This window comes from Colletes gigas, unplaced genomic scaffold, assembly GCF_013123115.1.
Source record: "Colletes gigas isolate AHSC1104 unplaced genomic scaffold, ASM1312311v1 Colletes_gigas_Sc00006, whole genome shotgun sequence".
Classification (NCBI taxonomy): Eukaryota; Metazoa; Arthropoda; class Insecta; order Hymenoptera; family Colletidae; genus Colletes; species Colletes gigas.
The window spans coordinates 5,279,294-5,567,651 of NW_025106635.1; the positions used below are offsets into that span (position 1 = coordinate 5,279,294).

General features: G+C 43.7%; 9 protein-coding genes across 23 annotated transcripts in view; 7 read left to right on the forward strand and 2 right to left on the reverse strand.

Annotated features, from left to right (window-relative positions):
* Positions 1 to 314: 314 nt before the first annotated feature.
* LOC122395989 lies at positions 315 to 22,180 on the forward strand. The gene is made up of 7 exons (XM_043394024.1): positions 315 to 1,305; positions 16,537 to 16,783; positions 17,054 to 17,253; positions 17,472 to 17,675; positions 18,997 to 19,224; positions 19,487 to 19,947; positions 20,032 to 22,180. Exons 1-7 carry the CDS (start codon positions 1,251 to 1,253, stop codon positions 21,673 to 21,675), a joined length of 3,039 nt encoding a protein of 1,012 aa, XP_043249959.1. The 5' UTR covers positions 315 to 1,250; the 3' UTR covers positions 21,676 to 22,180.
* A 3,809-nt stretch (positions 22,181 to 25,989) lies between these two features.
* Positions 25,990 to 67,415, reverse strand: LOC122395988. The gene is made up of 6 exons (XM_043394023.1): positions 66,638 to 67,415; positions 62,353 to 64,334; positions 36,721 to 36,842; positions 27,867 to 28,413; positions 26,709 to 27,242; positions 25,990 to 26,521 (listed from the first exon to the last, which is right to left on the reverse strand). The coding sequence occupies exons 2-6, from the start codon at positions 63,901 to 63,903 to the stop codon at positions 26,009 to 26,011; spliced, it is 3,267 nt and encodes a 1,088-aa protein (XP_043249958.1). The 5' UTR covers positions 63,904 to 64,334; positions 66,638 to 67,415; the 3' UTR covers positions 25,990 to 26,008.
* A 1,313-nt stretch (positions 67,416 to 68,728) lies between these two features.
* Positions 68,729 to 71,321, forward strand: LOC122395761 (guanine nucleotide-binding protein-like 3 homolog). The gene is made up of 8 exons (XM_043393604.1): positions 68,729 to 68,876; positions 69,010 to 69,114; positions 69,199 to 69,566; positions 69,623 to 70,010; positions 70,084 to 70,441; positions 70,506 to 70,728; positions 70,805 to 70,976; positions 71,053 to 71,321. Exons 1-8 carry the CDS (start codon positions 68,858 to 68,860, stop codon positions 71,145 to 71,147), a joined length of 1,728 nt encoding a protein of 575 aa, XP_043249539.1. The 5' UTR covers positions 68,729 to 68,857; the 3' UTR covers positions 71,148 to 71,321.
* A 1,000-nt stretch (positions 71,322 to 72,321) lies between these two features.
* Positions 72,322 to 76,914, forward strand: LOC122395716. The gene is made up of 4 exons (XM_043393515.1): positions 72,322 to 72,690; positions 74,398 to 74,579; positions 74,668 to 74,828; positions 74,943 to 76,914. The coding sequence occupies exons 1-4, from the start codon at positions 72,486 to 72,488 to the stop codon at positions 75,142 to 75,144; spliced, it is 750 nt and encodes a 249-aa protein (XP_043249450.1). The 5' UTR covers positions 72,322 to 72,485; the 3' UTR covers positions 75,145 to 76,914.
* Positions 76,915 to 78,315: 1,401 nt separating this feature from the next.
* Positions 78,316 to 124,352, forward strand: LOC122395524 (cardioacceleratory peptide receptor). 14 transcript variants are annotated; one of them, XM_043393153.1, is made up of 10 exons: positions 78,316 to 78,554; positions 80,653 to 80,925; positions 83,012 to 83,069; positions 83,149 to 83,532; positions 112,040 to 112,175; positions 116,314 to 116,511; positions 118,680 to 118,774; positions 119,411 to 119,679; positions 122,385 to 122,565; positions 122,798 to 124,352. In XM_043393153.1, exons 4-10 carry the CDS (start codon positions 83,356 to 83,358, stop codon positions 122,981 to 122,983), a joined length of 1,242 nt encoding a protein of 413 aa, XP_043249088.1. In that variant the 5' UTR covers positions 78,316 to 78,554; positions 80,653 to 80,925; positions 83,012 to 83,069; positions 83,149 to 83,355; the 3' UTR covers positions 122,984 to 124,352. The 14 variants fall into 14 exon arrangements, with proteins under 14 accessions (XP_043249088.1, XP_043249086.1, XP_043249090.1 ...); XM_043393151.1 differs by lacking the exon at positions 83,012 to 83,069; XM_043393155.1 differs by lacking the exon at positions 83,012 to 83,069 and having other exon boundaries at positions 83,154 to 83,532.
* A 2,732-nt stretch (positions 124,353 to 127,084) lies between these two features.
* Positions 127,085 to 130,049, forward strand: LOC122395510. The gene is made up of 3 exons (XM_043393127.1): positions 127,085 to 128,110; positions 129,161 to 129,246; positions 129,806 to 130,049. Exons 1-3 carry the CDS (start codon positions 127,937 to 127,939, stop codon positions 130,047 to 130,049), a joined length of 504 nt encoding a protein of 167 aa, XP_043249062.1. The 5' UTR covers positions 127,085 to 127,936.
* Positions 130,050 to 130,080: 31 nt separating this feature from the next.
* On the reverse strand, positions 130,081 to 133,790 carry LOC122395509 (leucine-rich repeat-containing protein 40-like). Of its 2 annotated transcripts, XM_043393125.1 has the most exons (10): positions 133,508 to 133,790; positions 132,503 to 132,696; positions 132,220 to 132,423; positions 132,019 to 132,142; positions 131,718 to 131,887; positions 131,463 to 131,605; positions 131,187 to 131,387; positions 130,776 to 131,108; positions 130,468 to 130,653; positions 130,081 to 130,409 (listed from the first exon to the last, which is right to left on the reverse strand). In XM_043393125.1, the coding sequence occupies exons 1-10, from the start codon at positions 133,653 to 133,655 to the stop codon at positions 130,304 to 130,306; spliced, it is 1,809 nt and encodes a 602-aa protein (XP_043249060.1). In that variant the 5' UTR covers positions 133,656 to 133,790; the 3' UTR covers positions 130,081 to 130,303. The 2 variants fall into 2 exon arrangements, with proteins under 2 accessions (XP_043249060.1, XP_043249061.1); XM_043393126.1 differs by lacking the exon at positions 130,776 to 131,108.
* Positions 133,791 to 134,383: 593 nt separating this feature from the next.
* On the forward strand, positions 134,384 to 137,206 carry LOC122395755 (S1 RNA-binding domain-containing protein 1). Its single transcript, XM_043393597.1, has 2 exons — positions 134,384 to 136,355; positions 136,433 to 137,206. Exons 1-2 carry the CDS (start codon positions 134,529 to 134,531, stop codon positions 137,204 to 137,206), a joined length of 2,601 nt encoding a protein of 866 aa, XP_043249532.1. The 5' UTR covers positions 134,384 to 134,528.
* A 49,817-nt stretch (positions 137,207 to 187,023) lies between these two features.
* Positions 187,024 to 288,358, forward strand: part of LOC122395814 (ankyrin repeat domain-containing protein 50) — a 126,977-nt gene continuing 25,642 nt past the window's right edge. The window contains exons 1-5 of the mRNA XM_043393692.1: positions 187,024 to 187,539; positions 202,579 to 202,691; positions 215,150 to 215,193; positions 242,506 to 242,558; positions 272,998 to 273,086. The gene's annotated coding sequence lies outside the window, so the exon portion shown is untranslated. The remainder of the gene's footprint in view (positions 187,540 to 202,578; positions 202,692 to 215,149; positions 215,194 to 242,505; positions 242,559 to 272,997; positions 273,087 to 288,358) is intronic.

Sequence of the window (288,358 nt, forward strand, 5' to 3'; positions counted from 1 at the left end):
CAAAACGGTGCCACGTATGAAAAAATTCTATCCTCGACTTTCGCTTTGTTTTTTCATGTATTCGATCGTACCGTTCGAAAATTTACCACAAAACATAATTAAGTTAAGGAAATTCCTCCTTCGATCTCGCCTCGACACTTTCTTCCCGTTTCGAATCGTTCTCAGGGATGCAGGCTTTTCCCCAAGTTGCGCGGTACGTCGTATTTCCCGAAGTGATCGCGGGGGAGGGACGGCGATCGTCGGTAGACGCGACGTGTAAACAAAACCGTTCGCGAATGGCATGTAAAGAGTCGTGTGTGTGGCATGGTGGGAGTCAGTTCTGTTATAGTAGGCCACGAGGTAGCAGCTCTGGTGTTCCTGCAGGTGTAGCACGACGGACTCGAGACTAACTCTCTCTTAGTTACCGCTGGCGCGCCAGGCCTCTCGTTTTGCTGGAGTGCGCCGCTCCGTGGAAATCGAGCAATCGAGATCGCCTCGAAAGCGATCCGAGGACAATGAAAACGCGAATTCCGCGGAGAATCGCGTGAAATTCGTCGGCGAAGCCATTAAACTTCTCGGCAAATTTCGAATTCTACGCGTCGACACGTAGCCCCTATCGTCAGAGCGGATAGTACTCGCGATACTTCGTGGGCCTCGACATGGTGCAACGTCGTTCTCACAGCAACGTGCACGAATCGATAATGTGATCGTCCAGCGGACGCGCGGTTCGGATCATCGCGATCGACGAGTTTCGTGGACGCGTAGGACTCCTTCGAGGCAGCGTGCTCTTGCGATCGTCGATCGTCCCCGAGCGCCTCCCGAGCCTTTAGAAGGAGAAAGCAGCGAGAAGTTGAAGAGTTCAGCCAACTGAGAAACCGTATCCCTGCGACGCACACCTCAGAATTCGGCCTCGTTTCCAATGTTTGACGCGAGATTCATTTTTTTATTCTCTGCCCACACCGATCGCCGCGAGTCGCGAGCGGCTCGTTGATCCGTGACGATCGCGTGCGAGCACGATACGTTTCCAAGCGAGACTTCGCCAACCAGAGGATAACCGGGGAACGCGAGATCCAACCCCCCCCCCCGAAGGACGAGGAGGAGAGATCGACGGAACGATAGAATCGACTCGTTTCGATCGATCGTCCCTTCTTTTTAACCTCGCGGTTCGTTCGTCGCCGGGAGAATGAAAGCACGCTGACCTTTGAACGCTTCGAAGGATGGAATTTTGAGAAGAGGAACTCGTGTTATTCGGCTGATCCACGAACCGTGAAATGATTGGCAAACTTCTCTTGAGCTTTTGGATACTCGGATGGATCAGCCTCTACGGTATGCTCCTTACGTTATTTACTCGAGTCTTTTTTTATAAAAACGATTTTAATGTCAACGGATACAATGGCAAATACACTCGTTATTTTTGTTTCATTTTTTGTTACGAGTCGTTTTCTCGTCACAGTGTGACCGATCGAAGTTAATTAAATATTTCAGCAACGAACAGGGTTAACGCCTGAAACATTTGCCTGACTTACTTCGAAGATCCGCAAACCTTCTTCATTCTCGCTGCGTACAGTTCGTAAATTCCGTTGTATGAACCGTTAACGAATCGGGGACAATTATTTAATCGTGTAATCGGACGCTGAGGTCACCGACGGCGTCGCCTTAAATTTTAAGCGTGTTTCTTAATGCCTGTCCGGCTTCGCTTGGTCCTCGAGGCGAAATGGGCTCTGCGAGATAAATCTTCGCACATTGTCGAAAGTAACGATCAAAACGTTTCGATATTCTCAATGTTAAAGTCAGATTTAACTCTAGAAGAGGTAAGAGTTGTCTTAAGGGTAGTTTTGAGGTCCCATTGCTTCCTTAGATTTCAATAACATAATTTTTAAAACGATCCTAGATCCTAGATAATTCCGCCACTGTGTACACGCAGCGTAGGAATACGTCGCGCGTATATACATGCACGTAAGCTTTTTGTTGTGCCCGTGGCCGTGAAACTGTAACCAGTTACTTTCCTCGGCCTTAAAAGAGCAATACTAATCGCCGTTGTTCCCGTGTATTTACATGCATACGTGGAAAAGAGGTAATTAAAAATGACGGATGGCCCCGGGAACATTTATAGAAAATGTTCTCGGCGCGTCGGTGATTCAAAATTGTACTATCAGGTACCTACCAACGAACCAGAAGCTAGGAACTATACCTCTAATTAATAAAACATATTTCCACTCTTAACATATTCTCTAAATTATTCGAGAAAATTACTCGAGAAAATTACTCTGGAAAATTGATACATTAATTCAATACTTTACTACTAATTTAACACATCAAGCGTTAAATTGTTTTCTACAAAATTGATATTTCACACTGGGAAATGTTTTATTAAATGCGGAAGTTGTTTATGCGTAATAGACAAACAATTTATGTCACGAATGGATTAATAATTATACAATATTTATATGATTGTTACATCCATCCTGTCGTACCTAATGAAATGCTCTTCGTTAGTATCGAAATGATAATTAATACCGATGCGTGGGACGTTAATAGAACTCCGGTGGAATTCTCGCGACGAGAAAACGATCTGCGTGCTCGAGATTCCGTCTTTAATTGCTTCCGCCGATAATTAATTCGACGCGTTTTCACGCAGAATCTACTCTACATATCAAAACAATGAAAATGATCCGTGCAAACGATTCGGAAACGCTTTCTTTTTCAGTTGCAGCCTACTTTCGACCGCCGTAGGTTTTCGTTATACCAACTGCGTATTTTGGGCACGAAAAATCGTCAACGACCGAACGTTTACCATCGCGCGTGCAAACTACAAACGTCGACATTATAATAATTAGCGCGACGATAGAATTCAGGGATCCATTTCGACGTTTCCTTGTAAAACTGACACGCTTAGTTTACATTTTATCGCAAACTGTCGTTGCATTTCATTTGAATCGTTGATGAAACCTTTGACATTCGTATGCGTTTCCGGCATTTTCCACGTGGTATTCAAAATCATGCAGAGTACTTCTACGAATTTTTAATATATAAATATTTGTGACTCAGTCCATATTTTTAAGTATCGTTTGACGAACTGCTTCGATTAATATTTTTCTAATCGAACAATACGCGTCGATGTTTCTCGACGCGGATCCGGTTCATCAACTGACTCACGACGGATCTGACCTTTTTTCGCCCAGAATTCTACGATTCGTTCGCCTTTCTCCGTGTGCGTAATTTCTCTCGGCGAAGGAGGATCGACGGCACGATCACGCGTCCCAAAATGGTCGCCCGCTTTCGATCGGCCCGCGTACGGGAGACCAAATTTCGTCTTCGAGCTATCGAGCTCACGCTAAAACGATACGTCGATATTCGAACGCCTTAAAATAATTTTATTACTCGAAAACGATAGCCTCGATCCTTTCACTGTGAATGAAGACTTTGAAGACGAAAAAGAACCATCAATCTTGTATAATTACTGCCGATCTATCGAGAAGGCTTCAACTCAGTTTTACTTCCTCTTCAGTTATTTCGCTAATAGCTAATTCTGAAATCTAGAGGCGAATCTCTGTTTGGTCGATCAATTAGAAAGCTAGTCGATACGTTCGAAGAGAGTACCGCGACCGCCACGATAGACCAACGACGAAATAGCTGTATGCGCTCATCGAGGTGCAAAGTAATTTTGAAATACCGTTCCACAGCCAGCCAGGGACAACGAGCTATTTCCCTTTTCCGTCGTTGCGCGTCTCGGACATAATTGCACGGCGTTCTCGTGGTTTCTTTCTGTCGTTGATTTCGGTGTCGTCGCAGTCAGCCGGCTGGAAACGCGACGCGTTGCTGCAACAACAGCAAAAACACTAATCGCGGGCTCCATTCGCGATTATGCACACCGATGGACGGGAACGAAACGTGAGAAGGAATCGAGCTAACCGACCATTTCCCAACCCTTTTCTTTTCGGAAAAGATACATCGAATAAAGAAAATTCTGTTGGGAAACGCCAGCTCGAGGCTTCGAGTTAATTTTAAATGGCGGTCAACGCGCGAACGTGTCCTCTTCGCTTTTCTTGCATCACGCTGTGTTTACGCGCATTCTTTCCTATGATGTAACAGAGACGTATGTATTTTTAGAATTATTATTAATTAGACGCGGTTCCGGGAGAAGAGAAAATCGACGCCTGACGCGTAATCTATGCAACGTCAAGGCTTCAGCCTACGCTTCTTTCGAGATCAATGACACTGGTATTATTCACCGCGCAACGAGATTCGAATTGCGTCAGTTGCGCGGACCCAGTGAAGTAAACGATGATGCTTCGACGGCGGAACGATCGGGTGTCTTCCTTGAAACCTGGCTACGAAATCTCGTCATGGTCTTAACAACTTCCGCAGAGTAGAGGATAACGTTCGAAAATGGCTATTTACGGTACCCATCCAGGCAGAGTATTTGCATAACGATCGTCTTCTTATTCGCAACCAGATAATCGTATCTGAAACACGTAGCCTGTTAATTTTTTTAATATTTATTTTTGTGCATCGCATCGATAGGCTCGAGCATTTTTTTGGGGGAGATAATTGAAGAAGTTCAAGGAACTCTGATTACAACTTTCATTTTTCTCGACGATTTGACCTATATTTTTTCTTTCGTGCAAAAATCGAGAGATATCTGCTGGTGGGATTGCGACACACGAAATGACTCTGAAAGATAGCAAAACGTTTGGAATTTAAATGTTTTCACGTCACTAGGTTTCCGACGATTTCGTGGAAAAAGAAGGAACATTAGGAGCAACGATTGAAACGTTGTTCTAATCACTCAGCACCGGTGTGGCTTAACACACTTTCGCACAATGTGTGAAAGGCCAAGGAGACAGTAAGAGATAGCCGCCAGAAGCAATATCTCGAGCGAAACTATCGGCGAATTATGGTCGAAACTACGTGGATCGTTCGACTGTAACTGATACCAGAGATGAAACAAAAGATAAAGAATATAACATACACGTGATAAACTGTTTATCCGTTGCTCGAGAAATAGAACTAAAAATTTCTATTGTGGAATATTTCACGATTAAATTGTTACGCGTTGGTTTTGTTCGATTTGTCAAAGTGATTAGGACGTAACTGTGTTTATACGTACACATGCGTTATATAAATGCATATATGCATGCAGATTAGTGAACATCTTTCGAGAATCATCGATTTCACCCGCCGCAACAGTTCTTCCGTATACGTGACCTGAATCAGCTGACGAGAACGTATAATATTTAAATGCGCCATGTCCGTGGTATCTAAATAGCGTAAATTTGAATGTTTCCCGATTTTAAAACGACTAATATTCGAAACTCGAACGTTCAAAGAATTCAATAACGATGTACGAACAGTATTCAGATATTGATGATTTGCTCGATTAATTTGTAATGTAGGAGTTTTTTGAATATTGAATTATTCGAATACCACACCCTCTAGTGTGACGCATCCACGCGTGCACGGATGATCGTAGGTAGAGGTCGAGAATTTCTAGAGCCGAAGTTAGTACTTAGCCACTTTCTCCTACGAACGCAGTCCGTTTCCTTTTTCCATTCTCGTCACGAATCCTCTCCGCCGTCTAAGAGCAATCCGAACTGCATTGCAGGCGATCGTTTGTCTAGGTAATTAATTCTCGAGACTCAACGCCGTTTGTTTTGCAACGATAAATCCGAACGATCTTGTTCGCCGCTTTGCGAATTATTTTTCAAACGATTCTTGAAATGTCTCGGGCGTCGCGTCGATATTTACGAGATTTTCCACGTGGCGAAATGAAATTTATTTAGATTTAAATAGAATATTTAGGTAACGCTACTTTTTAATTTTTTGAAAGGTGCATCGGTGTAAATTAGATTATTGTCAACAGTTGCGAAGAAACATGTTCACAAACGCGATGAGATTATTCATTCTAAATATTCCAACGTGCTGATATTGAATTTGCCACGTAACGGCGGGAATCTACCAGGGATTACGACTATTCTGAATGGAAAATTAAATATACGATGCTTAGAAAGTACAAAACATATGTTTAAGTAACACATGCACGTAATATTTAAACTATTCGACTTGCACTTAAATCCGTCGGTCGAGCTAATAATACGCTGCAGAAACCAAAATAATACGCGTGGATAAGTAAATAACAGCATCAATAAAATAATTACAGTTTAGATGCGATTATTTGGTCACTATTTATTGCTAAAAGTGTGAATAACGCGTGACAAATAATTATAGGGATCGATACTACTTTCGTATAATTATCTTTGGGGCATTTCGAATATCTCATAAATTGAAATATTAATTTGCGTTCGATATGGAAAGGATCATACGTTGAACGAAAAGAGAAGTCACTCTCGAAAGCGTAATACTTAAACCGCACCCTCTGCCCATTATCGCGTTTGGAATCTCTCAAAAAATTCTATTTCCACGTCTTTTATTGCCGTTCACTGCTGCCTACGCCAACTTTCTCTCTGTTTATCGTCGACTCATTTTTCAACGTCGGATCGCGATCATATTCATTCACCGCGCTTAAATACAATCAATCGAAAAATTATGCTAATCAATCTTCTCAAATATTTTCTGCGCGTGCAGCGTTTCCTTTTCATATCAATAAATATAGAAAAATGGGAAACGAGCGACGGAAGGACAGACAGATTAGGACACTGAGATTAGGAGCGTTCGCCTTATATCGAAAACACGTAGAAACGATTGCTTCCGGGGAATGGAAACGCAAAAACGCGACGAACATTCGAAGCAAGGCGAGCCAGGCGATCGTGTCGCGTAAATTGCGAAAGAACGAGCTTGTACAGCGACTATTGTCGGGACTTCCCGCTCTTGTCGTCTTCCTCTTTAAGCGTCGGCCTTCCGGTTAGAAATTCATCGGTCTCGCCAGTGAGAGCTGCTCACGATCATCCGACTTCTCCTGACCGTGGCCGTTCCGACTCATAGGCGTCATCGTCCACGATTGTTTCCTGCTTTCTTCCGATTAATCGCGTAATTTATTCCGAGCATCGCGAAGCCACGCGACAACCGCCATTGTCTCGCGCGAATCGAATCCTCTCACGCTGTTCGTATAAATTATTATAGTTCCTCGACGGTGTTGCAAGACTATTTAATAACTGTAATTTTTCCACTGCTAAATTCTAAGAGGAATAAAATAATTCTCGATCTACTGTGTCAGGGTTACTCAAACCTATTTTATCTCGATGAAAGAGAATTAATTTCAAGTAGCTACCTTTTTGTATTAAAATACAGACTTATGGAATGCACATTTTAGTAATTCGCGCCACGTTTCACGGCGAAATAATGGAAAAGGAAGCGTCTAGTTTCGACGGACCCATTTATACAGTCATTACGGCCAATGGCGGGCGTAGACCTTGAGAAGATTTATGATATATCCTCGTCAATGGTGAAACGGGGATCGAGAAAGGCGTGTAGCTGCGAGGATCGGTAACTTTCATCTACCTCTATCGCCACGTGGTGCGTCCACTTTCCGCGTGGATCCTTTCGGATGCAAAAGCGGCTCGTTTCGTGGGAGGCGCGGATCCGGATTGTGAAACCGCTTCCTCTCGCTGCCCGGTCTTTCTCCACGCCTTTTCGTTCGATTCAGAATCCCCGGTTTCGCTTTTGAGATCCACTGTGGCGCGTGCTTAATTCCAACGACGATCCTCCGCCGGGTTCGATCACTTTCTTTTCGCTTTCAAGCTCCTCCGCGCTTCCGCCGCCTCCACGCGTTTCCGGAACGGAAGACCGTCGTGACGCACGAACATCGTTTTTTTGTACCACGTTGATTTTTTCATAAGAAATATGCCCCCCTTTGACGTCAATGAATTTGTTAATTTCCAATTGAGTAAAATAAGGAATTTAGTTTTTGTGTCTTCGACGGAGTTAGAGTATCTAAATCGTAGTTCTAGAAGACTATTCGTGTTATTTGGATTTTTCATATGCAGCGTTGTGAACATGATTTATTCATTAGCGCGAGAAATTTTCTAGCATTTAATTTTACCCAGAAGCTTTCTTTTCATTAATCATTTATATGTATATACATCGATGAAAATGGCTGAAGGGAACTTGATTTTGAACGGATCTCAAAAATTTGATTTTTCGTTTAGCTTTCCTTCGACGAAAGACAGGAATTCAGGACCGAAGAGATTACGGTTCTTTCTCATCGAAACAATCCGGTTTCTTTCGCTAAACGAGTTCTTTAATCGCGTAAAGCCGACACATTTTTCTATAATAGAAAATACTGTCCTGTTTCTCGTGCCTTTCTCCGCGAAATATGGATCTCGATTTTAGGAATATCAGCGTGTATCGCAGCCCGGAACTGAAAGCATATCGGATCAAGGCTCGATTTCATTTATATTTTTCAGACGTTGTTTCCAATCGCGTAACGCGTCAAAAGGAACGAAACGAAATGAACGGATATATTTCCCAAAGCGGTGCAAGGTTGCAAATCATGCTTAAATTTTAGTAGTGAAAGTTCGTGACACTTGGACTGCAGTTTCTTTCTTGCAAGTTTTATTTATTTTAGCATTATTTCTAAAGCCACTATCTGGAACATACATTCCATACAGCAGTGTTTCTCAGTTCACACCTTCCCAGTGAATACTTTACACAAAAGAAATCTTTCGATGGGCCCAGAATTAAATCAATATTTTTAAAATAATAACTGTATTTTGAAGCATTGTGTTTTAATTTTTAAAATGTTATGCAATTAAATTTTGAACACAATTATTTTGACAAATGGTCCAATTTAATATTCCAGACGCTCTGTGCTACCTAAAAAGGCGTGAAGAATTTGTGGCCTCCAAAGAAACAGGGTTTCTTAACGTCAAAGTTTCGTAATGTGTGTTTACTCTGAATGGTAGAGACTCGGTCAAGAATTCTGTTTGAGAAAAAGAACCACAGGGACCTCAGGGGCCAGACTATCGGCCCCAGACCGGGGAGACGGTGTAACGGTTCTATATTGGACAGTCCTCTACGGTCAAAGTCTCCCGGTTAAGAATAATAAAGCCTCCAGAGGCGAAACGAAGGTCCAGTCTCTCGGTGGGCTCGCGATCGGGGTCACGAAAAGTGAATTGACGAGATTCGAGTGGAAGAAACGAGCGGGACGAGTGACACTCGTCTCCAGCGATCGCTAGATAAAACACTGCAGAGTTCAGTCACCTCGACTCGCTGGAAACTGTGTCACCATCCGATTTTAAGATCGACCCTTCACCGACCTGTTCCACCTTGGCTATCAACGAACCAGAAACAGGCAAATTTTATTCCAATCACTCTACAAAGAGTCAGTCGTTCGTTATAAAATTCTGGGTCTAACTTCGACTCTACGTTTCCTGTTTTTTAATCGTTGTTCGAATCAAGTAAAAATTCTGTACCTTGCAACGCTTTCGAATCGAGCTTGGAACTGTTTACAATTTAAACTCGATTTGCTTCGAGACGAACTTTGCACCGTGAATTATTTAATCGAGATCGCCGCGTCAATGGCGAACAGAGACGAGCGATTAAACACTTTCTGAGAACCAGTTCACGTGGGATCACGGACTCCTGGTGACCCAGATCCAGCGAACTTCTCGGTATTCTTTCGCGCGAGAAACGTGTCCGTTGTTGCATTGTTGTTCGTCGCGCAAAACGTTGCCTATTGTGGAAAATCAACGGGCTCGCGCACCATCCGTTGGAAGCAATCCGGATGCATACTAATCGCGATGGTACAATGAAGGACTTCGTCGAGCAGTTGTAACCGTTGCGTTGTTTTTATTGCTCGTCTCCCGCCAGCTTTTGTCGGTACGTAATAAATTATGTAAACCTATGCGGTAAACGTTAAACAAGACTGCGTTGAATAAAGTTGGGAATTATTCGGACAGAGATTGCAATAAACAACTGGAGATAATTATCTGAGCGTTGGGGTTTAATTGGACAGCGCGTGATTATCTTCATTCGCACGGACTGATCGAGTCTTTAGATTTCGCTCGAACAATCGTAATTATTATTGCAACGATGAATAATAATTGAGAATAGGGCCAAGAGACTAACGCAAGAAGAGTTCTACAAAAGTATCCGAGCATTTATAGTGCACTTGAAATTCAGAAGTTCGACAGTTGTTTTCTATAAACATTGAGGAATTTTTTAACATTGTAGTTTGTTACTGAACAGATGCTAATCGATTGGCGCGATGAATTATTTTTGTTGGAGTATGGGAAACGTCCAAAGAGTCATGGCGACGAACACTCTGTACACTTTCGATTTTCTTAACGCTCGGAGCTCGCCAATGATACTTTTACCACGCATCGAAATCACCGGAGCGACGTTCGTATTAACGCCACGTTCATGACTTCGTTTCACGAAACGCTGAGCAAAGAGTTCGCTGTTCCCTTGGTTTCTTTAGAACATATCTTCGACGTTCGATAGAAAAGGTGTAAATTAACATTCCTCGATCCCAGAGATACGATCAGGAATTAAGCGGAATTGTTTTCTCTTTCGATCGCGAATTATACATTTTCGATGTTTCCTATGCAAAAAGTTTTGTATTCTTCCTTTCAGGCAACTCAAATCGTGTCTTTTAAGCGTTCTTCCAATCGTGTAATTATTTATTGCAATCGCCTTACGTTTCGAACGAGTTTCAGACATTTCTACGGAGCTTGCTCCGTTTCTGGTGACTTTTTGCTTTTTCCGGTACACGATCGTTATTTGTAATATATTCAGGGTTCCATCGAAGGAATGCAACGCTCTTCCTCGCAATCCCAGACAGGAAATCGTCGTCGCGACAACGAAGAAGACGCGGCTGAAGAAATCCCGTTGCGAGGAGCTTACAAAGTGTCTGTACCGTTAAATCTCGAGATTGATGCGCCGCTTGTCGTTGTATCTGTCTCGGTTGCCCCGACGCATGGCTTTTCCTAATTGAACGTGCATTTCGAATTTCTGCTCTTCTTACGGAATCTAAGGAGCACAACCGCTATGCGTAATTAACGTCGTCGCGATTCAGAATGCCAGCGAGATATAATTGCGGAAGCTCGAGCGAATCCCCATTGTACTTTCTCGATGGAAACGTCAAACATCCCTCAAATCGTTAATAATGTCTCATGGAAAATATTAAAACATTCTCCAAAATATTTGAAGCATTCAGATACCATGTTTAAGATGTAATAAAATCTGAACTACGTCGATTGAATAATTCGAGCGAGTAAATTTGCTTGGAGATGAAGGGGGTTAACGGAGTTTGTCCAGACTGTAATAACGTTAAATATCGTAGTCCCCTTCGAGACGCTCGACGTCGCGTTAGTTCATAGCGATTACGACATTGCGAGCGTACGCGCGGTTCCTCCGTAGATGCACGCGCGATCCATTATGGTTAATGAAGGTGAAGCGGCGGTATTCTAAAACGATTTCGAAAGCTTCGTTCCAGTCAGCCGTGCACAATCTGCGCAGAATTGATCGCTTGTCCGATCGAAGTCAATCTCGAGATTCGTGGACGCCTTTCTCCGGCTGGATTTAAATTAATCTCGCGAATCACAGACGGGGGGGAACGAATTCTTTATGCAAGACCGTGTTGAGAATAACGCGTTGTGGAGTTCTGTGTACGAGATTGCGTCAGAATGTTCGATTATGAAGTTGTCCGTGATTTACGACAGCGCAATAAATCGTTCTGTTACGACACGATTACTTTATCGAATAACGAAACATGGATCGAGGCATCCTGTAATTATTAGGACGATCAGGAATAATTGTATTTGCTATTTACAAGGATTCAAATATTTCTTAGCTTGCTTCTAGAAAATTGGTGTTCTAAACCGTGGACTGATTGCTTCAACATTTCGATAGGTGTGCACAGTTGAACAAAGCAATTACGACACTTTTTCAATTATACCCTACGCTCCGTTATTACGACACCGTAATTCGCACTTACGACATCCTGTCAACGAGAAATCAACTGTCGAGCATATTAGAAACGAATGAAAACGAAAAAGAAGAATATGGCTATAAAGAGGCTGAGTCACGATTTGTCTACTTTCTTGTAAACGTTGCTCGGTACAATTCTAAATTAGTCTTGGAGAAAATTTATATATCTTCTTCGTCTTCCGCCTACAGAGAAATCGTTTAAGCGAGATTTTATTCACTGTGCACTTTTTTAACTAGCTAATGGGAGACATGCTACCGATTCCAGACTCAATGTTCCTCGTATTTCGTAATAGCTTCGGACTTTTACCGTAAATTATGTAAACCCATCGATCTGGTAAACGACAATTCTTACGGAATTCGTTCGGAAAACACGGTAAAGAGCCCTCTACTCGTTTTCTTCCACGTTTCCTGTCTGGCTGAACCTGTAGCCTGTTATTTACCCGTGAGATACACGGCATTCAAACGCTATAACGACATTCGTAGGTGTGTGGCCGATGGATTTCGCTGGTTCTGTCAAGCAGACACCTTGTTCAATGCTCGATAATGCCAACAATTACGTTTCTTCCCACGATTATATTATTGAAATTAACCGTACAGCCTTTCCGAGCTCTTTTTCAGTGACACGGAAAAGCGGTTTGACAGCTGACGCGTTAAAAATATTGATAATTTATACGTCGAAACTAAAGTACCGTCGGTATCGCGTTACATAAATCTCAACATGCATTATTCATGAGTTTGACGCGCGAAAAAAATAAACGTACAAACGTCATGTTTGTATCGTAAAGCGTGAAACGGACTTAAGTAGCTAGCTGTCACCCTAAATTCTCAAAAACGAAATACACACGAGTTGCATCAGTAATTCTAATCGTCGACCGAAGGAGAATAAGTAAATAATATTAACGATTTGTAAAGAACGGAAGACGAATCGTGGACGTGGAAACGAAGCGACGACAAACTCTCGATGTCCCAACGCATAATTGCTAGATTTCGCCAAGTTTGCCCAACCAGCGGCCATCGACGAAATCATCGAATAGTCGAGAACTCGCCGCGTACGAGTTTTCCGTTCGACGTCGTTGGCTTCGTCTCTGCTCACGTATATAATTATCATTGACAAAGCGTAAAACGGTCAGCCCGTCCGTCATCGGCGACGGAACCTTGACACACCGTTAAACCCCCAGCCTCTGATTCCTCGAAAGTCGCGAGCCATTTTAACCCTTCAAGTACGAAGCACTGATTCATCTATTTATTTAAATATTTTTTCTATGATCTAACCGCTCAAGTATCTCTGAATCAGCTTCGTTTATCGAACGACAAATCATCGTTCGACCAATTGAATCCGTAATTGTTCGGAACAGTAACAAAGTCGAAGTTCAAAATCTCGGCACGCATCGCGAACCAGATTGATGGATCCGAATCTTTTCTAACGGTTTCTGCGGCTGGTTGCGGCTGTTATTAGCATAACGCCTGAATAACAATCTTCTGGAACGCTAGTCCATTCGATCCTCCTTCCTCGTTTTCGCGTTTCGAAACCGAACGACGCGGGAAGACCGATAAAACGCAGGAAACGAGCCGAGCGCTTCCTTTTTCCCACGGCGTGCTCGTCTGCCGTAACGAAACACGGAAGACCGAGTTCCCTGGACCAGAAACACGAATTGTTATGCTGGATCAAACAATAAAGCGACATAAATAGTCGTTAAAAAAATACACGGTGTACAAAGAAAAATAAAGAGAAGAATCACTATAAGAGCGAACAATTTGACTGACTCAAAGTTGTCTGAATCGGAAGGGACAGAAAAATAAAAAGCTAGTTTTGTTTTAATATCGAGGACACCGATCGAAACCTGTCGACTATCGAGCCGCTTCTTCGCGGAGTCGATAGTCGTGAGAAGGGAAAGTTGGATGATCGATAGAAGTCGATCCTGCAACTTGTCGGACAGCGCTAGAAAATCGCTGGTAAGCGTCGCGTGATCGATCGTGCGACCAACTGGTTGATTGAAACACGTGTCGATCGAGGAAGGTGCAATTAGTCTAAATTAAATCACCGCGATCGAATTCCCAACCTTTGACCTCTCGATCGTAACGGACTTGGAAAATATTGGAAAATTGCGCTGGAACGGATCGATGTTTTCTAAAGACCCTTAGATTTTTTTAATTAAGAATATAAATTATGGTTGTTAAATTGCATTGTTTGATATATGGGCTGACCTCGATAACTCGAACCTCTGTAGAAACTTCGTTTCCCTTCGTAAAACAACTAAAGAAATAACAGAAGCTGCACAACACGCACCTAGCCTTTGCAGCTCAAATTTATATAAATTAACCTTTGCAACGCGGAACACGTTTCACCGATTTCTAACGCGACTCTAATTCGTTTCCGTTTCCACTGTACTATAGAGGGTGTTTATTATAGGGAATACAGAAATCGTTTGGACAGAAATGAAATAGGAAATATTTTATGGATTGATCTATGAAGAAGGCTAGAATGAAAAATATTAGCGAAAGACAGTCGAAATGTTTAAAATATTTGGATACCATATTTGATAATAGATGGAGTTTGCTTGGACATAAATACCATAAAAGCATGCAGTACATGCGAGGATTGCTTCGACCGACGTTGGGATTTTTTTGCGACCGCTGAAGAGTTCAGTTTCTCTTCCAACGCGACCTTCTCGTATCCGTTGATCAGCGACAGGCAAGAAACTACCGAAGAAAATGCATAGTCTAGAAAATAAAGTGACGAAGAATGACTGGACGTCTGGATCGACACGATTCCGATTCCTTCCGAGCTCAAGGTGGAAAATCCTCGCCACCTGTCGCTGCTGGATCGCGGATCAAGATAGCGATCACCCCCTGAACCTACGACCCACATCCAACCGTTGGAAAGGAACCTGAAAGGAAAACGAATTGTGTTAGTAACAGAGATAATAAGAATCGTGACCAACTCTTGTGGCGTACTGATAGGAACTGAAACTCAATGACGACCGTGATTTGCTGTTCGCGAGCCTGGCTCGTGATGTTTACGTTTGGGTCGACTTTTTGTTCGCGAGTCTGGCTCGTCGAAACATACCTTATATACATACATAAACCGAGGCCACTAATAAATGCAGTTTCGATTGGTCATTAGCGAATGTTAATATTCGTTGCAGGTCAGTCGAGATAAAAAAGAGAAACTATTTTTATCGATGGACCATCGGTGAATTATCTAAGGTAAAACTGCAATTTTTCCACGATTTCTTAAAAACTTTTGCCAAACGAGGATACCTCTTATTTATAGATCTATGTTTCAAGAGTGTCCACAATTTTTTTCGTACAAAAATATTGAAAATAGTAGGAGTTACACAGTGTTTACTTTCGTATTAGTAATTTTGGTAATGTTTCTTGTAATTCACCGAGTAGTCGTAGCTTTCTATTTTCTTCAGAGATTTCATTAACAGAGTTAAAAGGTCAAGTGTGGCTCCCCAAGGGGGAGAATAAACTGTTTCTCGTTTTTAGTGAAAAAGATAGTCGATGGAGCACGCGGGGAAACCTTGAGTGAATCTGGATCGCGCGTGGACCAGTTTGATCGAGGATCTATCGGGGATCTAGTGGGGGTGGCGTTGGCGTTGAAACGTTAGACGGCGATAGGTGGTTCCGACGACCGATCGGACCAGTCGGCGTTGGGTGAAATTCGGAAAAAGAAAGCCAGTGGCTGCTGTTAATGGTCAGCTCGATCGGAGAGCGGTTCGAGTTCCTCGAGTTTTTGTTCGTCGAACGACCGCGGTCTCCGGGCGAGGGAGAGCCTTGGAAAAGGGAAATCAGGACTGGACGACGCCTGCTCGACCAGCGTCGCGATCCAACAAACGCCTCGCGTCCTTTAAGGAAAGGATTTCCATTAGAAAGGCGATCATTTACCTAATCGTTGCACTTTTTCTCAATTCTCAATCTCAATTTTTAGTATACAAATACGAACTGTTGCAAACGCGTTTACAGGCCTCGAAATTTATTTCTAATAAATGTTTTAGGATTTCTTTCAAGCAGTATTATTTAACTTTTCTTATTATGACGACTGGTTCGAAAAAATCTTTGCGTTACGTTGAATCTATCTCACGGTTATGCTTTTCCTGTTGCACCATTGTGGCGTTCAGGTTTTTCTCGGTTACGTCCATTATATTTTGCTCGGCCGTTTTTGCCATACTTTCTCGATCCTTAATGGTGTTCTCGTTTGACAATCGCGACGAGGTTTATGGCCCCTTGTTTATTTTTAGTATTCTCGTTAATATTCGACCATATTATTCGTCTGTTCCAACCAATTAAATTGATTGAATGAGCAACAGAAGTTCTTTATCTTTGTTGCCTCGTTTTCATGGTCCTTGCCCCAAAGTTTCTCGTTTATATAATTTGCTCCTTCTCAATCCAATAACCTTCCCAATCGGCAGATTTCGTGTAAATCTTTCTGCACCTCCTCATCACATTACCAACTTTCAACTTTCCTTTTCCAATGTGTCTGTCAACCATTTTAACTCTCTCCCAGTCAATATAGAAACGTTCCACAAATTCCAACGCTTCTTTTGACCATGCAGGCGGTTTTACTTTTCCACCATTTCCTACAACATTGCATTTTTGTCCTCCTCTTGCATTATTCTTGCACATAATATTTCTTTTTTTTAAATCGAAATTACGATTTTCCAGGAGATCCCGCGGTGGGGCAAGAGCTGCCGACTCTCCTCGACGAGTCCGCGGACGAAAAAAACGACGCGGAAATCTTTCGAGCGGTGGTCGAATCGATGAAACAGTGGACGTTGCACAAGAAGTTGCATCACAGGGCAAAAAGAGAGGTTTCGAAGGTTTGCTACGAGGATGTCGGCTGCTTCGAGGACACCGGACCCTTCAGCTACTTGGAAATGCTCCCATCTCCCCCCAAAGACGTTGGAACCAGGTACAAATTGTTTATTTCCCCCCCAAATAGATCACCAACATCTTCCAACCGAACGTGTTAATTTAATTAATAGAAATGATTTACGATTACATATGGAGTAAACAGAATCGTAAGAAATTAAATTAAATTGTACAATCTCTTTTCTAATAGTTTCCATTTTTCGAGCGCGTAGGAATTTCCAACCCAGTTTCTCGGATCGTCGATTTTTCAATTATCATTTACAACGAAACGTACGCACGGTGTGGATGTTGTGAGTTGGTTTTATCGTAGATTTTTAGTGTACGGCAGCAGGAAGGCGAGATCGATCCCCATGGAAGTTCCTGCAGACGACATAAACGATAACGCGCACCGTGCCATAGATCCCGATCTACCGACAAAAGTTATCGTACACGGATTCGGGTCCAGTTGCGACCACGTATGGGTTTACGAGATGAGGTCCGCGCTTATGACGGTGCACGAATGCAACATAGGTTCGTAAAAAGTCCAACGAAACTAATAATTCAACGAAATAAACCTCAACTTATTCTGCGTGAACATAGAATCCCTCGAAACACTAAATTTACAAGGCCTGAGAATTCTAATGCGTCAGAGACATATCGAGAAATAAAAAAACACTTCCCAGACTCTCAATTAGCTTCTCAAGCTCCTTCGTTTAAGCGAACCCTGCACTCACGTGAGATATTTCCAGTCTGCGTCGACTGGGGCCCAGGAAGCGCAGTTCCAAACTACGTGAGAGCAGCTGCCAATACTCGATTGGTCGGACGACAGCTAGCAAAGCTAATTAGAAGCATGAACGTACCTCTGGAGAAGGTCCACTTGATTGGTTTCAGCCTCGGTGCCCACGTGGCTGGATTTGCTGGCGCCGAACTAGCCAACGTCTCGAGGATCACAGGTGCAGTTACCTCTTCGTTCGAACCCTGAAAAATGCTACACAAATCAGAAATTGATTCGACGAAAACATCAGAATTTATAAAACCTCCCTTAAGTCGTGTAAATTCGAGGTCCCACGATATTCATACGAAGCGTATTAGGTTCGATGAAGCGTTGTGATAAGAATTCCAATTCACTGCACCCAGGTTGTGCAACGCTACAGATATGCAACGTGGTCGTCCTTGGGACCCACGCATGGGACCGGTAAAAGGGGACTCGTTTCGTCAGTCCCTGCATCTCCAATTAACTGGAAACAACATACGCGATTGACCGTCGAGCCCGTTGCGCTTTTTATCGTTGGTTTCAACACGATCGACTCCGGTCCCATTTTACGAAATCGCCGAGGGCAACCTGGTCGCGCAATAATAAGCAAATTGGGTTAATCGCCAAGGGTAAAAACGTCTATTTATAGGTTCGATCGGTCGATTTTAATAATGCAAAACGAGAACGGCGATCGGAGAAAATGCTACGAAGATCGTGGGACCGATCGATCCCTCGGACGGTCGACCGTTCACTTGGAAACTGTAACGAGGACTTTTGCAAAAGCGCGAGCAAGCAAATACCGCCGTGTTTTCTTCGCTCGACACGCGTGGTCGGCTTTTATCAACGACTTTCGATAAATTGTCCATTCCGTTGTGCACCGAAAACAGCATTCACTTTTCCGCCTCCGTTAATTAGTCGCTGAACCGTGGTTACCTTGGCCAATCGCTTAGAAAATTACACGTGGGCGACAAATTGGGTCACCTTTTTCTTCCATTTTTTACGGAGAAAGCGTTCATGTTGGAGTTATAAATTTTATTTACCCCTTGGATTACGAGATCGACTGAATGGGTCCAACATAATTGCATTCTGTGTTAGTGCTTAGTATTTGATGGTCTCTCAAGGAATTCATTTTTTAAACCTTCCAGTTAACGTTAACGTATTTACCTACGCCACGATCGCAAATTGATTAAAAAATAGAGGCGTAAAGATGGCCACCGGTGCTGCAAATGGCTAACCAAGGAGCTGGATAACGGAAAGAGCTGTTATGCGACCGGTGGTTGGAAAACTTGTACTTTTTACGCGCGATACGCTTCGACGACCTTCGAGTGTGCGTTTTCGAGACCGACGAGCGATTTTCACTGACGAGGTTCGGCGCAGGTCGTTGCATTCGCTTGCTTGATCGAACTTGGAAAAGGAAAAGCGACGCGTTCAACGTTGCGATACGTGGCTTTCAATGTCATTTCTACTTTCGAAAATCGCGTTACGAGTTTACGGAAATCGAATTTTAAAAAATTCCACAGGACTGGACCCTGCAGGACCGCTGTTCGAGTCCCAGGACCCGAGAGCCCGACTCGACGAGACCGACGCTAATTTCGTGGACGTGATCCATAGCAACGGGGAACAATTGTTGCTCGGTGGTCTGGGTTCCTGGCAACCCATGGGCGACGTGGATTTCTATCCTAACGGCGGCAGGATGCAAACCGGCTGCTCCAATCTCTTTCTAGGCGCAGTTTCCGACATCATCTGGTGTAAGTTTACAACGTATTATCGCGTATCGAACGGAGAAGCTTATGTTCCGCTCGTTTTGCCTTTATTGGTAACAGAAATTACTTTAGACGGGTGAAAAGCTATCGATATAGTCGTTAGGCTCGAGTAATTGCACTTATCGAGAACCTGTTTGTTGGAAATATTTTCTGCGCCCTGAAAAGTGATGCTAACTAGTAACCAGTTTTCAGGGTGATTAATAAGGGATCAAATCTGGTTAAAATTATTAAAATTATCTGGTTAAAGCAAGCGCCGTGGAGGGCAGATCCTTGTGCAATCACCGTCGAGCTTACAAGCTCTTCACCGACTCTGTCAGTCCAAAATGTCGGTTTCCTGCGTTCCCCTGCGAGCGTGGCTACGACGGTTTGCTTCGAGGCGAATGCTTCCCCTGCGGATCCAAAGGAACGGGCCGACCTTGCGGCGACATGGGCTACTACAGCGACGAGTCACAGGCCAGAGGTCAGCTCTACTTGCTGACCAGAGACGAGGAACCCTTCTGCGCCCATCAGTACCAAGTCAAGGTCTACAACAGCCACAGCGAGAGGCCCACCAGGAGCTACGGTAAACTACAGGTGACTCTGGTTGGAGAGGGTTCCTTCAACGACTCCTTCGCCATGACGCGCAAGGACGAGGAACTGTTGGTGGGATCGGTTCTCCAGAAGATCATCGTCCCCCATCCCGCGATCTCCAGTTTGGACGCGATCGAAGTGAGTCTCGAATCTGAAAAGAATCGTTCAACGTTAGAGAAGCGTTAGGTTTTTCACTAATTCTCGTTACTCCCTGTTTTGCAGATCAAATACACCGCGTACAGCGGTTGGATCTCCTCGGGTTTAGTGTCCTGGAGCATCGACAAAGTGGCCATCACCGACAGCTTCGGGAAGAGCCTGTCCGTGTGCAGGAAAGGCTTGACTTTAGAGTCCGGTAAACCCGTGTATCTGCCTCTCTTCCCCGGCGAGTGCAACGTGCCCACGGACTCGAGCAACGCGACGACTCCGGTGGCGATGGATCGCCTGGTCCAAGAGAAGCAGGGCGGCATCGGGCCGTTCACCAAAGAGCACAACTACGAACCGAAAGAGACATTCGCCGTAGACGCGTTCCCAAATGACAGAGCGTCCTCCTCGTCCACGGTGAAAGGCTTGGGACCGTTCACGAAGGAGCAGAACCTGAGGATCGCCGAACGGAAGGAGAGTTTCAAGCCCACCGGGTTCGAGGAGTCGACTCGTCGCAGTACCTCGAATCCCTGGAACATCCTCGACATATCTGCCGACGGGGACTCCAATTCCTTGGAGAATGCAGACTCCGAGCGAGGCAGAGGCTTCTCAGGGACCAATTTCTTCCCCAAGACGCAGTCCCCCGATCCTTCGGCGGAAGCAACCACAGAGTTTGCGGCGGAGATCCGCGAACCAGTTTTGCAACTGGGCAAAAAGGAGACTGGAAGGTCTCTGAAGCTCCCGGAGATCACCGAACCGATTCTCGCGCCGCGCTCCGCCAGGCAGAACACCAGGAACGAGGTTCACGGCCGCGAGAAGCTGAAGGACGAGATACAGGAAACGTCGTCGACCACCAGGTCCTTCACCGTCCAGTTCCTCCCGGAGAGGCTGGCGGGGATCCTCGCGCAAGCCGAGAGATACGCCAGGCAGACCCTTCTTCCCTTAATTTCTCAGTACACCCCTAGTTTCGTCACTGGTTCGCGGTTCGAGGAGCCCAAGTACTTCCCACCGTTGGGAGAAATCTCCGCGGAGGACGATCACGACGAGGAGCCCGATAGCACTGAGAATCCTTTCGACGACGAGTCGGAGGAAGTGCCTGCTATCGTCCAAGCGGTCTACCCGGGGAAAACGGGAGCCAATTCGACGGATTCCGAGTCTCAGAAGATAGAAACCGACGAATGGATCCCCATAGAACCCGCCACGACCTTCAACAACGTCGTCACCAGGAGGAACTTCAACGTGTCCAGGTCCCTCGGCTGGGAGAACGCGAGTTACAACTGGTCCACGCAGAAGCTGGATAACAGCAGCTTCAGACCGGAAATTGAGGACTGGGTGCCTCTCGCGAAGGACAACACCTCCAGCGAAGCTAGTACCAGTGCTCAGGAGGAATTTGGAATGGCACAGAGTTCGGAGAGCGGTGTAGAGGATTCGGTTGTTTTAAGTAAGGAAGACAAGAAGTATATACCTCTGGTCAACGCGGAGCTGAGAGAATCGTCGACGACGAGTCCTGAAGACAATGTGGAAGCTCGTCCAAACGAGTCGACGCACTCGAATATACAGAGAATCCCGAGACCGACGGAAACCGAGACTGTGAGCTCTACGAGGAGGAGCATGGTGTTCCCGTACGCGTACGAGAGGAAGAAAGATCCTAGAACTAGATATATACCTCTGATACCGGAAGAGGACTTGGGAAGATCACGTTTCTCCATCGACAGGGAACGCTGAGGACGAGGAAATTTGGAAGAATTCGTGGAATTGTTCGAAGATATTTATTGTGATCGAAAGTTTCTATCGTTTAATAATTGTCGGAAATAACCATCGTTGCTCCCGGTTGGTCCGATCGGATTCTAATGATTATAGTAATGATAATAATAACGTCATTATTATTATCAGTGTGTGATTATTATTGTTATTATTATCAGTATTATATTGTTGTTATTATCAGTATGCAGGATATTGGTAATAAGAGTGACGTTTTCGTTCGAGGTAGAATACGATCGGCCATATTGGACGACTGAGGTTACTAGAAGGCAATTACTTTGTTTTAATTCTACCGTTCATCGTCAAAAAGTTATTTAAAAAATTGTTATTTCGATTGATTGTTACATTTTCTTGGAATTGTATTAGTTATACCAACCTTTGTTGCCCGATGACGATTCCGAACATCGGTTGCCGAGAAAGGCTGTAAAGATGTGTATTTTTTTGGTAAAAATTGGCGCCTTAACTTTATTCTTGTATATAGGAATTTTTTTACAATATATATATATATATATAATATAATATATATGTATAGCTTCGCTGAAATCTGTTTTTCACATTCGTTATATTAATTCTTAAGTATTAGAATTGTTATTATCCTCAGTACCATCGTCATCTTGTATTATCCCAAATCGCGTTTTCCTCTTTTAATTATTTATGTCGAACGGACGATCGTAAGAGCGAAATCCCACTGTTGTTTGACCCTTTGTATGTATATATAACGACCCGATCTTGGAAATCGCGAAAAGTTTCGCTGAAATAGTATTATAGTTTGTTTTCACGTAATAATATGTACAGCTAGTGTCTACGCGCGTCCACGTTCACCGTGGTCCAGGTAGACGATAGTCACGAAAAGAAAAGTATTGGAAGAGACGATTTAAGTGGACTTCTAAGTGTGTCTATCTACAGTATACCTGTTTTTACTTAAAATAAATAACCCTCTTTAAGAAGAAAAATGCGCCTCTCGGTCTCGCAAGCCCGACGTACTTTTTACCCATTTACTCCGCATCGTTTTTCTCACACACACACACACGCTCTCTATCTCTCAATCTTCCATCGTATACTTTACTCTCTTTCTCGCTTCCCATTCGACGATCATCTCTCACGAGCAACAAATTTTTTCAGGATATGCCCACTCCTGATATGTCCGCGACTATTAAAAATAAAACCCATTCGCAGTCCTTGCTTCTACGTTTCTTCAGGTACCGATTGACGCGTCGAAACAGAACGCATCCGTTCTTGTACAGCCCACTCGATGCAGAAGTAAAACATTCGTCCCCGAGAAAACGGAAAACACGACTTCCGGATGATAATTTCTTTCGGTCGACGCCCTTAAAAACGAAATCTACGATAGACAATGGAAGAGGATCGAACGACAGCCTAGGAGCGAATTATTGATCACCGGGCCCGCGTAATTACTCTAGCATCGATTCAACGGAGAGAATCTCGGCTCTTCTGGTCGACGGTGCATTCCGTTAGGCAAGGAAGAAGGGACTGCGAATTATCAAAAACTTACTACTTACATACATATTTAACAAACACGCAGTCTTATCAAGTAGAACCCGTGAACGAACTCTGACAAGTAAAAAGGTATAGTGTGGCCTATCACTCTAGTAGAAATTTGGTTCGATTCGTCCCGCGACCAGGTCGTCGTGACTTACGCTGATGCGCCATGTAATAGCTACCCAAAATCTTTACGATTTATTAATCTGCCACGCTGGCCACAGTATCCTCTCGGTAAGCGTGCCAAAATAATAAAGAAACGGAAGGATCTCCGATACGTCTCCGATTGAAGATAACTGAAAATCGATCCCCCGGGATTCGAGAAACGAACAGAATCGAGGAGAACTCGGGATCAGGAAGACTATTGCCAGGGGGGGGCCGCTCCGAGAATACTGTGCTCGCGTAACACGTCGTGTAACTAAAAAGCGACACTGCGCATGCCACATCGAGTTCGTTTCTTCATCTGCTGGTACATCGGTGACCTTCGAAATTATGCTCCCGCAACGGGCGATCGAATTCACGGGACAGAACATGTCAACCCTTTCTATCGATAATAATTAACCGCCCAAGGTCACATTTTTCACAGTTTTCACGGAACTTTTTGCGCTTTCCGCCCCTCGAACGCAAGGGGCGGAGCGAAAAGTCGAATAGGCGGAACAACGAGGCGGAATGGAGGGGGGTGGTCGCCAGGCGACCTTGAGCGGCTAAATATTCTCTGCCCGCGATACTTTCCCGCGCAACGGAGGCACGATCTCGAGGAAACGACCAAAGGACACGCGCGACTTCTTCTTCGTACGCTTTCAAACACACGCACCGCACACGCACTCGATACGGGCTATCGTGCACATTCTGAGTTCCATTTGTATTCTCCAATATTATTATTATTTTTTTTTCTTCGGTTATTCGAAACCGGACATCGTAATCGCCTCTCTTCATTTCTCTCTCGCTCAGTCACGCTTTTGTTGTTCTCGGAACACTTAAGTTATTAGCGCTACGACGTACAAAAGATAAGGCCGCCACGATAATACACTGACTAGATCAGTTTCATTTGCTCTCTCTCCCTTTCTCTCCCGAAAACGGACCGTCGTCCTGATTTTTTACGTCAACAAAAATATTCAAGACACGCGGTGTCATCTCTGTCAACAAAATATACTATGTCTCCTTCTCTTCGTACCGAGTACTAATTCTAAGACGCCCGCGACGCTCCGCGCGGGGGCGTCGCGCGCTGGGGGGAAGTATCCGTCGCTCAATCGGAAATGTAATAAACACATTCGTCTAAGCACAGCGGTAGGCCCTGATTGAATCCTCGTATCTCGCGAACACGCGCACGATGATACTATACAACAGAAGACGGCAGTATGAAAGGTCACAGGTATCGTGTACGGGGGCGTAATTCGCAGCGACACTGAAAAGTAGCCATTTCTCTTGTCCATGTTGTTGAAAGACTTCCTTCTATAACCAGCACTTTTGCGGATAGCACTGAGACTTTGGAGGGTAGTTTCACTACCAGCGTGGAAAAAATATACTTTTATTTTCAATTACCCTACGATCCTGCGGTACTGAGTGTGTGTTCCTCGTAACTGAAACTCGTGAAATGAAATTCTTTATCCGTGCAAGAGAAAATCCCCTTCTCGGTACCGCGCGCCCCGTGTAACAATAAATAAAATAAAAAGCGTAAAACTGCATCGACAACCCAACCGACCCACCCAGGGCAGGATGCCTGAAATCAAACTCTTGAACAGCTCTTCTTTCGCGAGGAAAGAAGCGTGCCGTTTTCTCCTGTACATCGTCGTAGCTCTCGGGGAGGGATGTCTGCGTCGACATCCTAGCAATCGATATGAACGCGTCTAACAACGTTAACTCCAATATTTGGCGCCAAAAGTAGCGGATGTACAACGTTGAACCAAGGGGGAAACGACTCTCGCGGTACACAACGCACTGAAACCCGTGTTCAACGTGGCTGATTTGCAACTGGTATAGTTCGCGTCTCTATTTCTATCGTCGTAGCGATTAGGTAAAAAGTCGGTTAACGTGGATAAGGACGGAGGTGGCTAACTAGGAACTGCGAGGCACTGCGCGAAAGGTTAAGAACACGAGCAGTCTCGAAACGAAACGCGTATTGCTTTCTTCGAACCCTTGGAACTCGAACTGTTTTCTCGAACATTGTACATCGTAGGGAAATACGTTGGCCTCGGAAGAATCTCAAGTACTCACAAAACTAACGCAACAAACGTTCCATTACTCTTTTTTTTTTCTATTTCTTTCTTTTTTTTTTTATTTTTTTTTATACGCAAAATACTATCGACGCCGTCTTTCTTCCGTCGCCGTCTAGCATCTCTGCCGCGAAAGGTCGAGTACGGGACCAGGGCAAACGTCCAACGACAGTTCTCGCGGGCGAAACGACCAAACGTGCGACAACGGCTTCGTCGAACGCGGTCGTACGGATCAATAATGTATGTAGATTATCAAAAAACATCACAGTCGGGTTACTAGATTTTAGAGAGAAGCGTCTGATGAACTCGCGTTCGGACTATGTTTCCATCGATCGTCGACGAAGTGGTCGCTTCCGAGCGTGTTTCGAGGTTTGCTCGGATCGTCGGTCCCGACGGAAACATAGCCGTGCCTCGATTCCGCTTACAGTTCGGTCGTTTCTCCGGCGACTACGTCGTCGTTCCGTTTGGACTGCTCAAGATTCTCGATACCGTCGTTGCCCCGTTAGAGATTGGATCGCGAACACCGGCAGCAAAACCAAGAAACCCTAAAGGACGAATTCTACGAGACGCGCCAGCGACGCGTATCACTTCTTATCGAACAGGGGCAACTTGCTGCGCACCGCACCCTCGCAAACGACCAACCTCTGCGCGGCGGAGATGCTGCAAAGAGGAACCGGACCCTCCAAGCTGGCCTTCAGCAGCGTCAATCTGCTGGAACCGGCCTCGTGGTCGGCCAGTCTCAAACTCCCGGCTTCCTTTCTCTCGAAATACTCGACGATCTTCGAAATCGTTTTACTGGAAGACCCGATACCACTCAACTTATCCTCCCAGCACGAGTCACCGCCACCCAGACTCGCTATGTCCTCGGACGAGTCGGTGTAGATCGAGCTGGTCCGGTGATCGTCTAACAAGAACAGACTGCTCGCCGCCGAGCTGCTCAGAGTCGAGGTATGTCTGCGATTAGGCGGCTCGGGGCTCAGGTCCTCGCCCACGCAGCTCCAGAACCCGGACTCGCAGCTGCCGCGTCTTCTGGGCTCCCATCCGTCTCTGAACAACGGATGGGTGAACAGACTCGCGGCACCTACCTTCGTTGCCACCTGAAAACATAGTAGAATAGTCCTGGGGTTACTAGGGTTCGTTCTTGGGGATGGTAGTTTGGACTTGTTTGGAATTATTGGGTTGGAAAGGATTCTTTATCGAGCATGTTCCGAAAGGTTTGGAGGACTTCTCGTCCCAATGATTCTTTCGACTGGGTCTGGATCGCGATCGAAAGTCAATCGTTACCTTTCGTTCCCACTTCTTCCTGGCAGTGGGGCTGCTGGGCTCGGAGTTGGGCTTCTTCCTGTCCAAGATCTTGGCGATACTGTCGTTCTGCGCGGGCTTGAACTTGGCGATAGCATCGGTGACGCTCGGTCTGACGTCCTCGAGAGACGGGAGCTCCAGGCAGCTGGAGAACAGGTCCCCGAGGATCTTCTTGACGCCACCCAGCGCGTGGAACGGATTGGCCGTCATGGGCCTGTAGTGAGGGTCCCTTCTGCTCGCCAGCTCGGCGACCCTCCTCGCGGAATGGCATCTCGCCTTGTCGGAAGGCGTCGCGTTGTCGCAGCCTCTCGCGTCCGCGGACTGACTCCTCAGACGAGCCGTCTTCCGCTTCGTCGGTCGTCCCTCGCGCGTGATCTCGTCCATGCTGGACATCAGGGCCGGGTCCACCGACTGCCGTTTACCCATATTGCCCTTCGATTCGTCCTCGCAATTGGCGATCATCCCGTCCAGGTTCGACGCGATCTCCGGGAACGTCGGCCTCGACTTTGGCTCGTACTGAAACGAAAATGGGAAATAATTATTGCAATGATTTCCATTAAGTAAGATAATTCAGTTGAGATTGAAAGTCCACTGAAGGCTTAAAATTATGTAGGAAGATTTTATATCGTTTAGCATCTCCAAGTTACAAGCTTTTATTCTACTTCTTATTGCGTATTATTATTATTGTATATTTATAGGGTTACGAAATACGTAGCCTTGAAATAGTTTTACAATGTCGTCGTCTAGAAATTATCTACAGAAGACGTTGCGGTGGCATGTTTATAATGGACCATTTTCCTTCGTCGTACGAAACTTGACGCAAGAGGTGATCTCACCTACGATTTCGTAACATTTGTAAAATACTATCACCAACAATACGTTCTGACTGTATTTGCCACGGTTGCCAATGTACAATTTTAGAATACGACCAGCGAATCCAACGAGCGTGAAGTTATCCTCCTTTTCACTGTCCATCGATGCAACTCATATTTAGTCGGTCTAACAAAGTAGATGCAATCTTGGTATTTAACAGTTCTCAAATAAAATCTAACGAGTCAGAGCGTGTAAAAGAAGGGTGGTCAAAGCGACGAAATATGGGATGCTTAGTGAGAAAAGTATGGAATAAAAGTAGCTACTCACCGTGCAACAATGGAAGGCAAGTTGCAGGAAGGCGGGTGGTGGATCGGCGGCGGCGCAGATCTCTGCCACGGCCAGGTAATCGAGGCCAAAGTTATCTGACCGTGGCAGAACGTCCGGATCGGCCGGCACGCGGCCGATCAGCTCGCAGACGACGATGCCGAACGAGAAGACGTCCGACCTGTGATCGTACCACTGACCCTTGAGGCATTCCGGCGACATCCAGTAGGGGCTGCCAACGGTGCTGAGCCTGTAACCCGAGCTGGGATCGGGGATCTTGGCGGCGAGACCGAAATCGCCCACCACCGCGGTCAGCTCGGACGTGTGCTCGTCCTTCTTGATCAGAACGTTCTTGGACGTGAGATCGCGATGAAAGAGTCCGCGGCTGTGCAGATAGGTCATGCCGCGAGCCACGTCGCGCGCCAGGTTCATCCTGATCAGGTGCGGAAGCGGTGTGTGCCTGGACATGATCAGCTGCTCCAAGCTGCCTCCGTTTATGTACTCCGTCAGGGCGTGCAGTTGACCCTCGTGCACGCAGACTCCCATGAACCTGTAACCGGCCGTGTTCACGCTCAGAATCGCGGGAACCACCAGGGATCCGAAGGTCTATACTTACGGGAGACGTTTATTCTATTATTCTCTAATTCCCGGGGAACGTAATGGCTACTATTTTACCCGTGCAATTATCAACATCGTTGTTATTACCGTAATTTCTGGGCTCTGGAACCCGGTCGATTGCAAGACGTCCACGAGACCCTGTTACGAAGCTGCGAACGTTCGCGTAATCGAGGAGCAGCCCCTTTAAAGGAGCACGAATTTCTGTCTTCGAGCCTAATCGCGCTACCTGTGGGAGACGAGTCTAACGCAACCGGCGTCGCAGAGATTTCGCAGCGTCCTCGGGGGCAATTTTTGCGAGATTTCACCGATCGGCGGGGACCTTCGTTCCTCCTTACACGGCGAGACGACGTTTTCCGAGGCGCGGCGTACGAGGTTTAATTACCAAGCCGCGGCCGCCGCGGCTCTCTTTGCCAATCTACGCACGAAGCGTCGAGTTGTTACTCGCCTCGTTACTCATCTTTCCCTATAAAGGCCTGCGACCTTCGTGTCCCGGCCCGAGGATAGCCGCAGGACGAAGGTCTTCGACCCAGAACAAAAGGACCCGGGCGAATAAAACGAGAAAAATCGCTACGATATGAAACACAGAGACTAGCGGGCCGGGTCAACGATTGTTTCTCGTTGTCCGTGCCACTGAAAGCCAACAGAACAATGCCCGCCGCCAAGATATTTGCGCGAACTGGTCCCCGCGGTATCGAACGATCGGACGTTTCTGACAATATCGGCGACCGCGAGTTTAGACGGGAATAGCCGCGACGCTTTTTCACCGAGTTTGTCGTTTCGCAACGAAACGAATCTCAATGGCTATAAATAGATTACCTAGCGAGGCTTGACATTTGTTTCCTTTACGTACAGAAATACGTCCAACGCAGGGAACACACGATGCATCATCGATAGCGCGTCCAGACATCCCTGACACATCGACGCTAGAAAGGACAATGGCGGAAATTGACCAAGTTTGGTCCTGGTCTGCGATCAACGGTGTTCGTGGAATATCTCTAGTTTCTGCGGGTCGAAATTACTCTGTGGTGAATTTATCTCATTGTGTACTGCAATTTTTTGAACCCACAAGTGTGTTTAATGCGAATAAGAACTGTGGTATCGAACGTAACTGTTTCGTGACAAAGCGTTGGACTTAAAAAAGATCTTGCAATGCTAGTAGATAAGATACAGAACGGAAAGGACGATACATCATCGTTACAGCCGCTTCATAATCTCGACAAATCACAATTAGGAACTTTAAAGCGTTAGTTATCGTAGTATCTATATTGATACGGTATCGATGTGTCATCTGTAATCCCTGAGAAAGCTAGCTGTGATATTGATGAATCGATGGAACGTTCTTTTTCTTTTCTCGAAGGATCAAGGTTCCAGAACATCAACGTGCACTGCAATTCTTATGATGTACCAACAAGAAATCTCCATCGCTATTTATGTGGTTTTGGACTCGGAATAACAAATATAAAATCGAACATTTTCTAAGAATTCAGAAGTCCAAATTATCGCAATTATAATCATGCAATCAGTAGACAGTTTGCCGCAATAATTCTCACGTACAATTGTTATAAGCGATGGGAATGCGTGTCCAACGGCGCTATTAAGAAAAGAAAATCGCGTTAATTTTCTAGAAAATGATTATGACCGTTTCCAACGATTTGCTTTCCCAGGGAAATGTGTGCAGTTTTTTTCTCGCGCCAGTCGTGCACAAACCGTGACGAAGTTTGCTTCTTCGTGTCCGTGCGAGGGTAAGACGATTAAAGAGGGTTCGTATCGATTCGACACGATGCTCTATTGACACCCACAGAGCTTCTGACGAAGCTCCGTTCGTTCTAGGAAAATGCTAGCTCGGACAGAGACCGTTCTATCCTTTGTGTGTTTGATAACCGGGCGACCGGAAAATTCGAATCGTTTGAAAGGCAGCCGGAAAGTTTTTACCACAGGTATACGAGTACACCTTATATTCAATGTATTCTTTCGGCCCATTAAAAATCTTTTAAACATACGCATGAAATTTTGAAGACATTATATTTTCGATAAAGAATTTTTTTCTCAAATGTGCGTAAGATTTCGAGGGTATATGTATTGCACAAAAATGATTGTAATTGACCACCCTGGCTAAAAATAATTTTTTTAGAACGATTTGACATTTTTTTTTTTCGCCGAAAAATTTCGGCACATACTCGAATTTTTTTCTCGAAAGTGAGTAGAATTTCGGGGGTATATCTATTCACCGAAAATGATTGTAATTGACCCCCGCAACTGAAAATAATTTTTTTGGAAAGATTTGAAATTTTTTTTTTCGCCGAAAAATTTCGACACCTACCCGAATTTTTTTCTCGAAAGTGAGTAGAATTTCGGGGGTATGTCTATTCACCAAAAATGATTGTAATTGACCCCCGCAACTGAAAATAATTTTTTTAGAACGATTTGAAATTTTTATGAAATTTCAGGGGAATGGATCAACGGTATGGTCAGACATTCTATTTTTGGTAAGAAATTTTTTTCTCGAAACTGCGTAGGATTTCGGGGGTATGTGTATTCACCAAAAATGATTGTAATCGACCCCTCCAACTGAAAATAATTTTTTTAGAACGATTTGAAATTTTTTTTTTCGCCGAAAAATTTAGGCACTCGAATTTTTTTCTCGAAAGTGCATAGGATTTCGGTGGTATGTGTATTCACCAAAAATGATTGTAATTGACTCACGCGACCAATAATAATTTTTATGAGACCTTATCGCACACAAAAGAAAGTACGACTCTTCTCCTCCATTGCCTGGGACTTTCGATCGTATTTTGTTGCGATTATATAAATCCAGATAAGGTTCATAAATTCCAACGAGGATTCTAGGAATAATGACGACCAAAAATTTGAAGCTACTCTGCCAGGAAGTATCAGCAACGATCTGACAGCGAAGGTGTTAGAGAAGAACGCGTGTTAAACATTTTTCGCGAAGGCGTACGATAAGATAAAAGCAATTACCGGCGTAAATAGTGGTATAATAATTTTTTCTCGAGATCGTCGTTACTCGGCAACGCATCAATTTTCCTCCAGGAAATGGAACGTCCGCCGTTTCCTTGGAATATTCACGAGCAAACGATTTCCTTTTCTAAAACGGCGAAAACCTGTTATTACCGAGTCAATATGAGATTCGCTTATCATTCGATTCCGTATCTGCGCCGCGTGTTATTTTGTTTCGTCGGAACCGAGACGATCTCTGGCGCGCGATTTATCTCCCTATTCATCTACGTGTTGTCAGCAGACGCGAGTAATTGCCAACGGTCTGTATCGTTTTAGTTTCACGCGAGAGGCGATAGAATCGACGCTCTACAGAAAAGCCTGTGTCGGCTCAGCGATTCTACTCGAAGATTAGATACAAAACTCTGCAGGTGGCTTCGGGAATGGGGCAAAGTTGAAGTTCGTTTAGAATGTCGACTGGTCGAACGTCATGCCCTTAACGTGACAAGTCGGTGTCGCCGGTAAGCGCCAATTAGCGCCAGGGGCCTCATTGTTAACCGTTATGTCTTCGTCTCTAAACTGCACGCCTATTCGCGCCGCGTTAACTCCAGTATCGCTGGTAATTTATACTATATTGTTCTCTGCGAATACTCAAAAACAAAAAAATCAACGCGATATATAAAGTAGATAACTGATAGATACAAACAATGTCCCAATACCTGGTAATTTTGGCTACTTCATATTATTTAATCGTACAGCTTGTATTCTTAATTTCCGTACTTTGGAATCGTCTATCATTTTTATAATCTCCATTCCGATCGAAGTATAACGCGCTATTGGCTTATCGAATTCTCGGTATCTCACGATAGCGCAATAACAACAGATCGGAGATACCCTATATTCGTAAAGCCTCGATTTATCCGGAATCTAAAGCCCTTAGATATTTTCCTTTTATCTGGAATTATGAAACGCGTGTATCGTCTTCCTATTACTGCTGGCAATAAAGAATCTAGCGTAATTTAAATTTCCTAGATTCACGCGAGCCAAAAGATCGTGGAGTTAAAGATGCATGTTTAGCACGCGTAACCGCCGATTAAATTTCACCGCGAAGAATTAATTAACTGTCCGACGAAGCATCGTAATTAACAATTATATAAAACACGGGTCAGCAAGCTACGTTCCGCCAGGCAGAAACAATTCTTAACGAAATTTTCAAACGTATTGTTGATCTTTAAATGGAAAGTACGATATGTGGAAAGTCCTCGATAAGAGTCACGAAGCTGTGCTCGCTCCGGAGACTTATAACGAGGTATGGCAGGTGATTCCACTCTAAAAATCAACAGAAAGCCTCGCAATGTAATCTTTTACATTTTTTGTTAGCTCTTCGTGAGAGTAACGAATGGAAATTAGCCGAAACACTATCTCGTTCGAACTGCTTATAATTAAGATCAAGTTTCTCAGAAGCATCGAGAGTTAGTATAATTGGAATTCTTTCCCGATTCTGTGCAATCTTCGAAGATTATACAAATCCTGACATTAAGATCGCAATATCGTACATACTTTTTCCAGCGATATTTTCTCGATGAACACCGTCTCGTCTCAACTATGTTCAATTATGCAGGCTGGAAAGTTTCTACGATGCAGCACGAGTTAACGCGACTGGATTTCTTTCTCGGGTCTGTCTACTCGGTTGGATGTTTTTCAAGTTTTTCACAGGCCCCGGAGCGGCGGTTTGAATTTCCCGCACGAAAGTAGTTACGTCAGCGCGTGTTATGAAAGTTCGCAGGATGTTATTGAGACCGGTATCAAATTCATCGTGGCAACAACCGGACGTCAACAATTGAAGCGATAGATATTAAGATTAATATCAGCGCGCAGACGCGTTCCACGATGAATTACCGGCCGATTCGACTTTATCGCGGTTATCGCGATATCCTAGATAGCACGATCGGAAACTACGTGTTGGCCGTTGTTACGATCGTGCGACCGTCGACACCGTGAAATTCGCACGCGATCTTGCAAATCGCGCTGCGAAAGATAACTTGACACTGGATAATGCACGTTGCTTCGATAAACAATATTTGACAAAATCTACGTTGATCCAGGGATTTCAAGAATCTATTCTTGAAAATTTCGACTATTCTGGGGAAACACGGTGTATATTTTTTGGAACTCCCGTTGTCTTAGGTTTCCCCCTTCGAGCGTGCTCGTTACTTCTTTGTCGACGAAACGTTTCGTGCCACTATCGATTTAATCGCGAAACAGCCGTCGAGCTAGTGTTTCAGCGAAACAACGGGGATCGACGTTGATACTTCCTAAATGGCCAGATAAGATATACGGAATTCTTACAGCGACAAACAATAAATATTATCATATCACGGTGGGTATTGTATTTCCAACTATCGATGTATGTACTGGGTGTCTCTAGAGATAAGCTCGGTATGAAACGCTAGCTAGACGATAAGATATACGAAACAACTCCGCGGGGACTTCGATTCGCTGGTGTTTTTCATTCTGTATCCGATACCTCGAGACAGCTTTCTTATCATTTCAAGGTTATTACAAGGTCGGTTGCAACGATATAATAATAGTAGCAATAACGATACGTCCCCATTGTATTGCAATCGTACGCAGCATAAATCGTCGATCGAACAAAAGGATAAATGAACACAAACTGAACTGTAATCGTAGGTTGATAGTGTATTTTACGAGTCTGCAAAATGAGTCGTGAAGACTTTTTAATTCGCGGTTTAATTTAATTTACGAGATAAACTCGATGGGTCGGATTGGCCCGCGGGTCGGATTTTGTGCATCGCTGGTTAAGAGTAACGCATTTATCTATTTAGAGATCATTGACGATCCCCGCGGCGTGGAAACGCGGCCAATATTAGGGACGCTTCGAATACCGCTAGATTTTAAGAACCTATCGAATGCAAAGTCAACGAACCGACGATCGTAACGATAAAACAAGAGTTTGAACGTTGATTTACCGCCATAGAACTATCAAACCTGATTTTACGACGTAAACGAATGCTTCATGAAACATGGACAGATCAATTTCAATTTTTTCCCCCACATTTTCTTAAGCCTTGTCCCTCTGGTCACTGGAAATATGTATTCTCTTGAGAATAACAGGAGATTTGGAGGGAAAAATGTTTTATTCTATTCAAAATAGATTCCTTCAGCGACGACAGAACGATTTGCACGGTCCATCAATGACTATTGTCCTTTTGTGCCATAACGACTTCCTTTTGTGGTTCTTTCGCTTTGTTTCTAGATCGTACTGAAAACACCGGTATCTCGTCATCGGTAACAATTGGTTCGAGGCAGTTTTGTTCCTCACAAACGGTTCTAACATTTTTCTAACCTACTTGAGATCCAAGAGTACACCCAGCTCTGGTAGTCAAAGCAGTCGATAATTTAAAGAAATTATTACCAATACGCCAAAACTGGGGCAAAGATAAAATCTGTGCTCACCAAGCCAGAATATCCACGTGAATCGAAAAGTCATCGAATCGAACGTGCCGTATTCGCAATCCATGGTCCAGCAAATCCGTCCACCGCCCACGGGCGACAGGGAGGCGCGTGGTATCGAAAGGGTTGAATAAAAAATAGCTGGAGGGAAGTCTTTGTTTGGTCTATCGTCGCTCGATAACTATTCGCGCAACAATCGACTCGCCACGTGTGTCGACGAGGCACTCGACCGAAACAAAGGAAGCAATTCCGAAGCGTGGCTCGGCGGGAACTCTGTGTCACCCGGGTCCGAGCATAATTTCGAACAAAATTGGAAAGTGAAATAGCCTACTCGAGTCAAATGGCGAACCAGTTATTCGTCGCCACGTTCCTCGGGCTCACGAATTTAAATTGGCGATCGATCGAAGCGGCAGAGTAAAGAGTAAAGCGGCTCGTAGTAAATCTCTATGTCGACACGGATGGTATTTCGAGAGTATCGACCGATTTCATTCATCCATATTCGCTTGAATCCGAGCTGGCCACACCTGGCGCGGAGCATCGATCCAAGAGTTACGAAATCCTAAGCGATTCGTTGTTTATTAGAAATCTGAGTCACCTAATAAGCGCTCCGTTCTACAAGCTGACTCGTTACGGGGGCCTAGGGCTGCTATTAATTCAAGGAATTGTTCAAGTATATTTTATATAGAGGTTCACAGTTTTAGATGCTCCGAATCGATGATATTTTCTTTTATAAGGACTTTGACGATTTTAATTTTAGTGGAAGATCGACGTCGAGTGGGATGCCATGTTGAGAGTGGAGTTGGGCAAGTTTTGAGAAAGATCGCGCTGTCGGTGGATCGGAGAGGTTTTTTTCAATGGAGCTGAGTCACTCGAGCGACGCCGAGAGACGCGTCCCGTCGCGGCGCGCGGTGTCCGCGGTTTTCGCAGCCTTCAACGAGAGAAATGCCAGAAATAAGATCCCGCTAGCCGCGCGGGATAAACACACGCACACACCGGCGAATCTGGGCCAAGCCGTTTATATCGTTGGAATGCGTTGTCGCCGCGGATGCGACGCGTCTAGTCGAGAGCATCGTCGCGGTAAGCTACCCGTCGCCATTATGTCATATCTCGTAACTCGCGAACCACGGAACTCTTTTGGCATTAGCCCCGCGTCCGGTCGGGACCCGGGTTGACGCAACCCTAACGGATCGCTCTGTTTTCGATCCGACAGCCACTCTTTCGCGCCAAATCCCCTCGCGTTCGCGCCGACCAACGGTCGGAGGAAAAACACCAAAATTGAGTCAAACTTCTAAAATAATCTGCCTGGCAAATTGTTACAATGGTCCATAAATACTCTTATCCTCTCTAGTTTTGTAGTGAGTAATGTTTTAATGCACGAGTCGAGGGATTCGATAGAAAGACAAAAGAAAGGGGTGCCATCTTTTCTGGAACATTGTATAAAAAGAACCAAAATACGAAGCCATAAATCTGCTTTGTCTATCTCGAGCCGGAGTATACACATCGCGCCAGATAAAATATAGAATTTTATTAGAAAGGTTTCGAACATAAATCGTTGTGCTTAGCTTCCTGCAAATTAGGCTGCATGGTGCGTACGCCGGTGCATAATTACGATCTTATCCTTGGTAGACTCGATACGCGAACACTGGAACATCGCGGAAAGTTGGCCGATGGTATCTTAGCTCGCAAAAATCTTTATGCTCGAATAAATTGTCCAACTATCCTCGAGCTTGTAAAACACGGCGCTCGTTGTGGGCCACTTTCTTCGACTTCCTTGAATGTTTAAGCTTTTAATAGAAACCCTGGATTATACCTGAGTATGTTCGGATGACTGAGCTTGTTCATCAGTTGCACCTCCTTCAGCATGTTCGGCCTGTTCGCCGGCAGCTGGTTCATCTTCAGGACCATCACCTGACTCGTCACTTTGTGAGTAACCTGGAAATCAAGCACACAGATGGTGAGAACGATTTCGTCGTCGTTTTTCACGCCGCGAACCGCTACATATTTTATCCTCGAACACCTCCCACCCCGGGACCCGCTTAAGTGCTTTCCGATTTGCCACGCAGTTACGAAACACGGCATATGCGGTAATCGTCGCCGCGAACCTCGAAAGTTGTTCCATCTTCACACGTTTTTCAGAATTTTTTATTCGTGCCTTTGTCAACCGGAGGACTTTAAAATACAATATTTTCAGGGCAACGATTCGAATCGACGTTTTAGAAACGTTCGACGAAAGAAACGACCAACGCAAAAGAGGGTCGTTCGAGGTTTGCAATTCAGCACGTTCAGCGAAAGAAAATGCGGAGAAACGTAATTCGTGCGGTCCAGATGGTTGGAATTATCGCTGATGTATGAGAACAAAAAGCTAATTGAGCTGCCGACGAACGGGCGAAGGAACGAATTTACATACTGCTCGTAACGTTTCGCGGTCTCGATTATTAATTATTTGTAGAGATTGTACCAGATCGCAAGTTCGATCGAGTTTTCGCGACCGGAAACTTTACTTTCTCGCGTACGGGAAAATGATCGCGACGCGTATCCCGCTGTAATTAAGCGTTCTCGTTCAACGACGATGCGAGACGTCGTTCCGTCCCGATCGCGTCGCGATATCAGCACGCCCACGTTTTCACAGCTCGATAGGACGCCAGGGAACGATTCACACGAGACAGAGGAGGCACTTATTAACGAAACGAGATCATAAAGGAGCTTGAATCATCGCGATTCGAGAATCGCGGATGTAAACCGCGTCATTGGTATCCGTGGACCATTGTTTCCGGCGATGATGCCATTTCCAGGGGACTCGTCATCGGTCAAATTCCGATTAAAACCATAAATCGGGAAAACCGACGGTCGACACGCGCGTTTTGTATCCTCGACGTCGCGAAGCGTTCACCGTTACCGAGGGATTTAGGATTCGCGCGCAAATTGGTCCCATCGAGGACACGCGCGGGGGCGGAGGCGTCGGGGAAAAAGGAAAGGGGCCACGGGGAAACGTTTCACGACGAGAAATTCGATCAAGGGGAAAACGAAGACGACGGGCGGTGTCGCGAGGTGGAAATTCCGCGGGTTAAAAAGTCGAGAATATCCAAAGGGAATCTGGCCAGGATTCCTTGGCAGTGGCTGGCTTAGTTGGGCCGCGGCCAAACGATGACGAATACGCGCGGAGCCGGCCGGGTAAACAGAGCGCCTGCAAATCGACCGTTTCGCGAAAAGAAAGAAAAACAAAGGAAAAAAGAACACGATGGAAATGAGAAGGCGAAGCTAACGAGAACCCCCCCTGGGTCCTCTCGAATTCTTGTCGCCGTGTAACACGCGCCGTCGCGAAAAAGAAATGCGACTCGACGGCTCCGCGGAGCTGGTCGGACGCGTTTCCAGCCGCGAACTTTTAATCGAATTCAACCAACTTCGATATAATGTTTCCAACGCGGGTCAGAATCGTTCACCGGATCGATATTCCCGGAGTATCGTGTTCCTGGCCACGCTCGAGGAAACCTGCACTTCTTTTTTTTCCATCGTCGTTTATCGACGACCTTTTTACCGTGTATGGTTACTCGACCTCTTCCTGTTCGTTGTATTTTGCGTTCAACTCTAACATTATTCTTAAAATAATAAGTATCAGAGACCGTGAAAAGGTCGTCAGGTGTGTACCAAGCGAATTAGCCTCGTTTTTTAATTATTTTTGAGAGCAAAAAATGTTTCCCCCGATCGATTAGGCGAGGGAACTGTTCGTAGTTTCCGTCTGAGCGTCGAAGGAGTTAATTACGCGACAGCTTTGTTCGCTTGGGAAACGGGGCCTCGAAATATCGGTGTCTTTTTGCCAACGACGAAACTATGCCAAGCAGTTTTCACCCGGCGGCTGAAAGCAAGTCGTCCCCGCGGCGAACTTGTCTTCCGAGCTTCGCGAAAGTCACCAGCCGCGAAGATGCCGAAATAATTAGCTGCGCCGATTCATTTAAATAATTCTCACTGTCTGCTCGACGTTGCGTGTTTCTCCGTGCACTCGGGGCTCCCATTGTTACCGGACGCACAGAGAAAGCACGCGGTGATTATTATACCGCGAGTGATTAACGTTCCGACTGTTTCTCTACGCACGCGAACCACCGTGAACGACTTTTTTTAGCAACGCGAAACCGAGATCCCGAAACAAGATGGACAAATTTCATTCACCGACTTGCCGAACGCAAATTTCGATCCCGTTCGCGTATCGTCGGCAAAATTAATTTGCAAATTAATAAATCGTTTGCAAGATTGAAAAGAGCCAAGCCTCCCAGAGCTTATTCGTGCAAAAGTTTATTAATTATACCCTATGTGACTAGAGAGGAGTATAAGGGAGTGTTGCTATCGTGCCTGTATCAAATTTAGTAATTGGTCCAGTACAGGTTGTTGATTAAAATAAAAAACGAGCACGGGGGCACTTTCTGAATGTGCAGGTACCTGTCGAAATTCGCGCGAGTTAATAGTCGTTCACCTTTATCGTTCGACACTTAAATCTTGCCTTAATACTAGTTTGCGACAGGCGTTCAATTAGAAGCACGTAAATTTAAATACCGATATTACGCAAAAGTTTCGAAAAAATATGAGAATCTGGACAAATTCAGGGAAACAGAACCGTAAGGCAAAAGCACCAGTAAGGCGAATGGTTTATCAACACGCGACAAAGATCGATACTTCACGTTAGGAATATTTATTATATATTAGCTAACGTCCAAGTATTTTCTCGTTTCGTTCCACAGTGCGGCAGTGTTAGGTTACTAATGAGTTACCGAAGCAGAAAAGTAAAAGTTTTATGTCATTCGCTTTCACAGTTTCCTACTAGCTGTGACCGTTTTCAGTTACTCTCACTGTTTCGCACTTTCTTTTGTAATATAATCAGAGTTAATCAAAGTTGATCAGAGATCAATTTTCAAGTCCTCTCTTCGTAAGTGTCGCGGCCGCGTCTGGACTGCGCGACACTTACGCAGACGACTCACTGCGATTCACCGTTCTCGGTGCCCTTTGAACTAAGAATTTTCTAGTTTTTACCGAATATAGTTTACATTAGAAATGCTGCGTTAAAATGTTATTTATCGTGCTGCATTCGGTCCAGACGGATAATAAATTTGTTAAGTGCACTAGGGTGCAAGAGGGAAGTCAGGGTGACCTCGCGACGACGGTAAAACGAGCTCGACGATTAAAAGCGATGGGCCAATTAGGGTGTGGTCGAACGTGTTGGAGATTTTGTAGATTCAAAGGCTTCCGGAAAGAGGCGGCGTCTGAAAGGGTGCCGTCCAACTGAACTGATTTCCATTAGCGCGATGGCGACGGCTTTGTCGGTTAAGAGACCAGCGAGAGTCTACTTTGACGCATTAACTCCGGGATAAAAAAATTAGTTCGCGCTGAACGCGCTAATTGTTCGGCTGATTCAATAAGACTCGGGGACAAGATCGCCGCCGACTATCCGACCAGATACGAGCGGAATTATAAATTCACGAAGCAATTAAGGTCGACCAGCCAATTAAAGGGCAAACACCACGCTTCGCGAGAATAGTTTTATTCAAAGCGGCGGGGGCCTGTAAAGCGAGAGACCAGCAAAGGTCAACTGCGTCTATTTGTAACTGCAGCCGAGTACTCGCGGATGAGAAATGGACGATATAGCGTGGGTTATTTTTGACGAGTCTTAATTGCTCGGATTATCGGGCAAATTAAAAATAATTCCGACGCGCGAGCGACCTCAGCCACGCTTCGCCATCGAGCCCTCTTCTTCGCCCCCATAACCGTACGAACTAGAAGTAACAGTACTTCGGTTATCCGGGTAGCCACCAAGAGTTGGCCAGATTTTATTCGCGAACTACGAATGGAAGATTTGTTCGTAAACATGCTTCATGAGCCACTTATTGTCCAGCGTAAACATTAATTCATAACCGAGGAAATAGATTCTTTCTTCAAAGAGAAGATAAAATTCATGAAAGGAAGAGTAAATCCTACTTGCGTCGGATGAAACTTTCTTCTTCGCGGAATTATAATAACAGTTTCAACAAGTATGAAATTATAAACATTCATGAGATCTACCTTCGCGTGACGGTGGTCTGCCATGGCTGAGTGGTTGAAAATTATTGCAATAGATAGTAGTCGAAAGGAATGTTTTTCATTTTTCTCGAACCAATTAAAGCAAACTGTACATAACGCGTTATTATATTTATTGGTTCGACGTTTCGATACTTTACAGTTATTTACATATTCATATATCCGAACAATCTTACTGGAAAAGAAGCGAAATAAAAACAGTTAGAAACTCCGAACAATCACTGTTATCGCAGGTGAGCAAAAAGTGAAGAAGAAATCGTTTATCCACCGCCCCGGAAGTCTCTAGGACCGGATAACGATCTGTCAGCTTTTCAGACCGCGCAAACATCGAACGGTATATAACGAAGAAAATCGCAGGTGCTCGAGTTCACGCTCGTTCGAGGGAAACGACGGCATAATTAAAGTCCACGCAGCAATTAAAACCCCCCTGGGAGAACGGAAGGGGACCTTTGAAAGTTCAAAGTTTACGCAGCGACGCGTGGAAGCGTGCTTTCAGCAAAAGTCAATTGCGAACGAGGTGCGTTCGCGCGTGAGGAGCTTCTCCTCCCGTTTAACGAGAGGTTCGCTGCACCGCGACTATTTTTGCATCGCGATATTTTTATAACGTTCACGGCGCAACGATCACGATTATTTTCTAAAAACGATTCCCTTCCGCTCTACGACCCCGCGGTACGCACGTGACCGCGCGCGCGGGACCTATTAGGTTTTAACGATTGATTTGCATCCACAAGCCTTGAACTTGCCTAACGAATTATGCAACTTCTCTGACGCAACCGTACCGGCGGATATAATTGGATCGCGGCTCTGGACGATTCGGTGGAATTAACCAAATTTCTGCGCATAATGGAGCAAATTTCAAACAATATTTTATTCGATGCGAGAGATACGGATGAATTTATTTATTTAGATAGCGTAGGACGTTACAAGTGGACCACGGAGGTTGGAGTCGTAATGGAGCCAATTACACGCAGAAATATATCACCGTTTACAAATTGTGTTGTTTATACGGACATTAATACTCTCCACTCGCAAGGGAAGCATTCACCTGTTCACCTCCGATATTGACCCACTTTTGTTGGATGATAGATTGCAGGTCCCTGGTACTCGGGTATAAAATATTAGGTGTAATAAATTGATAATTTAAGAGATATAAATAATCGAAGTAACACACTTTGGGATACAGGTTGTACCAGTAATCTTAATAGGACCGGGAGAGACTATGCGTAGAAATAAATCGACAATGTAGAATAGAATTCTGCTCGTACGATCTTTCGGTATCGAGAAAAACAGCTTGGACGTAATAGTCGTTGAATTGGTAGATTCAGGTCACGTATCATGGTTATGACCTTGGTGCTGAATGTGTCTATAATCTTTCAGCGCTAGGATAGTTTCTAAGTTTTTTATTTTTTCTATTATTTTTCACTTTTTCACGAGATTTTTTACAATCTCAACTGGGATAGGACATTTTATATACGTAACTGTTTTGTCTCTTGATAGAATGGATTTAAATTAATCAGTAATATGTGTTTAAATTTTCGATTAAAAAAAGGCGGGAAAGATGAAAGGACTGCGATTCGAAATCACCTGTAGCGGTGTTACGATAGTAAAAAAAGGAATTACAAAAACGAGTATTCTGTTAACGGATCTCGAATCCTTGACCTCGAACACATAGACCGTCTGCTATGCCATCTGCGCCAGGGCCACTCCAATGACAGTGATTGATTCATTCTACACCTGCAAGGTATGTATCTTTACTTGCTTGAAACGTTGAAATAATAGAATTGTTACGCCCAATGTTTTATACATGGCTCTATCGCTCTATAAAAAAAAAAAATCGTCATCTACTTATTGACTGACCCAATTAAAATATGTAAAATAGAGGACAAAATTAAATAGTATGCGTTTGGAAGAGTGATTCGCAAAGGATTTAATGGAAAGACTGGTCGAAATTCGTGGAGAAAGTTTGAGTTTCGAAGGTAATCCTAAATTGTGGAGTAGTTTTGAGATAAGGAATCGCACGAAAAACCAAACGACGGTAAAACGACACGAAGGACGCATGAAAATCACCGAGACGAGTTAGTTCCAGTCGGTTCGTAGAAAGCAGCGATTCTATTAAAAGCGATTTACCAATTAAGAGCGTGCCTCGAAGGCCATGCCTTGAATGGCTTTACAAGTTCAGAGTTTTTTCCCGGTGACGTGCTCAGCGAAAGTACAAGCGTGGAAAGAACCGCGTGGAAATCGCAAAATCGATCGTAGCTCAATTTACGGACTTTATTCGACGACAGGCGAGCCGCCGATGTATCGAGAGCTCGTTTCGTGGCAAATCAAAGGAAATGACGCGCCATATTTCAGGACGCAACGACGAGCACCGGAGAATTTCTCTGACGACCGATCCCCGAGACACAGCGATAAATTTCTTTCTCGCCTCGCACTGCCTATACTTTCTCCGCGCAAGTTTCTATATTAATATTTTTCGATCACTTTTTTCAACAAAAGAAAGAAGAAAAATAAATAACGTTTCACCGCGGCGAGGATAATCGTCGCTTCTGAGCATGCCGTCTCCTCGACCAATGAATTATCGAGATATTTTAATTGACTGCATTCGACGGATCGTTTGCTACTCCGTTTTACTGAACTTTCAACGGGACTCGGAGAGAAATTGCGTGACATCGTTTGGTCGCGTTTTGCAGAGTTTCTTAAATTCTTCTTGTTGCATTTTTCGGGGCTAACTGTATCCGCCGTATGTTAATAAGATTGTGAATCAAATATACTTGTAGAAAATTCCAAAAGTACGTGTTTTCGATACGTTAATCGATTCGTTTCGAACTGACAAGTTCATTATCAAAATCCGAACGAAAAATCAATTATATTTTTGTTACTTTTTCGAGCCTGAAAAGAATTAATTAATGCACCGGAGGCATGATCGTGCTCTCGGAATACTTACAAGAGTTTCGAAGCCACAATCGTATTATGAGTATACGGAGTGTCTCGGAGATACACGATTCCAGTTTGGGCCGTGAATGTACAATTTGTATAAAGCAACGCTTCGATAAAACGTAAACATATCGGCCAAATAAGGTACGAATATTCGTGTAAGATACGACGAGAAAGCGCGGAGAATTTTAAGGAACGACGCAACTTATGAAACGACCCAATAAAGATGACTTTATTAATTTTTTTTTACGTCAATGTTGCGACGATTCGTTCAACGCAGCGTACGTTCCAAAGCCATCTGCGGCCGTTGAGTTAATTAACTCGGAAAGTCACGAATCGGGGCACGATTTGGCACCGGCAATTAAGTATTTATAGTCGAGCTTAAACATCTGTGTCGCGTTATGATTTAGTGTACCGTGCGTACCTGCCGGCATAGCATAATTATCTCGTCGCGGTATCCTTTTCTCCAGCCCAGCCACCACGTAACAGATAAAATAAGACGGCGAAACGCAAGTGTCTGCGTGTAATTACCCGACACGGTATTTCTAATTACGACCGTAAGGAAAGCTCACCGTAAAATCAACATCATTAACGAAATTGCTCTAACTGCGAAAACTTCGCGGGACTTTGCTTCTCCATCGATCCGAAATCCCTTGCTCCCGTCGAAATATAGGGAAACGTAACGCAAGGTCATGGAAAAAATAAGTCTGGAATTAATTGAAAATACTGAAAATTCGAGACGAAAATGATGTTCGAATTAAACCTGCACGATCTGGGCAACCAAGTGCAGTGCAATTTAAGCTACAACGGTCGTCACGGAGTTTTTACCACGTAGTGCAGGAAGGAGGAAAGAACGGGGGGAATATGGTGCTATGAGTAAGTAGAATGTGGACGACGCAGAGTAATTTTGCCTCACGGTGGCTGACTATAACGTCTGACCCAATACGACACGTCTTTCGATACTTCGTTCGGCCAACTTGGATATTTCTAAATTGCAAAGTCAATACGAGTGTTTTATTCAAAGCATAAACAGCCGTATGGTAGCAGCGGGAAAGGGTTATCGCGAAATTTTCATCGGGCAACATTTACTCGCGCACGGGACGGGAATTCTGATTGGCCGGTAAACGAGCGACAGAAGAAAAAAAACAAACTGAAATTTATTCGTTCGATCGAGGAGATAGTCCAAGTATCCGTTCGAGTGAAAAGCGAAACGCCGTTCGAAATCCGAAATGTCCCGTGACACTCGATTAATCCAGTCCATTAGCGATGGCTCGACGGGGCGGGGGAGGGGATCGTCGTTCTCGGGAAATCGACGTCTATTAGGCTCGGTTCTAGGCGACATGCTAATCTCGTTTCTCCCGCTACAGTGTGCAAAGTCGTCTTGGAAAACCGGTCGGCCGAACGCTTTGCAGCTTGCGCGAATTTAAAGCGAGCGTGTCCCGTTCGCGTTAGCGCGTAAAAGCGAAAACGCCCGGGTATCGAGAGATCGAGCGAGAAAACGAGTCGATCCCGTTCGCTCCGCGCTTTACGGTGAATTGAGAAATTTGAAAACGATGTTGTTCGACCACTTAACCGCTCGACGTGGGCCCTCGACACGTTGCACGGTTCAATTTTGCAACGTTCCGGGGCTAATGACGTGTTACAAAGTAGTAGGAAAGCCGCAGGCCTAAACATTTTATTTTTTTCAAGAAGCTGGACTTTCGAATCCGCAAACTGATCCATTATGACACGGTTCAAATATTATTTTCGCGAATTTAGATAATTTCTGTGGTCGTCGAGACTGCTGGACTAGGTAGAGTTAATTTGATGCATTGATCGTAGTATGTTTGATCGAATAATTACGCAGCTTGCCAATGGTTGACGCCTGGTGAAAATTGTCCCGAATCGCGTGGAAATTATTTCGCGATCAAGTTCGATGCGTGGACAGAAAGGCGTCCAGTGTTCGAGAAATCTCAGATTACCGGTGATCGATGAAGATTTCTCTGAAGATCGATCGGGCAGACGCGACGGATAGATTCCCGTTTGTACTTTCCTCGTTTGAGCGCGCGAAGAAATGCGAATGCAGTCGATTAGACGCGAGAACGCGATAATCGTTAACACACTTTTGTCCGGAATTTTATTTTCTAAGCGACTATTATCGTATGCAGTGACTGGGCAGCCTTCGTAGCGGCATTAAAAACGATAATCCCGCTGTGGTACGGCTCTCGTAAACCGAGCGTGGCATCCATTCTGGAATCCGAAAATTTCTAATTGCCGAACGGTCCTTAACCCCCCATCATTTTCATTTTCTTTTTTCGTCGTAAACGCAAATTGGTTTCTCGACTCTCCTATTGTATTGAAAGCTTGCAATAAACGTGATTCTATAATTTCTCTTTCCTCCTTTGGTCTGCGCATTTATATATCGATCCGTAAATACAGTCGATGCGAAAACAAATGCGATGCAAATTGGATTCTCGATCGTTTCGCCATTGTATGAAAAATAACAATAAACGTGATTAACGACTGCAGAATTCCTGCGTTTATGACACGATGAACAGGAAAACCGTGCACGCTAGATGTATCCAAAATATATGCATTTATACACAATCAAGTATGCATCAATTTAGAAAATATATTCTTCGTGTACTTTGCGTGTACCGTAAACGAATAAAATTAGCAATTTAATTGTTATAAGTAGCAGACCAACCTTAAAGAACCAGAAGATAATGTTATAGCATAATTGGCCTGAAACTAGTATATATCGAATATGATAAGATGAACCGATCTATAATAACGTATGCAACAGTATTCCATGTTCAACTTCGCTAAAAAAGAATTAAAATTCTAAAAGGATGTTCCGAAGGAATCTGATTCCCCATCGACGCGTCGGCGAATCAATGATCCGCGATAACGATCGTTGCGAAACTATTAACTAATCCAGGTGTATCGTAAACCGAATCGACTCGGACGTCACGATCTCGTCGGTCGTTTTGTGGGGCAACGGGAAGACATTCCGTCACTTTCCAATTCCTCGCGGTTACCTTGCTCGAGCGGGTCTAGGATCCATGGATCCAACCTCTCTTCTCCCACCGGTAATCGGCGATCGTTCGAAAGAAATTCCGTCACTTTCGAAACGCGCCCAAATTCCATCTCTGCACTCTGGCCAATGTAAACAAACGTCAAATCCATAGACTCAAAAGAAATGGTACTCACAGGATACTCAGAGTCAAGATGATACTGAGTCGAGAGGGTTGATAATTCTGGATCTCCAACCCTTCTGGAAGGTCTAGGGGATGGTTTCACGAGTCGAGGTTCACTCGACTCCTGAAGGAGGCATAGCTCGTTGAGCCCAGGAACTCCGAAAGAGACCGAACGACACTAAATGCCATTTCGAAACCCCATCGAAGTTCACGAGCTCTGTTTAGCTTCGCTTTTCGTACCATGACGCTTCAGCAATTAATTTTTGTTCTCGGTGAAGAGTCCTGTCGGCCATAGATAAGCGGCTAACGCGTTAAACTGTCGACTAGGCGAACTTCCGGCGGTTTTCGCGAGATCCCCCGTGGAAAGAGAGAGGATTCTCGATGGCGTTCGAACGGGGAACGAGCCGAACCGCGGACCAGCCGGTTATATCTCGTGCCGCGGGTAATGAATCGATCGTACAACGAAAATGAGCGAGGAACGAGGAGCCCGTAACAGAGGCTCATTAGAGAGTGTTCGTACTCCATGGCCAACGCAGCGTGACCGGCTTTCTCGTCTGCTTCGAACATTCTTATTTCGCCGGAGGAAGGAAATGCTCACGACGGACGAGCTTCTTGAGTCACAGGCAAGGTCGTCGTTCCTCGTCGTCGTCGATCCTGCGACCGACGAACAACTTCCGAGAGATCGTTCGTTCGCCTGACCCGACGATCGCGGCCTTTCGAAGGTCGCCAACCGATCACCTTTATATCTCTTTCACCGCGGAGCGTGCAGAGATGGGATCCTTTCGACGAGCGTTCTTCTCCTAATAGAATAGCGTACCCCAATTCATCGTATGTGGAATATTCTTCGAGAAATAGGGGTGTGCTTTAAAATTAAAAGCTCCCTTCCTATTATTGTTATCTATTGAAAACTAGCACTCCAGGACTCTGGAAATGAAGAGTTTGCACCGCACGGCTTCGTATACTTCGCGTTACAATTAAGCGGGTGTTCTTGAGGCCGATTCCGAAGAACGAAGCCCGGTAGCAGGTGTTCCAATCAACGAAACCGTCAGTGTAAGCCGGATTCACGCCATCCATCAGGCGATCATCCGTCTAGACATGCATGGAGGTGTTCCACGCTGTCCATCACCGTTTCGTCTGGCGATCGCGTTGATGTTGATGAATGTTTGCGCGGGACGGTCAACGGGACGGTTGCCTGGCGGATGGTGTGAGAATCCAGTTACAATATTCAATTTAGGCCTGTCGCGAGCTCGGAAACGAGCCCAGACAATTTGAAAGGAACGCGGGCGAAACTTGGTCGTTATCGCAAATTTGTGCACTGGTAAATAGGTCATGTTTCGAGCGATAATTGCAGAGTGTTTGTTTTCGTGTTGAACGCTGATATAAAAATTTACTTGCAAACGATAGGATCGCCCTCGAACCACGAACTTTCGTATAAACGTGACTTAGGGTCACATCCCCGTGGGATTAGGGTTAAAAGCACTCGGTCGATCGCTGCAATGCGCAGAGCGAATGCCTACGAGCGTCCAGAGAGCACGCTCAACAAAAGCGACCATGGAATTTCTGCACACGGTGTATGTTTAACGTTGGAATTTTAACGCCGAGAGGAATAATTCAGTTCGTCGTTGTACACTCTGGTGCACGGGATTCAGAACGAGGCAGGAATTATTTCGACGAGGAGGGTTAATTAAGATCCTTTGAGGAGACCCTGCCATGCATACCTGAAGGATGCTCGACCCTCGAGGAACCAGATCCTCGCCAGGAGTCGTGCAACGCACCGTAAACCTCCCAAGAATCGCGTGCATAATCAATCGCTCCGGCCAAAATTACAGATTATATTTAACTGTTATCCAGTTGAGACAAACGTACCGACTGCTAGGTCGTCGATCAGAACTCTCGATCGAAAATAAATTACTTCTACGCAGGATCATGTTTAAACCAGTCTGGGCATACGGAAATCAACTCTGGGAATGCGCTAAGTCACCTAACGTAAACCTGTTACAAAGGTTTCGATCGAAAACATTACGTACCATATTGTGCCAACAATTACACAATCTACAAAGACGACTAAATGTTCGACGTTAAAAGATACAAAATTCATCCCTGCACATTGGATCAAACAATTTCGGTTACTCTGCCGTTGTGCCAAATTCTCGATCGTCGAGAAAGAATGTTGGATCGAGAGACGACTCACGAAAGGCCCAAGTAACGAAATATTTCTGTTCTACGGTCACACGCGACCGCGGTATGTCACGCTTCCCGCGTTGTTTGCTCCAACAACATTATTTTTAGACCGGACATTTTCGTTTTCTTTCGATCCCCGGAGTCGGTATCGGACGGAGTTCGATACACGGATCCGAGGTTTGCTTAATTGGCGAGTGAGTTACGCGGCAATTATATCATGGAGCATATTAATACCGCGAGGCGCGTCGTTAAGATCGATTAGCGTAACGTCGCGCTTGTTGTTAATTATGACAACCGGGACCGCGGCTAACGATATTTTACGAGGCAGTTTTACGCGCTGCCCTCAAACTAATTTAACTCGACCGACGATTCTTTTTCTCCCCGATACGGCGATTTAAATGGCTTCGTGTCGCTTTCACGATGCGATTAAGGGGTTACGCCACCTTCCTGCCAACAAAACAGAGAGTGGGTGGTATCTATAATATAAAAATGAAATAGATATTTTCTTAAACCGCGTTTTCTTAAGCCTTGACTCGATGTTAGAGAAATTACAATTATTCTTTAGCAATTTCTGATCAATTTAATTAATGTACCGATCTTAATTTTGAGTATGCAACCAACGTCTGTGAATCCCAGTGCCAATGTCTTCGACCGATAGGAATTGCAAATGGGGATTCTTTATCGAAAATGAAGCCATTTGCTGGTCGGGGACAGCGTTCGTTTCACTGTGTATCTAATTCGTTGAACATGTCCGTTCGATGACGAGTTGTAAAATACAGCATAGTGTATCGCGCGATGACACGATTACGCTATCTCTGCTACAAGTTAATGTAATGGAGCTGAGTTGAAATACGAGTTACGCGTCGACGAATAAGACACTCCGACCGTTGTGTACGGGTTTACTGTAAACTGTTGCAGGTGTGACCGTAACTGTACGAACTGTTTACGGTAAGGTGATTCGTACCAACAATATTCTCCTTTTTTCCGTTAACCGGAGGATCGCTTCGGTGCATCCTCGACGTGACCGATTTGCAGACGTTCAAAGAAACCGAGCTTCTTTGCATTTTATTAAACGTTTAAGTAGTACAACAAATATTTGGGGCAACATACTCGTTTTATACTACAAGTTATACCATATATTTTTAAAGTTTACGCGAGATTTGAGTTAACACTTAGCCCGTAAATTCTGGAGTTTGCTCGAGTTCGCGAAGTCGACGGAGAATAAACATCAAAAACGTACGGATTTAATGCGAAAACACGTGCAAAGCACATTGCCCTGGTCTCCGAGGCAGACGGTGTCATAAACTGTCACCCTCTGACGGGATGCAAGAGACAGTCAATGCGAAGGATTCTTGGAATCCATCGTTTGTAATCTGGAGAATTTGCGACTCGTTGTCCCCCTCGAACGGGAGCGCAGTAAAACAGGCCTATTCGACGCAAACGGACTCGTGGGCCACTTTTTATATCCACGATATTTCTTTTATTTGGCGAACAAAGTTAAACAAATTAAATCAACGCCCGAGAAAAGTCGGATACGGTCCGCAATTCGAGTAAACTCGGACACGGATGTGAACGAGTTAATTCAATATAACACTTGCGTCTGCATTCCTCGGTGCAATCTCATTCCATCTAAATAGGGATTCTGCGAGATTCGATATAAAAAATAGGAGAGTTCGCGCCAAGGTACCGGTAACAAATAATAAATCGTGAGCTTCCTCTCGAAAACGAATTCTGTTCTTAAAAAAATATACTAACGCCGAGAGTAGTTTGATTACACGGTCATTAGCGCCACGAGCGTGTTTAAACGAAAGAAGAAAGGAGAGACAAGCTGCTCCGCGGCCAAAAGAGCGAGGAAAATCAGGCGGAAGCGAAAGGGCGCTCGAACGAAGACGTCCGCGGTGAAACGACCTTATTTCGATAGCAACTCCGTTTGCGCGCAGCATGTCAGCAATAACGTGGTCTGTCATCAAGCCCGAACGTTACCGATAATTTACTGCATTTTCACCGACCGTTCCGCGACCATATCCGCGAGCATAAACGTAGAAATTACCGTCACGATAATAATTGCATTCCATGCGACCCGATGCGCTCGCGAGGACGTGATTTATTCCGATAATGCAACGGCAGAGGGAGGGGGAAACGGTCGTTTCGATGCCTTTGGCCCATTTCTGACTCTTATCAAAGAAAAACCAGGCCGCGCCAGGTACCAACTACGACTAAAAGCTATTTAAAATAAAGTTTTCTGACTTTAAAGATTATTAATTATTGCCAAGGTGCAGCAACTTGGCTCGATCCTTCTGCAATTAAGATAAGACTCTGCTCTATTTAAATAACAGATTTACTTTTTTCCTCCATCGCACTTTCTGAAGTTTCAAGAACATAAAATCGCATTCTTCCGATTTTATAGAGACATTCGAAAATCCGAGAAAGTCGTAACACTTTGAACGGAATATTATGTATGTCAAAGAATACGATTTACAATCTTTAACACGTTAACACCCATATCATGGGCGACAGGACTTTTCACCAAAGAGCTACAAAAATTCATTCTCGATTCACAATCTTTCTAGGAACAAATTTTATATCCGCCTTATCCCGACAAACGATCTGCACTGATTTCAATTGTTCTGCGATATTGTTTAATTGTGACCAACGCTGAGAGAGGCTCTCGAGTTGTTGGTCGATCGAAAGGTCTGATAGCGACTGTTGGAAATCAGAAAGGTTCGGGGATTGTTCCTCGAAGAACATTCCAAGGAACGCGACCGTGTAATTACCCGTGTTACGTAAAATTCCGATATGTTTCGCGAGGAGAGCGAAGAGCCGCGTTTCAGCCAATTTCGCTTTATTTTCGCGTCGACGGAATTAGAAATAAGGAAAGCATCGCGGGGACTGGACGAGAGAACCACGCCAGGCACGCGTACGCGAATTTCCACAATGCAACCGCGTTGTGAAAACACCTGTGGGCCCATTAACCCTGGAACGGGGCCCAGTCGAAAATGGACCAAGCGACCAACGAGAACTTACAGCGATTTGTTCGATCGAGGATTCGTTTCCTTTAGAAAATGGCTATAAACGATATAGAGGTTCAAACAACGATGGATCTGTTAAATTCCAGAGTCAATGTACCTGAAATTAGTGAAAACAGACCGTGAAGGAAGCACGAGTCCAAGTAAATGGAATACCCGAAGATTTCTCGACGAAAACTATTAGAATTCTTTCGTTTCGTTAAGAAGCGTTGTTAAAAGTAAGAGTTCTGATAAATATCGCTCCAAACGCTAATAGTAAAATTTCAAAGAGTATTTAAATCATCGACGATATTATACTGCAAGTCACAAAGTATCGAAAACGCTCGTAATCAAGTTTAATGAGCGAGATATGTAAATTGATTCGAAAACGATATACGCTCGTGGAAGGAATAAATTTGAAGCAAACGATAGCTTCAACGAGCGATAGAAGATCGGATCCTTTGATTGTTCTCTGCCCTTTATTTCTATTCGGGTCAACAGAATCGATTCTCTCGTTTCACAAGCCACCTGCAAAGAATTATCTAACTAAAAAGTTTGTAATAAGTGCAACTGGGAAAATCCACGACTGCAAAGTATATTCAAACAGTCGTCAAGATAAGAACGAATGCGTTTCAAGGAGACACTTTTCATAAAATATCGAACCGCTGTTCGGAGCCAAAGACACCGCGGAAACTCCGCAATGCGAGCAATCATTCTGCTTCGAAACTTTGCAACTTTATCTACGACACATAACGGCGTCGTAAAATACATGTTATTTGCGAAACTGTTATGTTGTATCTGGTCCTATTAACACGGATACGCGAATTGCCTCTAATCGAAGGAATCTACGATTGCGTGGTTTCGATAACGCAAATAACACACACCTTAGTTCGTCGAATATTACGCTCGAACAAGACAGATTATCGCTAATTGCGTCACGGTATTTTATTACTCACCTACGCACAGCATTTAGCAAGAAAATCAAATTTTTCTAAATCGTGACCATAACTGACGCTTCTAAGCTCCCAGGAAAGTTAAGTCGAGCCCAGGTGGTCTCTGGTAATGACTATACGAAGTCGAAATTGCTGGTGCATCGTAACAGCTTTTAAATGCAGGCAGACTTCTGCTAAATCATTAACGCGAACGACACATCGCGAGGACCTCGGTCTCTCGGAGCACCGTCTCGTCATACAACAACACAAGTTTCGCAACGGTTACAGAATGCTTCCAAAGAATCTTGCGACACGTTTGTAACGGGCCGAGTGACATTTATCTTCGAGTAAACGCTGATTCAACGACCAAACACGAAGCTCGTTATATAAAATTCGTCGCGACGAGCATTTCCTTTCTCGATACGCCCGATTCGTAATCGTAGAGGGTTTGTGTTTTTTCTTAAAAAATCACGGGCTTATCTGTCGCGCGGGAGGGACAGGAACGTTCGACGATATTCGAGGCGGGAATTTTAGTTCGAAATTTCGGATGATCGCGCGGAAGACCGCGAGGGACAAGGATCGAAGTCGAACGAGTCGCAAAAATAGATCCGCCGCGTCTTTGCGTTTCTCTTCCCCCGCTTGGATGTCGCGGCTCTTTTTCCTTTTTCTTTGGCCGCGTAGCCTCGGTTTTGTCGTTCAATTTCGGAGAGTCACCGCGGCGATCTCGATCGCAAGATCGCTGGGACCCGAGCCGCCGACAAACCGAACGATCATCGATCTCGACGATTTTTCGACGGAGTTGGTTACCGTTAGGATCGAACAAAACGAAAGAAAATTGTTTAACCACCGTCCCCGGAATAGCTCGCGCAAAAATAAATCGAAAACGTTCGCGTTGCACGTACTCTGAAAATCTGCCGGATAGGCTTGCGCTGGACTAATTGTAAGTCTCCAGTACAGCTCCGTGTGCGGCTACGTGTCAGCATTTGGACAATTACTCTAATGGAATTAACCTTAAAACCTCATTATTTACACAACCGTCCTAGCCAAATGCAGTCCACGCTGAAATCCGTTTGATTAAGACTTCCAATTACTTAAGTGCGTATCCAGTAGATTTTCAAAGTCGTTTCGCAAGCCTCGACAAAACGGATTTCGCTATAAACTGCATTCGATTAGGGATTTCGCAAAGAACTTAAAAAAAAATTCTCAAAGTTGCTAAAGGAAAGAAATATGAATATACGAATTTCGACGAGGTTGCAAAAATAAGTGTTATGATAAATGCTCCGATTGTCTCGTGACAAATTTTGGCTACGCCGGAAATGTCAGTGGTTTGGCGTAGCAGCAGACGCGTTAAAGAAATAAGAATTACGTCGAAATTTGATGGTGAACGATAATAATTGAAAACGCGAAGGCTGAACGAGGATAAAACTCTCGACGTAGGGGGATAGAGAAAGAGATCGTGGCAGAAATATGTCGTGATTTATCGTCACGATGAAGCCGCATCATCGTCAGGACACGAACACGACGTAATTATGATTAACGACTCGGTTGTTCGCGAAGGACAAGAGGACGAGTTCCCTGTTACAGTTCCTTCTTTTACGTTTCGCCGAGTTACCTGAAATGCCTCTTCCCTGCCTGGCTTTTGTGCCGTGGAAAGGACGAGAAAAGAAGATTCATCTTTCAACCTGTCCCCGCGTACGCGTCGCGCAATTAATTCCGGACCGCTGATCGATTTCCAGAGTACACGGATCGACGTTGGGAGACGTCGAGCCTTCGATTATTCTAGACGACTGCTTGCTTTTATTAATTGCGACACCGTGCACGACGAGTGAATCGACGATTACCCCGGCGCTTGACATTATTCCAAATAGTATGATTTCGTAATCGCGTGTACGAGCCGGATTCAACTCGAAAATCTCCTTTAGCACCGAAGATATCGCGTCGATTTATCGCGATCGTTCGATTAAAACTGTTATTTTGTCGCCTGATTACTTTTTGGGGAATGTATGATTACAACATTAATTTCGCACCGTCTATTTTGTTACTTTTAGCGTGAACAACTTGAGCAATAACGATGTGAAATAAAAGAGCAAATAACTAGCTCGACGCGTTCGGTATGACTATTTTCTATTATCAGTTTTATTCGTAGACTCGCAGGTACGAGTGGTAATACATTAGGAATATTTTACTTCAAGTTAGCAGTGCCATAACGACGAATACGATAATAGAATACCTGCGATGATCACGAGCACTGCCAGGCAAGGACAAATCGAAAATTTAGAGAAACCTAATAAATAAATTAACGTTGCAAGTAACGAGTACCACGAAATTTTAGTAATCCACTTTTAAAATCTTATCTTTCTAGGACGACCTCGTGCTATTTCGGATATGACGTTTCTTAACGAAATTCTAAACGATTTTATCGCGTTCATTCTCGAAGGACTCGATCCCATCGTTCGATCCAGGTCACTCGGATACAACGATTTATTTCGCGTTAACCATCACTGCGCCGCGTTCTATATGAAAAATTGTTTTGACCAGAGGTCGAGTGAACATTAAACTTATTTGTAAATTGAACGGAAGCAAATATGAAAACGGACGACGTGTTTAGACATCGACTGTCGCGCGCAAAAAAGTGTACCACGATCGATTTCAATGTCGACCCATCGAAAACCAGTTCCTGGCTCGACGCGCGGCGGCGATTATGACGATTGATAACAACCATGGGTCTGGAATTCCAAACAAATTGCTAGCTGGTAGGAATGCAACAATGTTTGATACGTTTGACGACAAGTTTATAAAAGAGGGACTCTGTCTTCCCTCCCGGTTGGCAACGGATACATTCGACCGCGAAGATGGATTCTTCTGGGCGAAAATCGAGAGAAGCGATTCGCCAAAACGGCCGGCCAGCCGCTCTCGACTCTCGGAACCGGTGCCAAGAATCCGTGGAACCGAATTCGGGGACCGAATTGACCCTGCGTGTCCAATCGTTACGGGATTTTTGTAATTTCTTCGATCGACTTTCGTGGCTTTCACCCGGTCAGAACTTTCGCGTAAATTTACTCCGCATCGATTCTACCGTAATGACACTCCAAGGCCGCGACCTCGAGCAATATCTCGTTAACTCATTTCACCGCGACCATATGGCCAAGATCTCCAGGATTATTATGATGTTGATAAACAGACGCGTTACGTAGATAAATTGACAGACACGCTCGCGTTGCTAAAAGAGAAAACCAGAGTGGTCCATAAGACTGCTTTCCACTATTATACTCGCTTAACTTTTCTCAAATTGACTTATATTGTCTTGACAGAGGGGTTAGAGAGGAATCGAAAGCAGAGTACTTTTACGCGATTGTTGGCGACCGGACTTCAAAGAGACGAGAAGATTGCTGAAATTCAGGGCAAAGGGGTTGCCTCGATCGATGTACGTTCTTGACGAGGAACAATAAACGATAGAGTGGAACTGGGTGCAGTTTGGGAGTACGGAAGACTTCGATCCACGAACTGTGAAAGCAATTCGAATAACGATAGTCTAATGGAATTGGGTGGAGTTTGCGAGCGTAAAAGACATTGACCTAGGCACGAATCGCGATATCGATACCGTAGCAACAGAGGTGGGTGCAGTTTGAAGAGCGTGGAAGAGTTTGACCTACGGCAGAAAATGCAACGATGAAATTATTTTTAAACGAAACGCTCGCGATACGCCGGAGGAATCAACGTCGTCACTACGGGTCGTGCTCAATTTCCTGTTGACCCATTTATATCACGCCTAACCGACGAGGAACAACGCTCTCGTCAAGGTTCTCGGATCGGTTCGATAATTCCAGATGACACCAATCGACCATCATCGACTATGCGATGAACCGCGCGAAATTATGGGGGACTCCTCCATCGACTTTTCAATAATAACGCCAGGACTTAATTTAAAATTAAAATAGACGATCCCCATGCTAGCAATTTTTCTATTTTTCTAATTAATCGCCATTGACTGATTTGGCTGCTATTCAAAACACGCGATGTCTCGATAATCCCATCAAACACGTAGAAGAACTTTACGAGGATGTAAATCTGACTCGGGACACCGGTTCGTTCTTTTTCATCAGTCATAAAACTCATTTCTCGTCTCCGGTTACTAAACGCTTTGGACACGTTCGTTTTTATTAGGTGCGAGCTGAGATATGGATGTGCAACCACGGAGGTTCATTTGTTCCTAACAACTGGGATTATATTTTTTATGCACACAGAGCCGAAATTTTCGAGTCTAAACCTAACAGCCGGGTAAGTTGAAAAGTTAACGACGGACCTACGGAGTTTGGTGCTTTTTCCGTTGGCCGTACGAACTTACCAGTGAAAGGATCGAAAGAATCCAGCGAGTTTAGAAACCAATTTAGGTCTCGGAACGGTAAGGTCCGAGAGAGAATCTCGGAAGGCTGTTTCGTCACTGCTTTCCAGTCGTTTCCACGACGAAGCACGTGCACGGTGTCGCGGCGCGTGCATCCTGAGAGACTGCGTGGTCGGAACGAGGAGGAGCGTTTAGTCCTGTCGTGGAAAAGGGTACCCGGGGACGAGAAACGACGCTGATGCACGGATAAGGAGACCGGCGGTTAAGAAAGGAGAAGAGCCGAGGAATGCGCAACAGAGGAAGCGGTTTGCAGAGTAGAAGGAAATTGTGACTTATAGCATCCTTCCAGGACATCGTAGCGCCGCGCAAGGAGAAACCTACTTCTGCGGCCACGGTACGCCGGAGTGTTCGTTACGCATTTCCACGGAAGACTTTTCCCTCGAAATGTAGCGCAACTGCTCACGCGTGATGATTTTACGCCCGACTCTTCGCGCGTAAATCCTTGCATAATTTTCGCATGAATTCTTCCCAGACCCGGCGGAGCAATTTCAATAACGAGAATATCAAACGGCGCATAGCGAGAGCCCCGTCGTGGTTCTTTTTCGATGGTTCTCGCGTTCCTGGAATACCGCGTCGGACTAATTAAGCGATGCAGCGTTCCGCGGTGCGTAAAACGCTTCATAGCTGGGATACATAATCTGTCGCGATAGCGGTCGGGTATCGTTACGACCTGTATTTACGAAGATACAGCAGATACATAGTCTCGATCGTCGAGACAATGTTCCAGTGAATGGAGAACCAAAATAGAACCATTGATTATTTATTTCGTAATTTTTGGCACGCTTTCTTTTCGGAATTTTTTCCGGGGTTATTACGGGTTAATCGAGGCTCTAGCGCGCGTACGCGAGGCGCATCTATTTGTCGCTCGAAACGCGCAAAAAGTCAACGAGCTGCAGCCAGCCCTGACCAACATAGATCCAAGGAGAAGATGTTCTTTATGAATCACGATAATAAAGCCTCGGAACAAGGAAGCACGTGATTTACGCAAATGTGGTACATAATTCCCCGTATCGTTATGTAACAATGTTTCGTTCGCGAAGACGTTGGTGTTGTTCCACCTTCCACTTTGTCGGAGGCGGCGTTTAACGTAAATCTAGCGTTAACAATTCTTTAAGGTTCTATAATTAAACTACAGGCCGACCTAAGTTTCCGTACGTCCAACTACGGAGCGTCCAAAGAATTTGTTTTGCTCGTTACATTCGGTTTCTATCGACCGATTTCCCATGGAGGAAGAGAACAATGTCGGTGTAGGTGTCGAGGAAACGTGATCGACGTTATTATGGCGTTCGGAAAAGTGAACGATATCATTGTATGGTTGGGTGAATGAACTTTTCGCGCGTAGAGTGTGAACGACAAGCTGTGGGTGCGAAAGGAGATCCAACGACTGTTTGAGATGCAGGATCGGTTTCGAACGAGTTGCGTTTAAGTGGTTCGAAGAATGCACGCGATGTTTTCGAGCGAAAAACTGTGTAGCGTGAGTGTCTCGTGTGTTGGCGATAAATTAAACCATCGCATTTCTAAATTAATTTCTTTTTAAATGTTTAATATGTTACTTTATGTAATTGCTGTTCTAGGTAGCATCTAAAAATAACTATTTCCAACTGTTATATAGCGATCTTGAATTAAGACAGCTACGAGAACAGAGAGAATAATCGTAACTGTCGTAGATATATCGGTTATAGCCTATATCGATTGCGGTTACGGCTCTTCTGTGTAATATCGGTTCTATAACTGTTATCTTTCGGTTTTGTTTCCGATTACGGTCCAGCGTATATGCATTCTCGTATCGATTTCAACACAGTATTTAAAAATGACCGCGTACTTATATTGGAAACGCTATACCTTAACGAGCCTGTAACGAGAACTGAAAAACCGATGCTTCATGTTCGTACTCCACGAGCTTTCTATATTGAAAGTTGAACAGAAACAAATAAAATAGATGAATCATAATAAGTTGGAGAGGATTAATACGACACACACGTAAGTGCTCGCGTTACGCAGCATTTAAGCTCACTTTGTCAAGTATTTAACAAGAATAGATAAATTTCTATAACAAAGAGAATTGTTCGCGATGATCGTAATTTTTGGTTGCACGGATCGAGGAATGGTTACAAACGAAACGGAGAGAAATTCATTTTGCCCACGGGTAGGGAATCATCGAGGAAAAAAACATGCTTTTGCTCGTTACCCGCGAGTAATCGCGTGATTACGGAGGGAATTAATTTTAAGAGAACGCGCCGCGAGAAACGTAGCACGCATTCGTATCTAATCTTCGTCGATGCTAATCTACGAAGAGATAACGCGCATAGGCATTGCAAAACGAGCGACCAACATGCACCATACATAATGTATTTAAAAACAAAAACCAGGAACGTCAGTATTATATTAAAGAGAAAACATTTCTCATTGTAATACGGAAAACGACTCTGCAGCCCGAAACTGGCCTTCGTTAACGTCTCAAAATACCATTCTAGCAATAAAAATTAATCATTGTAGATTGATATTCCGAAGATCGAAACGTTAATAATGCCTTGTTTAAAACTATTAAATTAACTTTCTCGTGACTGGTGTACTAGCGTCTCTATTAACCCTAATCCCACGTGACTTCGCCTATCGAGTCTGAGTAACCGTTTACATACTAATTACGCTTGATAATATAGTGTGTAAGTTAATATACCATGAAATATAATTAGACAGAATTAACGTTCATTCCATCGAACAATTAAACTTTTATCTGTTCGTTGCGATTATATTTCACTGTGTAACTGAAATATTTTTTATTCGCTAATAAACGAGATTAAGCAGCCCGTTTATCTCTCGCTCGTTATTACACATTTTTCTCGTAGATAAAATGAAATTTATCGATCGTCGGATTATCGTTGATATTTCGCGTTTTCACGGCAACTCCGCCGTTCGGCGTATTGTAATTGCGAATTCCTAAACAAGAACCGAGCCACGAGTACGTGCACGGAATAAAATATGTTGCGTTCGCGGTAACGCTTTTTCGTTACGAAACGAGGCTACCGATGATAGAAATACATACTTGAAATCGCTCATCTATCATTCTTTTGCTTTTCCTATTTCACGGAACGTTCGTTCAAGTGCAAGTTCTAATCTGAAGTTTAAATGCAAGGTCTCTAACTAGCCACGTAACGCCTCGAGCCCCGATCGATGTTATCGCTCATTTTTATTAGAAATTATTCATTGTTGAAATCGAACATCTTGCCAGCGACTAACACCTCAACAGATTTACACGATAAAACACGACTGAATGCACCGTCAAATTATTTAATACATTCGTAATTAAATGCAGTTATAATTAATTGAATGTATCTGTTACCGCAACATAACGATTGCAAACCGAATTTACGAAATAAAATTGGTTAAATCATTTCATATAAATATAATTAAATGTAACGATATAAAGTTTCGAGAAAATATAATCAGGATGTTGAACATAATTGGGACCAAACTGCAACGATTACCGTTCGCCGAAAAAGAGTTTTAATCAACGGCGATCCAAGAATTGCTTGTTTTGAAGTTCGGAAATAGTTTCGACAGCGTTATGTTCATTTTTATTTACAATAAAAGTTTCGTGCGCCCTCGATTCAGTTCGACACGCCTTCGAGCACGTTTTTTCGAAGAATCTCTTTCACGTTTCGCGACTGCTTACACAGAGCATAGTATAGTACGTTATTATGTTTACTTTGCGATAAGTACAATGGTTATTGTTTGGTACATACAGTAGGGATACTCGAATGTCGCTTGCTTATGGTTGTACGAAAAGATACTGCTCAAGACAAAGTTAAACGAGTCAGGCATCGTTCGAAAAATCTTGATTCGAAGTTGTGCCCTTTTCGGGGTTCCAGGCCCCCCACTTCCGGTGTGGAAGTTACCAATCATGCTCTATTAGAACACTGCTAACGTAGATATGTATACGAACACGAAATTATACCGACAGTCTTCTATAATAAAATCAATGTTGAAAATAAAATATGTGATTTCTGTACTCTGTATTGGGAATGAAATTTTTGCATCAAATTTTGTTTCAAATCTGTTGTATATCTAATTTCTAAGTATTTTATTAATCTTCGGGTTTTATTACTTTATTAATACCGTTGCGAGAATATTGTATTTTTGTATAGGAATATAAATCTTCGCACCTGTTTAAGGCCTCCGGAAAGGGGGTTGGGTTTATAATATGGTCACTAGGAACAAGCTATTTAGGAAAACATCTGCTGATAATATTTGTACCTCGGTAAATCTCAACACCTGAATTAAGCAAGGGACCATGACCACAGACGTTGCCTTTCTCTAAATTTCTGTCGGCCGCGTGCATATTTACCGTTCTACCGTCTTTCTTAAATGGCGATTAGTGTCATAAACACAGGGTACGACGGTTGGGGGTCAGATTTTCAAACCTTCGAGCCTCAAAACCCTCCACGCCGGGGTTTAACACCCCCGCACACGACTTTATATTTAAGTAAGATCAGACACTCTCAGACCCTCGAATAGACTCTTACAAGAACTGAGTTAACTCTTTTTAGATTTCAGTTTACAAAGACACTGGAGTACTGTCCAAGTTAAATACGAAATTTCTTTCTCCTTTTGAGTCTTTAGATTAAGTTCGCGCAATTTGGAGGAACCAAAATAATTTTTAATGTTTCCCTCCAAGTCTAGTCCCAGGTATGTTCAACATCCTCCGACAAATTTCGGTAAAAATAAGAGCAATTAAAAGACGGTTCCTACCTTAAAGACTTCCGAAAAGAACCCGGCCCCGATCTTCTCCATGTAGAAGTCATCCAGTCGATTCAACGAGGCGACCGCATGCCTCAACGCCTGGCAGGAAGCACCTGTCCTCCTTTTCGTGCCCGTATCCTGATAGGTATCGCTAGGACACACGTTCAGGTTGCAGATATTGCTTTCCATCTCGGTCGGTCGCCATGGATCACGGCACTTCTCTCGATCCCTGTAGCTACGCGGCGATGACTGTAGCTCCGTAGGAAGATCTTGCGGCAAACAGGAAGCGCAGCTCTGCTGCAACGCGTCGCTGTTGGTTCTCGTCCAATCCTTGGACGGGGTGGACGTGGTGAAGTCCGCTCTGCAGTTTCGCTCGCAGCTCGAGGGATCCGCGACGTCCTTGGACGTCGATTTCGTGCACGGGGACTCGCCGATCGATTGGATCGCGGAGATCACCGTCAGGTCGGCGACGGAGGAGTCCGTCTCGTCGCTCGACTCGGTCAGCGACCTCTTGGCGTGCGTAACGCACTCGGAAGACCTCGCGGAAGATTTCATCGACGTGGGAACGACGGTCTGCGCGGCGTTTCTTTGCTTCCCGGGCAAATGTTCGCGATCTTTGCCCCCGAGGAGGGTCTGCTTCTTCGCGATCTTCGAAGACTCGACGTTCAGGCTGCTCAGACTGGCGGAGCAAAGAACCCGTTGCGATTTCGCGAAGCTGGGACAATTGGGGTTGGAGGAGCATTTGTGGATGGCGGAGGAGTTCGTCGCGGGGTTCGGCTGGCCCGGCCTCTGCGCGTGACCCGCGTGGCTTCTGCCGTGATTCGCCGTCTCTTTGGCCGACGAGTACTTGGAACAGTTCTTGGTGCCGGTCGCCTCGGTCCTGCAGGGTCTGCTGACCTCGACGAACGCGACCGACGCCTGGGAATAATTGGACGCGGACCCGGACGGCTGAGTGCCGCTACAGAACTCGACGGCCCCTACTCCGTTGTTCGAGTCTTTCACCCTCCACGGCTTCGACTTGTCGTCGGCGAAAGGCGCCTCGGAAACTAGCGAGCTGCCGCTGCTCTCCTTCGACCTGCGTAGCTTCTTATCGTCGATCGTGGGACACTCGGTGGGCGTGCACGTTTCCTTGCTTCTCCTGACCTTCGATTTGTCTTCGCCGAGGGAAGACGTCTCGGACGCGACCGCGACCACGTTACAATTCTCCTTCGATCTGCGCGATTTCGACTTGTCCTCCGCGACCGTCGACGACTTGGCTTTCGACTTGTCCTCGATGATGGACGGCGCGTCGAGGATGATGGAGGAGTTACAGTTCTCCTTGGACCTCCACAGCTTCGGTTTTGCGTCCTCTATGCCCGGTGATGGCGCCTCGGAGACCACGGGGGCATAGTTCTCCTTGGGTCTCCAGGGTTTCGACTTCTCGTCGGCCAGCAGGACGGGCGTATCCTCCGTGGCGAAGCACGGCAGACACGTGGACCCGGTCGGCCTGGCGGCCTTGCTGGGCGAACCGCTGCAAGATGGCGGACCCGGTGTGTTCGACGGCGGCACCTTGCCGAACATTTTCCCCGTTATTGCGAGAAGATTGAGCAGCTTGTACAGGGACGGAAGATCGTCGCCTCCGCGTCCCGCATCACACACGGATTCGGTCAGTCTTGTCGCCGGACGTGACTTAAACGACGAACGATTCTCGATCGGGAAGACTTCCAACGCGTCGAGCTACGTCCTCGGAACGGTGGTAGCTCGGCATATCTCGGGATCACATTTACATCGACGGAGGTATCTACGCTAGGCGTTTGGCAGTGGAATCACGCTCCGGAATCACAGTCTACTAGGGCATGGCCCTAGCAGGGGACGCAGTGCGGCAAGCGGTCGACATCGATGAACGCGACGAGCACATGGAACATCCGCAACGGCGAAACTTGGCACATCTCTCTCCTCTTCGAGGGTTCTCGAAACACGGGAGAGAAGAGTTTGGCTTTCCTGGAAGAAATCTGCGTGAAACGCATCGCGTCAGTATCAACGTTTAAAGGGCCACGTTCGAGTTATCTACGCGATCCGGACCATTAAATTTCTACCAACGATACCGCGAACGCCATTATTTTCTTCGAGCTTGTTCATCTCGATAAACGCAGAACCGCGATGTACCCCATTAAACGATCGAATTAACCCCTAAGGCGCGACATCGATACACTGCATTGACCTAATCCATATCCATACTTAACCAACGGAACGCGCACCTAATATATGCCTCGATATACTGCATCGACCTTACCCGTATCTATTTCATACCTGACACAGGCCTAACCGATCGAACCTGTGTCGAACCCGATATCGTTATATCACATCGACTTAAGGGGGTTCCCTCTCGGGGGCCCTCCAAAGGGGCCCGATTCGCTTATCTTTTAAAGGCCCTCGACGACCGTTTAAAAAGCTTCCAGCATAGCGAACAAAATTCTTCTTTCTGTAATAAGTGGTATATTTGTTTTGGACTTGCTGAAAGAACTCGTAAGCAAGGCTTATCTGACGTTTATCCTGCTTTAAAAATAGCACTACCAATCGTTCGAACACTCCAATTACTGGATAATTTAGCAATACATAATTATCTCGAACGATTAATAGCTTCCTGTTAAACAGAAATAGTTCTTAATTTTCGAACGACGATATGGAAAAAACATTTAAAAGAAACGTATTCGTGTGCATATATTAATAACAAGTATATTTAAATTGCCTAAATTTCTTTCGCGTGTTTACCGAGAAATCGATGATACGGTGTCGTAAATTCTCCTAAAAAGCGACCTACCGGTAGGTCACGCGGCAGCCAACGTGATGAGCTAAATATGTAACTATTTAAATTTAATAAAACAAGGCAATATATCATTAGCAACTCATTTGCTATTAGAATATCATATCTTTTCTAATTTTTTTTCTTGCAAAAAAATTCGAGGGAACTCTCTTAAGGCATGAATTCGTATCGAATCCCGTGCAAACGCGTTGTATAACCTAGCCTGTGTCGAACACATGCCTAACCCAGCCTGACTTACGCCTCTATTTACCCATACCTACTTCACTTGAGTGCATCGAATCTAAACCTAAATCATGCGTGGTCCGTAACTAACCCCGAGCCAAGGACTTTCGATGCCAAGTTTCTAACCAGAAATTCTCGGTTTATTTCACAATTCCAGGCGTACAACTTTCGAACGATCGTAGCAACTTTGCCGGTGTTCCCGTGTTTGCAAATTAAGCACACCGGAACTGTTAACGACGCTCGAACGAACGCGAATTTTGGCGCTAGACGAGCAACGTGCATCGTATGATAATACGCCAAGTTCCTAGCACCGGGAATGCGGACGAATTTGTTAAATAACACGGATGTGGTGGTGTGTGCACGTTACCTGAACGCACGATGATACGTTACACGGTTGTACGCGGCGATTTGATTTACAAAGCAGCGCTACTTCTTCCACCGGTGCAGCGGATCATCGTTTTCACACACGAGAAATGCAACTTGTGATAAATTACACAGTGCAACTAGCATAATCGTGCGCATTTAATTGGGAACGTTACGCTGCAAGTGCGTTTCTAGAAAATATGGTTTATGTACAGTGTCACGATTCACGATCGTGTCCCAGTTTTGACATACAACCCCTGACGACCAAACGATCCGAAATCGCGAGCAAATTCCACGCAACGAAACACTTCACGCGAATTGTATTTTTTCGTCGCGTTGCTACGCGCCTGCAATACGCGCGACAGGTTCGAAAACAAACGATAAGCAAATACTTCTTTAGCACGTGATCGTCACGCAATTCTCGTATCTAGGAATATGCTCTACATTCGTGCAAATTACGGTGAGATAAATATAAATGTCCCCTACGTATTATTTTCAAGCCTTCGTAACGAGATTAACGTTATTCGAAAGTTCAAGACTATCAAGATTTATTTGTTTTGTCGAAGGCGCCGGTTACGAGCGACCACCGCGAACGCGTTAAAAGCAAGAAAAGTAATTTAATGCGAATACGCAAGTTCGTCCAACCGCCTGTCACTATTTCAAACGCGGTAAGAGGCAGCGATAAGTAGATTATATAAAACAGTACAGTTTCCCTGTACGCTTAACACCTGGCCACGCAAAAAGCCAGCAAGAAAACAACCGCCACGGAACGCTAGGTGCCTTCGTCGCTGTGGCATAGTTCACGGGGTTCTTCCGTTGGACCGAAGGGAAACACGAAAACTGCGATGGTAAGGTCGGTGCACCGCGTCTTGGATGTAGCGGAAAAACAAAATCGAAGCGACATACCTGCGCAAACGAAGACGATGTATTGTAACCCGTTGTTTTTCCACGTTCCGTGGATACGCGCTCGCGGGATATCCCCGGGGCGACGTGTCCTCGGCGAAGACACAAGAACACAGCCAATAACCGGCGAGAAAAACCCGGTTGACGTTGCTTGTCAGTGACAACTGTCGGGCACACGTTCGATCGCGAAAGCGCCGTGAAACTTACTGGGGGCCTCTTCGTTGGCACCGTGGCGTCAGGATGATTTTAGAAGACCTTGAACCACGTGAGAGAAATCTCGAGCTGCTCGCGAGAAACAACACGTCAAACACTGTCGACAGGCACGGTCGAGACGGGAGGCATGACCGAACTCGGCATCTCCGCGCACGCTGTCACTTTTGTTTACTGTCTGAGAGCGAAGCTACCGTCGATGGAATCGCGCGACCCCGACACGACGCGACGTTGATCGTCGTGATTCGATCGCATCGCGCGATCCTTGATCGTGTAACGATTCCTCGCGACCAGCACGATTTTATTCTTCTGTCTGCCACCTTTGCACCTTTGTCGCCGGAATCGAGTAAACAGTGGGGAAGACCACCGCGAATACGATTTGAATTTTCTACGGGTAGATTGTACGTCGCGGTTCCACTGCTATGTACTACCACCGTACACTGTGCACTGCTTAACACCACACCTCTTGTCACGTTTGATCGTCGCGCACCGGGTTCTCGTGAAAACGATACAAAACGCTGGAGCTTGTTCGCGAGAATGCGAAAGAGACCGATTCACCGACAACGCTGTACAGCGGCCATTACAGAAATGAACTGGTCCGACGCACGCCGTCTACCGGCGATACCCGACGTTCCCAGCTTACCCCCACCACTCGACGTTCTGTTAATGAATCGGATGCAGAAAAAGCACTCTTTCGAACGTGGAGATTGCCATATTCTATATCAGAATGCGGAATACCTGTATTTGATGCCGAAATTCTTTTTTTATTAGCTGACACGCTTGCAACGGATGCCCTTTATTTTCATTTACCCACCCGAATATCATCGAAATTATTAGCGACAACTAAAACTATTTCGGATGAAAGTTAACGTTCTGGAGGAACATTAAACTTCGCGTAAAGAACTTCTTTTACCGGAGCATAGGTGTTTCGAATGTTGGAAACGTAGCCTTCAAGTTTTAAATAGATTCTCCTACTTGTTTTACTTAACATTGTAACACTCAAAAAGACGAAAACAATGACCTGCATTAGATGAGGTCATTCAAGGTCAATTTACGAATATAGTGTGAATACGCGCACGTACCGAAGCGATAAGATTGCAGGTGATCTAAAAAGAATACCGTGAAACTTTAAATTTAGTAACTAAGAATTTTGTTTACTTTTTATAAGTCAAAAAATCTTCTTGCGTTACGATGAATGAAAAATATAACATTCCTTGCTTCGAGTGTGAATGGTATTTCATTTAATTCAATGTGAGAACAATGATATTATGAAAGTAACATCGTGAGAATAAGTGTAGAGAAACTGTATCACTTGTTCAATGAAAATCCACGAAACAGCGATTTCACAGCACGAAATAATTTATGAGAATTTCCATTCCGACCTTACTACCACGATCTCGTCTCTGGGCTGCTAAACAACTACTTTTTTGCCAGGCGGAATGAAAGTGTGAGAATTCTCATATGCATACAAGTTATACCTTTCACTGTCTTTCAACAAATTTCAGTTTCCCGTAAAAGTATTGAAATTTCTACGTGACGTTGAAGCAATGTCAACGATACAGTGGCTGATTTATCTTCCATTTCCTAGCGATCTTGTCAATTCAAAAATTATATGACGCCTAAGGCACCCACCCTTTTTATACCTGTCTCTTCACGGCCCTGTTCACATATCTTCATTGTTCAAATTGTTACATTTTTAATACACTTGTTCGCAACATAAATGGATTTTTTCTATTAATTAGCAATGCTTCGTTATGATTACAACTTAGGAAAAATATAGAAAAATTAGTGTTTCCATGAAATTAAATTAAAATCAGTCAATTTTTTGCATGCCCTGAATTCCCTATGCATGTTCTTACGTTTGCCACACTAGTTGTGTTGATTCCTAACCTAACATTTTTCACGGACACACTACTGTACACGTGATAATTTAAACTCTATTTTATTAGCTTTATAATACATTTGTATTCATTGTACACAAGTGTTACGAATTAGTACAGGAAACTTACAAAAATGGCGAAATTTTGTTTAAGTAAATACAACAATTACGTTATTTTAATTTAATCCATACGTATAGGTTATATTTATTCCAAATTGTTTCCATCATATGAGATTTTTGTATTTACGTGCATACTCTACATTATTTAGTATTCTAATTATTCCAGAAAAACAAAGTAAGCGGATGCCAGCCCGGAAGAGATATAAAATAGAGAAGAAAGTTCGTGAACACAATCGAAAATTGAGGAAAGAAGCCAAGAAACATCCTAAAAGTAAACATTATATCTTCGTTAATAAACAATTATCCGCACTTACGTTTACTCGGGACAATATAAATATTCCTTTAAATTTTATAGAGAAACCAAAGGTGATCGAAGTTCCAAATCAGTGTCCTTTTAAGGAAGATATATTAAAGGAAGTAGAAGCTATGAAGAAGCAACACGAAGAAGAAAAAGAAAAATTACGCGACGCTGCACGTCAAAAAAAAAAAGAGGATCTTGCCAAAGCTGGCCTACAAGGTTTAGTTTCAGCGGCAGAACACAAGCAAGCAGAACATAATGAGACTAGAACGGATACAGTACATGAAAAAATAAAAGATGTTTTGTCTAAGGAAGAAAATTCTCTAAAAGCATACTACAAAGAGTTCAAGAAAGTGTTGGATGCAGCTGATGTCATTCTAGAAGTTGTAGATGCTAGAGATCCTTTGGGAACCAGATGTAAACAGGTAAAATAAAATATATACTATAAATAATTACATTAAACAACTTGTGCATATTATAGGTTGAAGAAGCAGTGCGATCTGCAAAGGGAAATAAACGATTGGTTATTGTTCTAAATAAGGCTGATTTAATACCTAGGCAGAACTTAGACCAATGGTTGAAGTATTTGCGTATTAGTTTGCCAGCTGTTGCATTTAAATCATCTACTCAAATTCAGTCAAAAAAGTTAGGTAGAAGAAAATTAGGGAAAAAAACGGAGACTATGATACAGGGTAGCACTTGCTTTGGTGCAGAATTGCTCTTGTCACTGCTTGCGAATTATTGCCGTAATGCCGGCAATGTTAAAACTAGTATTAGAGTGGGAGTTGTTGGACTTCCAAACGTCGGAAAATCTAGTGTAATTAATTCTTTGAAACGTAGCAAAGCTTGTAACGTAGGAAATACTCCAGGTATGTAATAATATTTTTAAATCTGTGTATATATTAAGTTCCTTCTTTACATCGATTAATTCCGTGTCTATAGGAATAACGAAAGCTATGCAGGCAGTACAACTGGATTCAAAAATAAAGTTGCTGGACTCTCCAGGGATAGTTTTTGCTAATCATTCTCCAGGAGAGAAACCTGACGACTCGTCCTTCGCTTTAAAAAACGCGGTAAAAATACAGTCTTTAAGAGACCCGTATACGCCGGCAACCGCGATTTTGAAGAGAGTTTCCAAACCACAAATTATGGAATTGTACGACGTGCCAGAATTTTCTACTCCCGATGAATTCTTTGCTTTAAGAGCTACTAGAATGGGAAAGTTTAAAAAAGGTGGCATACCCGATACTGTAGCGGCAGCTCGCAGCATCCTCGAGGATTGGAATTCCGGAAAAATTAGGTATTTATGGTGGGTTACACTTCACTATCTTTAACATATTTAAATATATCCGTCGTTCTTATAGATACTACACGGTACCACCCGAAGAACCAACTTGTCACATATCCGCGGAAATTGTGAGCCAAATGAATAAAGAATTCGATATCGACAGTTTTGCTACAGAAGAAAAAATGATGCTAGATACATTCGAGGAACAAATCGCGAATAAGCAGACTGTTAATTCTCTGTTGATCGAGAGTACTGGTCCAGTTACATCTGCAATGGAATTAGAGATCCAGAAGGAAGCAGTAAGTAAAAATTAATACATATTTGAAAAATAATTTTCTTAATTCGGTAATCACGAGTAAATATAACAATTTACAGGAAATTAAAGTGCAGAAAAAGTTGAATAAAAAAATTGAAAATAAAAAGAAAAATATGGACGAGTCGAGAAAGAAAAAGGTGGACCCGCTTTTTGAAATCGAAGGCAATCAGAAACTAAACAAAATTAAGAAATTACAATTTAAAAAAGAAAAGAGAGCCCAAGCCAGAAGCGGTGTGTATTTACTTGGAAAGTTATTTCATCTTAAAAAGCGTGATTTCTATTACTGACGATTAATTAAATTTTATAGAAAAGCTGGCTGTTAATTTGTCAGGAAAACTTAGCGAGTTCAGTATCACGACCTCCGACGATTATGACTTCAAAACAGATTTTGTGGAGAAATAAAATGTTCGTAGAAATTTGCGAAATAATTGAAGTAATCTGTACCTCTATGAATTACGTTTGTACGTATAATGTAAATACGAATTAACGATGTAAATGAATAAAGACAACTGTTTTTGTATAAACTATTCTTCTTCTTAATGTAACAATTTAATACCAAATTAACTCGTGTAAATGGACCAGCAATGTTTCAAACATTAAAGTACTAATTCGTAAATAATTAACAGAATTAAATTCGATCTAAACTTACTATCAAATTGCAAGGAAAGTTCAGTTGGAGTAAAATACTTCGTGTACAGAAGTGTGTATCGAAAGCTTTAGTACGTCTCGTAACGAGGAACAACTACTTACTAGGTTAAAATTCGAACTTACTATAGGAAAAAAAAGAGTACTCTGAGCGCCATCTATGGCAGAACGCCCAGAGTCGAAAGATACTACGTTGTCTTCAACGCTAGATGGTAACTTAAAATTATTATTTTATTATAATAAATTGAAATTTCTTTCTATTCTGAGATGGTTGTAAAAATGATTGTAATTGACCCCTGCAGCGAAAAATAATTTTTCTAGAACGATTTGAAATTTTTTTTTCTCGTCGAAATGTTTCACACCTATTCGAATTTTTTTCTCGAAACTGAGTAGGATTTTGGGGATATGTCTATTCACCAAAAATGATTGAAATTGACCCCCGCAGCTGAAAATAATTTTTTTAGAACGACTTGAAATTTTTTTTTCGCTGAAAAATTTAGGCACAACAATATTAATGGTTTATGCGATAAAATGGATCTTTTTCAACCTCACCAAATATATTCAAGCGACTCTATGCAATATTTAACAACTGGCGTGGGAAAATATTTAGAAAAACAATGCTTGGGAATAATAAATTGTTTCTCTAATACCAACACTTCTATATTTAAGGAATCATTGCTAATAGCGTTTCTATGTATAGTTCCAAGTGTATATTCATCATAAAGAAATAAATTGTTATTGCGTGGACCTTGAAACATATTTCCGAGTGAAAAGAATTAGAAATTTTTCTGAATAGTCATTCGTGATAATGGAAACGCCAATTTGAAAAGAATAATTTTCTTATCAAGAAGGCAATTGCATATGCACGAAGTTATAAAATCATAGCAACGTTGGTGGCGGAACTTATCGAGTCTGATAGTGCTGACATGAAACGCGTTGCGCAATTTATCGGTCATTCCGCTAAAAGACTTCAACAAAGTGACAGTAACGAGGCGTGAGGTAGTTCCTCTGTACCATCTCGGTGATCTTGCAGCGAATTTTAGTCAGTTAAATTATTTGGTCAGGTTTCTGTAGATCTTTCGTCGGGCAAACAAAATGAGCAAAAAATCGCCAATCAAGTTTCCTGTAAAACCCCCTGGCCAAGCAAAGGTGTGGAACGTGATCGAGTATGTGAAAAAGAATAGTAAGGAACCACCGGTGAAGATTTTCATTCAAGAAATACCCGAGGACAGGTATGAAGAAATCCTCGATCACATGGGCACCTACTTCCTTGCCGACGAGCCCATTTGCAAAAGCATGAGTAAGTTTACGTTCATTGGAAATGAAAATTAGAACTATTCGGAATAACAGTCGTTCTGTTATTCTTTCGTAACGCATCAATATTAATTCGACTATGTAAATATTCATATGCTATTTTTAAATCGAAACTGAAGGTGGTATTGCTGTCTAGACTCATTTTTTCGGCCTTTTTTGTGATTTTTTTTTAATGATAGGTAGGCTGTTTTGTACCGAGTTGTATACAGTATTGTTTTCATAAAAAAATATTAAAAATTGTGGGAGTTATAACTTCTTGTTTAAAAAAAATGCATTTAAATTGGCTTCTATGGTATTTCAAGATCTAGCAGACCGATTGACTTTGGGGAGATTATTCAGTAGACACACCTCTATCGCTGAAACTAGAGATTTAAAAAAATATTGAGTCTTACTATTTTGTTTAATATGCTAAAGACAAAGGAAAGTCATTTATTGAGATTATTTATTGAGATTTTTACTTCTCTCTTCCTAATGAAGATACTTTAACCTCCTCTGATTCAAATTACCTGATCGGTAGGAATCGTTGGAGCACCTTAAACAAGACGTTATAACTCCTACAATTTTTAATATTTATTGATTACCCCTTAGGGGGTATTGTTGTCTAGGCTGTCACTTTTTCGACCTTTTTTATGATTTTTTTTTTATATGGTAGGCAGGCTGTTGTGCATTGATATTTTGCAGATATATTTATTCATCTTATAAGCATGTACAGTATTTTTTTCATCAATAAAGATTGATTGTTTGCTAGCTTTCAATGTGATAAATTTCAAACTAAATACTTCAACTTATAAAGCTTGTTAAAATTGTTTATTTTATCGTACGAGTTGGATAACGCTTGGCTATTAGTTGTAAAAATATCACATCTTTGATTACGGTGTTATCTGTTAAGTTTTTATGTTAACATAAACTGAGCAATAAATTACCATAGAAACCATACGGATACCTAGTTTTACCCAATTGACATGTATCGAGCAAATTACGTAACTCGTTATTATTACTATAATATAAACCGATGAAATTTCAGCTGTTCGACGTATATTATGTTGAAGCATGCTGTTTACAAGAATACAACGTTTGCAACGGTCATGTTCTCTTATTACACTGGCATTTGTAAACGTGACACGGCAAAAAAAAGTCCGCGTAGTCGTGGTATTTATATTTTAACCACATGTTTTCGTATGCTTCGCAGTAATTAGTTACGCGAGGCTACAATTAGGAACAGAACGATATATGGCGAGCGATCAGTTTCGCCGAAAAATAAGACGATAAAATAGAACAATCGGTAAAACGAGCAATTCATCCTGCAAGTTTTTGGACTCGGACTATAATCCTTATTTTGTTAATGCATTATTTCTCGATGATATTTTGTCGTGCTAGTTTATAACTGTTCTCATTTATGTTCCGTTTCGTCACGTTTTATCTTCGTAATTCCTGTTGTTTATGTTACAAGATTGCGTAGCGCCGATAGTGATCTTTACTAACGCTCTTTAACAGATAACACCGTAATCAAAGATGTGATATTTTTACAACTAATAGCCAAGCGTTATCCAACTCGTACGATAAAATAAACAATTTTAACAAGCTTTATAAGTTGAAGTATTTAGTTTGAAATTTATCACATTGAAAGCTAGCAAACAGTCAATCTGTATATCGATAGTGTTAGTAATGCATTTGATTCCATCGGATATTTCAGATGGGGTAGACGACTCGGAGTACGTAGCAAATTTTCGAAGTCTTTGGAAGGATATATTGCATCAAGGATTGTCCGTAGGGGCGTTTGCGGAGGACCCTAATGGCGGCAAACCAATCGTCGCTGGTTGCAACGTGCTGGGATTATCTTTCGAAGGAGAACACGAGGAGTTTGAACATTTCAAGGTGATTCGTTTTCCTTTCTTCCTAATTCTTGGTCGATGAAATATGGACACGGATCGGAATAAAAAGGTCCTTGCAATACGATTTACAGACGGAAAAGGGGAAACGCATAACGCGCATTTTAAATGAACTGTGCAAAGAAGCCGGCGTGTACAAGAAATATGGAGTAGACAGATACCTGTCCGCCATTGGCCTGTCCGTGGACCCGTCGTATCGAGGAGCTGCTCTGGGCGCCCATATTCTTAATGCCAGGTACGCGAGCCTGTAATTAAACAGTCGTCAGTTAATTATAGCCATTTCGGTATTCGAAACGTTCGAAATTCCAATCTTGCTTTCGTTATCGTCGACCCTTGGTTTCTGTCGCAGGGAGAAGATAGGGAAAGAGTACAACATCCCGGTAACAGCCACGATGTTTACGTCGCCGATTTCACAAAAGCTGTCCGAGCGTTGCGGTTTCGAGGTGCTCCTCGTGAGAAATTACGAAGATGTCCTGGACGAGGACGGTACACCAATGTTTCCAGGCATCCAGGCGAAACTTGTTACAGTGTCGGCCAAGAGGCTTTTTTAACTTGGAAGATTTGATTGTACATCGCGTTCCACGAGACTACGAGACTCGTTTCATTATGAAATCGGTAAACTTCGAGTCTCCGTTTCCGTAAATTTCTTTTTGTTGTTGTTTTGTCTTTCGTGCTTCAGCAATTACATTGAGTTAGAAAGTATTTTGTTTGGAAGTTACAAGCTTTTGTAGAATAAGTACGAGATGCAACTGCATCATGAGAAATTGGAACTCGGCTTGAACGTGGATGTTGCAAGCGGTTCCTTTGTGAGCTCGGATATCAGCTAATAATAATTATGACGTAGAAACGCACGTACAACAATTTATTGCGTGTTTCTTAATCCTAACTGACAGCATAATTGAATAGCACAGCAAATGGTATTGCGATCGTTCAATGCGCAACGAAGTCCCTAAGGCTAGGCGCGCATTGAGCAGGTTGAATGCTGCTTCGATCATCGTTTCATTTCTGTTGCTGTTCCGTTCAATTATCGTTACAGAATAATCCATTGGAATAATCGAACGTTTCTTAATCTTTTCGCTTCAATGTTAATTTTTAGTTTTCTCAGACACTGTTAAAGTTCATTTCCAGGTTAATTAAAAATTTACTAAACTACCATTATTCTGTTCTACGTGCAGAAGAGTATTTCTTTCAAAGGATCCATAGTGACGGGTTGTCTTCGAGTTTAATTTCCCGTTTACACGAACGAGGAAATGAAAAATTACGCTCGTTTCTCGTCACGCTAGTTAATAACAAGTAACAAACGCTAGAGCAAAGTTTTCCACCGACGCAATTTGCGACGGTTTGTCCCGTAGTCGGTTAATTTGTCAGTTTTGTTCCCCTTCCGCGCGCGAAAACGACTTGTCGCCGGTATAGTTTCAAGCGATTCGCGCCCCTGTGAACGCTATGACTGCCCTATCTCCTTTCTCGGGGGTATGCTGATGTTCTAAGGAAGACGATGCTTCCGAAGGGAATCGTTTCTCGCTGACGTTTGCTGCTATTAGCACATTACAGGGTCCTTTCAGGGATCGAGGCAGGTCTGAAACACTTATTCAGAAACTCCCCACACCCCTTTACAGACTTCCCAATATATTATCCCTTTCAGGCTTGGAATTTAGACGCGGATTTAGCCAACAATGGAAGCCACGAGTTTCGAAACAGCACAATTCTCCGTTAAATATTACGATCCTTCTTCTGAGAAACGTTTATAGCTTTCTACTGTTTTCTAAATCGCCAGAGAAACGTACAGTCAGTTTCGATAAGCAAAAGTAACGATAATAAAAAGTGTCCTTTGAACGATGCGTCCAGCAACGACGACGTGCCGCGAATTATCAATTGTCCGTTGTAGGCTGTTCGCCTAACTGTTTAGTCATCGATGCGCGCCGAAATGCGGGCTATCTCGCTTCCGTTTGTTTCTGATAAGCAAAGACATTCGAATGCATTCGAGACTTGCGAGACTCGGTCGGCGACGTACGCGTTTCGACTGGCTAGCGATCGGATGCGGGCGCGTAATTAATTCGGTGCAGGTTTATAACTGTTAGTATTTGATGTTTAAATAATTACAGTCCATCGCAAATAGCGATACATCTACGTATTTTATATTGGAATTGAAATTAAACGACCATCTCTTCCATGCTCCCATGCTCTCTGTAAAAGTTATATTTATGAACTTTTCTGGTTTGCATTAATGGCTACTACAGTAGTCCATCTATTACACATATAAATACACTGTAATTCTTTTTTGAACGATAATAATACCATCAATATATAAATGTATAGAATATATGGGCACGAAGATTATACATAAAATGTATAATTTTAAAGCGACTTTTGTATGGTAACAATTTTTGTTACAACGTATAATTTTACAAGCTGTTCAAGGTGAACGCGTTAAGTAAGCCACCCTGTATATCGATCGACAGCCACGGTCGTTTTTCTTGGTCGTCCTGACCGTTTCTTTGATACACGACTCCCGGTGACAGCAAAACTTTTTACGGTATAATCCACCGAGGCTTTTGAAATTCCTGTTTTTCATGAAATTTCTTATACGGAATATCCCGTTTCGCGCGGAGCAACGATTTCAGAATGCTTTTCTATGCTCCATTCTTCGCTGAACACGTTGCCTCCACAATTTTGACCAAAAATAAATTGTTGCGTTCCAACCAAAATACTCGGAGAGTCTAAACAACGATTTATTTACTGAACAAACTGTCGATCGATACGGAGCAAAGATATACTTATTATTATCGTTTCAAAAGTTAATTCTGCCCTGCTTGTAGCCATCGCGATCTCACAAGTATTAAATCAGGACTGGTCCCGAATGAAAGACAGAAGAGACATTGACTTTCATGTAACAGGTTTGCACCAGAGTAACTTTAGTGAAATGGAACAATGAAGTACGAGTAGCACATGGTGGATTTCAGTCGTCCTCGATGGAAAATATTTTTTTCAAATTTTGTCCTACGCAAACATTAAAAAAAAAAAATAACAATCGATCAAAAACGAAGATATACGCATTGTATTAACTCTAAGGTTGAGTCACAATCATTTCACCAACAATGTTATCATCGGTGCGATTTTAGCCGCATCGAATATCGTCGATGATGTTTATTTATCGTCTGAAATCGCCGATAATCATTTCACCCACACTAGCTGTCATTGAACAAAGTATATGCGTCATAGGTTGTCGCCTACGATGTACCATTATGTACAGGGTGTTGCTAAATCACCTGTCACAGGTATTATAGGTAAATTCTACACCCTTGATTTGGTAGAAAATACATTACATTAGATCCTACTGCACCGATAATTCCAGGTAAAATACTGTTCTTAATCAAAATAATTGCAAAGGGTCGAACGTCCCGTGGGACCAAATTTAAGGTATAAAAACATTTAATATCACGGTAATCGAATTCTACGTATTCGATTGTATTTTTCTTAAAGCATCTGTTACGATGGATGAGAGCTAGAGGGGCATAGAAGATCGAAAGGGGAGGGAATCGCGTACCGAAATAAAAAGGTAAAAACATTGATCCGATACACCCCCGCGGAGGTAAAGTTCGCGAATGCCGGGACTAATGTTCCGGTCACGTTTCAACCAGGATCTTCTTCGCACATGCGTACAAAGTCACCAACTCCTGTGCACGCACGTTATTGGTCGCGGAAGTGTAAGTAAGAAAGCGGAGTCGCCGGGAGTTTGTTCGCAAACTCCGCAGTCGCGTTCGGCGCGTCGTACGAGCAAGTACGTTCTCGTTCGTTCTGATCCCGTTTTCCATCTTCCCCCTGAACCTTTTCCCACGCAATCCTTCCTGTTTCGTTGTCCCCGTTGTATTTCATCGACTCCCGCGACAACACCGTGACTCGAAGGGACGATCAAACATGTACCGATCTTAAAAAAAAATCGGTCCAAGGATTCTCGTCGAAGGTGAAAAAGCCAACGTGGCGCTTTTCTCTTGTTCTCCACGATCGTTCTCGCTATAATTGTCGGCCAGAATTCATTCCTAGTGCGACAAAAATTTCTTTTATGTTCTTTAGCCTTTCTCGGTTGACTCTGTAATCGTCGTGATTAATAGTTCTCCTTTCATTCTTCTTGAAAAGAGATTTGGCAAGGTTGAACCCACAGACGAGCAAAAGCATTTTTGAATGAATATTCTATTCGGGTGAATGTCGCAAATAAATTGGTGCACGTTGGTCTCTAATGATTATTTATCGTTTGGAAACGCGTAATTGCAAATTTAATTCCGATAAAGTTTGCTTTTTTGCTGTGGGTCTTGTATTAGAAACAATTCGTTCTTGTGAAAATCGTTCGATCGTTTCGAACACGAATTTATTCTCGTGGGTGGTAAATATAATATGCAGTTCGGGTTAATTCGATATAGTCCTCTCGAAATAGATCGAGCCGACGAAAAGGTAAAAGACTGTAACCTGTTGCGTGACGAGGAGAGATCGTCGACGCTCGTCAGTGTTTCTCGAAAGAAATATATTTTGTTAGGCTCGATTTCTCGAAATTGGATGTTCGACCGCCTGCAATCTATCCTCTAGACATTCTGCCGAAGAAGATTCACTATAGTTTACTCTAGACCGGATCAAAGAAGTTCGTAGAACGATTGATTTTAGACCAAAGTCCGTCCAATTGTTCCATTCATTCGATTGATCCCACCTCTCGGAAAATACTCGAAACGACAGGAATCTGTGAAAAATTGCAGTGAAAATTGTGCAGTATGTATGGACGGATATCTTAGATAAGTTTAATACAGGGTAAGCAATCTCCAGGTACCAACTTCCAGTTTAACATACGTTCGTAATTTGTGCAAAAAGTAAAAAAACCGAAGTTATATTTCTTTGCTAAAAAGTAATTAAATACACACTGTACAATTTTATATCTGACGTGGGTGTTGCGTTCCAATAACATATACTGTTTAATTAATTCTTACATTCGTTAGGTTTCTCGGGGTTGACGTTTAATATTACGCGTTCAATACACGCGGAAGTAATTAATCCATCATACGGCAGTATTCGCGAACGAAGGAACAAAAGGATCATTCGTCGACGAAAAATTTATTAGGTATCAATTGCTCGCGAAAGTAAATTTGCCAGGAATTCGCTGGAACGCACTGGACACATCGATTCGCAAAAAACGAAATAGAACATTGTGTGACAGGACGAATATTATCTCTGCGTCCTATCTCTGAATGAAACTTGCAAATAGGACGCGAAAAAATCGGCTTAAAAATAGGAAAGGGAACAATGCTTCCACGCTCGTTTGATTCGCCTTTCGAGCTTCTTCCAATGAATATGTCGAATCCATTCTTTTTTTCCACTGCTCTGATTGCATTTGCCCATTGTTGGACAACAATACTGCTGCATTTGTAATACGATTTGTGATTACAAATCTTCAATTACTTCGTATTTAGTGAGTCTACGCGATTTAAGTTTGATTCTCTTCAGTGAACGTGGAATTCGTAATAACGACAATTCCTTGATCGGGAGGGTTATAGCAATGTATTCAAGAAAACTATTCCTTGTAAAGAGAAATACGATTCTATACCAGGGCATACAAAATGGAATAAAAACGAAATTCATTGAAATATTATTTTGATGAGTATTTCGATTGTCGATTATTGAATAGAATCCGATAATGACAACGTTCGAATTGAAAAGATTAATATTTCAAACGCGTGTTTGCTTTTATTTTCACAAGTAATGAAAAGGGGACGATACTAAGTACGAGGATAAATTAATTTAAATGTTATCTACAGGAATGAATTTCCTCGGCCCAAATATTTTATTCCATGATCGCTTTTTGCGTTCCAAAAACGAAATTCCTCGTTGAGCAGGGAATTATGTTTGAATTATAAACATGAAAAGAAGAAGATCTTGATGTTATTACAGCGTTCATGGAATTTTTAGCAGTCTTATTTTCACGGAAGATTTATGAACGTTTCTACATTACTTTTAAATGCGACGGCTCGCGATTTTATTCCTTCCATTTTCCACGATACTACATTTTCAACCTCTCGTAGGAACATTTTGTCGGCCATCTTGTGTTTACGAAAGCTGCTACGATAATGAAAAAGGACAGAAAAAATCATATTCGTATTTGATACGCCAGAAACGGCTCGGTTTACCGTGAAATTCACCTTTTCATGAATAAATCTACGCGACGTTCGATACGAACGCTAGTCTCTCAGCCGCGGAAATAACAGTTTTCTTAAGCACGGAAGATGAAGGCCGTCGAACGTGGTCGAGGATCGTTGTTTGGATTTGTTCTATAGACGACGAATGTGCGTACATACGTGAGTATAAAGCTTGTACTCTACTTCCGTCATATCTCACCGTAGTGTCTTCGTTTTCTCTGTCCCCGGTATCTACTCCTCGAATCTTGCGGAAAGGTCGGTACGAGAAATATATGGCCGCTATAACGAAACTCTCCCACGTAGCGAGGAAACGTTACTCCTTCTGAAACAGGTTCTTCTCTTCCGCAAATCCTGATTTTTACGAGTCCCATTTGCTACCGGTCACGTCGCGGCCTTTTATGCGCGTCAACATCGTTATATTCTTTCTCTCGGTTAGGTTTCGTTCGAAAACATTGCACAGGATCCCAGCTACCTCCAATTATTAACGTCTCGGGTGAAAACTTTGATTGCATTAATTGCTAGTCCCGTCCGTTCGGGAACAAAATCGATCCTTCGTGCAACGCCACGCCAAACCCATTATAGCGAGCGTTTGCCTACAGGTGGGCAACATTTTAGGGGAAATTCTGCACGCCAAAATAAGATATCATGAATAACGACATCGTGAAAGACTTTATCGAATTTCGAGCGGAGTAGTATAGCACTACAACTTTGTTATGTTGCGTTAGTCGAAAAAAAGTAACGTCCAGTGATTAGAATCACCCTGTACGGTTAGCTAAATTACTTGAATCGATTTGATTCCGCGAGTAGAAAGTTTTATCGTTCAATGATGGGTGATATAGCTCCCCGAGATTCAAAATGAACGTTTTGCTGCGATAATACATCTTAGTGCGTAAACAGCTGCATTTCAGTCATAGAGGATTTGCGTTTTAATACGAGCGTCTCGCGTTTCTCGAAAGCTCTAGCGATATTAACGTTCAAAGTGTTCAGTGACAATCCACGTTTCAAACTAGCCTTTGGGTCCACTTTAGGAGACGTTAATTTTGTAGACTATATAAATGGAACGCGTATGATTAATTACGCACGGAATCGTCCAAACCCACAGTGACTATAACAATAAAATAAAGAATGGCTGTTTCCTGAAAAAGCTAAAATTACTTCAATGAAAATTTCGACTATTTCTATCTTTTTCCATCGAAAACAAATACCAACCCTTCGTTCAACAATACTGAATCTCCGTGTACAAAATCCTGCGGTATTTCCATTCAATAGTTTGAATAGGATTTCAGCAAGATTCTGTGTTTCGTTGTTTGCACTTCAGCTGTCGTCGAATCGAATCATCAATACGTCCCTTTGGATGTTCAACTTTACGGACTACTGCTATCGCAGCTTTTCCTTTGAAAGTTCCGACCACTATTCTGGGCCTACATTTTTCGTTTTAGAGTTAGGCGTGGAGTGTGGGTTGTAACACTTCTTAAAATATAGATATAATATATGGAACTAGCTAACAAGATCCTGACAAGATATACACAGATATTACAAGATAACGCGACGTTGGATGAATTACAAGCACGATCGATTTTAGATTTTCATTTTATAAAGACACGAAGTCCAATAAACACATCTGTCTTTTTGACGTGAAATATGTTCCTGGTTATTCAAATTTTCCGGAATTCGAGGAACTATTTTAAAACTAATACGTTGGAGCGATAATAATAAACGTTACATAACTTATACTCGTATTAGCTCGAGCAATTCATGGCCAAACATTTGTTTTCGACTAAAATTATCATTGAATAGACTATTTCTTCGTTGTCGACTTTCAATTCTTTCAAAATACGCTCAAAGGAACATTAATTTGCCAATAAATATAGTTAACATTTAAATACAATCATCGATATTAGCATTAATCTATATTAATTTAACCTCCCGTTCCCAGCGGCAAACCATCTATTGATAAACGCAATAATTGGAAATAAATATTTTATCATATTATTCGATACATTTAGGCGATAAATTTCATACGGTAAGATAAACAATTAATACGCGCAATAAACACGTAAATCGTATTATCTATAAAAATAGAGAAAAATAATAGATCAGCCAAGAAAGTTGTTGCCATCGCGGAAACGCAAATTTCGAAAGCTGGAGCATTTCCAGTCGGTGTAACAAACTTATAAATTGCAAGCACCGTTGTTAGCTCCGTTACTTCCGTAGCCAATCGTCTCTAGTGAAGTATTCTTCTCAGGGAATCGAGGTGGAAAATCCTTGGTCCCCGATCAAAGGACCATCGACCGATTCGAATAGTACGAAAAGTTCCCTCGAATTTCGCCCTTTGCCCGTTTGAACCTTCCGGTCCGTCGTAAAATCGTTAATATCTCGTAGATCAGGACTACTGGGAGGATGTGCAAAGATCGATCGCGTGAACTGTAACCAGGGGGTCGCGATAAATCGACCGAGTAATCGAGCAGCTTCCGGGCGAGGAGAACATGAAGTCGTCCGACGCTCGAAGCGACGAGTATTTTCGCGACGATGCTCGACGACGCGTGAGAACTTGAATCCGCGGGACTGCTAAAAACCGCTTTGGACGACATGTCCGTGGAAGGTGACGCGGAACGGGGAACAACCGAAAGGAATCAAACGAAGCTGGACGAACCGAGTCGAGTGAATCAGACGGAGGATCGCTTCGACAGCCTTCCGGAATACGTCAACGTCACTCTGTCCGACGTGAACGCGACGGCCGAGATCGACTCCTTCTACTTCTACGAGGTGAGTTTCAGAAAACACCCTAGAAATACAGAGGGACAGCGGTACCAATCATTAAAAATTCATGTACCGTTCGTTTCGCTGGTTTGCGTAATAAATTAAAAACTACGAAGTGTAAAAAAAAATTTCTGATGTTGAATTTTCATAAGAAAACTGGTGCAAATGTTTACGAAATTTCGCTGAGCATGTTTACTTCAGGCGTTTGCAAACTTCTGTAATTAACTATATTTACATTTGGCGAACGAAGGGCTCTCGCGGTTCGGCTCATAGTTAATTTATACTCGATTCTCATGATTACTTAATCTCGCGTACGCTCTCCACCCTTTTAATTAGCATTTCTCACAAACCGCACGAATCGTGTCGATGATTTTATTTTGTGGTGTACTCTATCGCGGGTATTAAGAGATTAACAACATAGGAAAGCCTGAATAGATTCTACGGAGTTCTTTTCGCGGGAAAGCTTCTCGAGAAAAGCGGAGAAGGCGTTGGACACTCGCTGAGTGATAATTCTTAGCGATAAAACTACGAGAAAGCCCGGTTGCCGCTTCGTTTTCTACGTCACTACCGACTTCTCGTATAAATCTCTCGCGCCTGATATTTCGGCGGGAAGTTCGCGAAGGTTTAAAACGAGTGGGTCGTTAATGGCGCCCGATCATAAATCGTGCAACGTTCCCTGACAGAACGGACGGATCCTTTAGAATTTCCCCGGTCGCGAGAAGAAGGTAGACACCTCCGGAAATTATTTCGTTCAACGGTTTGGCGTTTCGACGTAACGTTCAACGAACGCGGAAGTCGAAGCGTCGCATACGAATGAATTCTGGACGAAATTGGGACGGAGAAGATCAACCATCTTGTAACGAAACGTTCGCTCATCTTGAGACTCGGTGTCTCTCGGATCGTGGAATTGGTAGAGGTCTGCAAGTTCTTAGAAACGGGGACCAAAACTAAATTATCACGAGAGGAATCGTTGATTGAATTTTACATGAAACGTGAGGGATAATAAAAATATTGTTCCATTAAGTATGTAATCATTATATTCTTGGAATTCGCCGGTGTCTTGAATCAACTGTTCGCCAGGTCTGATAACGCGTTTCTCTTCGTAATTGGATCGTTCTGTGGGAATTGATCCCAACGTTTGCTCATCAATTAATGGAACGAAATGCAACTATGCGCGAGTACTGGTCAAACAGCGTTTGCAATTACCGGAAATTATATATTCGGTGTCACAACGAGAACAACTTTCAACGACAGATGTTTACTGTCTTGATGGAAGTTCAGTAGAGAGAACTATTTTAACCATTTCACGTCGCGTTAAAAAAAATATTTAAGTAAGCAAAGTAATGGAAATAATCTAATTTCCTTGCAACACCATTTCGCTAATACTTTTCTCTCTGACAAAAAAGGATCGAAAGTGGAACGTTATTGGTGTTTTTGGAAATATTTTATAAGCGGTCGTGATCACATTTCTTTATTGCGTCCTCGTCGTGTACAGTTCGGGGGAGTGGCTGTGACAAAAGAAAGTTTAGATACTCCTAGAATGACGTATTTATGGTACACCTCGGTGGAACATAATGGAAAACTGTGATAACGTCGGATCCGCGTACTCCTTACGACCCGTAAGGTTTCTTTCATTTTCTCGCAATCTCCAGCAACATAAATTTTCTTGCAAACATCTCCCGTCGTTCAGGATAAAAAGACGATATTTCAGAGCGACCGCCATTGTAACCGTTCGAACGTGATCAAACGATCCCACCTCCGGGGGATTAAAAATTGAAATCAGAGTACATTGACTTCGACTCCTTTAAGTCCGGCGGAACTTTGCCAAGCTAAGAGTTATATCAACTTCCGTCGAAAGAACAAACACGAGGTGTGTACCTGTAATAGGAAGATAATTTCGTTTCTCGTCTTCTTCGAGACTTCTCGAACTGAAAGGTGCTGGGGCTGGACGAGACAATCCCATTTCCGCCCTCGGTTCGTTCGTCTTTCAGTCGAAGAACGTGGAAAGTATATTCCACTCTGAACGGGATCTATTATAGTAAGAGGATTCAACTATTTTCAAGCCGTTTTGAATCGAAGAACCTGATAATTTTACGAAATCTTCTTGAAAAGTTGTAATTCGTGTAAATAGATTTCCAATTTTTTCCTAATTTTGTTTCAAGCTTAATATCCAAACTGCGGACGACAATCTAGCACAGAGGCACGCTGATCCCCCGAAATTCGATTTTGTCCAATCGGGGTGGACCGTGCCGATATTTTCGACGGGCGTTAAAGCGAAATTTATGATTGTTTGAGTTCCAATGGAGATGGCTGTGACGTTCGGGGGCCATATTTCTCCGGTGCTCTATTCCCGGCGAAGTGTCGAAAGAGAATCGTGGCTGTTCGAACGTGAAATTGTCGTAGAGCGCACGCGTCGCGTCGGTCACGGACGAGGATCTAGCCAAAACACCGCGAAAAGCGTCGGTGTTCGAATTAAAACGGGCGCCTGTGCGTCGTCTATGGTAATTTGTAAACGGTGAACGCCCCTCGTCTTGTCACCTGTGTTCCTTTTCCACCATCCGACGTGACACGTGTCTCGCACGCGCCCCCAAAAAATCACACACGCGCCATTTACTACTAAACGACGCACGTCGTGCCAGCGACGCTAAGAATTCCGCTGGACACACAATAAAACTGTTCGTTACAAGAAATACCATCGTAGATATACAAAATTCTGTAAAAATTCACTGAAATAATTCTTTTTTTTTACTAATAAGCTACGAAACCTTTACTGGTACTATTAGCAGCAAAATTAAAGATCTTTGATTTGAACTTTTTATCTTTACTTTTAGTTTCGATAAATTTTTTCTTACAAGGAGAGTTCCCAGGTGATTTGAGTATAGACAGTTGGCATTAGATTAGATTTTGTGGCGACGCTTACTTCGCTGGCAACGTCGTTCCTCGTCGTTTCAGTGTAATCGTACCCTAGCGTGGTTATCCTGGCTGTCGACGATCTGATCCTGTCACCTACTCGTTTCTTGCCACGGTTGCGGGTAACGCGAGCACATGGGTCTAGAGTCGAGCTTTGTAAAACCATCTCGACGAGTTCCCTCTTCTCGCGCCTCCGTTCGCTGATTGCAGAAACCCCGGCCGCGGAGAACTCGCTTATTTTTACTAGGAATGCGCGTTCGCGAGAAAAAGGGGAGACGGGAAGAACGGACGACGGCAAACAAAACCAGAATGAAAACAGCCGGGGAGGAAGGAAGGAAGGGGTCATTGACGCGATGCTGGAAACAGGCGAATGATAAAATTAAGCCCCGCGAGACGATCCCATCGTGAAATGGCAAATACTTGTTCCACGGTTTCCACCGGACGAGACGACGCGACCGGAAGCTACCACGGATCGAGGAGGGATCTAGGGGCCAGGGGATCTGGAACAGCGAGACTCACCCTTAACGTTTCAGGAAAAGAATCAAACTTACATTTTGAAATTGCACTTATACGAGCCTTTGAAAAATTGAAACACGAATGGAAGTGCTTTTTGAACGTGCACCTAACTAGCTGTAAATTTCTAGATGCTCGATTAGATCTGTTTTACGGTCCGCCAGTGTCGACATTTTAAGCATGCTTAATATTGGAATACGCGATCTAAATAGGGCATGCTATTATTCATTTTATGCGATGGAACATTAGTTTATGTTGGACGAAGTCCAACATTACTTCGTATTTAGAATAAGTAGGAAACCAAATACTAGAAGCATAATCCAAATGAGGTCTGGCCAAAGTTTCGCAAGAAAACATAATAATACAATTATTCTTGAAGCGATATGTACGATATTTAACAAAATTTAACGTTTGGTATAATTGGTACTCTGAGATTATTACTTCCTTCAATTCCCATTGACTCAAAAAATTTTTAAATTCGATATGAAATTGGAAGTACTCTGGAGAAATTCAATCCTCTTTTGTTCTCGATCGACCACAGATTAAATTTAGCAAAATTGGATTGCAATCTACGAGATACTTCGAGGTTCGCTATACTCGTAGATATTTCCAGGTCGTCTAGGCATAAAAGAAACCTATCGTAAACGAAAACGTCGGTGATTAATTTTACGGTAATGTAATTTGCAAGTTGAAATTTAACTAAAAATTTATACCTCGCGATCAACGTTTGTTTCCCAACCGAGCTATTTTTTTTTTAGGAAATGATCCAAAAAGTAGGTTACCAGGGGTTAAAATAATTTTATTGCGCGGAACAATGAATTTCGGTGGAGTTTTATCGATGCCGTTGACGTCACGTCGCGACGCCTGAAAGTTTTCGCGAGCTTCCATGGATCAGGTTGATTATACCTACGAGAAATTATTATTCGTTTTATCGAATCGTTAGCTAGTGCGTTGCTGTAATCCTTTTATTCTCGGTTCATTTTCTACGTGCAAAGACTATCGAGACTGCTAAAAATTCACAGGAGATTGGATTTTCATATCATAATGGGACTTGAATGAGCTCGTTTCGAATTAATTATGGATTCAAATTTAAAATGCCGCGGTATTTTAAACGGATAATCAAATTATACGGTTTAATTAATTTATCACAATATGAATTTTGTTTATAAGTTTACAAATATATAATAATTCGGTTGAGCAAATAGACGGAAAATAATTGAGCCATCGAAAGTTTTAATTTCATAATTCTTAGAAAATTCTACTACTGGAAATGGGTCACGTGGCATTATCGAGAACTCGCAATCGATAGATTTTATATAGAAGCACAATTAATTTACAGAATATTTGTTCCTAAATTGAAAGTTTTAAAACAAATATATAGTTTCTAGTGGTGGTTAGTTCCAGCGCGAAGCAATCACGAAAATATTCAATTTGCAAAACACGACAAACTGAAAGCACTCCTTAACCGTTTGAAATACGTGACAATGTGTTATCCAATAATTAATGGTTAGGAAAACGTAATTATTTTTAAAAACGAAATTTACACGTGAATGATATACAATGTTCGACGTAATTCGAACTCTGTTGTAAAAACATTATTCATTTTCTAATGATACAGGAAAAAAAATTAACGAATTGTTTCGCGAGCTTTATCACCAGTAATTATTATACCGGTTGAGTTACCTAACTCGACCGCTTGAAATTACTCGTAAAATGTTCGTTGCAGGAAAAAATGTTTGAAACAAAGTCGTGTGCAAAAGTTTCGATATTACAAAAATTCTACTGTTTTTTAATTTCCAAAATGCACCGCGGTGGGTTGTCATATTTTATTTTCTACGAATGCAGCAGGTTTTCCACGGTTCGATAGTCAAGTATTCAAAGGTCGTGTTAGTCGTTACGTGGGTAAATTGCTGTGCAAACGTTCGAGAGTTAAGAAAGTTACACGCACGCGATGATGTACACCAACGCCGAAAACTTTCTTAATTAAATGAAACTCCAACACACTCCGCTAAGTGCATTCTTTCCCCGGCTATATTGTTCTCGGGCTAACAGCGTGCCGAATTTTCCCCCAAACATCCCCCTCGAAAGCATCGTTTCCGTCCAACGATTATCGTTTACAATAATTCCAGAAGACAATCTCGCGTGAGAGTATTTTTCTCGTGAAAACTACACAATACGTTACGTCGATTAATACACTTCCAGAGATATTCTATGAATTCTTTGGCTCGCGAAGCCCAAACATTTTTATCAGTTGGCCGGTTCCCAAAAAACTGTTCGACGATTTCTGTACTAGAGAATAAATAAATAAAGCGTACCGAAAGATAAACAAACCGAGTGAAATCGCGCGAAAGGAGAGAAGAAGTCGGAGGAATATCGACTCGGTTGGCTTACGGAGAGGAAGATACGGTACCCGCGATATCCATCGGGGAAGGTTGCAAAAGAATCTCATAAAGCTAGGCCGCAGTGCATTTAAACCGCGGAAACTGAGGCTGGGAGAGGTTTTTACGGGTTCAGATTGCGTCCCCCCGGTATCCCAATGATCCCGAAGATAGAAGACCGCGATGGAGTTGTTTACGGTCGCTCAGAGAGAATGAACCACCAAGATCCCCGCGTCGTTCGAGACGTAGGGGAGAAAAAAGGGAAGAGAAGAGAGAGACTGTTCCGTTGTCTCCGCCGTATATCTTCCCTAGCGGTACCTATCCCTTATCAGTACAGTCGATTACTTGATGGCCGAGTCGTGACTTCGCCCATCTTCGACCGTGGTCGAAAAATTCGCGCAGAAAGTGGTTCGAACAAATATTTTCTGCTCTTACGACGGGTCGGGCGATTTGTTATTCAAATTTTCGCAGATAAAAAAAAAAAACACGTATTCGTTATCGAAGTTATTAAAAAGTTTGTTCGACTATCGTTCTTGTGTCTGTACATCCAACCGATAACCCATAATTATTCGAAGGATGACGCACGTTGCTTCGTTCATATATTTAACGATAGGAAAACGTAGCAGTTTGGTTGTTTCAACCAATGTTTCATTTCATGTATCATTTCATTTAATTTAATTTAGTCCAGTTCTAGAATTTCGAGGTGTCAAAAGCAACCAAAAGATTGAATTTTCCCGTCGCGTTCAGCTTCGTAGATTATTTATTCTAGGAGAACTCTATGCAGCAGAAAGCGAAACGCACTGAGTGCATCGAATCGAGCACGCTTTTCAATTTTCACGGATTTTCCAATTTTTCCATTTCCCTTCGAGCAAACAAGATCCCGTTATCGCGTATGGGCCATTAACTGACGGAAAATGCTTCAAAGGTTGCCCTCTCCATTTACGAAATTTTATATTCTCGAGGCTCTAATTTCGTTATGTGTTGCTGGACGAAATTACTTTAAAATATGAAAATTCCTCATGGTAGTTGAAGTCGAAACGTGAATGCTTCAATGTTTTTGCTTCAGGCAAGAACTTTACAATTATAATACAACAATTGTGGAATAAAATTTCAATATAATAAATCTACTTTTTCACAAACATCAGTGTTCCATTTTTACAGCTAAATAAAATTGTCAAACAAGACTCGAGTGTGCTTTTATTAGAAAATAATATGTCTGTTTTATAATATTAAATTCTTGTATATTCCTCGTGAAAGTTATTTGCATGGCATTAGTGGTTAATATGAACACTAACACAATGGAATTTCAGTTATCTTCTATTCGCGAAACAGCATGACATGCATTCCGCGACATATGCCGTCAGCCTGCATCGTTCATTAATGTAACAGTTCCTATGCCGCTAATTGCACTGGCACCGTTGCTCGTTAATCATCTATCGGCACCGATTGCCGCTAAACTGTACGTGCCTCCATTATTTATCTAATTACACGAGAATTTTGGAAATCTCCATCGACGACAACTGAACGTTTCATTGTGTTCGAGAAATAACCAATTTTGAATCGACTGGCCTTTGAATCGACGAAATATCCACGCTCCCTGTGATTTTCGTTCATTTTCAAAACACGAACGAATCCGAAACTTTCGTTCGTTATTTGCAAGTTCGATACTAGTCAATTATTATTTCCCAAGTATGTATCATCGAGGAAAATAGGAAAATTGCGACAAAATTGCAGACTAATGGATGTCATTCGAGATAAAACGAGCTTTAGGAAGCTAATGGTACGACGTCGAAACAACTTTACAAGCTCACGGATGGGGATAAAATTCGACGAACCATTAACGGTTGAAATTCGCCGTTAAATTTAGAATAAGGCCGTGGGTGTATGTTTTGGACGTACCTCATCGACTTTACGACGGATTGCGACGTATTTCGCCGGTGTCGAAGTCTATAAATACTTGGTTTTCGTCGAGGAAAAATCACCGCAGGTGTTGCGATGGACGTTTGTGGCGATTCCGCGAAAAACCCACTGTTTGCACCAGTTAATTAATTTACTTTGGAGATTCAATTTTCTGGGAGTCGCGGGAGATCAGGTTGAACCCGATAACGTCAACGACGGGAACGTATCTTTCACGAAATCATGGCGAGACGTTAGCTCTCTGTTTCCCGGGGACACGCGACGAAACCACCGATGTAATTATTCTCGAGCTGACGCGAGATAAACGTTCACGAAACGAAAATTATATGGACACCGTAGAAACGTGAAACGAAGTCGAGGATAAATTCAGAGTTTATCGCGGTCCAATCGAGACCTCGATGCCGCGGCGTTAATCAAAGATGTTTATGCCTTTGAGCCAGTTTTAGCTCACGAATAGATTTTTCCGAATTTCCGCGGAAAAAAAATGTCGGGCTAAAAGCTATCGATGTTGTTTGCGCAATTACGAATTCTTCCGATAAACGTTCCCGTTTGCGTACACTAGGTAACGGTTTAATTTAGTTTGTTTAGCAAATGACTCTGTAGGTCACTCGAGTCTTCCGTGAAATGTATTTAAAAATTCGAATTTTTGAAGCTACTGTCCTAGAATAGAGTGGCGAACCGTACGTCTCGTTGGCTAAAAGTCCAAGTAGAAAAGGCACGTGTTTGGTAAGACAGAGTGCCAGCGGATGGCTCTCGGAAGCTAATGGACAAGTTCGACGAAGTCGCAATCAATTCGTCGACGTTGCATCGACCCGTGCCCCATAATTACAGAGAATTTGCCGAGCTCGTAAATCTCACTTACGCGGAGTCGTCGTTGCACACGAATCCGGAATCTCTGATGTCAAATCAATCGTAACAGTGACTCGACTGGGTGACTGGAATCCTGACGCGTTCGATTTTACGGATAAGGTGCAATAAAATAGTAATCGACTCCCAGCTTCGACTAAAAACAGCGATTTAATAAAGTAAAAGTCGTGAACGGAAAGGTCTATAATAAAAGCTCGCAATCTTTCCTATGTTCGACGCTGTCAGTGCTTTTATCATAATCGTGACAAACAAAAACGTCGACTACAAGGATGTCGGTTCCTTTGATCGAACCATGCCCATGTTCTATTCGAAAGAAACGTCCATCGATCAATTACTCGCATAAGCAGATTCCCTTGTGCGTACGCCGTGTCGAATGTCAAAGTTGATAATAATGTCTCAATCGATGGACATTGACATACGATATCCTGATCGATTTGCCTTTATTCGTACTACCTAGTCGAAGATTACTCTAGTAATATCTCGTTCGAAGAATCTATTCGAAATGCTACCGAAATTCTGTTTCGTTCGCGATAAAACTATTTCCGCGAAGTTTCACGCGGCTCTTGAATATTCAGTTTCGCTCGGAGCAATAATGGTTGCACGCGGGGCGCTTTCATCAAATCCATCATTAGAACTTGCCACGATCGTGATCAAACTGACGCAGTCGAAACGATCGCGTATATACGAGAGGTGGTCCGATCGCCATCGCGAAACTGCCGTTTCGACCTGTCACCGACTATTACGGTTTAAACGTTATTACGAATAATCGTCGTTCCCCATTGTTCTCTAATTACCTCGTAAACGCGACGACGACGCTCCCGTAACTTTCGTTTCCCCTCGGATGGAATTTTTGCGACGCCCGACGATGTTGTTCCCTGGCTGGACGACAAAAGACGACAAAAAACGTACGCGACACTAGCGAACGTTAAAATCGTTTATGAGGGACCGTTTACGAATTAAAAGTGACATCGTTCGTTTATCCGGTACGTGGACGCGATCGAAACGGTAAAGTTTGGATTTCAAGCAATCGTAAACTATGAAACCTAAAATTTGTCGCAACACCTACTTTTGCAGCCTCGTTAAAATTCGACAATGGATTCGATTTGTATTCTTTTTAAAAATTAACCCCTTTTTACATCGCGAAATGCCGATCAGCTTATCTCGAGCAATTTATGACAACGATCTCGTAATAAAGCGTGCTTGGCTCTCGACTACGCTCCGTGCATCTTGGGACAATCGTGTTGAATGAAAACTTAATTATGCACCAAGCCAAGCTTATACTATTTCAGACTGAAAGAAGTAATATTAAGAAGACATCGTGGAGCTGTAAAGGCGCGTTTCATCTTGATTATTATAAAAACTCAACTGGATGCTGTCGAGTCACTATAAATACAAGGAAAATACAGGGTGGCCCTTTGAGACAGATCATTCGAATAATCTGTTTTCACGTATATCGACATTATTAAATTTCATTAAACGAGAGACAAAGCTTGGAACCGGGTATGTCGCGATGAAAAGAGAATACATAATGCACGAAAAGACGCGTTTCCCGAGCGACCGACTGATCACTGTAATTTCCAGCAACCCGATCGATGTATGCGCCGTGTAATCTTAACGTCTGATATATGAGGCCACTTTTCACCGAGGACAGCCTGCCATTTTCGAGATTACAGCATCTCTTATTTCCCGCGCGTTCAACGTACCGCGAATAATATTCGTTCAAGTGTCCCGTCGAACACGGAGCAAGAACAATACCGAGAAACGGTCGTTTCCGAAACAAGTTCGTTGTAACGTTACGCTCATTGATGGGAGAGTAGTGCTTTTGACGTAAGTAGAGGTATTATTAAATCGATATACCGAAGGAACAGAACGCCATGACACTAGCTCGTGAAACTTACTCGAGGGGATCTTTCGCGTTTACTGATGGCGGAAGTTGTCTTCCGCTGGAAGGTGAACTGCCTTGCGGGCATCTCTTTTGATCCAACTTTCAACAGACGTAAAATTCAATCTCCCCGCGGCGGCGTCTTTCTCATCCCCGGCGTTAAATACTCCGGGCTTTCGCGCTTCTTTCCCCACTTTCCTCGGTGCACGTTTCTTCCACATTTTGAGCATCCAGAGATCGTTCGTTTACAGCAGTCGCGTCAATCTCAATTTAGCTTTCAAGCCAATTTAAACTTCGCCACCATGTCGCGGACGAAAATATTTTAAAGACCATTTCTGTAATCGTAGCCGGTCATTAAACCATCACAGTGGAGCCCGAATACTTGTGTTCCTTTTGTTCGAACACAATTTTACCTAAATTTGGTCGTATGGATCCCGTCGAGATTACTGATTTGTAAAAACACTTCGTTAATTAAAAATTGAACGTAGAAATTCAACGGGAACAACGACGGAAGCATCGAAATTTACGCGCCTGCTGGACGCGGTTTTCCAATACAATATAATTTGTTGAAAGCAAAGATCAAAGGCTGGAAATTTTGTCTCCCTCCCATTTTCCAACTTAGTTTGGAACACGTATACAGTGGCGTAATTTGATGATTTTTAAAGCAATTTTACTTGCGTAACGACGTTTGCTTGAAGTTCCGCCATTAAATTCTAAACAAATTGCCGGACAATCGCGATCGTTTTCATATATGTCGCATTCCGAACGAACCGTCGTAACAGCTACTTCGCGATGCAATTGGATTCCATGCCGTTAGAGTGCAATCTCGAAAGTGTTGCAGAAGGCCAGCCCGCGATCAAAAAAGTATCAGGCGTAAATCGATGGCCGTACGATTCCCGTGGGAGCAATAAATCGCAAACGGGATTCCTCGCGGTTTCTTCTAGGCGCGTGTGTTTGTATATGCGTGCAAGGGTCAGCAATCGTCCCGCAAAGAAGGGACACGTTAGAATTTTACAAGAATCGAGCCCCAAGGGGAAGCCAAAGAGTTCACTGTAACCGGCGAAGAAACATAATCGAGATATCGGAACCAGGGCGATCGTAAATCTTCATTTAAAGCGAGAACGTTCGCAATTAAAATTAATTTGCTCCTGAAAACGCTTCGTGTTCAGACATGGGTAAAATACTAATTATGTAGTAAATTTATTTTCGAAAATAAAAATATTTGTGCTTCGCGCGCGTGTAAATAACGTTTCATTTTTATCATTGATTCGACGAACAAGATGGAACGTGTTTGTTATGAAATATAGAAGAGAATATTCTAACTAATAAGGAGACAAATACAAAGTAGACTCAGCTTTATAAATAACTTTTGACCGTCTGAAACGGACAGATTGAGAAAAATAAATTTTGCCACAAACGCAAAGGCCTGTCAGAGCAAAGAATTAAGCGAATGTCTCACGGGAAGAGCAATCCTCAAAAGCTTCAACCAGTGTAAACAGTAGCTTCATTATTCCAACATAGCGCATAAAAATCATTTTGAAAAATAAAATCGTCTCCCATAAAAACGGATTTTACTCGACGTTTGAAAATAAACGGGAAAATGGTCGTGTAAATAAAATCGGTGAAAAGCATCGAAAATCAATACTGCGCTTGAAATGAATAATAATAGTTGTATGTTTATTTTTATATATGCGTAAAATTCATTCGTTGATAAACTTTGATACTCGAAGTCGTCAAAAATATATTTAATATTAGCAGAAAAATGAACTGAATCGATAAATATGCAGCTGGAAAGCAATGATGCTATAGGAAAATTGTAAGTCACAAAAAAAAAATAAAATTGTGAAGCTAGCGAAGTTTCGTTTCGAGGTAGGGTCGAAGGAAAGTGTATTTCACCTGTGTCGACCAAACGAGCACTTTCAAACTCGCCTTACTATTGTTAACCACCGTGTAAAACTTGCTGGAAACTCTACCTGCTTTGAAAGTAAATGAAACTTGCCGGGATTTTAGTACGGTAGTTAAAATTATTTCGCCGAAAGTGTGTTTCCCGCAAGTTTCCAGTGTCTCAATCACCCTCCCTTAACTCGATGTCTCGTGTATTAGTTTCAATCCAACTCAAACAACAGGTATCCTGTCTCCTTTCTCCCTTTGTCATTTTTCCCGTGCAAGAAAATTGCTTTATACTTCGTGCAAAAATTACTTTGTGCTTCGAGTTTGCACGCCTCTTTGCTCTTCAATCACTCCGGACTTAATTTAAAATGTTCCTTTTGCTGATACCAGAGCTGTTCATTTTGTGACCATCGTCGAAGTTTACTTTTAGAATGTTCGGTAAATTTTTAAAAATAAAATACGATCATAGAGTAGATTAAAATTTTTGTTTTGGAGGAGAAGACGGAGCTTGGGTGCTCTTTAGTATCTCATCCCCAATCTGTCGACGAACTAATCAGAGTGTCCAAAACAACAGTTCCGGCTAAGAACTTTCTGAGAATCAATAATCAGCGGTTTGACGAGAACTTTTGAACGTAGAAATTACGTAGAAGGTGAAGAGAATATTAAATATCAATTTACTTGTAATAATTTCGTTGTAAATGGTATCTTCGTACCCGAGTATTAATTTGAGGGGAAGTTCGTGAACTATTCTTGCTGAGTTGATGCTAATTATCATAAGTTACCTATTAACCCGTTAATATGGCTTTATCCTTTAACGAAGATTTGAAGCTGTAAAAGGTATAATATACTTCCGAACGGACGAATTTGATCAGGTTCAGTTACCCACAAGGGATGTTTTATGACCGTGAGCTGTGTGCCACAAGTGGATACTTTCCCTTGCAGAGAATAGATCGCGTTTTTGGGGGCGTCGTGGCCCCCAGGTATATGACCAAGCAGTCCACCGAAATCGCAGAGGTCAGCATTTCGGCAACCGATTGACCTCTCTTTCATGGCGTGTTTCTAAGGACTTTCGGATCGAGTGGCGTATAGAGTCGTTCAATAGAGGAAAAATTCCTTTCGCGCTATCAAAGTCTTCCTCGAAAGATCAGTCGTTCGGATTAAACTTCAAAAGCAACATTTTAGGGCGTTGTTTAGAGTAAAGTCATCTTTCTAGCGTAAAAGAATATCCAACTAAATTCAACTTGAAAATAACCCTCCTTTCTTGGAGTTATAATAACGCAAAGATTAAAAACATTTCAGCCAAGCGAACGGGCAGTGCGTAAAAATCCTTACGACCGTTTTTAGTCTCAGAGAATACCGAGATACAAGAAACCAGGGATGGGTTGAAGTTTTGACAACAACTTCCTCTTCGTTGCATTCAATAACAGTCCGGGAAAGTAAAATTCGTTTTATCGGATTGACGAGGATCCTTCGGGGGGAAAAAGCAAACGGCGTGGCCACATTTTCCACGAAGAAAAGCGGTGCACTTTACGGTTCGTCGTTTCGCGGCGAAAAAAGTACCCACCTGCGATAAAGTGATCATCTCCCGACTCTGCTTCGTACCGTTGCCACTTGATAAAGAACGTTTCCCGCTGAAATGACGGATCCGTAGGGAAAGAACGAAAAACGCTGCTCCGATGCGTCCTATCGATCGCGACTAGAACGGAAAATTAATTCGAATTTGAACGACGCGATTCAAACTGCGAACGAACAGTGCAACTTCAAGCGATTATCGGAAGTTTTGAAACTCCGTTCAAACGTGTACGTCCCGACGAAGCGATGAAAAGTTTCGTTTCTACTCGATATGAATTCCGCGAGTACCTTAAATCAGGAATATTTCCTGCGATCGAGATCGTCCATCAAACGTAGTTTTTAGAAGTGAGAAATTACGGAAATGCACCTGTAAGGGCGAACTTCCACGGGTTTCGCTTAACAGCAACCACAACGCTGAAATTCAACCACAGAATGCTGGTTTCTCGGATCCGTAGCGATAATTAACAAGGGCTTGGAATGTCAAGCGCTATTCCAATCGATTCTGCTCTATCGTAAGGAAAAGACTCGAGCAAGTTGATAGGTTTTCCAGTTTTCAATTTTTTGATATAGCAACAACTTGTCTATCACAGTCTTCTATTTTCTCGTTAATTAATTTTATATAATGAACGCTGTCCGTTCGTGTCTTGACGAGTTTTATTTCGGTCCTTTCCATCATGCTCAATTCTCGCCCACACCGTGACACCTCCACCATCCATTCGTCGACGACTTAATAACTTTTCCTATTTTCGTACGTCACGGCGGTAATAATTGCAGCCATCTGGATCGTGCGAATTACATGTTTTCTCGTCCATAAAGACGATATTTATTTTTTCACCCACATATATTGAACTGCGAACCTCAAACGAACGTGGTTTCTTTCGATGTAAATACGTGCATTCTTTCGACCCAGGTTGTAACGTTCCTAACATTGACTTTTGCGCTAATTGATTCCGTAATTTGTTTGCAGACAGTCCCTCCACTTTTCTTTTCTTTTAACACAACCCTCTTCCCTGTCTCTTGTTAATTGCAACAGAAACCTATGCAGACTACGATGGAATTTTTTTCTACGGAAAAATAGAAAGAATAACCGAACACGTGCGGTGGAAAAGGGTACGAAATAAATCCATGATTTTTCCTCGCGATGGAATTCCGTTGGTCGCGTAACAATGTGCAATCTGCATTTTCCGTGCGTCTTGCAGGGAAGAACGTCGAACGAGCACAGAATGCACGCGCGTGTCTCTCAGCGAAGTTGAAACGGGCCGCGTTCGTCGAGTCTCAGCAGCCCAGCGAACACGACAACGGGAAATAGCAACGGGGATCTAATTCAATTTATGAGATACAGACCACGGAAGAAGAAAGAAATGGAAGTCCCACGGAAAAGGTTGATTTCTATGCAACAACTTCTTTCCACGGTTCGGATTCCTCTGACCCATACGCGTGACATTTTCTTTCGCGAACGCGGGGGTGGTTTCGATCGACGGGCCAAAAATCACAACGTCCACTGACTCTCCAACAATTCTACACCATTTTTGTATTATAACGCAAGCAAAATATAATACTCAAAATGTTGTGTTATCGTTCAGACTGACCAACGTCAAAACAAGTTGAAAATTGAAACATTTAATGGAAATTACAAACGGAATATGTCGGTAAAAAGTGCTCGAGAAAGAAATGAACTCGTCTATTTATGGAAAGCAATAAAAGGGATAAAAAATGGGTTCGTTTGAAATACAATGAACTGGATTCTTGACTTCTCGAGAGGAAATATAGAGACCAACGCGTGCTGGACACGCCATTAATCGTGGAGTTGCTTTGATCATGCTGCTGCTCAGATCGGCTTACAATACGCGATGTCAAAGAGATGCGATCGCGATAGTATCTGACAGCCCTGCGGATAAAATTCAAATACATATTCGTTGTAATTGAATTTGATACAAAATTTCAAGCAAAGGCGTTCGAAAGTAGAGTTTATTTATTTGAATTCAAACGTCAATATATGCGTGACGTTTCGAAAGGCACAAAGTCTGAGAACAGATTTATATCTTCCAGGAATGTGGTGGTGATATATCTTAGGTATCCGAGTTATGGTATCTGCGTGATCTAGTTAGAATCTATAAAAAGTCGGCACAAACAATGAGAATCTATCGGGAAGATAAAAATTTATTTTCTCGAGAAACTTTGGACGTGTAATGATTACCGAGGACTTTAAAAAGGAAGGTCGTTGACATTTTTACGGGTCTCGATGGCGGTTATATCGAGAGGAGTCAAAATATTGTCATAAACGTGACGCAAGTCGTTCGTGGACAAAGGAACGCAGAGAAACTAGAGTGGTATTGTTAAAAATAGAGAACAGTCTAAGAAAACATAAGGGAGTGAAATTGGAGAAAGAACCAGCCAAGTCTGAGAATTACTCCCCTAATAGAATAATTTAAGGTCCTCGTGTCTTGGAATATCGTCCAGCACACGAGTCTAGTAGCGACGAAAGTTTCCACCCACGCAAGGACGGGTCAACGGCCGACTTTTCATCTCAATTTCTCCCGATGAGAACGAGCTGGGGGCATTCTCGTCTCATCAGATTTTTCGCGGAAACGAGCGCTACCCTCGACGAAGTACTTACTCCCCGTTAAGGTCGTCGTCGCGAGTATAGTCGATGAAACTTAAATAACAAGCTCTACCGCCGTTCCATTTTCTCTGGCGACGCTCTGGATACTTTTCCCTGTACATTCATCCTTTCGTTTAGATGGAAATTTCACTTTCGCGCAACGGCTGCCGGGGACACGTATCTCGAAAACTTTTCCTCGTAGTCGGCCGTGCCATGGAATAACCGTTAAGCCAGGAATTCTCCTTCCGAAAATTCTATGCACGCTGCATTCCGCCAGAATTGCCAGAGAATGATGCAAAAGAAATAGCCAGACGACTTCTAAGTGGGCTACGAATTACAGAGGGGGAGGCCACATTATTACACAAGTTCGTTTTAAAGGACATTCTCGAGGGGGTTGAAATTACTTTGAGTGGAACGAGACAAATATTTATTGGAATATTAAAAAATTCCCCGAAACGCGGGATTGTTCAGTGTAGCCGAGAACGAAGTCTGAAACAATAGACTGAGGATTTCAACGTGGGTGAGCATCGCGTTGCGAAGTTAGAGGAAGTAGCCGAAACTAAGTTAAAGCATTCTTTATACTGGGTCATTGAGCTACCGGAGATTCCGGTCTTTGCGAAACTCCCGTCAGAATCAATATTTTAGGACTTGAAACAGTTTCTTGCTCGAAAGAAAAAATCATTTTCCAAACGTTCAAAACCCGAACAGACTTGGGACAAAATGGTATTTTTATTTTGCAAATAACATAAGAATGCTTAGATTTACGAGATGTTTACCTAAACACTGACGGGCGTACGTCTCGTAGACGCATTTTCCGCGATTTCCCCGTAGTTTCGCGTACAATTGAATTTCGTTGACGGAGAAGACTGTGCAGTTAGGGTGACAGTTCGTTCCCCATAACCGGAGAAAGAACGAGAGCCTGGAACAACCGGAGCGAAAACGAAAATCGCAGAGGTGCGATACGGTTCTCCCTGTTCGACAATACTTGTCGCGGGTTCTTTGCGATCGGCGTTACGTGCACGTCGGGCTTCATTCCGAACTCTCGACGTCTTCCCTGTTATCGCTTTACAAACGACAGAAACGATTCCGATAAGGGCTGGGATACGTATTGCGTTGGAGGGGGGACGCGAGTCGGGTTCACCTATTCACGGCATCGTAATATAAATCCCGTGCACCGACGAGGAAACTCTCGACAAATGTCTCGCGAAAGCCTGTCGGATCTATTTCCCGCCCTAAACAGTGTCTCCGGAGTGCGAGTTAAGTAAAACTCCCACGCCCGTGCGAAACCGTGCAATAAAATTCGTCTCGTAGCGAAGGAACAATAACATAGGGGAGAATCTACGAAGATCGATTTACTTCGTTCTAGATTTATCCTGTTGTACAAGGTATCCCTCTCAAAGAATTACCGAGAGAGAAACAGGACGACCAAGGGTCCAGGGAATGGTTCGTGTTTAAATCGGTACCGTAGCTTGTGATGCGGCTCGCGATACTTTCGAACACTATTTCGGCAATCTCTTTTCTATTCTATCGTGTCGAAGGCAATCTTCCGTGAAAGACAATTGCCCAGGACCGGGGGAGAGAAGTCATTGGCCGTTCGAAGGAGGGAAACTTTTCAGTTGGATAGTTTTCTTTATTTTTTGCGACGCGTTTCTTTCGGATTAATTGTTGATTTTCTTTCACCGGATACAGCTGTACGATCGCTGACACCTGGTTACAATGTTGTTTGTTGAGAGATTTTTTAAAACTTTTGAATGCTCGTTTCCTATATACAAGACGTCTTAACGCAGTTCGCCCACGCAAATTTCATTTCCTTTTTACGGCACTTTTGAACAACTTGGATTACGCGCGTGGTAAGTTTCTGCGTGGGAGGATATACCATGACCGAGAGATTCTAGCATGGACGTCTCATGATTGGACGAGGACTAATCTCGTGCATCTTAAGTTCTCCAAAATACATTTCCCCGAACTACTTCGGGGTGACGCTCATTTTTTCCCCAACGAAGCAACAATTTCTTTTTATCTAAGATGATATAGCCGGATGGATGCTGACGCCGTGCGTCGCGTATAGTTTCGTTGTCCACAAAAATTGAGTGCATTCGACAACGTACGTTATCGCGAGGGACGCTGAACCGTTCGAGGAGCAAAAAGGATGCGATAATAAATTTTCAGCTTGATTTCAAGTGACTTTCATGAGGCGCGGTTCAGAGTTTCTGCAATTTTCAATCGATCGTAATAATTCCTCCACATTGCGTAGTGCGTCATGAAACGCATGGAAATTATTTTCGTATCGTGTAAAGGTTATGAATATCAATAACCGCGAATGGGGCAATTAATGAAACGAGATGTATTTGACTTTGTTTCAGAGTCCTCGTCTATGGCTTATTATTTGTTTCATTCGCCATCCTGGACACACGACATTTGTGCAGAATATTATTAATAAATAACAATTTGTTTTTAACTCTGATATTTTAATATTTTCAAACGAAAACAATTCTTTCCGCGAAGGGGACAAAAAGAAACAGGCCCTTGACGCGACTTGAAAAGATTAAAAGATTTCGAATCGGTCAGCTGGACGCGACAAGCACTATCGACCGATCGGATAACGAACAGCGGTCGTTATTCACGAGTACATACTTTTGTCGGTAAACCACGATAACGAAACATCGTGCAACAACAATTTTTATCGCGCTCGCCTCTATGTTACATCGTATAACACAAATTACGAGAGGGACGTTACAAAGACGCGATCGTCGATTCTGGCGAAGAGTTTGTCGTTGGTAAAGTGTCTTCATTTAACGAACAATTTATCGCGAGTCTTTACGGTTGGAAGATGATAGCCTATCTCGTTAACAAGCATTTTCTTGATGTTCCAAGCCAGCATGGAGCATGCCTCGAGTGCATTAACGCGAAACCCTGTATCTCGTTAACGACGCGGCAAAAAGATTCGTTTGCCCAAAACTGCAACATTCCATACCGCGAAACCTGTGCTGTATCGCCACTGTAAACAACTCACTGGCTCCCGAAACGATTCAACGTCTCGTTATTTCGAGGAAAATAAAAAAAACTTAACGATACGATCGCTTAATTAAATATTTAAAAATGATGGCCAGAATTTTACTCGAGAAATATAGCTAACTCGCAAATTTATTCCTGACGTTTATTCCAACGAACGGTTCAATTTTTACTATAAATAACGAGATGCACGTTCGTTAATTGCGAAACAACTCGTACAAAAGGACTTTGCTTTCCATCCGATGATAATCTCCCGCGCTTTGAAATTGCATGAAAAAGATACCGTCGACTCGTTGCGTTATAAATAAACTGTAACATTTTCCACCGCGACTCCTGTTAGTTCTCTGCATTTTAATTTATCTATCTTTACGGGCTGGCGACATCAACCTGTAGGCGAGAAACGCGAAAAAGGAACATAATAAAACGCGTTTTCAAGCTAAATGAAATATCCGATATCGTAACATAAAAGGAAGCCGATGTTCAAAAGATGTTCCGCACCTGTACCCCTAAACGTGTATCCTGTCTTGTTAATTAAAGGAGGTTCCGTTCCTCGAGGGAACATTGAATTTCTTATATTGATTTTAAAAAATTCGCGAATCTCTGCCTGCAAATGAGTATAAAATACTATATTGCAAATGTTAAGACCATGACGAACATCCCACGCAAGGCTCCGAATAAAATTTCAATAAATCGCGTAAATCGTTTCCCGATAATCGCTCTTCCCGACAATACATTTTCATAGGATCTAGATTTCCGGTGATCGACGTCGCACCGTATTGGCAACGATTGAACTGCAATTTGCAGCAAGGTAACTCGAGAGGAAGTCTCTGCTCGGAGCAGCGAGTTTCAACTTCCGGGAGTTGTCGTTAACCGTCGAGAACGAAATTAATGATAACTCGCGATCACGTGTAACAGATTTTTACGGTTATACATCGCGCCTGTTCGCGGTGGATTAAATGGGTTAATGTCGTCTCTAAACCACGGCCAGACTTTCTTTTAACGTCGTGCCGCATCGCCGCGAAACGGGACACTAAATCAGCGTCCGTGTATTTTTTTCTTTACGAACCGCGAAATTACAGGGTAATAGAAACGACCGCGTTATAAACCATTCAGAACCACGAAATCGCTACGTCTTTCGCGGGTCGTCTCGTGTTGGATAACGAAACGATCCCGTTTAAAGGACAATTTGTCATCGACGTCGTTCCTACTAATCATCGTCCGCTATTTTAAATACAGAGGCGAAAATATCGCGACTCGCGATAGTTTACAAGAGGAGAGGCAGTGTAAGGAGCAAAGAACCAAATAAATTTAGAGAGAACAAAACGCAAAAGGTGTTACGGTTTTTCAAAGGACACTCGACCGAGTTTACGCTGCAGCCGGCGAGGAACGGCGCCATTTTTGAAATCGTAATTCACACTTTAATTTGTACGTGTTTGCTGCAGACTCGAGGACTGCTGGTAAATATCAGTTAACTGTTTCTCAGGGAGAACCGTGTGGCTGTGTTCCTCTCGATGGCACTTGACGTTTCGTAAACCCCGCGGCGGCACAGAAGGACAGAATTTATGGGCCAGTTTCCAAGCACAAAGAGGTCGTTCGCAAATTACGACGCGTGAATACACCCAATTTTGAAACTCGTCACGCTCGAAATCCACCCCTGAAAAATTGCGACGCAGATTCCGACAAATTGAGACAAACAAATAAAAAATTTTCTTTCCATCCTATTCACATAAAAAGAAATGTTTAGATTCCCGAATTGGTGTCGATATTCATTAAGATATGGGAGTGCAAAAAACTGGAAGCAACCTTGGAAACTGGAGGAAAAAAAATTGACTATAATCATCTTAAATCTCTCGTTGAGAAGATCTGCTCATCGGTCCGCTAACAGCAGAATGATCTAAACTGATCGGGTTCTGCGGTCCACCCTGTATTTAAAAAGCTATTACGCGTTGCTTAATAACTGGCCTGGTTGCCTCCATTAGCGATTATGGCTCGGTAACGTGTCACGGAGTGCTTTCTATCAATTTTTCTGCATACGAGACGAGTAACGACTTTCGTATTTTACGAATGTGATGCGTCAGTGGTTTTAATGATAAACTGCCGTTTCCTTGAAGCTGTTCCTTCATAATTGACCATACATTATTGGTGGGATTATCACGAGGGGATCGAAACGAGCCATCCTACGTAACGATACAGTTTCTCGTTTTCCATTCGAGTCAGATTCTTCGATCTTTGTTGTCGTTATCTCCCGGAAGCATCCACGTGTTCCTATTCCGATCGAACCAATGTTTAATAAATGTCACAAGAAACTCTTTCTTTAGTGAAAATGTAAACAATTTCCATTCCTCAAAACGTTTTGATGCGAACAGTAATTTTTACATTATTGATCTTGAAGGTTTAGATTATGATCTTTCCTCTGCCCTATGGATAATATTCCACAAACATGGCGGTTCTTGCGTTACAGACTGTAAATCGCGATCGAGTTTCGCGCAGTAGCGTGGGCCAGCATTTCTGTTTCGGTTTCTGGAGTGTATTGGGTATCGCATGATTTCCAGTCACGCGCGTATAATAATCGACCTGTTATCGGGGCGGAAACCAGCTCGCGCGCACGAAGCATGTAAACTAATGAATTGTCAATGGGTACAGTCGAACGCGTAGCGCAGAGTAACCGGGAACACGATCGTGTCAAGTATTAATTTCCACTCTTTTCAACCCTCTTCAACGTTCAGCGTTGAAGTTTTCGGCTTTCAAAACATGGAGATGATTGAATTTTGTGTAAAAATCACGGAAAAATATTTTACTTCGTTACGATATACAAACTATATCACTATATTATGATTAAAATACGAAATCGTACTGTAATCACTGCCCAATTGCGACGTAACCATAATCGTAAATCTTTAAGACGCGTAACGATTGTTTGATTATCGTTTAATTACCACGCGATTACCGTGCAATTACATACAATCATATCGCTGCAAATGTAATCAGATTTCATTTTGACCATCTCTGATTAGAGTACCGCAACGGATTCAGGTACGTGGCTGTGCTATAATATTTGCGGTAACGTTCGCCGAAGGTTGTGGTACGTCGTTTGAAAATTGAACGCGGTCGACGTCGATTAGAAAATCAAAAACACGCGTGCGTGCACACGTGACCCGCATTTTCTCTATAAACTTTGGCCCGATAAGATCATCGTGATTATTATTAGTTTCCCCTAGTTGAAATTAATTTTACCCAAAAACGGATTTCAACGAGCGCGGGTATTATTTAAAGGGGTATTATTTATTTTAGCTAGTTCTGACTAGTTAGAAGACGTTAACAGAAGAACAGATGGTACCTCGCTATCGTTGATGTACACAAACATCGAGAGAAGTAGAATTAACGAGTAATAGACAGATACACTTGCCAAGTCGTATTCCATTTTACGATGATTCGTTTTACGACCATCTTCACTTACGACACTTTTCAATTACGCTTTATGCTCCGTTCTTACAACACGCGATCCCCATTTAGCCATCTCGAAGGGTAAAAAATATTTTAAGCACCCTAAAACATTAACGATACAGCGAAAATAGTATCGCGGGAAAGAAAAAATTTCGAAAGGAATTCCGCACCTGGTTCGACTAAAAATCCGGAATATAGACAAAAAAAGAATGCGTTTCAAATTTTGCTCTTATTGTTAGCGCGTGACGTGCGTGGAACCGGATAGCGTTGCTCCGCCACAGAAGCACGGAATCCAAATAGTTAATCGAAAGCATAAAATTGCATCAGCCTACGTGCAGACGATCTCGCGCGGAAAAAACAAGGATTTTCTCGGCGTCCTTGGTACGACCGTTCGGAAATAGTTACGCGTCAAGTTTTTCTGTCGCAGAGGACGAACACACGATGACGTTCGAATCATAAATTCGGTGCTGAACGAAGGGGAAAAAGGCGGAAGGCCAATGTGGCACTTACGCGGGGACCTTGGTTTCCGTCGACTCGGCGATATCTTCTTGCCGATGGCAATTTGCCGTTCGAGAAGAAGTACCGGGACCGAGCCAGTCCTCCATTCTGGACCCCTCAACCCCGAACGGTGTAATCCACGGATCAGAAACGTACCGGAGAAATCTCCCTTCGGCGAATGTATTCCCGAAAAATTCACCAAATCGAATAACGTGGGCAGATTATAGCCCCGCCGATCGAACTTCCCCACTTCCGATATTTGATTCATCCTCCAGGACCAAATCCTGGGATTGTTTCGACCGTGCATCGAGTGACGCTCTTTCCTCGTCGGGGAGGCTATCCATTATTTATGTGTTATGAAAGGATCTCGTTCCTGAATCATCTTCGTTTTACGCTTAAGGATAAAAACTTCAAAGATACGTAGACAAACTTGAAATAATACCATTGTCTCTCGAACGCGGCCATCGACGACCCAATAAATAAAAAGCAACGTAGCTCGAAAGTATTGCCTCCGAATCGCGTTGAATGTTTTCCCAGTATCTAATTCACCGAATTGGTTTTACAATCTCCGGTCCCGAAAAATCGCGCCACGACCGCGTCTCCGGGGGGACGACTATTTCAGCCTTGGATTACCGTGTCCTTCAGCGATCCGGCTTCATTTCTGCGACGAAATTAAACAGAAGCAGCTGGGAATTACGTAAACCGACATGGCGTCGTTTCTGGGCTCCATAAAAGATCCGAGCGCCGTGTAAGGTGAAAAGCTGACGCGACCACTCGAGAGTCTCCACCTGTGAAAGGCGTGGATATCGTTGCACGCACAACTTTTCCCCAGCCAATTGGCTCGCGCATAAAATACCATTCGGCCATTCTGTTCGAGAAACGTTCCTATTATCGAGCGTTACCCAAGCGTTTCAATATTTGTTAACGCTGCCTCTTAAGTGGCTTTCAATTGGCCGCGTTGTTCCGTTGGTTATTTTAACAGCACGGATTTCATCGCCTTCTGTTTCGACCAGACTTCGCCGAGTAACCTGCCAAGATGGTTTGTAAACATACTGGTCCCATAATCCTAGACTTCTCCGCGAAAAACTGGAAATTGGTCTGGGCGTCTGATTATTTATAGTACAATCTACTTGCTGTACCCGCGCCTGGATTTATAAGGAGATTATACTATGATCGATCAGACCCCTAGTCTGACGTTTCATCTCCGCACTGTACACTCGCATATACGTGCATAAAAAATTTGCTTTGAATAGTCAAACTGTACTTGGAGTATCCTGGAACTTGTTTGATTGAATTTCATAATTTTTTGAAAAGTTTAATTAATCGAGCTTCAAGTTGTGGCTTGTTAATAAAAAACAAGTAAAAGGATTTCACAGAGTAGCCTGCAACGAGAGTTCATAAACGTTCCGGACTTTAAATCCTAAACGACCAAGTATTTTGCGAGCCAACTGGCCACGCTCCGCAGCTTTTACGCTCATTCCTATTTTTTTTTTCTTTTAACGTGGAACTTTTGTATCCGGTCGTCCAAAAGGTTGCCGACCCATGGTGCAGATCAATGTTTCTCAACATTTTTTTGCTCGTAACCCTCTTCTGGACCGAGGTTCGGCGATAAATTTAATTTTATATTCCTTTCTTTATAAATACCACGAGTACCATCATTATTATTGGTCGACAATCTGCCACAAAGTAACGATTAGCACGCGACTATGGCGACCAATCCATGGAAAGCCTACTATGTACATTTACGACCATCTGGACACCAAGCTGGTCCATCAACATTGCATGGACCGGGCGGATTAACCCCCGAATGGCAATGAGAATTCGATATTAGCACGAATCACAAATTCCTACTTCCAGTGAAAAATAATTCGATCGACCCATGCATGGATATATCAATTTCCATATCGAACGATTTACTATCGTAATTCCTTTAAAAAAAGGTATCGAGGGAAAGGATGAAACTAACGAATCGACCCGATAGACACCGAATGTAAAATGAGAGGCGTAGTATTTCTGATTAAAGATTTATTCCCGTAATAAAATTCCGATCTCATTATGGCGTTCCTCGAGCATGATCGCGACGATATTTGCAAATCATCGTAAAATTGAACCGTCGAATGAATATATAAATTGGTTCGTTAGTCCGATAGTCGCATTGATATGCATTACTGGATCCTATACGGACAATCTGACCATATGGCGAATCGCAATACGAAAGACAGTCACGCCATTTCCATCGGATATAAACTCATCAATCGTATATCAATGGCGCATCAAGTACATCGAGTCCCATCAGCCGTTCTTTTCTAACGTGTTTCAATACGATCTCTCGGCCAGGGAACCAATTATCCGCGGCTTTGATTTTCAAGCTACTAAAAGCGATCCGTGCTGCCTTTCAATCGCAGACGGCGAAAAAACGACCGAATCGGCTTCTCGCAATTAGAGTCGCGAGTGATTCAAACAAGACCGCCGCGAACCGAAAAACCAACGCAAACATTTCGGCCGTGATTGGTCAATTACTTCTCCATACTTCAACCCCAATAACAGGGTACATAACTAACAGGCCACCTAAAGCTTGCTTAGTTAATTAAACACGGCTGTATCGACACGTGCAACGAACGCGAGCCGATTTCCAATCGTGGCTGATTTACGATTCATAATCGACACAGAGCGTGCCGTATTAGCGAAATAACGGTGTCTCATTAATCAGACTCGGTACATTGGCAAACCAAGTAAATTGATTTCGACCAGATACTCGCGCGAAAGTACATGGTCTGGGCATTTCCTGGTGTCGATTCAATTCACGCCGGATATTTAGCGGTTTCCTTGCTTCATCGTTACAATGCGATTTATAGTCCTTTCTTCTCGACTATGTACATTGGAACTCGTTGATCTTAATTTTTCCTGGAAATTTGGTTACACCAGTCCTTTGTTTCAGTGAGAAATAAATTCCTCAGAAAAATCGAGGATCTCCGAAGAATCTCTGCCGTATGTTCGACTAGCCAAAACGTTGAAACAGAGGAGTAATTTAACCAAATTTACGAGAACGGTAGAAGACAAATTCTAGATACGCCGAATAAGGGCAGACAGTCGAAAAGAAAGAAATGCATCATAAATCATGTCGCAATGATAAAAGGAGAAAACCACTAGGGGTCCAGAAAGTATGAGTTTAGAATGGGTTGACAGAATAGGACGAGGAGAAAATAAAAGACACGAACGTGGAAAAGCATAAGTAAATATGCTGTGCAGATGGATTCGTCTGTGCTACCTTATTTAGAGGTTCGTTGCTTCAAAATCTCCCGTTTGCTCGTTTAATTCATCTAATCTGCAATACAAATATTCCGCCACCGAATTTCAATTTCCCGGTACCTATGTGCCAGTCTACTATTGTTCAATTTATAATCTAATAATAAATGATGATAGAAAGATGCTTCGAACTTCCAATGTCTGATAATTGTTTACGGTGGAACAGCAACGTTTCGATCGGCGTAAATTTATCGATAATTGGAACGTTTGCCTTACATTTAAATAAGTAAATACGAAATCGTTACTCGAGAATGGCTGCACAGAAGCGGCGCGTGCTACGGTGTAATTGCTTTAGTTTCGGTAACGAGACCGGAACGCGTATCTCCGAACGACCGGATTGGTTTAAATCGTGAATAGTCGAGGGTTGTATTTTGCCGGTTATACGATACAACCGCCATAAGTGCGTGGTCGGTTGTTGCAGGTGGTTCCCTGCGAGATCCGCAACGATAAATTTCACTCTTAACGATCCCCACCCACTTTGTAACGGGATTCCAACATTGGGCGTGTATCGAAATGAAAACTAATGATCTGCCATTGAATTCGGAAGACCGGGTCGACGACTTCCGAGACTGCACGGGACGGATCGTGCGTCGTCCTGCCATCGATTTTCCATAAATGACCGATGCCGTCAAATCCGCTGGAAATACCATTCGACCGGATCGCAGCCACCAAAACTTCTCCTATTTTGCGGTTGACAGGCTTCACGATTTACGCGCCAACGATCCCGCGTCTGCCTTCGAGAACCTTTAATAAAGCCTTTGTCGCGATATTCCCGACGCAAAATGCTCTCTGACGCTCCAATGACTTACAATCTCCTTTTCGCGATTCGGATCACCGACTCCGATATCTTCCCCTTGTTCGAACGCTCCAAAGTTTCTACTTGTAAATTGCCTGCTTAACTTTAGGCGTTCGAACGCCCGAACCTTCCATTAATTTTAATATTTTACATACAACAAAAACGGTCCACGAATAATGATGGTCGCTCTACTTTGTTTAACGTCTTTATCGAAGAAACCATTATACGTCAGTACCATAAAATATAGCACCCAGAAACGCGTCCGTCCAATAATCACTATTTCTACTTGCGTCCTAGTCCAAGTAGTAAAATTTTATTCTCTGCATTCGATTTGCTTTCTCGCGTAAAATCAACCCCTTCTCGATTGCACCATCGATATTATTCACAAAATGTCACAGATCTTTTAAATCGTGATTAATTTGCCAAGAAATCTGAAATTATAAATGGCGAGCTGGAACATGGGGGAGGCAACTTTATTCGCGTATTTTCATATCCGTGACCGCCAAGGGTAATCGAACGTTCCATATTATAAAAGCATCCTGACCATGTGTACAACCCCTCAGGTAACCGATACTTTTTTATCGTGCATTATTTTCGCAACGTGCACACAGTCGGTGAATCTAAATTCGATTCCGCGGCGTTTCCTGTGTGTTTCCCCGGGTTCTTTACAAATTGCTCGTTTTCTCCATTTAATAACCCTGTCACGAAGGGAATTTCTCGCAGAGCTCTTGTTCTAGATCTCCCAGGGAAGAACGGGCACCGTTAACGAGGTCTCGCGAACCAAGAAAGAATATTATATGACGAGTCCTCGACTTAGGATGGCTTTATATTTTTCTATAGTAACCTCGTCTTTCAAAGTTTCGCACTTCCAATCCGATCCATCAAATTCATGATCAATTTACGCTTATTCGTTTCTTTTGTTCCAGACGGAACAATTCACGGTTTTGTGGTTGCTGTTCGTCATGATAGTCGTGGGTAATATCGCGGTGCTGTTTGGTCTCTTGTGGGGAAAACGACGAAAAACGCGGATGGACTTTTTCATCAAGCAACTGGCACTCGCAGGTAAGTCTGACCATTTATTTATTGCTAAGAGATTGCAACGCTGTTAACGATAGTTACGAAACTTTAGCTCTTTGTTGAATTACGACTTCGATTAACGATGTAGCGCAAGTATCGCGTGTCTTGATCTATCGGGTACACAATGCTCCTGTCTGAGAACTCGAACGAACTTCGAGTCGAGATTGATCGTCGAACTTCTTCTCGCGAAGATAGCGCCTAAACGCTCGAAAAAAGGTCAGATAAATATGATGCACGAGGCACAAAACGTCCCAGTCCTGGAAAAACCAGATATGGTCTCCTTTAATTATTAATCCATGCAAAACACGACTCTTTGGTCAGTTTGCCTCCGAGCATCCCATTAGTAACTCTTATTCCCTCATATATTCAGACTATTTACAGTACGATGGTTTCACTTCCAGACGAGTAATCTGCCCTTTATAATACTCAATTAGAGAAACAAAATCCTGCAACGGTGAGAATTCTCTTCTCCGCTAATTATCTGAACGCATTAACGTAGAAGTAACTATCCGTTTTGAAACTCGTGTGTTTCCAGATTGGATGAAATATATTATCGACGTATGGGTCGATACGTGCGTTTCAATTAAATAGTGTCACGTTTAACTAGCTCGTAAAATTGCCCGACGATTCGCTGAAGATGTTATCGTGGATTTAGTTTATACACGATCCTATCGAGTACCGTGTTTATGCGACACGTCGTAAACGGACTTCTAGAAAACATGGAAACAAAGACGCGGTTATGTCACCGGATGAGAACAATACGCGCGTAAAGTAAAATCGTAGTAAGATGTCAAACGTGTCGTAAAGCGACGAAGGTTACTTTTGACTCGCGTAACTTCGCCGTCGAAGTTCCTCAAACGCTGTCGTCTCGAGCGCAAGTTCAGAGGAATATTGCTTCCAATGGCGACTTCGTCGAATGCACCATGGTTGGAGTATGTTTAACGAAGTGCTGCATTAACGATCGACCGAATATAATTATGCTGGAGATGGACGAAAGTCGAGTTATGGAGCCGTAAAGATTTATAAGCGTGCTTTACGCTATTGTACAAACCATAACAAGTTGTTGTCTGCGTATGATTGACGTCATGACGACATAGTTGAAATTGAACATTATTCCAGTTAAATAATAGAAGACGGCACGGAACCAACGATGGAGTTTAAAAGGGACTTCTAAATATTTATTTGTAAATTTTGTAATATAATTACTATCCCAAAGCACGGAAGAACATTGTTTTGTATTTTATATGAAACTTAATACATATTTCTGTAGAAAATAATATTCTCGTAGACTTTTTTGTCGGACACCTTTTCCCGCGGAATGAAAAAGCATAGTCTTGTCGAGCTAATGAAGTATATTTAATGTTGTCGGCGACCTGGATTTTCACCACATTCAAGATACTAGCTTTATAAAAGAGATTACGAAAGGAAACATAAAAGTATGAAAATACAGAAAGAGAATAAAGATGTAATTATAATATTTCAAGCGTTAATTAACGCATCTGCATAAAAAGGACAAGTTTCCAAATATTAGCACAGAAATTGAGCATGAATAGCAAAGTGTACACGATAATTAATAATCGTTGTAATGTAATAGTCGGTGTTCGAATAATGGCGGAAGTAACTGTACGCTGACGTTTATCAGCTACGCTTACTTTGATTGCTCTTCACTCTTTTGAAAACCTTTCTCTTTGTTCCCTTTCAGTTTGTTTGTCTCGTATTGTATTTCCTGTGGCATCCTTCCGAAGCACATCCATTGTGTGTGCCGAGAAACCTTGCTTGCGAGCAGAAGCCGAGACAAAGACGCGGTCGTAACTTCGAGATTGTCTTCGTTTGTTCTACACGAACCGCCCAGCGTCCGCTGTCGCGCCGTTCAACCCACAATTGAAATCACACACCTTCGCAAATACGGAAGTAATTGTACGGTAGTGTAATAATTGCTACTATCGACCAAGTATTACACAAATGTTCCAATTTACAAGTTTCAATTCTGTTCTCGTTCGCGTTCTAACATTCCAATCTTGCCCGTTTATTAGACTCTGACAAACTATTCTGAACGTTGACGAATACAGTTTGATAATTATTAATAACACCAACGATGAAAAAAGCTAAAACGCGAACGTATATTTTTGGTCCAACGTTGTGTACGTGTCCATCATGTTGTATAACTATGATCTACGAGTCAAAACAAGGGAAAAGTGAAGGCAAACACAGGTTCGAAAGCGTTTTCCCCCGTTTGGCCTTATTTTCTCCAAGAGCGTCGTATTGATTTCCCAGACGATGCTCGAGGAAAGCTGTTTGCGAGTGCAAAAACGCGCCAAAATATAAGCGTTGTTTTACAAGCCGTATGAAATCGACGAACGTAAACCCGGTTGTCCATCCGATGACAATGGCCTCTCCGGTACTCGTAAAAGCTGTAGAAACGACGCGTAAACGTGGCCGTGTATCGGAAAACGAGTATCGTGGCACGAGTTCCTGGTTTTCGCACGAGAAGCGGTCGCGTAAGTGAGAACACGTCGTCGCGAAGAGGAAAAGAGGCCAAAGGTGAAATCGTTCGCGCATTGCTCTCGCTGTTACAGCGACTTCCGCTTTATCGGGCCCGGAGGAGGGCGCGTTTATTGTTTCGCGGATAGCTGATCAAACAGGGAAAACATTCGACGTCCATGATCGCCACGATGAAAAAATATAATAGCTTATTGAATCTTTAAATCGCACCAATAACGCATACACCGTGAATATTGTAATTAACGTACTCATTAAAGTATTCCGTTCAAATAATTCTTAAGATTGAAACGATATTGGAGCAACGCGTTGGAAAATATTATAAATTTAAATCGACGTCCAGCCTGAAATTTCGATTCATAGCTTGCGAATAGAATTTGCCTAATTTCGCCCTAGCGGGAGCCGCACGACAGTCTATTCGAAATCGAGGAAAGTCAATTGGTTCGGTTGATGTGCAACGAAACGAGGAATTTACGCGAGATCGAATTGTCGCTCGTTTCACGGATTAACGCAATCAACGGCGGTATCGAATGGGGCATTCGCAGTGAAATTAGAAGACGAGGCGGTTGCAATTAAGATACTGAAACGAGCGACCGACAGTCGCCAGAAATCTGTATAACGCCCTCGCTGGAGGACGAATAACGACTCGGTTTCTGCTTTGAAAGAAAAGCGAACAGAGGTCCCGCGGACGCGTCGTAAAATTCAAATTCGCGAACGGTTCGTGAGCGACCGAGAACGATAAATTACACGGAACATAAAGGCGTAAAATTTCAATCACCTTTTGAGAGCTTACTACGAGCTCAAAGAGATCGATTAATTCTTTCATCGATGCCTGTACGGTGACGATCGGTCACCGTAATCCGCGTTATTATAGGACGATAAGTTCCAATCGAATTTCAATATCGGGGGAAATATACGGCCCGGTGCGCCCTTCGCGAGAGGACCCTTAGGGTGAAATCTTCTCACTCTCGGGGTTCTTTTTTGCTTTATGACGGTCAGAATGGCGCATCCAGGCTCGCAACACTCGTTGCGATATCCTATAAACCGCTTTTTTATAGGCCTCCTCTCATCGCGCGGCAAGTCAAACGGCTCGTAAGATATGTGGTCGTTCTTTCACTCGTCGAAAGTCTACAAACATGATACGTTCGTCATATTATTTTATTTAACGTGTCAACTAGGTCTACGATAGTTTGAATGAATTGCCTTATGTCGAAGAATCATTATCCTTCGTGTTATTGCTCGCCGTAATGCTTGTACTTAGAGTACTCGTGTGCAAACTCTTCCTTGGAACAACGACACTTTGAGCACCGTCTTCTAGGAACATTTGTACGATTTGTTATGTGTGCGATATTTGAATATTCCAGAAAAAAGTTTTATTCCCGGCAGATTATTGTTCTTAAAGAGGAATAAATTCTATTTCTTTTGGAACGTCAATGAGCTTAATTGCGTCGCGATCCTTACCGCGAAATTCGCAGTTAACGAACGGGTCGGTTTTTCCAGACAGGCCGGCTTAAGTTCCGCGCGTTTATTCATTCGTAAATTAAGTGGATGCCGGGTGGAGGCTGTTTAATAATAGCGTCACGATGAATCATCTCGCCACGTTGCATTGCATATCTTGTTGCAGATTTATTGGTCGGCCTGATATCCGTCCTAACGGATATAATTTGGAGAATGACGGTGACCTGGCACGCGGGAAACGTTGCCTGCAAGCTGATAAGGTTCATGCAAGCTGTCGTTACGTATAGCTCTACCTATGTTCTGGTCGCGCTGTCAATTGACAGATACGATGCCATCACCAGACCTATGAACTTCACTGGCAGGTGTAAGTACATCAATTAATCGATTAATCGTGTCGAGGTAATTGACAAGGCGAGGACAAGACCTCTCGATTTAAGCTTTGTTATTCCTTGAAATATAATTTTAGCCTCATTCAACAAGTGTGTGTCGTGATTTATATTTTTGTACAGAACAAGACAGATAGAATATTTTTGTCTTTACCGATGTAAAATTGATCAAAGATCCAGAATGAATTTGGAAAGTTTTTCAACGCGTCTAACTAATAATTCGGACTACCCGCCATGAAACGCTGGTGTACGACTATCGTGAAGTAAATCGTTGCTTCGATCGAGCCTGTAAGGCCATAAAGTTGCGATAGAATTACGTCGTCCCGCTCAGCGACGCAATTTCTGATTTCAGTATCGGGTAAACGATATCGTGGCTCCACGAACGATCGCGATTTTCCATTTTCCGCCGCGAACGAAGCTCAGGGGAATCGTGTTCGTAATATCTGGGGGGTGATCGTCATCGTTATCTTCGATTGGTTCGCAAGCGCATTAAGGGATTGGCGGTGTACGCCGTCCGGAGGAGGACACTCGACTTTTCAACACCATCGAGAACAAACAGTGATTCAGAAGTCTCGGAGGTTTCCCGTAGAGATAGTACTACGGTTTTTCCTTCTTTCGCGTACGTCTACAGCCGCGGTCGTATTTACTGCTAGCCAAGAAATCGCTTCCAGCCGCCGGACTACCGAGATCGTAACGGTTTTATTTTCATTTTATTCCATCGAGCTATAACGTCGCCCCAAGTACAGTAAGAAAGGCCACGGCGGTGACAGGATGGGTCGAAAAGGTAAAAAACCGTAACGAAATAAAACGCGAGTAACGTTCGCGACGTTAACGACGATCCACGTCATCGATGACGCCTCAAATTCGACGAAAGTAAAAATGGTAACTAAGAAACGTAGATTTTAATACTATCCACAATTTGTACCGAATGTTCGATAAGACATCACTGTTTGAGAAAAGAAATTAATTTAAAATTTAATAAAAACATGGATCACGATTCAGAGTTTTGTTCCTTCTCGCGGACGTGTTTCCATTGAAAATAATGAAATTTCTGCGGCATGAATATTAATAAATCATCGTTTAAAGTAATTAGCTCCGGTCGACATGAATATTAATCACGGACCATTTGAAATCGTTAAAATTCCATTTGTACGAATATTGATTAATTTAGCCCGAGCAACGGAGCAACAATAATTGATGAAAACGGTTTCAGTAATTACCGTAGTTTCACGATGTATATTCAGTGTGTATATTCGATACTTTTCAATAAATTTATTCAATGTTCTGCCCTTTTAAAAATTATTGTACGCTTTTCTAGTGTTTCTGGAAACTAATTGAAATATATTGCTCAACAAATTTGTATTTCAAAAGTGCCTACGTCTCGATTATTCTCTTGGTCGGCAGCCAAAATGGCGTTTCCAGAGCTCCGCGACACTGCAGTTAATTATCCGAGCTGATTTAGATATAATCTCGAAGAGCTGTATCAAAGGATACTGTTCCATAGAAACTCATTAACGCTCACGGCGCTAAAGTTTGAATTTACGCGAAATTTTGCCTGTCGTTGACAGAGCGGTTTATTTTACACGTTTGGAAAGAGGTACTATAAGAGTGACATTAATACCGATCTTGTTAATAACAGATAAAAGTGCATCGTTAGGTACGAGCGACGAACAGCTTCGTAGAAGTTTGTTTATTACAGCGGCACGCGTAGTTCTAGTCCCTTTTATTATTTTTCTCTATTACACGACAGCTGTGGCGGAACTTTCGCGAACACCACGCCTAAGGAAACTTCCGTGGACGTCGAAAACTTTTGGAATCCACAGACCTACATTTGTTCATTCACCTTGGAGCGCAGTATGCGAACATTCAAGTCGTTTATAAAATTGCTATACCCTTCATCCCCCTCTGAGCAATATCTGTTGAAGTTAAATCGAAATCTTATTCCTATTTGTATTATCGTTCTTCGTTTACTTGCTTTAATTTAGCTTTTCTCTTCTTTATAACTGTTTTGTATTGTATGGGTTATAATATACTCCGAGAAGAACCGTTTATAGATCGCCTAAGTATAAAAACATGATATGCTTGTACAGACTAGGATCTTGTATATACCACGAGCTTTCGCATTTATGTAAATTTTTAATAACAGGGTGGAGAGCCAGAGCTTTGGTGATAGGCGCTTGGACTCTATCAACGCTGTTCAGTGCCCCAATTATTTTCTTGTACGAGGAAAAACTTATACAGGTAGTGAATATCTTATCGTGCATCATAATACATTCTGCGGAAAAGCGGATTTTCTTGCGTGTACTACCAAGCCAGTGTATTCCAACTTTTTCTCAATCCTATACCGCGTCGACTCCAATATCTTGTTCGTACAAAACAAAAACTCCCGCTAGCATAAACAAAATGGTATTTTGAATTTTCTACTCATCCTTAAAATATTCAACATTGCCCCAAAGGTTGGAAAACACTGAGCTAAATATCGGAATTTGTCGAAAGTATGTTGCAATTTGTTTGCAACGCGTTCAGCGACGAGTAAAAGTGTGATAACTCACGTTGACGAATTTATTATACTATTTAATAATTGCCTACACTTTTTCTCGTCGTTGTAACTAAAAAGAAGCGACTCGTGTAGACCGAGGGTTAGCAAACTTTTATGATAAACGACCGAATAATAAAAACTTTGGATTCTGCCAGACTACGAGATAATATCGAGGACATTATCTACATACTTATATGTATGTAGGATGAAGAACATAATCTTTCTAGAATAACCTAATGTAATCAAGTTATTCTTTGCTCAACTCTGGGGTTCAAACGACAAGTTCCTCGACCGCGTATTTTCTATGCATCGGTCGTATTACGAGCATAATCGGGCAGGATGGTTTGCCAGGGGAAGACGCAATGTTGGATAGAGCTGCCCACCCAGACGCAGTGGAAGATCTACATGAGCCTGGTCAGCTTTACCCTCTTTATAGCCCCAGCGCTGATAATAGGGGGTTGTTATGCTGTGATCGTAGCTACTATATGGTCTCAAGGAGGGGTACTACGTCAGGGGCCTACCAGGGACACCAGAAGAGCGTCCTCGAGAGGGCTTATTCCCAGAGCGAAAGTCAAGACGGTCAAGATGACCCTCGTCATAGTATTTGGTGAGTAAACGATCCCAATTACAAGCTTTGCTTTCGTTCTACTTTATATTTTACGCGTCCACTTTTAAAGCATACAGCAATAAATAATTTACCACGCTCGAATCAGAGAGACCCGTTAACCGTACAAACGGTTCGATACGAAGGTATAAAAATTTAATGAACGCAAGTAGTTCAGCTCGGGAATGACCAAAGTTATCCAACAATTGAAACTGCGTTTATCGGGAGCAATAAAACGTAACAACGACCCTTCCCATCCCTGCGATAAGCGAAATTGGTTTTCGAGATCTCTGGTACTTGTACAGATCGCTGGATCGCCATAGCGCGTAAAATCGCTGATCTATGAATCCATATTTTTTTCTTCCGGTAGGGAATTAAACGCGAAACGAAGCCAGAAACGTAGCCCGGATCGTAATAAACGAAAATTACTCGGGGCGTCCAATATTAGCTAATAATGTTAGCAATCGAGTGGAATTATTTGCACAGTAACTAACCTCAGGATGTTCCGGAAGATGACGACGCCAACGATATTTGTCAAACACTCTGTAGAAGCCTCAAGTACTTGGCGTTCAAAGGACTATCGTCTTTCCTTTTATTCCACAAGGGAACGGTTTTACGTGTACCAGGAATGGCTTGGTCTAATCAGATTCGCTACCCGACGATGCCACACGATGGAATTTCTTCCTTTTTTTTAGCTGACGGAGGCCGTTTCGTTTGAAACGTATCAAAGAACGGAGATCTAACCGAACAACTCTCTCCGGTGCGCTCTTTGAAACAGAGAAAACTAGCAAAATGAATACGTATAATTTTCTTACGAAAGAACAACCACGGATGAATCTACTGCTAAGGGAATAATGGAAACGTTATTATATTTTTGGTGAAGAATTTTCTTCTCGAAAGTGCGTTTTTCTTTTAAGTAGACGTTAAACTCTATTTTGTAAAACGACTATTACATTTCTGGAGCTTTTAAAGAAGTCAACACTTCGTCCAAGCAAACCAGAATCCTTGTATCAACACAGATGCAAATGTTGCGTTTTCTGTAATAGAAGCAAGATGGTCGTTTCACGCGCACCAAAAGTTTCATAGTTTCCAACCACTCTGTCTATCGCAACAAATGGATAGCACAGAGCTACTTGGCAGCTTGCTATTTCACGATGTTTACGGTAGAAAGTATCGTTTTCCGCCTCTGTTACCATTTATCCCATCGCGACGGGAATTAAGTGGTTCGCGTTTGCCGAAATATGCGCGCTGTGTGCGGGTTCGACGAACCCTCGAGCACGTCCAACGCCTCTTCCGGAACAACAATAAACGCGTTCATCGATTACGAAGAGAAATCGCACAATGCACTTCGTTCATGTAAGTCATTCCTGAGTTTCTGCGCGTTCCGATCGGCCATTAACCGTCCGCGGAGTCACTTTCCAGACAAGAGATCTTTAAGGAGACCCGCCATCTCGAACAGTCGAAAAATAAGTCAAGATCGAGAACTTTTTCGTAGATAACTACGAAACGAAACGTTTAGATTTTTTTAAAGGTAAGAATGTCGTTCAAGAATATAGTTCAAAGTTCGTTAATTTGGTAGTTATTCGTCTTTTGTCCGGTCGAGTACCTCCGCGAGAAGGTTGACTGCTTCCGGTTATTTCTTGGCCGTCACCTCACGTCGGAGGACCAAAGATAAACTTTTATCCGATTCTCCGATGTGTCTTGTTTAATCAGTCGTTTTATAGTACTCTTGTCTGCTCGAGGGTGAAATAGTGGGCGGTGCGAGTGCTAAAATTCTTATCGAAACGTTCACGAGTCGTTTCGATTTAAAGCAAAATCGATTCGCGTTCCTCGAAATAAATGTTCACAAAATAGAGGGTGAGTCGTATGAAGTTTTTTTTAAATTAAATAGCGCGCAGGGGTTAATTTACAGAAACAAATTTACGAAAAAGGAAGCAAAGAAACTGCGCGATCTTCCATCGTTACTGGCGGAAATTAATTTACAAGTCCCAGCATCACCCAAACGTTTCCGTTCGCGATTTTTTCCATTTTCTCGGAAGCGCCATTTATCCGGATTCGACGAAAACGAAAAAGGGACGGAACGAGATTTACTTTCAGTTTCCTTCAAGTTTTAAAAATGTTTAAAAAGTGATGAACACCTACTGTTTGAAATATCTTTATTCGATATGTTCTTCTCCTATCCTTCGGACAGCTTCATAATTTCGTATTCATAAAATTCTCTTTTTTCCCGCGCAAAAAGCTGATGCAAGAGCCGTTTAATGGCTTTCTCGGAATCGAAGCTCTGCCCATTGAGAGAATTTTACAGAGATCAAAGAACGGACGGTTATCCGAAGGAACAAGGTCCATTGAATATAAAGGATAAGGTAGGATCTCGGCTCCGGGATTCTACCTTCTAAAAAGCAAGGATAACGAACTGCTTCTGTCACACGCGTTCTTTGATGGCATTATCTCGAGTAAAAGAAGATGGTAAAGGAACAAAACCACTTCTGGTACACGCGTCCTTTGATGGCATTCTCCCCGTACGACTTTCATAAATTTTTACAGGTTTGCGCCCTGTTGCCTCCCAAAAATAAAAAAACCTAATACGCCAAGAATGTTCCCTGTTCGTAGAATTGCGTCGAAAGTATGAAACTTCTAACCATTTGGTTAAAATATAAAATATCTAATTTTGAAACCGGATTGTTCACGTTGTTCTCGAACTGTTTCAGTATTCATTCTCTGTTGGAGCCCGTACATAGTATTCGACCTCCTCCAGGTGTACGGTTACGTGCCGACGACGCAGACCAACATGGCCGTGGCTACTTTCATTCAGAGCTTAACACCCTTGAATTCAGCCGCCAATCCTATTATATACTGTCTCTTCAGCACGTCATTCTGCAAAACTGTGCGGTGAGTATTCAGAACACCGAATATGGATTACTGAGAAAAGTTTCGTCGAAAGCTATTACCAGGGACTAAAAATACAAACGATTATTATATTCGACTCGAGTAAAATTGTTTTAGACTGTTATTTTTCTCTTCAAATCTAATATAAAATCGTTCGTTCTGGAGGAGGAGGTTTCGATCAAAGAGGATTTCTCGCGCACAAATATAGCGATAATTATTCGATAGGAACATGCAGGCGCTCTCGTGGGTTTCTGGATGGTGCGCGACGAATCCTCATCACTGTTTCGGCACCGGTGGTCCAAATAGTAGCACCAGGACAACGGTAACGATATCCTTGACTGCTCATTCCTCGCGGAGAAGCGATCACATCGCGATGCTACACTCCACCGCCAGGAAACGGGTGGTGGTGTCTTTGGTATAAACAGTGGACAATCTTAACGAGGTTCTGGCGTTTAGAACACTGTCCTTCGAACACTGCTTAGAACTCTTCCGCCGAACTTCGAGAGACCACAAGTAACACGCGTCTCTGAAATTATGTTCCTACGATCGTGGCGATTCGGGATCCTCGGACGACGTTGACGCTTTTTTATACCGAAACCTCGACCCTTCCGTTGCCGAATCGTAGCAAAGATTTCAAGGAATTGCTCGCGACCAATGGGATAACAACGACGCGAATCGCGACCAGCCATCAGAAACATAATTTACGAGACCGGCCATTGAAACGTGAATGAAACGAGTTTTTTATTCCCGCATTTATGTGATCAGTATTCTATTATAGGTCCGATCTTGCGTCGCGATGTCACTTATCCGATATTCGACCGTCGCGGAACTATTGCGAGTGAATAAATTGTTCGCCGATGAAGTCGCGCCATTAGACGTTTATAAAAATTCAGGAGGACGGAAGGGACATTAGCGCGACAATCGATCGACCTACGTGAAAAATGACACGCTCAAAGTATACATGTACATATATACATATCGAATGGACGGCAGCTTCGTGTATATACTTACGTATAACCATAAATGTGTAATATATTAATGTATTCCATCCGTTGCGATCGTCGCGAAAATGCTCGTCCTCGCGCAATCTTGCAATCTTGCTCGCGATCGATCCGACAATAATCGATACCGGTGCTGAAGTTAGCGATGGGAACAATATCGAACGTAACTATCCAAATTTCAAACAAAAAATTGCAGACCTTCGATATAAATTCGATCGAGTGAAAGACGTAAATGATTAGTATGACAGCAGTCCCATCGCTAGCCAAAGCTTCTCGAGATGCATCGAATTCAACGAACACATGTACAGTAAACCAAACAACCATCTTTGTACCTCCGAGCGATCGTCAGCACTCTGCGATCGGACTAAAAATCCGCGCAGAGATGCTTCTTTCGATTTTGATAAAATTTTCCCGTCGTTCAATTGGAAGTTTTGATCGTTTGCTTGAAATTATCGCGGAAGTTTGTAGCTCGAGCCTTCAACTTTTGTACCGTTACCGTTGGAAGTCAGAACGAAATCCTCGGAACCAGGAATGCGCTTAAACGCGGACGCAGGTGGGTGAAACGCGCGCAAGTAACCAACTCTCTAGAAGTTTGTATAATCGTTTAGGCGACAGTAGGCAAAGCTGTATTTGTGACTCGTCTATTTATTATTTATTGTACTCTGTTTAAAGGGAAAGGCAGAGGGTAAGAACGACACGACGCGTCGTGCTACGATATTCGTATTTTCATCGATAAGAGATATAATTTGTACATACTGTCGAATAAACTCATCCATAATGCGCTACGAGTGCACTGTTCCTTTTTCTTTAAATAAGATTGAGGATTTATTTCCAAGTAGATAATTTCTAAGTAGTAAAAGCTAAATTGCAAGTTCGTATTAATTATATCCTGCTATACGAGACGTTATCTAGGGTTTCAATTTTTCGTCGAAAACAGCTCTTATAAAGCACCGTTCACGAATGATTCTCCGGAGAAACGTGTGCAAGCGAATTTAACGTTCAATTTAGCGTTTCGTCGTCGTTGTTAATCGATTCGTGAAATTCGAGACAGACTAGCTGCACTTCGGTGATTACGTTCATTGCTCCATCACCGCGTTCGTCTGTAGCAAAGGGTAATTGCAAGATAGCATCCCCCGCATCGCGGCATAGAGGTAGAGATTTTCCGATATCGCGAACACGAAATGCTTAGCTTCTCTAATTAAATTTTAATACTTTTGAACACCGTTCGTTCCAACAGATTCATAACAGAATATTAATCCTCGTACAACGATGGCAGGGTCATTTTCACTCAGGTAAGGTTCGATTAAACGTAGATTTTCATCGCCACCGTTGGCTACCTCGTTTCCTCACCTTCATTTCTTGCAATTCCAATTTCCTCTAATTGATCTAATTGAAATACATTCCTAATACTTTCTCTGTTAAGAGTTTTGAGTATTTCGCCCGACTATACGGAGGCATAATTAGCGCAACAATTTGAAAGCTATTCAACGACAGAGCACCATTCTCTTGCGGGCCACGCTTTCCATTCTGTTTTATATAATTCCGTTCGTTCGCGAAACGTTTTCGAGCTCGTAAAGAATTTACGAGCTCACGATGCCACGCACATGCCGATCGAATCACGCGGCGAGAACGGAACGCATTTCGCAGTCGAAACGAAATAAAATTTCGTCGCGCTCCGCCATTTCCTTTTACGGCCTACGCTGTGCCGGCTGTAAAATCCAGCGGTGCGGAGGCGCCATGATAAGTCAGATGCCGGTTGAACGATCGTTTCGCCCTTTTTATCGTCACTTATTTACTCCCCTGTCGGCCGGAACGATCCATCACGATGACGAACAGGGCCCGAATTAATTCTAATCCGACATCACAGCCCCCGAACGATCTTCACCCCGGCAGTTTCGTTTCGAGATCTCGGTTTCGAACGAGTTTAAATTACCAGGATCGTTCAATAAATAGACAAAAGCTCTGGTTCGAATAATATCAAAGATAGACTTTAAGAATGAATAATTTGGAATAAAAGCCCAACCGTGGCACTAAATTCTAATTTAACTATTAATAAATATAAAATTAATTTGTAGACTCAATATAAATGGATCTTGAAAATTTAATATCGTTCGAAGGAAACAAATGCCAGCTACGAGAGATCGTACGAACCTATCCGCGAAAATTTCAGGTCGACGAGGGCGTAAATGTCACGTTTGCAACCTTATTTCGGTTTAAAAGACCACTATCGATATTATGTGAGGGTCCAAGAGGGTAGAAGAATTTCTCGTGATCCAGGTCACAGGAGACCTGTCGATCCTAAGCTTGGCTCTCCTTCGAGATCGAATCTCCCATATTATTGACAAGGGAAAACGTCCGAATGCGATTGGACAAATTTCTTTACGTTGTTCATTTAAGAAGAAATTGGTTTCGAGATGTCGTGCGTGCACTATCAGGCAACGGATCCTTCCAGGGAAAGATGCTGCTACGACACCCAGTACAATCGTTATGCATCTCCGTCCTATACGCCCAGAATTCGAACACCGGAAGCTTATCGAAGCGGTATGCAATCCGCTTACGTTCCTAGTTAACAATGGATTCGTGTTATTTGTCGGTCCAACCATTGTTGCATCCTTCAATAGACTTTGCACCGAGGTATTCACGGCCGTATAATGCTTACACAGAATACACCAAACCGAAGCTTCCATCCCTAACTCGAACCTGGTTCGGTTCTCAATTTTGTCAAATAAACGGGTTATTATAGTTAAGTAAAATAACTAGGATTATTCTACGAAACTAAGTTGCTCTTATGATGCTACAATGTACACAAATAACACACTCACTGGTTCTTACACTATCACGAAGAATTCAGTCGTTCCCGTGTACTTTCAGGCTATTATGCCGGATGGAGACCTCTCGAGTTTCAATCCAACAACGTTGAATACTCCACCGCAGGTAAAATGAAACTAATGGCAGAACATCAGTGTCTTATTCGAAATCGACGGAAACCAATCCCCCTCTCGCGAAAGGTAGCCGAGTACCTGCGCTCTAAACCCAACAGTTTGAAAGTTATTACGGTTAAAGTTGTTATGATAGCGACGCGTATCTACGACTGTGTAAATCGTCGATTTGGAATAAGGTTAAAATGGTAGTTGAAATTGGGTAAATATGTATACGTCCGTCGATAGAGGTAACTGGGTTTGATGGATGATATGTGTTTGCAATTCGAAACGTCGCATGGTATCGACAGTTCGTTCGTGTCGCGCTCTTTTAGCGTGTTTTTCTCGGGACGTGTTCCTGACATTACGGGCATCAATTTATCGTTAAATCGCGATATCGAAAAACGTTTAGAACGAAAATTGAGTAATAGAATAAACTTCCTGTCATTCCATGATGATTCTTTTTAAATAAAATCGTCTAGATTTTCCTTTTCCACGTAAGAAAAAGTAACTCGCGCGTACGAAAATGTCGACCAGCGCCGCGACACGGGATTCCCCGAAATCTAATCTAAAATCTGTAAATCCCCGTAGCCAGAGGCGATCCGCAGTCTCTGGATCCTCGAATGCAACCCGGAAGGATGCCGCCGTGCAAGCAGGAGGCGATAAAACACGCGGACGCGCTCGTCTTCGAGAAAATGCAAACGAGAATGAAGCTTCTCGAGGACAGCAATACGGCTACGCAGTCGCGCAATCAAAACCTTATAGCCGAGAACAAAGCCCTATCGTCCCGGTGAGTATTTGCGCGAACAATGGACAACCTTAATCGATATTCCCTTCGCTGATCCCTCGAATACGTGCACGGATCTGTACACGATGGAAAAGATGATTGAGACAAGAAGAATATGCCTTTGTCCCTCGCCCGCGTCATCAGCGACACGTTTTTCTCGCGAATACAAATTTTAACTGCGCACCCTGTTACAATATTTGTTACACATATCAATAATCCCAATTTATGTGATTGTAAGTCTGGAGATGGAACAGAGCGAAGTGAAAAGGCTCGAGAATAAGATGGCATCACTGCGAGAGGAGCTGAATGACGAGAAGTCGAAGCTGACGGAGATGATAAAAGCAGCGGAGGAAGTCGGTGCATAAACGTTCACGCGCGATCAACTCGTATTAAAAATGAAGTCTTCCTTCTATTTCAGAGAAAAATCATGCCGACGATGAGGGACAGCGGAACGTCGACGGCCAACGTTCTTTCTAGATTCGATCGAGGGGTGCAAGTATGGGCAGTGTGCATGGGATGTCAGAAAAAGTTGGATGGTTGTGAGAAAAATCCACCCACTGTCACCATTACCAAGTGAATGTTCCATTCCTTCTTTAATCCGCTAATCTTTTAACGAGAGAAATTTTCTGTATCGTAATAGATCGGAACTGGAAGAGCTGGAGAAGGACATGCGGACCCTTCGAGACACCATAATCGCTAGAGAGGAGGCGTGGGACAAGGCGGTGGAACGCGAGCAAAATTATAGGCAACAATTATTACGATTGACCACAGAAACTATCACGGCTCGCCATCTATCCGAGACGCGTCACGAAGAGCTTGAAAATGCATCGAAAACGCTCACGGTAAATAAATTTAGAAATCTGCAAAGCTCCATCGATGTTAACACTAAACCTACCGGCATTTCATGTATACCCATACATAAATACACAATTTATGACGCAGTTTTATTGTATACCAGTCGTATAATCAAAAGGAATTGTTGAAACATTTTTATAATTTCAAAATTAATATAAAAGATAGCAAAAATTACAGTGGATGATATGGTCATTAAGTAGAGGATGAAATGCCCTTTAAAATGAGCGTTTGTACGAGTCGATAGCTTTATTAGTTCCGGAGATATAGCGATTTCAGTTTCGGGTCGCTGCGGTGGCTAGTTTCGAAGATACGTCGCGTGGTCAATGAACTTACTACGGCCTTGTCAAGGTCGTTGACCGCACGTGATCGTAGTAAATAGTAAACGTGACGTCACTCAGTCACTCGGGCAGTGGGTCAACGTGCGACAAGGAGGTCCGACGCGTTAGACGAAGACAGAGACAGTCGAATTAAAAAAATTACCTTTTACATAAATTACGATATCTCCGAAACGGAAAGTCCGATCGTCAAAAACAAAAAACCATTTTAAAGGGGAGGCTTTGCCGCTTCTAACAGAGGCTCAATAATTAATAAAGCGCTAATAGTTTCAGAACTGCACGCGTCTAAATTTTTAATATTTTTAATACGAGCTGTTAGACTGTTTTAAGACAGTGGAAACTGAAGATTCTCTCCTTTCGTCTTTGCTATATATATATTTCCTATTTACATCGAAAGCTAACCAGAATTTGGTACCGAATTTTGTCCAGTTTTTTACAAAAAAATTTAAATCATTCAACCGGTCAGTTCCAACAGAGAATTATAGTTCGTGTTTCGTTCACTGGTCGTTTCCTGTGCAAATCTGTACGTAACGTTGTCGTTTAATTGCTTGGAATGATTGATACTAACGACATCCTCTACGATCTAGTTTTTACATTTCTACAACAAAATGTCGACATTCTGAGGCAAGAATTTAATTTTTTTTGCAAAAAATAGTTATTTGAAATATGCAAAACATTAAAACAACCTTGGTGGACTTGCAGGAAAAGGAATCGGAATTGAAGTCGCTTCAAAAGGACAATCTATACTTGACCAAGCTAATAGCAAAATTATACAACAATCATCAAAGGTAAAGGACTCTCCTGCTTGTATAATTAAATTTGTTGTATATAACAAATAGATTGCACTGCAGTCTGTGAAACTAGTCTGTACGATTATCTCTTGCGAACGAAGAATTACATTCCAGAAGATCCCGGACGACCTGGTCCAATTTTTCCAGAGCTTCGCGCAACCAGCCGAAGTTTCCACTTAAAAACTTTCCCTGTAATCATTAATGAGATCTAGACTGCGCGTAATCGCGCGTAGCAGAACTAAGTCTGCGCTTGTCTTGGCTTTAAAAGTCGCCGAGGATCTTCCTACCCGTTTCGCGTTCGTTGGGCTGCACAATTACGAATAGAACAAAGTTGGAAAGAATAATTAACCAAACTCTTAGACGAGTTTACTAACAGTTTTCAATTACTCTGAAAATTGCTTCGAAAGCGTCTTCCTTTTCTATTGGATTTTCTAATAAGAGCAACGAAACTTTGCACTACTTGAAATAATCTTATTTCAACGTTGATGCAGATTATTTAGTTTCTCTTACTATATCTGGGTGTAATAACTGTTCAATTATCCTGTGCAATTTACAGCCGCAGAGGACAAGAGGAATGTCGAAGAAACAACTTAGCGGGAGATATAAATGAGAAGGAACAAAAGTTTATCGAGGAAGTCGTCCAGCGAGTATCGACTGGTAAAAGCAAGCAGAAACCGAAGTCGAGGTCTGCCTATTCGGACAGAACCCCCAATCTCGGCACTTATCAGGCCAGTCCTCGTGATAAAAGTTCGAGAACAACGAAGGAGCAAACGGGATCTTTCAGAGAACCGAAACGTTAAACCAAATATAATTGTATAGAGAGAAAGAATGGGCTGTTTCGCGTTATTAAAATTTGTTTATTATTTGTTTAGAGATAAATTTGATTTGCTTAACTATTTTAAATAATTTACTTTAGGAATATATCAATTCGATAACATTATAGAATTAGCATACAAATTTGCCACATATTTCTGTTATTCTTACACCTTTTGCATAATATTCTTTCAATTAGAATAAACATTTAAAGACAGTTTAACAACTTATCGTTTATATCCTACTGAGGTATCCTGTCCCTAAGATATGCAAGCACTTCTTCCGTAGATTTGGCTAATATTGCTTGTCTCGGTTGCTTGAAACAATTTCCAGATAAAGATAACATTCTGCAAAAATGTACTTTTGTAACTATTTTAAATAATTTAATATGTATACTCGACACACCTTAGATTCTTTAAATTGCCAAGTTCCGGCGGCACATGTCCGATGTTATTGTTAGCGAGATTCAATATTGCGAGCTTTCGCAATTTTTGTAAGGATAATACGTCAATTTCGGATATTAAATTGTCATTTGCTATAAATATTTCCAACGATTCAACATCATATATGGATTCTGGTATTTCTTTGTACCTGTGCAATATATCGATACGTTAATATGTATTTTTTGTAACACATTAACTGTTACTTTCATCTGCTCTTTGGCATATTAATTCGAATATGGTAACTATTTATATAGTGTGAGTACGCAATACCTGTTAAACGAAATATTAATTTCTCGCAAGTATTTCAGTAAGCCAATGCTAGAAGGCAGCGATTGTAAAAAGTTTTTGCTTAAATCCAAAGCTTGCAAATATTCATACTTTTCACCAATCCATTCTGGTATGTGTGTTAGTTGATTAGAAGTTAGTTTCAAATCACCAACTTTTGCAATTATCGATAACTGTTCGGGCACGGCAGATAGCTTATTTCTACTTAGATCCACTGTGCCTACATCTGCTTTACATGCATCTTCCAAGACTTCCTGCGGTAATTCAACAAGATTCTGCCCGGACAAACTAAGTAATTTTGTACTTTGCATCGTATATCTAAGATGTTATAAATAATTCCAAAATTACTTATTAGTAATAATACTTTTTTATGCAAACATCCGCCCATACACGTACTTATCTGGATAAATATTTGTATCTGCATCTGTTATTAAATATTCGTTTGTACGTAAATTTGTACTGTTAATGCTCTGTCGTATATGCTTCAAAATACGAAATGTACCGCATCGTATTATATCGGCTCTAACATTTTGTACATCGTTTCCTTCAATTATAAATTGTTTTAAATTTGGCATTATACCGACATAGCTTGGTATCCTATAAAATAAAGGTCATTCTTAAAATGTTTCTCTTTTTTAATATGCAATGATATACATATGTAAAATAACATACATAGTTAAATTGTTGTATGATAAATCGAGAATTTCCAGATTTACCAATTTTATTATTTCCTCCGGTATTGCATCAATTTTGTTATTTCCTAATGTTAATATTTTCAATTGTCCTATACCTTCGAAACAAGACATATCAATTTCCTAGAAATGATATGAAATGAATTTTGCAGAGTTCCTATTACTTATGACATGCTACCTATTTTTTTCAGCAAGAGATTGTTATATTCTAAAATACATATATCATAATACGTACAGTAATGTCATTATCAGCCAAGTGTAATACTTTTAAAAGTGTACAACCAGACAGGTCAGGAAATGTCGTTAATTTATTTGTTTGCAACATTACTGTTTCTATCTTCCGCAATTCACCCAGCGGCGGCAACTCTTCCAATCGATTATAGCTTACATCTAGCTTTTGTAACACTATTTTTAAAAGAATACACCTTGTATGAAATTTCCATATATCTCAATACCAATACTCAAGGTCAGGCATTTAAGTTTAGACAAATCATTAAATGCCTAACCCTGTATTGATATAAAAACATGAGTCATACCTCTCATACTTGTTAAATCAGATGGTAATTCTTTTAACATGTTGTGACTTACATCCAAAGAAATCAATCTTACTAAATATCCCATTCCCAGTGGCAGTTCAGACAAATTGTTACATGACAAATCCTACATATACAAAAGTATTTCAAAATGTTATTACATATAACTATACTAGCATACATAAAAATTTCGTTATAATTTACCAGATGAGACAACATTATCAAGTCACCAATTGCAGGGTTTAGTTCTCTTAAAGTATTGTTCTTTAACCATAATTCATGTAATTCATTCAACTTGTAAAATTGATGTGGTAAGTTTTCTAACTTATTATTTGATAGATTTAGTACTTTTAATTTACTTAAATTTCCAATCTCAGGAGGTAAATCTTCTAATATGTTATCGTGTAACTAAGAAAATTACATAATTTCATTGAATCAAACTTTCTATATAGGATATAGGAAATGTTATAACAAGTTGAACACATACAAGTAATGTTGTCAATTCTGTTAAACTTTCTACTTTTGAATCAATTTTAGTTAAGCTATTATGACTTAAGTCCAATATTTTAAGTGGCTCCTGTTCCCACCAACGTTCATCTTTATGAACATAGTCGAGCTCAAAATGTAGCTCCTTCAGCTCTTCCTGTGTTAATTCATTTATACTCCATACTCTATTAGGTACTGCAACATATTTCATTAATCTCAACATGTTATAAATTTTCTACAATTATCTAATTCTGAATGTATGTTTTATTACACATATAAATTCTACAACTAATAACAACTTACCTCAACCCATATTTTTGATGATCTTGTATGAGATTATTGTGAATATTGCTTGTTCTATCACATTATTCATAGTCTAACATGCAAAGCTATCTATGAATTAAAATTAAAAAAAAATGATTTCATGGCTATAACACAACTGAAAATATTATGTACTATGTTTATTCAATTATTCAAACAGGATGTCTTACTTATTGGATAGGTGCAAGAATACAAGAAATGATATGTAGCAAAACATTGTATTTGTAATAATTTTAATTTCTCAACAATGAAACAATAAAAAATGAAATGCTGCTGATAAGCATGAAGGAGGTAGTGCAAATTTTTCTAGACTATAGATGTTCCCTGTCCACAAAGAAATAATACCTGAATTGAGTCTGGCTAATGTAACATAATATATTTTATAATACAATTTTGTTACTACGAAACAATGGAACAAAATAACAATATAAACAGTCTGTCATTCTCGATATTCATATAATGAATGCAAATTTTAAAATACATTTTTGATATAAAGTTTTAAAAAACGCTGAAACGACGTAAATTAAGAACCATCAAAACAACAATACGACAAATATGAACGGAGACATGCACGTTAGATCATTTACGAGTGCAACATCGGTATATCAAGCATTTAGATGATTTCGAAATGTGTTTAAAAATATATCTGGACAACATTTATTTCATTTTTAAATGTTGCAAATACCCGTGTAGAGACCTCTCGATGAGAGGTTTAAATTTCCGGTCTTTCTCGCAGATATAATGACAACTTCGGATAATTCAGCGTTATCGTCATGTTTCGTTCGTTGTTTATACACTGCTAAATGGTTAATCCTTTTTTTAACACCACTCATACTGTACTTATTACGAACATTGTTGACGGATTGATATCCGCAATACAGAATGATTTAATGATGAATTACCCCCCACTTTTTCATGACGCAACGTAACTACGTATAGTAGTTACAATATTATAAATACATAGTTGTATCACAACCAAGGTAACAGAAGTATAGAACACACGTTACAGGCACAGTGTAAAGAGTTTTTACTAAGAACCGACTCTGTTTCCCTACTTATGTAAGTTGAAGTAAGAACCTCTGATATAATCCGTTAGGTGCTCTAGTGATACATTAGTTTATAGTAGAGATTCCTATTTCACGTGTAGTAAATGAACCCAAATTTCATCTATGTAAGTACGTGGATCCATATCCATAAAACCTCTGGTCTGAATAGAATTGTAAGTACTGAATAGAAGTAAGAAAGAAACCTGAAATAGAATTCAAATTTCCCTCCATGAATGCCAGCATCGGCCATGACAATCCCTTTCCTTCTGTCGCCCCCTTCAACTATTTAGTCTGTAAACAAGTCGTTTGGAGCGCTACCACAGGACCAGTAAAACATATGGGTTTCCTATAATGGGAGTACTTTACCCCTGGTCGTTTCTAGACTCGAGTAGCATAGAATAATGATATTTTAACTGTTAAATATGATTGTGTTTACGTAATAAAACATGTAAAGAATTTAATAATAATGTTATATATATATGCTTTTATTATATTTAGCATCTAATTAAGAATTCTTCGTTATGTGATTAATGTTTCACTACTAACACGTCGTACAGTTATCCATAATTTATTATTGCGATACTAACTTTCTTTCGAGAAATTTAAACGATAGTTGGTGTTGTCATTTTTACATCGATATTTGTTTTAAAAAACAGCAAAATGAAGAGAGTTTTACGTAAAACGAGTCAAACGATAAAAGAAATTACAACAAATAATACACTAGTTACAAACAATGATGCAAATACGAATAGTAATAAACGAAAGGCTAATAATCTTCTGCTACCAGGAAAGAAAAAACAAAAAATAAATACAGAGAACATTATTACAGATAATGAAGAGTCAATAGATTTTCAAAAAAAAATACCAAAAGGTAAAAATACAAAAATTAAAAAGGAAGAAGCACAAAGCCTCAGCAATGAGAACTTTAAAGATATGCTGAAAGATGTGAATCAATTAAATTTTAATAACATAAAATGCAAAGATTGGACTGATGTAGATTATGTGAGCGAGGTAAACAATGTTGAAAAGCATATAGTACAAAATGTGGTCAAACTTTTCAACGAAGAAAATACAATTCCATTTATTGCAAGATATAGAAAGAACATGACTGGTGGTATGGAACCAGATAAATTGAGAGCATTGAAAGAAAGTTTTGATCAGGCTAAAGTGATTAAAAAACGAGCTGCATCTATATTGAAAAGTATTGATAAATTAGGACAATGGACACCTAATACACATTCTGCTATTATGTCTGCCAAATGTTTGGAGGATCTAGAACATATATATTCATTCTTCAAGCCTGCATCCAAGCGATCCTTAGCTGAAAGAGCAAAGGAAGCAGGTTTAGGGCCTATAAGTAATGCTGTGTTACAGGGTCAGACATTACCTCATTTATCATCTCTTATCAATTATGAAAAGGATGGTTTAAAATCTGAGAAAGAGATTAAAGAAGGTATTGTACATATAATAGCAGATATAATTTATAAGGATAAAGCAGTGTTTGATAGGGTCAAGGAACTACAAAGTGAATCTATTATAAAAATACAAACTAAAGAATGTAAATCTAAGAAATCTTCAGATATTAAAGAATCTAAATCCAAGAAATTATCAAACACCAAAGAAAAAGCTGTTAATAGAAAGTATGAGACTTATTATAATTTTATTGGAACAAACAAAACTATTAGGCCTCATCAAATATTAGCCATTAATAGAGGAGAGGCACAAAAAATTCTTAGAGTGAAAATCATCTTGCCAAATTTTCTTGAGAAAGCATTTAAAACACACTGTTGTAAACAATATAAAGAAGCTATGGCATCATCTAAATTCCATGGTATGATGATGAATGATAGCATTGACTATGCTTATTCGAAATTTATTAGCCCTTTGATAATTCGTCGCGTTCGAAATGAAATGAAACAAAAAGCAGAGACAGCATCTATCGAAGTTTTTGTAACTAATGTTAAACAATTGCTCCTCACTCCGCCTGTACGCGGGAAAATTATTCTTGGCATAGATCCGGGATTTGTTCATGGTTGTAAACTTGCAGTAATTTCTGAACATGGAAATGTACTCGAAACGGGCGTGATATATCCGCACAATAAGACGAAAAACTCGTACGAAGAATCAGCTAATATTTTAATAGGTTTAGTAAAGAAGCATAAATGTACAGTGCTAGCATTGGGTAATGCTACCGCGTGCAGAGAAACCGAAGCGTTTTTAAACAAATTAATAAAATCTGACTCGTCCGGTTCGATAGATATTTCGTACACGATAGTGGACGAATCAGGAGCATCAATTTATAGCTGTAGTACTAAAGCAAAATCCGAGTTCCCAGACCTTGATACCAACGTTGTGTCTGCTGTTTCTATAGCAAGGCGTCTACAAGACCCACTTGCAGAATTAGTCAAAGTAGACCCTAAGCATTTAGGTGTAGGAATGTATCAACACGACTTACCAGAGAAGGAATTAGTTGCTGCATTAGACGAAGTAAATACGAAGTTCTGCAGATTTATTATTATTTAAATAATTAATAGAAATAAATAACGAAATAAAAATTATTGCAGGTAATCTCGGAGGTCGTGAGCTTTGTTGGGGTAGATGTAAACACCGCGTCTGAGTATCTTCTAAGAAGAGTTGCTGGTTTAAATTCATCTAGAGCAAGCAATATCATAGAATGGAGAACTGAACATGGAGCATTCAGGAATAGACAACAGATATTAGACGTGAAAGGCATCGGGAGTAAAACATTTGAACAGAGTGCTGGATTTATCAGAATATTGCCAGAAACTTCAATGACTAATAATTCAGTAAAAGTTAAAGATGCTAACGGTTCGAAGAACGTTCCTAATTTATTGGATCAGACATGGATCCATCCTGAGTCATATACAATAGCCCAGCGATTTTTGAAGCATTGCGATTGTAAGTTAGAAGATCTTGGAACCACCGCGTTCATTGAACGAATAAAATCATTTGCCAAAGAAGAATATGCCGCTTTAGCGACAAAGTTTGGTACAGACGAGACAACGATGGAAGTAATAGTTAAGGGTTTATCTATGAAAAGAGACGAAGACATAAGATTAAAGAGTAGTTTTCCATTGTTCCGAAATACCATGCTTACGATTAACGATATAAGTCCCGGAGCAACGTTAACCGGTGCCGTGCGAAATATCACGCATTTTGGAGTATTCGTGGATGTAGGAGTGGGCAGAGCAGCACTCATACCAACTAAATGGATGAAAAATAATACAGTTTCGATAGGTCAGCGCGTCGAAGCGAAAGTACTTACAGTTGATATTGATCGTAACAGAATTAGCCTAGAATTAATGCAAGTTTTATAATAAATTATATAATATGTGTGGATTGTATACTGCGAAATTTTATAATTTATTACGAATCTTTTGAAAATACATTTTATTTTTATACGTGAGTCTCTGTCTTTTGGAAGGTAAAGTACAATTCAAGATCTGTGGAATCAGATACGTTATAGAGAGTGGATCATTCGATGTACATTTGTAATTTAATGTTTTCCCCCCCGCAGAATAAAGATCTCTCGTGGACTCTATGAATAAACATAAGTGCAGGACGTATTATACGTTGAACTGGCATTTGCATATTTCATGCGCCGCTTGATACGAATTAACGACTAACAATAAATTGTCCCTCGTCACTACCGCGCATTGACCTGGAATTAATCATTCCACCGAACAATATATGTGCATTTACACGTTTATTAGTCGTTTTGATCAAATCATCTGGAAACTCGTGTCCCTTCATCGTATACTACAATTATCGTTTGTTATATTGCAATTAGATTCTGTCCCCTTGAAAACTGTTATAATTATAGGTTTAGGTTTTGTAAAAAGTTATTCAGAATAGAAGTTCTTCGTAACAGTTTCGACCAGAACTTTTATATAACGGTTTCAAACAATTATTTTCGGAATGTTTCCAACCCCTATCACGAAAGTAATCTACTATTCTGAGCAGAGATAAAAATAATGATTTCAAACGTACTTGCGAGTCTGATTCGTTAAAATCATTAAAATTGGCGAGCGCGAGCGGAGCTCCCTACTTTCCTGAATAGATGTCGCCAATTGCACTCGTATAATTACCAGTCCGATTTCAAGTGTACACATATCGCAAGCCTCAATTTCCACTTAATATTCTCGCTTATGTATTCAGGCTGTGAACCGTACCATTTAGGAGACGGTTCGCTGAACGGAATAGATGGTGCAAATGGAAGCGTCGCGACCATGCGACGCCAGTTATTAAGATTTTATTATTCCTACGTATCATCGCAGTTACTTGACGCAAGTTTTTTCTCGGAATATTTAATAATTACTTTACTCATACTTCAACGTTGCGACCACCAAGATTCTGGTGTCACTTGCAACATTACCAGCAGGCTATAGAAAGCGATCATAGCGCTTATTATGGTAGGAAATGAAATTACAGGAACTTTTTTGTTTTTTAATGAAATGAAATCAGTCCGGTCCAGAATTGGGAATCAGTCGATTAACAGATGCGATTGAAAATTTCGTCGTCAGACTTTTTCAGATGATACTTGGTACCAGAACACGTTGCGAGATATTAATCTAATAATTCGATCCCAGACAGCAGAAAATGGAACACGGCAATCTTTCCTTGCTTGGGATTTGTATTAGTATTTGAATGTAATAGCCAGTGGTTAAAACTAACCCTTGCGTCGTCTTTTTACAGGCGACGAGACTGCACTGTTTCTCCTTTTTCTCTGTCTGGGATCTCCCACCAGACTCTCTGCAACTCGTCAGACAATGGCTCGCCCGCAGCACCCGTTGCAATATGCTGGACTCACCTACGGCCTATGCACATCTACTATTGCAAGTCTCGGAACACTTTTACCGAAAGTGGTAAAAGTTACGCGCGGCCTTGGATCCCGATACAGTGAATCAGAGATAATCCATAGCTAATATAGCCACAATCAGTCGATCGAAGAAAAATACAAAAGCCTTTTGCTTGATTTTACTACGTACGTAAATTATAGCCAAGAGATTCGCAACAGAGGTTCGAAGAAGACAATAGTCTCTATTTCCATGCGCTATAATAACGTTGATGAATCGTTTCTGCTTCACCCGGTGAGACAAAAGGACTTGGATCCTATGTACGACCCTCTAACAGAGTCGAGGTCCGGAAAACGTGTTCCCAGATAAAAAATAAAAACGTGAAAATCTCTTGGTTCCCATGAGGGTACGCGCGTAGCCGGTATTAGCGCGCCAAGCTCGCCTCGCGCGGCCTTTAAATATTTAACAAATTCAATCTTCCCCCTCTAGTCGTGGTCGTCGGGACTTCTTGGCAAAACGCCACCATGTATACTACTTTCTCGCGTGCGCGCCGATCCCGGTTCGCTTGTTACGATAATGCATCTGTAATTTCCCGCGGCTATATTTAGTACCTGTTTTAGCACGTGTTAGCGACCCTCTACTATGAAAGATAGTGGATGTTCCATCTGGAATTTAGTAGCTCTCGTGCTCGTACGTCGCATCATTGTGACGTTCGCCACTTCGCCTAAAGGCAGCACACGGCCTTTTGATGTCTTCGCTGAGACCACGTCGCGTATTTTGTCAATTACGTATCTTATCCGTTCATAAATTACACCAGTATCTCGAATTGGAAGCATGTTGCACAGTGTTACATGCTTTTATTTTATGTTACTCTAAATATATACAAAATGGGGTAGACGAAAGCATCGAATTAAAAATTTACCGGAAATTAATAAGATATTCATCGTTGGAGTACTTTCTGAGATACGCCCTCGCCCTAGCCCTAGTTTCAGCCTGGCAATTCCTCACAAGATTTCGCACCATTGGCGAGTAACTCGACGCGCGGCTCGAGCAGTATTTCACTAGGAAACTTTCCTCCGTCGTTCAGTCAAAACTGGCTCGGCTGTGTGAACAAGTTTCCTAAATCAAAGGCGAGGGTGTTTCATCGGATCAGGTCTCTCGCGAGCTTTAACGATGAAATATCTACGTAGCCGCGTTCGCTGGACGCAAAGAATAAAAAATGGAAGAAGATATATGGAGGGTAAAAAGCCTCTCCTTAGAATTTGTTTCCGCCTTATAATTTCAACGAAGAAGTTGTTTTACTTGGAATACTTAAGTAATATTTGTTAATTCGACAAATATTGTTTTCTTCTTACATATTCTGTGTCATTGGACAGAGTTGTTTGTCAGACGTGTGTCTACGCACGGTTTGGCGACTGCGACGAAACAGTAGAGCGCACAAAGGAGGAACGAGAAACCCGGAAACAGGAAAACAACGTTCTCGAAGTCGGCCATACGCGACTCGCTTGATTCACGGACTTGCGCGTGTCTTGTAAAATTCATCGGAGATTCGAAAGACAATGGACGGGCCCGGAATGGAACGAGCTTAGAAGTTTCCCGATAGGAAGCATAGAGCCCGGCAGATTGCTTGCTGAAACTTTGAACGCGACCCGGAACGAAAACCCGTGTTTTCTGGAAACGATCTCCCCGACCGAGAACACAATAACGAAATAAAATCAGCGAGCACGATGCGTTCTCGCAGCTGAGCCACGTGTTCGCCTACCTTTGGCCTCTCGTCTAGCAATACGTGCACGTGTCGCCGGCGCTCTCGTCAAAGCATTCGTATCCACGAAACGTTTTCAGCTTCGTGTCCATTGTTCACACAGAGAACATTGTTTCAGCCACGAGTCCGCGAATCCCCGCGCGTTTCCTTTCGCGACTCGCTATTGACAAATTAAAACCTTGCGAAAAGTATAAGGTGATCCGTGACAGGAATTGCTTATCAAGAAATCAAGAAAACTGATACAGTAGTGTTCCGATTAACCGACATCCGGTTATCTGAATAACTATCATAGAAGGCGGAAAAATTTTTCGGCGAAAAGCAAAAATTTCAAATCGTCCTGAAAAAATTATTTTTGGTTGTAGGGGTCAATTACAATAATTTTTGGTGAATAGACATACCCACGAAATTCTACGCATTTTCAAGAAAAAAATTGCGGTTTGTCCGAAAAGTACCCAACCACATTGAATATCTTAACCAGCTCTCCTTTTGTACCGAACAAACCGCCTTCTGCTCGCAGAAAAAGTTTTATTGCGGTCATCTTCGTTCTTTTTTCAACTCTCACCTGGATGCCAGGCCATTTCGACTCGGTTCTGACTATTTCCGGATTCTTTGTTTAAAAGAACTATACGACGGCAACAAAGTGCTTATTCTCTCCTGTATCTCTGTGGAACATTTGAGAAATTTACGCGACTCTTCTAAGCATCTTGCGATGATATCTTGTCAGCAGTTATTTATTTTTAGGAACCCTTCAACCGCTGTCAGTCGTTAGAGCGACAGTTTCGAGAGTCGAAATCCGTTCATATCGCGGACGATAAAATGTCCGACGGTGGGAGGAGGAATCATCGGGGCATTAAGTACAACCGCAAACCTTCGAGCAGAGGAAACAACAGACTGTTCCGTATGTTTGCAGCGGAGGCCCACAATGCCATAACGACAAAATGCAGGCAGATATTGCGCGCGGGTTGAGGCTGTAGGTGCAGCCCCGGGTGAAAAGTAGTTTCAGAGCGTCTACTCTAACAATGGCGCGCATGAAAAGAGAAGAAAAAGCGGGACGCATGAAAAGCGTACCGGAAAATAAAGGGAAGATAGCGAAAGCAAAAGAACGACGGAAGCGGAGAATTCAATGCCAAGGTTCGGTTGCGAAGTTAAATCGATATTCGATATTTTCAGCTGGCAGATCGATATATGTCGCGTCAATGTTATCGCGTTTCGCGTGCTCGATGATGGCCTTTCCTTTCGCTGTTGATGCCACGTGCACCCGCGGGCATTTTTCGGTAAATAATTAATGATTGCGTACGCGACACCACGAATGCGCGAAACAGGTGTGCGGTACAGAGAACGCAAAGAAACACCGGTACGTTAATAAATATTTAACACGGTCTACCGTTTTTGGTACGCGTTAAAATTCATTTCAGCGCCAAACGATTCAATGTGTTTCCCAATAATCTGTATCAATATCTTTTCGTTAAAAAAAAAATTACAAAAGAATGGCGATAATTTTGAAAATTCTCAAAGATGCGAATCATAATATTCGTAGGTGTGAACAAGATAGTTTGGATAAAAAAAAGTTCTACCCTAAGCACGTGGTTATTGGATAATACAACCCTGATCGCGGATACAATGAAATTCTTATCTTTTGTAGTTTTCTCCCCCGTCGCGCATTACGTTATTTACCTCCCTCTGCGTTCGAAGTGCTTTCGAAGATTATAATACTTTAGCCTGACAACCGAAACGGTCGATGCGTGGTGGCGTCTTCGGTCACGTAGGGACGATTTCCTTCTTATCGCGTCTAGCTCCTAGTTTTCTAGATCGTTTCACCCCAACATGTAAGCGAGCTTTCTATTTTCTATCGAAAATACATTCGAGGTGGGCATTGTACGTCGCATCGAATATACGTCTTCCTGGCCGCGAGTATTCCCGATCCCGCCCAACGCCGCCATCTGATTTATCCGATCGGTTGAAGGAAATCAATTGCGCTCGTGGAACTGTGAATAGCGGCTGCCAGACTTTATTTCGCCGTTTCCGGCGTATCCGAGGCTCGCGACGTTGATTAATTTGAAACGCGATTGCTTATCGATTCTACCCATTCTTATCAACGGGAAACACCATTTTGCCGGGTATCCTCCGTACATTTGTAATCATTCCAACATTATGACACGCTTCGATTGCAATTCGATCGACTTTAACGATTTTACAAGTCCCTGGTACCTACGTTTGCAACCAGTGGTTCGAACGGTTCATTTTCAAAACGTCCTAAAGAGAAATTAAATTACAGGGTGTTAACGTAGGGCAGCCACGTCAAATCCAGTTTAAAATAGTTATGATTTACGATCTTTGACACGAGTACACGAACTTTACATAGACCCGGACAACGGATGATCTAGGACTCGTAGAACGTTCATAAATTGAGCGTTAACACTCGCTCCTGTTAAATTTAGTATCCATCCCCCCTCCCACTCGAGCACTTAAATATTCCAAGTTTATTCGTAGTATTAAAACAGCTGTAAAATACTCGAATATTAAATTATTCAAATAATCGAGCCCTATTTTCGACGCAATTTATTTATCGTTCGACGTATGATCAACTTTTATCGCGTCGTATCTTCCTGCCCCGCGCCATAATCGTATATAACCGTCGAATAATACGGATACGAGTGATCTGTAAATAATACGCGAAACTTAAGCGCGGTACAAATTGCTTCCACCGGTCGGTTGGTCGATGCTAGGCTTCAGCAGCGTGCAACCTCGTCGCACAAAGCGCTCCTCTACCGAAGAAGCTTTTTCCGGACCGTGCTTTCTTTACCGCCCAGCTATTTCGACGGCTTAAGTCCTTCCGAACCGGGGCTCGAGCGACGCTCTCGTAACAAGATATAATATTTATATTACACCGTGAAACTATCTTCTATAAGCACGGAGAGACGAGATTTACACAGAGATAAAAGTCAGACGCAAGAGTTCCAAAGGAATTAAGAAATATCCTTGCATTTAAACGAGAGAGCTTACTATAACTCGATGCACGCTGTTCTACATTTTTTAACGAGTTTCAAACTATGTATACTTTGTACTTAACACGTGTGTCTTTATAGGAAATGTTAAGCTATACCGCAGATTTTGTTTTGTTAGACTGTTAAGGGGTTGATCCAGAACAGGGAAGTAGCAGCTTCGTTCGCGCGTTGTTTTCAGTTCCCAGAGACAGAGATTTATTTTCGTTATAAACCATAGATATTGTTTCGTCTCTTTTTGCGAAGCTGGCATTTTTTGTTGTTGTGCCACTGTCGGTGGTTCGGGGATGGTATATTTCCGGCGGAGTCACGGGGAGGCTCTTGCGCGTTGTTCGTGCCCAAGCATCATCGCGACGCTGTGGTGTGTGTCGCCACTATGCCGGAGGTTACTTAATTTCGGTCGCGACTCATAGGAGGCTCGGTGATCCAATTATCGCGGTGCACCGCGAACGTCAAGTATGGATGACGCCGTGGTTGTAACCCTCCGTCCTGTCGTTGTCGAAGGGGAAACCCGTCGGTACCTGGAGCGGTAACGATCCTCAAAAGCGGAACGGATGGTGTCTCGCTCCCGGCATTACGGGGACGGCCACCATGGGCGGATTTCTCTCCTCTGACGGATATCAATTCGTTTCCTTCAAAAAAGTCGTGATCGTTGCGTTAAATCTCTGCGCGCCCTATCGAAATCTTTCTCCGCCCCCGCGATTATTTCGCGTCGCTGCGTCGTCCTCTGCGTTTCGCTTTTAGAAGAACCGACCTACTTCCGGTTCCGCGCGTCTTCGATCGATCCTCGACGAAATCTCCGACCTTTTCTCGCGTTCGCCGATTTAATTGCTTCCGTCGATCTTCGTTCCGTTCCTCGGGACTCGATTATTTCGCCTGGCTCGTATTATTAACCCCTCGCGGACCCCGCTTTTTAGTTATAATTATTTTACGTATGTAGCTCGAAAGTTACGCGGTGCAAAGCAATTTTCCTCGCCGGTCTTAAAATCCCGGTTTGCACGTTGAGTCTCGCGGTCGCGAAGAATTTAAAAGTAAAAAATCGGAACTTTTAATTGCGGTCCGTGTCTCGTTGTTACGCGACGGGAAAAGTCGCCCGTTGTCTTTGTTATCTGGACAAGCGTCGCGCGGAGCGTGGCAAATTCGAAAGTTGCGAACTAAAGCTGTTTCAATAACTGCAACTCCGCGGCGGACTTTTGGCACGATCGAGGTTGGCTGAGGGGAGACGGCGAATTCGTACATATTCATGGCAGCCATTTCGAATAGAATATCTACGCGCGACGCATAATATTCGTACCGGCGTATGAACATTGGACGTGAACCAACATCGAGTGTCGTTCCGCCTCAAATATGTACAATTGAAATGAACTCAGTTTATCTTTCCGTGCGTTCTGTCCTCCATTTGGTTGGACCAGTGTTTTCCAATGTTCGAAGGGGGGAACATGACTCTTGGGGATGGGGGTGTCTCGCGAATTAAGGAAGAGTCGAAAGACGCGTAGAATTTACACATTTTTTTATATAGGCACTTAGCATAAAAGAAGTTGTACAATAATCTTTCTAGGTTTAGGAAATCCCTATATTTTACGATCGAGCGCTCGAGTACTCGTATTCCATTTCCCAAACATTTGAATCTTCGCAGCGTTCGAATATTCTGAATAGAGAAAAATTCAAGAAGAAGTATCAGACCTGGGTGCAATCTCGTGTTGTCGTTGGGTTCACAGCCGTCGTTTGTTCGCGAGTCTAGTCACACCGGGCAGAAGCCAGAGTTGCGAAGTAGTTAGCCAACGGGGTGGGGAAAAAGAAATAGTTTTCCGCGCTACGCCACTGGACGGAATATTGATCGACGGGGTGCAAAGAGACTCTTACACTCGACGCCAGTCGCGAGCCAACCCTTACGTAGGCACTCGCACGTTCGCGTTATGCCTCGCGAGCCTTCTACGATGGAATCGCTATGGAACATTAATTTCTCTTCAATATTTCACCTCGTACAACCACCTTTGTCGGCCTTGGCGGGTACAACGTACCGTGTCAAGCTATGGAAACGAACCGCGACCAGCAAACCGACGGACAACGATCGCCGATGGTTTTCTGGTCCAAACGAAACGTTCGAAAACCATCCCCATTATGGTGTATTTATTTGTATATTGTAAATACTCGAAGAAATGTACAATGCAATGGAAATGAATATTTTTTGAAAAAATCCAACCGAGTAAATTGTTTGCAATCTATATTAGAAATTATCAATGGGTCATTTTGACCGCTTCGATAGTTCCAGTATTAATATCGATATGTACTTGTATGGGATTCGATCGGATTTCGATATTGCTCGCGGTGCGGTTGTACCCATCGCTGTCGGCGGCAGTTCGTCGAGTCGTGAAGCGCAACTTCGTTTCGAAGAAATGAAATTTTTTTTAGGAAAATCCACTTCTCGCCGTCGACTTTCGCGCGACTCGGTTTGCCGGCGGCGGCCGGTATTAATTTTTTCAATTAAAAATGCCAAGCGCGCAGTCGGCCGCGCGCGTTCCCGGAAATTTTAACAGGGTGTTTCGTCCAAGTTTCCGGCGCTCTCGACGAATTAACTTTCAACGTCGATAAACATATTTCCACCGAACGCGTTCCCATTCCTAGAGCTGGATAAAAGTTAGCATACTACAATTGCCAACCGAGCAATAAATAAACAACGTTCTCTGATAAAGTTGCACGCGACGGAGAGGACTTCGGTTTCGATAGTTGGTTGTAACTTCTCGGAAAATTCGAACCGCGAGGTTTACCGTTAATTTCCGGGCAGGTGGCAGAACCGAGGCTGTCCTCGCGCGGATTTCGCCGTGTAAGGGGAAAATTGCATTCGCGTTCGTCCGATAAATCGGACACAGCCGTTCGTGATATTTAATTGTAGCCACCGTGGCGTGCATCGACGACGGCTGAATTCCCTCGCAGTGCTGCAATTAATTCTCCCGATCAACACTCGGGGATGCAAAGCGAATATGTCGCCGTGTATAAACACCGCATGGAAATTCCGCGCGCGGACGATAAATCGATCTTTGCGGGGGAAATTCTCGAGTTTACACCGTCGCGCGAGATGTCTGACTGCTGTTTAATTCTGCGGTTATCCGGATACCAAAAATACCTTATTAACGCGTTACCAGCCAATCGAGTACACAATTTTCAAAAAATCTCAACACCTACGTCCTCGAAACTCATGTAACTGATGGAGCAGTTGTTGGAAAATAACTACGACATTGAAAATATCGTAAAAGCTAAAGCGACACTCGTGTGTCCAAGTATGTGGCGAAGTATCTTTGAAGAGGTTGAATTCGATTCGATCATAGGCATCGACCAAACGCGTGTAGATAGTTTCTCGTATCGGGATGACAGGTGGGATGTCTCTTACGTTGATTTCTTGTTCAGCCCGACTATAATTTATCTCGTCGATCGCTCCCTCCTACAAATGTATGATGGAGTCAACGAAAGAATCGACTTGAACGACCTCCCGCCACTTGCACCGTCGAGGGGAACTTTACCCCTTCTCGGTGCCTTGGCCGACGGCTTGGATGCTCAGAGTTCGACAGCCTTCGATGAAAGTAGCGATGGGTTCGAGTATATCTCACGTGTTATTGTTGAATTGATCGATACTTTCAACTTGAATGTTAATATTTCATTTGTGCACGTTTTACGTGTGCTCTCTATATTTGCATTTATCGTTAATCCACGTAATCTACGGTTTAATGATAATAATAAATTAATATTATCATCGGTTGGTCGGATAAAATCAATAACAAATTATAAATAAAAATAGAAGTGTTGAAGTTTTAATGATTGTTCAACATTTCTCATTGGAGGGTCATAAGCTCCTATAATCTCTCTTCCATATTATCAACCACTGATAATACACTCTGTATAAATGCTTCTACAGGGCATTGTTTCCTTAATTTTTGATTTATCGACAAGCATTAATTAATTTATTCGTATAATGAACCGTTCTCTAGCCATATATTTTCGATATTTCGGTTCTCGGATAAAAATATTCCTGCAATGTTCTGTATGGATTTGAGTAACAAAATGGACAAACGGTCGCATATTATAAATTATAATCCCGCGTTTCGCGTGGTTGTAAATCTCGTTACACAAACACACAAGATAATACGCTCATCGACAGTCTACGTCAACTTAATGAAGCGAGGCAGATTCAAATGAATATTAACACACACTGACCGACGCTAATAAAAATATAACCGTTCCAGCAAATGCATAAACGAAATCTTAATATGGTGTTTGGTAGCATGCTTGCTGAAAGTGCATGTAAACATTGCATTCTTCGTGTTTATTTGCGAATGGAAGTTTCGCAATTCTCTAATATTGTATAACGAAGTACCGTAACCCATATTGTTCGCAAACGTTTTATTAAAATTCCAGTAAAGTAGACCAGTTGCGTTAAAGTTAACGCGAATTATCGTCGAGGGAATGGGAGTACAAAATTGAGCATACCCAACCATAAAACCGAGCCCGCATATTGGATTTTAATTAATACAAACGGAAATCATTAGCTGCCAAAGTGGAACATCGATTAATAACGTTTCCTTTTTTATTTCTGTTTTGCGGGCGGTTCTCTCCATTCCCCCAGATTGCAATAAATTATGAGCGGTTTGGCACACGGTATTCGCGGAATGCTTCCATCATCGACCATTCCTCCTTCGCGTGTTTCGTGACTAAATTGGACCAATATATTTCATTGTCGCGTAAAAAATTATCTTCGATCGTTCTTGTCGCGTACAATACATTCGTTCGCGTTTTTATATTTTTATTTAATATCGCGTACAGCGAATTCCACGAAACAAATGTTTCGATTAAATCGATATCGCGTTGGAAGAAACAATATACAGTGATCTAGTAATTTAAATTTATTTTCAGTCCAAACAACTTATCATAACTTCGCGTGGTATGAAAACAGTATCTCGACAAATCGAAACGGTACGAATCCATGCCAGGAGTAGATTGTCATGAACAATTTGACGGGTAAAAGTTTGATAATCGCACACTGTCATAGCATGACACGGGGGGGGGGGTAGAATTCGAGTCGGTTCAACGAGAAACTGCGATGAAACTATTCAGCGAGCTGACGCGTTGCAAACTGCATCGCGAATGCATTCTGACCAGAATGGGGCGCCTTTGAATATACGCGGCCTGCTTTCGAACTTATTGCCTGCGTCCGAATTGGCAACGGCCATTAACACCAGCCGGATTCCATGGTATTATCGTGTTTATCCAGCCAATTTATTGCACGATACCAAGAACGCTAAACACCGGTAAAGCAGCTCGAATTACTCCCGGTAATGAAAGAGAAACACGGGCTGCATTTGAACAACGAGAAATTGCTTCGGGACTTTTGCTACTAGAACCAAACTTCTGATTTTCACGATCCATTATTCGAACGGCGAAAAGAGGAGTTAAACCTTTAACTGCGGCGCATTCTAACCCGGAACATCGCTTTTACGCGTTCGCATGACGAAATTACTATAAAATACTTTGAGCTAGGCTACAGATTCCTTGCAACGCGGAGTCGGGATGTCCGTGAAAAAGAATGGGCAATAAATTGCACGATCCCGCAGATTTTGTACAAGCCGTGGGATCGGCGTCTCGCCAAACTGAGGTTTTATCAATGGAGCTACATCATTTTTATATTTGGGAAGATTATACTTCCCAATACGAACCACGTCGCATAAATCAGCGGTGTCCAAACATTGTCACGATAGGAGCCATATATCGTGTATCAGAAATACTCGAGAGCCGCATTCTTTATTGGAATGGTAATTTCGAAATATACAGGATGTTTATCTATCGGTGATAAATATTTCAAGAGCCGATTCTACGGGCCAAAGTAAGATGAAAATCAAGAATGATAAAATTGCATTCGAGGTTCTTTTGTGGAGCTACTGTAAATCCATAGATACCGATAAATAATCATAAACAAAATGCAATTGAGGTTGACTAAGTTTCGTCAGCAGCCGACTGTATTTGACTTCACCTCGACGACACAAGCGACGCGAAATTTAATTAAATTAGAAGTCCGTAAATAAGTGACATCTGGTCTGACCGCAAACGCGTTGTCGCGGCGATCGATTAAAATTGTAAGTTAATTAGCAATCAGCGGCCTGTTCCGTTAGGACTAGACAAGAGGCTGTCGCCGTTGGGGCGAGGGGCAACGCGTAACGAACGCGAGCTAAGAGTTAAAATGTCAGAGGGTGAGGCACGTGCGTACGTCGATAACCCTAATAAAGTCGTTATTGCATTACCGCTTTCCGTCCGTCACCGAGAGGAAACTCCTCCGTTCCTCTAATAGAGACCACAGACGAAGGGAATCGAACGGCCGAGCGGCCGGTCAACGAGATAAACTAGTTTATTTCAACAACCGCGACGCGGTCCTTTGCGTTTACCACTTGTTTAGCGAAGCCGCGCATTGGGGCATATGAAAATCGCACATGCAGAAGCGTATCCGGGAGAAATTAATTTCTGTTTCTTTTGCAATGCGAGTCTCGAAACAATCTATGCATTGCATACGTCTTGTATATGGTACGTGCCTTCGACATTTCATTAAAATCGATGAGGATCGGTGTGTACTGACATCAGTGCTCGAAGCAACTATTAATCCGCGACTTCGCGCCAATTATCGGTATCCATCGCGTTTTTCCAATGTGAGACGCGACGCCGCGACGCGACGCAGGCACGATCACGCCTCGTTGTCAATTTAATTCCCGCCTGTCGTCGACCACTCGAGGGAGGGGAAAAAAATAAAGTTCACTCGTTATTCGTACGGTGGCCATTGAATATCTGAATCTAGCCGAACCTTTATTTTCCCCTGTTCGAGGCGAGGTCGTTGGGCGGCGGTGAGGGGGCGGGCGAACAACGAGGGCGGTTTTCCCGCCGGCGTCTAGACGCCGCGGCGCCTGTTCTCAGGCATCAGCTGCTTACGGAAGTACGGTCGATGCTTGAAATTTGCTTTTTTTCCTCTTCCTTCTTTCCTTCCTGCTTCCACTCTTCGCAACGGTGTTTCTCTTCTTGCTCTTTCGTTAACAATTTCGATCGAGCCTTTCGGTTATTAGAGAAACGACGGGGCCGCGGGGGAGGAGGTGAAGTTCGACGATAAGCTCGCACGAGAGCTTTCCAGGAATGATAAAGGGCGTTCGAGTTTATCAGCGACGAAAGTTTACGGAGTAATCAGCCCTTTGATGCACAAAATTTCCTTCTTACGTTGGAGTTCTTTTTCGATCGACGGACGCTCGAAACGTTTCATTATTTCGCGTTCCTTTGAAATTGCTCCGCCGTAGTTCGTGCTTTAAATTGGAAACTTGTAAGAACCGTTTTGGAAATAAAAATGACCGAAATAAAAAATATTTTGTCCGAGACACGCGATATCAACCGTTCCATCGAGCTGTACAAACACACCCTCGCGAATCTTTCCTGGAAAACTCGATTCTCGACTGTTTCTCCCTTGGTTTCCTCTCGTCTAGTCGCCGACAATATCATCCCCTGGTGCGTGACAGCCACGACGACACGAACGTGAAATAAAATTTACCGCCTATCAGTCGAATCACTGGTGTACCAGCCTTTCTCAAAGCGAGGTCTACAGCCTACCGTAAACCCTGGATGAGTAAAATGGGGTGCGGAACACCCTACTTTAAATCTAAACATCAAAAAAAGTAAACATAGCTGTCGGAATTCTTGGAAAGGAAAAACTTTCATTGAAACTTCATAACAGAATATTCAAACTCTACGACAACATAGTTTAGATATTTTTGCAAGCTTCCTAAGACGATATACCCAATATAAAAATTAAAATATAGTTCGTAAATGATCTTAACTTCTTTCGTTTAAACGGTCGGAAAAGTTTGAGAAACCCTGCGCTAAACATCTCCGTTTGTGTGCGTGTTCTTTTACGCACGAGATCCCGGTCAGCGTCGATTGTCTTCAAAGGACAGAATGAAACTTTTGGTGGATCGCATGTTAGACCGATAAGAGCGTCCCGGTTCTTCGGCGAACGCAATACCGTGCTCTTTGTCGACCCTTCGAGCTCGTTGGCCATCCCGTCCGAGTTAATCTCGTCGTCGAAATCGGTTCCAATTTCCGCGGGGCGGAAAAAACGTGTAGGAGAAGAAAGACTGGTCGGGGGTGACACGCACACGCCCTTACGGCCCTGTCGTCGCGCGTCCGGGGAGCGGATTTTAATCAGTCGATGGCTCATGCGAATTAGAATGGGCTAAGGGCGGATCGATTTTTAATCTCTGTAAGAGACTCAAGGGAGCGCGCGTTACATTCGAAGCGCGCAACGTTAGGTCGGGTACGCAACAACGCGTCGCGACGTCTGCACCGCCGAAATCACGTCCGTAACCTGATTTTTAACGCGGTGGTCACTAGTTTCAAAACAACAACGTGTCCTTCGAAATGCTTGCAATAAACATTGACACTAGGAATACTCCATCGAATTGTTTGTTACGATTTAAAAAAGCATGGATCGTCGAAACGGTAGCATCCCCCCTGGCTCTGTCTAGCATCCCCTAAATCTATTCGTCGTCCGTAATCGTGGCTCGACGGTGCCACGGATTTCGTTACGAGCGTGTCGGGTCGTAGCGCGAGTGCACCGTAAATAGACAGTATAAGGGAGAAAAAGTTGCGGTAATTCAACTTGCTCGCGCTAGAGAAACGACGCGTCTGGCGAGGAACTGGTCGTTGGACGTAAGACGAGCTCTCCCCGGTGCCGCGGGAAAAAGGAAAACCCGTGCGAACGAGGAGGAGGAAAAAAACGGGTTTATTACGCTTTCGCCAAGTTTTATGTCCTTTAATCTGCGCGACACGCACACACCGGGGGAATTGTTTTACGCCGATGTCGCGGCCGCGGGATTTTACGGGGCCACTTTGTATAGGACCGAATCCTTGCCTTCCTCCGAAACTTCGAATTGCGAGATTCGAAACGCATGGATTAACGCGTCGCCGGAATTGGGGTGGAACTTGGGGAAATATGGCGGCGGGATTGCTTCCGAAAGTAATTTTCCGACCGAGAATTTTATGAGGAGTTTGACGAGGGTTCGAACCGATCGACTGTTTCCCGATGTTTCTTTTCTATCGGGAAATTGTAATTGAATGTAGAACGTACCGTTTTCTTTTCGCTGCACGGAGAGATTCTATTATGTTACGAAAGTCGAATCGAAACTATGAGAATTACAATTACGAAACGATTGGACTACATCGTAACGCGAGAGCAATATGCGATCTATTCATCATTTTGCATATCGAAAATAGAATACTTTAGGAGATATTTCATATTTTATGCCAGGATATTACTTTATCTCAGCAGGTGTTCAAACGTTCCACCGTGGACGTATAAACATTTCATTACTGGCTTCTTTACATTTTTCATTACATTGTTAACTCTGGGAAGGTAAATTGCTGCCACTAACGACGTCAATTGTTTCGTAATATGTATTATGCTGACCGTTGTGGAAAAATTGTTGAAGCTTAATTCATTTTTATGGTCATTCGAATTATTAGATTACACTTAATAATAATAACGTTTGTTATATGCAAAATTTATATTATCGATATATGCGTCGCAATTTCGTTTCATTTCCTCGGCTTTAATAACGCCTCCTCTTTTACCAGATTCAAGGGACACTTTTTTTTGCAACGTCAAGTTACATTAATTTAACAAAATTAAACGTAGAATTACAATGTAAAACGCGGAAAGCCGGGGTAACGGACGTGAATTGCGAAAAACGATACGCCTTCTTGCATATATTCTGGTTAAAGTGTCCCTCGTTAGAAGTAAGAAAGGACTAATTGTTATGTACAGGGTGACTGCGGAGGAAGCAGAAACAGCAGAGCTAATTTTAAGTGAAAAATGTTCATGGACCTCCAACTAGGTCCGAGTCGAAGTCGAATATTCAGAAGATCATGGTAGTAAAACAAAAAGAAATAGTATAGCCTACAAGACTCGGAAGGAAAATATCGTTCGGTTGTCTACATCGAAAAACCGTAAAAATTCATTGTTATTGGGCTAGTCCATAGTTTCGTGCGGTCTTCATTTCATATTGAGTGTATCTCGTAACAATTGTCTGTCTGCTATGTCTTATAAGCTATTTGATAGCTTTTGTTATCTTCTTTCGCGTGGAATTGTCTGTAATTCCGTCTTCTCTCGTTGGAGGAAGTACAGTTATCTTATCGATGATGTGCAAGGAAAATTCCGTGTGAGCAACATGACTTTGAAGCTTTCGGTACTTAAAGGGCAGTCCAGATTGTTTGTCGAGTGACGATAAAACCTGCCTCTTGCGTTTAATTCCTTGGCTGAGACGACAATGGGGATTCAATCGGTTCCCGTCGTCGGTCGTTCGAAGCTACGGTGCTAGGTCGCAATTTTCTTGGAAGGCGAGCCTCGTAAACCACGTGGGCATTTTTTATTCCGGGTCGATGGTATGACGGATTTAGTGACCACGGATCGACCGAAGTATCCCATCTGGCCACGGATCAAGTCATTAAATTCTACGTGCTTTTAACTTCCGCACCGCTCCCTTCGTGCCGGTATAAAACCGTGAGTACAACACGGCTCTCCACTATGTTTCCCATCGTCGTGAAAAGAAATTCCAGAAAATACAGCCACCTCTCTCTCGATAGGACGGCATTCAGCGTGCACACGACCCGCGGAATCACGATATTATCGTTTGTACGTACACACCATCGACCATAAGTATAGGCTTCTCTAATAAGAACGATAGATCCTTCGATTGTCATAGTCGCCATAGTTGTTGCTTGCTCGTTCTAGCCACGCGACGTTCAGAAATGTTCAAGTAATCGCGAAGAGACACACGGTCGCTCGACACGTTCACGTTATTCAAATTTATTATAAAAATTTCGATGGTAAGAGAAATAAGAGGATCACGACGATTTCGTAGACCGTTTTTAATGGAGTTCGATGGCCTCGAAATAAAGTAGATGGCCACTGGGATTGAATTACGGCGTTGCTGTAAGCCTTCGAGTACAATTTTGTGGTGGCTCTAAATGCTCGCAGCTTTATGGACACTCGTGAATGTTGAGGTACCATGTAACGATGCGATACGATGGTCTTCCGTTACGCAGTATTCTTACCTACATTATCTATGCAGGAAACAAGTTTGTTTTTTACGACGTAATATAATTTTTACAACTATTTATTACTCGTACGTAGGAACAATAATTAATGGATGCGTGTAATATTTTATTGTACCCGTTCGGATTATGACGGCTTCCATTTTCCTTTATGACGAAACTTTTAATATCTTACTCCACAGAATGTATTTACAATCCCAACTATTTATTGTTCTTGTTTCTGTACGTGCAGTCGTTCATTAACTTTACTTAAGTATTATGTGTCCCATAAAATAGACATTCCAATGCGAATCCTTTTAATTTCCAGCTATTATTATTTATCAGATAGCGATCCTCGCGTCTCGGAGTTCTTCCTGCATTTAATCCACGCGCGAAACAATGCTTCTGCAGATGTGTTCGTGCTCGATTGTCCTCTCTGTCGTCAACAGAGCTTGGTAACCCCGAAAGCGGGGGAATCCTCGAGTTTGCGCAAGTCTTAAAGTATAGCCGCCGAGCGGTTTTAAACGCTCGTCTCTGCTTCGTGAAAGCCTCGTGGATGTTTCAAGTAACGTCTCTCCCGTTAATAAGGATGAAGATTCCAATACCAGTTGGCCAACGGTCGACATCCTCGCATAGTTATCGAAATTCTCGTCGCACACGTACCGTCGAACCATCCCCATAAGAAACGTGAATGTTTTTCGATATTTCTACAAAACGGAATACACGTTACTCGCGACCATAGATCATTCGTTTTTTAAATATTGTCCTTTCCGTCGCATTGTTTTCTTTTAGACTTCTTCGATGAAAAGAAATTACAAAGAATCTAAGGAGTAGCTTGCAAAATATGATTTTTGGATTTTGCATAAAAATATCAATCGAAAGTATAGAATAGAATATCCTTGCGCGAGTCTATGCTTTTAAGAAAATGAATTTCGAAGTTTCGACCGATGCGTCTGCCCATTATTCGTCATTTCTACTTGCGTTGATGTTCATGCACTTATGGCGTATACTATTATGGAAAGCACTTGTAAAACGTATGCAGAATATATTCAATTAATCACCGATGCTCGAACGATGGACATTTTTGCACCCCTAATACCAAGCGTTTCTCAGGTATTCTAATTTTGTATTTGTCATGCTATAATCCCGCAGGGAGTTCGTAGCGTAATAAATAAATAAAAAAGACCCGTAAATAATCCAATAACGCGCGCTTACGGGTGAACGAGCCTCGGTGGTCGAGGATTAATTATATGAAAATTAAGTTGATTAATTCAGTGCAGTTTGCGTGTTGCCGCTAAACTGCCGATATTCCGATGCAACAGCGGCTTAGTTTTCATGTGGTTTGAACAGATCCCGGTTTGAGCTTGTATCGCGTTGGCCGCAGGCTTAACGAGGGCATCGAGCTCGTTACCGGCTCCGATAATTAGATACAAGGGAGTCTCTGATTGCACTCGTCACCTTGTTTCAAAATTTCCTCGTTGCCTTTGAGACGACGAATAAGCAGGAATATCGGGGTCGCTCTTAACCGCGGTCGATGTTCTCGCAATGATAATTTAAATACAACGGAACATCTACGGTCTGAAGCAATCCGAGTATCGGCCTAATTAAACGAAAGAATAACGAGAGTTTCATTAGCCCATTGACGTAATAAATTTTTTTTCTTCCACTCGTAGGCACTCTGAAGCTTAAATTTTTTCAGCGAAATTGGGGAACATTATTTTCTCCTTTCGTTTGCTCGCGTACGAATCCAAGATAATTTTTTTTGTTCAATAATATATGAAAAAACGTTGATATACCTCTATGTGCAATAAGTTATACTAATTTATTTTTCGGAACAGCGAACTATGCACGCAGAGCGATACACTAACTGTGAAATGATGTATAATTTATGTCGTCAATTCTCAACAATGGGCTCGATTTAATTAAGAAATATTAATACTGCGAAGGTCTGAAAGACACGTGTTAATGAATGGACTTAACTACTCTGACAGTCTCTCAGACGGTTGTTGAGACCAATGGGTTAATGAGATGTTGCCGTGGTAGCGGAAATATATGGAAATGAGGATAAGGACTGGAAATGATAATTTCTGTGGTATGTGTCGATTGCACTGGAAATTTAAACGTTCAAGGTTTAGCTACGATTGTATGCTCGAAGATAAAAAAAACCATTGTTAATTTTACACGAATAATTGAAAATAAATTTACTGGTGCAAGGTTACAAGCCGCGTGCTAGTTTTGTTTGATGTTAATTTTGTCAATTAGCTCATAAATATACACAGCACATGGTATATATACATTTCATAATAATCATGCTCGCCATACTAGGGCCATTGCATACTCTGTAACATGTCAGTACCACGTGCTCTGTATATTTATGAACTTCCTGGCAAAATTAACATCTAACGATATCGCCATCGAGTAACGCTAACACACGGCTGTAACCCTTCATCGGTAGATTTATTTTCAACTATTTTTCGCGTGTAAATATATTTTCGATTCATGTTTGTTCACCTCGACCTTCCTTTCGAAGTATATTTTTCTTCGCGCACAGAAATTGTCTGTTTTCCAAGGAGGATGCGTTCCAAAATGTTTGAAAACCACTGCGTAAGTGGTCTGGCCTCGCAAAATTTATAACGTCCCCCCGGAACGTTCTTCTCGAAGGGGGTAAGAAACGTAACTATCCCCAGACGTTCATCGATCGTTCGATTTCTCGCGTGATGCTTTAATCTCTCGAGTCCAAAACTCGGAATCGTGGGGGGTGGGGGCGGAGATTTCGTGATTTGAGTAGCGTGGATGGCGGAAGAAAGGGGAAACGAAAGAAGAGCAAGGGGGCGCGTATACAGGTCCAGGGTGATACATTCGTATACACACTGATGAAACGTACAGACACGGACGCGAACGGACACATTGAACAGGGACGCGTGGGCGTAGATACGGGCAGACATGTACACCGGGCGGATTTGAAGAGGTTGCTCGCGCGGTCCATGGAACCGAAGGCAGCCTGAGAGCTCTCGTCGTAAAGACGGTAGGCTGGGAATATCACGTGCGAAGCTAACATGTCCTCAGGGAGCCAGAAGGGTGTCTCCTATGTGTACATAGCTGGTATCCGGGGACGCGTATGCGACGGAGTTCCTTTCCACCACATTTACAGCCTCTGCCGTACACACTGTCTGCACGCATAAGCTGCCCCAAGCAGCTTAGGTCATTCTTCCTATTTTTAAATGTCGCTAGACATCCTGCTCGCTGCGTTCTATCCCGTTCGGACCGACGAACCTCGCTAAGACGTCTTACTTACAGTGTCCGCCATATAAACAGCAAAATGATTTTAATTCTCGTGAAAATTGATATCGGCTCGAATTTAAATCGTCTCTATCTACCGTCGATTTTTTGTGATTTTAATGGGAAATATTTTTGAAATTTGAAAACTCTGTTCTTGTTTTATGTAGATTTACGCAATAAAATGAACGCCCCGTGCGTAGATGAAAAAGTTAAAATTCGAAACGTATTTAATTAAAGTAACCATCGACTATTATTTCAGTGTGTTCGACTGCGAATCGTACGATTCTCTGGAATTTTTCCAAATAAAATTTTCACGAAGCATATTCGGTTAATTTCGGTCGCGTTTCAGCGAGCCGCGTTTCGAGTGCCTTGAAAAATGAATGCGATTTTTCAGCGTTCGTCCCTTTCGTCCGGTTCTTCGGATCTTAATTAAGAAAAGTATAACGAACAAACCGGATATAACACAAAAGCGGAAAAAGAATAATGTGCATTGTCGGCCGTTATAACAATGAAAAATTCATCGCGCCGCGTTTTATCTCTCTCGAACGGAGGATCAGGAGTTACTTGTTCCCATTCAATCCTATTCTAAATAGAAAGTAGACGATAAAAAGGACCAGACTTCGCGAGCAGACATTTTTTTATTCGTCGAAACAATCCGTCCGATACGGGGTCCGTCCGTCAACGATTTTCGTTTGTCAATGTTCCCATCGAACGGGCTAATTATTAATTCTCGTTGCGATCCTGCTGTTTCGCGTCCACGGAAGACAAACTGCCCGGAGAAACGTCAATCTTGTTTACGCGCGTCGATATTTTAAAAGCAAGTATTATAAATCACATTTAATCGAGTCAATTGCGAAATGGAGGCAGACGAGAAACGTAATACGTTTAGCAAAGGTATAATCCCGAGAATAGCGTGTCTTTCGATGGAAATTGACGCGCTTTTTATCGTTTAATTGCTAGTGCAGATTTCGTCGTTCGCGTCTGTTGTGTAAATTGTAGAATACGGGGTGATATTTCCTCGTTGTCGAAAATGCGACACCGTCTGCGGTTCAAACTGCGGACCAAAGGGAATAGCCTGCAATAGGTAGATCGTACCGAGGTCCACGAACTACCGGGAAGCCGTTTCGCTGTTGTATTCCCTGAACCATATCATTATAGCGGCGTCGTAGACATCGTTTGTTCGCATGGCAAGAGATTCAGGGAGGTAACTTATGCGCGATTTTATACGATCCATGGTCCGATGGGAGTCGTTTTCGTTCGAGTAACGGCCACGCGACAGCTCGTTCAAAGATTGAATAGAAACTTCGCTTCGTTCGCTTCTTTTCTCTGCTCCCCGGTCCCGCATAACAGCGTTATGTAATCTTCTCCACTCGAAGAACGAATTTTCGGCAAACTTTCGAGAATCGAGACGTTAGCGGAAGTTTTTCAATCGAGAGCGTTTCCTTCTACCTTGCAAGATTACCTCGAGCGTGATTCATACGAAAGATAATATCCGCAGTTTCTGAATCGATCGAATTAATTTGGTTAGCGAGTCGGAGTATTCGGAACCGTCCTGAAAACTCGCGAGAGATCGACGATTCCGCGATTAAACGTTTCGCGATCAAAGTGGAAGAACAGCGTGCATGTCGGACGCGTCAGACACAGCCAGCACGGATGAAGGAAAGCGCTCGGCTCTTCTGTCTGGTTTTATCGAGTGTCGCGGAGGGAAGTTCCGCATAGTTCAACATTGTTAGACGTTAATTAGAGAGAGATTCTGAATTCCAGAGATGCCTGTTAGATAGCTCGCTAATGGCGCCCTGCGTACCGTGGAAAAAGCCCTGAATGGTCGCGGTTGTAATAGTCCACCCTCGTTTTACGCGGTGGAAGCGTACCGGGCAAAAGAAATTAACAGAATCGTACAAAACTTGAGTTAAAACGTAGAAACGCAACGTAACATGTAGAATAAATGTAGCGTGTTTTCAAACGCCGTGGAGAAGAAACGAAGAGGGAAAGCTGCAATTGCAGTTGGCAACGACATTTGATCTTCGATCGGTCGGAACCAAGGAGACCTCGAACCGTGGACGGGTCGATAGGCCAGGCCTGATTCCGCGGCCTAGCGTGTGCTAAACGAATCGTGATCACGCTTCTTCTCCGCTGCTCATTTTAGCGTAATTAGTAGCCGTGCCCTCGCAGGTTAACGTTCCGTCCCGAAGAGACTGACGTTGAATGAGTAATACAGTCGACGAACCCTCCAGCAGAGCTTCGGTTCCGAGCTTCGGTTTATTTAAATATTAGATCGTCCCACAAGCGTAGGCTTTGAATTGGAATTTAAAGCAATAAAATATACCATAGAATTTTGTGAAAACCTTAATCCCCTTCTCGTTCGATAAACTACCCCTACTTTTTTAAAATTGTATTATATAGATTAACCCTTTGACTACGGTCGATTTTAGTAGTCAAAGGTTTAAGGCAGATGCGAATAAATACAGTTCAAAATCGAATCGTAAAAATGTAGAATAAATAAGTGTCAAATACTTTTTGGAAAGAAACTTCGTAAATGCATGGATTTGAATGTAAAGATATTAATCTCAAGCGACGCTGGAGGCTGGAAGGTTCGTCGACTCTAACGCGTCGGCCTTTCAGCGGCGGTTCCTCGAGGAGTCGTAGACCCCGATTCTTCCGGAGGTTTCCAAGCACGCCTAAAAATCCGTGCCGCGCTCGCGACGCGATACCACGCAATCACAGAGAGGATAGTCCTTTTGAGTCGTTGTGAGCGCGACGTGGGGCGGGTTCGGGGTCGAGAAAGCTGGGAACGGTAAAACGAATGGGAAACAATAACGATACAGCGTTCCATAATGCATATCAACGGCTGCCGGGCTCTCATTTCCCGCCACGTTTTCCTCCGCTCGCCCCCGAGCCCTCACCTCCCCCTCGCAAACCCCTCCCTTGTCTCTCTGGTCGGTACATCATTAAGCTCGCGTCGCGGCGCCCTCCAACCATTCTCGAGGTTCGGATACACCGTATTCCGTGTGCAGTTGCGATACGTGCGCACCCTAGTCTGATGCACACGACCTCGCAACCCCTACTGGTGGCCTCAAGACAAAGATGGGCGAAATGTTATTTGAACAATAAACGACGTAACGATCTCTGCCAAAATATTCCGTATAGGATTTTTTATCGACGAGACAATGAGAGCCGAGCAAATAACAGACTCTGTTTAGAGAGAAAGACTCGAGGGAAAATCACCCTACGATCGTATATACTTTGGGGTGAGAATAGTCGTTTAGTACCTGTTCCAGGATTCTGAAAGACGAGAAGGCTGGGTGTTCCGAGTTTCAAAGTTATTTGATTTTTATTCCTCGTCCGAAATTTGTATCTGGATAAGAATTTTGCTCGTCTCTGAGGACCAGACCCACCCCCGAGCACCAAAAATATTCGAGCAGCTCGATATTCCCAACGAAACGAGCCGGCCCGGTCGTTCCGACGATAGCTCCAAACTTTCACCCTTCCGATCGTATCGTGGAAACTATTGGATGTAAGAGAATTGCTAAAACCCTGCCACATAAGATATTTTATCTTGTACTTGGCGCTAATTTGTATTCCGAGCTGAATTCGGTGGTTCTTAGATCGAATAATAATTTCTATTTATTATTTTCGCATCTAAAAATTGTAAATTGTGTCCCTACCATAAAGTGCACGATATCTCGAGTGTCGTTGCGCGTATGGCGAAAAGGTACGTAACGAATGTTGTCAAAAATTAAATTTGCGAACCTTTTGGTCCCATAAAATTTTTCCATGCGATCGATAGTAACCAAGTTACGGACCCTGCAAGAACCAGTACCGGAGTCCCGTTCGTTTGTGCCGTGGAAAATAATGCAATAAAACTATGGAGTTTCGAAGCAACCGGCCGAAAAGGGGGTCAAATATTCGCGTTGAAAGTATTAAAACGGGCGTTTCCGTTTTGAAACTCGGCGTGGAAACTCAAACGGTCCTGTCACCGGCTCGTCGCGAAAACGACGCGTCGGAGTCGTAAGTTTCACGCTCGCCGCGTAATTATCCCGATCTGAATCGTAAGAGGGTAGAGCGTGCAATTTCCACGCATTCCTCGGGCGTTACATTAAACGGTTTCCGAGTCTGAATGCCCAGCGCCGGGCCCATCCTTTTCACCGTGAAAAATTTCTATTTATCCGTGCAGACTGAAAACACGCCCGGCTCGAAGCGGCCGGGGGGAAAAAGCCGCCATCGGAAGCAGCGCGCGTCTCTGTGCCATTCATCGGACGAAACAGGCGACGAGACGAAAGGACCCTGTTTACCCGGTTTATCATTTATTCAATAGGACCGGGCGAGATCGCGCCGTTCGTTTCTTCGCGAGAATCAATCCCGACTAAACGCTTCTCTGAGACTTATTGAAAGAGACTATTATGAAAGCGTCTCTGTCGTTACGCGGGAACGCGCGGAACGTACCAGTACGTTCTCGGGGAACAGTCGGTCGCTAAGTACGATCATTAGAGAACGGTGGATCCGTCGCGTCGAACGATCGTTTCTCAGAGAGTTATTGGTAAAGGGACGAGATTGTTTGTAGTTGCGTTGAAAACGGACGTATTAGTACATGGCGGAAGAGCACGTAATCTTCATTCAAGATGGAAGAGCTATCGCGAGGCGTAGTTTTTACGCGAGACAGATACATCGAACCTACTGAAAATTATCGACGTGACAATCGATTACTATTGCTACCCATACATATGATTCCCATTTGTCAAAAGAAAATTTATCTCGTCCGTTCTGTCCACCCGTTTTGCAAAAGTTCCGTCCGATACGGCGAAGAAGCTTCCCTGCCTCTAAACGGACCAGTAATTTGAATTATTTCAGAGTATGCTTGATTTAAGACCAAAGGGAACAGTCTGTAAAGTTTAGATTAAAGGCGCAAATGAAATCCGAGAGCCGGGGCACCGTTCGTTCCTTTATTTATACTTCGTTAATTTGTTATTCCCGGGCAACGTCGCGTTTCCGTTTATCATCGTCAAGTTTTTAAACGAAGAAAGACGGCGGGAATCGGCGAACGAAAGCAACGAAGTAACAGGAAGTAGATCGATAGGACGGATGTGCTTTAATCATTCCCTGAACACCGTTATTAAGACCTCCGCCCTCCTCTTAAATAACCTTGACGGTCGGCAAACAATGCGATCGCTTGACATCGAATTAAACGCACAATATAACGCGAAATGAATGGAACGTATTAATACGTGTTTGAAAAGTGGAACGTTGCGATTTGCAAACTCCGGGGAAGACGAATCCGTCGCATTCAGGAGTGTCTCTTAAGGATGGACTTATTACGACCTTTTCTACTCGGGGGACAATGATTCGAGAAATTTCTTTCAATCCGCTCTTATCACCGCCGTTGAACGAGCAGGGATGGAAGAGGGATGGGAAAGGAGGACCTTATATAATATCTTTTTACGAGGGGGCGGAGTCGCTAGCAACGAGCGTAACCGAAAGAAAACGTTTCGCACAATATTACTTCCGATGCGGTGTATAAACTGTCGCAACCGGTAGTACCCCTTCTTGGCGAATGAATTGAAGTGCAAAATAATTACGATGCACTGAATACGCGAGAGCTTTCCTTTTCTTGCCTCGTCTTTTCGTTGCTTTGTTGCTACCAGCCGTCGTTTTAAAAATTATTCGCTTGTTCCTGTGGTCGAGCAAAAATTCTATCGTTAGAAAAATAAAGCATTCGCGTAAGAGGAAACATTTGATGCATTTTATTTTGCAGGCACCGGCCAAATTGTACGCGTTTTTTTAATTTGTTTAAAAAGAATGTCTGAACTACGATCGTCCGGTTCGATCTTAATCTCCAGAAAAAACCGTGTAAATTTTGAATTTTTGAAATTGTGAATTTTTCCATTACACTATCTTGGTTGAAATAAACGGGGAATTCACCTAGTTCCATGTATAACAAATGCAACAATAAGAACGTAGTACTGCATAATAAGAAACGAACGTAGTACTACATAATCTAGCGATAGTTAGCGTTTGCGATTGCTAGGAAAACGTAGCATAGCGCGTATCGGGGTTGACGGTAGCCCTGGGGGAAACTTCCTTATTCTCAGGTTGTACGTAGATAACGACCAGACGAGTGTAGAGTCGTAGATATCCTGCTCCGGAGCAGTGACCAGCGAATACGTTTGGATGCCAGTAAATACTTCCGTTAGAAGAGTGCGCGGAAAATAAATTCGTCGATATACGTATTGATTAGAAAAACGGAGATCGAGGGCGGAGTCGTTTGTCCGTTTAATGGGGAAGATCTTGACAAAAGGTCTACAAATCCCTGATAGGAACGAACGGAACACCGGCCGGGATAAGAGAATCAGCAAAAGTAATGGAAGGCGGGCAGTAAATCTGCTGGGAAACGGCTATCTGGATGCGGAACTTCCGCAGGAAATTTAAAGTATCTGTAGTTGTATGGGACTAGCAATCGAAGAAAGCAGTTGTTTCAATCATAATTGATTGTGGCCAGAGTTGGAATGGTTTAGGCGATTCCATGAGTCTTCAATGACTCCACAGACGAGATATCTCTGAGAAAACTACCTCAAGCTGTGGGGAACCATAACTGGTGCAGCTAATACAGCTGATCCGTGTTTCTAGAATACTACTTCGAAAAGCAAACGCGAAGAAATAATCGCAACACTAACAAAAATCGCGATCAAATTCATTTTTTCAACTTGCAACGCGAGTAATATTTATATTTCGCAACGTTACAACAAACCATGATTAATGTTTACGCGCCTACCAGAGGAACAAAAATCGTAACTCACCGGTCGTTGATTAGGATGACGTAATACCTCTGCGACGATGACGATGACGATGATGCTGCACAGTGAAATACATGGTCCTGCTGCTGGTCTCCAGGATGTAAGGACGAAATCCATAGTCTGTAAAGCACAAGAAAACAATTATAATCTACCGTAGAAATTATATACATTTAATAAATTAATATAAAAGATACTACGTTCAAAACTAATCGCAGGTATTTGATAATTTAAAAAATTTTAAATCGTTAGCAAAATTTGAAAATATTATTTTTTTTTAAACGTGCATAGAATAAAATAAGATGATACTTACATTTTTTATTCGTAGACTTTCGCTCAATATACATATATTTCCCTTCGGTGATGCAGTGCTTCTAACACCGGCGTCGAATAATTTTAATTTTTAAATGAAAAATGAAAAAAAAATATTAAAGAAATGGTAAACTAACGCGACCGAAAATCAAAGTCGGCGAACAAGAGCCTCTACTGTCGCGATTTAGAAAGCAAAGAGCCACGATGCTCTGGACAAGATAGAAAAATGCGCAATATACACTGAATCGACCTTCGCGTGTGCCTAAAGTATAAACGAAACTTTGCTCGAAGCAACTGTGCTTCGAAAAACAATCAACTATCTACGCGACAAACACTGATTCTACCGACCGCATTGCGCGCGGTCACTAAAATTTCTGAAAAAAATACTGAAATAAGAAATAAGAAATAATTAAGTAATCACTCAGACCAGGCTATTTATAGACTTTGTATTAAATTTGACCCATAAAAAGTCAAAAATATATAAACATATATAGGTAGAAACTCACTTGTTGTAACGAAGTTGATTTCCCCAACATTCTATTTCGCGTTCCCTCCATTAGCGATTTCCAAGCATAATGGCGTCCATTGTATGCCGATGACGTCCCTTCCAGTCGAACTCGACAATCAAAATCTGTAACAGCAATAAAACACATATTACGTCTCAATGCGTTAAAATAAATGTACCTATATCTTAATTAAACATTGATTGAACCCGAAATATGGTCCATGAATTGTTAATTACGTCTACAGACATCATAATTGACGACAATTATGTATGGGAAGATCACGTACGCAATACATGAAACATTTTTCGCGATTCCGATTGACTTGAACGTCGGAAACGTGTTAATATTACAAGAAGGCATCAACAGACAATAAAGGAAAGTGCTACGAGCGATTCGGAACATTAATATGTCAATAATTAAAAATTACGTACCTCATTAGATGCGAAGCCTGTCACTGGACCTCATCATAGAAGTTTCCAGAGGACGAATGGCGGACAGGAACGAACGCGTCTACCGCGGGGGGTGATGGGTGGGGAGACGGGGTGAGATAGTCACGTAGTCCAACGTCTCGATTCTCAATCTTATTTTCGAAGGAAAGGTTAAGCCTTATATCTCGAATAATTGAAAACAAATGAAGTAAATACATAAAATAAATACAAAAAGATATCAGACTAACAATTAATTAATGATTTATTGTCTTTATATTCTCGTGACGTCACAATGAATAACAGCCAATCACAGGCGCTGCTTGAACATCGAATATCGATCTGTTAATCGACACATAAGTAACTAGATCGATTGAAATACATTAATTATCACTATTTTAATCAATACTTTTTAGACAAATTTTGTGAATGCAACACCAATAGACAAATAATGTATATAAAATATAGAAAGACATTAATTTTTCACGATATTTTTCCTTTGCGTCATAGGACTCTGACTCCCACTAAATACTGTCCTAGTCTATTACTTGTCTGTATCTATTTCTTTTGTATTCTACAGTATTTTGTAAAAGTAATTTTATTTTTACCGTTGTTAGCATTCGTAAGCCAAGCACTGTCATCCGAGACACTCGTTCTGGTTTGACGCTTGGTTAGGTTCTGTTTATATTCGCGGACGCCGGCCTCTCGACTTCACCTTGGCGCTGGGCTCACGCATTCCTTGTCCGTGCGACACGAAAGAGTGTTGTTTTACACGTCTCCACTATGAATTGTCTGTGCCCTTAAACCGTGTGTTACGAAAAAATCTTCTTCTGACATCTACACCACACTTCGTTTAGGTCTGTACTACAAACTTCTTACCGTAACTCGAACCTACTGTTATCGACACAGGATCAAGATAGATTTTTATGTAAATTTAGGAAGAATTAAAATAAATAATTTTTGAAAATATACTATACACAAGAGAAACTGATTGCAATTTAGATTAAAGTTAATATTTAGATATCATATGTTTCTGTGATTATAATTAATATATTTCAATCGATCTAGTTACCTACAAGTCGTTTAACAGATCGATATTCGATGTTCAAGCAGCGCCTGTGATTGGCTGTTATTCATTGTGACGTCACGAGAATATAAAGACAATAAATCATTAATTAATTGTTAGTCTGATATCTTTTTGTATTTATTTTATGTATTTACTTCATTTTATTTAAATTATTCGAGATAGAATACTTAACCTTTCCTACGGAAATAAAATTGAGAGTCGAGACGATGGACTACGTGACTATCTCACCCTGCTCCCCACCCTTCGCCCCCCGCGCTAAACGCGTTCGTTCCTGTCCGCCATTCGTCCTCTGGAAACTTGTGTGATGAGGTCCAGTGACAGGCTTCGCGTCTAATGAGGTAAGTAATTTTTAATTATTGTCATATTAATGTTCCGAATCGCTCGCAGTACTTTCCCTTATTGTCTGTTGATGCCTTCTTGTAATATTAACACGTTTCTGACGTTCAAGTCAATCGGAATCGCGAAAAATGTTTCATGTATTGCGTACGTGATCTTCCCATACATAATTGTCGTCAATTATGATGTCTGTAAACGTAATTAACAATTCATGGACCATATTTCGGGTTCAATCAATGTTTAATTAAGATATAGGTACATTTATTTTAACGCATTGAGACGTAATATGTGTTTTATTGCTGTTACAGATTTTGATTGTCGAGTTCGACTGGAAGGGACGTCATCGGCATACAATGGACGCCATTATGCTTGGAAATCGCTAATGGAAGGAACGCGAAATAGAATGTTGGGGAAATCAATTTCGTTACAACAAGTGAGTTTCTACCTATATACGTTTATATATTTTTGACTTTTTATGGGTCAAATTTAATACTAAGTCTATAAATAGCCAGGTTCGAGTGATTACTTAATTATTTCTTATTTCTTATTTCAGTATTTTTTTCAGAAATTTTAGTGACCGCGCGCAATGCGGTCGATAGAATCAGTGTTTGTCGCGTAGATTAGTTGATTGTTTTTCGAAGCACAGTTGCTTCGAGTAGAGTTTCGTTTATACTTTAGGCACACGCGAAAGTCGATTCAGTGTATCTTGTATCATCGGTAGAGTTGCGCGTAAACATTAATCGTGGTTTGTTGTAGCGTTGCGAAATATAATTATTATTCGTGTTGCAAGTTGAGAAAATGAATTTGGTCGCGATTTTTGTTAGTGTTGCGATTATTTCTTCGCGTTTGCTTTTCAGGGTAGTGTTCTGGAAACACGAAGCAGCTGTATTAGCTGCACCAGTTATTATTCTCCAAGCTCTGCGATGGTTGCACTGGATCATTATAAGGAATGGTAAGCATGAACAATTGATTCACGAAAGCTTAAGGTGTAACGCGTACTTGTGTATCTCGTCTGTGATTCAACGATGGTCAAGGTTTCTGAGCTTCGTTTCTGACATCGGTATCGATTATTGCCGCCTAAACGAACGTTTCCCTCGTCAGGGACGCGTATCGTCTCCACAGGTTTATTCTTGCTGCGTACTCGTGTCGGCTGGAAATAAATTTTCATTTTTAGACGACTCCACGGTCCGCCTTTAACCTTGCACTTCGTTTTTTTCCTTTGACCGATGCGATATATTTCATTCTCCTATTGTCCGGCGTATTACTATAACTCACATTTCACTATGGCTCGTTCCTTAGCACTGTGACACCTACACCTACAAACGCGTGGCATCTGTATTCATTATTAAATACTGCACGCGATAACTCTTTATTATTTTCTTGTTGGTCTTCCCTTGTACTTTTCCTGTTCTATTTATATATTGGTATTTTTAAAAATATGAACGATTTAATATCTACGATCAAAATTATGCAAGCTTCAGCCAACGCTACTACGAGACGATTTATGCCAGGTGACGTAGTTTCACAGCTAAAAAAAGATTTGGAATCTTGCTGTTATTTTTTGCTTCAACTCGATGAATCTATCGACGTAATCGACACGTCAGTAGTTATTTTTGTTAGAGTGGTATTTAACAATTTTACTATTAAAAAAGAGCTTTTAAAAGATCGTCCCTCGACTGTAATGACATTTATATTCTCCGTGTTTAGTATAATGAAGCTCGACAGTTTCTTTGGCCGTGTCTTGTAGAGTTTTCAACTTAAGAACGATCAGAGTTTAGCGAGGGTAGGTCTTTTCGATAACGCGTAGCGAGAAAAGCGCGTGTAGAGAGCGTTCTAAAGAGATGAGGTTACACGAAAGTATAGTCCATATTAATTGTAAAATGCGAAGGATGCAGTATGCAAATTGGTTGCACCGGTCACCGTAAGCTTAATCTTTTAAGCTTCTTTGCGTGCTGCACCATCGGCACGAGCGTTAATTGAAAATCCATGCGATCCAACGTGCTTACGCGATTTAACGAGTTAAAATCGCTCGCTAAACACGCGTGGACCGACTTTCACGGGGTTTGTACAGAACATGGAAGCGAAACGGGAATCTCGCGTCTTTCAACCGCAGTAAAAGATCGATTAAATCTCTCTTCGAGCAGACTTTGGGACTTACAGCGTCGAAGTGGATCAGACACTTTGATATACGAGCCCTTCCACGCCAAATCGATCACTTGTGTATCCGATGTCAGGGATTTTGTACAAATTAAAATATGTTGCACTCTGCGTGAAAATAGGAGGGGTTTAAGTCCATAGTTTGTCTGTTTTTGAAATTGTTTAATGCACGTAGTCTCTTTTTTGAAACCGTAGAAGTGGTACCTCCCCTTTAAAAAAATGCAACGACGGACGTGTTGGCTCCATTTCAACGAACCACTCAGACGCAGACAATTAAACGGTGTCAGATTTTTGGCTGCTCTTTCCGATTTATTTACGGTCGGATTCATAACGCGCGCCTCGTCCTCTCGGGATCATTTTTTAGGCGCCGTTAAGTCGGATCGACACCGGTCGCGAGAAAGAAAAAGAGTATAAGACCAGGATACTCTTCTCAGAGTGCACCGCTAAGAAAATAATCGGTGTGCGGCCGCATAACCGACGGAATAATTACACGGACGCGGACGTATGCAAAGATATTTCAGGGCGAGCGGTTCGCAAAGTCCAGCTTGACAAAAGGAACATAAAATTAGTGGTTGAAAATTGCAGTGCGCCCGAACGACCGATAGATCCGCCCATTCCTGGCATTTAACACTTCCACCGCGTATGGCGACTCATGATTTTCTCATTTGAACGTAAAAACTACATTTTCCATTTATTTTTCTCTCGCAAAATTATAGTATTATTACTGATCTAGCTCGCAACGAGCATTTTAATAGCTTTTTAATCGAGTAAAAATAAATGCGACAACGATAAGACGCTACCTGTCCCGTTGTCGGGCAGGTAGCGTGTTGTTGTCCATCTTCCTAAGCAATCTCTTTATTATGTCATACAATAATGGTTTATATTCCACGAGTGTAATGTCCGGTTTCATTTTCACGCTTCTTACGTTACGACGAAACGCGATACATCGGGGGACCTGGTTGCTTGTACCACGACATCCGCAGACAGGTATCCACATGGAGAAACACGAGAATACACGAGGTATCCATTAAGTGTCGAAACGCCTGTGGACAAATCGTGTGGTCATTGTTCACCTTCGATCAGATACGTTCCATCCGCGTGTCGAAGAGACTCGACGTTCGAAACCAGACGAGACAGATTCTAAATTTCAGTATTATTACATCAATGACGACATCCTTTACATTCCAATCGCAGTTCTCTGTACGCCTTCGTTGAATTAACCGTAATTCAGACAACTAGCCAGCAGTGTTTCTCAAACTTCACCTCCTTCAGATCTATAAATTTAAATTCCCTGCTAAATTATTTTTACCCACGATAGAAAGTTCTTTTACTTCAGAAAAAGGTTTCATTGAAATGTATTCACTATTGTAGAAGTTATGGTTGTTTCAAAATTGGATCATTTTCATAGGGTTTAACTAACTAGAAAATCTAAGAATGTATATTCTTAGTAGCATGACCTCGAACGCCAAACAATCGTCCGAAAAATAGAGTTCCAAACGAGAATGCTGTTTTAAATCAACCCTTAACGAGCGCAATAAATTCAGCGATCCTGCGAGGGTTCGTTTTCTCCTTGTTCTCGAACACCCTCGCACTCGTCAGACCCGTTCGAAACCACGAAAGTCGATGCTTCGCAGAAGCATTCTTATCGTCCCGTGGTCCCATGGATACGCTTCAAATGGTACGTGAGGTTATAGGTAAAATTGTGAATCTTCTCGAAGGTACCGAAGGGTCCAGTAGATCCTCGCTATAGAAACCTCGGGGATCAGTAACCACACGTGTATACAGATACACACAGATTCTATCGACCGACTCCTGTATTATTCTCTCGGTTTACATTAGACATTTTCCAACAGACGAAACTTTTCCATTTACAATTCTTTCAGCCGAATGAATTAACATCGGTGGTACAAATTAAACGTTGGGAATATCAGAATCGTGTAACGAGGTTGCAGAAAATCAAAGGTATTAGCAAATTCGAGGAACAAATAACGTATCGGTAGGGGCTGATGTTCTTTATTGCACGGATGTACCGATTACGTCGCGTCGTGTCGGAATACGGAATCAAAGGGTGAATTTTTTCGTTCCGTTGTGCAACAGATATCGCGCAGTACGAGCTGCGCAATCAACGTTTGATTCCCGTAACAAAGCACGATCGCAAGGGCTTCCTGTATTTGCTAATAATACGTAATTCCGCGGTGGAAAGTTTCCATATGAAACATCCGCGTCGACCGGGAACTTCGCAGCCGCGGGTAACTTTTTTATTCCGATTATTCCGCGAACGCAAAGGGGTTGATTGCGAAGCACAGTTATTCCAGCAATGCATAAAATAAAGTTCATAATTGCATTCCCTTTTCGGCTCTCATTAGGCTCTGTTTCATTTAATTCGAGCGGCTTTCGTAGCCCTTCGACCCTTTCGATTCTCGGAGGGTAGCGAATCTTTTTCGTTTACAGTGGGTCAACAAAGGATACGTACCCATAGCTTTTTTGTAATTTCATTTATTTATCATTACGCGGGTACAAAATGAATCAGATACAATATAGATGGTTTAATTGTAAGTTGTAGATCTGATTTTCACCCTATTTGTTCGGTTCTGGATTTTGTTTCGACATGCCTTGTCTCTTCAATTGTGCCGTAAATTTTTGGCACATAAATCAGGATGTATCTTACAGTTTCCTCTGGAAGGAATAGTATCCGAATTTAGCGGGAGAAACAGGAGAAATTGGTAACGGCGGCGGAGAGAACATCCTTGGTACTCTCGCGATACGGAGTTTCGATGTCATGCGAGTACGAACGATAATCGGGGGTGTCCGTGGGGAGGGAGAAACCAGACAGGAGTCCCGAACTCCCGATTTCGCGGCGGTGGAGAGTGCGGGGGTGGAAATAATTCGCGTGTTAACGCGGAATCGTCGGGAAATTCCGCGCAGAGGAGCAGAGTGGAATCGAACGGGTGTTGCGAGATGCATACGGGATCATTGCGCCCGTTGCCAAAGACAGGTGCGTACAGAGACGTCTGCGAGGGGGTTGGTTATCCCCATGGCGTGAAAGCAGATTGCTTTCGCGCGCGACGAACGGCTCTGCAATTTCTCTTTCTCGCGAGCAGACGCGTCCGCCCTTTTTTTTCTACTTTTTCCTTTTTTCCCACGAAGCGAACGGGTCTCTACCGTAGATTCACTTAGCGCGTTTCGATAACGCGACACGCTTCCGGGAATCCCCATGTCGTCGCGAACGAGGAACGTGACGTTTTTCAGGAATGTCGCGTTGTTCCGACGTAACAAAAATTATCTCGCGCGATTCTTTATTTAAATAATTGATAACACGTCTGTCTCTTGCAACGTAAGTAATTCATTTTAACCCTCTATAATCCAGCGTAACTCCGAAGTTACGTATCCATTATTTGCATTCTCCAAGCCTGATTAAATAAAACAGAATTGGACCGAGTTTATCCTCTGAATCCTTTAGAAAAGCACCGACTTCCAACGCAAATCGCCCATCGTAGTAAATAGATCGTTTATCATTGCAACTTGTTGCGAGCAGCTTCGAGAAAATCAACCGCTTTCTCGAAGCCGATCGGAGTTCTCGAAACCTGTCGGTCGCCGGACTATTCTGGCTGCCAGTTTACAAAGTGGCATCGTCGAACTAAAGTTCCATCGAAGGAGAGTCCGGATCGTGAACGTTCCGCGCCCTTAGATCTCGGGTAAACGAGTGAAGTTCTCGAAGTCGCAAAGAAACGACAAAAGCCGAACCGATCGAGCGCGTTTCCCTAATCTCATCGATTCCCACCCACAAACCTCCTCCGAACGACGCTGGCGTCCGTCGACGTCCAAGTTGCTCTGTTAAGAGGAGACTCCACCCCCCACAATAGACAAACTTTGGGAATTTTTGTCATACGTAAAATTATTCAATATTTAGATTCTTTCGTACGGTGTTGCAGAAACTTTCAGTTTTATTTTCCGATTTTTGAACTTTGTAAGATTTTTCTATTAGGGGGATTGATCGATTTGGCAAACGAGTGGCTCGTAGGACTCCGTGTCTGCTGGACGAAGGTTAATCGAGGTCCTATCGCGTGTATTTTGATAGAACGTGAAAAAATCGATTGTTTGATTTATAGTAATCAGGCTAGCCCCTTAATGGTCGCGTTGTCGATCGAAGCCCCACGGCAGGAGGCTCCCTCGCCCCATCTTCCATTCTTCTGGCGTGCCGGCCCCGACAATGCGGCAGCTATCGACCGCGGACGTCGGACTTTAAAGTCGAGGAACACGTCAGCGATATCCTGTCCGGCGGTCTCCTTGAACCGAGATTGTCGCGTGCGTGGGGATATGAATAGCCTCGCGCCGACGAGACATTTTTCTCGAGCGAATAAAAATGCAACCTCCGCGCAACGGCGCCCGGGGAACGCTCGATGGCCTCCGCGAGCGTTCGTCTTCCGGTTTCCGATTTCTCGCGGACCGTTGTTACCATCGTAAAGAATTTCCAAAAACTGCCAGGGCTATTTTTGTTCAAAGGGAAGACCAGTAGTTTGTTTTCATTTTTATGTGTCGTTCCAACGTGTGGTAATAAGCGATTCCTCGTATTCTACTATTGAAATAGTATATTAACCTATTTAGAGCCAACGGACCGATGTATCTCGTTTGTTTACGTTCAGATTATCGTTCTCGACCATGTTAAACCCTACGTCTCGTTCGAGTTCTGGTATGTCTGTCCACTGTCCACCGTTTCTACTTATGTTGAACTACTTGTGTTACCTTCCAGTGTAACTTATCCTTATCCCCGTCATCCTCGGGGAATCGAAGCTTCCCAGACTTTTCGTCGCCGGTCACCGGTGGCTGGTCGATGTCGTACAGGGGAAAATTCATGATACCTCGATGGTAAACTTTCGAGATCTGGTTAACTTTAACCGAGCAAGATAAACGTACGATCCCGTGGCTGGAGGCAACGGTCTACGTGGATGTCTCGATTGCTTGGCTTCAGGAAAGCCCCGCGACTGCCTTCCGAGCGGCGCCATCGCGAGTACGGTGCAGTTCATTTGAGCGAGTTACGCGATTAGGTTCACGGACCCTTCGCGGCTCCTCGTTTAATCTGACAAACGCGCCGGGACCTTTAGCGTCGATCCCGCCCGTAGTTACGTTTGCGTTCCTTATTGGACAATTAGAGCAGTCCGTGGCCCGGACAGACTCGGATTGGACGATTTTACGTCCGAGCAAAAACGACCACTCCAACGAAATCTGTCTGAGCCAGCGTTAACTCCAGCATTCCGACCCTTGGGAGCCCTATTTATTTCCCTCCGTTGATACCACAGACTAGAGCGACTGTTGTTTCCGGAGAGATTCGGCTTATCAAATTTTTATCTTGACAGAATTTAAACCCTCGAACATGGAGTATTTTTCTGTTTTTGAATCAAACTTCTTTCATAACCGCGAGTATCGACGATTAAATTTTCTTGTCTCGAAGACCAAGAGACACACTCGACCGTTCCCTTTCCGGGCGACCCGTTTCGTGCGCGTAATTCGTAGCTGGAAAATTACGAATTGTTTAAGTGTATGTATCTATGTAGCCGCGACGAACGTGACCGTTTTGCGTTATGCGGTATAATTATCCGCGTCAGGTCCCGGGACCTTAATCAAACCATTATCGATGCCGCCGTGATTCCACCGGCATATCTTAACTTTCTGTCCCCCTCCTTGGATTTAATCGATGGCGTCGTGTGCGCGTCTCGTGCAAAAGGGGCTTGAAAGCTAAGGGGGTGGACTCTCGAGGTCCAGAAGTTTCCTTGGTTCGTCCTTAAAGGACGAAGGCCCCGTCACCAATTAGTTCGTGGAACAAGCTTGCCCTCGGATCAGGGAGACGAAATTCAGCCAAGTTTTTTCCTCTCGCCGGGCATACGGAATCACGACACCGATTCTCGATTCAATCGAGACACCCGGAAAAGTTCGTCCAACTGTCGCGGACTCGAAACTATCGCCTATCGATCGGTCGTTTCGTTTGACGCGGCCGCAGCGTTCGAAAGTCAAGGTGGAAAGGAAGAGAAAGTCGTTCCGCTTTTCGAACTTCGTGAATGAGTTTTCAGCGTCTATGACCTTGTAGAAGAAATCCCTTTCGTAGCGTAATATCTCCTAGGAAATTCAACGCGAAGGTAGAAGGTTCAACCTTCAAAGCGATCCCAGAAATATTATTCTACGACGGTTCGAAGTTACGGTGGTCTGAAAATATTTGATTCGAACAATTGCAGTCACTGCGAGTAATACAATAATTAACGTCAATATTGGTCGGTCCGTGAAAGTAGAAAAAATACATTAATTTAAAAACGAAACGTTTCAAAGACCTTCCGCGAGATACGCCGACGAATAAAAGTTTACCGAAGAGTTCAGATAAATAGCAAGTCCGGGACAAGCTGTGCAAATGTTTGCATAAACGACTGGGCATGTTTGATTTTTGGAATTAATATCGTCAACCGTTGGTTTTGCGAATTTACTGCTACGCTGAAACTGCATCGCTGATCATTAATATTAACAGTGATCAATTTTCGTGTTCCTCTCCTACCTCTTCGCCTTGAATAAATCAATACAATCAACAACCTGTTCGACGACAGAGCTTGTAGGGTTTGTAAAACGAAGATGGAGTCACGCTGCAAATTTCTCGCGTCCAAGATCGCAGATAAAAGACAGCGTGGGGAAAATGTAATTGGAATTGAAAGATAATGAGTAAGATAACGCGACGCACTCGTTAACGTTTGAGTATATCGTCAAAAATTTCTCGTTAAAATGAAATTACGCAGTAATTAGGAAACGTGTACATAGTTACGCGAAGGAACGAATAATATTTGTTTTTATATAAGCCCGTTCTCAATGATTTATCACGAGCTGCAATTTTTGAGCAGGAATTAAATAATGGGACTTTGGTAAATCTCTCGTACGTCGTCCAAGAATAATTTTGTAAACAGTTTGAACATTCCAAGAAGGCGACGTACGTACACAGGATGGCACAAAACTTATTCCGACGTCACAGAGGTGCGAAGGATTTCGTAGAATAACATTGGTGACTGACATTCTACCAATTGGGTAGTCAAAACGCGCTTCGCACCACACGTGCATGTGTGACGTCAGAATAAGTTCTGTGCGCACACGTGGTATTCAAAACACGTACTTCCACTTAAAACAATTCCTGCGATACTTTGGCTATCTGCGCCACCTTGTGCAGATCAACCATAATCAACAATCCGATCGGCAGCAGAGCGCCGGAGGCTCGTAACATCAAGGTTGTAGATGCTTCGAATCTTCTATGTTCATATTTATCGATATGGTTCTCGCACTCAAGGTTATTTATCTGGTTTAACAACATCAAAACACGCAGCTCCGTTTCGAGATTAACTCTGCCAGACAGTGCATTTCACGCGTTGAAGATCGTAGATAGGGAGCAATTCTGAAAAGTAAAGTTCCTCTGAAAATCATCCACTCGTCGTAAAGAGGGCCGCGAACGGTGTTGGTACACGCGGGGCATATTCAAATCACGTAGCTCCATTTAAAGACGAGCCCCGTGTTCCTCGGATGAACCGCAATCAACAATCCGATCGACAACGGGGCGCCGAAGGTTCATAACACGGAGACACGGCCGGACTGGAAATTTCCCCGCGTCGAAGATTGCAGATAGGGAACAGCCTCGTAAAGGGTGGCGTCCCGAATCCCCCAGGTTTTTCACGTACACGGTAGCCAGGTCGTTTGAATCCCGTGGACGGCGTCGAGTCGCGTTGGCACCTGTCTCGACCACGTTCGCGAAACCGAGCGAAGTGTTGCTGAGGTGGTTGTCCGCTCGCAGAAAGGTTTGCGGGTTCAAGCCCGCTAGATTGGCTTCTTTGTTCGAACGGCCAAGAACTGTCCCCCATCTCCCCAAACCCCCTTTCCGCGCATCTTACCCCCGACCCTCGTTTCGCCCTACACCCACCCAACCCGTCCTCGCGTTCCTTTCTTCCCCACTTCCGGCTTGGAGCGTTTTCGAGCGTACCCCTAGACCCCTCCCCGAGGAACCGGAGGTATTACGGAACTGACGTGCTACGGAGCGTGACCTACCTGTCAACTATTTTCCTCGTTTTGCTCGTTTTGCGGCGAGGCCGCGCGCGAGCCATCGCGTTTGTTCTTTTTACGATCGGGACCGAAATGAAATTAGCCGCGTGGTCGTTGCTCCTGGCATGGCGGTTCGGGCGATAGCTTCGAAGCCTCCCTGTGTCTCTGCTCGTGGACGGTGTTTCGGAGGGAATGGGGCGCATCGATCGGTCGTAATCTGATCTGCTGAATTACTGATCGAAAATGAGAATTGTACGATCCGGTGGTAAATTGAAAGCACGTACCTCGTTTGATGTACTCTCTATTGTCGCGAAAAACAGAAAAAATGGAGCTTTAAAGCCTGAACCTTAAAGGTTGTATAACGTCGTATGAACTTGAAGGGTTAAGCTTCAACGCTCAGCTCTGAAAGCTCTTGGGATTCGAGTAAACAGCAGTTTTTCTTTTGATATCATTAATAATTTACACAGAAAGATAGTCATAGACATCTATTGGAATAATTCGATTTTAATTCGACACGTGCATGTGTCAGAATCCCAAAAGAGGTTGAGTACACGAACGGACAAGTGGTTGTGCAACATTTGAATGGACTCTTGCTCCAACGGATCTTGACATTCTTCCGACCGTCATTTCGAATCAGGTGTTAGCTGGTTCGAGACTCGTTTAATAATATACCACAACCTTATTTGGCAATTATCGAGCAACAACGGTTGAGTAATTATTTAATTAATCGACGGTTCGATTCTCCGAGTCGTGTGACCCTTTTCAGAATTTACGGCTTTAAATAATGCAAACTGTAGAAGAATCGGATAATTAATAGCTCCCATTCTTACGTTTAGGGTAGAGAAGTGCCACTTAATCTTCGAAGCGCGACCCAAATTATTTAATGAGCATTGTTTGGTGGTGTTAAATCCGTGCCAGGTAACGTTTCGTTTTCAATTTGTCTGACGCATTAACGAGAGCAGAAGAAAAAACAAATCCTCCGATGTTTAATCATATTTGAGCGGACAGGGACCGAACCATCAGCGTAAATCACGTCCAGTGTTTCGCCCAGGAGATTAATTCGTACCGGGTTGAAAGTCAAAACGTGATCCACGCGTTCCCATTCATTTTCTTCTTCCGCGATCGTTCCTCGAGCAAACGCTATCGTTGGCTGCGGATTAAGCTGGGTCTATGGGACCTCGTTAGACCCACTGAACCCCGTTTCTCGACGTTTCATTTCCCCGGAGCATGATTCGTAACAGGTTGAAAGTCGCCGCGTGACCTATCTGTCAATCACCTCTCTCGCACTCCGTGTCAAACCTTGTTTCTTAATATTCCCCGCGCCTTAGAGAGTTGCTGGAACGTGATCTATCGAACGGTTAACGTCTTCTTTTTGCTCCTTTTCGCCCATTGTTCTTCGAGAAAATCGTCGTCGAGCAGGAACGGCTATAACGGGAAACGCTGTAATACAAGTTAGCAAGGAACTCGACTTTGAAATACTTTTTTAAATATGGCAGAGTACTAAGAGTTCGACCGATGCATCTTGTATTTTGAAGAAAGTTCGAAATTAGGTGAAATTTCCGCCCACTCAGCCGCAAACTCATAAACTAAGAAGAATCTTTCCGGTCCAATTTTTGCTCGCCAGCCACGAAATCTCCGGAATCTCTTCCGCTAACTAAAGTTTCAGCGAAATAGGTTCGTTCCTTAGATCTTATTTAGATCCCAGACAATTTCTTCGAACTCCGATAGAACGCCGCAAACAGACCCGGTTCTTTCGCGTTTGCCCTATTTACTCGGCCGCTGCCGTGCCGTTTATTTTCGTTCGTTCTCCCATGAAACACGGGGCAAAAGAATCGATCAGCTCCAATTGGCACGACTTCGTTTCCTCTCCTCGCGTCTTAATTTTCCTCGTTAATTGCATCATGCTCGCTTTTCGAGCGTCGTTCGAACGCTCACAGGGTAATCGATCAATTTTGTTCCGCGTTCTGGGCTCTCGTGCCCGTTGACCAGCGTCGGCGTTGACGTTTCGGATATGTTTGCCAAAGGTCGCTTCGTTAAAAATGCCCTTTGTCAGGTCTGGTTACCGACGAAGCGTCGGATCGATCCAGACGATCCGACGGAAAGGGCGTTTTCGTCAACTTTACAGCGGACGAATCCGTTCGTTAAATGGGAATGCACGATCGAGCGGGTAGTTCGTTTGTACGTGTTCCGGGGCTGTTTACTGCACTTCCGGTTGCTCTCGAATTAGGTCGACGGAGTATTTTATCGCCGGGAGCGTTAATTTGAAAAGCAAAGCGGTTAAGGGGGTCTTTGGTGGTCTCCGATAACGGATAAATCGATTGCATTTGTTGTTCGAAACAATTTTCCCCCCAATACTGTTATAGCGAAAAATAAATCGAGTCGTGGAAAAGTGTCGACGGTATCCAACCCCAAGTAACGATTCGAAGCGGTTGTTTTCGGAACCTTTTCAATCTATGCCTCGCAATAGAAGGAACAATCCCACGTGAGAGGTTCCCGGCGTCTACGAGGCTTACTCCCTTTTTTTTGGCGAGGGAAAAGGAACAAAGATGAGACCGACATAACACCCACGTAGCGTTTTTCGTAGCAGCAAATGCCGCATTGTGCCGTGGCCCGCAGGCGGTATCGCTTTCGGTCCCCGTTCCATACGCGCCGCTGATAATATTATGGCAATGTATTGTTGGAAGGGCCCATGAACACGTCTGGATCTTATGAATCACGGATAACCATCTAAGGGTGAACTATTAATGGCGCCAGCGAGCGCGACGCGTGCGGCGGACGGCTGCATAATCGACCGAATTATTATATTATTCCCTGAATATACAGGGTGGATCAGCAGCTTCGTCCATCTTGAATATCTTCGCCAAACAATAGGGCAAAATAAAAGGCATAGAGTCTCGAGAGTTAATTTATTTATTTGTTGATTCGAAGACAAATGCGATCTAGAAGGGTTAATACGTTAGGAAACAATGGCTGTTCGGGCATATAATTTGAAAGAATTAACGCAGTCGAGGAGGAAATCGATAGAATTATTTGCATAATTACACAATCTAGTAGCAGAATTGGAATAAGGAGAGTTAATTCGAGTTTAGGCGCGCCTCCCAGCTGGAAACCGTCTCCCATAAAACGAACCTCGTGTAGTCTAGTCTGCAGGGAGACTATTGGTGATGATGTTACTCGATGTAACTTATTTTTTTACGAAATCTAAACAGCTTTAGAAAATTAATTTGCATTTTCTACGGGCGAGGAAAATGTCGGGTAACGGTAGTAGTGCACGTGGATCGACGCGATTGTTTAAAATAGCGGAGCTATTTAAGGTGGACAAAGCCAGGGCGAGCCACCCTGTATAATGGCGGGCATCTGGTCGTTCCTGGAGGCTGGCCGATCCCTGCAATCTCCTTGGTCGATCATTGCGAGAACCGTAGATGGCGAGTTTAGACAAGGGCCCGCCGCTAAATGGATTCGCGCGGGACGAGTTAAAACGCCCGCTAGACGCTTTCACTAGATGGTCTCGCGAACATGAGCGTTCGACAGGCCAGCGGGTCGCAATTGCACTCGACCATGAAGGCGCGGACGCTCAAAGCGTCGCGAAGTAAAAGCGTGGCGAGCGCTTTGCGATCTCTGATAGGTGGAAAATCTTGTTACGCGTCGCACGAGCAAATGCGCGACACTTTTTTTCGCCACCGAGAAGTTATTCCCTTTTGATTTCACTCTGTCTGTCCGTGGTTGCCCTTTTTACCAACGATTGCAGTCGTAGAAAATTGTTTCCTGCTTCGACGAGGTTGACCGGTCGAAGCAAAATAGTAAAAGTCCCTTTAGTTTTCGCTGTATTATCGTTCCATGAAAAAGTCTAATTGCTCGAATAGAAATTCAGGAAGCTTGTGGTTTAATAACAGCCACGGACGTCTGCGTTTCTGGGTCCGCCATTGGTCGTTGAGTTCGGAATCCTGCTTAGCCATTACGGCGAAGATGGCGAGCGCGAAAACATTGAATTAATAAAATTCGTTATCGGATGTAACCCAGATGGTCAGCGTGATTTCGGTTGGCAAAATGGAGTTTATTCGTGCGTCAGCGTTAAACTTCCGACGATTATACCGAAGCGTGGGTGCCCCCCTCCACTACATTCAGTTTCAGAGTAGGTAGCGGCGGTCGTGTTAAAATCGATTAAGCAGCGAGCTGAAATTTGTACAGTATAAATACGCAGCGTGGAACCACTTTCTAAAATGAGATTACGTAACGCGTTTAAAAGCTGTTCGTTGGATTGCAGATTAAGGTTCGTTTACATTGCTGCGAAGAAGACCCGCGGACGATCGTTCTACGGTTCGCTGTGCTAAACCAAACTACGTGAAATATTTATAGGACGAACTTGACTAATTCGTACCAGTTAGCAAGAGAAACTTCAAATATAACTCGTTAATTTAGCTTATAGATCATTTATATTCAATCCCATTAGTTTGGCGTCTAATTTGTCAATGTTCACGAGTCCAGAAGCATCTACATCAGAGTTCACGAGTTTAATATCTGTGGTATCAAGTTCTGTTTGTCCCCAATATCGTTTGTATCGCCTCCCATTAATCTGGTGTCTAGTTTCTCAAGATCCACGAGACCAATATTGTCTACACCAATATCCAAATGTTTGGTATTTACAGTATCGGGTTCTATCGATTCCTAATATCATTTGTATCGAATTTCAATAGTTTATCGTTTAATTTGTCAAATACCATCAGACCGGTAAGGTCCACTTACACGGTATCTACGGTGCCAAGTGTTATTAGCCTACAAAATCCATCTCCAATATTGTTTGTATCAAATCCCATTAGTCTGATATTTGCATTTTCAAGGTTCATGAGTCCATTATCATCTCCATCAAGTTTCACAGGTTTGATGTGTACGCAATCAACTCCCATTGGTCCTATATAATCCACATCGGATCCCATAAGTTTGGTGTCTACTATGTCAAGTCTTATCGATCCAGTATCTTCTGTAACAAGTCCCATGGGTCCAGTCTCGCTTCTATCTACCTAAACAAAACTTTACTCTTGCTTTATCAACGTTTCCTCGCAACGGATCGTTTTGCATACAAACACTTGTTAATTATTAGTAAATGAAACCCGGAAGAGAACCAAGCAAATCCGATATGTGCATAGCGCGTAGGACGACAAATGTTTTGTAACATTCATCGTTTCTAGCAAACGTTTGCTTTAATTTAACTCTGTTCGTCTCCATCTCGTGCATGGTATTTCCCTAACGTTGTATCGTCGCTGGCAGCCATAATTTTCAACCTCCGTCGCGGTTAACGAAAGATAATCAAAAGTTATTATTTTTGCATTTTGACGAATTAATTGTATGCTCGTATTTCGCGATATTCTGGTCCCGGTAAGAGATCGAGCAATTTTATTTCGTTTCAAAGCAAATGATTTTTCCCGCGCCAGATCCTGGATCCCGACGATCGAGAAACGCGAGGAATCGATCGTCGAGTGGAAGGGAACCGCCGCATCCTTCTCGAAGAATAATTACACGATTAAACGGTTAATGAGCAACCGCGAGGTATAAGCGTGGCTTGTATGCATAAATTTACATTTCGAGGGTGGACTCGTTCGCGAAGGGGGGACGTCGACAGCGTTGCGGGCACACCGCGTGCATATTTTAGGAGCTGGAAGACCGCGGGGAAGACGTATATCAAAACGACGCCCACGCTCGTAATAACATAATCGGATGACCGTCGCGTTAAGCCCGGTGAGCGCGATATAAATTATGATAAATCGCTGCGTTTAATGACGCGTCGGAAGGTTGCGAACTGGACCCGTTCCACGCTCCCTTCGCGTTTTAAATCGTTCGACAAGTTTAACTTGCCTCGACAGTGTGTTCCTCGGACGCGTTAACACATTACGGGCCCAATGACGTGCAACGAGTCCCAAAATTATAGGCACGGGGAGAGATTAAGTCCTCGTCTTTGACCCAGTAGTGGTTTCTCGAGTGTTAGTGTTTTTTCTATAAATTCTTTAAATTAATAAGAGATCCGGAAGTCCGTTCTTGGCAACATTCGTTTTAATACCGAGGAATTTTTATTGAATAGGAGCGTTTTACAGCCTAATCCAACCGCCTTTTTCTCCGTTCCGACGCGGGCGAATTACGGGTTCGCTGGATAACGGATTATTTATGGGCGAATCGGCGGCGGTGTACTGGTTCGCGTACCAGTTTCCGGTACGTATGGGACAAGGAAGATCGCGTGCAATATTCGCCCGGTGTATCGCGTCTGTAACTCGCGGCGAACGTCGTCGATAAATTGGATTGAATTACATATGGCGGCAGTTCGTAAAACAAATTGGTCCGTGGGTCGATGCTGGGCAGAAAATTTCGAATCGTTTCCCGCGGCGTTCAGCTTTTCCAGCGCGTTGCGATGAACGAAACCGACTCACGCGAGGCGCGAGTGAATCACTCCGCGGAAGTGCCGCTAACATTCACTGACCACAGTCACGGTTTCTGGCAATAAGCGTTAAATGCACGGGACCGTGATGCGGTTCGATGTGTGGGAGTAATAACGCACGCACACGCCGCTCCCAAGACGTTGTTTTCATCCTGCGCCAGTGGTTTCCAAACGGGATTAAGAGCGTGAGTCGCAGGGAATGGTAGGTCGTGTCTCGAATTTTAACCCCTCGGCGGATCCCCAATTTTAGTTTAACCCTTCGTTATCCGATGTACCGATCTAGAAATCTCGGTCGATAGTTTGTAGCATACGATCGAGCCTCGGCGACTCGAATCTCCTGGGAATGGAACAAATCGAATTATAGAGATTTGGACTAAACGAGTTTCAACGGAGAAAAACTCCTTTACAACCGAATATTGTAGTTTGTACGCGCGTGAAAGTTTTGACCTGCCTCCGTTAAGTGGCAATTATCTTAACCATAAGGAGAGATTAGTCACCGTGGTCGGTTTACCGTTAATGTTTCTATTATAGGCGGATGACTGCACGGCGTAAAACTGAACCGATGACAGCATTCGTTGGTTCCCTTATTCGCGACGCGAAAGAATAATACACGCGCGAATTATTTAAAATTCGCCGCTTTAAACCAGAACCTGTTCGTGATTCATCGTAACGAGAGGCGAGTGTAATAAAGTTGCGCCTCTATCCGAGGTGGCAAATTAGCATGCGCAACGTGTCGTCGATGGTCTTGCCTTAGCAATTGTTTCCGGGACAAGTTATAATTTGCCGGCCTCTGGATCCTCTAATTCAGCCATGTCAAAACACATGGCTCGATCCATTAAATTCTACAGCACCCTTGATCGTTACAGTTCTTCTATTTTTTCTTATTGCTAGCAATTGCTTGAAATTTGAAAAAGAAGACATGGAATCAAGGACTTGATCTGTGAATCGTAACCATTCCTAGTAATCAGGGTATCTTCGGAAAGACTGTTCGAACGTTTAGTCGTATCTTAGCTACTAGATGGCAGATCCTTCTCGCTTCAGAGTATGCGCAATCCGGAGGCTCCGCGTATGGAAACAGGTTCCAACTGGAAGACGAGTCGAAGGCAGGATCTGCTTATAATAACCTTGCCTTGGAGTCCAGTAAATTCGGGACGAAACATCGTAATTTTGCTCCTTAAAATCAAATAAAGTACACCTCGCGCACATAACTATTTGCGATAGTTCCCATTACGAAGGAAAATGACCGAGGCACAGTATCGGAAGTTTGGGTTAGGTAGTAAAACAGCCTCGTTCGTCGTACCTGGTCGTTTCATCCTGCTCGGTATAGTTCTTTTACGTACATTTTTATTCGGCGAATAAAGTCGTTAAATAAAACACGCGAAAGGAAAAATTAACGAAACGGGGATGATTTTATTTTATTGACGAGTCGTGCCGATTAGATAAGATTATAAAGCGAGCAATCGCAAAGTGTCCGAATGTTAAAGTTGCTCACAGTGTATAAGACCGCTTTTAGTTATCGCTACGTTCACTGTCGAACTGGTTTCATGCAGTCCGGCCGCATAATTACAGCACACATCCCAGGTGGTCTTAATAAATGAATACCGTAATAAATGACTCTGTCGCTAGCAAGAAGAAAAGGTCAGGTTTGAAGGTTTAAGCGCTTCTGAAAAAGGAAGAAACGTTCGATAATTGCGCAATATTATTTTTAACACGGACACGGCCGCTGTCGTTTGCGCGCAGTGGATTAACCGCGCAGTTTATGCGACCGCGGACGATTTACTGTTAAACGATCGCTATATTTTCTGGCACGTAGAGATTCAGTCTTTACCCGCGCGTGGACTCCTACGGTTGGCAGCAAATCCGCAACCGCGGCTTCCGTTAGAACGTGTTCGGAATAGGTTATGACGCATACGAAGACGATTAATTCGAAACGATGGAACTCTTTTATCCGCCGGATGAGGGAAAGGTTTGCCACGGTACCGATAACATATTTTCTTCCACAAATTTCAATGTTCCGAAATCCTCTTTTCTCCGTAAGACCGTCCAGTTAATTTCGTACGAATTGTACGTACGTTCATAATACCCTAGAATAACCTTAAGGAATGATCCGGGTTAAATGCACGAAAGGGAAACGTTTACGATTCAAGGTGTATAAGCTCGGATAACACCAGTGGATCAATGCCACTCCTGAATCGAGAATCCGACGCTTATTACAGCCGATAAAACTACAGAGTCACGTTCTATCGCCGTTGCCTACGAGAAAACCTCAAGGAAGAAAATAATCCCGTTGATTCTCGGACCGGAGTCGTCCGAGCGTCGTCGAGGCTCCTCGAAAGCGTACGCCAGCCTTGCAGCTCTTTTTACATGGTCCATATTTGCATCGGCCTCCGCGTTGTACCCAGTTTCGCAGAGGGTGAATCTTTGGCCGGGGCTGCGTCGCGGGTTTCGCGTTCCCCGCGAGAGATTTCGCTGGCTAATCCCCTCGGTCGGGTTTCATCGACCAACGATCCCCCCATTGTCACGAACGGTCGCTTCGAGACGTCGCTAAGTACGACGGGTTCGACGAAAGCCCGGTATTTACGAGCGGGTCCGGTGCTGTTCGCGCGCCTCCCCGGGAAAACTCGAAAAACCCTGCGAACGAGCCACCAAAACACGCCTGACATCGTGGACATAACGACCCAGTTTATGTTTCCAATTCACCCGAGGAAGAAAGGAACGGATCCGACAGGAATGAGCGAAAGAGGGAGCGAAAGAGGTTGAACGCGGGGGAAACGGCTGACAAGGACATTGATAGCGGATCAGGGGGTGAGGGAGAGAGATACGGATAGGGTTAGGGATAGAGGAGCGAGCAGGAGGGAAACGTTTGAAGCAGAACACCCGTACGACAGCTGAGTCCCGGGATGAAGGCAGGAGAGGGTCGAATGGGGAGGTCGAGTGGGGGTGGGAGGGAAGGTGGGGGAAGAATCCGGCATGGTTAGCACAGACGGAAAGAGCAGCAACGGTGGTGGGGATAGCACCGAGGGAGCGACGGGGAAGGTGGATGGTGGGGGGCAATAAACACGCCGGCGCCTCAGTATCGTCGCGTCCATCGAGGGAGTCGGTTCGTGACGATTTCGCGTCCTCCTCCCGCCGCGGAACAAAAGCTCCAATTCGGTCGGTTCGTTTGATTCACGCGAAAACTTGAATCGAAGAGCGGTCGTGCGCGGCACGTCGCGTCATCCGTTCTCGGCCCGGAATCGTGCGCCTCTTCGCGTCCAAAAGATGCTCCGTTCCATCGACGATCAGGGCTAGCCTTGCCCTTGACGGAAACTTTTTGGAGTGATCGACTGTCGGCAGTGCGCGGCGCCGCGCACGACGTTTCGCCAGCTGGTGCCGGAATCGCGTCCGCGTGTGTTTGTGTTCGACGTTTTTTCCTTGTTTTTTCCCCCTCCGCGCGTTCTCGCCAGCCGACGCCGTAACAAAAGAAGACCTTATTTCCTTATACTTTCGTGCTGAGTTTCCGTCGTTGAGTTCTGTTTGGTGCTTATGGTGAATACGTCGGGGACGATAGCTCGAGGGAACAAAGGGACAGACCAGCGACATCGTCGCGTATCGATCGAGAGCGGAGCTGCGGTTGACGTAAGTCGATGAATTTTGTCCTTTGCGAGTAATGATCGAAACTGCGGGGTACGCGCTCTCGCGGACGCATCGGCGAACGCGTCCCTCGTCTCATCGGAACCGTATTATTTTACGTAAGTCACGTAGCCCTACGCGGTGAACTGGTTTGCTTCTCTCCCTCGCGCGCGTTTCTTCCTGCGCCTCGGACCGCTTGAAATAGTCCGGGGAGAAGTTCACTGCCTTCTGCCGATTGTGTCATCGAGGTTACAGACGACACGCGATCCTACGATCGAAAGACGCGCGATTGTCTCATCGCCAAGCGTGTTACATACGTTCAATTTTCTACGCGTTCTTCTCGCGACGTCCGGGTGTTGTTTCACGTGGCTCGCGATAGGTTACGCGATAAGCCACGGCTTCGGAGCTGTTCTCATGCTTTTGTTCGACTTTCCGTCGTCGATCCGTATCGCCGATGCAAACGATGCACGATCATTTAGGCGCGATTCGCGGCGAAACGGAGCAACCGACGCGAGACGCTCGAAAAATGAAATATTTCTGGAAAAAGAACAAAACCGTTGCTTAGGCAAATGTTGGTCCCCGCGTCGAATATAGAATGCTCTCCGCGTTTCCCTCCGACCAGATGGTCTATTCACATAACACTCCATTCAACTCCGTCACAAACGGCCTCCATGTTCCCACCGACTTCTTCCATTAAACTTTCGAAAATTTTCTGAAAGTTTACCCTCTTAATGGAAACTTTAATAACTTCGCGGGAGGGAGCGCCTTTTCAACCGTTCGATTCTTTTGTGACCGAGGCATTTTTATCTCTCGGCGGTCCCCTCGCCTCGAAAATGGTTACGATTCCGTTTCGAACGGAAATGGACTTTGCCGATTCCACGAAATCGCCACGGCGGTAGATTCGCGGAAGAGGTTGCGGGACTCGCTTTGTTTACGCGAAGCGCAACGACTGATAAGAGTTTGGCAAAAACACAACGGATGAAATTGGTTCTTGGTAACGGTTAACGACGCAGCTCGCGATCGATCTCGGCGGCACAGCGATACGATACGCCGTGACGTACCGATCGTAACTCGAATTTATCGTCAACTAATTAACCATTCGTTTGCACGGTCGAGCGCGTTTCTCGTTTCAATTCGACGAGCTTGGAATTATCTTAAACGTTGAGTGCTCGAATTACCGACGGATATTCGTTGCAATTAAAAATGTTCACGGGAATATATCGACCATAAAAGCATCAGTCGCCTTAACCGAGTGTTAATGAAACTAGGGAAACGTTGAGCGTTCTAATTAACATTTCCTCCGAGTGCCCTCGACCCGTTTGCTAAACGTATTTCATTTATTGCGATTAAACGGTTTGCTGTATAAATTAACAGAAATAAATCGAAGAAAATTTGGAGCGAATACCCGCGTAAATCTGGAAAATTGTGCAAAAGAAGGTAGTTTGGTCGTCTTGTTGCATTTCTGCGTAACATCACGGCGAAGGTATTAAGATGTTTCTCATCGAAACGCCTCTGCCGCGTACGCTCCGTTAAATACTTTCAGAAACTCGCAGCTCGCAAGGCTGCGTATCGCGTTCTTGGTAAGTGCACCGCGCTTGCAAATGAAGTTCCGCCACTTGGAATAGTTGGACGAAGCTCACATATTCCGTCCAAGACTGACCCATACCCCGGGGTGTAAGCAGAGAGCTGTAAGACAGGTAGTGACGTCATCGACCCAGCTGCTTCGCTTTTGTACCTATCGTATCTGTCGGCGAACAGAATCTCGTGTCTTCTTCCCTCCGGTGTATTTGCATTTGGCTCTCCGTTCAGCCTTAACGTTTAACCCCATTACGCTTGCAGGGACGAGAACCATCGATGTAGCTAGATTTCTCGTACGCCCCGTGTGACACCAGAAATATTATTACTAAACCAATTTTGTTCAACTCTCTTTACGATACAAATAAACATTCTGTGAGAAGAAAAGACTCCACTTTTGGAGCAATTTGACCACCGAACTTTTTTCAAAAAGTCACACGGTAGATTAGGGAGACGCTCCCCTCGAATTAACTGGTACTGGTGTAAACGAAGGATTGCAATTTCTCACCGGGACACGCGCATCCAGGTGTTCCAATTCGCCCATGCAAATATATCCCTGTCCCTGGCCGGTAGCGTCGTTCTCTCTATTTATCTCGTTCTCTGCTCCGGCATCGTACCGAATTCATCATGACACGCTGTAAATGGAAAGATGGTCGCGATGCGTTCGGTGGAAACGCGGCCGACGGTGTGTCCTCGTGGAATTCCCTGGTGGATGGACGACCTCGGGTCCGCGGGGATCCGCACGGCCCGTGCAAGACGGCTGTTTGACGTCATTGACTCACAAAGAGATGATACGAACGGAATGAGTGCTTTTTGAACGAAACCAGGCTTAAAATCTAGGACGCGATGAACTGAAACAGATTCCAGCGTATTAGCCGTTTTTAATCCTTGACGTCAAAATTTGGAGTCGTTTTTAATTGCTTGATCCGAGGGATCCTGATAAAATTGCTCTGTTTTGAAATTAACAAAGATCTCTATTAACATAATCATGTGAAATAATGTATGACAAGTGGGCCTTCGAATGGCCTTGAGTAATCAAACCAGGGAGATCGTTTAAAATTCACGTTGTTATTGCGTATGGAAAATAGTTCAGGTTATTTAAAAGCCACATTGTCATCGTGTCTGGAACATAGTCCAGATCATTTGAAAGTCATATTGTCATTGTGTGTAGAAAATAGTCAAGGCCGTTTGACAATCCCGTTGTCATAGAATCCATTGTCGAAAGATGATTATACGGTATTTATAGCAATCAGGAATTGAAAATTGAAAAGGCGAGAAACTATACTGTGGTAGAACAGTGTCGATAGTATTGTAATTCTCAGTGAGCTGTTGGAATCTGTAGCTAGACTGACATTAAGATGCGTTTAAAGGTTGTAACAGAGAACTTGGAATTTATAGTGACGAAATCTACATAAATAAATCGCAGTACTGTTTCTCTGTTCGTTTAGTTGCCATTGCATCGTGGTGAACTGTTAAAGTTAAAATAGAGAATTATTTGGATCGCAATTAGAAAGCTTTGAAGGCTACCCCTCTAAGGGACATCGATTTTTCATCTGTTAAAAAAAAAAAGTTATGACACTTTCGAGGCGACTAGACACTAGAATGGGTCCTTAAGTGGTTAAAAGAACGTCGCCGAATCGGTAGCGTGAAAGTACCTACTCTGGCAGAAAGTACTCGAGCGGTTGTAAGTACAAAACTGGAGGAAAGTAGTCGGCCGCGGAGCGAACCGGGCATCACAATCTCCGTACACGGGTAATAACTTCATGTAAGCGAGCAGTAGTTTGCATATCGTGCAGTCGCCAAGTATAGCGGCCTCGCATTCACGAGGAATACTTTGCGGGAGGAGCGGGGTCAACGACGCGAGAGACCCGTCTTCTCAAGCCGTTGCGACTCCTATCTACGGACGAAATTTCAGAGAATTCGTTGCATCGGTAAAAACGCAAATATACAGGGTGTGCCTCGGAATCGTAACATCAGGGATTGCATCTGGCGCGAAGACGAGTCGTAATTTTTTGTTCTATTTATGATACTTCAACCGGGAGTACACGAGCTTTGAAAAATCTGCTGCGTGAAAACTGTTTACTAACGAAAAGTACTTTCCACCACTTTTTCTTTCGTTGGAGAAAATTGTAAGGTAGGTTATTCGTGCAGTTAGAGGTGGTTTAATAGCAAATTTCACTCTTCTCCTTGCATTTACCTCGTTCTGCTACAGTTCTCCCAAGTGCAAGGACTTTTTAAAACTGCTCTCTTGTTTCCTGAAGAAAGAGTTGTTGACCCATCCGATCTCTTCTCTTCTTGAGAATGTTTAAATCTGTTTTAAGCTTTCCTCTTTCGATCAACGGAGCCACGAAAAGGGCCGGTCCAAGGAATTCCCGAAGCGTAAACGGGGAACAACGGGAGCCCTCTTTGGGTCGGCTGGCCATCGCTTGGAATGTTTTTCCACACATTCCGGGGTAGTTTGGCGAACGGGGGGGTTTCGAATTTAATATTGACACTCGCGGAGATGCGAGCTTCGTCTCGTAGAATATCTGCGAGCGCGCGATCGGTGCAACTGCAATCGAGACCAAGGAAAGTGCCAACCGTTTCGACGAGCAAATACATATGTTCCTTCGCGTTCTCTCGTATCTCTCGGTCTCTTTCACGCACGAGTCTCTCGGATGCATTTCCCGACGGAATCGCTGTATCGATGTACGACGTCGCTCTCGTACATCCACAGGCGTGTGTTTGGGCACGGTTTAATTGATTCCCCAGCCTTCGCTCGACGAATATGCTTTATGCCGTTGCGCCACGGGTCTCGGATGTTCCGTGCACGTCTGATTTTAATCAGTGCAGCCAAATATTACCGAGACTGGCTAACGTGTCATATTATTTATAGCGGATTTTATGCACAGTACTTTCGTGATAGCTTCCCTCATCCATACCATATGGCTTGACGCGAGAGAAAATATATTCGTTCTTCCTATTTTCCACCGTAAAGAACTTTTAATTTAAACCGAATCCTTTTCAAGTATCGATTTCCATTTTTATTCCAAAGTTATCGAATACAATATTTAAAATTTACTGGCTCGTGAATAGTATCGAATACTAATTCTTCACCAGGCTTTTCCACACGGTAATTGCGCCACGCGCGATCGGTAGAAACGTGCATAAACATCGTCCTCGCAGTTTAATTGATTTCCCGCATTGTCAGGCGTATCCTGCGTGCGTTTAATTCCAATAGGATGCGTCGAAAAGCACTGGAGACGTCAGTCAAACATTTCTTCGCTCGTAGTTCCACGGACTTTCACAGATTTCCTGGGAACCGTTCTCCTTCCGAAGTAACGTTCCCCGAAGCGGAACAGAAGAAGCATAAAAGAGATTCCGTTGTCGTAAAACTTTTATCGCGACGAATGCCGTTTATTCTTGTTCACAATAAGGGGAAGTTCGGCTGCAAATTTTGCGGCGTAAAATATACGAGTACCTTTCATTCCATTTGTTCTGTTTCTTCTTCTTCGAGAAAGAAAAGGAGGCTCCGGTTCGAAGAAATTTGGAGCTCCCGCGGTTGTACGTTCCCCTCGTACGATGATATTTTATATCTTGAAATTATTTTGGCAAGGAGATCTTCTCACGCGATTTCGAACTAGGAATTCCGTTCCACCTTGTATATTTTTTAAAACTCGATTCGAACGTAAAAATGAAGGTACCAGACGGGACCATTCTCGGCGAACGAGTTTCACAACTTGGGGAATTTTCTTTTACCCCGCACACATGCTGGGCACGATCGATTTTTTACTTTTACTCGTGGATCTGCTTTGTGCGTCTGTCAAGCGCAACTCGCGGTTGACGAACGTCAGGAACACTTCCGGGAACGATCGAGAGATGCGGGACGATTGATTCCGTCTAGTAAATAGGAAAAACCATTATCCGCTGGACTATCTAGTGGGCGGTTCTTTCTCTAGTTAACGTAGCGTGAACTCTAGCGTGAACAATGACCGGGAGTTTCGATGCTTTGTAAAATCCATTATTTCAACGATTTTTTATTAATGTTACAGTCGTAGGTGCATCGATAAAACAGCAAAGTAATTTGTAGAAAATAGGTGGATCGTAAGAATTTGTATCAACATCGTGTACTTTGTTTAAAATCAACGTTAAATCCAGGATTACAGAAAGTTTGATCATAATTCTGTAAACTTCGCGAAACGTTGCTTTTAATTGTGTCATAAACCTGCGGCGATGACTTTTCTCGCTTTTGCAACTATCTCCCTCATTAAAATAATACCGGAAGACATCTTCCATTGGCTCATGGGCTCGATGTAAACGACCTAAGCTTCTGAAATGGTTCAATTTAATGACGAACGAGTAGCTGTTTTCGTGAAGTTGTGTCGTTCAAAATATTTCCTAGATTTCTTGTCTTCGAAGATACGATCTTAATGTTAAAGGTTAAAAAAAATTAATTGTACGTAGCTCAAGCGTTAAATTCAAAGAAAAGATCAAATTAACGAATCTCGGATCTAATGATTGTCGTTTTGATACTTAGGTTCGTAATATGAGCGATAGCGAGGTTAAAAAAAAACAAGAGATAAAGATTCGGCCCTCGTTGATCACTCTCCCTCTGATAAAACCGATCTGTTGCAGTTACTTAACCTCTTAATTGCCATTAACCCAACTCCATGAGCTATTGACCTAAAAAACTTGAAAAGGTTGAGGCCCTCTTGTTAAATAATAATAAATGGAACAACTTTAGTGTTTTGTTACTGTTAAGCATTAAAAATGAAAACAAAGAAAATCTTTTCATTTTTTTACATAGAATTTCTTTTTACCTGGACTTTTACAAAGAAATTCGTCAGAATTTTTGTACTTTCGTTATGAAACGGTCTACGGAATGGCGGCTGTATAGCACACAGTGTATATCTTTACGGATCCTCTGTCGCGAGAAATTATGAGCCATCCTATTTTGTTTTTCTTGGATTTTCTCTTATATATTACCCAGTAACTTACGGTTTATTCGAGATAGTTCTTCTTTCGCTGAGGCGTTCTCTTTGTTTACGTGAAAAATGTGTGCTGGCGGTCATGGTTAGGATTTTACAAATGATTTAGCACTATAGCATCCATAAGTCACTGCAACTTAATATTTTGCATCTACTACTCTTTCGTTTTAAATAAAAAACACAATTTTCGTTACACTTAATTGAAATATATAGAATATCGTAAATAAAATATCTTGAATACAAGTACAATTCAAAATAGAACGACGAATATTAAAACATTCGAGTATTTGAATAGTATTCGGATTCCATGTATATTCGTGAAATATTTTCAATCATCGGATCGACGAGTCGCGATTCCGTCATCGATACTATGAGGATTTATTTGACCGTCGATAACGCTGTGATTGCGAGATTGTGTTTTTTTTTTTTTGCGCAACAAATGTCCCGACGATTTGCCAAGCACAATTTTATCGACGTTCGAATCGCGTGGAACGATGTTAAGCCGCGTTTCCATACGCAGAACGTTCAGCACAGAAACCACTCGATGCACTTCGAGCAGATCGCTTTTCAAACGCGTGCCAAAGACGTTTTACGTTGCATGGCTCGTGTTTCCCAAGTGGAAATGTGGTGTTAAGTTATAGGTTTAATCGTGCGATGAATGTGATTGTTGATTGATTTTTTCTAGTAAAAAATTTGCATTATTCCCAGGGTACGATTAAGAGTTTCAAAACTCCAGACAAGTCTGTAGTCTCTCAGATGTAAAATCATTTTAATTTGATTTCAACCTTCCATATGGGATAAGAAAATTAATTAGAGTAATGATTTAGTTGGCAATATTTGCTCGTGAAAGATTAGGACGTTATAAATATAATACTATGTATCTATAGAGTCGATGACTATTCATGTAGCATTACGTCTTTCCCTAGTCTAATTAAGGATGTTGTTAATTTCCTATATTTTTTTTATCAGTAAACCTCGACATTTATTTACGTTTTCTCGTTTGACAAAATTGAAAACCTTTATCGTCGCGTACTAACTTCCCACTTAATCTTTGATCTCATTATGAAACTGTATTGGAGATGGTTACGAGCAATCCGCGTAGCATTAAGTCCTCTTATTTGATATACAGTCGTTGATGTAGTGTGCACGGTTTCTCTGTCCATAAAGATGGTAATCCTTAACGACGTACTATTACAGGAGTCGTTAACATAATATATCTTTTCACTGCGAAGGTTGGCAGCACGTCGTTGAATTTTGCCATTCTGTACAGCTGTATAATTCTACGTCTCAAAAGTTGGCCAACGCAGTACTCTCTGCTCTCTGCTTTCTCCAAAATGTTTTTCACATATACTGTCTGTCTTTAAAAGAGTTGTCCACCTAGTACTATGTCATCCTATTCAAAAGATTGCTTATTTCTTGCATACAAAAAAGGTTAATACCTGATTACATGATATGTACATTTTACTATATTTTTATAGAAATTATCTAATCGCGTTAAAGCTCTTCGACAGTTCTTTACCATTGCATGCACTTGTAAAGGAAAATTTGAGAGCCGTACATTGTAAGGAATGGCAATTATTTATCATAGAAACTGATATTTGGTAAAAGTACGGACGAATCGGGGTGTAGCTGTTATTTTAAAAACTGAAAGTCATTATTAGATCCCGTAAGCGATGTTGACACTAGTCCCGTTATCGTTGCCACCATTGCCGCGCAGAAATCGAGCTAGGTGCACTCTACACGCCTCTGTGTACAATTCACACGTGGATCCGGAACTGTGTGTGCACACGACAAAGGTTTACCTTCATTATCCATTACCAAGCCAGTCGAGTTCCGGGTGTCGATCGATCGATGGTCGATCTTGATCGTCAATATTTTCTCGGGACTGATTGAAAAATTCTGCGATGCTTTTACACCCGCTCAAGTTTCTTTTTAAAGATCAGTTCCTCGAATTTTCCACTGGTTCTTATCAGAATTTTCAGTTTGCTTATAGTCTCAATCTCTACCCAGATCTAATCGCGCTTGAAGTTACAGTCACTTCATGGTAAATATTTCAAATAAAAAATTGTTTCTAATTCCGTCTCGATCTTCGACGGTTCTTTTTCCGCGAAGATTTAAATAGAGGGGAAAAGATTGCTTCCGTAGCAAACTAACGATCGATTGGATTCGGACTCCGGCGATCACGATCCATCGCGTTCGTCTTGGAACGAGACAAGCAAAAGTTTAGCTCGAAGAGGCAATTGCAGCTTCCAGGTTCCATCGACTTTTCCTTTGGCAATCCAGGATGGATAGAGAGGAGAGTAGAATATCATCGGTAACGAGTGGGAGTCCCCGTCTGGTACGGACTCAAAGCTTTCGACGCTTTAGGCGTCTTCGGGGTGCATTATGCGCTCCCAAGGAACGGCGGCCAACGCTCGGGCCTCGACACTCTACATTTAAACGGGCCGCATCGACACAATAGGCTTTATGCTAGCAATCAGTATTCTACTTCCGTGACTAGACATCTAGGCGCTTCGTGTATCGATTCGCTTCCTTCAATGTCAATAACCTGTGCCTCGCTCGCTCGATGACTGACGTATCGCGAACGCGTGCTGTGCTCTACGAACCGATCGTAGATTCCACGGAACAAGATTCTTTTCGCCAAAGAAATCGTGTGACGTGATCGAGAACGAATCCCAAATAGTTTAAATCGCAGATAAATACAGTGTCGAACAAATACTCTCCAACGCGAACGATTTTCTTGGCCTTTGTTCTCTTTATCCTTTTACGAACTTCCTATCTCGTGAAACTTTATTAATTGGACGTTGATCGAAGAATACGTGTTACTAAGATTGAGGATCGAAAGGGATAATTAATTTTTATTAATAGTCGAGAACTATTACACGAGAACTTCAATTTATATTTCGTAAATTTAGCTCGAACCAGAACTTTCATTTTCAATAACTTTTATTTATCCGTTCTCATCAAAACTTATAATGCGATAACTTTTATTATGAAAGTTTCGTTTCCACTGTTTCGACTCCGTCCGATACTCCATTCTGGTTGCATAACCGTAAAAATAACAATAATAATAATCATCGGCTCGGAAATAAAACCCCTGAACCGCACTGTTTTCGTTTCATACTTTTTGCCGTGCTCGGAGCACCGATGGAGTTTTGATAAAGGGAACTCTGTGACGTAATCTGTAACTCTTCGTTTTTCGGTGTTCGGAAAAAACCAACGAAACTCGACCGTGAAATTTATACCTTTAACAATACGCGATCGCGGTATATATATTTTCATCCGACGTTTGGACAATTCAGGAGTCGTTTCTCGTCTTTCGGAAAAATATATCGACAAACAGCGACGCGATAAATAGGTTTTGAACGGTGTTTGTTTTGCCCGGTGGATGCGGTGAAACTGAAAATTGTTTGACTACGCGTTTAAATAACTGGTACTCGCGGACTCGCGACTAGCAGCTGGCAAATAAAGCGTCTTTGATGGATATTTACAGACGCGTTAGTGCACGGAGTTAAAAAGTCGTCACGCATTCTCTGACGTTTGGTACTTCGCGTGCGCGCGGTAAACAGCGTTCTTGAAAAGCTTTGTTACTTTTGAGCACTGTCGCGCTCGCGCTAGTCAAAGATAGAAAGCTCGGCAAAGAATGTTTAATGCGCAAAATGGAGCACATCGGTACACGCTACGAAACACCTTCCTACAAACCCGTTGAATATACAGGGTGTTTCCTCGAACGCGAATAGAATTTCAAAGACTTTTACGTTTCCACAATACGTGCTTCTTTTTTTTAATTTCACCTGACACCTGTTATTCTCTGTATAAAAATAAATGTGCTCGGTACAGAGAAATTGTAAGAACTCTAGAATGAATCCTTCGGGCGAATTCGGAGCGTCGAAAGTAGGATGTACGATTCTTCGATCGAACGTTTCAGAATCGCGTCGCGACCAGCAAAGATACATCCGCATTACAGTCTGTGGCACTACGCCAGTTTATTATTGATTCCCTCTTCTTCGTCCCGTCGTTTTGCACTAGTTCACCGAGAGTTCTTCCACTGCTTTTATACCCCCATGGATGCTCTTAAATATTTCACTATTGAAAGTCGCAGAAAAAGCACTGTCGCTGTTCGGTGTTCTTAGAAATTCGATTATTTTCGCTACAAAAACGTGACAGTGTTTCTACAAAATCCTTTTGTATCGTTCAGGGGCAACAGAGATCTACGAATTCGTACTTCCAGCGGGAGGAACGTGTTTGAAATCCTCTCAGGATCTGAAAATCTCGTTTAATTTTCATTGTCCCTGGGGATCATTGAAATCGGGAATAATGACTGGAGGAAACTCGAAAACGCGAGCACGGCGTTCTTGGTGAAAATTCTAACGGCGATTCAATGGCTCGGCTCGATTGGTTATGAAATCACCGATAGGGGCTCCGTTTCAGCGGAGCGTTAATTGAAAACAAGCGGTCCGCGATTAGTCGGAATCGTAAACGACGAAGGCCGACGATTGTGCGCGACTTTTCTCTCCGTCGAGACGATTGATGGCATTGAAACGATAAAATTCGCCCCGATAAAATGCACAGGCGAGAACCGCTTTGGAATACGTGAACACTGGACGCTCGCGATCGACAGAGAGAGAAGGAGAGCGAGAAAGAGCGAGATGGATTAATTAGAGAGCATTTGTATTCCGTCGAAGGCCTAACCGCGAGCGAATCGTCATTCTTGCGCGATTCGTAGGACTTTGAGACTTTCTCTCGAGGTCATCTCCGTGCGTATCTCCGGGAATGTGTTGCACGTTTCGCACAAAGAGGAGCTTATCCGAGGTCTCGAGCTTGTCGTTCGCTCAACCCGTCCGTGACGTCATCGTAATTACTGAAATTACGTTGCTTCGTCGAGGAATTCCATCTCGGAGCTAGTTCGGTCGTTGGAACAGAGTGGCTGGATGAACCTTGCGGGGAGAAAAAGAGAATTGGACGCGGAGGATTCTGGACTCGAAACAAAAGGACTCTTCTACGCTCGCTCTTCGACGAGTGTTCAAAGTCTACCCGCTGTATTAATTCGGGTCTACCGTAGAACGCTGATTATCCGAACCAATACAGCCTTTGTACTCCAAATTCGTACTTCTTTTTTAAAATCAAATTCATCCCTTTGTTTCAAAGTACGGTAGGACTTCATTTATCCGAACTTCTTTTATTCGTTTCTCTGATTATGGATTAAATCCCAGATTTTATCCTTCCATTCTTTAAATATTAAACATTTACAGTACGAATGTATTACAAATTCACTAAGAAAAATATTTAAATATTTATAGTTGACTAACCAGCCAGTTTGCGCTGAGAGATAGACTATTGGGGGTGGTGAAACGGGAGGGGCAAGTGGCCAATTGATTTCAACGGCACTGTAACACGCTCCGCACTCTGTCATCGCGTTTGTTTCACAAAGGGAAAGCGTAATTCTATCCCGCAGACGGCGGAATTCGCTGTAATGGGATCGAATCGATTCCCTCCGGTGAATTTTACGAATTTTTACTGCACTTTATTACAAGACCGAAACATGTATTCCGCGGGATCGATGGGAGACGATACGAGGGGGGTTACAGGAGCGTTTTCATGAAATTTGACCGAGTCGTCGTGAAAATTCCAACGGTGCGTTCGTTACGCGTAACCCGAAAACGAAAGAGCCCCCTTTCTTCCCTCCGTGCGTAGGAACGTTGCCAATTTGCACGTGCAAATTCATTTTGTCGCGTGGGGCTCGAACGTTGAATTGCTTGTCTGCTTGTGCTCGCAGTGACACGAAAAGAAAGAAAAAAAAACGAATTAAAAGAGGAAACAAACAATCGTGCAAATAATGTCGAGTGTGACGGGTTTTCGAAAATGCTCCGACATTGAATTTTTCTCCTCGAACGCCCCAGTCCTCGCTTACCAATTCTGTTAGCTTTTTCTTTTTATTGTTTGTAGAAATTGTCCATCGGTCGCGTCGTAAAATTTCCAGCCACCGACAAATTGAAAATTTTACACCGCGTACGTTTTATCCGGCGCGTGCGATCGTTGTTAGCGGATCGACGTATCGTTGCTTTATTCGTCGCGGAATCGGGCCCGAACGACGCTGTAAATTATTATTACGCTCGATGGGAGGGGACGCGACGAGCGCAATTTTTGGCGACGATGTTGTTACAGCCTGCTGTGGACTTTTTTGTTTTTGTTTTTGCGCATATTTTGCACCGGACGCGCACGATGAAATTTATTTCCCTGCGAATTGGAATTTTATGGACGCGCGCGGCAATATAACGACGAAATTTTCCAGAAATTGTTTGCTCTTCGAGATGAATATTTCGCTTGTCCCATTCGAGATTAGATCGAGAGTTTGCATCGCAAAGATTATAATTCATTATTATTGCAGTTTTCGTTTACAAAGGAATGCTAACTACAAACAGAATGTTTAAACCTTATTGCCAATAAATATGGATCGTTAAATCTTCTGTAGAAAATTCGAGGAGAACCTTGCAAATATGCCAATTCTACTTTATTTATTTTTATGCTTTGCGTTAAGAAACCACGCATGAAGAGTTTAAGTTGGAGTCATTTAAATCGAACAAAAATTGCTTAAAAATCTAATCTGCAATATAGAATCTAGCTTCGATTTCTCCATGTTTCGAAAGTCGAAAGTTGAAATTAATATAGAGTTAAAGAAACGTTTAGTTTTTCGCAGCTAATAAATTCTAAAAAAATTCAACGCCGTCATGAAACTGACGAGATATTACTGTTGGGAGACTTTTGTAGTCTCGTTTGGAACTCTGTCCGATAATATATTTGGCCTCATCAAGATTCTCGCGTCCGCGAAGAAAGCTAAACTGCGCGAATTAATTAACCGGGAGAATTTCTCGAGGCGGCCGCGGCGGTTGGCACAGATAACAAGGCGACGTAAATTGTTATAAAAATTCTTTAACGAGGAACATTTCTCACGTCGACGACGCGGCCTGAAAATTTAACGCAACTCGCGTTTCCGAAGTTGTTATCGCGGCCTCCGTCGCGTCGATTTCGCGTAATTTTCCTTTCGCGTCGCGTGGGTCACCGTTAGCAACCGACGCGAAATTTAATTGCGATCAAATTTCTCCGCGATTAAAATTTATTACATTTTTCTCACGATGCCGGAGCCTCCGCTGTTTATTAATCGCGCACAACGTCGTTCTTTACCAGGCAAAATAAAATGAAACAGTAACATAGTTTACGTAAACAGTCGAGTGTTTAAAACTTCGATCAGTGATTCGTGAATAATTTAGCCCTCGCTTCGTGCAAAGGGTTAAATAATTCGAACGATAGCGGGCCCAGTTCGAAGGTCGACGACGCCATGCGTTTCGGGGCGGCATCGAACCACCGTATCGACGCGCGACGTCCGTGACGTCGTTCCGACTCGACTTCGAACTTTCCGACCGTGAAAAGCGACGGTCGCGGCGGCGGAAATCCGGGAAACCGAAATTTTAAGCTCGACCTTTGACCGAGAGTTCCTTTCGCGGACCCTGCGATTAACCCAGTTTTCGACTTTTGACTCGATTCTCTCGCATCCTCGGAAAGTGAATTAGTTCGGCTCGCAGCGATTTCCCGCTCGCCAAGGACCGGTCTGCAAATATTTGCATCACGACGACTACGTTAATTCGCTCGCACGGGAATCAAGTATAATTGAATCGTTACTATTTTCAAGGACCCGTAGCAAAGTTTATTCGCGAATAACGGGTAGAAATTTTCGACTCGTAAAGTAACTTTACGTTTTATTTGTAAATTAGAATCCATCGAGGGATTTAATAGAAAGCTAGCTTTCGTGCGGAGAATTGATCGTTGAAGCGGTTCCCACATGTTACGGAGCATCCTATATAATTATAAGGTCGTTTTTTTGCCAGTTTCAGCCTTGGAACGTACGCGTTTTAAACAAACATTCGATTCGGGCACGAGATTGAAACAGGTCGACCAATCCTGCTGCGTCTGCGGTTTGAAACGCGGAAGCGTAAGCTCCGTGTGTAATTTGCACATTTGCAGTGGTGGCGTGACCTAGGGTTATCGGTGACGACATTAAATTATTTACAGCGAACGTAGGTGTCGGCAAACCTAGTTCAACTTATACTCTGGTCTTCTTTTCACGTCGAAAGGCATAGAATCGTGTACAGGGTGGTCCGTTTATCGTGGTAGAGGATGATTCCTTGCAAAAGTAATTATTTTCCAAGTTTAATCACTGGGATGATCAAATACCTTTTTGGTCGAAATAATTATGCTCAAGATTATGATAGAAATAACGTTAAGTAACCGAGGTTAATAAGCTAAGATTATGTCGGAGAAAAATGTCTGAATGGAATTTGCTGGTGATTAATTCTGAAAAGTCTGGGAGAGGAGCATAAAACGATTATCGTTGGTTAATTTCGCGCGGTAGTTTTGCACCGTTGGTACAAACCATAGGCGAAACAGTTTGGCCCGATCGATAGAATCGGAAAATCCATTCAGTCGGCCAATTAACGTTTAATTACAGGTTCTGGCCCACGGACTCCGGTACACTCGGCGCGAGGATTCGAGGATTTAGGACACGAGGTCGGATAATTCTGGTGGCCCGCGGAAAAGATGATTAACCCAGTTTCAAGAAAAGTAAGTTTTACCGGGTTAATAGCTTCCGGGCTGATAAGGGGACTGGGAGAGCACGTATTAATTCTACGACAGATTGGGATGATTAACCGTTAGCCCTGTCGCGCGATGGAACTTCTTGTTCGCCGCCTCTTCTCCCTTAATTCCTTGCAATTTTTGTGGCTGGAACGGCTGGCGGACGTGACAAATTCTCTGTCACCGATATTCTGACGTTAGATCGGACCCAATTTTTTGGAAAGTGACTCGGAGGAACGTTCGTGACCGTTTCAAAAACCTAAACCTACGTCGTGACAATTTCCAAGGGCCGTTTTTGACGCGTTTGACAGAAATGGCGTTAAAAATGTTTTCCTGTTTCGTACCGGGTAGGAGATAAACGCGTAGACTGGAACCGTGGAAACACGCAGAGGTCCGTTTATCGTGTTTCTCGTCGAAGCGAGTGCAACCGCAGCCGATAATAACGCGAAGCCGCGATAAAGCGACACGAAGCCACGGACGATTTCTTTCCGTCGCCGGCGACGTGGACATCTGCGGACTCGCGAGGTGTTAATTAGTGCTAATTAATTCGAGCGAATGCTAATCGCTACTAATTGATTCTATGCTAATTAAGCCTTTTCCCACCGATAGGTCCTCTCGCGTCGGCTACCGAATGCTCGGAGCACCGGCCCCTGATCGATAAATGATTAAGTATTCAACACGCGATCGCGAAACGGAAAAAAAAAAAGAAAAAAATTGCTGACGCCAGCAAAAAAATACAGCCGACCTGTAGATTCTCTGTTGCCACGAGACGTTAAACCCTAAATGGGCCGAGTCAGGCTTCGATGAACGTATTAGAACCTCTTTCGCGTTGGATTTTATTTTCTTTTTCCCCGAATAAAAAATTATCGATCGAGTTATTTATGTATCAATCGATCGAGGATGCTTTTCGAGTTGAACCTGTTGGATAACTCCGTCTGGGAATACCGATTGGTAATTTTGTAATATTACCTCGGTGAAAATTCTCTTCTTTTTTGTCTTTTATTTTCGACGCCCCGATGACGCGTCAGCGCCCTGTAAAGGTGGTCCAGATCGGATCGATAGGTTCGTTTCGATTTCTAATCGCGGCGATATCGGATTCCGAAAGCGTCGTTTGATGGAGCCATTAAAATACTTCGTCGAGCACGTTTCACGGCATCGACACTCGGACTTTTGAATTATCGCGTAAAGGAGAAAGGTCGCGCGCTGGCGCGTGATATAATTTAACTCCGCGTCGGGCAATAAACCCGCCAATTTATTCAATGCTAACCGCGTAATTTTAACGTCCTTGTTAAACCATGCCACTGAACCATTTTCACGGCGGGGGAGGGCGCGTTTAAACGGCGTTGTCTCGCGAAACTTGGCAAATAATGCGTCGCGCTTCTCGGCGAAATCAATTTGCAAATTGGTGTCTCTGTAACTCGTTAATTGGACGAAACTGTTTCGCTCGATTGTGCGAGGCGAATAAAATACCGACGGAAACAGATCCATCCGCTCGCGAAACGCGCAAAACCAGCGGGGGACACCCGAAGCGTCGCTGTTCAAATTAGATCGTCGCGCAATTTGGCAGGGCGAAGCACCAATTGACTTTTTCTCGTTCCTAATTTTCAATTCCGCAATCTTAGTTTCTTTAAAGGGGGAATTAATTAAGAAAAATACTAATAAACCTACGGTCGTTAAATTTACTCTTGTCCAGTTATATCGGCGATCCCGTCACGCTGCGCGTCGTTTAGAAAATGCCCGGTTAACTGTTAGCTTTTAACGATCACTCTGCTCGAACGCGTTCGAAGAGGAGCAACGTTCGCACTTGGGCTACGTTCTACGACCGGACGTTTAAAAAAAGTGGTCCAGGGAGCATGTGGTGGCGGTCGGATGCGTTATGTCATCGGGGCCACGCACACGCGGTCACACGCACACCTTGGGGATTTCGTTTTATTCTGATTCGCGCGCTTCTCGAGCACGGCGTGACGAAAAGCTGCCCGCGAAAATAAATCGACCGTACCTCCCACCCCAGACCGACCATGGAAACTTTTTAGTCCGTGAGTTTATAAAGCGCGATACAGCCCGACGGTTGTAAATCCCGTTTATTTCCGTAAAGTACACGGCCGTGCGTTGAGTTACACGTATCCGGCTGATTTGTGGGACTCGACGGAACACGGTCAACGAAGATAGCCAGCTTTCGCTGCTGCATCGCCTATCCTTCGCGCGGGCACGAACAAACAAAATTGCAATAAACTTTTATGAAGATGTCACGGCCGGGTACTGAAATTTATCGTTAACGATCGCGATTATAAAATTATAACGACGGGCAACCGTATTTCGTTGTAGATTTAATGCCCAATCCATTGACCTTCGCATGGACGATTATTCGAGTTCCACTTTTTGTTTCGTAAATTTTTGAGACATCAATTTCGTAAGGAAAGTCGGTGTCTGCGAGTCGTTTTCGCACCTGCTGTCTCGATCGTGTAAACCTTTCGGTTGTGATCTCTCATTTTCCTCGGGAGAAAGGTAACATCCGCGGCTGGTCCCGGGGAAAAATGCGAGAGAGGGAACGACGAGCGGCGTAAAGAAATAAAAGGAACGCTAGACGGCTAAGACGAACGAGCTCGAATGTGTCACGGCCAGATGTTAACGATAAGATTTATGAATTTTTCAAGTTCGCTGTCCGGGCTATCGTTGTGCGAGATCTCGTCGCGCCGGGTGCCCCGTTTCGCTCCTCGACTCCGGGAACAATGCGATTTACCCGCAGAACTTCCTGCCGGAAACTTGACGGATGAATTTTTTAGGCTCCTGAAAATTCTTCTCGTGTTTCTCTTTGCGCGAATCGAGCGGCTCTCGGAGACGTTGGTCCATTTCGTTGCGAGAATTAACACGAAAAAGTGCTTTTCCAGCACGCACAGTAAATAATCTGTGATCCGTATTGGCTTCTTACGTGTCTTCTTTTATTATTAAACGATGGCAATATTTGGACTATCGTAACTTCGTTATTTCTGGAGTCGTTTCAAAAACTGAACCGTCTACTTTCACATTCCCGTGTCGAATTTCCCCGAAGATCCTTTTACGCGAGCGAGAAAGCGAAGACGATTTTGCTTTGAAAAATATTTCAAATTCAAACGACTCCCAAAAGTTTAACTTTGAAAGCCTCCTCTTTGCAACGACCGCTTTGGAAGTTCATTCACGATCGTTTCATTTTAATTCTTTGAAAACTGATGTAGATATCTTTTTGCAAATTTCCATTGTAGAAGCGCCGTGCTCGAATCAAAGGGGGATGAAAGAACGTAGCAGAGGTTAGAGAAAATTGAGTTATTCGCATGTTTTTTCATATTGGTTTATCACGGTGCGAAAGATTACACAGTGAACTGTTTCGCCGATCAGTTTCACCGTTGCAGTTGGTTTTATTAAGGTCAGAGGAGCCCGGACACCACTAAAGGTTGATTTACACTAGCGGTTCGGTAACGGTACGGTTACGGTACGTTGTCTCTGCAGTCATGGTTCTGTCACAGCCACCAGGATTCGCGATATAGTGCCAGTCACAACGACGGCCATTTCTCTCGGCACTTGCGAGTCTAATTTCCCTAAGCGTATTCAAGCCTTGGATCCGGTGTACACTGACCGCGGTCTCATTAAATATTATTCATCGTTCCTCGGTCGCAGAAACGTGTGCCGGCGTTGTATCGCGTTGAATGCCACTTGAAGGTACCGTGATTATACCGTGACTGCACCGGTAGTGTTAATCAACCTTAATGCGGCACCCTTAGTCCTCCGGAGAACCTTAACGATCCAATTTAATTCACAGCCCCGAAAAAGAATTTTTTCCGGGCAAATTAACCACGATGCACATTCCATGCTTTTTATAATATAAAACTAATAGAAAACTAAGACCCCGTATTACCCGTTAATATAATTCGCATCGTACGAGGAGGATCCTCGTAGAACTCGATTTCCTGTAACACGTACCGTGTTAACAACGTTGTACAGAGGTCTAGTGTATCATTATTGTCATTCCTGTTCGGTTAATTGCCTTAATAGAATATAATGCTTGAATTAATGGGTAAAAATGATTTATCCGAGTAGATTTGTTCGGTGCCGTGTACGATGCAATGTGCAACGGCGGGAAAAATAATGGCGGGCGGAGAACGCCGTGAAATATCGTCGACGCGTCGTGCGTCGCACCCGGATAATACGAGCCTGCAGCGTGCCTCTTAAGTACTTTGCACTAGATACCGGTGAAAACATTGCAAACCAGTTGCCGCCGGTCATAATATCGTTTTATTTATTGGCATTGCCGCGGAGCAGAGGCGTGCAATTGTACATACCAGCTGCAACGGTGGTCGCCGGCGCACCGTGCACCTAACGATCGAGACAGCCGCTCGATCCTCGATCAACCGGACTTCTGGCTGCCCGTGAATGCCCCCGAACGGAAGTCTCTCGGGAAATATTTCGAACGAGGTTCTTTGGGAAACCAGACACCGAGCGCCGTTTAGCGCCACGGTGGCTGGGCTTTCGACGCTTGAATATTTTTCACGCTCGTTCCGCGGAAAACTTCGCGTATAATCGTAGCTTTATCCGGAGGAAAACAGTTTTAAAATCGTTATCGAACGAGCGCAGATTTTAAAGCGTCGCGATTTTTCAGCATTCCGCCTCGCTGGAAACCTGAATTTTAACGCTTTCGCGCTCTGGGGATTTTTTTTCGGCAGCAGAGACGAACTAAACGTTTATCTGAAAAGTTTTTGAAATTTGATGTGGTCAGAATTTTAAAGAGTTTTTAAAGTGTGGCAAGGAAGATAAGGGGTATAAAGAATTTTGTTCTTATTTTTAAGGGCGATGTATCACCGAGTTGCAGTATTTTTCTACAGAATCCCGCGATATATAACCAGCTGGGCACTTACGCTTCAGTGGCCATAATTATGGATAAGGGCCGCAATAAATAACGCAAGGAAAGCTCGTATGTAAAGTCACCGAGACGGCGAATAATTCGCGCATAATTTACTCGTTTTCGATAGGGGTGGAATAACGTTTTCGTGGTTTCTAAATCGACGCAGTGCTTTGGAAGGAAATCGTGGATTCCGCCGAGCCTCGAGAATCTCTTTACATATTATACCCCGTTGAATCGAAATAACCGTTCGAAGGGATGCTTTACCCGAAAATGCTGGCTGTGCTTGAGTTACGAGCGTTTTATATCGAAACCTATTCCGCTTTTTTCCATTAAACGCATCGAGCTTCCTTTTTCTCCTCCAAAGTCCTCGGAATTCCTTCCCAATATCGTTCCGACTATACATATCGTAAGGTAACATCCCGTTCAATGACATTTGCAGCTCTCATCTTGTCCACGATGGAAAAAAACGTAGTACTACGTTGTGCAGCGATCCCTTTGCCGTTTCCGTCCCATTCCAACGCAGTTTTCCTGGCGCAGATTGTGGACGAAAACGTCACGGAACCGCCCTTGCAATCGATATCCCATAAAACGTCCGCAATATTTATCAACATCCCCTGGCGAACGTGTGCGCACGTACGAGGGGACGGAGGGGAAACTAGCGTTTCTGGCAGAAGGCCCAGAAACGTTTCGAGAATCCGTCGGTCGATTTCAGAGCGAGCCAGGTGAAAGGGAACAACGGTGAAAAAACAGCAGGCTTAAACGAGAGAAGGCTAACGAACTAATTAAACTACTGTCCAACGTCGAAGAGCAGAGCTTCCGTTTGCTCGTCTTTTCTCTTTCTTTCGTACGGGGTTGGGCGTCCTCCTTTTTCCAACGAGTTCTGTTGCCTTATGTACACAGGACGCGCGACTGTTAAGGCGAACCCGCGACCACGGGACCGAGAACACGCTGTGGATTAATGAGCCAGCGCTACGCATCCGTGTCGCGTTTTTCGAACGACTCGTTTTTGCGCTCACGTACCAGCGCAACGATGTCGGTGGCGATCCTAGCTGGACGAACCGTGATCAGAGTTTCTTGCAACCAGTCGATTTCGCGCCGAGAGTACTTTCGGCCATGAGAACTTAATCAACAATTCCGGGACGTTCTTCACGTTTCGTTTCAGCTGGTTTCCAGCTACGATTCAGTTTGTTTCCCACTTTCTTAAAGAAATGACGAGGTTTCGTATTATCGCGAACAGATCTTCATTTTTGTACGTCGCTAGGAATGAAAGACCGACATTGGTACGCCTGGCATGAACGCGAGGATTTGGAACTTTTTCTTGTCTAAATACAGTAGGCGTTCGGAATTCGCGTAAGAACGTATCGGGAGTCGGAAAGTTCTTGGTTAAACTTTCAGATTTAGTTTGTGCAAAGGTACATTGGATTCTTGAAGAATTACCTGAGGCGATAAATAGAGGGCTTGAAGTTTAAATAGGAAGGTATTTAATTAGGAGGTCAAGTTAACTTCGCGAGAAAGTTGAAGTTTGCATAGAGAATACGGAGCCCATAGGTTGTTCGATCGAAAAACAAATCGAAAGTTTCAGGTTCACGTAATGCGGAAATTGTAATTTAAACTTTGGCGCAGGATAGTGTCTAAAATGTTAAAAATACTTTTCGATCGGGTTATATAACAAATTAACTCAAATTAGGAAAATAGAGGGTTTCTGAAATAGAAAATCTGAGGGAGAACGATTTTTAATCATAAATTAATCTCAATTACTGTTCAGAGAATAATTCAAAGGGAGATAAAGAGAATTTAAAATATTAAAAACATCCTTCGTTGAGATTTTATAACGAATTAAATTGGATTAATGGTCATCAGGTAATCCAGCTTAGGATGGAAAGTATTTAAAAAAAGTATTTGGAAAATACTTCAGCTTAAAACAGGGAGCCTCTGAAATATTAAAAATATGTTTCATTCAAATTTTGTAACGAGATAATCTGGATCGGTGATCGAAAAGCAATGGAGCACAAGGGGACTCTGAAATGTGAAAAATATCGTTCGTTGAGATTTTGCAACGGGTTAATACGAACCGGTGGTCAAAAAATAATTCAGTACGAGAGTAAAAATTTCATCGATGAATTATTTCTGGCAATATCGAGTTTCGATATTCAACGTTCCAACGCGTGAAAATTCTCGCCACCGTTGCGTGTATAGTGATAGATACGATACTCGAAACCAGTGTACACGGTGTCCCCGTGAACTGCTGACGGGGGAGTAAATTCGGCTAACGTTTACTCTGCGGCGAAATTATCGGACGAATAAAAGTTGCATGGTTTTCACGGTGCGAACGATTCTGTCGATAGGTATTCACTTCGGACAATTAGTCGGTCTGTTTTTCAAACAAAACAGTGATTTCGCGAATCTAATTTCCTCGAGCGATGCCTGTCCGGACCTAATTAAAAGCCAAATAAACTATCGATACACCTATTTCCATGCTTGTTCATTAAAACGATATTAATATTGCGTTTCAATCAACCTCGATGCTCCATTCGTACGCGTATTCAATAATCGAACTCGGATAGTGAAATTTTTAACGTGGTTTTGAAATTTACAGGATCGCTTCTTCTCTGCATAACCAAAGGTTTCTACGGGAAGAGTGTGAATTTTAAACTCGTATAATATATGAAATTTTTAAAAATAAAAAGCTATTTAAGGGAGGTATATTCGCGGGATAGAAAGGGAGGAACATTGGGACGAAATAAGCTTTCGTTAAAACAAAAATGTCTCGTGAAAAATTACCATTGGAGATAAGGGTGGAGCGCGACGGGGTGGAAGGGCCGCGGGGCGAACAAAAGGAGAAACGTTTTCAGGAGTTCGCGCTACCGCGAGGTGGAGCTAATAAACTTTTTATCTGGAAGTTTGGGCGTTTCAGCGACCGAATTACAAAAACACAAACGCGGTGGCCCACTTTACGGGTGAATACTCGGCCCCGAGTCGTTGCTCGTGTTCCAGATAGCTACGAACCACCTGCATAGATAACAGCTTGCGCTATTACATACTGCACGGCACACGAATCGAGGACCCCCGCTTTATAATCGTTCCTATTGATTCGTCGATACCACGGCTATGTATCTGTCGCACAGAGACCGAACAACGCGCTTCCGTTGTCGAAATGTATTCATCGAACGAAAGACAAAAGTCGATGTATACGAGTAGACCTTACACCTTATGGACTTTCGTTGCCCAATCTGACTGTTGATCTGAAAATTCGGACAAATTGTTCGCCAAGTGACGAATCGGAAAAGCACAATTAAATTTTGACAAATTTACCGAAGTAAAGGAGAGGATCACAAAAATAAGTGGCATTTCGTTCGGGGTTATGACCGACTCTGGTATTAGAACTCTTAAAGTAAATTGACGGATCTACGTTACACGATGAGTCATTTAAGATTAATTTAATTTTCTTTAATCGTATTATTCCCCGGAAAGAAGGAGTTAAAGAGCGATGCTTCGTTCCTGTTATATCGATTTTCCTACGGATAAACGTAAAGTTCCTGCAAGAGAAATCCGTGATGATTTCGTTGAGAGTAATGTGCATTATAAATCTACTTCGAAAAGATATTCTGCTTTCGTTTTAAAAGAGACAAAGGTCGCCTCTAAATCTCCGAAATGCCACCACCTAGAAAGATTTCGTTCCATCCCACTTACGTCATCCTTGAAACTGTGCTTTCAAACTTATGGTTGACCCATTTATCTCCGGAGATAATAATATCAACGTAAATCAAGATGGCAATTTCGAGTGTCTCACCCTGTGTACGATAAATTATGAGTAAATCGTTTTACTGGTACGATGCACCCTCGATTAATCACGTTTAATGCGACTCCCCTAATCCTTGGGAGTACCAGGTAGATTGAAAATAATATTTGGATTATAAATTGAACTCTAACGGAGGTTCCAATAATCGAATTAGAATTAATTTTCTCGAAAATCTCAATATAGCTTCTGTTGGTAGGTTCGTGACCTTTAAATATTGATCTTTCTTTAACGCCATTCACTGTAAATGTTACTGACATATTCGAATTTAACTTTGGCCTCCAGGATCGGTGCAAGTTTTGTTCGTGGACCGATGCGACTGGAATGCGAAGCAAATTATCGTAAAAGTGGAGGTAGTTTGTGGCGTCACTTGCAGTTGGGCGAGTGGCCTCGAGAGGCCAAAATACTTGGCTCCCACTTTACTGTCCCGTCGGTAAACACGAACGAATCAACACGAGCAGGCCCGCGCCGAACAGGAACGATCTCATGAATGAAGAAATATATTCATTCGCAACGATTCATCTCCGCGAAATCGACTCCCTGTCAGCTTGGACTATTTCTGTCTCGTCGATCATCCGAATCCACTCGCTCGATAAATTTATCGACCATCCTCTACGATTCTATTAAAGCCCAACGGACGGAATTTCCGGTTCCTTCCCTCGAAATGTGCATTGTGATTTTTGTAGTATACATAGTACTGCAAAGTATTTTCCACCGACGCAATTGTCGCCGATCGAGGGATAAGATTAGCATTCGCGTTCGTGATCGTTCGATGGCTAATTGACTCGTAACGAGTAACGACATAATTACCGGGGGGTCTCGTTCGTTATTTCGACAAGACCGCGAGAGAAACAAAACATCGACGGATCCGAGCGGAAGAATTCTCGCTCGTTGGCTTTTGTTCGCGGCGTGCTCGTGCTCGTCGGAGACACGGCGCTTTCCAGCGTCGGTTGGCTCGTTTTCAGAAACGTTTCGTTGCATAAACGAGCGCGAACAATGGTAGACGCGAGCACGAGCAAACCGTAAGTGAACAACGGCACACGCGTGTTGCAGCTCGACGACGACTCCGGCGAATACGGACTCTGCCTTTCGGAGCGGAAGATGACGCGAGAGTCTCTCGAAAGAAGAGCTAAATGTTCGTCGGTGTCGCGAAAGAAATCTCTCCTCGCTTGACCCAGATATTACCGAAACAATTCTTCGTTGGCCTTCGTAGTTTCGGAATATTTTGAGAATAGTTGTATCGATGAAGAAGGTAACGCGGTAAAAGTTTATAGTAATACCGTTTGCGGAAAAACGCGTCACTTTTCTTGGAAATAATCAAGGAAAAATACCACTGCTTGGGCTTAGAAATAAAGAAGCACTCGCAGTTGCATCAGTCGCGACCGTAGACAGAAGTTTTCCGCGCGATTGCGACAGTTTCCCCTGGTATCACGATCGGGCGCCCGATCTCGTTACGTTTAACGATCTCTCTCGTGGCTTTTGATCCTGGCGATAATAAACAACGCTCCTCGCTCTGTTGCTGAAATATTTCGCCCTCTCTGGACTCGTTCGTCAACGGCGCCCGGGGTTTGTTCTCTCTCGTGGCAGCGTTTTCAGAACGTGCACGTAATCTTAGAACATGCTCTCGAGCTACGGACGAAAGTCACGGCGAGACGTTTAACATCCAGCCGTAGAAATTGACGATCGTTTCGCTCTATCCGGAGCACAGCAGGCTTTCGCGCAGCTTAAACTACGTTTCGTTCGTTTAATTAGAAATAAAACAACCGTGAAATCTTAGTCAGTTCGAACGGAGTAGCGCACAATTCTTACACAAGTTTCCAACAACGAACATTTACACTTGCTTGAACTTTCCTTTGAAACGGTTGAAACGAATGGTATCCGTACGAAAATTTGAGAACATTTCTAGACGCGGAAAATGAGCACGGCAGGCAACGTGTTGGAGAAGAAGGCTCGTTAAATTTGATCCGTCATTGCCTTCGACGCCGATGGGAACACTGGCATTATTACCGTCACGTTGAGAACGTGATTCCGTGCCGCGCGGGATGATAGCGTGCCGTCGATACCAATTTTCTCCCACGAGTGATTTTCTAACGATCGAACGCGCCCAAGCATTTGGAGCGCGATACTTTCACCCTAATCGATCGCGCGAGCCTCGTGATTTATAGGGATATTAAAATGGTCGCGTCGATCCTGGGCTTGGCCGTTCCAGCGAGCACCGAGACCGTCGTTTCTTAACGTTTTATCGCCCTTATTTATGAAACGGAGGAAATGACACTTCCGGCCAGAACCGCTGGCTATCTTCGTCGCGGTACATCGACCGTTTCAGGCCTGCACCCTTTAACAGCTACAAACGTTTTTGCCTACCGAATGTCTCCAATAAAACCGCTCTCACGATCAAAGGGAAGCCAAATCGTCGGAGATAGCGACAGATAACGACGAACGACGCACACTGACAAATTTAAGGCTACTAGAAAAATTGGTCGTTGGAAAGTATGTTAAAAGGCACCACGTAACGATTAATTTTAAATTAGCCGAATTGCTCACAGACCTACTGGAACGAAATATTAAAAATGTCTCCGACCGTAAAGGGTTGAGAATGTTCTCGACGTATTGTGTTCTTTCGTGGAGAGTCCTATGGACCGCCCCCGGGGCGACAAAAACTCCAGCCACGGCATCTGCCCGCACTCTTTGCTCGAAACGTCCAAATTGAAAAATTCACGTATCCGTGCAGCAAGTATAAAAGCCCACGTGGGTCTCCAAACATTTCGTGCTACGTCAATAACCCTTCCGGTCGCAATTCAAAGGTACGTAAGGTACTTTCGCCTTATCCGAGCCCCCCATCGACGTCTCTTAGAAATTCCCCCTTTTATCCCCCCGGGGCTTGAAAATATTTGGCTTGCCGAAAAGGTGTCCGAGGGAAGATTTTTCGACAGGACGCCCGAAAGCGTCGGGAAATATTTTCTTTTAATCGCCGTGGAAACGCGGATTGATAATGTTTCTCCGTTCCTCGGGAATCCTGGTCGAATCGGGTCGTATCTTATCGAGCGTCTCTCCGACAAGCTGCTCTTTGAGCACAAAGCACACGCTACAGCCAGAAAGAGAGTATCGATTTGCAACATCTGCGACATCCTCGTTCGGCTGCTCAAGAATTATTCAGTTCACGAGTTTCCGCGTCGCTACAAGCTGCCTCTTTATTTCGTCGAGAGAGCCGGGTTTCCGCTGGAATGGCAGAGATCACTGCAATGAATACGCCACCGCTTGTTACTCGAAACTGCAAGGGAATGTGTAACGTCGAACTCGAACCACGACAGAATTTTTTCCCTTCTTTTTTCTGCATCTTGTTTAGCACGAGTAATTGCGCGCTGTGGGCTGCTCTCGAGCTACTTTGCTCGTGTAATATTCACGCGTTCGACGCTGTCCGGAACTTCAGCTTTCCTAAAAAGTTTGGCCCGGGAAGAGCGTGTCGCTACATACGTTTACAGAAAATTAGAAGTTCCACGTTTTATTTTACCATGTCGTACTTGAATACCCAGAATCATTAACTTTATATTTGTCAATGAATTCTTGTAGTTTTCCCCTTGTAAATGAGTATAAACACAACTCTACTTCAACCACTTTGAATTACGCGAGTTGAAATTTTGAAAAAGTGAACAAAGTCGTGTTTGTACTCATTTTTACCGGAGAAATTTTGCCAATCCGTTCGTAATATCGTCAGAATAATATAATGAAATATATAGAAAGTGCAGATTCTACTAACGAATTGTTCTTTATGCCCAGGTCGCACGATTCTAAGCGAATTGCTGTACACCGAGAGACTTGTGGTAAGTAATTCGCTGAATCCTATTAGAGTAACAGTCGCTGGTGAAATTCGCGCGAAACTTTCAGATATTTATCGAGCCTCCGAGCGTCCAAATATTCGAACGCGAAAGAATTCGATTAGTTCGAGCTCTGGTCGTTGATCGGCGAACGATCGTGTCCGGAAATTCACGATCTCGGAGTTCCGCGTCGGTAGGGCGGGCGGTCGGTCGATTACATTGGTTGCAGTTATTCGATCGAGCAAAGACATCGTTTCCACGGCGGAAAACTGGCACACACACCTGTAACGCGCATCAAAGGACATTGCAACCGACGCGTTGCTCCACTTTGTAGATTTTTGCTCTTCGTCCCGGTACAACTAACCCTTTCGTCAATCGAATCGAACCGATAGAATTCGGTTGCTGTGGCAGCGCCTCGATTGGCACGCGCTTAGTGCTCCCTGGATGTAGTTCTACTGCACCCTAGCTACGGAACGCGATTGATACGACCGATTGAATCTGCAACTGTTCTCTGACGCTTCGAACAATACACACAAGATGTACCACGCAAATTGGATCACTTGATTATCACCGGTATTTATAGATGTACGAATGTTTAGGGCAGTCCCGACATTATCGAATTACTTGACGTGTAAAACAATTTTTGTAACGCCCTCGATTTCGATGTGTCAAAGTCCCATTTTGCTTTTGCCTTTTGCACAGCGTAATTTTGGCAATCCTGTTGTCGCGTAGTTTCGTTACTGTACGCGGAGAATTTCCGTGCTTCCATTTTGTCCCTCCGAGATTTACTGCCGATTTTTATCCTCTTAGCGCCGTTTCGAGGCTTCGTGCATAGCGAAAACCGTGGATCCGAGGAGAACGTGAGCGAGAACGAGCCTCTTCCAGAAACTTGTTACGGCATTCTTCTCGGAAGTGCCTTCCGCATGATCGCATGAATGAATGAGTAATGCATCGTCATGAATTAAACATACGGACGCGTGCGTACTGGACTCTATCTGTCTCGGTTTCTCTTCTGCGTGTAGAACGCGCCGGTACATATTGCAGAGTTCATCGAAAATCTATCGGAACCGAGCAGAACGTACAACTATTAAACACGCGCGATATTTCCACGATCAGCAGGGAAATAATGGAGCGATTCGAGTGTTCGTTTCTCGTGCACGCTCGAATTCGTACCCGGAATTCGTAGAATCGAACGTTTACCGAAGATTTGTTGGAACACTTTTCGCGAACGGTTGCGCCACGTACAGGAATAGAATTTCCTGTAATCGATTACGATCCGGTGGATTATTTATGTTTATTCTTCCTCTTTTTTTTTATAGCTCGTAGGGAGTACCGTGTGATTTGTAGAGGTTGTTATCGGGACAGCGATGCACGATAATTTCGTACCGGGCCAAATAAAAAAAAAATAGTCTATGTATACGTACGTCGATGGCTCGCAACAGATATTATTGCACGTTCATTTTTAGCGTAATTAACGCGTGGAAATATTTCGGACGAACGTTTTCACGCTCGAGAACGGTATTTGAATTTTATATAGAAATAGAAATTATTTGGAAATGGGGCTTTTATTCGTCGCGATCTAAACGGTGATTGCACAAATTCCTGGTAATGGTATATTAAAAAGATTAAAATTTAATTCTACTCCAAGACATCCGGTAAAAGTTCGCCTACGTGGGTTAGTCAATAAGCGAGCTGCCCAATCATGGTAACTTCCGTTCTAAAAGAGTCATGTAGTTGCCACTTGATAGCTACATCGACGCAACATGGTTGTTGCTGCATAGCAAGTATCAACTGGATTGCATCGGTCATTCGTGTCTTACGGTATATCAACACGTTGACTGGCGTCACCCATATTTGGGTCACAAGGCTATTCTCTAAAAAGCAAATACAATTAATTCTCGAGGTAGTTAGTATTCCGATAAACTGTTTAAAAACGACAGACAGCATAGCGACTGAAAATTCGCAACGGTTTTCTACGACACGCTAATATTTCCACCAGTGTTGCACTCGCGGTGCACCGAACGAGCAAAGGAAACTGGCCTAATTGAGCGAGCATAATTGAGCCTCGGGTGGCGGCTGCGAAGTTGTTCGTCGTGGACAGTACAGTCGTAAATATTACGAAACGCATACCGTGCTCCTGTCCGCGTAATAAAGCAAAGTGTTCACAATTCGTAGACGCCTACGGTGGCGAAACCCATTACACGGTTAATTTTAAACCGAGCCGTTTTTATAATTTCTATTGGACACGCAACGGGTCGAAATTTATTTATCTTTTTATTCTCTGTTCAAAACTTTAATCGTTTGTCTAACGAGACTATTTACGGAACGGTTTCCCATACAGAGTATCGCCGCTAATAAACGTCACGCAAGAGATCAAATGTATCATGCAATAACTGAATTTGAGACGCCAAGGCAGATGCGACGCGCGATGTTTCCAGGTGTTGCCGTTGAGAACCTCCGCCGTGCAAATTCGTTGTTGCATTTTTAATCCGTTTCGTATCTCCGGCCTGACAGCTGGACGAATTATGTACAGCCGAGGCGCTTCGAACGGGGCCACCGTCCCCGCGTGAACTTTTCTGCACTCGGATGGTAGCTACGTAGCGTAACTGTTGCGCGAGAAGAAGACATTTCTGTAATTCACACGCGGCGTAGGGCAGTTTTTCATCGAGCCTCCCTCCGGAGCAATAAAACCCGCGGACGAGGGTCTCGACCGATACTAAATATATCCTGGACCAGCACCCTACCAACGAAGGCGTCGAATCTTCAAGGCGCTCGGTACGGTTACACCATTCGTCTGCGATCAGCAGTTCTCAGCGTCGGATTATGTCTTTGTCTCTTAACTAAGAAACCTCATTGAAGTAACATCAATCTATGTTACGTCCACATATTTGTGGAAAATACGTATTACGTATCACTAAACATTTTCACGCTGACATAATCCTATCGCAAGAAAACAAAATTTTGTCTGGGAGTGTATATTTTAAGAAAATTAATCTAGACCAGAACAACCCCCGTGAGTCTTTAACGTTGTCAGCGCGTCGTTGGCTATGGGTTAAATATACTACGTCGTCCGTTTAGATTGTGCTCGTAACGGAAAGATCCAGATGGTGTCGCACGTTATTCCCAAACTCTTGATGAGCGAGCTCGCGTCGGACGGTTGACGAGGGAAACTCTATCTAAAATCGTAATGTCCGACGGTTCTAGTAATCAGCAGCACGCCGCGTCTACGGATCGCACCGGAAGAGCCAAAGGGGAAAGAGAAGCACCGGGAGATAAAACTGCGAGAGGAAATGGATAGCGATTTTCTGCGGCGTAATGCCTGGAATATTCATCAGACGATTTGTCTTCCGGTGTAACGAAAAATCGCGCGCTGCTCCGACCGGTAAATTAATCCCCGGGGATATTTATGATTTTTACGAGCTCGGCGATAAAATTCCCGGGTCTTAAGCAGCGTCGCGTTAAACTGCGCCGAGGAGAGACGGAAAACGAGATGGACCAATTAAATCGTGAATTGTATTGCGCCCGACGTGACGGCGCTTTTCGGGATACAGGCTGATCGTGACTATCGGAACGAAACGGTTCTGACCTACTCTGCAGCCATTTCGCAGTCGTTGCAGCACCCTCGATTCCACGATTTTCCTATTCAAACGCTCGAATAAAGCTCATTTCTCGTTTAAAATCGCCGGAGGATATTAACTTTACGAAATAAGAATAACACGGAGTCGTCGATCTTAATAACACTTTCAGACACATAGTAAAGAATCTTAATTCGCGTGTATCTAAATGGCAAACTGGAAATATATTCAGCTTCCGTTTTTCCTTGTTAATAAGCGTGAATGACGCGTCAGAATGCTTAACGACACGGTAATATGTGTCCGTGTAAATGTTCGATGACGCGCGTTCGCGGTTCAGCAACGAACAACTGCTCGTTATCGGACTGCCAGCAATAACTATCGAATGATATTTATTAACCGTGGTCGATCGACGCGAATTCCTCGGACGTTCCGCGCGTACGCGGACCGTTTTTATCTGCGTGTCCCCGCGGTTTCGATTCTTGCTCCCCCCATTGATTTGTTGCCTCCGATAGAAGTAATGTATCCGCAGACGTACCGTTCGTTTTTCCAGTTTCTCCGAACGCAGCGCTACGTGTTTTATTTATTACAATCGCATCGCGCAGAACGCGTTCGATACGTCTCTCTCGTTAAGGTCAAATCATAGATTTTAGACGGAACTTTTCGTGAACTTTGAGAACGGAGAAACGCGAACGACTCCATCTGGACCTTTTCATTACGAGCGTAATGTCCGAGGATCGTTCACGGAAAGTTCATTACCGCTGTTCCGGTCTGGGAAACGACGCTGGGTGATCCTGGCGTGCGAGCAATCCGAGTTCCTCGTATTCGTTCACCGTCCAGCTTCTATTATGCTTTACACTGTACACACGCGATAATTAATCCCACGCGTGGGCCACTCTCTCTCCGCAGCCAAAGACCCGTCTGCTAAATTACTACGTTAAAAGGCTGCATTCGGGTCTGTTTGACGTTCGTGCAATTAAATGCGTTTCGCGTTCCAAAGCTTTTTCCATCGACCTGGCGCCGCGCGCTACGGCAATAATGCTCGATTAGAGAACACGGAATTTTGTCGATGATTAATACTGGCACGGCTGATAACATTGTTCAAATTTTATGAAAGAAATCAAAGGTAGATTTTATTTGAAAAAGAATTGCTAAATAATTCGTTCTTCTTCGGATCGTAAGATAGATTGGAAGCTCAAAGAACAGATTGGTTTGTTCGATCGGTTCTATATTCTTCTCCTCTCGCCGGTCTGGTGCTCATATCGAATTTTACAGTTGGCGAGCTGGATAATTAAAGTCGCCTCCGTGTACGTGACCTTGTTAATCTGTAAGAACGACGACTCACTCGCGGCGGAAACGAAATCTCCGAGCCGAGGAAGGGAAACGGGTATATTCCTTTTCCCATGACGACGTCACGGCCTTTGAGTTTCGTTCGTTGTCAACCGAGTGTGTACGCCGTCCATTACTGTCATAATACGTCCTCAACTACCGGCGATGAACTTCCTTATTTAACGGTGCTCGCGTGGCCGCGTGCTCTCCGCTCCCTCGATTCCGTCATACTCGGGTCCTCGAGTTCGAGAGTTTCTCGTTTGCGTGTCGCGAACACGGACTCACCTGCTTAACATAAATTGATCATTTGCATTTGTCTGTATCTGTGCACGTTCGGGAACCGAGCGATACGAACGAGCCTCCCGAGATTCTCTCGGCGTTATCTTGCGTCGCGTTGGTTCCGTCTCGAGCGAGAGAAAAGCCATAAACTAGACGGTGAGGACGATTAAATTGTACCGCGTTATTATTTCATTTTTTCCTCGGACGCGACACGACGTTTACTTTTGTCGTGTACCCCCGATGTTGACAAAGTGGCAGAATACGCGAGACAGTGTCACTTGCACGTTAAATTAGCAACAGTTTACAGCCACGCAGGTTTTCTTCGCACTTGGACGAAGCTCGGAGTTAGCAGAGAAACTAATAATTGTTCTGGCGTGTTCAGAAACTGTTATGCAACATTATCATGCCCGTTGTATTACCGCGCGAATATATGGCCATCTATTCCTTACTTGTCCGAAGTGTCAAGGAGAACTCCCTCGCAGCACCGTGTCTTGTTAACTTTACGCAAATGTTACTAACTCGAGCTCTTCGCTAGTCCTTCGCGACGCGACGCTTATATTTCTCGTTTGACCGCAATCGATACTGTTCCCTTCTATGCGACACATTCTATTCGACGGTTGTTAGTCCGATCCAGGCTTTAGCGGCTCGAATTTCTTGCTACAGTGCAGGTTCAAACCGTTTCAAACGTGATTCGAAGCTGAGAAATTAATTTTATTACGGACAATGTCTCCTACTTTTGAGAAGATTCTCTTGATGCGCGTCTAAGGTCTTTGAGATTTTCAATGGAAGATGGAAGAAGGAGTCGAGTTAATTTCGCTCGGAACCAAAAGTGGCGTCGACCCACGGCATCCTTCGTTCCACCGTGAAACGTGGCGAACTTTTCCGCGAAGCAACGCCCACGCGAGCATCATTACCGAAGAAAGAAACGAAGCGGCGGTCACGCCGCGCGGAAAATGTTACGGCCTTCTCAGAAAACGACGCCGTCGATCGTCGGATAAAGGAATAAGCGGTGAATACGCCGCGGCGTGGCAATCGGCGCGGAAAGAGAACTCGGGCGATACCAAGTAGGCGAGAATGGGTTCTCTAACGAGTTCACCGTCGAGTCTCTTCCGCGTCGGGGCAATCTTTGCTCCTCCAGCAAGGTCGCCCACGAGATTAACCCCTTAACACTTGAATTGTTTTCTCAAAAGCGATCAAGTCGATTTTTTTTGTACGGGGTGCGCCAAAACAAATCTAGAGGAGTGAAGTAGATTATATCGAGCTCAAATCAATATAGTAGCAGTGGAGAGACGAGGTAGAAAGTACACAAAAATCACTGCTTTCATTAATTCGACGAACATCATAATTTGTCAACTAAAAAGTACTAAAAATTTAATCGTGTACGATGGATCGTAAAGCAGGGAAGAATACATAATCCCACGTGACAGTTCGCTCTCCCAATAGAGCCGCTTCCCTTGATTTATGCGCGAACGTTACCCCCCACTCTTTGCCAGATAATGCTAACGCACACGATTCAGAACCGACTCTCCCAATAGTATCGCGGTTCCAATGTACAAAATAATACGTGCATACACATATTGGGGTATTTTGTTTATTTTATACTTACTCTGTAACTGTTCGATCGAATTAATCTCTATACGGTGTTTCCATTCACCTATTATTCGAATAAAATAGTGTTCCTCTGTGGTCCTGAGCGGCCAAAATCGTTTGTCCTAATTATAGCCACCGTTTCTGGCCACAATGGTGACGTACAACTAGGGCAGAGAATTGTCCCTGATTTAGAAGGGGCATTGTAATCTTCTGGCGCGGGAAATTGTAATCTTCCCTTATGGGACCGTGTAATCTTCTGTTACGAGAATATTATGCGTATCGCGGAAGGAAGGACCAAGTCCAGTTGACCAAAAATTGAAGACACGAGTAGCGCGGAAAGGCGATAACTTTTGCCAGGAACGAACGAACCTCGTATCGGTTAAATTGGAGTACGAGATAAATTTATCGCCTATCTACTTCCTCTGTCATATTCTTTCTCAGAACCCAATTGTATCAAATTAAAATTTTTTAAAAGACATCTCTTGTCGGACGTGTTATGATTTGTGCTTCAGAATCGTGTCACGGTAGGAGTAAAATCTCGTTTAGTCACTTTTATCGGTAGCCTTGCTGTATATTATTTCGTCGAGGACCAAAGACAAAGCGTTCCGCGCAGAAACACTATATTCCGGCAATTTTGAGATTCCATTACAGAGATAACGAGTTTTCGAAATCGATCGACTGCTCAAGCCAGCCGGAGGCAATCGCTTATTCAATAGCTCCTCGTTGGGAGGCTATTCAAAGTAATCCCTTGAGTAATTTGCGTTCTGGTAATTCTGATGAATAGAGAATGCTACACCCGATAGATACAATTCGAAACCTTTACGGTGTACAAAATAACCAATGCTATCTAGACACTTTCGCGACACCTTTCCGCACCTACTGCATAATGCTAATGTGCTACTTCTTCGCCACTTGTCTTTTTCTTGTTACACAAGGTTCGATTACGCATCGATGGGCAACAATAGAAGCATCGTAACATTTACTGGCAGTCGTACTGTTTTCTAAATACGTCAGATCATTTTCATTCGAAACACAAGATACGATTACGTAGGATTCTTAAACAAACTCCATATGTTTCACAAACACGTTGCAATATCCTTCGTGACTGAGAAGTTATATAGTCGTAAATCAAATAAATAATTCCGATACACGGTGTTTCTCCCTGAAAGACGAAAAATCGCAGGAGCGAAACGCGACACGGTTCCTAGATTGGATCGACAAACGTTTGTACAAACTTCCACAAATAGCGGCGTTTCCTTGTAAGTGACAAACGCTGTTCCGCGGCAGGAACGATCAACGTGTTCATAAAACGTCATCAATCCGAGCTACTCGTCGCTGAAAAATCTCGGGGGAAAAAATAGCAAACCGCGTTTGGACATCCACGATTAATCAAGCCGTTCAGGGTCCCAGGAACTGTCCACGAACGAACGTTACCCAATCGGTCGGTCCGTTCGCGAGTGATCATTAATCAACGCCGGCGCGAACAGCCTTCCCTCGCCATTGGACGGCAAGTTTGAGTCGTTCTCGTCGTTTCGGTCGTTGTCACGCGATGTTGGCGCGCCGCGGTACATTCTATAGCGACACCTTCGCCGACACAGTGTCGCTCGTTTACACATTGGCCAGTGTGAGACCCGCTCAATCCGCACCAATTACACTCAAACAACACCTCGTGCAACATCGGATACGGACATGTTATCGAAGAACATTTTACTTACGCTACAAACGAATTTTTTAGCGATCTTTTATAAACGACAATCTAGAAGGTAGTGATCTACGTGAATTTGAGATAACATTTTTCCATTCGAAGCTTCGTTTTTGAGATAATTGAGTTTGAAAGTGGAGTCTGGTTTATCTACAATCGACTGATTCTACTTACGCCGAAGTTCAAGTAGTACTCTATCATATAAGGGACGTTTGAAGTCGATTTTCCAAAGTCTAATTTTCTAATAGAGAATAAAGAGAAATAAGAAGTTTGGATAAAAAGTAAAAAGGGGCATTTTCGAAAGGTTTGCTGTGGAATACCTTCTGGAGGCGTGTTATTGCGAGTGCAGTTCGCGAAAAGTGCACGTTTGGCAAAGCGTAAACGTTGTTGGTGACCGAGCATGTTGCGCGCACATGGTGCTCCTTAGTACGACCATGTTTGAGAGAAGAAGCACCGGGGGAACCGTAATGACGCCAGTACGCACGCACGCGATCACCGCCACCGTGTGTGCGTGGGTGCGAAACGCACCGGTCACACACACGCGAGTGGTCGTTGCGCGGCGCTTTCGTCGGGGACATCGCGCGCGCGGCTCGAGACATCCGGTACAATACCCTCCGGTTATAATGGGCCCGCTAGTTCCTCGCATTGTTCGAAGGCTGCATTATACGCGCGTAGACCCTACCGACACAGAGTAACGTGTACCGGCGCGATTCGAGCCCTAACCCACCGTCGCGTCGCATATTATTCGGGATACGTCCTCGTCGGTTGTTACACGCGCGTAATATTCCTCGTCTCCGCGCGTACGCTCGAACCCGCGTCGATACGCGTCGATTTATCGTCACCCTCGACACGATCCCGTCTCAGTTTCCCTCGTCTTTACGGAGATCTCGAGCCATTATGCCGTTGACTTCATCCCCCGCGGCCCACACGAAACATGATCGCGTGCTTCGGAACAAACAACGATGTTAGCGGGGGCGAAGAGATTTGACAGCGAATCATCCTGATTTTGTTTATCGCGTTAGGATCAGGCGACAGTTTACCACGTTTCACGTTGCGTGTATACAAAATGGGAGGAAGTATTTGTAAGTGTAATCAAACATCTTCAAACCTCCCCGAATAAAATATACAGGGTATTCGATGTACATATGAAGTGACAAAAACGAGGAATATAATCATAGATCTTTGACCACACATTATATTTGCAGTAAAGAATTTTTTTCTCGAAAGCGGGTAGGATTCCGGGGGTGTGTCTATTCATAAAAAATGATTGTAATTGACCCCCCAAACTAAAAATAATTTTTTTAGAATGATTTGAAATTTTTCATTTTTGTCGAAAAATTTAGGCACCTTCTATTATAGTTATTCGGATAACCAGAAGTTAAGTCGTACATGCTATGGGAATGTCTGTAAATTGCAGGGATGATTCGCCGCCGTGAGTTTGAAAAGGTTTTCGGACGACAAGTTAATTCGTCATAGAGCGCAATACGCGGAGGTTTTTGAGCGACAAATTAATTCGCGTTTCGCGTTTAATAGGTTAAGGGATTAATATGGAGCCGAGTATAGGTAGCGTCGAGAACGCGTGGCGATGCACTCACCGTCGATTGAATTCGATAACCCGGACGTTTAATCCAGATTTCAGCCGGCGTCTGATGGGCCGAAATGAACTTTCAGCCGATTGATCTCGGAATTGGTTCGTCGAAGAACTTTGATGCGCATATCCAGCTGCCGATGTCTGCCCGCTTTAATATCACTTATTATTGATCCTTCTTGCTGATCGATAACCGGTCACGTGTATTCTATGCGCGCAGGACGTTCCTCGTTATCGTCTGGATCCGAAACCAGTATCCAACGGGAAGCTTTATACGATCCGAAACACGGCCATTCCTCGCGCAACAATCGTCATTTCATAATTATGAATTCTGTGATATTCGTTGGGATCAAACTATGACACATCAATCTGAAACTTCTATGGAATGCTATCTTTTTAAATAGTGATCATACAACACTATCGTAATTTCGTAATTGGAATTTCGTTCTCCATTTCTCGCTATAGCTTTGCTTGCCGAAAACAGCAACGTAGCGTCGGTCCGCGTGGTAAATCCGGTTCAACGGGAATCCTAACAATACGAATGTTTGCATTTCGACGTCCGTGGACGAAATTCGTGCGTCGAAACCGAAAATACCCAGCAGAAATCCACGAACGGCCTGTGCACGTGCGTCGAACCGTGAAGTACGCAAACCGTTCCCTTCCACGCAGCCGGCGCCGCGACGCGCGTACGAGTATCGATCAGAACATTCGACTCGTTCGCCGTTACTTTCGAATCTCCGGCACGTCTGCCCGCGAATAATCAGATCGCCAATTAAACGGTCCAATTAAAATAATAAATCAGCGCGCGCGGATCTACCGGTTGTATTTCGTTTTCCGCGGCATTTCGACTAAGCGTCGAATCTTTCACCCATTCCACTTTTTTCGCACCCTCTCGTAATTCGTTTCTCTTTTTCTTTCCCACGCTCGCAAATAGGATCGAAATTACACGAATAATTTCATATTCAAATATTCGATGTTTGAATAACATTCGAATATTATTCTTCGAAGGAAAATGTTTTCGTACAATCATTGATTTTCGTTTAATTTCAAATGTGTTAGAATGATATTGACTTGTTACAAACTTAAGTTTATGAATTTATCATCCAAGGGGAGAAACAAAGTGTCGTTGGACAAGAAACGAAAAGCCTGGTGCTCGAAAATAAAAGAAGGAACGAGCCGAAAGAACCGCGAAACATTTCGCTGGCCGATGACCGCGTAATTGCCACTTCATTTTCGCACTTTGCGCGGCCGACAGCAATTAACGAGCTTTAATTTCATCGAGTGCCGCGTTGCAAAAAATGGCCACCGGGCCAGGCATGAAAATGCCCTCTGAAATCTGTCGCGCGTCGCTAAACCAGAGATGGGACAATTTCTTACACACTAGGGTGTCCCAGAAAATACTGCATATTTCAAAAATTTAATTTATCAAGCGATACTTCCTTCTAGTTGCAATTAACCCTTTAAGGGTAGTTCAAAGAGTAATTTCTGGAATTTAAAATATATCTTAACATAAAGTTGGGATTACAGAGGGTTAATGGTGGTTTTTCAGGGTCACGACGGTGACGAGTCGCGCACTTGGTGGGTGAGAATGGAAACACGACCAAAAATCGTTCTATGTTATAAATATTTTGGCGTGTCGGGGCCATCGAGCCGCAGGCAAGATATCGAATCCGTGGTAACCTCTCGCGAAAGCGGTGGTGGACCGTCTAGACGTTTGATAATGGTGTTTTTATACGAGCAGTTCGCCCCGAGTAACACGAAAAGTCCCTAAGGCGCAGTGCGGTGGCTCGCTTGCAAAACGGGACGAAACAGGGACGGAGGCAATGACTTAATCTGCCGTTATACGCTGCCGGTGTGTCATAAAGTTCCCAAATGGTTTTTAGAGGTTAAGACGGATCTGTCTCCGTGGACACATTATCCCTGGTATTACACGCGTGTACGGTCCGTCCTAATTGCGTCGCGATTCTCGCGGAAACGGACAGACCACCTCGAAGAAATGAGAATGTCACTGATTGCACGGTCGTTTTAACATTTTGAATCGCCTGAATTTTGGGGAAAATCCTCCCTTGGAGTGTCGTATCATTTTGTAGGAGACTGTACAACGGCGAAACGCAACGCGACGAAGTGCGTGTACGCGGTGTCCGGCGTCGAATAAATCACGCTCTTCAACGGGAGTTCGAGGGTGTGCTGATATTGATGCGCGCCTCGTGGCTATCATTTATTCGAGCCACCTATGCTTCTGTCGCGAATCATTGGTCACCAACCACAGATTTTTAATCGATCGCTGCGTCGATTAAAAAGTCACAGGGCGGTGGTGACCCTACGGTGCTCTGAATTTTTATATTTCACCCATCACAATGATATCGATACTTTCAATCGTTGCTTCTTGATGGACCACACACGGATAGAGCGCGTTCGTGATCGATGGGAAACTCGTACTCGTCTCGATCGAGCTAATGATAGATTCTGCAGGAAGCACTTTTTACAGGGGAAACGATCGACGATCGATCGAACAAAATGACAGATATTACGGTTGCAGGAGCGTTGGTCGCGGTCTAAATGAGCGATACTTCCGCTCGGCGGATCAAGAATTTGACAGATCATCTGTAGACTGTCACTCGCGGTTGAGAAGACGAAATTAGCAAACCATCCGACGAGACGAGCGCGTTGACAGCTGTCTGGTCGAAGATTCAAAGGCGGTCGCGGATAAAATTAACACCGTTCGGACGTCAAGCCGTCGAGTCGACAGATTTTATGTGGACCGGTTGTTTCGGTCGCGCGGAAAATTAATACCAACTGCCGTCGCGAACGAAATTAGCGCCAATTGCGACCGCGGGCAAAAAATTCCCATTTGCGGTCGCGGTCGAAACTGGCGCCGCTTGCGCGGCCATAAGTGACATCGGTAACGCTAATTAAACGAGGCTTTCCCATCGAACTATGTCGAAACGTTCGCGAAATCGCGAACAGCTTTTTTTCTGACCCGATTCCACTGACTATGGCGAACGGAAACGCGACGTGGATCCATAAATCAATCTGGACAGGGATTCTTTGCATAGATTGCATCTCTCGATGCGATCGCAAATATTTGAAAATTCTGTTCGATCGCGGATGGGGTCAATGGTATAGCGCTTCGACTTCCTGCCGTTGTTTTTATTTCTAGGCTTTCTCTTCTGATTGTCGAACGAACCCGTGACATTTCCACAGAGGTCCGTTTCTGGACGCGAGTCCGTTTCGCAATCGAAGCGGCGCGGCGCAGATTAATGCGCGAACGGCTCGCGACAGATTCATTCACGTCGCGGAGTCAATTTCTGAAGCGGCCGCGAACGCTTCCGGTGCTAACGATGGCTGGAGCGGTGCTTGTCGATCATTAATTACAACGACGAGGAAAAAGTTGACGGTACGGTATCCCATAGACGAATTAGCATGGAGTTGGTTCGATGATCGATGAACGGATTCGTTCCCGTTCGCGTAACAGGAAGGGGGCGAGCAGTGTTAATTACCGCGCTCACGTTACGCGTACGTGTGCTGTGTTCTCTCGTTTCTCCGTTCGTTACGTGCTTTATTTTTACGTCGAGTTTCCCGTTCGTCGAAAGATTTGTTCGCCTGGAAGACGATCCTCCGCGAACTTCCTACGGAGAAGATTTGTTCCGTAGCCGGATTCGAGGATCGGATAACTAAGTTTCGTCTAACTGCATCGCGTGATTGATTCGTCGCTGATGAGGATTCGATCCTTCGAAATTGTCTCCGCGTTGGGGATAGGCTTCTAGAGACGATCAACGGTTAAAATTTGGTAATATTTTTTGGTAATAGTAGTTTATTGTTCGACGATTGTTTCCAGGGATCTAGGTTTAGCAGAATTTGCCACCGGGTCGTTCTTTCTTTCCAGGTCGCAGAATCCTTGGGGAATTGGTGTACACCGGGAGACTTGTTGTTAAGTAATTTGCTGAATCCTATTAGAGTAACACCCACCCGGTGAAACTCACGCGAAACTCCGGCCAACGACATGCATTAGCTTTTTTCTTCGCCGCCTCGCGTGCCGCGCCGGAGGAAACGCAACTGTAATCTGTCGATGCCTTGCTGAGTAATTAACTTTGAATGAAAAAATTAGTTATGCGGTTGAGGCCACGTTCCTCGGTGAACCTGCTTATATCGGAGCAGGAAACGACGAGATCTATAAATACGTTCGCTCGTCGATCTACGTTTGAAGCTTTTGTGAAATGGTAAAACGTAGTACTACGTGATTCGGATTTTCGAGCTCCAGACGCAATACTTTTTTACACAAAAAACAGGGAGGTTTTAAAAATCGTAGCAGAAAGTTACGACCCAATCCAAACGTGGGTAGACCTAAACGAAGGCTGTTTGTATTTTAGAAGGTCGAGAAATTTTATCGAGCCCGTCTCCACGGAAACGGTCGTCAAAAGGTAGGGAAACTGGTCCACGGAACGCGGGTCCAGAATTTTCAATATCCAAGCGGGGAAAATTTATGCTGGCTGTATAGGGGTCGACCCTCTGCCTCTGTGTTTCTCTCGGAGAATTCCGTTCCGAAAAAAATCGCCCCCCGAAAAGCCGTACGAAGTTCCATTGAAGCCCTCCCCACCCCCGCCCGGCTTGTAATCCACTTATAAGTTTTCCCTTTCTTAGGAATCGGCCGGGAGTCCCGAGGCGACGGCAAATAGAATTCTTCTTTATGCACGCCGCGCGCACACGAATGGCGCCCGCCTATAGGTGCAAATATTAGATGGCTGTTCTGATGGCTTTTCAGAAACAACTCTGTCTCTCTGCCGACCCGTACGGGGTTGCTGGCTCCGAAACGGCGAGACGTATCAGGAATTCGTTGCACGCCCCTTCGAGCCCGGTTCCCCCGACGGTGCTTTACCTTCAAGAGGTTACTTCCACCTATTCTTGCGCGTATTCATACAAGTTCGGTAGACTGGCGATCAAGACGGGGATCGGAGGACACGAAAAGAACGTTGAACGACCGTCGTACGTTCCGAAGAACGATCTGTGACGAGAAAATTCCTATCCCCGGCTCGTTGTCGTAGACGTCCGCGTCGTACGTCTGCATCAGACCCAGGGACAATCTAGGCTAGAATTTTGTACGACGACTGGCCACAAGATTTACGACCATCGCAATCATCGTTTTTATTTATCAAGGTATGCGAAATAGAACGGAAGCTCCGTTCGTTCGCCTGAAATGTTTCTATTATTATGCGAAGTGTCCTATGCAATTGAGAAAAGCTACGTCTCTAAAACGGTTAGAGATACAGAAAAATGTCATAAGATGCATCTGGTTCTTCGCAGCATGTTCCCTTTTCCTGGAAAAGGTCAACCAATGCGCCGTTTCATCGTTTCTTGCATGTTGCACCGGCATTCCTACAGTTGGTCCTTTGCCTTCTTCCCTTGAAGTTTTCTCTCCATGGAAAGTGAAGTAAATCGTTCTCTTTTTCTGCTATCTCGTTTTTCTCTTTACACGGGCAAGCAGCAATTCCTGTTTCGGATTCTAGAAGTCTTTATTAAATCTCTTGACATTCTCGCGTAGGAAACGGTGCTCGATTGGAATTGTACAGGTGGTGTAACAAGAAAAGAATGTAGCACCTTGTGTAAGTGGAACGTGGATAGTATTTATTTTTTGTTTACCATCGATTACAAGCCTCGCGAAGGCTGACTAAAATGTCTGACTCAGTACGATCCGCGATCCCTTTTAGAATCGAATACGCAGTTTCCAAAGTTAATCGATGTTGACTAGGTTCGTATTTAATCTTTTATGTAAGGGAAATATTGAATAAAGGGAAACGTTATTTAATATCGAAATGTATACTACAAACTATGTACATATATGGACAAAAACGGAGGCATAGCCGCGTAGCAAAGGAATCCGCGTAATTCGAAACCTTGTAACACGAGGACTTACTGCGTGTAACTTCGAAGCTACATAGCCATATATACGAGCATTACAGATAGTTAAAGGCACTCGGTCTTAGTAGAAAGTTACACATAGTAATACGTGGCGATGCTCGTTAGAGCTTCGACGCATTAAAACACGTAGTACTACGTCTACTTTACCTAACAAGTCTTAAAAGTTTTCAAATGCGCGCAAAATAAACGAAGTTCGACTAACATAGCGATAAGTGTGCCCCAAATGGGCATTGCTACGCGTTTCGAGTAGATTTCAAGAAATATGTGCGGCCTTTTCAGCGAGGTAGAAAAATGGTGCTCGCTGGAATCGCGCGGCGCCAGTAAACGAGATTGAGTTTAAGTGGAACGTATGACCGACTTTCAACCGAGAAAAAGCGATATATCCTGGTGTCTGATGCATTTCCCGCCTGTACTTGAGTTACGAGTCGTACACGTGTTAGGATATCACTGAGGACGGGACACACGAAATCTTCGAAATCTCAGCACCCTTCGAAACTAACGAATTTCCAGTTCTCGTAACCCGAACCTGTCGAATAGTATTCTCATAAATGTAGTTATCAGTTTCTAGGATAACTGTTGTTTTTGGTCCCTGGTTTAAAAAGTTTAACGCGGTAATTGACGATTGGAACATCTTCGAATGCTTCACAGATTCGAAAAGCTCGACCTCTCGAACGCGTAATCTTCGTCGAGTGATTCGTTCGATCTGCTGGAACAGAGCTCCTCGAAAGGTGTCGACTCTACCGTTCTCTGGCTTGGTATTCCATGAACGTTATCACGTGTGAATTCGACGATGGTGCCGAGTGTCAAGTGTGCGTCTTAGGTACGGTACGTGAAGATACTGCATAAACAGGCGTCTTTCACGGTTCACGAGCGGCGTTGTTTCGTCACGTTCGACCTTTCCTGGACATCAGGCGATAGAGACTTGAGCCCGCAGGACGATTTTCCACGCCCGTTCCCAACGACCGAGGTTTTTACCGCACGGGCTCGATAACCCGTCGATCATCCGTCGTTTCATAATGCAGAACGCATCGCGCGCCATTTTTCCGCCGTGAAATCGGCCCCAATATTGATGGTACAATCGAAAAGGGGGCGATACTACGTGAAAAAACAAATCGAAAGTGAAGAATAAAACTTTTTCATTCGAGTAGAATCACTGGTTAGTGGACGGACATGCCCAAAAACGAAACACCAAACTATTGTATCCTTAACGAATCTACATAGATCGTCTCGTGCGAAACAAGAACACATTTGCATATTGTGAATTTTAACCCAGTCGAACCACGGTAACTCTGCCAACCCTAACCCAGACCCGTTAGCCATTACGGGAATAATGGACCAATTTATTTGCAACCTTTTCTGTATTCTTGATTTCGGCGAATTGGCAACGATCGTGGAATCTGGTCGAACGGGAGACAGACGCCGCAACTCGAACATTTTATCGCGACGTTCCTTTTATAAACGACTTCGATAGAGCTGGCGTTACACAGTCGCGCGGGAGAATTGAATTTTTCTGATGGGAACGCTTCGAAGTTGCTTTTATCGTTTATTGAGACGGACGGTGGGCAAAGGAGGAGCGAAATTACCGGATCGGGGATCGAATTTATTTGGTTTTGTTATTTTCTGGGCCTCGTTCTTGCTGACTCGATGCGTGGCGATACGCAACGATTGGGAATAAAATGAAAAGAGCTCCGCGAGATGCGACGCCGTAGGGACAGAGGAAAATAACGAGCGAACCGTGAATAACGCTCGACGATTTATTTACGACTCGTTTCACCTTACGTTCGTACATTTTTTTTTTTTCATTTACCGTTTATGCGTCGCCCTAACCATTCGACCGCGAACATCGATTTTACAGAATCAATTCGACGACCTGGGAACGACTCGCGTATCTTCGCAATTTCGCTTCCGAGCGACGCGTCGCGCGTTGTTCGGGTAAATGGCGAACGTCGTAATTTGACGAATGTAATTGCGTAATTGGTGGAAAGTGTTGCGAAAGCGAAATTGCTCGATTCAATATCCGCGTAATATGCAAACTCATGCATATACATACTCCGTTAACGAACGCTGACCGCTATTCCATTTTCGTTGACAAATAGAAAACGTTCTACTACGTGATCCGAGTACCGATCTCGCGACTGTTAGTGCTGATGTATTATCCAGTACGCTTGTTCACGTGCTTTGGTATTTTGCCATTTTTAGAGTTAGAATACAATATATCTTTGCACAGAACAAGTTTGCTTTAATTGACAGAAATTAGGATAACTAACGAGACGCTAGTGTTGCTGTAATTTTCGATAACATTCGTGCCTCAAAATAGAGAATAACTTTCGTAATCTAAGAAAGACGATAAAATACCGTGGATCACGATGCTTAAAATTATCTTTTGTAGTAATCGTTTGATAAATACCGGTTTCGAAATGCTCGATATCTCGCGGGACACCCGAATACCGTTGCTAAAAATATTCAAGCAAGAGTGTACTGAAAATAGCGTCCCGAAGCGTACACGAACCGTAATTGAAGTAGCAACAAAGAATCAAGGGGCACAGTAAACGAGGCAATAAAATGTTTAGGTGTGGTGCTATAACAATCGTTGGTCCAGGGTCTCAGGCTCGGCACGGCGTTGTATTTTCGTCGTTCTTTCTATCGTCGGGAACAATCGCCGGAACTCGTTAAAAGCCCTTACGTCTGTCAGTCGGCACGACGTACGTTAATAATGTACACTCTTCTGCATAACGACCGTCATGATCCTTTTCTTCGTCCCTCTGCGCGTTCGTTCTGCGCGCTTACTCTAAGCACGACACGTCAAACGCTACCAAATCGTCCGCGATCCTATCGCAATCGTCTGGGAAATTGCTGCGTCAACGGTATTTTCTGAATACCAACGTTGACGTGTCTCCTCCCGGTGATTGCATTCGAGTTCACCGAAGCGTTCTGATACGACAATCTCGAAGGTAAACAAGTCGACTATTTGCCCGTGATCGTTGGAAACGATACTCCAATTATCCACAAGGAAGATAATCTGGCATCGTTTGCGGCGATTTATCGCTAAACACCGCGCCGTGTTCAGGTGTCTGCCCCCTTATTTTGACTGGTTAAAGATTCGACGAAGTTTTATTTTAATTTTCACTTTTGGAAAGTGCATTGTTTTGAAAATATTTTACATCTGGTCGGCAGGAATTCGACAAAATAATAGGGGTGTAAGTTTTCGATCTACCGTATGTTCGAATATCGATCGAGCATTCCCTGGTGTCCCGAAATTCCCGGTTACTCGGATGCCTTTGGCAAGAATCCGTTCTCAAGGATGTCTTAATTTTCTGTTGGCGTTCGCGAGGCCGTTGGAACGGATACAAAGTGACACGCGAAGCAAACCGCGGGCTCGCGTGTCGATCGAGGCCCGTAGATGCAACGTCACCGTCGACACCTGTTTCCGGGTATACCTTACCAATCGACCGTGTACACACTCGCGTACGCATACACGCGCGGATGATTCACGCTAGAACCTTGTTACTGACAGATGCTCGAAGCGCGTATCTAAACGTTGCACGGGTTGATCGAGGTGAACCGATGTGAATCGCGCATTGTTACTGACAGAGTTATGCCGTGTATGCTATCGCGATAACGTTATCGCGATCCTCGAGCGTTATCGAGTTACGCGGTTCAAGCTCGGACGGTCGATGTTTATGTATCGCGGACCGACTCCGATACATTTTTATTTATTTATTTGTTTCATTTAATGCCTTCACTGCGCCGCAATAAAACAAGATGGAGGGGAAAAAATGAAACGCAGCGAACGGACGAGGCAAAGCAACAGCTGTTTTACAACTTAAATCTAATCTTATAATTCCATGTTAACCTCGATCGGTTCGGATAGTATCGGATAATTGGTGTGCTTCAAATTGTTTTACAATTTGTTCTGCATTCCGAAGATTAATGAGGAGCTTTAGTGTTCCTAATTATACTCGATCAGTCTAACCTCCTCGAGCCTGAATATTGTTCTACGGGTGAAAGAAATATTCCACGGGTGGCTGAAATTATTCAGGATTTAATAACTAGAAAATTATAGCGAAGGTTGATCGTTTCAGTGATATTCATAAATAGTAGTATAGAAACCTGTGTGGTCTTTTGCTCACTATTTGACAAGGCTTACGAAATTATCCTTTGTACTCAGACGGTTAGAGGATAATATTAAATTCCATGTACATTACAGTGTACAAGAGATCTGAAGAGGTTAAAATAAAACGAACGTTATAATGCTGCTGTGTACAAAAGGAAAGAGAAGAAGGTAGAATTATGAGAAACGAGAGGGAATGAAACAACGAGCGGCTCGTTTAAAAGAGGTGAAAGAATCTGAATGTATTTAGGAAGGGATAGAGTAATAATGGTAGGACTCGTAGGAAAATGAAGCTTAAAATTTGGAACTGTCGTGTATACGTGTATTAACTGTACATGAATTCTCATTTATGAAATTATTCCATACGTAACATTAGAGTACGAGAGTTGCAATTATAGTAGCATTGACAGGAAGCAGCTAATAACATCGTCCATAATTGTCCATAAGAGTAGAAAGAGAAGTCGAATAACTTGAAACTTACGGTTAAAACATGTATACTGGAGTTTTTCGAAAACGAAGCTTATTATTACTAATAATAATAGCATATAAAAACAGATCGCGCCGTGAAAAGAGTCGAATAAATCGTACGAAAGAATGAATTTTCATTTAATTTTCCAATGGCCAAAAAATACTGGCCAGCTAAAGACCGTGGAACGTCCAGAGTTACGCTAAGCCTAAACAGTGATAAATTTCAATTACGGCGGTCCCAGACAATGTCGCAGACTCGCGTTATGATAATGCTAAATTACGGTACGTCCAGACTATGTTAACATTAAATTGTGCTGGGTCTTGACTGGATCCGGACGTTAATACTAATTTATGTTAAGTTTAAATTCTAAATTGCTACGGCACGCGATTATAGCTGGTAGGTTGTACCGTGGAGAGATCGCAAGTCCTGTCTAGGACCGTCCTAGGACATTGGGAGGAGCTTCCGCGGGTAAAGTGGTTAGGCTGCTTGTTTGTATTTGAAAGAGAACAGGAGTTCAAGTCCCTGCAAGAACGTAAATACCCCTCTTTTCGCGGATCCTACGTAACGTCAGCCTGACGATCTTAATGCTACGTTACGCTAAGCATTCTAATAAGTGGCTCTCCCCCCCATTGCGGGAATTCTTATTGCGGTCGCAGGTTCCGTTCGTGGTCTGACGGACGAAGTGGTTTAGACCCTAGAGACCTGTGAGTCAACATTATTCGCAGTCATAGTGCCGTTTTCTTCGTGCATCGTTCGATCGTACAAGGAAATCGTGCGAAACGCAACGCTCGGATTTTAACGGAACTTTGTACGGTGGATAGAAGATCGAACAATATTTATTCCGATAGCTCCGCTAGGTATCGATATAATAATGTTGATCGGACCAGCCGTTGCTATTTGGTGTTGTAGATTAATTGCCCCCGTCTATGTTTAAAAAAAGGAAGTCTGGAACTATATTTCGCAGCTTCCCCTCGTCGATTTCGCCCAGCAGGATCGCTGTCGATCCTAGTCATCGTGTCTGGGAAAGGGTTCTCAGGGACGGCCGCGGTTGGAATAATTGCGATCGATCGTTTCGATTCGGTCGAAAAAGGCCTGCCGGAACCATCGACGCGGAAGTCGATCGTAAAGTCGTTAGTCAGTTCCCGCGCTACAAAGCGTGGCACGATGAGTGGGTGGGAGTGGTGGAGGGTGGGGATCAGGGCCCTATCCGTGCGCGCGCGTGCTCGTTCTGAAGTCTTGCGCTCGCGCGAGCACACGGAGGCCGCAAGCCACCGTTAATTAAAGCTTCTTAGGACGGTCTGGAGTAGGCGGCCGTGTATGTAATTGTGCATTCCCCTGTTGGCAGCCCTGTTAGAGAGGCTTTGTGTCAAGAAGGGGCAGGGGGGGAGCTCGCGTAGGTCTCTGCACGCCCGCAGACAATGGTGGTGGACTACAATACAACCCTGTTTGTATTTCTGCTGCGCGAACCCCGCTTCGATATCATCTACGATCCTTCCCTTCCTCCTCCACCCCAACACCCACACCCACCCCCTCCTCCGCAGCAAAGTTTTGTCTCCGTCTGCTCCGTCGACCCTCCTCGTCCCTCCGAGTTTCTCTTCCGCTCTCCGACGTAACTTCTATCCAGGCATCTATCTCTCCCGGGCTCGGTGCTCGTTTTCATTTCTTTCTCCGCGATTCTCTCGGTCCTCTAGCTGTACATACATCTCCGCCACTCTCTGTCCCTCCTTCCGCAGCCTCTTCCCTCCTTTGTCTTCGTTTCAACCCCCGTCTTTATCCGTCTGTGCCCGGGCGCACCTCCTCCTCCGCTCGCGATCTGCAAAACGACGGGATTTCCGACGGGGACGCGACTTTTTCGGTATTTTATAGGATTAAAAATTTCCCGCACGATCGCGCTGCCATTAATACTAATCTTCCTACCGACTGCGTTAACTTTTCCCCGTCTCCGTTCCGGATGCGAGCGTTTATCTGAACCTCGCTATATTTCCGTCGCTGCGAAACACGATAAAGTTTCAACAATAACCGTCATCGAGAGAAAAATTTCAATCGTAACCACGATATATTTTACACCGCACAGATAAAAGTTCAACCGTCCGATCGAATAAACGTCACGAATAAATTGCTGGACGTCGGTTCTATCGGTTATCCATTATTTCCGTAAAATAAAATTTTACCCTGTACAGAGCAGAAGGGGAAAGAACATTCGGATGTACGATAGATAGAGAAGCGTAGATCATAGTTGCGTTGATAATCGCAGTTCCCGCGGACAGAGTCGCTAGCAACCCGTCAATTTTATCGCCCGCAACCAGCGAATTGTACTCTTGCCGCGGCGTTTTCTAAACGAGTGACTTTTTCCAATAAACATCCGATGGCCCTTTGAACTTTGCGCAACGCGAAAAGCGCGGAATACGCAAAACATGCGCGTGATTGTCGCGGAAAACGCAGTCGCGTCACGGTTTGAACATCTTCCCTCTGCCTTTCTCGGTTTCTCTGTTTCCATCTGCGGTGCCGATACGCGTTTCCCTTTCTGTTGTCCTCTGCTTTGTGCTTTCTGTTCTCTCTGTTCGCCGGCTCCCTGGTCCCACTCGGCCCTCGTTTTCCGCGTTCCGCTGGTCTTTCTGCCTCTCTGGCTTTTCTATTCAATCGCCCTGTTACTTTGTCCCCGGCTGACGATACTCTGTCGTCGAGTGATCATTTCTGCGCCATTTCGAAAGCCAGCCGCGACAGCCGAGACGAAGCTGCAATTTCGACGAGTAATTGGCCAAGGCCGGGACTAATGGGCCCTAGGCCTCGTCTCGAATCCTCTGCTACCCGCCATTAATAACGTTGCTGATTCAAGCACCGTCTTGTCGCGCGGAAGATAACCAAAAGAGGCAATCGTCTCGAATGTTCCCATTTAACCCTCCAACGAGTGCCATTTTGCGCAATTGCCATCGTTGCTGTCTTCCATTTTGCCAAATCTATAAAGTTCTCTGTTAAATTGCTTCGTATAGATTCTATACAAAGTTCGTGGGTCATGGTTCGAGGTTTGTAAAAATTTATAGGGCAGCCTTCGATTCTGTAGATTAACCAAGTTCGATCGACGTTCGAATTCTATATATCGTACGCTCAGATTAATCCTAAATTAGTTTTGAACGTGGAACACGGTCGAGGAAGTTCCTCGAAATTACGGATTTCGGAGTAAATCTTCTTCCCGAATCAGTTCGGTAGCTGGTAGATAGTTGAATCGCCTGATCTGTACTTCGAAATTTATATACCATGACTTTCTCGACAAATCGAGGATCATCGACCACTCGACTGAGTAATTGCTTTCGATTATCCGTAAGACTTCTTGGAACGCTTAAATTTATCTTCAAAGCGTACGATCCTTGAGATTTATCAGCGCCGACTTTCATCGTCCTCCTCTCCCAGCTAAGAAGCCTTTGAATGCATATCGAAGTAACTTACTTCGCAAACTTAGATCAATTTTACTCTTTTGTGAGACTGTGGACGAATTAACAGCCCCCTCGATGAAATCCGTAACGAAAAAAAACTCTTCGCAACAAACAATTTTTATTAATTGCAAACCTTGTAACGAACGACTATTTTTTCACATTAAATTCTGAACAAACGTTGCGGATATTCCTAAACATGGAGAACAGGCGTGTTAACTCGTAAATTGCCTTGGTACGTACGACCATCTTCATTGTCTGGTAATTACGTTCATTACATTGTTCTCCCGTAACATACAAGATTTTCTCTCGCGAATTTTTATCAGAGAGAAAAGCGGTCCAGTACGCTAATAATCTGATATTCCCCTGGTACGAGAATCGCGATTGGAGGGAAGATAACGAACCATATTTGTCTCCTCGGCCGCGTTGATGTTTATCGAGTACGCATTTGCTCGTTCTATCGTTTCCCCCATCGTCAGTTCCTTGTTCTGGTCGGTGAACGGACCCTCGAGGACCCTCTCATTAAATCTCTGCTATTTAGAACCGTATTCCTCTCTCCGTCCATTCTTCGGCGACCCCCGAAAAAATTCATCCACGATTGTACAGCTTCTGAACACAATTATACTTGTATTTGGACTCCTAGATTCATTCTCAAAACAACTGAAAATTAGAACGAAAATGTGTTAGCTTAATATTTAATAATATGCTTCGTTTGAACGTCGTTTTGCCGTTGCAGCGGACAGGGCTTTTGCCTTTTAGACCTTAAAAGGAATCTCGAGAATCGTGATAAAATAGAGTGGCTTAAAGTATTTCGATATTTTTGCCTAGACAAGAACGAACGATTCGCGCGTAGTTGTTACAACCTGCGAACGTCGAGGTTGTCATGAAACGTGGAAACTATGGGATTGGAATCGATTTCGGGATCAGAGAGGCCCGAACGCCCGCGCCCCGTATAGTTTCGGAGTTGGAGGAGTCGTAAGTTAGCCGGATATCGTCCAAGATAACGAGAAATTCTTATTCCCATCCGCGTCGATTGCTATCGAGGCGAAATTTACCGAGGCCCGTTGTCTTCGTGACTAAGCCTAAGTTTGGTGTGAACGCACCCTCAGGATTGCTCTTATCGGCATCCACGCCGTGGCTCTGGTCGTTTTCCACCCCTTTGGCTTATCTCGGCGGTGCGAAACCCTCTTTAGCCGACGATTCCCCCCCGTTCCACCGGCTGGAAACAATACCTCCTAAAAAGGTATCAAAGTTTTTAGCGACGGCAAAAAACAGGCGCGAGGGGGAGAAACGTGGAATAGCTTAGAAGGGTACCGGGGAAACAGAAGCCCGGAGAACGCTTTATTTCGATGCTGCCGCCGCGACGTACCCTCTTTTCTTGCCGCTACCCAACCACCCCCCATTTCTAGCCCCCTCGAACTCGTAAAACCCCGTTAGATGCACTCACACCGTTCACGCGGTGCGTGCCTGGTTAAATGTCACCCCCATCGGCAGTTCGAACAACTTTTCCCACCCCCTGTCCCTTTCTCTCTATCGTTTCAACCCCCTTCATACCCTTATTCCTGCCGTTCTTTCATTTTCTCGCTCTTTACTTACTTCGCCTCTCTACTAGTGTCGCCCCCCTCCCCCCTTTCGGGGTGCAGACCCTCTTATTTTCTTACTCTTTCGTTTCGAACCCCATCTTTGCTCCTTTTCGGACGTGTTCGTCGCAACACGCTCACGGTAAAGTTTTACCAAAGATTTTTTTACTCTTTTGTTCGCGTTATCGTGACCACAAGATTACGCTCTTCTTGTTGATTAGCGTAGATACGTGTAGTGTTGCTGTAATCTTCCTGGCTGCTGACAGTAGATTTCGTTATCGTTTCCCCAAGTTTCAGCAAATCGAAATCACCTCGCTGAAATTCCAGTAAACGCATAGAGGATACTTTGCTGGAGTCGAACCGGGCTTTGGCGTTGCAGCTGGAGTTTGCTTTGACGAAAGCCATTGCTTAGTTCCCTTCAAATTGGAGCAGAGAAACCATTCCTCGTGCACGGTTGCAATCCTGCGGAGAAACGACTCCTTGTTATGCTCTGCGCGTAACGAGTTACAAGTTCTTTGTTGGCTGAAGGCAATTCTTCCAAGTATCTGTGATCTGTCGTTCAGATCTACAGATCTAAATTGTGCCTACGATTCCTCCCTCGTCGACAGGACTCTTATCGAATTTGTTCATCGGAGAAATAATTTCATTCGAAGTTGATAAAAGGTTTCGCACGAATTGGTTGTTTAAGAATTTATTTCGAAACGACGAGTGTTATACTCCGCTATACGTATCCCCTTTCGTTTTCAGCTGTCACGAAAATAAACAGTAGGAAAGTGGCGAAAACTTTGCGCTTTTATCCGCAAACAATCGGCGATAGTAATTGTGCTTGAAGCGGTCTCTCGTTTCGAGAACAAACAAGACGATTCGCCGGTTTTATGACAGTAAATTGTTTTACGTTCGCTTTCACCGACGGCAATTTCCTTCCGATTGATCCCCCTCGAGTCGAGGGGTTTCGTTTACGACGGCGCGGCGCCATTAATAACTCGAATTCTCCATTTGAGCATCGTCGACGCTGAATAATCGAAACCGCGAACTGATTGCGAAGACACTGAACTCCTTCGTTCCATTTCCCTTTCGTTCCACGCGCAATTACGCGGACGTTCATTGTTTTTCCAGCACGGTTTCCTGTCAATATTATTTCCTAAACCGATAACCGATACGATCGTCGAATTTTACGGACTCGCGAGCACGGACGCGACCAGAAATTTAACGAGGGGTTGCAAATAAAAACCAACACAAACGGTACAAATTTCGATTTCTGCTTTATTGCGTTGGAAACGTAAGATATAGTAAAATGAAATGATTATTTTTGGAGGGTTGGGTTGAAAAATGTGCGAGCATCGAGGGGTTGAACGTCTGAACTTTGCGAGAGATTTAATTTGTAATCGATAAGAGCGGGGGAACGATGTTGTTTTAACGGACGAAAATAAATTAAACATCTTTCGTTTAAACTGACGTGAAAAAATGGATATTAATATCACGAGAGGGGTCGTAAGGGAGCATTTTCCCCTCTCTCATCGGGCTCGCCATTGCTTACAAGTACATCGCCAACTTTCAGACGGATCGATTTTGATCAAACTTTTCACAAATGTTCATTGGTCCAACCTACGAGCTATACTGTATTTCGTCCCTGCTACTTATCGACTTTACAAGAGAAACCACCCCTTAGACCGGACCCAGCCATTTTATGTTTGCCTGTAAAACTCTCGAAAATGTTGGAAAATATTTCAAGAAATACTTTCTTTGTTCCACAGATGTTCGATGAGATTCATATCCGGTGATTGCGAAGACGTATGAAACAGTTTTGGTAAGTTTGATCAAAATTAGATGTTACCTTCTATTTTCTAGGAAACTGGAAACAAAGCATCGAACGATTTACTGGATCTTTTCGAGACAAAGAAGTCGTAAATTAAAAAGCAATCAGTTTTCTAGGTTGAAACTTTTTTAAACGAAAATTATTCTCCGTTGAGCCAATATTTGAAAAATTATTCTTCGGCGTTTCGAAGCGGTAGTACGAGTTCCCGGGAAAAATGTTATAACATAATTCATGAATATTCCTCGCGAAATATTATCTTCTACTGTTACCCAGTTCTCCGGAGACGCGACCGTATTACCACAGTTGAAATTCTCACTGCAGTTGCAATATTAATATTCCTCGATAAAGTGCGCGAATATTTCAACCTTAAGGTCTACGTACGATTAAACGTTCTTCATTTTCAATTACTTCAGCTTTTCACGTGGTAATTCTGCCTAAGAATTTTTTATAAGCTTCAATAATTTATGGAGAATGTATATACAATAGCAAAGTATTTCTAGACGATGCATAAGAAAATAACGAAGTAGGAAGCTAACTAAATCATGCGTCAAGAGGTCGAGGACCGTTTTAAGAGGGTGGAACGGAAGTAGCGAAAGAAGAAGCGTTTCTTTCGGCATCGCGTCGCGTCCCGACGCCCCGTCGAGTCGCGTTTCGTCGGGAAACACTTTCTGCTCTTCCTGGGGCACGTGCCCACGATGTTTAATGCAATTTCCAGCGACCTTATCTGTTCGGAGTTTCGTTCGTCGCGGCGTGCCAGCTAGTCAGCCATCCCCCGCGGGGAAAAGTCTCGCCCAGCGGCCGCCTAGGGGCAATAAATTGGCGCTACTCGAATCAACTTTTGAATTACGGCTCGAGAGAGCTCGTTACGACGGCCGGCGAAATCCTGTTAGCCGCGTTACAACCGTAATGAACTCGTCCGGCACGAAAAGGAACACCGCCGCGGACGGAAGTGCACGGGCATTCGCGCGATTTACCGGGACAGGGAACTCCCGGCTTCTTCGTAGCTGCGGTTTCTAATTAAAAACAGGCGACACTCAGCCACGCGTCAAACCGTTCGCCCGGAATCTCCGTCCTAGAAAAGATGTCGAAGACCCACGAGGACTTTGAATCGTGTTACGTTTGAATAACAGAACAGGTACGAAGGACGAGGATCGTGGGTGTTGAAGAGAAAGAACTTGTCAGGCGTCCAAAAATCAAGAAGAATCGGTGTCGAGCATCGTTAAGATCGGAAATCAGGGAACCAACCGCGATTGCGAAAGAAAAATGAATTCGGCGGTCCGCGGACGGGCGAATCAAGCCCGAATACATTATCGATACCGCAGGATATATGGGCCGATTCGGTATCAGCCGTTGCTCGAACGGTCCGATAAGTTTCGCAGTTGAATCTGCGAAGTTAAGCGGATTGGAGGAACGGGAAAGGATTGCCGCGCCACACGCCCCAAACTTTCGGCCCCGTCGAGCTCAATCTGTAATCCGATATCGATTGAATTCCCTTCGATTTTTTTCGTTTCCCTTTTTTCCCTTTTCTCTCGTTTTCATGCGTGTCTCTCTCTCTCTACTTTTTGGTGCGTACTTTTTTTCGGTTGAACGACCGGCAGGCTTCTGTCGCGTTTACACGGCACGGAACACCGAGCGAATCTGTTCGACGGTGACAGGTGCTTCTTCCATCGAAATTGGACTCCACGATTCCGCGCGTCAGAGATGCCGTTTCGTTCGAATAATATAACAGATAACGAATAAAACCAACGAGAGACAATGCTATAGAGAAATAATGCTGAAATGCTATAAATGATTCTTGCAAAACCAAGTTGCAAAAAAACTTTGATTGTCAACGCACACCGGCATCGAGAATTCCGGTTAGACGAGTTATCTCCGAAACTGTAATAATTACGGTCTTTCTAAAGAAGCGAATGCATTTGTTTTCCATAATTCGCAATACACAGGGCCAGTTTTTACCGGTTTCGTGCAAAACTCGGTCGTGGAATAAAAGAGATTGGTAGGAATGTAAAGCAGTGTTCCCCGAGCCCGAATAAAACTGTTGCAAATTAGCCAACGTCGAAGGAGAAATAACTGTGAAAAAAAGAAGAGCCCGGCATTAATTAAGACTTGTTCGTTAAAGAAATGCATAATTCGCGGGCTGTTGTAACGACGTTCGCCTTGAGGTTGCGTAATGTTCCCCGGTTTATTTATTCGGGCTGCGTTTATTATGCAATTGGGGTAATGCGTTTAAATAATAGCGGTTACCTTTTAGAAAGCATCGGTTCTCCGTATTTATGCAACGCAATTTCGAGAATGTCGCCCGCTACGGATCGTTTGCGTTCCGTTTTTACGAGCGCGCGGAATCGATGGCGTCAATGCCTTTAAACTGTCGCCACAATCGACTCGTATTGAATGAAATCTCAAGCAATGGACCGCCGTAATAAGATACGCATAAAAGGACTGGATAATTGTTCGCGATTCAAAGTTACTGAATCCGTTCGAGGGCCACGACTGCAACTTCAACCGCTTCGCAACCGTGGACGATTAATTTTAGTTTAATAGTTTTTATTTACTTGAATGTAAATTATTTTTTCTTGTACCATTTTAACCACTTATCTCTGGCTTAGAAATTTTATTGTTAGCTCAGTGGTGTGCCTGCCAAAATGTTTGTAAATGCGACGAGGTTCTCTAAATGAAATACTCGAGTTCATGGAATCCATACTTGACCCACTAGGGTCGTGACCCCCAGTGGAATCGCTAGGTGATCATGCGCCCCTGCTGGGAACTCCAGTGGATTAGGGTTCCCCGTGTCACACTTAATGAAAATAAGTACACACATCCGAAACGTTACGTAATTCCTCCTGTTTTCTGAATTATCGGACGTCGTCGATCGGATATTTCAACAATGGACTCTTTCATTCGATAATGTCGATATCAATTAACGGCGGTGATCATCATCGACAAAACCATCGCTCTGTTCCGCAAGATTATCAATTTTCCGCTGATAAACTCCATGAATGATTAATGCATCGCGGCCAAACGACACCGCTGATCGATGGTGTTTGCCAACAGACAGAGACAGATATAGATCATTTCGCCGTCGGTGCTCCGACTGGCTAATCGAGTTACGCCGTTGAAAATTAATTCTTTGTTTCTTAATCGACTGTATCGAGCATTTTTATTTCGCCTTTGTTACGCAATGCTTTCCTCGGTACGAATATAGCTTAGACATTTCCGTAAGGGCTATTTAATTCTATTCGATTTTAAAAAAGGAATATTAATAAAGTTCAAAATGGACCCGGAGTCCACCGGGTGAAAGTCAAAGAAAATAATTGTGAGGAATGAAATTGTCATAACGAGGCACAACGTATGAAAAGGAACCCAGGGAGTTTGATGCAACTATAGTTTTCCCGTTCGAAGCGAAACTAGCATGGTTTCTATCGAATTGGTTGATTCGCGAACGAGAGATGTCATCGCGAGGCTAGATGGACGTCGAATCAAGGGCCATTTTACTCTCTCCAGCGAGCCGTCCGTCCTCTTCCGACACGCTGATTACGCGCACTGCTTTTTACCGCAGCCATTGTTGCGTTTCAATGACGACACGATGACCGTAATTGCAGCATCGCGGTTCCGCGTGCCGATCCGTTACGCAACGATGTATCGGCGAGCTTTTATCGAACCTGATCCACGCTCTTTCCTTTGGGGGATGATCGACCAAAGGGATGCACGGTATCGAGCTCTTCTAATAAATAAATATGCGAACAATAGACTTTGTCCCGACGAACAGAGATAATAAAAATTCCAAAAATTTACAATTCGATAGAAACTGTACGTCTGATTAAAAATATCACGATCACTCGTCTGTTATTCGTCGTTTGACATTTTTATCAAAGTATCTTGCCCGTTTATGGTTCCTCCAATAGGGTGGGCGTCGCATCTTTTACGCGAGGGAACTGTCGCGGCAGTTAGTATCGACTTTTGCTGTTCCTTTAGCCCGGCAGCTTTCGAGGAAACTTTCTGACGTCGCTCGTATTCGTTTCTCTCGAAGTCGCGGAAAATGGCTCTCGAAAAATCTGTTATACGCCCGCGCGAAAGACAGGTGACACACGGTAGAGAAAGGGCATCGTTCTCCGGCCGCGCCACGCGATACGTTTTCCCGTCCCGGTTTCGTATTTCCAGTCCGCGGAACAGCAAGCATCACGTACACACCAGGGGAGCTCCACCGAGTATATTTCCGGTGTACGTAGCCCGTGCTTCCTCCGTCTGGATGGCAAGAATTACATTCCTATCGGGTCGCCGTAACACGTACGCGACGGTGGAACTTTTTCCCGATACGTTTCGCGACTAATGGACCTTAGCATTTTCCGCCAGAATTCGGCCCTCCTACTCTTTTTCTCCTCAACGACGCCGACAGCCCCTATTAAGTATCTCCGAACGTCCTCACAGGGCGATTCCAAAACGTGTAATCCAACTGTAGCTCATTTTCATTCTGTAGAAATGAATTCAGAGGGGAATAGAAAAATGAGGGCCAAAAATTTTTAATGATCACGCGATACTTTGGAAAGAAAGTTTGGATAACGGGTGCACGTGTGCAAGTTGCGTAGAGAAAGAATCGTATCGTCGAAAGATGATTCCCATCGTGGGATTCAACCTTTCTTCCTTCATCGGTTCTTTGTATCTTTGCTGGGAAAAGAGCTGCATCTTGTCCTAGTTTCTAGAATCATCCTATATATACGGGCGCCTATAGGTCTCTTGGTGTCGATTCGATGTTATCAGGATGAAACGACTTGGTCTTTTGTAACGTTGTCAAAGGAGGAGGATACGTGTTTCTGACACGTATCTAGGTCAGATCTATGGAACAATCGATTCCTGTGTGATTCGTGTTCAATAGTAGAGATTCTCAATAGAAAATGGTCTCCCTTAATCAGTTCACCATACGTAGGGATGTCTTCAACGTTCATTCAAATTATAGACAAGCAGAAACGCTCGATAATTCAATATTTTGGAAATGTACAGTAAACGAGATAAAGGTATTGAATTTAAATAAAGTCTAGATAAAAGAAACTTGCTCTTTGCTTTCTGTATCAGACGATAATCTTAAATAAAGACTTTCTTCCGGAAGAAGGAACATTGGGCAGTTTTATCCAATAGGTGTTGCATTGAATAGCATAAAGGGACAAAAGCTTTGTAATGCTGTTATGCTCGAACACCTCGTGAGGAAGAACGGGATGAAAAAAAAGGAAGGTGGCCCTATTCTTGTAAAGACGTTAATAAAATGCAAATCTTAACCTACGATACGATCTTAACTTTTATGTTCGTATTAACGCCTTCGTAGCGTCTTTAGAGAAACGTGTCCACCATCCTTTCTCCATAATGCATTTCCTCAAGAAGGTGAAGCACACGAGCATTACGAAGCTTCCATTCTTCCGTAATATTTAATTCAATTAATACTGCACCATCGTGCGCGTACAATTATCATTCTGCGAATCCTTTCTTTTGTTCTGGGAACACGTTGAACTCGCACAAACCGCTCGAACGAGTTACTTGGCAAATTACAGAATATTCCATTAATATAATTACAGATTTTATTTTTACGCGCCAACCTTTTATTAAATATTTTATAACATGTAATTTTGAGAAATACGTGTTTTCTCCGTGCCATTCCAGTAATGGAAAACCCCCACATCTTGTTTACGACCACCGAACGATTCGATCTCTTTTATCTTCCAATCCATACTCCGTACTATAAATTTCATATTTTCAGAGTATGTCCAGAGCATTTTTGGCGGAAACGAACATCGTACCCGATGCTTGGTATCGATTTCCGATTTTCCATTGTACCGACGGGGAAAAGAATTCGGCGGATAACCGGTCGCGATTTTAATTCAATCTAATAACGCTTTAACGAATCTCGGAGCCGCTCTTTTTTTAACGAAACTCATTTCGCGTCGCCGTTTCATTCTATCGCGGGAATACAAATTTTTCCATCGACCGACGTTGCAACGGAATCGTGGACGATGGTGTTTTGCGGCGCAACGTTAAAAATTACGCTCTTTCACGGAGCTTCGAACGCAGCCAACGACTTTTCCGATACGTTTCGCGGCTAATGGCCTAGACCATTTTCGCTAGAATTTCCTGATCGTCGTTTGCTTGCCAGTAGCGGTTACTGGCGGCCATTAGTATCTGCTGCGCGTCCGCCTTGGATCGCTATTTCCTCTAAAATCGTTGAACCGACTGCAGACGACAGCGGATTGATATTTTTCTTTAATAAGCCGAACGTTCCGTGCCGTTATAATGGGCGTAATTTCATGCAGCCAATACGACCATCCTCCAGATTTTTGCACCTTGCTCCGCGATCCGGCAGCTTCTAATTTTATTTTCTGCCCCAGCCTGGCCAGCTTTCTATTCCGTTCCCGTCGAAAGCGACGTTTAATAAAATCTCTCGTCTTCGAGGTACATAGGTGGAACAGCGATGCATCGATCGATGAAGTCCAGCCGCAATGAAACTCCGTTTAATGGAATCCGGTAAATCACCGAATGTAATTACGCGAGTGATTCATTCCGTGGTGCTTTCTTCCTCCTTTAGCGCGAGGTGCGTGTAAATAAATTTCTCCGCGAAACGAGATCGTCCGTTCGTGCTGGATAAAAACGAGTCCGCGAGAGCGGACGATGGTCGGGGGAAAAACACGAGAGCTCGCGTTCGGAAGTCGAACGTCGCTGCTCGAGATCTCTCGGGAACGATGATATTTATTCGAGAGATCTTCCAACGCGAACTTCGCACTACCCTAGATCTTGATTTTCAACCTTGTTGAACTCGCGACAGGATTTAACGAAACAAAATTAAACGTGTACCGTCATTTCATATAGAAATATCATAGCCAACAATATGTTCTTTCTGAATATTGTTCAAAATGTCTGCCCAAAGGTTTGATATCTCGAGATACGCCAGAGTAAAGCTGGGGGCTTCAATTTAGAGGAAATCCACCGATACTAGGACGTTGGCTCGTCGTAGGCATGTTACTATTATCTCGCCACCATCCTGTGTTTTTCTAGCCGAACACAGGACCGGAAATCAAGCTTCCTCCTCGCTTCCGGCCCCGGAATCATTCGTATCGCGCGAAAAATTAATTCGTGATCGCTCGTAATGAAAATCTTGGAAGAACCCTGTCTCCTCTTCGATGGCCGCGCTAGGTTCGTAAATCAGACTTATCGTCAAGATCCCTGGACGGATTCTCGAGCTTAGGTAATACAAAGTATGGTTTATTACTGAGACTAAGCTCACCGTGTAATTGTACGTGGACGCGTTTCGCTTAACAAAGTATGAGGGGAACGATAAATCACTGGGCGTAGGGAGACCGACCTTTGGAAACGGTAGTTAATCAATCCACGCTCTTTTCTTGCTGGGAGACAGAGGAGTCCTCCGAGAGGAGACGCCAGAACCTCGGAAAGAAGGCTTTCGTCGGTTATCTGGGCGATTACTACCATCAGTTCACGTTGGAACTTTGTCACGGAACGATCGTTTATGAAAATAACAACTACGTACTCCTAATCTTTTAACTCGTTCATTTTTCAATGTTTCAAAAGTGACGCTTTACGTGTTGCTTCTCTTCTGATCCTTCCTTTATAACAGTCGATAGAGAATAAAGAATAAAATATAAAACAGTTTGATTTTCAACGAGGATGTAATAGTTTCGGTTTCAGCGTATCGAGTCGAGAAAAATGATTCCGGGCGTGGTGGGTTGGGTGGACGAGGGATGGTAATTTGGTAATAATTAAAGAGGGAAGAACAAAGGGCGAAACAGGAGGGACTTATTCACACGTCCCCGCGTTTTCATAAAGAGTCCCTGTACCGAAAAATATTACACGGTTGCGTGGTGTGTCCGTCAGTGTTTTGCGTTTATACGGGCTTTGAATTAAAACGTAATTTCGCGAAAAACCACGGCTGAAGGAAGAGCAACGGCGTCCGTCGGCGAAACACCGCCCGAGAGTAGAAAATCCGGGAAATGGAAGGCGTCGTAAAACGAAACATTATACATACAAATAGCGCCGTTAATAGATGCACCCTCCAACCCTCTCGCGGGAGTTTCGCGAAAACGTCACTATACTCCGGTTATCCAAATGTTTGCCCTCTTTCCGCTAAAACGCGCCTTAATGGCAGCGAGACACTTTTATTTCCCCGCGAACAACAGCGTTTCACGAGCCCTGCGGAAAATACTGCCTCGTTAATCCCGCCGTCACGGAATATCAGCGGTTTTTTTTCTCTTCCCGACTGCTTATAACAAATTTATAACTGACGGAAATCACTATAATCCTTTGCTTGAAATTTCCAACGCGTCAAGTCGTCCCGTAAGTCCCTGTCGCGTTTTACACTGCGACAGTAAACAACTTCTCGTTTGACGTTTCATCGTCGCTATAAAACATTCTCCAATTTTTCATTAAAATGTTGTTCCACCCTGTTCTTCGGTTCAAATTATCTACTAGTACTATTGTAATTAATTTTTAAAGCGCCGTGAATAAATTGCGACGATGGAAGCCCCTTAAATCGTCGCCGGAGGGAAAAAAGTCGAAGCACCGTCGGAATTATGGGACGTCGGTAGGCGTCGCGGGGCGAATCTCGGCGCGTACACGTTGTAGCACGTTGCTTTACAGGTATACAAGAAACTGATGGCGACGCCTTGCCTCGAAACGCGACAAGAAACCCGTGTAGTTCGTCGGTCCGAGCGTGTTGAACAAAGCCAGGACGGTCGAAGAACAGCCATGAATGGAGATTTATCTTGCGAGCGATTTTCTGGCTACTCGACAACGCGTGCCTCTAATTCCGTCGGAATCCACGGGCGGAAAATCCAACGTAGAGCTACGAACCCTCCCCTTCTATAGGAATGTTAGAAACCGGACGTGACGCAACGATTACTGTTTCAATTTATAAAATTTAAAGTCGAACCTTGGAATATTTCATCCAATATTTATTAGAAATAATTCCTCGTTTTACAGTGGAAAAAGAGCTCAAAATTAAAATTATGGGGGTATTAAAACTACGACCGGAACGTTGAGAAGATAATTAAAATTAACGTCATGCGAAAAAAATTTTGTAAACCAAAGCGGTCGACCGTATTCATTTAAATTCTGGTAATTTAATACGAAGGACCGTTGTATCAGGGATGCAGGATTTCGTTCGGAATGCTTTCTGGGCGTCCACGTTTGAGCAGCTTCCGTCCGAAAGGCGAATAGCCAATTTTTTGGCACACGAGTACACTCGAGCGAGAGAAGCCCGGTGGAAAAGCTTTCCGCGACGAGACCTAGGGGATAATGGGGTGGAGAGGTGATGCAAAGAGCGTTCGTAATGCAAAAGCTCCGAAAAACACTCAACGTAGAGTTTTCTCTCTGCTTTCTTCCCTCATCTGTCCTCGGTGGCGACAACTTAACAGCGAGATTCCCGTCCCCGATACTAAATAGCCCGACGTTACTCCCGCGAAGATCTCCACAGCGGCGAAAACGTTTTCGAAACGCGGGAGACCGTCTCCCTATCAATGTCGCACGGACCTCCCGTGGATTCAAAGGGATCCTCGATATCTTATTTCTATAGCTTGGTCCGGAGTTTTACGAAGCGATTAACGATTAATCGAGCAAGTATCTCGTAAACGACGAAGTTCAATTTTTATAAACGTTAAATCGAGATCGTCGTTCCAGCGAGAAACGTGTTTTGCAAAGCCGCTTTATCGCCGGAAACGGAGGCGTTTGCTCGATCGAAGTGGATCGCCGGGGGTTGTTGGGGGGTTGGTTGGGCGAACAAATCAGCGTCTGTCAGGCCGCGAAACTCACATTGCGGCACCGTGGCGTTTCTCGCGCGTGCAAACGTAATTCCACGGTTTTCCTTGACTTTCCATCCCGGCTCCCTAAATGGGATTCCTGTCGTTTAGATCTGAACCCGCGATGCGCCCTTCGGAATTCTGTTGCGCGTGCCTCGAGCTACGAAAAAATTAGACTCGTTTCCTCGCGAAATTACTTCCACGATATAATTCTGGCACGGGGTAGGGGAGAAGTTATTTCGGCGCAGAAATCGCTGGTCGGGGAGGAGAATCGGGGAGACGACGGGACAAAAGGGAAGCTACGGCGAAGGGAACAAGGGAAATATCTTGACGGGGAGCATCGACAAACTACCCCACTTTCTATTTTGACGAACCCTTTGTAGGTTTGTGGAGCTTGCGATAAGGGTTGCGAATTTTTCTTTTTTTTTAATTCCTTCAATCTCAACAATCAACGATATTACAACTATTAGGAACGAAAGGGGAGTACTTTACAAGTGGCAATGTTAAAGCAATTAGTAATAGAAGTCTGGTATCTTAAACTATAAGCTACTTACGTCAATTTCATAAATTCGACGGCACTAAACTAATCCACATCGCCACATTCGCGCCGAAAGTACAAAGCCTCCCATTACGAGAATGGCCTTAGTAACATTCTGCTAATGAGAAGTCGAAGCGCCATTAAGGTACCCATGGACAAGTGTATGAATGTCTGTTTTAATCCTTCGTAATTCAAGACAGTTTTGATATTACGTAAGTGGCTTATACCAGCCATTAATTTATACAGCAAAATTATAGGAAATCGTGTTAGCTAAAATATTGCGTGTCGTGTCTTTTCAGAATCCAATACACGATAAAAAGAAGAAAAGGAAGGTTCGTTTTCTCCAAGACTTCGTAAGTGCTCGACCAATATTTCCAAATTTTGTTTGAGCGCAAGTATCTTCGACAACGACGTAATTCAAGCGTCGTACGAACGAAAAAACGACATCGTGCAGAATCCCGGCCGCGTTCAAAGAAAACGGAACGCAATTTGCATTTCCTATTTGGCCACCGGTTTAAATAGATTCTGCTCCGCGGACCCTTTACACGAAATTCGGGTGCAAACGTCGGAAATCCTATGTATACCGCGGCAAGAAGTCGGGAAAAGCTGGGGAATTACATTGGACCGTAGCTACCTTCTCGAAAACGTGGGAAACCGAGGGGTGCATCGGCGCTATTACGACCCCCGTTTTCCCGGGAAATCCTCTAACGCCCATCGGAACACGTGTACATCCGGCGCGTACAAAATGACGTACGTGTGCGGATCATAAGCGTGCCGGTTCCAATCCTCTTATTCCGACGCATTGAAAGCTTTCGGCTTTCGGGGCTGAAAATTTCGCGTAAACAAATTCTCGCGCATCGAAACGGATCGATACGGATACAGATATCGCCTAACGAAAGGACCGTCCTGCGTTGCATCCGGTCGCCACGCGTTTCGAATCTCGGAATCTTAATGTTTCCCGAATTGCAAACGCACTGTTCGCGAGCGTGTCTCGCGAAACTAAGTTTCTTCGAAACAGTCGCGGGGGAGTTTCACCGCGAGTTATATACGTTCATTTTAACGAGACGCGTTAACGTTAGCTGCGAATGTTTCTTTCAAGAGCACGTACACGCGAGGAACGTTGAATGCGGTGTAAGGCCGTACGGAGCCCGACGGTGGTCGCTTTCAAGCATCTTCTGGCGCACACTTTTCCAAACAACGTTAACGAGGGTCCCCCTGCAGCAGGCGAGTACGTTGGCACACGTGTCGATACAGCTAAAAATGAACTCCCCGACAACTCTCTCGGGGAGCCGTGTTATCGACTCCGGGGCAAATATCGGCAACGGGGAACACGGAAAAAAGTGTGCCGTCGCGCGTGTAACGCGCGGGCGAATATATTTACGATCGGGCAGCGGCGTGTCCGGGGGGGCCCCGTAGCAAGTTTATTGTCTACAAGGCTGCCGGGCCATTAATTGCGGCTTTTAGTTCGATTATTTCCTTGGCGCGCTGGCGCGGCAACGAGAGAAAGAAACTCGATAAACGACCTGTTAATTTGTTGTAACTTAGCCGCGCGATCCGACCGTATATGCAGCCACGTACGAACGTAGGCACCGAATGCCACTGAAAAACCGGTTCTGGGCGTGCGACTTAGGACGCACGGCGTCGTTGAATTTATGTATACCCCGCTGTCGACAAGCTGCTACAAAGGTGACTCGCATTAATTGCATTAATCTTTCCACGGGCGAAAAAAATCGAAAAATATCCGCCGTGACCCCCGGGTTCTCGCGGCGGGGGGGACACTTTGGTCCAAGTGGTTCTCGATCCGACGTCGTCCGTCAATGATCGTTACGAGATAAAGTTGCAAACCGGCGTCTTATCCCTGCGCCATCGAATCCATTATCGTCGCGTGGGTATCGAACCAACGATAACTTACAAAACATGCTACTATTCGTTAGCTTGGTAGACGTGAAATCTCTGTGCCCCCACATTCATAGATTACATCTTGCAATGCGTCTCGAGCAGTCGAACTATTTCGCGACTATTTGGAATCGTTTGACACCTCAAATTGTCCACCTACAGACCCCCAGTTTTCACCTGACCAAAAAGATCAGACTGTGACAGAACAAACGAACAGAGAGACGGTTGAAAAAGTTGGGCAACGATGCAGAAATTCATGTACCTCTCGCTGTCGGCGAGTTCTGCAAAAAAGGACTCGAATTAATTGCATTGATCTTTTCCCGAGCCATTAATTGCGTGTGACTCGGCTGCAAAAATATGCACGCTGACCCTGAGATCTCGCGACGGTGTATGTACATACGTGTCCTCTCTCGGTTTTCGATCCGATGTCATCTGTAAATAATTGGTACGGAACAAAGTTGCAACCCGATCTTGCAACAAGGCCTTGCCATCGAATCGATTATCTACGTATCGTTGTCCAACTACCAAGAATCTACAAAACATTACACGCGAGTGCTTGTTTCCTGAAAAACAAGATACAAGAGAAATATAATCGCTATTATTGCTCGTAGCAAGAATTTTATTAAACTCTGCAATTTTAAAGTAGATATTTTCGAGTGATCGATACGAGAATGAAAGGGACGATGCTCCATAACAGATGATTCCAACAATTAAGGGTTGAATTCATTCCGGCATCCGACATCAGGATAAACAAATAAGTGGATGAACAAAGAGCCGAAAATGTTGGCTAACGACACAGAAATTTATATGTGCCACCCTGTCGACAGGTTGCTACAAAGGTGACTCGGATTAATTACATTAATCTTTCCACAGGAGATTAATCGCGCGTGTCTCGGCTCGTTAAATCTGCTCGCTGAGCCCAGAGAATCTCGCGACGGGGTACTTGGACCTCTCGGTTTTCGACCCGACACCATTTGCAAACGATAGCTCGAATCGATTATCGTCGCGAGATTATCACGAACACACGTAATCGCTACTTTAATACAACATATTACGGTTTATCAACGATGTTACAATTGCTCGATAAACTTAATAACGTTTCCACTTAATTATAGATTAGCTTCGGAATAACATATCGAATACTTTTATTTAACAGTGCAACCCTGTTATTATTCCCTTTAATATTTTTTACTTCAGCACGTATTTGTGTAAACGTATCGCCTAAATGAAAAACGACCCGATTTTATGGAATCACCCGATAAATAACGGGTGAAAAAAATTTCTTTTTCGAACGATGGAACAAAATTCGCGCAACGGAGAGTTATGGGTTTCCACTTTCTACCGTTAAACGAGGGTCTCGCGAGGATTGCCGCGCGCGGGGCCCGCGTTATCAGCGATTCTCGATCGAATTCTGCGAACGAGCGCACGGGGCCCGGCTTTATTCAGCCGCGACAGGGAACAGACGTTCCACGGCGGGGGAAACGATTTTCTTAATTAGTCCCAGCATGGTCAGGTGCAAACCAGGAAGTCGAGGGACGCGCGGCTTTCTTGCGATCGCCGCGGAGATTCATAGACGCGAGCGTGCGCGCAACACGGTCCGCGCGAGGCAGATCGCCGCGGAAGATACACGCCGTTTCTCCTGGATTCCCGATCGCGAGGCTCTTTATTCAGCAAGCTGGTTGTTCGAGCGAGTATCCGTGAAATGGGAGAATTCAATCACGTCCGGAAATAATTTGTTTCCCGGTATGCTGTGTCGTTAACTTGGATCGGCGGTTCTTAAGACGGTATTCCCGTTCAGACCAGGTTTCGTAGAAATTTTTCTTAAAAAAGAGTGTCTACACTGCCAGCACTACGTTTTAAGAGTCTTCTCAATTTTTTTCGTAGAAAAATATTAAAAATTGTATCCAACGAAGGCCTTGATATTCTGTTCCTGAATTACTTATTAATATTCACGAGTCCATGTTGATATTAATAAGTATGTCACCGGATTAAATCCATCGCCAGTTATAAGAGTCGTTGATATTCGGATACTGCCGGGGTGATTGGAAAATTGTGTTGCGTGATAATTTAATGAGGCGTCCGTGTCTGTTCGAAACGCGCGCTTTAGCCCGAGGTGCAATGGACGCGAACGAGCATCGAAAGTCAGGATGCGCGGTTATAAATCTTCTTTCAACGCCGGATATCTGGGCGCGCGTAAAATACGAGAGGCTAACAGGAAAGTAAAATAACTGCCGAATGAACTTTCCCAAAAGCCAGGAAACGAGGATTTTCTTTTTCATTTTGTCGCGGCGTGTCCCCGTTCTACGTAGATCGCGATCGATCATGGAAGAATATACAATTCATCGTATCTAAATAAAGCACGATGTAATTTTAGAAAAAATATCTACCTACCCTCACGGTAAAGATAGAAGGTTGAAAGTTGGTGTAAATTTTGCTTTTAGCCTCGGTAATAGATAATATTACAATTCCATACCAATTTAGGAGCTCTTTCGCATGATTTTTCGCTTACACTCTTTGGGAGAACACTGTATAACTCACGGAACTTGAAGCAGGGTCTCTAAAATTGCAGCAATTTTTGCTTCTTGGGCTCTAGCCATTTCTCACTCCCTCTTAGAGTTTCCTATAAAGTTTCCCACAAAGGGTCGCCACCGCCATGAATGCGAAGCAGGTCTTTGATGTATATTATGTACAACAGATCCTGCAATTGGGAAACTGGTGCGGAAAATTGGAAAATTGTCCCTCTTTATAGTAGCTTCGGCTCGAACCGGTTCGAGCATCTATTTTATTCGGTGGGTGCCCGCAATGTTTTATTTTCACGAAGAAATTGCTCGAACGGGAAACATCGTTCCTCCCTCGGGTAATTTGAATAAACTAATTAGAAATCGGGTACTGTTTTCCTTTCAATCTTCTAATAAATGCTGTAAAAAGACCGTATTTATTACTTGAAACCAAATTCCGTGTACACCGTTTGATTATAGTGTGAAAGTGAATTTTCTCGCGATCGACCGATCGATCATAATTTCCCGTTTGCGTCTAAATCCGCGATTTCGACTAGTTCTTCGTTTACCCGTGTGGAACGTGTTACTGGAATCGTACCGATAATACTAATTTATTATCGATTCTCGGCTCGCCACATTCACCGACACGTGGGCAGCGCGGGTCGACGTTTACCTGTACAAAATCCTGCACAGGTGTCACTTTCACGCCTTCTTTGGCGAGTGGTGCATCCAGTGCACTTGCATACGTACGAACATGCACCGCCATAAATCGATGTTCCGTTCGTTATTTACAGACGAATGTTTAGATTTCGTTCTTCGCGATTCACCCGTTCGAAATACGATTTACCCACATCTGATGGAAACCAAACCAAGCATGATACACAACGATCGTATTACGTTATTGTTCGACCAACATCGAGTCTATTTTCCACGGAGTTGTGTACCCTATCAAATTATTATTAAACCCACGTTGCGATCTCATCCCGGGAACAAACACTGCTGTCATTTTCGTTTGCAATCCCTCGAGCACAAATTAATACGGTTGCTCGAAATACTCTCGCGATAGGTGTCCCAAAAAACGTAACTTCCAACAAGCTTAGCCAACAACCTAGGTAGCGATAACCGAAAGAACGAACCGAATTCAGTGGCGAGCGATAAGGAAACAGGGTACAGTAAGCGTAGGAAGCATTCGTACAGCGAGCAGTCGCGACAAAAAGATCGTATCGTGTGTTTGTTTAACAAACAATCGTGAAGCAAACAGTTTACACGTTCTCCGGGGATCGTAAGAAAACTAATCTATCAAAAACAAACATGTAACAAGCATTCGTATAATTCTTCGTTTCCAAAGATTATGAAACAGTTCACCGAACGAATCTTATTTATTAATTGGTCCGGTTGTTGTAAAAAATTCTGAGAAAATGATATTTGTATCCACCTCGTGGCCCAGTTTCTAGGATCTGTTCCTGGATCCTTAGTGCCCTGTAAAATTCTTAATAAACGCAATCGCGGAAAGTTTCGTTTCAAGTTGGCCGCCGCGCGAATACTCTTTGCGCCCGCCTTATAGAAACCGAGCGTACTTTCGCTAGCGTAATTAGCGAAGGATTTCTCGAATAACCGCATCGCGGCAATCGGGAACAACCGAAACAAAGATTCTCGACGTGAATGGGATTGAAGAGAGTTGCCGACGGCGGTGGTAAAGGTCGATTGCTGGAGGGAAAGAAAAAGAACTAGTCTCCTTTTCTAAACGAGCCAACGAAACGCGTGGCGATTGTGCGAGGTCTCCCTGAATTACGACACGGGGGAAATGATATTTCGCTAAATTGGAAAGCCTCGAAAAGCTTCGGGGGGTGGCACGGTGAGCTACCAATCCAATGAAAGGATAAGGTAAGCACCGTGGTTACCACTATCCCCGAGCATAGGTTGAATGTAACGCAAATGAGGCCGGCAAGTAGGAAGCAGCGAAAGGGTCAAATTGAAATTGTCGGGGGTGTGTGCGTTCAAAGCTGAACCCGCCGAGATAATTTCCATCGCCTTTTCCTTCCGTAATCAAACCGTCCCGCGGCTTCTGTGCAATTACGTTGAAATTGATTTAAAATCGGATGCACGCTGCGTCCACCTCCCCCCCACCCACCCGTAGAGATCGTATTACAATTTCCCTAAAACGTTTTGCAGAGGGAACGCGGAACCGGGTACATAATTATTCGATAATTTCCTTTCCCTTTCTTCTTTCCTTCTGCTGCCGTCACCCCCCGAAAACGTTTTGCTGTTTTCGACATTCTCGGGCCTTCATTGTCGCGACCAATGGGGAGTCGCCCGTTAAAAATATGACACAAAATTTTCGGGGCGATAAACACGACGCGTCCGCGATTATCCGACCGACGGGGACGAGGGTTGGTCGCCTAATCGAGGGAGTCGGAGAATTGGGGGATTTTTTTGTCACAGTCGGTGACTCTGAGGGATGAAATGAACCAGCATTGTGCCAGAGGCGAGAAAAATTTAATTCGACGAAAGAATTTTGCTCGTCTTTATATCTTACACGTTGCACGGGTGGACATACATTTTTAAACCACCCTACGAAGTGCTTCCACTAGGTATTCCAAATCGTGCAATTCGTGTGAATCGTTGCACGAAACGGTCTTCTATCGCCGTGCGAGTTCACTGTCCCGCTAGTGCCGGTCGTGTTTGTTAAATAATTAATTTCTCTATACGCGCCTTTTGTGCACGATGCAGTTGATCAACCAGTTCCGGTGCATCAATAATTCATTCGATATTAATGCCAGGTTGTGAACGGTAGGCGTAATGAATAAGCCGTAAGAAGCACGGATGAACACTCCCATTGTAATTGGAACGTCGCGTTGGAAAACACGATGCAATATCACGCGCTGCCGCCAGTGATACTGCCGTAAACGTCCGATCTGGCGTCAGGATTTATCTGGAAGGGTGTCCCATTTGTCTCGACCACCCAGTTAAGAATGTACGATTGGTTTTGTCGAACCCATAATCAACGGTGTCGTTTCTTATAAGTTTGCAACGATAAACTTTGATCGCGATGAATCGTTACGCCACTGCGCGCGTATCAGCGGGCGTAGAACGCGTCGTGTATCCATCGTCTGGGTCGACGTGGGCCCACGTGAACGACACACTCGCTGGTTCTGTCAACCGTACGTCCACGCGCCTCTGTATCGCTCTGCTTTAACGCGGCAAGATTTATCGACGCTGCTGAAAATGCATTTTCGCGTGCAACCCACGAATAAATTCGTCGTTGCGTGTCCCCGTTAAATGCCTGCGTCCATTGGCGCGGTGGAAGAATCAAAGCCGTGGGACCGCCTAAAGTTCAAGCCACGATCGTTCATCGAACGCGGAGAAAACTCGATCGTTCGCGAGCCTACGAGTGCAAGTGATCTTTAAATCCATCGAGGAGAAGGTCATATCGTAGGACTTCCGTCTACTTTTACTTTGGAATCGGGCCGTTGGCCGTCCATAGAAAAGAGGAAAGCACGCCTATCTTTGAAAGAAAACCAGACTGTAAATTTCTCATCGAGCGTTGCAAGAATAATATTGACTCTGTTCGCACAGAAAGACCCAAGAGAAAACGTTCTCACAATCGAATATATGTACTCGAAGGCAAGAAGAGTCGTTTGAATACCTTTCTAGCGTGTTTCTAAAAGATGAGAAAGCCGATCGTTCGTAGTTCTACCCCTCGGTGTTGCGGTGCCTGGGGGTGGAAAACATGTTCGTGATCTTCGGATCAAAAGGTTATAGGCCACGCCCCACGGTACTGTTAGCGCCGCTACAATCAGCGTAGACTCGTCATCAAGCGTTGCGTCTCTGGGGTGGTTGATCGATAGACTTCTAAGAAAGACCCGAGAGATTTTTACAAACATTGCACGCTCGAATTAAGCGGGACAAGATCCTTGATCCTGAGGACCCGTTCCTTTTATAACTTATCACAAAGAAGAGGTGGAGCCAGGGGATAGAACAATATTCGCGATTTACGGATCAAAACGTTACGAGCCTCGGTATTCCCAGTTTCCCTTCGCAGAATTACGATCATTGTAGTTTTGTTATCGGGAGTTATCCTGGGAGAGTCGATCGATGGGCTCAGTCGGTGAGAAAAATTCATTCTTACAAACATTGCACACTTTGATAGAGAATAACGAAGAGGAGACTAGTTATTTCGAGTCCAATAACCACCTTCTGATAATGGTAGAGATCCAGAGGTCGCAGACGTGAGCTTTTGCGTTCCTAGCATCCTCCGCAGGTTACCTTCGTTGAAGACTACGCGTGGAAGTCGCTCGATAAACACGAGTAAACTCGAATTGGGAAAAATTCTGGTCGCAGAGGCTTTGTCTGTTCGGTGTAGCTCGGTTGTTCCTGAAACGCAGGGAGGAGCAGACCGTCTATAAACTGACGAGCAAACGCAACGCCCACCTTTGTTCAGCCGACGCAGCCCAGTTGCTAAGCGCACACAGGGAGGAGTAGATCTCCTGTAGACTAGCAAACAAGAGTCCTCGACGTCGTGTATGCCGTCGAACATGGATAGGTGGGGAAGGGAGGAAGGCTTCGTAATTCTCTTCTGTAGCAATTAGGGAATTAGTCAAGTCATACGGTGGAACATCGAGTATCCGGATAATTGAGAGACAAACCAATTTAACGAATCGCCAACAGTTTACCTGCTTGATTATTTCGACAACGCTGTCGTCAACACCTGTTGCCAAGATTCAATTCTGATACTGGATAGCCTCGAGAATCGACAGGGTTTCAGCGCCAGGGCAATTCGTTGCTAGAGAACTTCCATCGCGATATCCCTGTTCAAGTTTATCGCTAGTCATCGATTCGAATGATGGAAAAATTTCTAATAAAATCAGCGGCGCGTGGGCGTGTATTTTCATTTTGCAACCCGTCCAGAGGCCTGAAAATACCAAGGTTACGCCACTGCATTTGTCGTCCCCCCCGCGCGGTGAACGTGCTCGCGCCGCGGAGAGAATTCGGTGACCTCTGGCCGCGAACTCAATTTCGCGTTACATCCGCGACGAGTACAGTTATCAGGAGGCAGGACTCGTCCGCCGGTGGCTTTTTTCGTTAACCGAACGAATCGCGTCGCGACGTGTTGCCGGTTATGCGGCTTGGTAAATCGTTACGTCAGCTGCCCACCCGCTTGCATTGATTATTCTCGTCAGCCGCGCGCTTCCGCCGCGAATGGAATTCCGCTGACCTCGATGAACCGGGAGACTCATCTGTTGGGTAGGTCCGTTCCGGTCGGTATCCATCGACGGGATAACAGGGAACGGTTACCCGTTCAAGATTTCGTGTTTCGCGTCGAGATAAGGATAAGCAGCCTGGGAAATCCACGACACCACCAAATCTTCAACCTTTAAATCGCTGTCAAATTACTTGAGTAGAGTTCCGAGTAACTTCTTCAGGGGTTAAACGACACACTAACATTGGTGTGTGTCGTGTGATTTGCCTGTGGGCTACGTCACGGATCATTAGTCCAGCTATTTTAGTGCACTAACGATACAGAAACCCGTAATGAACGCTTTAAAATCGACCGGGCAATTAACTGGTAGCAGCTCGGGAATCAATTGGGAACGGATACATCGATCGAAACTTGACGTGGAATTTAATTATTAGCAATTTAGAGGTAGAATGTCTAATACATGTGCGATAAGAACAGACTGGCAATATTACAATGATTAAAAGTTGGCGTGAAAATGCACCGCTGGCGTTTTAGAGGCAAAGTATCGAAAACGTTCACGGTATAGAAACCGAATCGATAATGACAGTAATCGAAAGTCCACTTGGAAACGATCTAGCGGCGATTCAGAGATAAAGTGTTCGATGCATTAACAATGCAGAAACGGACTGGTAATGATACAGTGATTTAATATCGATTGGGAAATGAAAAAGCCACTCGGAGGCAAAATGCCTAGGACATTAAAGGAATAGAAAATGATGACCACTATGGGGTACAATGTCGTCAAAATGGTCGTGCGAAGACACAGCGGTTTTCAAGGGTTTTGGAGCATGAATACGGATTAGGTGTCACTGGGTAAGGCTGTCTCGAATTAGAAATATTACCGTGCGGTCCGCGGACTAATAAATGGGCAACATCTGGTGGCCAATTTCGCCACGTGCAGAGGTTCAAGCTGGATGCCAGGCGCGTCATTATTGCGGTACATTATGACAGAAGTGACGAACGACGGAGAAACATCACGGGTACCAAGATAAAGAGACTAATTACATTGTAATGTAGCGTTTTCTGAAAGAAAGTGCCAATAAGAAGGACGCGAGAGGATTCATCATGCTGCCTAAAGGCAATGCGATGATCCGACAGAGCGTGGATCTCAATAGACATCTTAGTTGCCGTTGACACATGAATGATCGCTCGTGTACCGTCGAGAAATTTTCTTGCGAATCTAAAGCTGAACGGATTGCAGCCTCCAATTGTGTTTAAACGTCTTCGACATGATTCAAATTAGAAACATTTACGGTTTAACGAGCGTAAAGATTCGATTCAAATTCCATTATAAAAAAAATCAACACACATTTTAACATATATGTTATTCGCTCGAACAAAGGACGGTATCGTTTCTCTTCGACGTTCGTGCGTCCCACGCTGCTCGCAGACGCGTCTGAAGGAAGAAGCACGACGTATAGACTCGTTTGTTCCACCCCCGCCGAAAATTCTTGCCGTTTCTGCGACAACATAAAAATCCTTTCTCCGGTCGTCTCGAGGCGTTACGCGCGAGTGCACGCGCGCTTATTCGAGTGCAGCAGAGTCGAGAGAAATTAAAAAGCGGACGACAGAAGGGGGTAAGTTGAAGCAGCCGTGGAGGGTCGCGTCTGTCGCGTGTGCTCATCCTTGCGAGCGAGGTCGGTTCGCGTACTCGTAAATCGCGGATAGGCGTCTCCTTTTGGCATTCATACGAGCCACGTACGAGGCACGTTTAACGAAACCCCGGGTTAGGTTTGTCCTGCCCTATTCAACCGGTGTCGCGAAACGTGACGTCGTTATTCCCAGGATGGACGATTTGCGGGGGCGTCGCCTGGTCTAAGCGAAACTAAGAAGACCCTGAATGGCATCAAGTGGCCGTTAAAGGATCGCGTTCTTGCCCAGAAAGAACGAGTTCGACGCGAGCCCACTGTTTTTTTTCGGGGAACTCGTCTAATGGAATTACGAGCAAAAGGTGTACGGATGCACCAACGGACCTGTATGGACCAAAGCCGCTGAAAGAAGTCGCCGAGAGCAGACACGGTGTCGCGGAGAATCAAAAAGACGGCGAGAGGGTATTGTACGAGGGAAGTTGGAGAACGGAGTTAGAGTCTAGAGACGTCTGAGACCGAGGACTCAGGTGTCTGTATCGTTAAGCTGTATTTTAATTGCATGCTAAGTCAGCTGCATTTTAACACCGGTCGAATCGAGTTTCGAGTCTGGCGGTACCTTCCACGCTCGTTGGTAAAGGGATTTACATAAGTTACAACTCCGCCGTGTTCTCCCGTCTAGTCCTTCGGTTGCTTCGAATAGATCGACGAAAACACCTTTGGTACAAGCTTTCGCGAGCCATTCTTTTTTTCCGGGGATCAAACGTTTTAAAATTACGTTCATCTGGCTATCCAAAGAAACGTATGACTGCTAGATCTAAAAGAAAAATTGCTTACTAATTATATTCTTTAATAACCCATTGGAACGACGAGGAATAGATTAATAGGAATAGAAGAAGAAAAATATTTGAAACCACTATTATTTAGTTGGCAGTGGCAGGGAGTCGACAAATGCCTGAAGGAAACTATTATCGACGTCTGTGCACAGGCGACGAACGGCTAGGAAAACGAAGCTAGTCGGGCGCGTCTTAACGTTCCAGCGATGGCTTCTCACAAATTACTCCTAAGCGGAGCTTAGCAATCTTTCCCTACAGAAAAGGCGCTGGGCTTTCTGGCCGTTGTTGCGATTCAGTCTAGACGAACTTTTGTAATATCGAGATACAGTCGGCTCCCTTGTGGATTCAGACGAGGAACCAAGATCATTTCTTTTCCGCCAGAAACACACGCTTTCATCTCCGGCCGGCTCCATCCGTGTGATGAAAAATAAAGGAAGAACGATTCGTTCGCGTTCCCAACGATCGTACAAATCAACGCGAAACGAAGTGATCCGGCGAGAAATATATTCCGCGGAAGTTACGATCATCTGAAAGCTTCCGGGTAAAAAGTACTCGTAAACTGGGTCCCGATGAGAAACGTTGACGATGTTTTCCAAACGTAAATTATAGAATGTTTCCCGTTCTTTTTTTGGCACGTGGCCCACATACTATTTTTCTCTCTAGCCTCCTGTTAGCTGATCAAACTCATACTTAATTTAAAATACACAGTCTTCGATAACAACTTTTCTTTATTTAACAACAGTATTTCGATAATCCCATGTCTATTTCGATAAACAATTCAGAACTAACCAGAAGGTATCGTGACTGAAACGTCCAATAATTTTTAATTAAATGACGGATTTCTGCGGGCTTGTTTCACGGAAGTACCTCTTGAAATTGACAAGAAAGTTTGCTGGAAGTTGGCGGAAATTCGGTCGGAGTACACTGGCCAATTCTATCGGGACGAAATGGGGCGTGGATAAAATATTTGTTTACGGTTTGTTTCTTTAGCAGTAAAGAAGATTACTCAGAAATTGCGTCCGATAGAAAATTTCGCCGGTACCACGTTCCCCTTGCGTTTTCGTATCGATTCGAACCTGACGCGGAGTCACCTCTAGTGGTTCGAGCGTGTTTAAAGGCCGACATAGCGCCAGCCTCGAAGTGTCATAAATAACATTTCCCACATTCTGAACATTCAGCAAGTTAACGCAGGTTCCTGGGCTAACCTCCAAACTAACTAACTTAATTAGGCCGGCACCGACCGGCCACTTAACTTCATCAGACCGCACTGTTGATCCGCACATTTCTGCGCGAAACTTGGGAGTCAGTTTGCCTCATTGCTACCCAGCACTTGACCGGACGTACTTTCTGTTCAGCCAGTTTGATCTTCGCCTTGGTTGGAGAGAGCAAAAAACGTGCTTAGTTTCCGAGACATCGGGCAAGACTTCGTTTTGAGAAAATAGAACTAAAAGTTAATCTTGAATAAATTGTCCGTGACTCGACTTTCAACGAACAATTCAAAACTCGATGAAAGGGGAACAAATGTTAAAGAAAAATCGACAGGGAGTAGGTGGACTTTTTCGACAAAATTAAAAAATTTCAAATCGTTCTAAAAAAATTATTTTTGTTTGCAAGGGTTAATTGCAATCATTTTTGGTCAGTAGACATACTCCCGAAATCCTACGCACTTTCAAGAAAAAAATTCTTTACCGAAAAGATACATTGAATATAAGGTTTACTCTCATACCATGTTTGTGGTTTGGCGTAACGAGCACCGTAATTCGGATCCTCGACTACAGAGGATAAGCATAAAATTTACTTTTTAATTAGCAAGTAGAGGAAGCATCCGAATAGAGTATTCTGTCTCTTCCATTTTGAAAGAATGTTTAATCAAAGGTACGTTCAAACGGTGTCCCGCAATGTCGGCAAATAGGGACGTTTCGCCGGTGGAAAAGCTTGAAAACGGTTTCGCAAGATGAGCAACTTCGTAATGTTTACTCGGACGAGAAAACGAGTTGTTTCGCCGTTACGCGGATGAGAAAAGGACGTAGAAAATCTTTTCATTTCCAACGAACATTATGCAGGCAAGCAGGCGAACGACGCCGCTGTATCGGAATACAATGATTTTACATAGGAATGGTATAGTTACGTCGTTTTCTTTGTGGCGTCTAGGAAATTCACAGGAAATACCGCCGGGATTATCTTTCGCGATGGAATCGTTTCTGCTACCAAAAATAACCGTACCCGCGTTAAAGGATATTCTGCGGAATATCAAATTCAGCAAGAAGTCGAATTTCAGATACTTGAGTCTATTTTTTGCCACGCTCCACAAATATACTGAAAATCGACCGGGCTTGATCGACACAAAATTAACGACATAAGTACAACGTTGCACCTGAAAAATTCAAATACGTTTCTTTTATTAATTACAAACTGTCGTAATTAATTTTTTTACCACGCGATTCATAAATCTACTCTTTAAAAAAACCTAAAATTGAGGTGGAATTCTTTCTTTTACATTGTCGATACCTTTCTCTGAAGGAAGGTCTCGATTTTAAATAGCGGTCCATACGTCTGACCGTTCAGCGATAAAAGTGTCCGTAAAAATCTATAACGCACAATCGACGCGATCGTGGGTTAACAAAAGCTAGATACAGCGCCTGTGGAAACGATTCTCGAGACGAAGTCGTGGCACGACGTATTGTCAGATAAGTCGTTGGAAATACGTTACTCTGTTCGAAGAAATACGGTCGGAAGCGGCCGCATACTCTTCATTTCCGGCGAATTCCGTGGCGAACGTCGATGCGCGATAGCGTCTCGTACGCCGACTCGAATTGGCCGAGAGAGCTTCTCCCACCCCCGTTTTCTTCTCTTTTTTTCGGCCGGGCACGTCAGAGCATGACAGCGATATCAGTTGATTGAATTCCATGGAACTCCTCGCTCGATGCCCATAAATTTCGCATTCTCATTCGGGGCTGTTGCTCGCGAGGGAGGAGTACCGGAGAGCTAGATAGTAGGGGGGATATGGAAATCGATCGGGTAGATACGTGAAAGGGAAAAGCGTGACGTGGGAAAGGAAACATCGACAGGAGCCCTCAGGGTTCAACGAGATTCTCGATTCACGGCTCGTGCGAGCCCTCCGAAGACATTTCTCATTCGTGAATCTATGATTTCTTTCAATGACGGTGCCGATACCAGGAACCTACTCCAAAAATACCATCTCCGGATCGAATGCTCTCTTAACCGTATGGGATACGAGATGTTTTCGACCAACCCCCGACGATATTAAAGCTGATGGAAGAATTTATTCGAAATGGAAACGATCCAAGTTGGAATTGTATTGGGGAAAACTACGAAAGACGAATGTATCCAGGAAAATTGTTTTGGATTCTTGAAATGGAAAATCGAAGCAGGGAATGTCTTGAAATTCCATCTGAACTCCTGCAAGAGTTTTAAATTAAAAAAAAGCAATATTTATCGGTTTGCATAACCCGAAACGACGGTTCAGAGTTCCGGTTCGCAACCCTTTCGACGGCCATTAACCGGGCGGACCCTCCTCCTTGACATCGGGCTAACTCGAAACTATCTCGCGAATAACAATCGAACGAGGCGAATGTTTGACGGTTTCCTGCGGGATTACGACATCCTGACGACGCGGCGGTCGCTCGTAAAAGCAGCAGATATGACGATTTGTTCGGCATATACCGAAAGTGGGTGGACACAACATAAGGGAGACGCAACCTGCTGCCCCGGGGCAGCTATGTAAAGCACACGTGGCTCTTGGCAACGAGGACTCGTTGAATTATCCGAGTTAGCAGAAATCGCCGGAAGCCCGGACAGACTTAAGGCATCGGCTAACTCGCTGCATACTTGGGCAAACTCGTTCGTCTCGACGGCTTGGAATAATTAATAACGATGCCTTCCGGGCCAAGTAGCGCGCCTTTGCCCCGGTATCGCGCGCGCCTTCGAGTGGATGTGCAAGTTTTATGGTTTTCGAGAAATCTCCATGCCCGTCCGGATCCGGTGTCGCGTTAGGTAGGTTACGATACCCCTGGGGACTCGTACGACGACAGAACCGAGCATCCTTTCAATACCAGAAGAAAGATGATTACTTCAGGATTCTTCTTTCACTGAAATACAATAACGCGTCTTTGCTGACATCCGATCTATTAGCTTTTAAAATATCGATGCTTTCGCGCGTCGCATGCAAGATTATTCGGCTGACGGCGAACGCATTATAGATTTGGATCATAAATAGGATCAGGAGTTGCATCAGCGTGTGCCACGAATGACTGATCGAGATCTAGAACCAGTTCCAGCCTGATCTACGACGTTCCGTGCAAGAACGGTCGAGGAATAATGGGAAAGATTCCACAATACGATGTTGGTATCTCGCGATAGAATTACCCCGCCTCGAAGCCGTTGTAACACTTTCACGAGCGACTTTTTAATGCAACGAATGATAGGAGAGGCACTAGACGCGATAATGTTAGACCCAACCGAGTCCTGACCCTGCGCATTGCGAGAAAGCAGGCTGCACAAGGCGAGAAAATGACCCACGCGCGATTCAGCGTAAACGGCCCGAGCACGTGCAAGCACAATAATCCACGATCGTCGAGAAAATTAGCGCACTTTGGCTTTCACCACTTCGAACGGTCGTTTAACCAGCCGGATAAGCGGCCCAGTAAATAGATGTCCTATCAGATTATGTGTCACGGGAGCGTGACACGCGAACATGTTTTGAATTAACACGTTACAGGCTCAACAAACCGGGAGTCCGGTTGACTGGCATTGATCGAAAACTTGGATCGGAAAGATAAGAGAAGCACGCAGTACGGTTAACACGTATTCTTACCAGAGACACCCGACGTAAAACTCGAACATCCGACTGTTGCCGTTTACGTTTGTTAATTCCCTGGTATTATGCAGTCGAGATTATCGGGCTGTTTTGACTTGCAAACGGCTACAAAACCGTGTCCTTTAACACCCTCTCGACGAACATAGAATTTGATAAAAGTGCCGCCGAGGACCCAGTACAAAGAGTAATCGAAATTTATAGAATTTAACTCGGAGCCGGAGTTGCTGGCCTCGTTTCTCTTTCTTCTTTTTTAAGCTTCGTATCGTGTCGCGATAAATAAATGTACCAGGTGTAAGTAGCAGCTAATACATCACTGCGTGTAATAATCCATCAAGCGTACATAAAACGTGCGAGACAGGTTTATTGTCACGCGACCTGCAGAAGCGTCGCGCCTGATGTTCGTGACGAGATTGTTCGCAATTTTGTGAATGAATTATGAAATAATTTATGGAAAAAAGAACGGCATTATCTCCGGGATGCAAAAGTTCGCCGAGCAATTGGTGTCATAGCAATTTCAACTTTCTTTAGTCTCGATAAAAAGTTCTACCGTCGGACATATGGTTCGCCGATGAGTTTCCCCGTGTCTCCAAAAAACCATTATGGACGATGTAATGACACAACTACGTAATGACCGTGTTTATAAAACCTTCCAAGGATCAAATTTACCATGGAATTAGAATAAATCTATTAGGTTCTTAGTGGCAAATCGTACACTGATTGATACCGCAAAGAAACGTGGTAAATTAGAATCCATATTTTAAAATCAACGTCCAAATTTAGTACTTTCTAAAAAAGTATGTTTGAGAAGAGTCGCGGAGGGCTACGACGAGGGAATGGTAAAATAGGCAGGCGAATGTCCGCGAATGGAAAATAATATTGTACGACGGCTCCATTGTTACGATCGTATAATGATTTGGACGCATGCATAATGCAATCTGCGTCGCAGAATCGTGCGATTTATCGAGGAACGTATTCATTAAACAGAAAAACAGGCACAAGTGTCGCTCGACCTCGTTACGCCCGTGCAATTATGTTGGATCCTCTTGCATTCTTGAAAATGTAGGAAATTGAAGGAAGGAAGAGGACAGGGGGAGGGGTTAGGCACATCCATTAAATTCATCTTCGTCCCCGTAAAAAGGTCTTGTCTCCCTCGATACAATTCTCATCGAAGCGTGCAGCCGTTCGCAGTCACGGCCCGTTGAATTTCAAGTTTCAGTTCTAAAAGAAGAGAGGAAGTGACCTGTTTTTTATGCCGAATCGGACTTTCTCACGCAAACCCTTAATTAATAACTCGCGAAAATGTAGCGCGCGGAAATGCAAAGAGAAAAATAATGTTACTCCTGTACTGGGTGAAATTAAATTTAACCGCTTCGGTGGTTCCATTCTGCAATGTTAATGTGCCCGAATACTCCTTAAATTTTATGGTTGCTTTAACAACTCCTCCGTCAAAGGTTGCTACTGCCTACATTGTATTATACAACGTTGCTTCGATGGATTCATGGAATAATAAACATAAATGTTTATACAGTATTCTTGGATGCCAGTTTTTACTGACACGTTCGGGAACACAGGAGGAGCGGATCATGCGACCTTCCAACAGGGTGCTAGGGTTGAAATCGTACAGAGCGAGGGTAAGTGACCTTGAGCAGTCAATATTTTCTACCCCAAGTGGCGCTCTCCGTGTGTTGACTGCGCATCAATTATACTCGGTGGAAGGAACGTAGCAAGGTATTCGAGGCACACTCAAGTGGCACGGAATGCGATAACATGAGGGTACAAACCACCAAATGTGTTTCTCGCCACACAGTGACGCACAGACCCGCAACCACGTTGATATACGCAGGCTGTTAACGGGCCAAGGTGCAAGAAGCGTACACAATTCGTACCTGGGATCTTGACTCCCCGTATCCAAGCACGCTATTCCCTCCGCTGTTTCTACAACCTTACTATACAATAGAACCTCGATACTGCCGGAAAAGTGGGCTGAAATGTCCTGCAGTGGTCGAGGCTCGTGCAATAATTGAGGTAACCAAACCAATGAAGGAACTCGAAAGTTATACCTCCATTGTCCATAGTCGCTGTTACTTCCCCCAACTTCCCCTCCTCCTACAAGAGTTTCAACTATCGAGGTTCCACTCTATTCCTCAATAGACAAAAGTTTTGCACAATTTGCTTTAGACCTCCTCGCTACAACATATGTAGCACCCTTTCCCTTAATGTTTCGAGGGACCAAACGCTTGCCCTCGGGTCAGCATAATTGTGGAAACGCACATTTCGCAGTATACAACGGTCGATGGTCGTCCTGTCGAAAGAATAATAGTCGAAGGTAAGCGCGGAGAGTCGCATAGCGGAGAAAACGGGGGCAGATGATAGGCCTCCTCTCGCCTGGCTCCTCTCGAGTTAAGTGGTTAGCTCGGGAAGCGGTTTCGATTAGCCAGCTCGTTGAACCCGTGGCTCGTCGAGCGACGCCGACGATCGGCGTCGTGCAAGAGGCCCCGCGAGGATTCCGACCGGAGGATCCTTCTTTCTCCACCCTCCCCAGCCGCCCGACACTTTATATTGCGTTTGTCTGCTCGTGATCTATGACGGCGTGAATTCGTTCGATGGTGAAATTGGAGGCAATTGTTTCGTCGAGAGGACCGCGGGGATGATCGTCGCTTTATTCTTCGACGATTCGATACCAGCTTCGATCGTTCTCTACCCTCCGCCTTGCTCCACATTAAATTTTGTTACCTCGATACTTAGGCGATCGAAGGGACCACCGATGCGAATATTAATTATTATGCATTATATAAAAGTTATACTATATCCGGAGCAGATTTTTCCCACCGAATATTATTGAATCCGCCACATTACTGTTTCAGTATCGGTAAAATATTAATGTATCTGTTCCTGCATCGATACAATATTAATATCCTGCGACTATATCCATTCGATGTGATCATAAATGCATTTGCCCGGATGGATAAAAATAACTGGTAATATTTATTCTCGTGAAAAGACATTTCCGATGTTCCCATACTGCTCAGGCGGAAGTAACGATTATTCGTGCAAAGTTTCGTATCGAAGCCCCCGAGCCTCCTGAACCACTACTTTCAATATGTCACAAGTTTGGAATTCCGGGTAAACTTGTTCCGGACGTTTGTCCCAAATCCATCAAAGTATTAAAGCGTAATGTTTTCGTTCGACGTTAACCGCGTTCTCGTTTGTTTCAGAACCCGGCGGGCCGTGACGAAGGAAAGCGCGACAAGAGGTGGAAATTCAAAGACGGGAAGCCAAGGAGGCAGGTGCAACGCTGTCGAGGGTGAGTGTGGCGTAGCGTGGATTTTAAGAATTTCAGACCCGGCGGGAGAACGGTATCCACCGAAGAAGGATGCCTAACAAACTCAAACGGAATTTCGCTTATGACATACTTTCCCGTCGAAAGAACGTGTTTGCCGACGGCTTACGCCCCCGCGTCTTCCGCGTCCGTCTTTGGTAAACACGTCCTCCAGAATCCGCCTATGCAGTTCCCCCGTTGCACCGTTCGCGGATGCACGACGGATGGTGCTTAACCGATTTTACGAACGAATTCGCGACCGTTCCACGTGCATCGTAAACAACCTTGCCAGGCGAATCCGTGATGCGTTCAAAGGGTTACCGGGGTAGAAAACATCCTGTAGACCTCTGTTCGTCGCTGAATGGAACACAGACCTCGTATTGAATCGAAGGATTAGAACAGTCGGAAATGGTTTGCATGTCGCTGCTCCTCTATGAATCGAAAGACAGGAAGAAGCGAATGGAAACTGAAGTGGGCAAACACTGGTGCACGGTTCTGAGGCATGTATCGATCAGGAAGCATCGTTCTATAACGGTGACTAGTTTCTCTGATTATTACCGTATGAATTCATCGATAATTGTTTAAAAGATCATTGAGAACTTACCGTTACAAGATGATGATATGCTTGGTACTCCAACGAAATTAATAGAGTGCACGTCCGAACGAAGCTGCCGAAGTTCCCGAGAAAGCGTTTCCAAGTTTTACGGCGACGATACTCTCTCGGTTCTCGTCCGACGTTAGTCCGTTTAAAGAGAAGCGTATCTCGCACAGTGGCTAGAAACTCGAGGCACGTTCTAATCGCGAATCGAATCGGAAAATGAACAGCTAGGAGTCCGGTCCCGTGCACGGTCGGTCGTGCACGGCGCCAGGCTTGCAACGGAAGCGGTTCCTGAATCATTGAAATCAGGCAGTCAGGCAGGCAGAATGCGATCCGCTGCATCTGCGTCTATCCGCGGCGGAGGAGCGTTGAACGCGATACGAATGGTTCTCGTGTCGTCTTTATTCCGGTGGCTGGGTCGGTCGACAGGCTGTATCTCAGTCTCCGCATCTAATAATAAACGGGTCGAGCATTGTTGGAAAATGGGTCGGACGCTACGGCATCTGCCGATGTATCGAGCGTTTGTACGTGTGCATGCACGATGCACAGCTACTTTCCCGCTGGCGCTGCCGCTTGCATAATGCCGCCCCCATCCTCGAGCTGTCCGAAGCCTGACACGTGGCAGACCGAATGAATGCTCTCAGGAATCGGCACAGTTTCGAACTTCGAGCACTCGCCGAAGACGTCCTTCTCCATGCCTTTCACAGACGCCCGGCGGACGTACTCGTTGGTGTCGCTTGGGGAAACGGAACGACGACGTTTCGAACGTTTCGATCAACCCCCGGCGAAAATTTTCTTTATCGGATACGGTTACAAGATAACTGGAAAATCGATCGAGGCTGTTGCGTCGCAAGGGTTTCGATCGATTACTTGGAATTCCACTGCACCCCTCCAGAGGAATCGATTCTCTTCGATAAATTTTCTCTAATTTCAAAAGGTCAAATTTTGCGATTCCTCGTTACGCTTTTATCGGACTAGAAATTGTCTGGACAGTTTGCAGTTCGTTCTCCGACGCTTATCAGTCTTCGAGCGGAATTACGTCGGCCATGACGATCGGTCGCCACTCGGTCTGAGCGTCGCCGAACGAGAAAACGAGGCGAAGCTAACCGTTTCGCTCGAAACCCACAAATCCAACTGTCGCGTAGGCGACACGATAAATTTCCGCGAGGTGCGCGGCTAAAGATCGACCGGCTGCCCTGATAATATAGGTGCGAAGGACCGCAAATCCAACTCCGGGCGAAACTGGGGCGATAAATTCACGTTTGTCTGTCGTATAAGAGACAATCAGTCGCGGGACACGGTGAAATAGGACCGCGGAAAGCTCTTTCAGCCTTTGAGGCAGTTTAATAACTTTGGTATTCTCAATTACGGAGAAAGCAATGACCGGACTGACGCCTGGAACCCAACGCGAGAGACAAATGCCGGACGATAACTTTTCCGTGGTGTGTTTGGTCCGCCGGAAGTTTGCAACGTTTCTGCTCATAGTTTATAGGATGTTTTGTAACGCTGGGTACTTACCTAGACATAGGATATAAAAGCAATGAAAAGGGTTCGTGAGGGTTTCCCGATGAAAAGGGTAATGGCCGTGAGTTTCGATCAGGGTTTATAGTTTCCGAAATAATAACCACGTGTTCTGTTGCGTCCTGTAGAAGGCCACGAAACGATAGATCCACCGCGAACTCCATCTGTTTGGTACTTCTTACGGTGGACCTATTTTTGGACCGTAGGAAAGAACCGGCATAAGAGTCACGACGATTCTCGCGAACCACACCTAGGGGAACCCCCGAAAGTCCGAAGTAAACGGCACATCTGTTACAAACTCTCGACCCGTTTCCTTGACTTAAATTTCGCCGGTGGAACGGTGGTAAGAATTTGAAACTCTGCCCAGTCTCGCGGACTCTGGCCTCGTTCGTCACCGCACGAGTTAGGTGAAATACCCAGTTGGTCAGAAGTCCAGGTGTCTCTGACCACGACCGGGAATCACGACGGGCAAGAAAATTGCTTTTTGGTTCGCTTTCGAACTAACACCGACGTACAACTATACGCCGGAGAAACGGAGAGTGTAGCAAAAACGCGTCGAGGCACCGTGTCTTATGTGTCGGATATCAAAGAAATATGTCTGTTTGAATGGACGACTACTCTCCGTTAATGAAGTCGAACAAAATTGTAACGATTTAAATAGTTGCCCGCGGATGCTGTTTCGTGTGCAACGACCGGATAGTAAATTCTTTGGTCAGGAGCGGTATTGCGAAGTTGGTGGAACGTCAGAAGCGAATGAGATTCCAGCAAACGCGATTCCGGTGTTCATACAGCGGTTATAAATAGCGCGGAATAAGTAGCGCGAAATGTAGAGGCGAACTTTCCAAACTTGGACGGGAGAAATTTATTTTCTCGTTTTATCCGGGTTGTTCGGTTAGCCGCACCGGGGACGACCAAAGCAATTTCATCTCAGGTAACACAAACTGATATAGAGGAAGCTTTGTTCCCCGGTGAGCTGCGATACCGTCTGTCCTATGCCACGGGAACCTCTTCCCTTCCTTCTGCCGGCATCCCGAAACTGCCGCTGTCTGTTTCAACTTCCAAGCTCTCTCCAGTTCGGGATTAACAACGACGCGACCGCTAATGAAACAGGCTGTGGTCAGATTAAGCTGCTCTTCGCGCGGTTAACGACACACCTTCGGGGGTGGTCTCGTGTGTCTTCCTGCTCTTTCCTCTTCTCCCCATTTTCGTCATTTTCCTTCCATCGAAGCCTTCCCATCCACCCGTTTCTCAACTTTTTCGTACACTGCACAGGCAGGGCAAACGTGACATAAAAAGTATCGCAAAATTATAAGAGCGTCACTTTGTACGTATCAAGTATTTACGATCATTGGCATTAGACTCTAACAAGCGAATAAAAAATATGAGAATTGAAAATTCCATGGCTCGTATTAGAAAACTCTATACTAAAAGCACCATCCAGTTGTTAGTACGAGCACACAACAGCACGACCCGAAGGTATTGATCGGCACTTGACACAAATATGAAATTCCCGTTGCTCGAAGCGTGCTCGGTGCATCCATCGGGACCCCGGTAAAAAAGCACGAAACTATTTACGGCGAACAAGACGCATACTCGGTCGTCGTAAAGGCAACAACGTTATACCCCGATACAAAGTGCATCCGCGCGAGTAACGGACCGACGTACGCCATATCTCTTTCTGTCTAGTTCCTCGCTCATCATCGTTCCCTTAATTAAGCGCTATAGACACGGGAAGGATGCTCGCACGCAAAACCAGCACGGCTATTTCCCTTTGATCTTGCGGTGTAATTGAATTTTTTATCTCGCGGCGGCCATTTTATCGTTTTAAATATCACAGGTGCGCCGGGCACACGTCCGTTGGCCTATCGCGGCCGCGCTGTACACGACTTGCTTCTTGCCTTCTGATTTAATCCGGCCCCGGGACCGGAATTACCGTACTATTTTACAGCTCGCAGAGGGTTACGGCGAATAGGAAGTGCGTCCTCCGCCTAGGATATACCTCGGCCACTTTGTAGGTGAACACCCTACCACCACAGCCGCGATGAAACACGAGTCGCGGTGAATTACAACGTTGTCCCGCATAGAAGCCGCCTCGTGATACATATTGGTCCACGGCCAAGGCGGTTCCCAGCAGCCTCCGAGCGACCAAGAGTTACGACAACCATGGGAGGGAATCCCCTGGAGGAAGGGACTCGGTCTTCTATTCCTACTGCAGAATTTCAAAGGGCCCGGAAGTCTGGAAGGGAAATAAATGACCGATCGAAACACGCTGGGATTTGCCACGTTACGACATCTCGCCTGGAACGTTTCAGAATTTTGGACGATGCGCGTAAAAATAGACGTTTACAAAGAGACGAGGTGCAAAGTGTCGAGGTATCAACCGGAAGAGTTACGGTGGCGTTACACCGAAAAATTGAAAAGGATTATAGTCGCCATTTTACGTCGCGTGCTCCAGAACGTCGAGCGTCGAACGAACCCCGTGTAATTTGGAAGGCATACTGCAAGAACGTTTGCAATTCATGACGTCCCGTGTTCTAGCATTCGGTCCATAAAGTGCTCGCGCATACAGCGACTGTTTATTCTCTGGGACGCCAGGAGACACCATTTCCATCTGTGTCGCGTTCAAACGACGCAGAATGGGATACTAATTCGAGCAGCGTCGCACAGCGACTGGATAGAAGGTGCATTTTGCCGAGAAGTTAACACTTTCGTATCCGTGTATGCTAAATTTGACCGCGAACGTGGGGAAATTATTAAAATCTAATAAAAATGGTATCATTCTTTCGTGTTAAAAATATAATGCTGCGAGGGTTGCTAGTTTGGCGTATCCTTGGGCGAACCAACTCCTCTCTGGAAACATTTCCTGTAAGCTGAAGAGCCAAGCAGGGCTAGGTTTCCCTTTTTCCCCCCCTCTTTTCTTGGTGCGAAATTAAAGAACGCTCCTCGCGAACTCCTCGAGCGGCGAATTTTAATATCGAAGCACTCCGTGATGAGCACTTTCGAACTTTCGGTAGACACCTCGTCGCGACTTCTTGGCCACGGATGATGTCGATGATTCTGGCCTCCACCTAAGGTCGATTAATATCATCCGGCGCTATATAGCGCGTATAAAAGGTTCGATTTGTATCGGAGAAGTACGAAGGAAAGTACGACCGCAAATGAAATAATCGCGAGCCGGTACTATGCGCTCCGCGTTCTGCATCTTCGACCTGGGAACCGCAAATGAAACCGATTTCTCTGCAACCGCAATCGGAACGACCGCAAATGAAGCCACACTAGGTGAACATTACAACACAGTAGGTGAAAAGCTGCTGGGTATAATCGTACGAAAGTGTAGTAGGTTGGAAAAGATCGTGGCAGCCGTAAATTATGCGAAATACCGTTTGAATATGTTCCGTGAAATTCTCTATCGCTTTCAGTGACTTGAATGCGGGCGTTTGTTTCGGGACGAGTCAACCGCCGTGAAATTCGAGTCGTATAGTTGATAGTTCTGGATTGAAATCCGAGCAAGATACTCGACAGAATTATAGCGAATTCTCAAGCCGAGGGAGCTTCAATTGCAAGTATCCCTAACGCGATTCGAAGCAAGAGGCGAGGTAGTACTGTACTCGGTAGCACCGGAAATATCGAGGAGGGTTGCACGGATTTTCGACTAAGGGCGTTCGAGTACTTAGATAAATTCGAGTCAAAATATTCTGGCGCTCAAATGGATTGCGTCGCGTTCACGGACCAATTAATTCAGGGACTCGTGGTCCGTTCACCTGACGGCGGACGCAATGGAGCGCAGAGATATATCTGAAATGTAATTCGTACGCGTAATATCCACAGGACTTCCAGGCAAGTGTATCCAACGTTATCGCGCCGGGGACGAGAATTACCATGGAAATAGACATACTACCGGCGATTATTACCAGCCAGACAGAAAGTTACCTGTGTCCCTCGACTAGATCGACCAGATCGATACGACGTCCTACGTGGACCAAGGAACCTTTGCATTTATTATATTTATTAAATATTAATTTAACAATTCAACTCCCACGCGTTCTCGCAAATCTATCTACTTTTCTAAATATTACTACATTATTTTTATGTAGAAAATGAACCACGTAACACAGTTCTATTCGTGCCTTTTGCTGTAGGGGACATACCAAGAATGATTAACTAGTAATTCATTGCTGAACCTTGCCCATTGACTATAATTTTCGCTCTCAGTGGATGTCATTATTGCATAATTAGCACTATTCCGTTAATGGTGCAATTAAGTCGATATTATTTTAGACTTACTCGGGTACGAAATGTCTGCCAGGGTACAGGAGGCATTCAAATGCCCTCATTTAGGATATACTCGCTTAATCCTTTAGTCGCAGCCAACGTGGTAACAGCGTTCCGCAATTTCGCGATCCCAGAATTCGTCGTTACTGATAAATATGAAGGTGGAAGGGAACCTTCCGTTAGAATAATATTGGCATTATCGATAAAGCTCGAGATACGTTTAAACCCATTGCTGCGAACGAGAGGCGTATGGGCGAATTTCCGTCTCGAATTGAACGCGCTGCGACGGAAAAAGAGGGGAATAAAGAAACGGTACGGTTTCGCTGAGCCAACAGAACCAGTGCTGATAGATGAGTGGTACCTGCGAACCGGTGGCTGGCAGGTTCGGTACACCGTCGAATAGCATTAGGGGCACAGTTTTAATCCGAACCAGGCGTCGTGGGCGTCGAAATCTTGTCGTTACGTGGCACGTTCGTGTTCCACGAGTCAGCCCACGTGTCCGCCATTTACCATTTACCGTGAACACCGGCCACGCCGGGTTTCTTAGGAAAATTGGCGCCGGTTATAAGGACTACGCGCCATTCGGGAATCGCTATTGTAATTCGCGCGGGACCAGCTGCCGTGCTTCTATTCCACGGCGGAATCAATTTTTGAAACGTGATACGCGCCGCGTCGACCGTTTCTTATCGCGACGACGCGCCGTTTCTTCGATATATTAAACACCGATCGTGCGTTCAGCGATTTTTCTGCACGCCGATAAGTATCGGGTTCTTTCGATCACGTTTAAATTATATTCATGAGTCGAGCTTGGAGCACAGTCGCCATCGTTAAATAACATACGCATCCTCAGCTTTCTAAAACCAATCGGAGATGCGCCTTTTTCCCCATCAGAAATATCAGAATCGCGACCATACGTCGGGATCGTACGCGTCGGAAGGAACAAGTGCAGACGGCAGCCGCGAGCCTTAAAATTAATCTAATCAGACGCGGCGGGGCGCGCCTAAGTGGATTCGTACATTAACAGCGAGGGCGTTTAGCGAAGGTGGCCGGAGCACCTTCGAGGAGCCGTGTTCCAGTCGCTAGATTTACCTTGCCCTTACGTTGCTCCCGTTCATTGACTTGCAGAATAATTGGTAATTAGTGTCTGCGTGCAGGCGCGTCGCGGGGATGGCTTCAACTTAGTGCCCGCTTAATGGAATTGCCGGGAAAGTATCGCTATTTAGTCGAAAATACGGCGTAGAACAAAATGATAACACGCATGGGAGAGATTCCCGTATCTTACAACTACCCTTAATTACCTGCGCCTTAAATTTAATTTCAACCATAAGGAACTCTTCCTTTTCGAGATGTAAACACTTTCTGTTCGTCTCGAAATAGAACTACGGCCACCCTAACGTTTCGAGGCACTGTTACAAGGGTGGCTTACCCTAATATCGAGTAGCCTTTCCTTTCCGCGTGTAAACAACGTTCGTAATACGCCAGAAAGGAAGTTTTAAGCATTTCTAAGATACTCATCTCCGAATCAAGTGTTTATATCTGGAGAAGGAAGAGTTCCCGGGACCTCTGTATTCGTAACACCAAGGTTTATTCTATTTCCGGGGCATCTTGAAAGTCTGATATTTTAAGTCGAGCTATTTTAAGAATACGTTTTAAATTTCAACGACGATCCTCTCCGATCGTAATTGTTCGACGCTTTCGACGCCGCGTGAAAAATTGACCCACCTTCGTCGACGGACTGTTACATACAGATAACGATTGAAAATTCATGCGAATCTTCGGCTCGGAGAAGTTTCTAAAGTTTTCAGACTGATCGTAAAAATTGATGGCGGCCACGGCCGGGTACGCGGCCGGTCCTAAAATAGAGAGCACCCCGGAGTCGCTTTTCTGGCAAGCCCGGGCTATAAAAAGGGGGACCGTCGGGGGTAAGAGACTACGGGGAAGTTATTTTAATGTGAAAGCTCATTTACGAACTGGCAGCGCCGAAGGAGCAAAGCTAATGGCACCGAATAAATTATCGTGCCATTCAAGGGCACGGAATGCCGGGCAAGATACCCGATTACCCGTGTCGGGTGATACGCTCTGCTCAATCAAGGCGTCGCATGCCAAACCTAATTAATTATTTTCAATCGGAGCCGTTTAAGGGCCGCATAAAGTCCTCCGCGCGGTACGCGATCAAGAATGATCACCGTGTACAGTGTAACGCGTTTACAAGCGACGTTTCTTGTTCGGCTTCGATTAATTGGTAGTTTATCGTTTGTGTCAGTCAAAGACGAGTAATTAAAACACCTGCGAGCGTTGCAAAATCGGTGGTCCGAAAATGGAGTATCGTGTGTTTTCGCGTTGAGGCCTGTTCGAGGCTGTCGACGGTATCCAGTGTTTATAGAACAGAAAACAGTATTTTATTTGTGTCTTTATAGAGAATTTGAAGTGGTGTTCGTTAGAATATTTCCAAGAAGAACTAAAGAAGAAGGTTTGTCAACGTATCCTGCTGGAATACATCTATGGAAAATGTTCCCTCGCGACGCTGGTTGAGAGACGCTGTCGAACGGCGTCGCGACAAGTGGAGGAGCGTCGAGTTAACCTTGACGCGAGAAATTCCGTTTCCCACAATAGCACTTGAACGGAATCGCGGAAAAGAATAAATTAGGACCGAGGCAGCCCCGTTTCTTCTCGGACTAATAAACGCGTCTGTGGCAGGAACGGAACGATGAAGGCGGAGGGGGAGGTTTCGCCCCGTCGCGTGAATATTAATTACCAAAATTGTGGCCAGCGTACTAATCCCCAACCACCACCCACCCTCTCCCCACTACGAACTCCGTGCGCTAAACGGAAGTCCCTCGTTTTAAGTTAATATCGCGGGCGGCGTGGCCCCGAGGCGGTTGGAAATTGTCGGAAGTTGGGGAGAGCAAGGAATGATTAAAGTCTTGCGGGCCCCGGCCGAGCTTTCAGAGGAGCCGTCTCCGCGAAGATTAGCGGCCGACGAATCAATTAGTCGGGCCGCCTGGCCAGCTAATTGCGAGGCTCTCACTCTCTTACTCTCTCTCGCGGATCGGGAGACGGAAAAATCCCGACGAGAAGAACCGTCACCGCGATGGCTCGCGTCGCCTTTGCGAATACCCACGAAACACGGGAATTTCAATATTAGCTCACCCGAAACGGAAAAAGACAAAGAAATTCCAGCGAACGGTCCGCCAGACGCGTGTCGCCTCGTCGACCTCTATGGAAGCACCCATCGATTTTTCTTCGGGACGAACGGAATGCGTCCGAGGAATCTCGAAATTGGACATAAGGCAAAGGTACCAGTAGTTGACCGCTTAAAGAATCCCAAATAAATGGTGTATTTCATTTATCCATCGTGGGATCCGAATCTTTGGTTCTTCAACCCCTTCGGTTCGATGACTCTTCTACTTCTGCTAGGCTATATTAGCCTGTCTCTGGATAATCGAGACCACTGTTGATCCAATCCACGGTTAATCGAGGCTCTACCGTACCGTGGCGCGATTCGATCGAATTCAACGAGCTTGCTTTTAATCTGGACAAAGTTTCGGCCATTCGCGAGAGCATCGCGAACCGAACAGTGATTATTGTAATCGGTAGTAGGACGAAACGCACAAATTGCGGTGAATGGGCCGGACGAAATAATCAGGAAAACAAAGTGCAGGGGGCAGAAACGTGACCATTAGCAAAAGCGCGGAGGTGTGTGGGGCTGGCGAAAAGAGCAGTGGTCAGTGTGCATTGCGAATGCGGTGTGGCAGCGTGGACGACAATCGTTAAGCATTCGAGCGAGTTGCACGTGACCGGATCGGCAATTCAGTCGATGGACTCGGCCCAGCGCTCGCTTACACGATTATTTCGGGACACGTACCGACGTCGAACTTTTAACCATGGCTTGGAAACGTCGCAGAATGTCTTCAAGATAAAGGAAGGCCGCGGGAAGAAGGAAGACGCCATGTTGGAGAACACAAGGATAATTGTAAACCGAGGAAGAAGGCATTCTTTCTTGATGGCAAGATGATATTCTTTGGATGTCAGAGACCCCTTTCTTTCTTGAATCACCATTTATCTTTCTGTCTTAATCATCCCCTATTCAAGTTGCATCTGGATTTTCCCAGGGCTTCCACCTTGCTCCAAAGGCTTTTATCACAGTTTAGTGCCTTCAGGCATGGAGGATATTAAAAAAACTAATAAGTAGCTTGGGAAAACACATAGTACCGCGATGAGGACCCGATAATTTTTCACTTTCGCGCGACAAGATCGACAATCTGTTATATCAGCGGACCGTGCCGAACAGGAGATAGAATATAATCGCTGGATGACGGTGTTTATCTATTAATTATTAATTTATCGACGGCCGCTTAAAATAAAGCATCGTTAAACCGGCCAACAGCAGGCCGGTAATTATAAGTGCCAGGGAAATTATTCGATGCTCGGGCATTGCCGAATTAACGATCTGTCGCTGGTGTTTAATTTGTTCAGGGTTATTTAATACGCATTATTTCATGCGCTATATGGCAAACGATGCATTAATTCCGCGTTATTAGTGAAACGAGCGGTATCGGGTCGCGAAACTGAATTACGGAACGAACCGTTTGCGGGAAATGAAAATTAACGAAATCCTAGGATCGTACGATCTTTTTCCAATCGACATCGAACTTCTACTTCGTTTGCAAAGAGTGAATTTTATTTGCAAGAAGGTGAACACGATCTGCAAAGCCTGTCAAGGGGTTTGGGACTCGAGAACTGGGGTGCAAAAATGCCACCCTTTCTTCCATGAAATTACTCGACGAGGCCAGTGATGAAAGACGGTCGCTCGAACGAAAACGAACCCGATGGATGAAACCGAAACTGTGAATTATCGATAATGACATCGAATGAAAATAATCGCACTGTTGCATATTGCATCCCGCGTAGCCTTATTTGCATCGCCGCGCCGGCGGCATTCCGTGGGCAACCGGCCGATCGCGACACTCTATTTTAGCACGGCGATAGTGTAGGTCCAAGGGAACGTTTAATCGATAAATGCATACAGATTATCGTGCTCCAGTAAAATGCCCCCGCGCGATAAGGGAAATCGGCGATGTAATCTGCCAGCGAGATCTGAAAATCCCCCCTCGTGTTAGTACGGTAAAATTTAATTGAAATGCTCGCAGGAACAGGACGAGAGCCTGTGTGTCGAACGTACGCAACATCTTCGGAACGTTTGATATTCAACGTGCCGACAACGAAAACAATTTTCAAACCCGAGTGTCGAGGCTTTCGCGCCTTACTTTTTACCAGCGTCTGTAATCGTTCGAATATAAGTCCGACGAGTGTGAATGCGTAGGCCAGAAGAACCCAGATCGTCGTGAGATTGGTTGCGAGTCGAGTACGTAACGATTCTGCCCATTTGTGTAAACGCGTACGAAGTTGCGAGTCTGGAAATAGAAAACGTGGAACTCGTAGTGTCAAGATGTTTATTCGCAATTTCTTTTTAATTATAAGCTAGCGGATAAACGGCGATAGGAGGAAATAAACTAGTTACGGTGGACTAGGTGCGATAAGACTAACAGCAGATTCAATCTGACCGCGAAATCTGTGAAGCCTCGTCTCGTTTTAATAGAATTCCAGTGAAAAGCATCGGCGAGCGTGCGCGTCGCGACGCAGCTCGACGCGCATGTACCTATTAACCTAACGTCGATTTATATCCGGGTGTAATAGCGCGGCAATTACGAAGGGACTTTGTCGTTTAATTCGATGGAAACATCGTTCCTGGGCGTTGGTCTTCCTCCAAGGCATCCTGCTTCGCTTAATTAACGCATCGGAATTTATTTTAAGAACATATTTCTGGACGCGCCGCGTAATACCATGTGAAAATTACAGAAGAGAGCATAACGTATGCGCGAGAGCACGCTTCCCTGTGTAACGCAAATGGAAATATGCATGGTGCCGTCGCGCGTTCGAAAATGCGGAAGCTTTTATGCAAACGCGTTCGACTTTCAACGAGCCTGAAAAAGCTTTGATTTTCGCGATTAATCGGTAGAAAATTTATAAAGATATTCGACTTGGGAATCGAGGAACGATCCTAAACTTTTGTTAATAAGCCTAACCAATAGTCTACACACTCGAATTGTCCATTCAAACCGCTTCGTATTCGGTAATGGACATTATTAATATCACGGATTGGCAATGCGTTTCGTCTGGTTTCTGGAAAACACGATAATGGTTTTCTTGTATCGTGTACATTTCACACCCGAACCGGTTGCGAAACGTACTTTATTTCCTGATATTTGCATACAACCGTCGAGATCGTTATTTCTCAATTCCAGTTAGTATAACACGATCTAGCGAGGTGGCTAACAAGAGAGGTTAAAAAATCTCCCGCCACATTGGCGTTGACTGCGCATACGCGTGTTCAAAATTATCCTAATTATTCACATTTCAATGTAATACTTTAAGAAAATCTTTCTGAGCCCTGAGCCTGAGAAAACGTAAGAAGGAAGAATCGATCAAGATCTTGAGATATTTGATTTTTATTAGGAAAACATGAATGTTACACGGGAAAACGTATTCTTCGTAAGAGCAGGGTCAAAGTCGTTTCCGTGTAAATCTCGAAACGAGTCAGGATAAGCCTCCGTGAAGCCGAAAACGTAAATCCAAGTCGGATCTGATAGTCGGCCGAACGTAAACGGTACGGCAACCTGGATCGTAAAAAACCAATTCGTTCCGGTTGGCAACGTGGAAAAAGTATAAGAGAGAATAATTCGCAAGAAGCACGGCAACCCTGGCTGCGCGCAAGGCCAGTTAACCTCTAATTAAGAGAAACGACTTCAATTATATGTTAGAACAGTGAAATACCCGAATAGCGACTCTAACAGCGAATTAATTCGTGGCAACGTTTTTACTACTCGACGGTGGGCATCGGGTCGTTCGCGATCAAAAATAAATAAAAGTAAACGGTACAGTAATTGGCCATTTAACCGACGGCGCCCCATAAATAATGAATTTCCAATCCCGATACGAAAATAAAATCTGAAAATTAATAAGATGATAAATAAAACGAGTTTACAACATCTAATAAACTGTAGCCACTCTTCTCGGATTATGTAAAAGCATTCTTCTTCGTTAGCTTCGCTTCCTTTAATCAGTGAAACACCGTTCTTTCGCTTCTTTTCCCAACTTTCCTTTTACAGATACTTCCGTTCCCCTTTCTCTCATTGTCTGCTCTTCATACACCAAAATTTTCTCGGGGGTATCAGTTAATATAGCAGGTTTTCCTCTTGATTCCTTTCTTTGTTTGCAATCTAGGTCGTACTTTTGGGAGACGAATTTCTGGTGCAGCTACAGGGAACAGATCTATATGAAACGTCACCTCGAGGAGACGTGCTTAAAAGAATAGACCGGTGAAAAATTCCAAATAACTAGACATCTTTTGCTATTATTTGTACGACGATCGAGAGATCGGAGGAAAATTAGCGGCGTTTAAAACTTCGATCGCGTCGTATTTACGCGTCACCGGTCAGAAAGTTTGCACGCCCAACGACAGTCAACACAGATACACCAATCCACCACTAATTACTGTTGGTAATCAGATGTCTGACCGACGCAGCAAATTGGCTAGTTACCAGTTGCGCCAATAGTCAATACCGTGCATCGATCACGAGCCGCGGATCAGCTACAACCGGTCCGTTGATATCTGCAAACAATTCACGTTGATTTTCGGTTTGTACGCGAGCCCCGATGCAACGACATAACGTGCTTCGACGCGGTGTTCTTGGGAATTTGTTAATTCCTCGCGTCGTGCCCAGGGCTGGATTAATGCCAGCCTTAAAAAGAATATTCTCTACCCTGTGTGGCTTCTCCCTTTTGGCTCGCGTTGAAAGCGTAAAATGTAATATTAAATATCCGTAAAATAGTTGGTAGCCACCGTCGCGTATTCCGGCAACTTCTGCACCGTAATAACAACCGTGTTTACGAAGTTCTCTAACAGAGGCAGGGAGACCACACATGGCACGCCTCGACGATGATGAGAGGAATAACTCATTAGCTTTGTAGCATAGCGTGCGCGCCATGGAGCCACGATACCGTCTTAATTATACGGCGAATTACATTAATACTGGATGACAGAGATTCCCCGTGCGAACGATCGCTTACGCGGGCATACATCACCGGTTGTCCAGGCCGAAAGTTTTTCGCATAATTTTCGAATAAACTCGAATATTTTCCAAGCGCAGTCCGATGTAATACTTCCGCGGAAGGCCGGCGTAAGTTGTAAATCTTTGAAGTGGCTTTCGGAGAAGGAAAGATTTCCACGACCGTTCCGAGACCGAGTTTTCTCTAGCCCTCCCGCGCCCCCACCCACTGCCGGTTACTTATTTCTGCTCGCAGGAACGAGTAGGAAGAAGATAAAAGGGCCAAGTTTAATATTAAGGCAATAAACCCCCGCAGCCTTGAATTCTTCCGGGCAATATATCTTCGACTATGACATCGTGTTCTCTGGTAAACGCTGCTCCCAGAATCCTCCTTTGCCCGCGAAAGTCGAAACTGACGCGGAACCGCTCAAAGTATTCGCGATAAAATTCGCCCAAGATATTTACTAAAGACATTTTTCGAAAATACCTCCAGAACTAATAATTTCTTTCCCATTTGTCTTTCCTTCTTCCGAGAAACGCCGGTCCATGGAAGAGCAATTTGTCGCGAAACAAACGGATACCATCGTTTCAGCGTTGGTTTCGATGGACGGTCCGGTCGTCCGGCAGTTTTTTTCCATCGGATAATCCCACGTTTATTTTCACGAGCGCTGTTTTCTTTGACGCGTATTTCAGGATTTACCGACACCGTGGCTAGCGGTACACGCGTTTCTCCGACTCACTTCGCCGCGCAGCTAGCT

Coding starts and splice junctions, on each gene's coding strand:
- LOC122395524 (XM_043393153.1), top strand. CDS start 83,356: ATGTCCGTGGAAGGTGACGCGGAACGGGGAACAACCGAAAGGAATCAA. Junction 83,533..112,039: donor ACTCCTTCTACTTCTACGAG/GTGAGTTTCAGA, acceptor CTTTTGTTCCAG/ACGGAACAATTCACGGTTTT. Junction 118,775..119,410: donor ACGAGGAAAAACTTATACAG/GTAGTGAATATC, acceptor ATAATCGGGCAG/GATGGTTTGCCAGGGGAAGA.
- LOC122395716 (XM_043393515.1), top strand. CDS start 72,486: ATGAGCAAAAAATCGCCAATCAAGTTTCCTGTAAAACCCCCTGGCCAA. Junction 72,691..74,397: donor GCCCATTTGCAAAAGCATGA/GTAAGTTTACGT, acceptor CGGATATTTCAG/ATGGGGTAGACGACTCGGAG. Junction 74,580..74,667: donor AGGAGTTTGAACATTTCAAG/GTGATTCGTTTT, acceptor TACGATTTACAG/ACGGAAAAGGGGAAACGCAT.
- LOC122395989 (XM_043394024.1), top strand. CDS start 1,251: ATGATTGGCAAACTTCTCTTGAGCTTTTGGATACTCGGATGGATCAGC. Junction 1,306..16,536: donor CGGATGGATCAGCCTCTACG/GTATGCTCCTTA, acceptor ACGATTTTCCAG/GAGATCCCGCGGTGGGGCAA. Junction 16,784..17,053: donor CCCAAAGACGTTGGAACCAG/GTACAAATTGTT, acceptor GTTTTATCGTAG/ATTTTTAGTGTACGGCAGCA.
- LOC122395510 (XM_043393127.1), top strand. CDS start 127,937: ATGCGGACCCTTCGAGACACCATAATCGCTAGAGAGGAGGCGTGGGAC. Junction 128,111..129,160: donor ATGCATCGAAAACGCTCACG/GTAAATAAATTT, acceptor GTGGACTTGCAG/GAAAAGGAATCGGAATTGAA. Junction 129,247..129,805: donor TTATACAACAATCATCAAAG/GTAAAGGACTCT, acceptor TGCAATTTACAG/CCGCAGAGGACAAGAGGAAT.
- LOC122395755 (XM_043393597.1), top strand. CDS start 134,529: ATGAAGAGAGTTTTACGTAAAACGAGTCAAACGATAAAAGAAATTACA. Junction 136,356..136,432: donor TAGTTGCTGCATTAGACGAA/GTAAATACGAAG, acceptor AAATTATTGCAG/GTAATCTCGGAGGTCGTGAG.
- LOC122395988 (XM_043394023.1), bottom strand. CDS start 63,903: ATGTTCGGCAAGGTGCCGCCGTCGAACACACCGGGTCCGCCATCTTGC. Junction 28,414..36,720: donor AGTCATCCGAACATACTCAG/GTATAATCCAGG, acceptor GGCCGGTTACAG/GTTCATGGGAGTCTGCGTGC. Junction 27,243..27,866: donor TTGCCTTCCATTGTTGCACG/GTGAGTAGCTAC, acceptor TTTTCGTTTCAG/TACGAGCCAAAGTCGAGGCC.
- LOC122395509 (XM_043393125.1), bottom strand. CDS start 133,655: ATGAGTGGTGTTAAAAAAAGGATTAACCATTTAGCAGTGTATAAACAA. Junction 132,143..132,219: donor TGATAATGTTGTCTCATCTG/GTAAATTATAAC, acceptor TTGTATATGTAG/GATTTGTCATGTAACAATTT. Junction 131,888..132,018: donor TGATTTAACAAGTATGAGAG/GTATGACTCATG, acceptor TTTTAAAAATAG/TGTTACAAAAGCTAGATGTA.
- LOC122395761 (XM_043393604.1), top strand. Junction 70,011..70,083: donor TAACGTAGGAAATACTCCAG/GTATGTAATAAT, acceptor CCGTGTCTATAG/GAATAACGAAAGCTATGCAG. Junction 70,442..70,505: donor TGGAATTCCGGAAAAATTAG/GTATTTATGGTG, acceptor TCGTTCTTATAG/ATACTACACGGTACCACCCG.